The following is a 238411-nucleotide window of genomic DNA, read 5'->3' as shown; positions in this document are numbered from 1 at the left end:
AATTTACAAATTCTTACAATAATTCATATACAACTGGACATATGCTTATGCATTAAACATTTAAGTACGCTAATGAAAAAAGTTACCATGATAGCGTAAGTGCAATATATTTTAATTATTTTAATGTATAGGAATATCATTTTTCAAAAAATATATATATGTCAAGAAAAATTAATGAATTCAAAAAAAAATTCCCCCATCTATGTTTATTCCCATTTACGTCTAGGGGTGTGAATCGAAATCAAAATCGGTAATTCGGAACTTTGAAATCGGAATTTTTCGAAATTTTGGTATCGGAATTTTCGACCGATTTCGATTTCGAATTCACCAATTCCGAATTCGAATTCGTTCCGAATTCAATTCGGAATTCGGTAAATTCCGATTTCACCGAATTCATGAATATAAAAATGATTATTATTATTATATAAATATTATATTACATATATATAAAAAAAATATTATATATATGTGTGAAAACGAAATTGAAATCGAAATAGGAATTCCAATTTCACAGAATTCATGAATATAAAAATTATTATTATAATAATATAAATGTTATATTATATATATATATATATATATGAAAAAGAGATTTGAAATCGAAATAGGAATTTCGAATTCCGATTTAAAAAATCTCATTACCAAATTCAACCAGAATTCGACCAATTCAAAATCGAATATTCTGAATTACCGAATCGAAATTTCGAATTCAATTCGAATTTGGTCGATAAATCGAAATTTTTTGATTTTGCACACCCTTATTTACGTCGGGGGTGCGAAGGGCGTAGGGAAGCAGGGAAAGATTAAAAAGAAAAAATTAGCATAAAGAACAGTGACATTGGAGGAGTCTACGAGTCCCATCCTAATTATCCTAACGAGCTGGCAATATTAAGGTTCCGTCCCAAAATAAAGGATGGTAATGAATTGTTACTAGTAACAAATTTCAAGAATAACGGGGTGGTGGTGGTCCAAGTATTGAAAGCGTTAAAGCTTTTTAATTGTGAATTTATAGAAATCACCGGATATGTTTGGAATTGATGAGGACATCCAATCTGGGTGGGACAATTTCTTAGATTATAGCCCAAAACAGAAAAGTCCACCAATTGTTGCTCTGATAGATGCGTGTTCTCGTACTATACCTTCCATGCTGATTAAACACGACAGATGACCCATAATTTTTTTTTTGTTCCAAAAAGGCCAAGGCCAATAATTGGCATCCCGTGCTCACAAAGTACGGTAGCCTCAAGTTTTTTTTTTTTTTTTTTTTTTTTTTAAGATAAAGGCTAAGCACGGCATGCAATCTTCCCACTTGCTAAAGCTTTTGCAAAGGCTTCCCAATTGCTAAATTGGAAAGAATGGGCAGCATGCATTGGGAATCTAGGAACTGGGAATGTGTGAAAAAAATCAGGCTAGGCTATATTCCCAAAATTTTTTTCAACTAACTTTTTTAGATTCCCAAACAAACAAACAAATTCCATTTTTCTTGTCATGTCATGCAAGAGTTTAACTTATTCCTTGAATATTTCAATTTTACATGAAACGTTATCAATACTTATTCCTTTTTTATTTTGCAAAAAATAGTTTGAATATTTATATATTATCCATCAACATATTTCTCGTATCTTTAGTAGCAAATTTTAAGTACGCAATTTCTCAAAAGATGTTATCATTTCTTATTAAGTGAGCCAACAAGTGTTGATTTCTAATACTTATCCAATGGCTTAGTCCTTATTTGGATTGTTAATTTTTGTGGAAAAATTTTACATTTTTCGTGAACATTTCTTTTACATACTTTTTTAATTATTTTTTTTTATTTTGCATATATTACATCTTAAAAAAAGTATTATAGTAATTATTTCTCAAACTTTTCTTTATAAAAAAAATCTAAATAAATATTTGCTAAATGTTATAGGTAAAATGGAAAGAAAAATACTTACTTGCAAAAAAGAAAAAAAAATTTACCCCAAAAAAAGGGGTATAGCTAAAAATTTGCTAAAATGTTTCAAGTAAAATGAAAAAGAAATACTTGTATTATAATGCGAGGTACTACCAGCATTAGCCTAACAGAGAGAAAGAGCTGACATGGATGGCGAGGAAGGCATGTGTTTCTATCCTACAAAGTTGTCCTATCCTATCCTATACCTGCAAAACAAGGACAAGCTCAGCAAACAACCGTGCAGACTGTGCAGTCCGTGCTGCCCTTTTTTGTTTTTTGACATTTTACTGACGCTGTAAACACGGCAGCCTCAAAGTATTTTTAAAAAATGGCCTGTTTGGCACTTAAATTTTTTGCCAAGTTTATCTATTATAAATTTTTTAAAAAATTTAGTTACAATAACTTTAAAAAATTTTTCAAAAAATTTAAATTATACATTTAAAAATATTTAAAAATTTACATATTTTAAAAATTTTTACAATAAATTACAGTTAAATTTTAAATAAACATCCAAAAAATTCACGCAAACGGGGCAGCGATGCTTTGTAAACCCAGCAAGCATAGTTTAGAAAAACCAACTTGTCAGAGCAACAATTGGTGGACCTCTTTTTGCAACTATCTAAGAAATTAGCCATCTGGGTGGCTTCCGTTTGCCTACGTGGAAATTTGTGCTTTGTCATCAGCATTCTCTGTCGCAATTATGGGCGATCGAGACAAATTTGGCCGGTCTCCTCAGGTTGGGGGACTAGTCGGGTGTAGGCCGGACACCCCCAATTGAAAAAAAAAAAAAAGGACAAATTTGGCCGCAATTCAACTCAATAGCGGGGCGCAGCGTCCGTTACTCCATATCCATGCGGTTACCGTCCCTGTCAGTTAATGGCCAAGATTTGGCCAACAAAATTTGTAAGGTCCAGATTTTAATATGTGTGGGACCCACAAAATATTGTACTAGTGTTACTCGTTGTTATTCTAGTGTTACATCGTGTATAAATAATATTACACCGTATGCAAAATGCACACAAGTTTCCGGAACGGTTGCACTGACAACCGTTCCAGCCCCGTCCCTGAGCAGTTAAAGGCCATGATGTGGCTAAAAAATTTTGTGCGGTCCAGATAACAAATTGTGCATCGATTTTCACACTGTGTGTGGGGCCCGCAAAATTTTGTACTAAAGTTACACGTTGTGCAAATAAAGTTACGCCGTGTGTAATCAAAATTATGCGCTATTGAAAATAATCAAAACCGTTGGGACCGTTGCACCTGCAACCGTCCGTGCCACTTGTCCCGGTTGCATCTAGTGTGCAAAGTGGGAATTTCTTCCTACCATGGGCAGAACCACTACAATCACAACAACTCTGCCCGGGACCACTGTGCAAAGCTTACGAGTCCACATAGGCTTAGGCAACCGGTAGGCAATCATAGGTGAATTACGTAGCAGAGGAATGTGGGACTTTCTAAATGACTTTTTTTTTTGAAGGACTTTCTAAAGGACTAAATTGCATATATGTATGTACATTTGATTGGGTTGATAAATTAATCATCATCTAGGTAAATGCTCAATTAGGAGAACATAAAGAACCGAGAGACAATAAGACATTAAATGCTGAATTGCTTTTCTCAAAACATGAATCCGATGCCATCATTTTCTAATTTTAATAATTTTTAATTTCTGTGTGTATGATTGTGAAAAATTCCTTCAATTTCTCTTATGATGGCCAACTTTATTGCCGAACCAAGTAACTAAAACTAATTATTTACTAAAAGTTCATTATTCCCTCTCACTATTATTAGCTAATGATAATGAATTTTTGTTGAACCAATGAAATGTTTGGTAGTAACTAAAAAAATATAGGTATACCTTTTACATTTTTTCCCCTTTTACTACTTCTTTTTCTTCTAAATTTTCTTCACTCTTTCAATTTGTTCAAGTATTTTTTTTAAGTTAATGTTATACTAGTGTACATGATATTTATAAGTGTATGCAAGTAATTAAAAGGGTTATTATCACTTAACCCCCCTTAAACTATATCACTACTATCAGTTTATCCCCTAACGTAATCTTTTAGTTACTTAACCCCCATAAATAATTCAACTCAACATGTCAATATATCTTGAACAAAAATACTCTTTTATTCTATAGCATTACTACATTGTTATTGTCACTTTATTTTTTTAAATTATAGTGATACAATCGCTTTAATCCCTAATATTATTTTCTAAGTATTTTACCTCATTTTTAATATAACTAGTATAGCAAAAAAAATTTAAATGTATTTACCATTTTTATATATAATTAAAAATAAAAAAGTTGGAATGATTATTATTCATTTTTTTCACTTTAAAAGAGCCCAAAACAAAAAACTAAAAGGGTTTTTTTCAAATTTATTTTTTCGCACTTATTAATACTACGAAAAGAAAAAGAGATAGGAAAGAAGAAAACAGAAAATTAGAATTTGCAAAAAAAGAAAATAAAGAAGATTCTAACATTATTGTATTACTTTAAAGTTGTCGGTATTAGGATTGGAATTGAGTGATAAACAGAAAAGTAAAAATAATTTTAAAATAATAAAAATATTTAATTCTTTCTTATTTTTATTTTTTGAAAAAAAATCTCTCTCTCTCTCCCTTTCTCTTTCTCTCTCTCTCCCCCTCCTAATCTTTATATATATTTTTCAATATTAATACGATTACCAAGGAAAAAGAGATTAATACTTGCCATTCTAAATTTTTTATTATTCAAAGAGGAGAGTATTTTCTTCTAAAATTTATGATTATTTTATCTACAATCTCAATTCTAGTTTCTTGAAGTATTATGTTTATTAAGTTTGTGATTACTCATCTACAAATTCGATATTAATTTAAAAGTCACCATGTTACATATAAGATTATTTATCTAATTTCTAAATTTAAATTAAAATCTACTAGGTCAATTATGTCACGAATTTGGTTTCTTGAAGTACTGTGTTACTTATGTTTCTAATAAAGCATCTATAATTTTGATTCTAATTAAAAAGCTACTATCTATTCAACATATAAAGTTTGAGAGATCGCAGTTGGTGTAAACTTTTTTATATCATTTTTCAAATTTTCTATTTTATCCTTAAAGAAAAACTAATTTTTGCTCTGACTACTTAATCACATTCTGCCAATATAACTACTGTAACTACTCTAAACAATGTTTGTGTTTTAAATAATGTGTTGGGTCTCACCTCTTTACTTTATCGTCAAGTACATTTGTTTGGATATGTATATTAATTTGAACACGAGATTGTAATTGACATTTGTCTAGATATCGTTGCTTGCTCATTTCAATGGATTTGCTATCATTAGATAATCCATATCACAACAAAATCTTTTAATATAGCACTTACTTTTAAGAGTGAATTTTGATTTTTACTATAATTGGTTATCTTTATCATTAGATAATGTCAATATTTAAAAATTCTCAAATTTTGACACTATTTTACTAGTCAAATTTGTGATTTATAGTCTATCATGTCCAATACAACTAGTTGCGGAGATAGAACTTAAGTTGATAACTATCTAGTTATTTCAATAGTTCAAATATTCGATCTCTGAAACTGTTGTATTATGTGATTTATGTTTATGATTATTTTATCTATAATCTCAATTATAGTTTCTTGGTGTACTATACTAATTATATTGATAATTACTCATCTACAAATTTGATATCGATTTGAAAGTCACCATGTTGCGTATAAAATTACTTATCTAATTTTTAAATTTAAATTAAAATCTACCACGTCAATTATGTCACAATTCTGGTTTTTTTTTGTAATACTATGTTAATCATGTTTCTAATGATTCATCTATAATTTTGATTCCAGTTAAAAAGCCACTATCTATGCAATATAAAAAGTTAGAGGGATCGCAGTTAGTGTAAGTTTTTTAATGTCATTTTCTAAACTTTCAATTCTATCTTAGGAAAAACTTTTAATTTTTGCTCTAATTACTTAATCACGTTTTGCCAATATAACTACCCTAAGTATTGTAATTACCAAATTACTATAACCTTATAAACCAAGATTCTTCAATAAATTGATAATAAATATATTTTTGTAAAAAATAAAATTTATATAAAATTAATTCCTTTTAATTATTTATGCATATAATTTCTCATCTACGTCAACTAATAATTAAATTTAAATAGTCATAATTCTTTTGTCAAGTAAGCATTTATAGTTTAAGATTAGAGTGCACATGGCTTCATTTTCACATATCTCCAAGGATTATTGCATTTGACCAATTTGGCCTAGGGAGCTACTCCCCAATTGATGCCAAGTTTTGGGTGCAAACAAGTGCGCATAAGTTGTTGAGGGACTTGCATTTTATTTCTCCGAGAAATACAATGGGACCCATAACAACCCCTTCTACCTGGTATCCAGCAGTTCATTTAATAGATGCATCTTGCCCGACCCCACAATGATGTCTTGGCCAAATTTGCTTCGCTCTTCCCACCATGCACAGATGAATCAGCTTTCCACCATAGATGAAACCCATACCTATGCGGTGCTTGTTTCACAGATTGGAATCAGAAATGGAAATGGAATCATAGACTCTGGTTTTGGAATTAAACTTTTCATTCCAATATTTAGTTTGATTCACATATTGGAATTAGCATCATTCCAATTTCTGATGCTTGGTTTGATGAATGTTTCGGAATTAAATGCAATTAAATTTCAAATTTACCCCTGATATAACAATTCTTATAAAATAAAGGGATAATTGTAGAAACCTCCATTGAGGTTTCTGACACTTGCACTGACACTCCCTTGAGGTTTCAAAACAAACAAATTTATTTTAAATTTTGGTTTAGGGTAATTTCATAAACCAAATCGCGGTCACTTTTTATAAAATATCACTTTCCCATAAAAGACCTTTTTATGGTTTTCCTCCATTATAAGAACAGAGTACCCATTTTTTCATAAATAAATTTATTTATCGGATAAAATAAAAATAAACCGTTTTTCAATAAAACACTAGCTCTTTATGGCTTTCCTCCATTATAAGAACAGAGTACTCTTTCAAAATACAAATGGAAAACCGCAAAAAACATAAACAATGAGAGCCTCCAAGAAGTCAGGGGGTCTGCACAGTTGAGTCCTTGGATTTGTTCTCTTCTAAAGATGGCCGATTCTCCGAGTCAGATTGTCGGACCTCTTCAATCATCCTAAGTACTTCATCCATGTTTGGTCGCATGTCTGGCACCTTGGCAACACATGCCATGGTTATTTGCAGCATCTGCACCTGCACCATTTCTTCTTCAATATTTTGGAATCTCATGAGCTCGACATCAAAAACTTCGGCTGTCCATTCCTCCCTGACAACTGATTGGACCCACATTGGGAGATCAACCATGTCATCCCGTCCTGGACACTGAATTGGTTGTTTTCCAGTTAGCATCTCCGCCATTTTTTCAAATTGCAAATTCTACCTCAGTATTAATTATAGGAGAAATTTGGGTGGAGGGTTTCCTTCAATTTTTCTTAGAGATCTTTCTCGTGGAGATCTTGTTGAACAATTTGCCCATTGAAGATATTTGTCCACTATTAATCTATTTAGATCTACTTTAGATCTTTTTTTTTTCAAGAGATTTTGGATTACAGATGAAAACTATATGATGATGAAAAAGAGATAGGAAAACTGATGAAGAAGAAGAACAGAAAGAGTGGCGTGTGATGGAGAGAAAGAGAGGGTAGATGAGTTTTGTTGAGAGTTTTGTCCAAAACCTCCCAATTTGTTCGGGAATGGGATAAGTCCCATTTTTTAGAAATGATTCCAAAATTGCATTCCAATAGACTTAACCCAAGCAACAAATAAGGGGTTTATTTCATTCTATAATTCCCAAACCCTTTAACCAAGTAGCCCCACTTATTTATTATTGGGATATAAGGGATAATATCAGAAACCTCAGAGGAAGTTTCTAATAATTGTAGAGACCTTCTCTTAAGTTTATTAAATTACACTTACCTCCCTTACTTTTATTGTTTGTATAATTATATAATAATATAGATTCAAAAGCTTATATTTTTTCTCAAAAATTCTAAACTACCCTTTTTGTTCAAAAATAAAACAAAAATTATTTTACCAATTACTTTCTTCTATATTTCAATCAAATCCACTATACTAACAAACTAGCTTAACAAATAGTTTAATTCCAAATTCTAAACCCAAGTAATTTCATTATCATAGTCATAAAATTGCTTCTTCCAGAGTATGCATTCAATTATGAAGATTCGTTCCATTCTTCAAAAATATTCTTACAATATGATTCCATGGAATGGTCAAACTCACAATCAACTGCTCTTATGTTTGCATAATTTTCAACATAGGATGCTATGATTTGGTTCCATATAAGTGGTTTAACTCCTACTACATGAGTCACATTATGGTCTTGAAGAAAATCCTTAGGAGGGATTTAGCCATGAATGGGATTAATCAAGTTTAAAAGAAAGAAAATACATCATTATGATTATAGAGATTTTTAAGAAATTCATTTTGTCAAAAATCAAAATTCTATTTATAACTAATCACACTTAAAACTTCAAATTCAATGCCCACACCTTTTTCAAAACAAAATAATCTAACTTACCATTAAACCTCCAAACATGTTAACGTTTTAAATATAGAGAAGAAACTCTAACTTCATCGCAAAATCACAGCCAATAATTGTCAAGCATAAAAAGACATATAAATGTACTTATTAACATTTTAAAATATATTTTGGATGAATGATAGACAAATTAGTAAATTTATCAATTTCAATCCCTTTTCCTCTTTTGACCAATGATTGCATTATTTGTTCCATTATTATTATGTGCCTCTTTATCTCCTTTTAGTTTGACCATAAAATCGAATTTTATTTTAACCATCAAATCTAATATCTCAATTAAACTTGTGATTTGACAATTTCAAATAGAAGAAATGAGGAATAGGAATATATAGTAGAGTTTGATGGATCACTTGTGATGTGATTGGTTACAATTATAGGCAATGATTGGTGGTAATTTGAAAAGGAATTATAGGAGGAAGGGGCTAATAAATGGGAACGAAGTGATAGTAAGTTTGAGAGAATCATCGTTAGCTATAACTTGTAAACAGGATAGCTGGAGTGGTTAGGTTTCTTTTTTTTTTTTTTAATCTCATTTCATTATACAGTGAATTGTTTATTTAGTGAAGGTCATTATAGTCATTTTATTGTGACAAGGGAAGTCAGTGTAATTTGTAAAACCTGAAGGGAGTCAAGTGAAATTGTCATATATCTCAAGGAAGATTTGTGAAATTATCCCTTTCCAAATATTTTTTATGATCTTACACATCACATCTCAAAAACTGTTTCAGTGTCTTTTTTCTTATCACAAAAAAGCTCAAAAATTGCAATTTGAAGTGGGCTCTAAATATTTATATATAGAAGTTGACTTTTGACAAAAAAAAAAAAAAGTGGGCTCTAAATATTCATATAAATTTCAGTCTATTTAGTATATGAGTAAATCTCATATACACTGATAGTATATACACTATCACGATTGGATGCACGACACACATACAAAATTTGGGTTTCAAATTTAAATTTAGATTATATGTCATGCATCTAATGATAAAAATGTATAAAATATTAATTCTTTGTAGATATAACTTATATAGGTTGATGAAATGCATAGCACGCCACAGGAATATTTGCCTACAAGCAAACTCGTTCGGTGTTCACCAGTCACCACTCCAATCCTTTCCTGGATCGGTGATTGCGTGAATAATAAAGCAACAACACAATAAGCAAAGACCAAATTTAGTATTTCAATTTTTTTTGGTAGATAAAATATAAAGAAAAGGTTGGAAAAATAACGTATTAACATAGGAAAGATTATTGAATACATATTTTCCAATATCCATCAACATTTTATACACAAAAACAACTCCTTTGGCCATTTTGGCACCTTCACATGTGAGTCTCCTCCATGTGGACATTCTTCAACATCAGTAGCAGCCAGCCAACCCATGCTCTATCTACCTGTAACACAGACAAACTCACCAAAGAAACAAAACAGATTGAAACTAAATTTAGTCCAATCGCCCCGAAATTAAACAGAGAGCGGAATACAGATTTGTACAGATAAATCTCATTCACAAGTCATAACCAATGAAATAAGTGGTATTGCAGATTCCACCACACGACTATCAACATTATAGCAAAGGAGATCGGCAGCAGTATCTCGAAATGCAGTCCGCGTCAATAGCAGGCCTCCCATTTTTATTTTTTATTTTTATAGTTGGATACAAGGGAGGGGCACGGCCTCTTACTCGGAATTAGTCTTGGGGCAGCTACCCCAGTTACATCCGCACCTGGTAGCTCCTTAAGTTTTTCTGGTGGGCGATCTATTGATCCCTGGTTCCATTGGCTTGGGGCTGCCTCTTTTGCTAACCAATCAGCACATTTGTTGCCTTTTCTCCATACATGTTTAAAGCTGCATGATCACTCCTTTCTTTTTCAGCATTCTGATTTGTTGCACTATGTTATGATATGGTGATGTTTCCTCCGCTACCTCAATCAAGCCCATCCCTGCTTTGGAGTCTGATTCAATAATCACTTTCCTGTATCCTTTCTCCCAGGCTAGCTGTAGGCCTCTGAGGATTGCCCATAACTCTGCTAGAATATTGCTAGCGGTCCCTAGCCCCACTGAGAAGCCTCCTAGCCAATGACCCGCCTCATCTCTGATAATTCCTCCTAGCGGGGCGGGGCGGGGGGAATTAGTAGGCAGCGGGGCATCCCTACACAGAATCCTCTGGAGGTGGCCACCATTTGATGTAGCATTCCTGCCTGGGCATCTTTCCAATTCCATTTGCGAGTACTTGCTTTGCTTGCTCTGCCAATTGCAATAGTACAGTATGAGAAATTTTTAATAGTTGATCTTCCCAGTGCTGTGGCTTTACCAGACTTCTCCAAACAGGCTTTATCCAATCACAATCCCTTATAGCATGCATGGTGATTTCTGTGCACTTCTTGCGGATTGGGCAGATGTCTTCTTGTACTAGCTCTCTCCTTTCTTCTCGCTTTGAGTCATCAATTTATCATGCCTGAGCTTCCAAAGAAAGAACTGCCACCTTTTAGCTTCCAGATTTTCTCCCAACCTGTAATCTTCTGCTGTAATTCCTCTGCTTCCCCGGTGAGTTCATACCAGGCCTCCTTAATCCATCAGTCCAACGATGTTGGGACACGTGTCAAGTCCGTGCATGTTTGTGTAAGCTACTATACAATAGAAAGAGAAGAATGCCAGATTCTGAAAGTGATAATCCCGTTAGTTAAAGCCGCCCCAAGCCCTGGGGCTTCCCCGCCCAGGTGGACGCAACCCTGCCTAATGCCTTCCCTTTTTTAAAACCCTAGTTACAATACCTACATACCCCTTAAATTTCGTACGATAATATAACTGCCCCATCGCAACCAAATGCCTACAAAACTTACGTTTGAATATATATCCCTCAATTTTCTGAAAAGTTTCTTCAGTTGAAGAAAGATGGCAGTCCTTCCCCTTCATCGTCAAGTGCAAATTTCTGTAATCTGATTCCGATCGAGTCTGAAAAGAAAATACACCACCAAAAACATTTTGGGAAACGAGATATGTATGTTTACCAAATTTATAAATACTTGTTTTCACGTTACTATCACGGGAAAAAATCCATACCCAGAAGCTACATACATTAAAAAAAAAAAAAAAAAAAAAATTCCTCGAACAAGATATTGATAGTGCCAAGACCAAAGATCAATTACCAAACTGAAACACAACCTACCTATTAACAAACATACCATAATGTAGACTTTTTTTCTTTTAAAAAGTAGTAATTTATGTATCCTCTCGGCATGGTTGAACATTTCAGCCATAGCATCTTATGGGATCATTGCAACCCTTAGCAGCAGACTGCCCAAAACCAAATCTACCCCCTTTTTCAAGGTATTGTTGGTGATACTCCTCAGCTCTGTAAAATTTCTTGGCAGGCAAAATTTCAGTAACAATCTTCCTGTTCAAAAGCTTCTGATGTTGGTCTCGGGATTCAAGTGTAGCCTTCTCTTGTTCAGGTGTATAAAAGTAAATTCCCGATCTGTATTGAGTTCCAACATCATTCCCCTGCACATTGCAAGTCAAACTGTTAAAAAAGTAATACAATATTGATATCATGAACCTGAGCGCAGAAGGCCAAAGCTCCCAAGACAACAATGCGCTCCACTGACCACAAGTAAAATAGAGAAAAATGTTGCCAATTTCATAAAAAAAATGGCCTATTATGAGGGTGTTAACTATGGTTTCAACATTAAAGGTACTAACTATAAAATTAGTCTGGATCTCTACACACTAAATTTTAAAGCTGGAATACGCTGAGGGACCCTTCAGATACTACATAAAAGCTATTTACTTTACCAAAACTTATTGGGAAATCATTATCTATCTTTCAAAAAAATTACTTCCTGAAATGAAGTCCTAAGTTGTGACAAAAATTCTGCCACAACTTCTACAGACTTCTCTCACAAATTCTGGCACAACTTCTACAGACTTCTCGAACTCTTTTTCTAACAATCCGAATAGCACATGAGAAATCACCATTATAAATTCCCAATATGCTACATAACCTGATTATGCCATTCCTAAAGTCACCACGATCCACCTTTCCAAACAAACAGCATATGCTACACCACGTTTCACTTAAAAATACTGTTCATTTTACCACCAATCATTTTATTTATCAACTTCATGAAGTCTCATTATATTGTCATGTCTAATCTTGAATCAAAATATAGAAAGGGGCTCCATCATTGTCCTGCCTCAGTTTCCCCACCAACACCTACCCGTAGTCCACAATACACTAATAAACAGTCATATGATCTTCTCACCTCCCCCCCCCCCAAAAAAAAACAAAAAAAACCCCAAAATAATAATAATAATAATAATCATCATCATGATCATGTGAACTAATAATTAGCAAGCCAATATGGAGAAATGCAATGGTGCTGCCTATCTGAATGAGTACAGCACAATGAATCAAGGAACAGCACTCATGCACAACATCAGCGGCAAAAATGCAGCTTTTTTATGTAAAACCTGTAAAATAAAACTGGATTAATCTGGATACCAAACTCCATCGGGTAACTTCTAACTTCTCAGTTCCTGACACCACCAAACCACCCCCCCCCCCCTCCTTTATGAGGAAAACAAAGTATCATATGCAGGCTTCGAAAACACCTCAAAATTACAGCCTCCAGAAGCCAAAAATCTAAAAACAACAGAAGCAAAGAGGTTCAAAAGTCAAAACAACCAAACTACAATGAAGATGTCAGTTTGTCGAAGTCTTCCAGTTTGTACAGTAGTTGTCCCAGAAAAAAGGTGAAAAAATTTGACATCAGAGGTCCATAATACACTATAATTATCAGCCTGATGTAAAACTAAGCATCAAATCTTTGACTTGTCTTAATTTCAGCTCAGTTAAATGTAAAAAGGAACTGAAAATTATCCTTAAAAATCTAAGGAAAACACAAAGCTACTTCAATAGAAATTATCCGTTATCAACAACTTGGAATACTAAAAAAAGTTGGAAGTCATTAGCAATTCCAACCGAAATTCATCAAAATCAACCATCAAAATAACCAAAAGAAGCAAGATAAAATTCCGAAGAAAAGCATACCTGGCGATTGAGAGTGGTGGGGTCATGGCGAGCCCAGAAAACATCGAGCAAAGTATCAAAGCTGCACTCTTTGGGATCATACTGCACTCTCACCACTTCGGAATGATTAGCAGTCCCCGAGCAGACGTCCTCGTAGCTGGGATTGTGAAGATATCCCTGTGAATACCCGACCTCTGTTTTTGTGACACCTGGCACTCTCTGGAACGCTAACTCCACACCCCAGAAGCAACCTGCTCCGAATTGAGCGAACTGCTGACCGGGAGTGGGGATATCATCATCTGGGCCTTGGGCAATCGAGGAGTCCATGGAGGATTCGGTCGGGGTACGCGTCCCGAAACCCAGCTTGTTGAGCCAACTCATTCTCGGGGATGAAAAGAGAGAATTGGGACGGTTGCTGTCGGAGGCGGTGGTGGTACAGGGGAATTTAAAGGAGGGTTTCGGGAAGGAGAAAGAGGGTTTTGAGAGGGACCGGAGGAGGAGGAAAGGAGGGGAGGCTTTGGTGGAAATGGCGTTAGTGGTGGTGGTGGTGGTGGTGGTGGTGGTCTTGATGAGGAACATAATTGCTACTGCTACTACTACTCCGGAATATAAAACTAGTAATTTTGGGGGCATTTGTTTGTGGCCAAAGGTAAAGATGGAATTTTGCTTTTGATGAGGTGCCAGCATGCAAATTACGTGAAGATTCCTTCAAAAAAAAAAAAAATACGTGAAGATTTATCGAGTACTAGTATATTATCAAGGACTGATCCTTTCTTTTCTTTTCTTTTATTAGTTTGTTTCTGCGTTTGGAATTCTTTTCTTTTATTACGTTCATACATTTTTATCTTATTTTTCTTTAGATTACTATTATTTTTGGCTGTTGGTCCTATTTTTTATTTGATTTTGGCGAGCAACTTTGATCGAATGTGAAAGTGCGGTGTACTATTCTCAAACAACAAAAACGTCGGATACGTATTACTGCCACGCGTGAAGATAGAATATACACGTGGGCTTGCAATGTTCACTTGCAAGAAACGTCAATTTATTGCAGCAGAATTAACTGAATTCTTTTTGTTTTTTTGCTGGCAGAGAGGAAATAAAATACTAGCAAATGCTCGTAGAACCGCAATAGTACTTAACCCCCCGCTTCAATGTTCTGGTGGAAGTTCAGAGCCTCTGCTTCAATTTGCCGAAGTCCTCAATCTTTCTGTGTCTCATACAGAAGGATTTTCTCTTCTATGGTGGAAGAATCCAGAACGCCAGCAGGCTCTCACCATTTTGGACACCGGGGGATGTTGGACCAGATTCCGTCTGGTGAATGGGAATTTTAAGGCACCTTCATATAAATAATCAAGAACTTTTTGGAAATGCGTTGAAGTCGGCGAACTTGGTCTGCTTATCCTGGCCATCGTAGCAAACAAACCCATTTAACGAAATTTATTCATACCTGTCTATGAATAGTTGGATATAAATATCTTAAGTTTTTGTGTAACGAAATTTATTCATACCTGTCTATGAATAGTTGGATATAAATATCTTAAGTTTTTGTCGTATAGTTATGAATGAATTATCCAATTATATTCATTTAATAAATAGGTATAATTGGGTAACCCACAAAACCCAATTAATCCATTTAGAACTGTCTTCCCCAAACCTCCTCTTTTCACCCACCCATTTAGAAGAAATTTGAGATCCACATTTGATTATCGAACTCATTGTTAGAGATTTTCATGCATTAATATTGCTGAAACCATATATATAGTGGAATGTTTTATTTTTTAGCCTTAATAAATATTTGATGCATTTTTGACACAGATATATATTACTTATTTTTTTTTTTAAAATTTTCATTTTGTCATGATGTTGACTACTTTTGTTTTATTTAATATTATTTTTTATTAATTTTGTCTTATCATTTTATTTTTTTCTCATAGTTTGTTAACTTGCCCATTTTTTTAACATTACAAATTTATGACAAAATTTAGTCTCTTTTCCTACCTTACCAAAACAAAATTTTGAATTCACACAAAAAAATGATAGGGATTCAAAATTTTTGAATTAAATTTTTATGTTAACTTTCATAGTACATAGTTCAAATTTTTATATTCTTATTATTCAATTATTATATAGTATATAATTTTGCAACATAGAACACAGATGGAAAAATAATTGATAATTGGAGTTATTGAACATTATAAGTAAATATTTAAAACTAATGATGGGTGCAAAAAGTGATATAAATTGATAATTTACTTTGTAAAAATGAATTTAAATAAATTTACAAAAACTTAAAATAAATGAATTATAAATAAATAATTGGATCATCAGACTCATTTTTTGACTTACTCGTTTATATCCATCTAATTAAATGAATATAAATGAATTGACTCACTTGTACCAACTACCCATTTCAACCCCCCCAAATCACCCATTTTCACACCTCTATCTATAAAGATCCCTGAGGAGTTCGTTGTGCAAACTGGGAGTTCACATATTTCGGAATCATGGGATGCTTTTAATTCGTCTAGAGTCCAGAGTAGATAATTCATGTTGCTAGACTCAATCGCCCCCGGAATCTGAAGAAATTGACCATCAAATCTTCGCTTTCCCCTGGACTTGTATTATTTCAGCTATTGGATGACTAGCTAGAAAACTTGGCAGTCCTGAAATTACTTACTGGAGCCCTTCAGGGGCAAAGTGGGGACACGAGGGAAGGGGAGTTCCTTGGACTTGAGTACTTACTGCTCATGCTCATGACAAACATGATTATCATTGCTGAAATCCAGTCGGTGAACAAAGAGTCGGTTAAATATACTGAGTGGGGATTAAAATCATTATGAGTACCAAGATTCATCTTTGAGATCGTCATCTGATCTGATGACGATGAAGTGCTGCTGTATTGTTCCACTTCGATCAATGGCTGCGGCCTGGACAGGAAGCATCGTCAAGGCTTGGGCACCTCAAGAACGGGAGGAGGATGAAGTTCAATGCAAATATGGGTTCTTGCCCAGCTTTGAATTTGAACTCTCGTAAGACCAAGTTATCATATTGCCGTTATATAATAATAATAATAAAATCCAGTATTCCAACCCAAGCCAAATTGAAAAATCAACTGCTAAACGAATATGAGGCAAACAGAACAACTCTCACATTTTGAGTCCCTGCGCTACTCGATTGGGACTTTGTCTCACTTTGAGAAACATAGCATCGTAGTAACAACCAGCAAATTAGAAGATTGTGCACAAACTCAGACCGACAGAACATGCTGACCGGAAATAAAAAAAGACAAATATCTGCATCACTAGATTTGTTTTGCGTTACACAATTCACCCTTTAAAACTAACACAATACCTACACCACCTCCGAGATGCAATAATCACGTCTTAAATTAGAAACAGGAAGAAGGGGCTGATCAGATGCGAGTCAGCTTAGGCTCAAGCCTGAAGATCCACTGATTAATGCGGAAAAGAGGGCTTATCAAGAGCAAAAGGAATAGATCTTCAATTACACAACTAGCATATCACAAACTTCATCTACTCGAACAATCACCCAAATCAACGCTATTTATAAGTTTAAATATATAACGAACTTATCAAGGCAAAGGACAACAGACCAAGCAACTTCAAAACACATGGCTTTCCTTCTGTTCCAGGGGGTCAGACCAAGCAACTTCAAAACACATGGCTTTCCTTCTGTTCCAGGGGGTGATATGGCTGACACTCAAATGGGTTTGATCTTGAAGTGGAGTGAGATAAGAGAAAACACGAAACACTTCAAATCCTGCGATTACATGACAGAACAAACAGATATTCTCAGAGAACCGAGAGTCAAAAAGCACTATTCACGCTCAATTCTATCAAAAGACCTAGCAGTTTGAACAGCGAGAGGGTATCATGGTTCTGATTGTAGGAAGCTTTAAGAATAAGCATGATAATGGAGGAATCAATGATGTTGCAATCACAACCATCTATTCAGCCATTCATTAGATCGGTAACAAGAAACATAGAGAGAACAGCACAACACGGACAGATATGTACTTCAGAAACTTCAAATCCGTGAGTGTCAAACAATGGGAGTACCTATTGACATCAAGAAAGAGAGTGCACGGTGAAGCCAAAACGAACGTGATCCTTAAAACTTAATGCTAATACCCTTTGATTAAATATTTGACAGTCTAACCAAGTTGCCCTTCCAAACTGTTGATGTAGATAACCCAAGTTCTAACTAATGCTACTCTATACTAAGCCCAAAAACACAAATTACTAGCACGAAATTTTCATAAAAACATCTTCAACTTTCTATGCACAATATGTACGCCTAAAACCGAAAATTCGATACTGAACCAAGTGGACACTTGCAATATAAACTATATAAACCCACTATAGATATAGTGTCATATGATGACAAATTCTAGCCATCCCTTCAAATTTGAACATCAGCAAGACCACAACCTTGAAACCCCAGCCCAAAGAAGCAAGAAAATGAAAAATATGGAATAAAAAGTAAGGGGGAAAAGGATACAAATGCATGTCATCAAAGTTTCTGCCTTGGTTTAGACAAGCACAACTATATTAATGTTATCCTGTTTCTTTTTCTTCAGATCCTCAAAGATAAGCCCAGATACCCATTCTATTTTCAGCCAATTAATATTTAAAAAAAAACACTGTGCAAATGCAAGGTTATTTAAATGCATCAATGGCCTGTGAAAAAACTAAAAACAGATTCTTCTTCAAAAGGAACAGTTGAAGAACAATTTAACAAAATAACAAGTGTGCCGCAAAGAATATAGTTCTCATGGTGCAATGGCAGAAAAATCTTACAACAAAGCATTGGTACAACAAATGAGAATAGACTCCAGAAAAATAAATCTTTCCTACTTCAATCATTTCCAAAAACAGCTGCCCATGAAAGAGCAGCAGGATTCTCCCATTCCCTACTATTCTACTAACCTTCTGCAGGAATACTCCCATGTGGCCTACGCATTCTATTCATATATAGAATACATGCCAAATGCACCTTAAACAAACACAACGCCATAAAGCTAAACCAATAAAGTGCTAAGAAAGCTCCTCTATAGCAATCCAAGAACTAAGCGTGCTTACAGTTACAAACCTGTGCCACAGGTTTGAGAGAGAGAGATAAAAGGCAGAAAGGGGCCACTAATGACCAACCATTAAGAATCATGCCGAGTGAAATATGAGTGCCAGCTCCCTTTCAAGTAGGGAAATGATTCAACAAATAGACAAGCTCAAGAGATCTAAGAAAGAATCAGACAACTTTAGGATTTCCTTACTTTCCAAAGTCTTTTAACTGTATCCCTTAAACTTCTATTTTATTGTGCCAACCATCTGCTTAAACGCATTGCTCATGACCTCAAAACACTATCTTCCAATTCCTTACTCTTGCAGAAGAAGGACGACTATAAAATTCAAGGAAATTGAACAAGGAACAAAAGTAAACTGAATAGCGTGTCATGAACATACATTAAGGGGCCAAAGCAGTAGACACATTACCTGAACAAGATAATAGAAGATTCGAAGACCTTCAGGATCTTTACTGGTATTGACATCCACGAGAGAACCAATCTTAGCAGTAGTAAAAGATATGTGCTCGTTCCCCATTACAATCTCCAGCTCTTGCCTTCCAACGCGATCTGGTTCTGGCCAATTGTTGTCATCTTCCTTCATTATCTAACAAACCAACAAGAACTATTTGAGTAAGTCTAACAATCTCCAGCACATCTCACACCAAACTCCCCACCTGGGGAAATTCCCTTTCATGATAAGAGGGCTAGGGTTTTTCCCCAGAAAACCCAAATTAATATTTTAAGAAGAAACTAAATTCACCAGTCAAGAAATTTTAAAAATAAAAATAAAAAGCAACATCTATGGGTTATTAATCCAAATCAAAGATATAATGTAATTGTTGGATGCAACCACAACACATCTAAAGAACTAAGCCCCCAAAAAAATTAAAGGAAGGAATAAGAAGGAAAAAGGTCGGACCTCGCTTTCAACGACGATGCGACGGCATTCTTTTAGAACGGCGGGGGTGACGAAGACCTCTTTACGGATCATGGTGTCGTTCTTATAGTTGGAATTATTAGCATACCGGAGCTTGCCGTCGGGCCTAAACTCGAACTCCAAGAACTCATGCCCAAATTTACCCTTGTGGCCGACATAGTACCTCAAGTAAAACTCCCCTGCATTTTCGTCCCCTGTCTCCGCCATGACTCTCTTCCTCCACCTCCTCTTCTTCGTTCCTAGCCTTAATGCTTTTTCTCGATTCTTTTTAATTCTCAGCCCCTGCCCTTCTCAGAAAGCGGCGTACAGGACCGCAAGACTTCACTTTTAGGCTTGGGCCGTGGGCCTTCTATAAATGTTCCAAGTGTTGGTGGTTATGTGCTTTCTCGATTCTTCAGTGTGTTTTGTCCCCGCCAAATGTACACATACTCTAAGGGTGGCATGGAGCAAGAAATTTCTCGGATAATTTTTGGAAGAAAAAAAAAAAGTTACAGCAATTTTTTATGTCACGTGACGTATGTAAAATAAAAAAATAATTAAAAAATATGTTCATACAAGCAAATAAAATTTAGTAAATATTTCACTATAAATTATGTCACGTTCGGTCAGCCGATAAAACTATATATTGTGACTGTATATAAAAAATTATAGCAAATAATATAACAACGGCATGAATTCGAACAAAATTCAGTCGTACTTGTCCCAAGCCTTTAGTTACTACCCAGAGAATTGAACTTGGCCTTATTGCACTCTTTAATAAGAGCATTATAAGTTCCAAACCAAATAGATGGAAATCTAAGGCCTTGCTTAGATTGCTGTTTTTCGTAGAAAAATTTTGTCATTTTCCGTGAACACATTTCCTTATTACCTTTTTTCCTCACATACATTAAATCGTTATAGTAATTTTTTCATGAAAAATGACGGAAAATGCATTCCAAACGGGACCTAAATCATCAATGCATTCGAACCGTATAACGCTTTCATTGTATGAAAACATGTTTCTATTATTGTATTGTACGGCAATTGCATGTAAGCTGTATAATTATAATCTGCTATTGTATGGTAACTATGGTTCAGCAATTACATATAAATCAAGTGTTTGTGCATGATATCAGGTCGAGCTTTGAGTGGGTTGGACGTGTTGTAGCCCAATTCAATGCACCATGAAATCTGGCTCAATTATGCCCAAAGTTAGCTCTGCTCACCTGCACATGACCCCGCACTTTAAACGCAAACCTTTAATTGACTCTGTCCTGTTGGCAATCCAAGACTCCAAGTTGAACTAATCTTGCTAGATATTTCAAAGGGCAAAAAACCTCAGCCACCATTAAACTATTGTCAGGATCATGTTTTGACCATCGAATTATTTTTTGTCAATAATTGATCACTAAATAACTTAATCAATAGACTCGTGGCCATTTCGTCGGTAATGACTCTTAATTTCTAAAATTAGCATGACACGTGGCAAAGCACAGGGACAAAGTTATCCAACAATTTACTGACCGTTTACCTCAGTTTTCATTAAATCGTTGAAGAGAAGGGAAGGGAAAATCTTGGTTTAGTGTGTCTGGTCTTTTGTGGAGGAAAAAATAGGGACTCAATTGGGAACCCTAAATTGGATGTCAGAAATCGAAGAAGCCAAAGAATGTCGAAACGCTCTCCTAAACCCATACGGTGTCTTGCAAGATCAGTTGAACTGTCGAGTTAAAGGCGAGTCTGTAAAGCCTTGTACCTTCCATTATCCTAAGGTTCGTGGGTTGTTCGCCGGTGTAGTTATACCGGATTGGCAGATTCCCCAGAAAATCATCGGTGAAGACACTGCTGATATTAAAGAAAGGGAAAATAACATGTTTTACCCTTCACATTTCGCAAATATATTCTTTTCGTCTCTCACTTTTAAAATAAAGCAAATTCATTCATGACATTTAAAAATTAAAACTATTACATCTCTGAACCTAATTTTCAATCTGAATCAAACCATTCAATAGCCCAGTAATAAATTTCGAAAATAGAATTGATAGATCACTCGGTCAATTTCATCATATTCACATGAAACCAACAAAATAAAAATTATAACATAAAAGGCCATTCTTTATCTTGGAATAGTGAGATTTTTTTGGTAAAATTTTTCATATACCGTTACTATATCCGCTTGCGAATTTAGATGTGTATCATAAATATAAAATTTGGTGTTTAAATTTAAATTGAAATGATATGGCGGTACATAAAACCGTCAGTGTATACAATGATAATGTAGGAAAAATTATTCTTTCTTTTTTATGTTATAATTTTTTATTTTTTCTTTTTTGGTTCATTAAATTTTACATGAATATCAAGTTGAGTTAACCAAATGATCTACCAATTACACTCTCAAAATTTGTAATCAGGTTGATTGGTGGTTTGATTCAAATTGAAATTTGAGTTTAAGGATGTAAGAATTTCAGTTTTTAAATGTCAAGGATGAAATTGTTTCGTTTTAAAAGTGGAGGATGAAAAAAATATTTTTGTGAAATGTGAATTGCGTTTCAAATTGGTTAGAGTGAGCTTGCCAATTCTCCGACCCAAAAAAAAAATAAATTAAGAAGTTAGGTTGTAATCTTGAATTGCCACCTAGCTTTCCGGAGGCGATCTAAAGAGCTAACAAGTGTCTCCAGATTCATTAGCTTTCTGTTAAAAATTAATGCGTATATCCCATAATGACCAAATAAATTTGTGGTCTTGTAAGAATCTAAACTAAAATAGGCAAGCTTTGATCCTCGAGGACTTCCGCTTTTCGAGAATCAAGATGAAAAATGAACGAATTTTGATCGAATCATTGGATCAACCTCGTCCAATCGGTTACCACACATCAACACAGTAGTGGCTTGTGTCTGGACGAAAAAGGAGATGTTTGTCCGTTAGTACGGGAAATTTTTTTGTCGAACTGTAATTGATCCGACCGACATGAAAGTTTCCGGTACGGTTAGTACGAGAAGCTGCACCTGATTCCGCAAAGCCGGGGGCCTAAAAAGCCGTTCGATCGATCCCTAATCATCCATCATCCCTTGTCACCCAGCATGCTGTATATGGCTACACGCAAACTTCTATGCGGACGCGCGCACTTAATTAGTACAACCACAGACAGAGACGCCAAAGGGCGCACAATCATGCATGTAAAACCTTTTAGGCATTTATTGTACCTTTTTGGCATTTAGTGATGCGCCCCCAGAAACCCAGCTAGTGTGTTTGAATAATTAAATAATGGCTAAAAATTATTTACTTATATCACAAATATAATTTTTAACATATATTTTTATTTTTATCATATCACAAAAAATGTTACAGTAATTATTTCAAATAATCTCTTATCCAAACACACTCGTTATTTCTTTATATGCAATAACCCACAAGGCCACGACACAATGTGCTTTTGGAATATGACCTTTTTGGAAATTCATTTTCTTTTGAAAATTTTTAAGTTTTTCATAAATATATTTTTAATAATTTTTTATTTTATATATTAAATTGTTACAATCTATTTTTTTACGAAATTTCAAAAAATAACAATTCAAAGATGATCTTTTTGGCATAGAAATGTCCAAACCCGGCAAGCCGCTTGATTCTTGTTTCGGGTTTTGGGTTTTGTTTACATGAATAAAAAAACAGTAGTATTTAGCACAACGTTTTTAATGGTCCTTATTCGTAGCACTGGATTTGCAGTTGTATCCATGTTTCAGCGGCACATATTCAACTTGTCATTCGCTTTATTTCAATTCATAATCATAGATACCCATACAAGTTGGGATTTGGGAGTATGACCGTCCCTGCACGATCTTGGCCCTCAAAATTTTGTGCGGCTGAGATTACACCATGTAACTCGATTTTCGCGTCAAGTGTGGAACCCACCACTATCTGTTGTGAAAATACATCCTGTGAAAAAAAAGTTACACGATGTTAGGCCTGTCAACGGGTCGGGTCCGGGCCGGAATTAATAAATCCGGACCCGGACCCGTTATACTGCATTACTTCCAGACCCGACCCAAATACCCGACGGGTCTCTTAATATATCTACCAGACCCGCACCCGACGGGTCTCGGATCCGGGTCGGGCCTACCCGGAAAAAGGCCCGAGAAAACCTGTTTTTGATACAACTTCAGCGCCTGAAAATGCAGTCTGATTTTTATCACATTTTGCGGACTACGCAAGCCTTTGCGAAATCAGGGAAGTTATTTAATTTGCCGAAGAAGCAGAATCGAACTTTTCTTGCCGAAAATTACAAATGAAAGAGCTATGGTGCTTGTCAGAAACAATACAACCCACATTTGATATTATACAGGAAAACATACAACTCAACCACAACAAAGCTGAAAAAGACAAAGACCTATGACTTGTTTCCAACTAACTTGTATATATTCGTAGAAATAGCTATGGTGCTTGTCACAACAGCTAGAATGACCATTGCTGTTGCTATTATTCTGTCCCTTCTTGTTGAAATGCCGTGGATATCTTTGCCAAAGGAAAAAAAAAAAAACAAATGGTTCAATTTAACAGCGAAATCACAAACCAAGAAAACAAGGGCAATTTAAGTTAATCTTTTGTTTTTTTCCCCTTACTATCCGCATAAGGTGGGTTCGGCAATACCTTAAAGCAATTATGCCTGGGAAGATGAAGGCAAGGCAGATAGCAAAAGCTCCAATTTTTTCAGCTTGCCAACCGTGAAATTTTCCCTCAACAGCTGGAAGAGTTGGGCTTCTTTGAAGCTGCAACTGTCACTCCGTCAGGCATCAGAGATGAAGAGAGCTCGCCAGTTTCACGGCGGACTGGTCACTGGCGGAGGCGGAGGATGTGAGGCGGGACTGGTCACTGGTCAGAAAAGAGGGGATGATGTGAGGCCGGTAGAAAAGAGGGAAGAATGAGACTGGAAGAGCTGGCGGAGGCGGGATGTGAGGCGGGACTGGTCACGGCAGAGCAAAAGAGAAAAGAGAGTGAGGGGAAAAAGAGATCTGCGGCGGTGGGTAGGTTAGGGTTGTATAAATTTGGGAACGAAAGTAGTAATATATAGGTATATATTTTTAATTATTAATTAATTAAAAACGGGTCCGGGTCGAATACGGGTCGGAATGGTATATTCCGTATTCGATCCGTAAATTATTAAGAGATAACGGGTCCGGGTCCGGGTCCGGGTCCCGGAACAATATACCTACCCGTACCCGGCAAATTCGTCCGGGTCCGGGCCGGGTCCGGGTCCAGACCCGGACCGTTGACAGCCCTACACGATGTACAAAGAAAGTTAAATGGTGTTGATAATGACCAAAATTAACAGGGACGGTTGCACCTCCGTCCGTGCCCCGAGTCCATACAAGTTGTGGGCTGATCAACATCTTCCATTTCTCTGATTTAGCTGACAACTTTGAGAGCCTGAATGAAAAGCAAGTTTGTGACCTTGATGGAGGCGAAACATGAGGAATACAGCTCTTTTCCAATGGGCAAAACCCCGCAGGAGAAAGGGGGTTTCGGCCATGTTCCTCAATGCTACAAAGTTGCACCCCTGAGCAGGCCTAGTTTACATCCAGAAATTGCAAATATCCCTGTGGTCGATTTGAATGGTTTGAATAACTCTACAAGACGATCTGCGGTCATCGAAGACATTTCAAGTGCTCGTGGAAACAATGGTTTCTTTCTTAAGGCCGTTTGGTCACGGTTTCTTCCTTAAAACCGTTGTCCAGCCTCCCGCAAGGGTTCGAATCCCTTGGTTACCGTGTTCGGAGGGATGAGACCTCTTTTCCCGGATCGGAGTGGGATTAGTCGGGTCCTGTAAGGATTGATCCGAACACCCACTCCGTCAGCCAAAAAAAAAAAAAAAAAAGATTTCTTTCAAGTACATGTTCTTGTCTCACCAATTAATATAATAGACCCGTTTAATTTTATCCCTTAAGCTTTGTTCCACTTCTTCCCACCATGTTGTACCTTTGTCTTGACCAGGAGGCAAAATCTTAGCACTGATTAGCTATATTTTGAAAATCTTCACCTGAAAATAGATTTGCACGTGAATATTAAGGCTTTGTTCTCGACTACTTTTAAGCATGTAATTTTTTTTTTTTAATTTAAAAGGATCAATAGTAAGCTCCAACTTATCTTTCAATCATAGGTGAACCCTTTTAACAATTAGACTGCCTTTTGTTGTTGAGCGTTAAAACTTGATTTTAGAGAATTTAAATTAGAAAGTGTCAAAATAAATGCTTTTGGTTATCAGCTTTTCTAAGTTCAAGAAATCCAAAATCACGACATGGAAAACGAGAAAATAATCTATATGCATTAATTTTTTTTTAAATTATTGTTTCGGAATTTTGAAGATCGTCGACCATGGGATATCTCAGTCAGTTTTGGATGGAGCGCTTTCAGCCGCCTTCAGCCTTTTTCAACCTGCCGTCGGTGGAGAAGGTGAAATTCATGTCTAATGACGTTCGCAAGCCTGTTAGGTACGGCACGAGCATAAAGGACGGAGTTGATAAGGTCCAATTTTGGAGGACATTTCTCAAACACTACGCAAATCCTCTAGACGACTGGTTGTCGCTATGGCCCGATACCCGTCATGACTACAGGTACTGCAGCTCTGCACTTAAAATTATTGTACCCTGATTGATTTTTAGTTTCATTCCCAAATTCCAGCCACTGCGATTGGCTAATAGCTGACCCAGATGACTGCCAGTAAGTACGTCGCGTTTTTTTATTTATTTATTTATTTATTGGAGGACTCGAACCCGAGACCTCTCGCTTACACTCCCTCCCCTGTACCACCCAACCCAACCCTCCCCCAAGTACGTCGCGTTTCATCATTGTTCACGCATCACCTTGCTAGAGTATTACTCAACTAGTATTTTATAATAATAAAATAATAAATTTTAAGTCATAAATGATACCGTAAATTAATTAATTAGTTACAATTAGTGCCGGGCGGATCTATGATGGGAAACTGGGGGCATGGGCTTCACTGTCCTCCTTAAATTTTTGATAGTATCCATAGAATTTTGATATAATTTCAAGTATGTCCTTTGGAGTTTTGTGTATCCATTTATTTATATATTTCTAAAGTTAAATTTGATTTTGCCCATTGCTATAGCTAACGTAGAAAGAGTTTTTTCAGTTATGAATATAACGAATAATTGGTTACGAAATAGAATGGAAGACGCGTGGATGAATGATTGTTTAGTTACGGACACTGAGAAAAATATACTTCGTTAAGTTTAAAATGAGAAGGTTGTAAACCATTATCAAAATATGAAAACTCGTCCTAAGCAATTGTAAATAGTTTAGTTTGTTTTTTGAAATAAAATAATTATTGCATTAATAATTTTGAGTTTTTTTTTATATTTTTCATGGAATATATGCATCATTTATACTTGTTAGTGAATGTTTTTCTTGTTTAAAAAATTAGAAAAAGAATAGGTAAAAAATTTTAGAGTTGCTTTTATTCCACTGAGGATTTTTTCCGGCTCCACCACTGAATTAGTGAGAATTATGATATGTCGACCATTTGTCGGTCAACATTCATGGATGCTAATTGCTTAGCCTTCTGACTGACAGGGAAAAGATGAGCGAATATGCCAGGGAAGCAAAAAAATTAGGAGTATCCATCATGGGCAATCACTGAAGGGCTAGGACTTGGCCCGGATTATATAAGCAGGAAAATGGAGGAAGGAATGCAGGTGATTGTGGTGAATTGTTACCCACCATTACCAATGCCAAGCCCCCAGCAGGGTCTGGCACTGGGATTGCCCCCCCCCCCCCCCCCCCCCCCCCATTTCTGACTACTCTTGCTTAACCATTGTCCTCCACAGCTCGTCTGGCCTACAAACTGTGGACTCCCGCGACGGGAAATGGACCGCCGTCCGATGTATTCACGGTGCCTTGCAGGTTAACGTCGGCGATCAACTTGAGGTGCTTAGCAATGGCTTGTACAAAAGTGTGGTTCACAGAGTCACGCTTAGCAGCGACACCATCAGAATCTCCATCGCTAGTCTTCATAGTTTGGGCATGGATGAGAAGGTGGAGACTGCAAAAGAGCTAATTGATGAACAGCATCGGAAGGGTTACAGGGACAGTAGCTTTAAACACTTTCTCGATTTCTTTGCTCAACATGACATTGCAGATGGGAAGAACTTCATCGATGCTCTCAGGATTACAAATCAATAATCCAGGAGTAGAAGCCCTGTCAAGTTCCTGGCCCCGAGGACCCTCTTTTGGGCTCTGAAAACAAAAGCCTTTTGTGATGTATCAAAATGTACGGCTGAATCTCCTCCATGCTTCAGTCATAGCGGTCTGTACCTTTGGTGAATAGATAGGCCTGCAGGCTTTTCATTATAGGACTGCTGTCGGACAATGAAAGCAACGAGTACGGACTACCGTGTTGCCGTCCCCACGATATCTGTGGTTCAATTTCCAGTTTTCCCTCCTTTGAACTCAAAAAGGACTGGATTGTTATTTATGTCGTCTAATTTTGGAAATGGGGCTTACAAATTGAATTCTATTCAGTTGAAATCATTAATCTAATTCTTACAGCTTATATGTATAAATTTAAATTTATCAGCTTATATAATTAATTGATGTAAAATCTACTATTACATTAAAACCATAGGAGTTTACACCAAATGTATTAAAAATTACGTAAATCGGTTTGAACCAAATAAAACTCAACTCTTAAAGCCTCGAATCCTCTACTTTTGTATTGTTCTCGTTGTTTGTCCATCTCAAAGGTCCTTGTTATAAGGCTTGGAGGATATTTCAGCTTGTTTATCCCAAAAAAGTATTTAATCATGGGTAGCGTTTTGTTGCAGATTCCAAAACCACCATTTATTTTAGCATATAGTCTAATAAATAGAAACTATATAATTAAAATATAACGAGCGTGTAAATAACAAAAATGAGAGTGTAAATAACATTTTTTTTGAATAACTAGTAACAAATGAAGTTATCAAAATGGTTAGGGAATCCCATGATATCTGAAAAGTCGGACAACTTTGGATTTGGTCCAAAAGAAAGTAAAAGCTGAATCCCCCAATTTGCTTATTGTTACACAAATTTGCTAAAATTCAGAAGATTTGGCAATACAAGCAAGAATATATGGTCATAAATATGCAGTACCATATAACAGATTCTCCCAAATCCCAAGCCGCTTGCATATATTTCGGCAACTAATCGCTTTCCCTCTCAGTTCTGTTCTTCTTCTACTACCTTTGTTTTTTTTTTTTTTTTGTACTGTTTCCAAATTCCAATCGTCTCTTTGCTGTGATCGAAATAAACTAACAAAACATGTATAGATCAGCAAGCACCAACCGAGTCACCGATGATCACTTCAACTACCTTTCGCCGGCTGCGTCATCGAAGGTGTCCACAGCCCTGAGAGCGCTGTCGCTGGAAACTAATGAGTTGCCCGTCTATGAACCACTCTCCGAGGCCTCTAAGAAAGAGAGAAGCCGTGCCAAGTTTGCAGAAAATGCGGTTCATATCATTCCTTTAGTTCTGCTCCTCTGTGCATTCATTCTCTGGGTTTTCTCCAATCCAGGTAGTTTCCTCTGTCTTTCTTTACATGGACGCTAAAAACAATTACAAAGATAACATGTATTTTTGGTTAGCAAGAAACGACAGCATGTACTTCTGATTAACTTCTGTAGTATTAGTTTTAAAAATTAATATTCACCCTACCAATCTCTACATTCTAGGTTTCTTTTTTATTTTTTAAATAATTTACGAGCAAAAGTTTAAAAAAAAAACAGTGGAGTAAATTCACAGTAAATTTTTTTTCGTAACGGCATATCTAGCTTAACCTACTCCTACTCTAGGGGTGGCCTAACTGAGTCGAGAGAATCGATGAAAAGTGAACTACCATCGGATCACACGAGTGCATAACATACAATACACCACATATTCGTATGAATTTAGAAAAAGTTACATATAGTAGCATATTGATTGGATGTAAGGTGTCATATTGATTGAACCCTCGACTTCTCACCCTATAATACATGTGGTGGCCAACTCCTGTGGAGGAAGTTAGTTAATTTACAGTAGTTTATATGGAGTTCCTATAATTGAATTGTAGATTAGAACTCATTCAGTCGCATCCTGTCTCAAAAGATTCTCCATATCAAAAAGTCGTGTGATAAGAGGAAATTAACAGATTTTTAGTTAGAGAAGGATGATTGACCAACTTTTGCTAAGAAGCTATCGGTTGGGGCATCATTCCTCTGATTGTAGTATTGGCTATAAATCAGGAACCAAATAGTGGTTTACAAACAACAAATTCGTTTGTTTTTGTTTACTAAACTAAATTTCTGATTGCAAATGCACTGACTGAACCATTGTGTGCAAGGCAGATATTAACCTGCAAACGAAAGGTAATTCTGGTGCGGCAAAAATCGAAGGATTGACAATCGAAGGCGACGTAGATAGCGATGGTACTCAAACGGCAAATTTACCCTTAGAGTTGGTAGATCTGGATTCAACGAAACAAGAAGATGGCCTTCGCAAAGCTTCTATTTTCGGGAAGGCATCACCATGACGACGATGCTCTTCAGCCTTTTTCAAATACTAATTTCTTTGCCTACCATTTCTCAGTATATTTTCTTGAAAAAAACGCCATCCCAAATTTTCGGTTTGATCTATCTTGTTTTTCCGAGCTATTTATATTCATTGATCAGCATCTGAGAAAAGTTATTTAAATGTTTGTGGTTCTTTAGTTGGCCTTTTTGGGACTTTCATTGGGCCCTGCCTTTTGCCAATTCATACTTGCATCTTGCCCAGATACATTTTTTGTAGGTTACGCCTACGTTTTCAAGTCCAAAAGAATGCACAAAAATACCCAAGGAAATATCACTGGAGTTACAACTTCTATACATACATACATATATATATATATATGACGATTCACTACCTAAATCTCTCTAGTTTGCCGGTTGGATCGTATTACCATGTGAGTGCTAATTATTGAGCTAAATTTGTATAAATACACACAAATTCGATTAAATCAGACTAGAGTTATTAAAATCTATTAAATTCTCTTAAATTCTATTATATTAAGTGGGTTTATTATATGTCATTAAATAAGACTAGAGTGATTTTCATTTGCCTCAAATTCTATGAAGAGAATAGCAATTAAATATCCATTGGCTCAAAGTGACAGGTGAAAGAAATTTAAGTACGGATGCAAAATAATAATTAATAAAAGTTTAATGTACGAACTATCAAAATACCTTTATTATGGGTTGCAAAGGTGGCATTAACTTACTTTTAGCGATTTATTTTTTGGTTAAGAATATACGAAATGAGATTTAAGATTATGCACCACTCTAAAAGGTTGATAATGAAGTTCCACCTAATATGAATGAAGTCATAGACAAAAGATAAATATCTATTGATCTTATGGACAAACGATTGCACGATTAATTGGCAAATAAGTGTGTTTGGATTGCCAATTATTCCATTTTATTTACATCTTATTTACATACACTAATTTGCTTGTATCATCATTATATTTTTCAATCATCTTTTTTTTTTCATACACATCATATCAAAAAAATGCTACAGTACTTTTTTCACAAAATTATCTCAAATAATTTACAATCCAAGCACACTTTTTGTTGATTTATTTTCCGTAGTATTTGGTGGGATTCCAGGACCTGTGATTGAAGAGGACAATTTTGGACCCGTAGGGTCTGTTTGTTTGGAAGGAAAATATTTTCCAGAAAATGTTTTCCTGATTTTCTATTGTTTGGTTGGGTTATTGCTTTGGGAAAATTTTTTCCTACCGAAAATATTTTACATCAGATGGTGTAAAATGACTTCCCATATAAATGAACTGAAGTTATTTTCCATGTCCGCCTCGTAAGTCGTAAGACTACCCATTCAAGCTCCCCACCAGCCTTAAGATTCAGAACAAAACCCACCACTTGTACAATAACCCACTAAAAATTTGTAGTTTTCATCTCCTTCCAAACACCGGAAAAAACATGGAGAAGGTAATTTTTTTTCTCGATAAAATTTTCCATGAAAGACATTTTCCGTTGAAAATATTTTACATTGAATCAAACGGACCCGTAGTTCTTACAAAATTGCAAATATTCCATATGGAAAGCCAAAAAGAAAAAAAAATATAAAGCAAAAGAAAGTAAGCCACCTCGGCAATTGCACCTCATATGCATCCTGGAAATGGTCAGGTGATGCGATAGAATTAGTGACATGATAGCATGGAGTATTTTTTATCTGACGGTCATCTACAAAGCGGTTATTAATACACGTAGATTACACATAATACACCATGTTATTTGTATTTATTACTGTCTTCTATATTTAAATATATTATAAAATAAAATTTTTCCAGCCAGTGTCACACTCATTAAGACATCTAAATATTACTATCAGACACTCATTAAAACATACTCATATAAGAACAATACATTTATTGCACATTTGAATTATAATACTTTTTTGAAAAAACAAACATCTGAATTCCTCTTAATCGCACTTTTTTTCAAAAAACTAAACATCTTAATTCCTTTTATTATTGAATGCTTAATGATCACCCGTTAATCAAACTGTTTTAAAATTAGTTTTACATCTACCTGAAATCCATTCCAATGAATTCCCATTCACCAAACCCAAACTAAGCCCAAACGAATTACAATATTCCCTCTGTCCTAATTATTTGGTTCTGTTTTAGGAATTTAACTTTTTAAAAATAATAGTTTAATTGTGATATTTATATATATTTTTTAACTTTATCCCTATAAATTTAAAATTTTAAAAATATGATTAGATAGAGGGGCTATATTAGAAAAAAAAATTAAAAGGTGTTTTGATTTTCTTAATAGGATAAATGTTTTGAAACATTTCAAAATAAAAAAATAAGACATTTTCGATATGATGGATAAGAAATTTTTAATCAACTATCTACTTGGATAAGAAATACCCAATGCCCTGTTAGAATGACGTTTCCAACATCGAATTCCTTTATTCATGATTTATAATTCCAAAAAATATTATTGAATATACAAATCAGAAACAAAATGAGGGGATGCAAGTACTGCGAATGGGTGGTCCTTATAAGTTTAAAGAACCCAGAAGGAGACGCCTTTCGAAGCTAACATAAGAGAGAACTTCCCCGTCGGTGCATATAAATATCCGACAAGTAATCATCCCCTTCGATCCCATTCTCCTGAAAATCCATCGTTCCCGGGCTCTGCGGTTCCTTCGGTCGGTCAGCTACTCTAGCCGCCCAAACTTCCGGCTCCAAAAGTTTGGATCGACAGGCACAATCCGCTTTTAAATCATGAATCCTGAATAGTGAGTCACCCGATCTTGTCTCTCTGTTTCTACACTCTTTGAGTAATTTATAGGGTTTGCATATTTCATTTTATCTTGGCTTGATTCATTATTATTGTGGTTTTGAATTTTATTGAGTCTGCATTTTCGTGCCAGATTTAGCTTTGTTTACAATCATGCACTTCAAGTTTTGAAAATCATCTCGTGTTTCAGATCCTTGATGGAATGATTGTTCTCAGCTATACATTTATCAATTGTTTCGTTCATGTCAACAGTTTTCCTACTACAACTACTGCACTAGTTGTGGCAGATGTAAGGCTTTGATGCCTTGCATTAAAAAATATTCATAAATCCGAATGCCGTGACTTTCCTAAACCCGACTAACCTCCCTTCTTGGAATTGAGCTGATTGGAGGTGTTTCTTGTTTCTTTTTCATGTTTTTCATGCTAAAAATTGCGAGTTCTTAGACAACGTCTCCCGATGATTTTGGGATTATCTGCTGGCCAAAACCTATTTTAGTGTAGTTTGTCTGTTTGGAGTGTGGACTCTGGGAGTTGTCAGTAGGTCCAAATTTAATTTTTCGTTTATTTTAAAGCTTTTCTCCGTAATTTGCCAAAAAAAAAAAATTTTTTTTGCCTATCAATTAGCATTCTTCTAGCTTTCTTGATATCTTTTGGATCATGTTGAATAAGTGTGGGATTCATGTTTGGAATGTTCTGTTCATTTTTGTTGCATTACCACCTGGTCTCATTGGCTTTGTTTTTACTTAAGATTTTTGAGGAGGAGAGCAGTCTCCTTTTGAACTATTACTTGAAATTCTATGATCTGAGGACGAAAAATTGGTACTCATTCCGCACTAATTTCTGTTGCAGTGATTACCTGTTCAAGCTTCTGTTAATTGGAGATTCAGGTGTTGGCAAATCTTGTCTTCTTCTGAGATTTGCGGTTAGCTTCTTGCTTCTCATATTCTTTGTTGTATCCATTCTATCCTCCTCGTGCCCTTCATTTGGCAAGGCAGTTCTTGGTTAATTCTGGAAAAGTATGTGCTCCTTGACCAAGAACTATCAACTACTAACTGTTGATAACAAATTGTGGCAATCTTAGTTAAGAGGAGCTAATTCACATTAATAAAAATGAATTATGGATTTCTCTTCTTGCTAAATTGGCTTCGTATCACCATATTGGTTGACTTTCCTACTGGTGTGTTTGATAACTCTTCATGTTTGAACATTTAATTGAAGAATGACTTCTCGCTAGACATTGATATGTGATAAGAAGTATTGAATGTATTGTTCACTTTTTAAACCTGCACAGCTGAATTATTTTAGGGCTTTTTATAAGTTAATCTTCTATGCCTTTGACATTGAATGAACCTGTCAATATACAAACATTCATTTGCTTGGCTTTCTTTATGTGTGCAGGACGATTCGTACTTGGATAGCTACATCAGCACAATTGGTGTTGATTTTGTAAGATTGCATAATTCATGCAGTGGTAAAGTCTTCTCTTACCTTATGACACTGCTCTAATTGCTGCTTTCTTTACACTGTTGGCAGAAAATACGAACTGTGGAGCAAGAAGGGAAGACCATTAAACTTCAAATTGTAAGAAACTCTGTTATCTACCCTTTATGTATATTAGTTTATCTGTGCTGCAGAAAGCTTTTTAGCATTACATTTTGTCCATCCTTTTCTTCTTCGTGCTTCCACTTTTCAGCTGCCATTTAAGCTGCCTAGTCCTTGTCTATTTTTTGACTTTTGTGTCCATACTCTTTTAGCAAAATGGTAAGGTTAGTTTTCCTTGACCTGAGTAGTGATTCCTTGATTGATGCTTTTAAATCGCTTCCCTGCTTCAAAGGTTAAGGTTTCGTATACCTTGCTTTTCAAGAGCCTGCAGTGTGCAATGGACCTAATATCATGTGGTTGGGCGTTTTATCTTCATTTCTCACATATGATGGCACTTACATTGCACACATTGGGTTTTTCTGTATCTTGGAATGATAAAAAACGTATTTCGGAAGATAACTTGCAATGTTCTTCTTTTATCAGTCTTTGAATAAATGTTTGAATGCATTCACACCTTTTTTTAAATCTTTGTCTGGTGCATGCAGTGGGATACAGCTGGACAAGAGCGTTTTAGAACAATAACTAGTAGCTACTACCGTGGGGCACATGGCATCATAGTGCGTAATTTAAGATTCTTTCTTATAATTCAGCTGGTTGAGTTTATGTATTTTTACTAACTTGTTACCTGATGTATTGGCAACTATGTAGATAGTGTATGACATAACTGATCAAGAGAGCTTTAATAATGTCAAGCAATGGTTAAACGAAATAGATCGTTATGCAAGTGAAAATGTAAACAAGCTGCTGGTTGGAAACAAGTCTGACCTGGCTGATAACAGAGCTGTGTCTTATGATACAGCCAAGGTAGAAATCTTCTTCCCTCTCTCTCTCTCTGTTTTTTTTTTTCGGGTGCATGCTCGTTGAGGGACCTGCATTCTTGCTGTTCCTAAAAGGCTTTTGCGGATGAAATTGGCATTCCTTTCATGGAGACCAGTGCAAAGAATGCCAGTAATGTCGAGCAAGCTTTCATGGTTATGGCAGCTGACATCAAGAATAGGTAATTTCTTTTCTTGTACTCTGTTTTTGTTTGTATACTGTCTGTTTACTCGTGTAATGGATAGTAGTATTACCCTACAAGTAATGTTACAAGTGAATTTAAGTAATTGTCATTGTTCAAAAGTCTTTTACTCACATGATTACAGTCAACTAAATTACGCCTTCTTCTTCTTATTACATTTTCCTCTTCTTCTTCTTGTTAATATTTTACCACTATGTTGGATTATCTGGCCTTCCTGCCCTTGTCTTCCTTTCTACTGTCTATTAACATGGTCTGTTAGGAAGTTCAAATTTGCATCTACCCATTGAATTCTTGGATATTGTTTTGTGGGTGTTCCAAAGTGTTGGTTTCTAATATTTTTTTATCTTTATTATATCTGTTGCATTCACCTTAATCCAGATATGCTAAAATCTTTTCCTGGATGTTTTTCTTTTTTTCCTGCAGGATGGCGAGTCAACCTTCCGCAAACACTGCAAGGCCTCCAACAGTTCAGATAAAGGGCCAACCGGTAAACCAAAAGAGTGGATGCTGTTCTTAGTGAGCAACCCGGTTCTTGAACAATATCTCAGTCATATCCTGCTAAGGAGGCTTGTCACCTGCGATGCCAATTGTTGGTCCCTGTCGTAGTTATTTTATATATAAGCTACTCAAGTTCTATTCTTTCAAATGGATTGGATTTTGTAGTGTCCAACTTAACCATTGTATTGGATTTGTTGGATTGATAACAAATTTTTTGCTGTTCCACTGTTTTTTGCCTCGAGATGCGTCCACGCATAGCAGTGTTACTCTATCTTCGATCTATTCCTGGCTGCTTTACCAAGCAGTTCCATCGTGGGGCTAAGTTTGGATCAAATATTGGAGAAGTTTTTTGTACTACATGTTAACTGAGCCAATAATGAAGTAAATTGGCATGTAATGGTTTGTGAAGTGGCTAAATGGTGAACTACTTGGCAACTTTGTAATATGTAAACACCCTGTACGTCTTTGGCCGTCAATTCATGTTTAGTTCACACGTCCACAGGGTGATGCGTCAAGCCTACAACAAATATACAATCTCTAGGGATAATTTCACAAACCTCCCCTAAAGTTTTTAATAATTGCAAAGAGCTCCCCTCAAGTTTTAAAAATTACATATACCTGCCATATTTTACTATTTGTATAACAATATTGGTTCAACAAGTTAGATTTTCTCTCAAAAATCCTAAGTTGTCTTTTTCCACAAAACTAAGAAAGAAAAACAAAGTATATTTAATCATTTTCTTCTACACTTTACACAAATCGACAAATTGAATCTCTGGCAATCATTCAATCGTAAGTTCCAAATCTAAGTAACTATCCAAAAGATCTTAAATTACATGTACAATTTCGATGCTTTCCATGCGAAAAAATAAAAATAAAAATACAAAAAATACATACACACGTTATTGACAATCAATTTTATGCCCCAAAATTAAATTTTAATACCCAAATACCTTTTCAATATAAGCTCATCTAATCTAAAACCACCATTACAACACTTTTATGACCTTAAAAATATTAATATCTCAAAAGTAGAAAATAAATTCTACATCTATAATAAAACCATAACAAAAAATTTCTCATCCAATGAAAGAAATCCTCGTGCAATTACTGACATTTTACAAAAAAATTTCTTGACAATAAGCAAACTATGACAAATTTCATATTTTTGGTTCTTCTCTATTATTTCTCTATTATCAATTTTATTATTTATTTCTCTATTACTGTGAGTCTCTTCATTTCCTTATAGTTTGACACATAATCTACACCTTCTGTCAATTTTATAATTTCAATTTGCTAATATTCATAAAATTAAAGATAATAAAAAAGGGTATAATAGTATATTAACTAGAAAAGAAAGGACCAAAAATAGATGAGATGGAAATATAGAATTTTGTTTGGGTTTTGTAAATCTATTGCTTTAAATTGAGAATTGTTTATCAAGTGAAGGGCATTTTAGGTACTTTACTGTGCCAGTGAGGTTAGTGTAATTTCTTAAACCTAAGGGGAACCAGGTGAAATTTTTTTGAAACCTCAAGGGAGGTTTCTGAAATTATCCCTAATTTTTATGAGCTTATAGGTACAGCATCACATAAGGCAGTGTCAGCCATGACGGAGCCAGGATTTTTTCCTGGGGGGGGGGCCAAAATTTTTCGAACAAAATTACCTTAATATGTTATGTTCAAAATAATTTTTATTTATTTAAATATATGACATCTTAAAATATCAAATATTAACTTTAATTATAAGGGTATGTCTATTTCATAAATATGTAACATAGTCATAACTAAAATTAAGACAAGAAATAACCTTTGATTAAATATCTTATAACATCACAAATCACCTAAGTTGCACATTATGAGAAGATGCTCCAATGTGTCACATGCAAAAACAAAAATATAACTATTTTCAATTAAAAAAAGAAAAAAGTTATGTTAGCATACCTTGAAATTTCATCCTCTTTTATTAAAAGTAAATTGAGATTTACGTTCTTTTATGGAACTAAATTCATGTATAATTGAATCAATGCTAAATTTTCGAACAATTTCCTTTTTTTATGTACATAGTGAGGCAATCATTCAAGAAATTATCTTTTATTTTGTTTTGGAGCTTTGTTTTGATTATTTTCATAATTGAAAATATCCATTCTAATGACTATAGAACAGAGCCAGGATTTTTTCCTTGGGAGGGGGGCCAAATTTTTCTGCACAAAATTATCTTAATATGTTATATTCAAATTAATTTTCATCTATTTAAGTATATGACATCTTAAAATATCAAATATTAATTTTAATTATAAAGGTATGTCTATTTCATAAACATGCAGTATAGTCATAACAAAAAATAGGATAAGAAATAATTTTTGATTAAATATCTTATAACATCACAAACTACCCAAATTGTATATTATGAGAAAATGCTCCAATATGTCACTTGTGCAAAAACAAAAATATAACTATGCAATATAAATATAACTATTTTTAATTAATAAAAGATAAAAGTTATGTTAGCATATCTTGTATTTCAACCTCTTTTCTTAAAAGTAAACTGAGCTTTACGTTCTTTCATAGAACTAAATTCATCTATAATTGAATCAGTACTAAATTTTTGAACAACTTCCTTTTTTTATATATACATTGTTAGACAATCATTCAAGAAATTATCTTTTATTTTGTTTTGAATCTTTGTTTTGATTATATTCATAATTGAAAATGCCCGTTCTATATTTGCAGTTAACATAGGAAGAGTGAAAACAAATATAATCAATCTATCAACAACAGGATAGATCACTCAATTTATTGTCTTCACCAAACCTTCAAGTAATTATTTATACATTTGTATATGGGTCAACAAGAGTATATATCACTAATTTTAAATTTTTTATCAATTAGGCTAAGTTGTATGTTTGTATATGGACCAATAAAGTAATTATTTTTGTTTTAGCCCATTGATAATTATGAATTGAGTCTTTTATTATAATATATCAAATTGGATCAATTTACTATAAATTATCAAATTATATGTTTAATTTTTTGAATGTTAAATAATTAGCACAATAAAAAATAAATAACTTTTTTTGAAGAAAAAATTAAATCAAAGTTGGTTAATTCAGACACACACATGGGGGGAGGGATGGGTTGGGTGGTACGGGGGGAGGGAGTGTAAGCAAGAGGTCTCCGGTTCGAGTCCTCCTGCTTACACTAAAAAAAAATAAAAATACACACACACAAATATATATATATATATAAACTTTCATAATATAAACTAAAATTGTAAAAAATTAGGGATCAACTTTATCTTATACATATACTTACATATTATGAATTAAAATTTTCAAAATTTAGGGTCCCTTGGCTCCGTCATTGTGTGTCAGGTCAATGTAGTACGTTCTTGATTGATTCATATACCCGAACGCCTTTTTTCTTCCCCTGTTTCCGTGGACCTTGAACTTTTTTTTTTTTTTTTTGGTTGGATTGCGGCAGCTAAAACATTCGTCAAGACAATATTCTTTGGTTCTTGCCAACCGAGCACCAGAGGAAAATTTTTAAGAATCTCAACTCAACATTCCAGTTAGAGGTGGCAATTTGTCCCAAGTCCCAATGGGTTACCCATGCCCAAGAGGACTTTGGGCGGGATGGGCACTGAAATTTGACATTGGGTTTAAAATGGGACAAATCCCAATTGTACCCATTAATTGATGGGAAATTTTGGAAAATACTTGGGTACCCATTGGGGTCAAATAGCAAGGGCTCCGTTTGGATTAACTGTTTTTGGGTGGTGTTTTTGAAATATTTTATTGTAGCAGTGTATATGAAAAATTTTTACTATAAAATTTTTTGAAATATTTGATATACTAATATGGATGGGATGTTTTTTCACTTATTGTATATTACTGTAATATTGTATTTGAAAAACTTATTTTTTGAAAAAATAGTCATTCCAAACAGAGTCTTATATTCAAAAATTATCTTTAACAATTTTTATAGTCATACCAGCGAATATAATCTAGTAGTCTTCCTGGTCATTATCCACAAGAATTTTCAGCATTTCAGTAAGTTTAGACCTGTCATCCTTAGACAATGATGAGGATAAATATTCAACACCCTAAGTACCTTGGCCATCTTGATATATGTTGGCATATGGATGTATATCTATCTTTTCCTTTATTTGTTAATCCAATTTTTGATAGGAATCCTGAGTATAAAGCACTTGCATGTTTATTTAATAAAACTAAAAGAAATTTAATAAATAAAAAATATTAAAATTATATAAAAAATAAAAAATGAATTAAAGGAAAAAAATATGTAGAAAATAGATTTGGGTATTGGGCGGGATCAATCTAAACCCATCCCAAAGTGATCCCGCCCAAGTTAGTCCCAAAACACATATGGGTAAGGTTGATTCCAAACCCATATAACTCGATTCCAACTCAAACCCAAGCAAATCCCGTCCATCCCGCCCATTTTGCCGCCTCTAATTCCAGTATACAAACTCATTTAATCTTCAACTCAACTGGTGTCAGAGCTTTGTTGTATTACTGCCATCTTTTTACTCTGTCGAGGTTACTGACGATCTAATAATGTGAAGCAAGTAAAGTCGAGAAAATGAGGTGTGATGTTCTCCGTGAAACAAAAAACACGATGGAAATTTCGGCAGCAAAAGTAAAAGCTCAATTTACGAGGCAATAAGACTAATCATTACATTCCATTCTCTTTATCACCAGTGAATTCCTATTATGTCCTGCTGTCAAATTATAATGTAAGAGCTTGAACACCGAGATCAAGTCCATCCTTGATAGCTGCTTCATTTGCAGGGCCTGTTAAGGGTGGAATATATGATGGAAACCGCGAAAATGCAGCGCTGGGTGGTTGAGCTACAGCAGGGCCACGAGTATATTTTGCAGCTGTAGTCGGAGAAGGGGCAAACTTTTGATTCGAGAAGTTCCAGATGGGGAGAAATGAGACATTTGGCGGCGGCGTGCAAGCTGGAAGCCCCTGCCCATGATCGCGAACACCAAACTGCATAAAAAATAATGAATCAAGCCAAGAAAACTTAAATATTGTAGCTAATCAGAAGGTCATCCAAAATACCCCTCTTAATTGTAAAACGTATGTGGCTTCACATTCATAAATCTGTCGAAAAATTTGGTGACTTTTAAGGAAACATGCATGGTAGAGTTACAAAACCTGCTATCCTTCGACATACATTCACTAAAATTGATAGCAACAAAACCTTTCTGATTACCATGTATCGTGGACGGTGCAAGTCAGAAACAGCATGACTTGTAGCCCTGGGTGAAAGTGGGGGTCTTTCACAGGTTTTAACCTGCGCTGCGGTGGTTGCCTGGAAAACGATGAAAAGATAATGCATTTAAGTACCATGAAGTAATTACATGTTTGTCTATTAAAAATCCATTCCACAAAGGTAGATCGTCTGTAATCTGCTAGTATTTACTTGTTAGGCCGATCTCACACACTTACAACTTGGCAGTGGTATCATATCACTACAAAATGGAGGGAAATGTATACTTCTATATCGACATTTCCTGACCAACTCAATTACCTGTGGTGAAATAGGAGCATTATGGGAGTTTGAAGCAGAGGGCAGTTTAGAAGTTGAAGCCTGCGAACATGCGCGTGCAAATCAAAACTATCAAGTGCTATCAATTGTGTGTATAATAATAGTAAAGTATCCCCACCCCAAAAGACCCAAAAAAAAAAAGAAAAGAGGAGGGAAAGATGAAAATTCTGGCACAGGATGAAGTCCCACCATTTCGTCGAGAGGTATGTCGAACACGCTTGTTCGGCGTTTCTTCCTTTCGGTTGCTGTCATCAATCTGAGAAAGTACTTCTGTGCATGGCTAGCCACTTGAGTTGGAGTCCTGCTGTGGACAAAGTTTTTCGAAATTCCCTTCCAGTCGCCTTTCCCAAGCTTTTCCAATCCGAGTAGGAAAGATCGGTGTTCTTCCTCGGACCAAGGCTTTCCTGATGGACAGATTGAATGAGTTTTAATCATCCAGAAATTTTGACAAATTAACTTTTGATCCTTCAAGATAGAAGACCCTGTAGTCTGTACTAATTAATTTGTCCAACAGCCAACAAGACCACTTATCTGTTCCTTATTTTCCTAATTCAAGTGCAACATCGAGTACCTTCAAATCCTTCATCTCACTGTCATGCATGGGAGCCACGATTTTTCAATAATGTGGTTTACTACATCTCCCAACAGGATGAGTAGATTACACTAACATGAAAAGAATATATACATCTGGGAAACGATATTCTCCAATAAGCAAACCAAATTCATCATCCACCATTCTACCTCGGATGTTGCCAAGAAAACCAAGTGAAAACTGATGTACATGAATTTCGTAGAACACTAGAAAAAAATTGTAAGTGGAGTGTTTTTGTCTAGAAGTTTTAACATTGAAAGACAATCAAAGGATACCAATCAAAAGTGATAAAATATAAACAGCACTCAAACTGGAAGCAACAAGATATTGTTAACTTTCTCAACTCAAACCCGGCCAAGAATAAAGAGGCGGGCGGGTGACAGAGATTCTCACTTTCTGTTATTGGGCAGAAATAGATTAAATACACGATGGTTCAAGATAAAGTCAAAAGCTTAATAGAGAATAGATCATCAAATCGTTTAAAACAGAAAATAAGCCACGATGGTGATCCATATTGCACGATCCTGTCAGGAAATTTGATCATTCGAATACAGATCAAGACTGTAAAACACATGGTAGTATTCTTGATGTATATATCTGGAGATAACAAACCTTTCCTTCTTTCGTGGGCAGTTTTGGCTCCAGATGACTCGTGAATGAGGCCATCAGAGACATAACCATCAGCATCATCGGGCACGTTGCATTCACCATTGCATGTCTCTAAATTTCCCATGCTTTTGCTCTTTCTAATCGATTCATTTTGCCGGTTTGCATAATCATCTTCCACCACATTGATTTTTACTCCAAATAATTTGATCCCTTTGCCATTGCATGTTCTGGAGCAGTTTCCATTGTGCCCACAATGGGAACATTTCCTCAACGACGCTTTAACCATTCCCCCGACCCTCTTTTTCTCTCTACAATTGTATGATGGCTTTATTTATATTACCACAAAAACTGTGCTGATAAGTGATCGGAGACGAAGAAGATGTCCCATAGAACCAGGTTTCTTTTTGGTTGGGTACAAGACTATCAGATTCCTAGCTAAATGCTAACACGAGACTAGGCAAAAATAAGCCAGTCCATTTCGGTGCTTCAAGGAAGAAGTACTCTGGTCTTAAATTTATAATAGGGAAAATTATACTTTACCCCCTGTGATAAAGCTAATTTTTACATAACCCCCTCTAATTTTACAAGCTATATAAATCTCTCGTAGTTTGGATTTAGTGTGAACCTCATAACCCCCCTCATTAGTTTTACTAATCTCGGCATTATCGTTACTCGTCTCTAGATCATTTCCATTTTCAGTTGACATACAATCAAAATGAAAGCATTTAGCTTGTATATAACATACATCAATTTTAATTTTCTAGAAAATTCAGTGTTAACCTCACTGAGCAATTAATTATCTAATAATCATTACAATTTTCTAAAATACAACTAATTAAAAATTTGCAAATTGAATTTTGGACTTTTAACACATATTTAATGAGAAAGCCCTTGGTATATTGATTGCTGAAAGTGGAAAATATGTCAAAAACTTTTTCAAGTTCTCTATTACATTTATATTGTGATTTATTAAACGCTCCCATACTTATCTGATTCCCTTATGGATAAATGGTTATCATGAAGTTTGAGCAATCGCTTTTTTGGTGCTAAAGAGTTTTCATTTTTTTCTTTTGGTGTTGTGTTTCTTGCTCAAACATGTTATTGAGCGTTGAATATGAAATTATTGTGAGCATCAAGAGTAATTAGTTCGAACTTCAGGTGGTGATTTATGGTCCTATCCTCTACTTAAATGTACAAATATATAGTAAATGTACACTAGCAAAAATTAACTAGTAATTGGACTTTTAAGTTGTTCATATGACCAATGAGTTACTTCTCCAACCTAAAATAAGCCATGAACTTTTAGGTTTAAGTATATTCATCAAAATATTACTTTATTATTTATGTAAAAATGGATTCAACGAACACGATAGTTGAAATTAGACTTATCTAACTCCACATATCATATGAGAAAAATATTACCAATAAGTTATTTCTCCAACCTAAAAGAAGCCATGAACTTTTAGGTTTAAACATATTCATCAAAACATTACTTTTTTTAATGTAAAAGTGGATTCAACGAACGCAATAATTGAGATTCGACTTATCTAAATCCACGTATCAAATGAGGAAAATATTTTCAGAAATTTTGTATGTGTGACATGGTCACCTCCGGCAATTAAATGCGTGAAATCTTGGAATATTTCGTAATTAATGAATTTGTGTTGATAATAATTGCTCGACCTCCGGCAATTAAAGGCGTGAAATCTTGGAATATTTCGTAATTAATGAATTTGTGTTGATAATAATTGCTCGATTTGAACTTTAATTACTCGATTACTCACAAAAACAAGCAAAGAAAGGAATGTATGAAAGTATGAAATGAAAGTAGTTGAGTATCAATCTATTTAATAAATTTTATGACCTTAACTATTATTATCTACCTATTTCTTAGTTGTACTATAAGCTACTATATTTACCATTAATTTGTTAAAGATTGTTGCTGTTTATGCCCAAATTAAAACATCTTTCGGTCATTAAAGTACTTCCTAATTTGAATCCTCATTTTTTTTCCCAGTTTGATTGCAAAAAAATGCTTAACGTTTTTCACTAAATGGTTTGTGCATACCATAGTTAAAGATTATTTAAAGCTTAAGATTTATGAATGCACATTGGTGTTATATGCCAACTATTCATTTAAAGTTCAAGATGTATGTAAAGTATTCCGAAAATATTCGAGAACGTTGTTGATTTGGTATATCGTTTACTGCAAATAGATTGCGTCCTAGCAATTTTGAAAAGAAAAGTAGTTGGACAGAGTATTTAAGTATTTCTTGATTCTCCCAATTTAATATCGTTGCATTTGGATTATAAAAAAAAAAAAATCGTTGAATCTGGAGTACGAAAGCAAATGTTGGGGAGGTTATTGATATTTAAAAACCTACAGGGGAGGCCATTGATATTTTATTTTGTTTCTTTTCTTAATTTTTTGTGCACTTTTTTTTCATTTGAAAGCTCTTCATAACTTCATTTGACGTGGCCTCTTAAGAATGAGACAGAATGACACTAACACCACCAGTTTGTCCGAGGGCCGCTAGCCGCTTGTAAGCCGGTAGCCGGTAGCCCATCACCCCTAAGGAAACATCCGGTTCAAATCGGAACGCCGTCGCTTTGAAAACCTGTCAGCTCCTACTTAAACCCGTTCAACTCTTACTCCTCTGTCTCTCTCTCCAACTTCTCTTAGCATCCAAGTTCCTGATTTGGGGACTGTGAGAATTAGGGCTTCCATTATTTTAAGGTAATTATTTGTCTCCGTTGTTTGTTTTTTCTGTTTGTTGTATGGGTTTGGCATGATATCTGCGGCTTTTTAATTGATTTCATGCATTTTTATTTCTTTACGTGTTAGAATTCCTGATCCCTAATCATACATGGTTGGATTCCAGCTCCGGTTTAATAGCATATTTTTCTCTTTGTCGTTTAAATTAGAATTTTGGAGCAATTCTGTCTTCTAGAACCAAACTTGGCTTTGCGGTATTTTTTGTACATTGGTGTTATTTGGCTTGATTAAACAGTGGTTATCTTGACTGATTAAATTGCACAGTTGAGTCTGTTATTCAATATGGCACTGGTATACAAACTAGAATGACCATGAAGTATCATGATTGTGATTTCCTATTTTTAACCGTGTCTTTGTTGTTTCCTTGTTTTGATGTTTGTTTAGGTATATCTGTTATATGGTATGTATGTGTGTGTGTGCATGTTTTTATGTATCTGCATACCATTTCTCTTTTTCCGTTTTATTTTTTCTTTGTTTTACTTGATATTGTGATTGTAAATTTGCTACTTGCCTTCTCTCTGCATTGACGCCGATAAACACTCGTTGCCTTTATCTATTGGGTGATTTTGTTTTAGTTCATAAATATCCTTGCTTTTTTGTCCTGCCTTTTACTTTCCAATTTTGCTTCAAATGGTATTGTTGGTTGTGTTTTCGAGATTAGCGGAAATATTTGACTGCTTCTTAGTAATCTCCTTATCTTTGGCAGTAGACGAAGGGTTTTGACTTGGGTCACTTGTCACAGGTTTAAAGTTTCTTAACTTGTTATGTCAAGGTTTTGAGGAGCTATGCTCATTTATCCTGATTTTGCCTAACAAGGATGCCAGGCATACCTTTAGTGGCTCGTGAAACCACGTAAGCTGTCATTGTTTGGAGCTACCTCTCTTCATGTAATTGTCATTTTTTTGGTTAGTGATGCAAGTAGTTGCTTGTATTTTGAGGATGTATACTGACAGGGGTCTTCTCTCTCTCTCTCTCTCTCATACACACGCACACACGCACGCACGCATGCGTGCACGCAGGTGCACACTCACACTCACCCCTTCTCCCTCATGTTATTTATTTGTACTGAGCAACTGGATTTGTTTTTCTCATTAGTGGCTTTTTGTATTACTAGTTTTTCTGGTGCTAGATATTGGCACCTAAGTTGTGGATTAGTTTCTTTTTTTCTGTGGTCCTTTTGCCCACTCAATAATTATGAAATAACCAGGCACTTTAACCATGGTCACTAGAGCAAGGATAGACACATCATTATATTCTAATTCGTGGAACAGGAATTCTCTTTGCAATTGCAGTTGTTCTAGAGGGCCAGATCAGATGTGTCGCCAAGATTCTCGTCTGAATTTGTCTGCTGAGGAGGAAATTGCAGCTGAAGAAAGCCTTTCAATTTATTGCAAACCTGTAGAACTATACAACATCCTTCAGCGGCGTGCAATTATAGATGTAATTCACTTCACTAATGAGTTTTTTGACCTTGCTTCTAGTAATCAAAATGCATTGTTTGTTGAAATTTGAAGGATATTGTTTCATATATGAAACAGGTATGACATATTGAATGTGTGTAATATCAAAGTTGTGTCTGAAGATGTGATAATTCGAATACCATTAAGTTCTGTCCTTTTGATGTAAATATGGTTCAAATTACCATCAAGAACATTCACATTGATGAAGATAGATTAGTTGGACTGTGTTTTTAGCATCCAAGTAGTTGTATTCTTCTTTTGGTCAAAGTTCTAGTGCATCAATTTTAGGTTTGACTTTGTGAATTTTTTTGCATGATTTGCTAGGCTGAGTGATCTGTTATTGAGACTCTAAGCCACTTGAACATGGTATTCAAGTGTATTGTAGCAAGGTTGTCCTAATAGTTATATGTTCTCCAAACAGCTTAAGCTTAGTATGTTGAGAAGCTAAGCTATAGTGATACTTTCTTGTGCTTGTTTAAGCTGTAATGATGATTTTATGCCCTTTGCATTTGTCTTAATACGTCTGAGATCTTCTGGTAGAGGAAAAGGCAACATTGTGATATCATATTCATCCTCAAGGTAAATAATAGGACCAAAAGAAAGGGAAAGATGAGCTCTAGTATAAGTATCTGTAGTCTCTCCAACTCCACAAATGGAACTCTCAGAGGCATTCTTGAGATATCTAGACTCAAGAAACTAATTACACTAACTATAAATATGATGTTTGGTGTTGTCAATTTCGCTACAAGTGCTTGTTATTGTCTTACACAGTGGGACCCATAAGGTTAACAACAGGTTTTCTACTTTCCAACTTAAAATTGAAGTTAACATGTGAAGAACATATTTACCTGAGCACGGATGGGTTTGATAACGTGACTGGATAACATCCACACAGATGTTGGAGAAAGCTGATGAAGTTACTGACTACATCTAATTTAGTTTGCACTAGAGAATCAGGAAGTTTAAGTATATTGTCGTGTTTCCATGAGAAAATGTATGAACTATTGATTGAAAATCTCATGCTAGTTTTGTAGATCGAGTTGCCAAGCGATTTATCGAAGTTTAGGAGGTTTTGGTTTCAATCGTTTCTGATTTAGGGAGATGGAGTTTACAAGTGTAGTATATTTGAAAATATCTAAGAGCTTGTATATTTTTGTGATGTAGTTTGAGATGGACTGTCAAGAGAGAGAATAAGGACAATATTTTGACTTTATGCTTCTGGTTTCTCCTTTAAACTTAATTGATTGTAGACTGATGGTACTCTAACTGCTCTGCCAGATTCTAACCTGTATATCGGTCTTTATGCAGCCTTCATTTCTTCAGAGATGCTTACGATACAAAGTACAAGCAAAGCATAAAAGAAGGTAGCTTCACTTGAAACTAACAATTGTTTTCTCTTTTTCCATTTTACATAGTATATATTCTTTTATTTTTTACATTATTTGAAGTCCAAACTTAAAATCCGATGTAAGATCTTCTCAGCCTTGCTGCCTAATATATCTGTGAATTATGCTAGCTGTTTTTATATTTTTGGATTTTTAACTTTTGAGATGTCCCTTGAAGGGGATTAGATTGGCTGTAGCTGTGTAGGGAGAACCTTTCCTATTTACCTTCAGTTTTGGGTTGCCTTCTGTCTCCAAGATTGCAACTCTTTTCCTTATCACTTTTTTATGTAATTGTGTTTTTCTCAAAGCAGCTCTTGGCAGTAATTTTAACAGACTTCAGTTGCAGGTCTGCTGTAAAAGCTTTGGATTCTGTCTTTCTTTCTTTTTTAATTAAATGTTGGATTAAAGCCAATCCGTTAAAACATTTGGCTTGGCTGGTTTTACTTATAGAATTTGGGCAGTTTAGTGTGGGCGTACTAATTAGGCTTGTCTTTCATTAGTAATTAGTTTCTAGCCAAATTTTAAATAGTTTAAAGTAGATGAAGATGTAAAGGTCTTAATATCTTCAAATGCAGTGAGAATTTAAGAAAAGGTAGGTCTTCAGGTTGTTGAATATTTGTTTCTCTGGGTTTAATGATATTGAGAATGCAAGGCTGAGCAAGAGGCTTAGGATTTTCACTTCACATGGAGCTTATTCAAAGCTATTTGAGGACATATATTCATTTGGAAATGTGTAACGTATCTACAAGGTTTCTTGTTTCATGTTGCAATTTTTGGTGCGTTTGAGTAATAAAAATGGTGCTATCATCCGTTCTGCATGTTAATGCATTTTCAGTGGCTTATGACTAAACTATTTTGAATCACCAGGATACAAATGACAGTCTCGCTGCCAGCTACTGTAAATGATGGTTTTCAAATTCAAAGCCTGTTTCCTTTGTGCATAATGTTAGGAAAACCTGCTTCTAGTGCCGAATTCACTGAGGTAGAAGTACATTCAGTTTATCCTATCAGTTCAAGCTTGTGGTTTTCTTCCAAGATTCATAATTTGGCTTAGTCTGATGTCCCACAGGGTTGTGCTTCTTATAATTTCAATCGGTCCTGCATATTGACCTCTTTTCATGGAGATGAAGGAGTAAATCATGCTCAAGCAAATTTTATTCTCCCCGAGATCAATAAGCTATCAGCAGAGATAAAATCTGGCTCTCTTGCTATCTTGTTCATCAGCCGTGGTATGCCAGTGTGCGTGTTTCTTGATCATATATTCAGATATTGAAATCTTAACTGTGCTATTTCTACTACTTATGCCATTCTTTTCAGTGGAGTTCACTAGAGATCGCGTGGATGTTTCCTCATTTTCATGTAAGCCGTGATGCTTTTTCATTCTTAGTGTTCTTTGAATAGAGGTCCCTAAAGATGCCTTTGCATGCAAAATGTTAAGGTGCTACGCAGCCTGGACAAATAAGTTGGATTATTGGGAGAAAAGCAATCAAATGGATGCTATCTTTTTTACATTTTGGTTAACTGTATTTAGTTGCATTTTAATGAGTACTTTTTCTTTCATTATACCTAATCTAATTTCATAGGGAAGCACTTGCTAAAGTAATTTAATGCATTCACAGTTACTAAAGCAAGTCTGATTCTAACATTTGACAGATAAGGTTCTGCTCCATTTGGATTAGGTGTTTTTGGGGGTGTTTTTGAAAAATTTTACTGTAGCAGAGTTTTTAGAGTATATTTTGGGATATTTTTAGAAAATATTTTGGAATATTTAAGAGTAGTAGAGTTTTTAAAATATTTTTTAGAATATTTTTTAAACATAAAAAAAATTTAGACTACTTTTTAGAGTACTTTTTAAAAATTTTTGTAGTATTTGAAAATCTGAAGAATCCAAACAGAGATCTAGTTTTGATAGTCAAATAACTGATTGACTTGGTGAATTCAAATTGTTTGTTTATAGTTGTGTGTAGTCAAATGGTGTACTCATCAGAATGGTTATATCAAGCATGTGGGGTAACGTATGTTAAATCCTGAACTTTTTCAATTTTCATAAGCTTATTATTGATTGTGTACATCACAAGCAACAAGCTATAGTTTCATAGTTCTACATCTACCATGTAAATGACAGAAGCTGTGTGCATTTGGACAACCTTGAAGCTTCTCCTAGTATTGGCTTAAGATTGTATTTTCTCAAAATCTTAGATGATTAAACCTATATGATAGTCAAATCACCCTAGGTTCAATAAATTGAAGTGTTTCTCCACTGCTGCAGTTCTGCTTTGTTTAAATTAGATGACTTTGAACTGTAGGGAAACTGCTAATCTTGTCTTTTATTTTTTGCTTCAGCTTTTTAATTTGTGTGTGTCTTGGTAATAGCAAATGCTGGAGGGCACTGCTTGTTGGGCAAGATACCAATGGAGTTAATTCACTTGTCCTGGGAGAAGTCTCCAAACTTGAGTTTAGGCGAGAGAGCTGAGATGCTATCTACTGTTGACATGCACCCTTGTTTTATGACGGTATGTTAGAACGTATAGCTACTGTTAGTCAATTATCAATTTTTGTAAGAACATTGGAGCCGTCCATCACTATAAATGAATTGATAGATATATCTGATGTTACTCATTATAGTAATCCTTAATGCCCAAGTTTAGTTTACGTTTTTAAAAGATATGAAAACAGATTCATCAGAAAATTGTGATTCTGTCTAGCCGGAGTGGTTACTTTTTTATCTATGGTTTGAAAATTTCCACATATTGGTGCCCCTAGTTTGAAAATTTCCACGTTTTGGTGTCCCTATCATATGTGGATGGGTGTTGACTTTGTAGAACCAATATTTATTCTTTGAAAATTTCCACGTTTTGGTGTCTCTTTCATATGTGGACGAATGTTGACTTTATAGAACCAATATTTGTTCTTTTATGGACTCCTTTCAACCTGGGAACATAATTTCATCCAATATGCTCAGTGATTTTTGCACTCTGTTTACCCTAAGTTTACCAAAAACGTGGAAACATATATTTGCTTTGGCTACTGCTTCATTGAGTAGTTGTCTCTACAGGTTCCCCTTTGCTGCCTCCAAGGTGAGAACATGTTTAATCCTTTGGTAAGCATTACATAAAGAAATAGTTTAGTGCTGCCAACAATTGTTTTTCCGCCCCAGCCATTCTGTAGTATAGGATATTACACATGATGTTTTTTTCCCCAAATTGCTGTCAAAACAAACTTGTGCTTATGTTGTTTCCCTTAAATTTGTTTAGATGGGAGTAAAATACCTTTTTGTTTTCCCTAAATCATGTTCTATTCTTTCAATCAATGGCTGGGGACGAATTAAAGTGTAATTTTTTGAATGTTGCAGTTCAGTGACGTATTGATAGTCTAATGTCTTTAGCTATGAACAGAGGGACGATTTCATTCTCTTAGCTTATGTGTAGGTCTAGTGGTGCATTTTATTTTTCTGCTTATAGTTTTTTGATGAATTTTGTGGTTCCTTGAACAGTCAAGCTGTTTGGAAGAGGATAGATGTGTTTCATTTCAGACAGCCCATTCTTCTGGAACTCTGGTACTCCTAATTCTCTAATGTGGCTGTATTATGGTCTTATCAGCTTTGAGTTCAATTATCATTTTGTTATGATTTTTACTGCTTTGGCCATTAAAGGCTTCATCGCAGCAATTGCAAGTCATAGTCACTGCAGAAGAAGTTGGAGCGAAGGATAGATCTCCTTATGATTCTTACTCCTATAATGATATCCCCTCCTCGTCATTGCCGCATATTGTAAGGTGAAGTCCCATCTTTCTGCACTCATAAGTTCACGTGTGCACTCTATGTAGGTTAGTTCTTTGCAGTGTTTCTGGTGCCAGAGAGCTACTATTTGCACACTAGTTCTTATTCGTTTAACGAGCATATCTTACACTGGCATTTTGGTGTTAAACTTCCATTCTATACCAATCCAAACCAATGATAATCCACATTGTCTCAAGACAATTGAACCCTGTTCAAATTTGCTCTAATGCCTGAATCAGCAATTGTTCAAGTTGAAAATAGTTTTTTTTATGACTTTTATGTTTGCTTAGATAAAAAATAGTCTACCTTTTAGAGTAAGAAGTGACTTTTAGATAAATATGGTTTGTTTATCCTTCCTTTTCTTTTGCTGCATTATGAAAACAGAAAATATCTTCTTTGGATGTTTATTTCATGAGTTCATTTTTATGTTATCGAGCTTCATGTCAGGATGTCTGCACTTCTAGGACGCCTGCTATTCTAGATTTCACTTATTTGATTTGGCACCAGTGCAGAGCCCTCTCTTTTGTTGGTTCAGTCTTTGTTGAACTGAAGATATTTACTGTAAATGATGTTTGACTTATTACCAATCTGTCTCTTGTGAATACAACCTGCAAATTATTAACTCTGACTATCACATTATAGGTTGAGGACTGGAAATGTAGTTTTCAACTACAGGTACTATAACAATAAGTTGCAAAGGACTGAAGGTAATATTAATCTCTTTTCAATGCAATTGGGACGAATCCTTTCAGTAGTGCTATCAACTTATTGTGATGGTGATTTTTTTTTCAAATTCTAAAGTCTGATTTTTTTTTTTGGGGCATAAAGTCTGATGTTTGATAAGACTTAAAAATTTTGACATGAGCCTAGATCCTAAAGTATGCTAGGTTCAAATTGCCTGAAGTATTAATGAGTATCTTACAGATTAAATGTATATGGTAGCTACTGAAAGAAATTGTGTGTTAATCTTTGTTTACATCTAATATCATACAGATAGACTTAATTTAACTGGATCTTTGTGGATTAGATCTATGTAGATTTAGACTCTGTCTTATCTTCGAGTCTTACAGATGTGGTTGGGCTTGATTTGGTATGCTAATTGGCAAAACCTAGACCGCAATTAACATGTATGCTAGGATTTCATTCAAAGCTCACTATCTGTAGTTTTACTTTATTTTGTATTGTTCGTACTGTCCAAATTCTTCACATAATCTACTGCTATGGTGTCTTGGACTAATGAAGCTGACTTTATTCTGGATGTCATTAACTTTTCAAGTTTGAAGTTGAAAACCATGTTGTGTATCACAGAAAAGTGCATCAACAGAACACTCACAAAGAACATTGGAGTTAAACAGTGCTCAAAATGATTCTTCCTCTGTTGCATCTCTTCTAATGCTATGGTTTATTTCCCTATTTTTAAGTTAATGGATTGGTTTGGGAAGTCATATTTTAGTTGGTGTTTTTAACTGTTAGGAGAAATTGACAAAAGGTCATTTAAAAGTCTTCTGCAAAAGTAATACGATGTCTACTAACTATAGTTTCTGATCAAACACATTTTATATTGTCTGGAAAACCAGGTGATTAACTTGATGAAATATCATTCATCCCTACTGGTACAAGGTGATAATTTACATTGTATAGGTGATAAACTTATTAGCTGCTCTGAATTTGCAGTTACTGAAGACTTCTCCTGTCCTTTTTGCTTGGTCAAATGTGCTAGCTTTAAGGTGATTGTGGTTTTGAGATTTTTCTTTTTTCTTTTTTCTTTTTGTTGTTTTTAAGTGATACATGCACTTGATTATTTGTATCTCAAAAGTTTCTTATGAGTATTGTGATCTTTTAGGGCTTGAGGTATCATTTATCCACATCGCACGATCTCTTCAACTTTGAATTCTGGGTTAGTAAACTTCAGCTTTCTTCTTGAGGCTGACATTTCTTTCTTGAACTATGGAAGCTGATCTTCTATTATCATATAGGTGACTGAAGAATATCAAGCTGTAAATGTGTCAGTGAAGACAGACATTTGGAGATCCGAGGTGAGGAGACTGATTCATACGGGAAAATTAAATTGGAGATATTTGTGATGTTGGTTATTGAGTTGAACATATATGAAAAGTTCATGGTGTGGAGTTACTGTCATACGCCAGTGATTTTACAATAAAAAAATATTGAAGTCCTGCATAGAGAAAAAGTATCTCCTAGCATATCATCATATGTCTAGGCATGGATACATATTTTAAATTCTAATTTGACATGTAAGACATGGTACTTCTTCCTAATTGTTTAATCACATAGACGCCTCTTAAAATTCTTGGCAATTCATCAAGTCCAAGTGGTCTTTTGGGTACTGTAATTGACTGGAGAGGGAATTGCAAAATATCATCATATATATATATATATATATATATATGCATAAATACATTTATTAGATTCTTGTTTGACATGTAAGACATAGTACATCTTCTAATTGTTTAATCAACACAGATGCCTCATAAAATGAACATGAGAACTAAGGAAAAATCTTAGATGTATGAACAAATCTAATGCTGTGTCAGGAGTTATTTTGGCAAGTATTATGTAATTCTTACTGCTAGTGAGTTATTCTGATTACATTAGAGTGCATTTATTGATTTAAGTTATACCTGATTCTTGGAATGGTGACATGCAATTGTAATTGGTTAAAGGGATTTAAATTGCCCTCATCAATTGATTCGTTAATAGCGTATTGAAGCCCTAGAAGTAGACAGACGTAAACAGATGTAGATGTTCACCCCAGCCTAACCATTCCAGGATCAGTCTGCGAACTGATGGATAAATAACAAGAAAGTATGAATAGTGCCCATGACATGCTTTTATGGTTGTTACATGAAAAAAATTGGTTACATTTCGAGGGAGATATATATACTTGTGAAACACATTTTTTGCCTTGTTTAGATACGTCTGCATCATAGGTTTTTCACTTGTGATCTAAGAGTACTTTTTTGTCCTTTGCTGGTTGAAAATTTGTTTTCCAACGTTTTGGTTTAAAAAAAGGGTGGGTCATTCTCAAGTATGTAATGGACATTTTGCACCATGTGACTAGATTGTTGCAGATGGTGTTGATCCCAAGCAGCAAACGTTTTTCTTTTGGTATGTACTCTTCTAAGCTTCAGTTTTGATATTCTTTGCACGTCATATATTGTCAGTTTGGTGAAATCTGATAAATTTAGTGACAAGGACCAGTATAATGTATATGCAGTTCAAAGCCATTGAGACGCCGAAAAAGAAAGAGCCTTGTTCAAAATGCAAAGCATGTACATCCGCTTGTCTTGGATTCAAGCTTACCTGCATCTTTTGACGAACTTCTTGATAAGACTGATGGTATGAGTTGTCATATATAAGTTTATCTTATGTTCATTTGCATACTTCCTTTTGTAAAATTAGATGAGACTTTCACTTTGGGTGATCCATCAACTTAACCTTCATATATCCCAAAGCGAAATTTCTTAGTCTGGTCCAACGTGTCATTGCCTTTCAAAACATGCAATCAATGGGACTTTTGCTGGTGCTGAGACATACTTCTTGATAATCTTTAGAGCATTTGAAAGCTCAAATCATGGGCCATAATTTTGTCAGTACTTGGAAGTAATGTTATAGTTCTTTACTGTCCTAGAGAATTGGAGGATGAGATGTTCATTACAGATGGGTAAATTAGTGGAACATTTAAGTTGGGGCTTAGGGACTATATATTAACTGATGCAGATGTCATGGCTAATGACATGAATGGCATTTTCTATAGCTATTTATAACTACCTTCCCAGTTGTGGGGTAAAATTTTCTCCTGTCCGTGTATGGTATTAGTAGCATGACCTTTTCAGTTTTAGTTCTTGACAAGAATAGTTTTATGAAATGCACTTCTGAAGACGGACTACGAAATCTGGATGGTGCTTAAAATGCCAAGAAATATTGTTCTCTCTGTGTAAGATGTGATAGCATGCCCTTGGAAGTGGAGCTTATCTGTTTTCACTTGAACTACGAAATCTGGATAGTGCTTAAAATGCCAAGAAATATTGTTCTTCCCCTCCTCCTCTAGTTGACTGCTTCAGTTTTCTAGTAGAAATGGTCCTGCATTATCATGCTGCATTAGTACGTAAACACTTACAAGTTCAAGTCATGTGGGGACAAGGTGTCTTCTAAGAGTTATGTAGTGGTTTCTTCTCATTGGGATTTCGCCTGATCATATGAGGAGGAATTGGAAGCTTACATCTTCATGTCATCTCGTCAATCTTCTTAAAGTTGCATAAAATAGTTTGAAATCAGGGGTCTTTTGTTGTTGTTGTCTCACTTAATAAATTGTTTGTAACTATTAGAAGGTGTTGCAGAATTTGTAGAACATTATGCATCTAGTCCAAATATCCCAGGGTTATCCTCAGCTGGAAATTCATATGCAGATCCTGAATGTCTTCCTTCAGTGCCTGGAAGTAACATTGCACCTCCAACTGTGCTGCAATTTGCAAAAACAAGGAAGTTATCAGTTGAACGCTCGGATCCCAGGAAGTATGCTAACAAAGTGATTATAATGAGCAAGTTTTACTCATCTAATTGCATTAATTTGGTGTTCCAAGCTTCTGGATAAATCTATTCGAATTTTGTCATGGACAATAGTGTCTTGTATTAGGTGTTTGATTTTGCTGGAAGGTTATTTGCTTGTGTTGATCTACATTAAATTGGCACCCTTTTACTTTGTGATATCTGTACTATGGGGTCATATTGCTGGAGATTCTGTCTAAGTTGTGTTTATAGCTGTCATCATGAAATTTCTGATCTTTTTGATTGATGAGAAGCTTCCTTATCTTCCAAAGTAAAGCCAGCAGACTCTCTCTCTCTCTCTCCTCCCCCCCCCCCCCCCCTCTCTTTTCTTTCCCCCCCTTTGATAACAGAATTAGGTTTTGTCCTCCTGAGGCTACTTGTGTGATTTGCTGGTATTGGTTTATGTCTGATGTGTCTCTTTCTTTGTCTTTTTGGTTTGCCTCCCAGCCGTTTGCTGTTGCAGAAGAGGCAGTTCTTTCATTCACACAGAGCTCAGGTGACTGATTCTTTTCGTTATTTTAAATGAATGATATTGCTAATTTATGAATCCTTTTTCTGCTCTTTTTATCTGTCTCTTGGCTAACAGTGAAATGGTAGCTATTAATCCCTTGATGAAGTTCTAATTGGTATAAATTTGGAATGCTTATTGATATTTTTGGTTCCCTATCGCTCTCACTAAGCCAGACAATCCTTTGTCTTCTTGGTTAAGGTCCAAAGATTTGAATTTGAACTAATAGAGTGCAAGGCAGATTCTGGTTTTATGCACTGCACAAAAACCTGGTGTTTGAGACCTTGGTGTCAATATGGTTTCAAACTTGATGACTGCTATCTTGCTTGGTGGTATCCCAATAGTTGCTTCAGGGTCTAGATTGCTGGACATGTTATGATGCTCCACAACATATTTTGGGATTGGATGTCATCATTTTTGTAGCAAACTATAGTAGGCAGCTGCTTCATATTTATCATATTTATTGCCATGAAATATCTGAAATTTGATTTCCCTTTATTCAGCCAATGGCATTGGAGCAAGTCTTATCTGATCGGGACAGTGAGGATGAAGTTGATGATGATGTAGCAGATTTGGAAGATCGAAGGGTATGTCTAGTCATTATACTACTATTAAGCTTATACTGCATCTATTAAGCATGCTCACTATATTACCAAGTGACACTGAGTTTGTTGATGCTGGAGCCTCGGGTTATGTGTCTGATGTTATTAAAGCTTCCTTGAATTTCAGCGAACTTGTTCTTTTGTTGTTGGTGAACTCATGCTGCAATGCTTAATTTTAATTCATTGCAGATGCTAGATGACTTTGTGGATGTTACGAAAGATGAAAAGCAAATGATGCATCTCTGGAACTCTTTTGTTCGAAAACAAAGGTGATTGTTGTTCTTGCTCTCGATGTGTCTTTATCGTTGATTTTATGTTATGCTAGAAGCAATATCTTTTTGCTTTTTTTTTTTGTGAATATTGAAATAGTAAAATTACGTACTGATTAGATAATTCGTTGAATGTTTTTGAAGTCCGATGTGGTCCAGACATATAGTATCATTTATAGTTCCTTTGTCTCGATTGTTATTCTTAATCTTGGATGTTTGTTGAGTGCATATGAGCTCGGCAGAAAGCACCACTGGAGTGCAATTATCCCTTTCTTTCTACCTTGAGTATTGTTCTTACTTGTGGAAGTTTGTAATAGTTCATACTGTGTTGTGGGCAGAGCCTATAATGTTTTGCATTGCAACATTTTATTGCTTTACTGGTTGAAACTTTTATCAGTACAAGGACATTTTATTTTGGATTGTGATTGTCCTTGATGTAAAGTGTTTCATGTGTCATTACCATAGGGTGCTGGCAGATGGTCATGTTCCCTGGGCTTGTGAGGCGTTTTCAAGGTTGCATGCACAGAATCTTGTCCAGGCACCTGCATTGCTTTGGTAGGGTCTCTTTGTTCACTTGTGTGTTTCTCTTTTTCGTAAAATTTGGAATCATGCTTTACATGACTGTCTTCTATTCTGCCAAACTCCAATTCTTTTTCCAGTTTTTCCTGAAATGCATGCGCTGGGTAGAAACATGCATGCTAGGATATTACTATATAATTTGTATGTATGGATTGGTGTATACGGAAAACGGATTAAGGAATCCCTTTAGCTTTCTACTTGCTATTTTCAGTAATATATTTGTAAGGAAAATTCCATAACTGATTTGTGGCTGGACAATTTAAAATAATGAGGGTGCGTGCTCTTAGTGATCGTGCACTCTCAAAAGGCTTGCTGATAAATGTTCTAAGCATGAAGAGGGAGGGAGACGAGGATGCTACTAATAAAAAATCATGCCATATGCATATATAACAATCAGATTATATCTGGTTTTCGTTCACATCAAATGTGCCTATGCCACTAGTTTTTAATTACTGTAAAAGATGTTCTATAAATTTGCCTACTTTGAGGAAAGGTTTCTACTCTGATTGTTCACTTTAACACATGATTATATTTTCCTTCACAAGTTTTTAATTCTCTCTAATGCTGCTTGCAGGTGTTGGAGACTGTTCATGATAAAGTTATGGAACCATGGTCTGCTTGATGCGCGTACTATGAACAATTGTAATATAATTCTTGAACAATGCCAAAACAAAGACAATGACCCTATGACAAGCAGTAAAGGCGGTGATTAGTTTTTCATCACTGGGCGTGATGAGTTGTTCTCTACTGGAAGATCCATGGAATGATGTTGAGCTGGTTCGAGAGGTGAAAGCGATTGTTGCCCATTGCAAACGTCCATGGATGTAGATCTTGCCAACGTAACATATACATTCATCTGGCTCTCTATACATCCCCCCTTCTCTCTACACCTTTTTATTCTTTTGGCAACTTTAGGAGGCTTCATTACCTTTTTCTGAAATCAGCAGTGTAAAACAGTTTTGGACCCAAGTTTATTGGTGAACATTAAGAACTTATTCATGTGTCAATTCTTCAAGTTAAGAGGACAAGCTTTTCTTTTTCAATTTGTTGTACAGTTTTAAATCATTATTGTGTGTGTCCTTCTTTTTCCCCTCGTGTAATTTGCTCTTGGCAGTTTTGCTGCCGTGATTTCAGAGAGTTTGAGCAGTCTCTCCGGTTGTGTCAAAGCCAGCCAATAGTTAGATGCTTACCAGAAGATTACCACATTTTTTTCTTAAATAGCAGAATTCAGTTTAAATTACGTAATTTGTAGAAAATATGAGTAGAAAAGTGACAATTGAGTACTGAGACTAATTTTTTTATTATGTGAAATTTTCCTTTATTTACTTTATCCTCCAATTTACTTATTAAATTATAAACTTTCATATTAAATGGGTCAACCCATGGTTGATCTGATTTGGACCTTGTTTGCTTGGCAAGTTATTCGGGTTTGACTTAATTTTGATCCGAACATATGAAGAGTAAATTTATATCCATTAATTTTATATCAAGTTTGAGTCGTGTTTTCGAGTCATATCGAAAATTGCAACTGTTACGCCTACTCTCTTGTAAAGCTTGAAGTCTTCCATTGGATAAAAAGAAAAAATTTAAGGCTTGCAATTTCCTATTGGACAAAATAAATAAATATCTATATCTAAAGTTTTTTAATCTCTAAAATTGTAGTATTTCTTTTTGGCTAGATTCAAACAGAACCTGTCATTAGTAAATCATTTTAGAAAGTAGCCTTTTCTTTCTTATGTTGTTCTTGCTCACAAACGCCCGGATTTAAACGGGTAGAATTAAGCAGAGTCGTTATGCACCCTTTGTTTGATTTGCTCATTCTCTTGCTTCTTCTAGCAAAAATGGTAATAATGGTTCAAAAAAGAATTGCCTAAAAAAATTAATTCTCGAAATATATGAAGTATGGGTGCATGATGAAACCACAGCACTAAGTTCTATATCATGTCAAATAAATAGTTCATGCATATTTAGCTGTGGAGGCAGGATTCTCAATGTTTGAAGTATCGGGTCGGGACAGACCTCGGATTGGAACCTGCGAAACACAGGAAACTCGGGCCAAATAGTTGGACTTAACTATGAGACTCTAATATACAAGCCATCTTTAGAGAATTCGATACGTAAACCAATACATAAGTAGAGTGTAAGCATTCAAATTTTGCTTGGGATATTCATTTTAAACTAACAATGAAATGCTATAGTCTCATTCTTATGTAGAGGTTGAGCAGTCAAATCCAACTTAGAATACCCATTTTGAGTTAGTGAGAACGAACCGAATAAATTGAACTTGAACGCTCTACTTAACCACTCAAATCCGAGTTGGAAAGCCCATTTTGAGTTAGTGATAACGGAATTCATTCAGTTGGACTTGAATGCTGAGACACTGGTCACGTCATAGACTTACGGGCCTAGGGCATGATATAATTCATTATCCAAGTTATTTATAAGTGCTCAATTTGTATAATAAGGAGAAGTATGAAGTGTTAGAATTCTAAATAGTGAAAGTTAAATCAACAGGGTATCAGAGACAATTGTCAATAGCATGTTGGCATGTAAATTGGTTGAAATTTTAAATGTATTTAAAAGTTGAAAAATCGTTTAAAACGTCTCTCACATTTTGCTAAATGAATGTTTTCATCATTTACTTTTAAAATATTAATTTTACGTCATTTACAAATTCAAAATAGCAATATTTGATCCTAACATAAGTTTCTCGATCATTTTTTAATTTGAAATCATTATATTATCTACGTACAGTTATTTTTTATGTATAAAAAAGTTCAGATCCCACTTTTTTTTGTGACAAAAATGAATATAGATTGTGTCAAATCTTCTTTTTTTAAGAAAAAAATGAATATGGTTCATGTAAGATCCAACTTTTTTTATAGAGAAAAATGAATATAGATCAACTCATTTGTTTAATTACGAATGAAATTTAACTTTTTTTTCTCCTAAAAAATGATTATGTGTGGCTTATGTGATGCATTCAGGGTTAAAAGTAATAAAAAACCTAGGTTGAGATCAAAATTTACCAACTTGATTTTGTAAAGGATGTAAAGTTGTCATTTTAAAAGTAAAGAATGGAAAATTTTATTTAGCCAAATGTGAGAGATGTTTTGAACGATTTTCTCATTTTAAAATGTAGGGATACATCATACATGCCATATAATAAACCACATATAAAATGAAAGTGAAGAAAAGTGATTTCTATCCGTTTTATTTGAAATTGGAGTTTTGTTTTAAACGAGAAAGGGAAAAAAAAAGAAAAGAAATAACAAGTGTTAATTAATTGGAAAAGATAATAAAAGATGAAAAATTTTTACCATCCTTATGGGTACTATACCCATAATTATAATCTATTTGATTTTCTCCATTTATTGCCATGCACATATGAATGTATGATGTGTGTGTTCATTATAAGAAGAGACATGATCATTTTAAATTTGATTAATCTTAATCTTTATTAATAAATGAAAACAATGTCATGCATTCATATGCACGGCCAAAAATAAAGAAAAAATCTACTGGAGAAGAGTCAAGTCCTAGAAGGTATTGTAGAACTGATCTTTTAAATTATTTTATTAAATATGATTCTTTTCTCAAGACTTCCGCCCATGTTTGCACGTAAACTACTTTGCATTTATTTCCCTTCTCAAAATTCATCCCAAACAATAAAAGTCAAATTCCTCCGACTCCTCTTCTTTCGTTTCCCTCCCATTCCGTGAATCCAAACGGTGCCTGAGTTAAGCCAACATAATCTCTCACGGCGCGGTTGAGGCGGCAGCCCTTCAGCCCATGTCTCACGGCGGTGGCCGACACGACGTCGACAGCTCTAGGAAAAAGCTTGGCCTGGCTCCACACCCGCCGGCCCAGCTAGCTGCATCAATATCCATCCTAATACTTCATTGTCTAACAGTTTTTAAAATCTCCCTCCAACGTCGCTTTACTCCTCAACTCTTTCTACAAAATTCCAAATGCTAACAAAACTAAAACCACCCTTTTCCCCACGTCACATGATTCATAATTCCTTCAGTTTCAGCACCTCTACTAGTACGATTATTCAGCATTATGATCAATATCAGTATCCGAACCCCGTATCCCCTACTCAACAATATGCGTCTCTCCTCCAATCTCTAATTGCTCGACGGGCTATCGAGCCTGCAAAGCAACTCCACGCCCGTCTCCACCTAATGGGCCTGGCTTACAACGTTAATCTGGCCACAAAACTAGTCAATTTGTACAGTGTTTGCGACAATTTGTCAAATGCCCATAATTTGTTCGATAGAATTCCTCGGGGAAATCTTTTCCTATGGAACGTTTTGATCCGCGGCTACGCTTGGAATGGCCCTTATGAAGTTGCCATTTCGTTGTATTATAAGTTGCAGAATCATGGGCTCGAACCCGATAACTTTACATTCCCCTTTGTGCTTAAAGCATGCTCTGCCCTCTCCGATATTAGAGTGGGGATGGATGTTCACGAGCACGCCGTGAAAACAGGGTGGGAAAGGGATGTTTTTGTGGGTGCTGCTCTTATTGATATGTATGCAAAGTGTGGTTCTGTTGATAGATCGCGACAAGTGTTTGATAAGATTTTGAATAGGGATGTCGTGCTTTGGAATTCTATGCTGGCTGCTTACACGCACAATGGGCATCCGGAGAAGTGTTTGTTGTTAAGTGGTGAAATGGCTTTTGCCGGTGTACGGCCTACAGTTGCTACTTTAGTGACTGCTATATCTGCTTCTGCTGATGTTGCGGCTCTGCCTAAAGGGCGGGAGCTTCATGGGTATGGTTGGAGACAGGGTTTCGAATCACAAGATAAGGTGAAGACTGCTCTTGTGGATATGTATGCTAAATGTGGTTCAGTGGAAGTTGCAAGGGATTTGTTTGAACGACTTGTGGATAAGAGGGTTGTATCTTGGAACGCTATGATTACAGGCTATGCTATGCATGGTTATGCTAATGAGACACTTGATTCGTTTAACAGGATGGTGAGAGAAGCTCAGCCGGATCATATTACTTTTGTTGGGGTTCTATCAGCTTGCAACCATGGAGGAATGTTGGATCAGGGAAGAAGATTTTTTGATTTGATGACTAGAGATTATCAAATAGAACCTACTGTTCAACATTATACATGCATGGTTGATCTCCTTGGACATTGTAATCGGTTGAATGATGCATATTGTCTTATATTGCAGATGAAAGTGCAGCCAGATTCTGGTGTATGGGGTTCTTTGCTTAACTCGTGCAAGATACATAAAAATTTGGAGTTGGCAGAGCTGGCATTAGAGAGGCTAATCGAGCTTGAACCTGATGACGCTGGCAACTACGTGATATTGTCAAACATGTATGCACAAGCCGGGAGGTGGGAAGGAGTTGCAAAGTTGAGAAAATTGATGACAGATAGAGGTTTGAAGAAAAGCGTGGCTTGCAGTTGGATTGAGGTGAAGAATAAAGTCCATGCATTTCTATCTGGAGACACATCTCATCCTTTGTCTGATGACATATATGCAGAGCTAGAGAGAATTGGAGGCTTGATGGCACAGGCTGGTTATGTTCCAAATATTTCACCCGTTTTCCATGATGTTGATGATGATGAAAAGAGAAAAATGATTTTTAGCCATAGCGAAAGGTTAGCAATTGCATTTGGACTCATTAGTACGTCACCTGGAACTAGGCTCTTAATATCCAAGAATCTTAGGGTGTGTGAGGACTGCCATGTTGCAATAAAGTTTATCTCAAAGATTACCCAGAGGGAGATCACCATCAGAGATGTCAATCGGTATCACCATTTCAAAGATGGTGTATGCTCTTGTGGTGATTTTTGGTAAATGGTAAATGCAGTCTGAACTCTGAAGCCGGGATGGTCGGTGTGAGTTCAGAAGACGAGTCACTTCATGGGAAACTCACAGATGCTCGAATCTTTGTTCGAGTGGAATTGGAGCCTCAAAGGAATGAGTTGGTCATTACCATACAGAAGGATGCCGGCAGTGTTTCTCTCGGCAAGAAATGATGTCAGAAGAAGAAGAAGAAAATTGCTCCAAAGTGATCGCTGTTCATGGCATATCATCAACGGCAGTAATCAGAAATCACCACTTGTTGATGAGATGCCATGAGCACGATCAGCTTGCAATAATTTGTCGGAAGTTGAAACTCTCGTCTCAGGAAAGCCTGTCCGGTCCGGAGATGATATATAGCATTTAACCAGTCGCCGTTTTCCCAAATGGCAACCAATTACTACCAACTTAAAAGCAAGACCCCGTATGGGCCGCCGGGGGGGAGGGAGGTGGGTGGTGGTGGTGTGTGTGTGTCTCTGTGTGTGGAGGGAGGGAGGGTGAGTGCTTTTTTACGTCAGCCCTCGTGGACCGTTCCAGTTCTAAGTCCAGGTATCCACTATCCTATGTTCGTAGTGGATCAAGTTGGACGTGGCACCCAATTAGGCTAATGCTGTCTATATTTTAGGACCAGTTGCTGGCTCGAAGTCCGAGGGGGATCCAAAGCCCTACACTCCTCCTCCTCCTCCGGCTCCATCATATTAGTACGTGTGAAAAAAAGAAAAAAAAAAAACCTCCGGTCTTAGTACTAGTAAAAGGGGGCAAATGGCCACATCTAAAGGATCTTCAATCCCGAGCTCCGGCAACTCACATGATCATCAAGATGATGATGCTTCTTTCAGAGTAAATGAGCTGCCCAGAGCTCGTTTCTGGGATGCCATGGATATTTGTCAATGGGAAGGCAGCTGGTTCGAGCCTGGTCTGGTGAAGCCCGCCGTGACTTTCCGGACAACCTTCCAAGCTCACCACGACGACGTTCTCCTTGCTTCACCACCCAAAACAGGTACCACCTGGCTCAAGGCCCTTTGTCTTTGCATCATGCAAAATCCCATTCCCATCGCTACCTCTGATATTGGAGTCAATGCTGAAGCTGCTGCTGACGATGATGATGATATTTTGGCCAAAGACAATCCCCATTTCCACATACAAACTATTGAGAGTATGATTTATGCTACAAAACCCCATCCTGATCTTTACTCCACCCGTTCTCCCAGACTTTTTCACACTCATTTGCCTTACAAAGTCCTGCCAGATTCAACCAAGAATAGTCCCGGCTGCAAAATCGTGTACATCACCAGAAACCCGAAAGACACTCTAATTTCGCTATGGCATTTTTTCAACTCCATTTTCAGGCCAAATGGTCTAGAACCTTATCCTCTAGATAGAGCGGTGGACTGCTTTTGTAGTGGTGTGCATCAATATGGACCCTTTTTCGATCATGTTCTGGAGTACTGGCTGGAGAGCCAAAAGAGGCCCACCAAGATTTTGTTTCTCAAGTATGAAGAGCTGAAAAGAGAACCCAAGGCAGAGGTGAAGAAGCTGGCTTCGTTTCTTGGAAGGCCCTTCGCTAGCGAAGAGGAGGTGGAGAAAGTGGTGTGGAGGTGTAGCTTGGAGAGGCTGAGGAACTTGGAGGTGAACAAGAATGGTTCCATCTTGTACGGAGTGCCTAACAGTTCCTACTTCAGACGCGGTGCGGTGGGAGATTGGAAGAATTACTTGACCCCAGAGCTGGAAGAGCAAATCAACCGGACTGCTTGCTCCAAATTTGAGGGCTCTGGTCTCAATCTTGAGGATGCTTGAAGCTGTGTACTACTACTACTATTTTGCTTGTACTCCTATATCTTTCTCTTTGTTTTTTAAAATTTCTTTGTTTTTTTTATAGGATGCTTGGTGAGAATTTCATTTCCTGACGACTGTTGCACTACTCCGAAATTTTTTAGTACTATTACTAGTGTAATTTTTATTTCAAAATCGATGGTATCTTATAGCCTTGAGTGGACTGGGCATATCGTCCGATGTGAGCTGTATCAATGTTTATCTTATTAATTCTTTAGTCTACACTCTCTAAAGCACATATTCCGTCTCGATTGCTATTTTAAAAGGTTTTTGTAGAAAATATACTATAACAATTATATATTTATGAAAAATATAAAAAATTTTCTACGAAGAATCACAATCCATACCAGGCTAATTTTTTTATAAAAAAATCAAAAAAAAGGAGGTGGGTGGGGGGATGATACAGCGGCTATTATGCTTTGACGGTTCTTGACAAAGATCATCACCGTATTGGTTGCGCCAAAAACATCAATAATGTAAGGTGAATTAGGCTTCAGAAGTAGCAATAGAACCCAATTACTGAAATCTTCTGCCCCTTCCTCTAATAGTAATAATAACTGGTGTCTAATTTTTCAACTCAAATTGGTATTCAATTTAGTGCCGATTGGTGATGATGTGCAAGAATGTCAGCCCACAGTTAAAATTGCCTGGACGAGAAATAGACAGAGACAAATGGAGTTGCAACCAACAATCAAGCTGAATTCTTCAGTGTTCAATCATCTTGACGCCGTCTAATATTATTATTATACCTAGTAGTAGTATTTGGTAGCACAACAATGGAATACACCATTAACTGCTATATAGTTCCATGTTATTAGTGACGTGTGATTGATTCTTAATACGGTCTCGTTTAATTGTTTATTGTTTGTCGTTTCACGTAGGGGTGCAAACGAGCCGAACTCGAGTCGAGCTTTGGCTAATCGAGCCGAGCTCGAGTTCATTTTGTGAAGCTCGAGCTCGACGAGCTAAAAATATCAAGCTCGAGCTCGAGTCAAATTCGAGTCGAGCTCGAGCTTAAAAAATAAAAAAAATAATTATTATTATTTTATTTTTAAAAAAAAATTTTAAAAATGAATAAAACAATATTTTTTAACAAATAATAAAATATTAGGGATATATATGTAATTTTACTATTAAAATAAAAATAAAAATAAAAATATATATAATTGAGCTCGCGAGCCAACGAATTTAATATTTTTGAGCTCGAGATCGATTTAATTAGCTCGAGTTCGACTCGAACTCGATATTGACGAACGCGATCGAACTCGTATTGGAGCCGCTCGCGATCGGCTAGCGAGCGGCTCGATTCGCGAAACACCCCTACTTTCACGTACGTTCCTTCTTCCATCTTATACATCACCACCTTTTCTCAGCCTGGCGGCCATTGGAACTGCACTTTAATTCGTCATTCTCCTTTCTTCTACGTATACCGTAAGTGACTTTGGAAAAAAAAATTACATACCCACAGAAACGAAATACGCGTTTAACAGCATATAAAAAAATGTCCTTCTATTTCAAAATGGGCCTGAGCCCAGAAAGCCTCCCAGAATTCACCGACCCCGACACCAACAGCCTTTTCCAGATGATGACTTGAACGTCTTAATCCAAACCTCTTCCTCGAGGCCCAATACTCGCACAAGCGGCAGAATGCGCAATGCTTTAAGGATTTCAATCCAAAGAAGGCGCATATTTCATTTCTATAATTATTTTTTAAAAAAAAACCAAACATTTGAATGTGATTAAAACTTGAAGAGACCGTAAGTTGTAATTAATGGACGGTTTAAGAAACGATGATAAATAATGAACGCATGGTCTGTAGGGACATTTTTAAAAAAAAATATATATATATATATATATAAAAAGCGATGGAAACTCGTCCCAGACATTACAAATTCGAAGAAATGAACGAAAGACAATGCATGAATACCACAACTCACAGGATCGACCATCTATGATCTCCTGACTTAGGATAAAACTAGCCACCAGCTACATGACAATTCCACCTATCCACACCACAGGAATTGGAGCTGATCATTGGCTTAAATTATCATATCTAGTGCTGCTGGGAACCGGCAGGTATGTTCTGCTGCCCATACTGCTCAGCCCTCTCCTTCATCTCCCTAGCCTTAAGAGCCAGCTTTTGCCTTGCCCGGTCCAGCTGGTCCGCTCCCGGCGGGTTCTTCCCCGTCACGTACCTGTAAATCCAGGACAGCACGCTCAACGCTGCCACCCCAAACCCTCCCGAAGACAGGAACCCGGTGACCAGCAGAAACACCGTGATCCCCGCGGGGACCAGCACCGGGCTGAAAATCACCAGCAAAGGCGTGGCCAGAGCTAGTGCAATCACAGTCCCTGCTAGCGTCAGGCCCGAAAGAACCAGGAGCGACCCACCAGCCGTCACCGCGGTGGCCGCCTTGACCACCTGGAGGGATAGCGGCTGCTGCTGACGAATGTCCGCCATTGAGGAGGAAGAGGAGGAGGATTCCTAAGGCGAAGGGACAAGCGGATGGTGGGAAGTTTTTGTTGTGTGCTGGGGGTGAGAAAGGAGAGGGGATGGTGGGGGCTATATAGAAAGAAGGGGACGATCGAGGAGGTGGTGGGGATACGTGTTGAGCGGGGAGTTGGCACGTGTTGGAGAGCTTGACATGCAGGGGGTTGCATGCAGGAAAGATGGCGTTGTTTAAAGACGCGGCATTTTTTGGTTGTATCTGCTGCTGTTTTCGGTGTCCTCACTGGAACGGACGGGCGGTCAAGAAACGGAGAAAGCCCGAGCCGAGGGCATTCTACTTCCTAGGCTTAGGCGATTCAGTGTGGTTGAGTGCACGGGTTTCTTCTGGAGCTTCAAACTCGCGAGTGCAGCATGTCCGTTGGACTGCTGTACACAATGGAGGACTGGGGATTTCATACCTTGCAATGAAACCCACCCAATAAGGCTCCCATTCGAGGCCTAATAGTTCTCCCAATACAGATCCACGGACCTGTTGTTACAGTCTACAACGAGGCCCAGTCAAAAGGTAAAATAGACTTTGGCCCAACATTAAATGGCACGGCACTTCAATTAATACTCCCGTCTCCAGTCTCGTTCGACTATTTTATGTTCCGGAGACCCAACTAAATTAGTATTGGTTTTGACTCTCGAACGCCCTCCTTGTCCCTTTTCCCTTTATCCCTTTTCTAGACTTCAAAACCCACAAATTGGAAAAAAAGGGTCTTGTTGTATGATTGTGATGATGTTCTCTGTTTTCAAAAACAAAAGATTCAATCCACAAAGTCGCATGAACGATAAATCGTTGACAAATTCTTTTAAGAAAAGGTAAATTAATGTAGTGCAAAATTCATAACTCGCTTGACAAACTTAGCTAATCAAATGCTTTTTAAGCAACTTGATCCGCTAAATTAATGTGGTGTTGAGTATTTGCTGCTTTTGTCTGCTGTCCTTTTTTTGGGAAGGTAACAATGTCAAAGCTTTTGATAATTGCATCTGTTCAATTTAAACGACGGTGGAAAAATTTACTCAAGTTGGAGTCGGATTCACATTTGTCTCCATCTAAGGTCATCTGGCAACAACAAATGCCCGAGAAAAAATCCATGGACAAGGGTGAAAATTTTCTCCAGCTACCTGCGTTGGATAGATTAGTCATTTTCCGCCAATAAAACGACTAGAGCACAAATAACAGCCATCTTCTACGTTGATGGTTGCCTCAGTCTTCGGATGAATTGGAAGGCAGTCGAAAACTTGGAAATATAGGTTAGCTAGCTAATCCCATTCCGACATGCTAGAAGAGAATGTACCGTTACAAGGGGAAGAGGACGAGGAACTGGTTAGATAGTCTGGGAGGAAGGAAGAGTAGATAAGAGATCTCGAGTTCTAATCCTTTCACTCATATTAAAAAAAATACATATACTAGTACGAAAATTACTTTGTGGCTAGAAGACTAAAACCTACTGACTACTTTTGTGCACTCTTTTTTTTTTTATTTTTATTTTTTTTTCCATTTTCAGCAAAGAGTGACTTTGGGAGTTTTGAAGTGCAAAAGCATTAACTGACCAATACTAGTATTTTATAATAAGAGAATAAAGAGAAGGTCAATATCTTTGTAGCTGCGACATTAGAATAGATAAATTAGAAAAGTTATTTTGCTAGAAAAATAAAGCATGTAATGATTTTCTTTTGTTCAGCGAGTGTGAAAGCAGATTGTGCAAGGATATTCCTCTCAGTTAACTTCATTCAAATTGAATAATTCCTTCTTAGCAGATGAATTAGAAGAGGTAGACTTGACCATGTATTAAGACTGGGGTGATGGATGCCCGTAAACTTCAACCACCAGAGTTTGAAGTTTGAACCCCACGATACTGCTACTGACACGACTATCCGAACCTGGACGTTTCAGGTCGCAGTTGTATTCCCTTTAAATGCCTTCCATTGCATTGCGACCACGATATTTAAAACTTTAAGAAATTCCATTTTAAACAATTTCAGAATTTGTTGATTAATCCTTCTTTTTTTAATTTCATACTTTGGATGGAAAATTTTGAGTTAGCATACCACATTAGTCTTTTAATTTACATAAATTGCAATTAACCTTTTCCTTTTTTTTTCAGTATGAAAGGAGTGGGACTTAAGTAGAGTCGAGGGGATATAGAGGAATCTGTGCTCAAGACCTCTAATACGTGAGATCTTAACCTGATTATTAGATCAATGTTTCATCGGCAAATTGCAACTAACCTATATTGAATGGCACACTCTAAATACTCGTCAAAGCATAATGAGAAAGACAAAATTAGAAGTTGATAATTCTTATTTTCTAATGAAGACGAGCTGAATAATGCAATGCAACGACCGATGAAGCATGCACACAAAACGCTTCTACTCGTACTGCTTTATTACGTTCTTTGAAAGTTTATAATTTCGACTCTCTAATAAACTTAATTGTATAAAGAATACGCAACAAATTTAGATCTAGTTACAACTATAGGGACTAGATTGAAATTTTTTTAGAAGACTTTAAGACCGTTCAAGCAAATTTTCAAAGGAAAAGATAAAGTAAATCTTTTCTACACGTGAGCGTAAAATCACGTGTAGAAAAGATTTACCCTACGACTCACCATCAAATCAACAATAAACCTCATAACCTGTCGTAGCCTTTCACAAGCTTTACCCATTATGAAAAATCAAACACTTTACCATTGGAAGAGAATATCCCTCGGTCAATGACCAATAGAAACGAAAGTCTTACCGCCTCAATTTCAGCCCATCATCTCATAACCGACGGGGATGAAAATCCTTCCCACCTTGAATCAAATTGTCCACTGGCTGAACTTGTTTATTAGGCAACCTTCAAATTCTTTTGACTCTTCTCACGTGAAATTTCGAAGTCACAACCAATGTTTTTAAATTTAGAGCGAAGAGTGAACCGAACGAGCTTCTGATTCGTGGTTCAGTCGGATTCCAATTCAAAATTTTAATTATTTTTTAAATTTATTTTAGTATCAAAATTTTGAATAAATCGAGTTATTTATTTTAGAAAATAAAAGAACTAGTGAAAATCGGTTGAACCTTCCGATTTTTGTCGGTTCATTGGATTTTTGATCGAATTTGATTGATTCAATTGAATTGTTGAGTTAATCATTGAATCGGACTCAAAGCATAATTGGTTCACGGTTCGACCGGTGGTCAGTTCGATTTTCAAAAAATTGGTCCTAACAACCATATATTAGGGAAATGCCTAACGCGAACAAAAGAAATATATCAGAATAAATTGAAGAAGAATGAAACAACCGCTTGACAGCATTGAAGGAACTACTTTGTTAGTACTTATGCTAAAACATGCCTGTATTTCGTTGCTGGAGTTTACTGCAATTCTGTACCATATTATCAAGAAATATGGAAGAAAAAGAGTGTAAGTTTCTCGCGTGGTTGAAGGACATTGCTTGATGGCCATGAGAGATTAATTGATATAAATCTCACTAAGGGATTGTATCGATATAAAACTCTATAATTTGTTTAACGGGTTGAAGGAAATTTTAGTTGATAGATAATTATATCCTTTTGATAATTTTACGATGACTAATTAAGCTTGCAATAGGTTACAAAGTTTTATTGATGATGTGGCATATAAAATGGTGAACGGTCAATGTAGAGCGGGTTTGTATTGACTGTGTCAAAAATATTTGGGCAAATTACATTTTACCCCCCTGTGGTTTACCCTTTTTTTACATAACTCCCCTATGGTTTCAAAAGTTATACATAACCCCCTCATGGTTTGGATTAAAGTGTCAAAATGACGGAAATAGTCACTCGTAACGGAACTTCTAAAAATGTCGAAATTGCCCTTATTAATACATGACACATTAACCCCGTATGCTTTTTATATTTTAGCATATAACCCCCTTATGGTTTAGTACTTTACCATATAACCCCCCTACGATTTTCAAAATATACACATAACCCCCCTTGGTTAATAAATAATTTTCAACTTTACATAAGGGTAATTTTGACATTTTATATGACGCCGTTACGAATGATCATTTCCGTCACTTTGACACTTTAATCCAAACCATAAGGGGGTTATGTATAGTTTTTGAAACCACTGGGAGGTTATGTGAAAAAACGCTAAACCACAAGGGGGTAAAGTGGAATTTACCCAAAATATTTACTTAAAAAGAATTATAAATAAATATATGCATAGAATTAATTTTCTATATATTGACAGTGTATAAATTATTAAATTTGAATATATTATCAATAATCTAAATTTAAATTTAAAATATAAATTTTACATATGTTATGCATCAAATAGTATGATATATAATATTGAATTTTTGTATATTATACTTTCGTACTTTTTTCTACTCCTCCGGAAGGACAAGAGTACAAGCACAGAAATTTTGGTTGCAAACGGAGAGAAAAGCTACCATATCACCAAACAGTCCTCGTATTGGTGACAGGTGGGACTTGAAGTTATAACGCCTTTCACCGACTGAAATCTTCTGGTTTTCGAATTACTGTAATTTATGAAATCTTCTGGTTTTCGACTGAAATCTTCAATTTGACGCAATCATATCATATGATGGCGGAGAGTCGGTCTTTGCTGATTGTCCACATTTTCAATGATTATTTACGTGATGAGTTAGCAACAAGTTAGTCAAAGTACCTCATTACCAATCAAGGGGAAGAAGACGAATGAAGACGGAATCATATATAAATTATAATACAGATTGACAATTTTCCTCAGGCCTATGTGATTTCGGAATGCAAAAGCTTGACTTTGGAATTTAAAATAAGGAAAAGTCACAGCTTAAATGTTTACTACTGAATATTGAATCACCATATATGGCTAATATAAGTTGGTTCAATTAATAAGGACGGATCACTTCTTCACAAAATGTAGTATGTTTGAATCCATCTGCTAATAGGAAGGTTGTATTGGTAGGCGATTTATAAGAATCTCTATAAATGACCTATAGTTTCAAAAAAATGCCCTAATCTGTGGTGGTAACCGGGGGCGAACTCATACAAACATTTTCATACAAAAAAAAATCACTACATGTGCAATGTAATAGTAAGGTTCAATTTTATATGTACTTTTTTTTTTTGGAAAGAGTTCAAGGTCCAAAATCCTGATATCACCTGTAAGGAAATTCACATTCCGTTTGTATTAAACATAAACTAACAAGTTAGAAAACTTGCATATCCAAAATGGAATGAATTTTGTTTGGAAAATGTGTCAATTGTAAAATCAATTTTTTATACCTATTTATTGTTGATAAATAACAATAATTTCATTCAAAATAAGGAACCCAAAGCGGAAACTAAAATTAGCAAATATGCAAAAATTCGTAAGAAGTCGGGTAGATATGGTTAAGTTAAAGGTCAAGAGCTCAATCAAAACTTTAGAATAAATGTAATCGTAATATATACTTATGAGTTAATATTTTATATATATATGTATGTATGTATGTATATTAATAGTGTACACATTATCACGATTTGATTCAAGATATATATGCACAATTTGGATTACAAATTTAAATTAGTTATCATGTATTTAGTAGTGATAGTGTATACACTGTTAATATATAAAAAAATTTGATCCTATACTTTTATCAATTATATGCTAGAAAGGCTTCAGTCAAGTTATTGCAAAAAATAGAGGTTTCAAAGTTAACCTCATTAAATGTGAGTTATAGTGACATAGTCTACCTACATATCTTAGGTTGCATTTGACAAAATTGAAATTTCAAAACTAAAATCTTAAATTTGAATCCATTAACTTATTGAATTGTTAAATACTAAATCTGATACATTTGAATGTATATCACATTAAGTGAATAGTTTATCATTTATTTTTGGAGCAAGTTTAGCCTAGAAAATTTAGTGTCACTTAATTAATTCAGATGTTTAATTTTTTGTTATTAAACGTGTGTCAAACATCTTTTTTTTATATAGAACAAAAGTCAATATTATTAATAAACCAATTAGAAATCGTTAGCACTGACAAAGAACGCTACACTAATGACAGAAAATACATAGAACATGTTCCAGATATATTTTATTAGAAACATTATTAGATTTAATAGTTACAAAATATAAATGATTACACTCTAGATCATAAAACATAATATCCAACCAATTGCACATACTACTCCATAAATTTTTGTGCATGTCTATTCCCTCAAATTCGCTATCCAAATAGTTCAAGTTCAAATTTGATATTGAAAACTAACGAGAAGATTTAAGAAATTTCAGATCTAGCATATATATTTGAAAAACTCTTTAAGGAAAAAATAGTAAAAATTAAATAAAATGCCCACTAAAATAGTCTAAGAGAGAGAAAAAAAACTCTCATTAGTAAAACACTCATAGAGACAAAACTTTCACTAGAATACCCTAGCGAGACTTTATTAAACATAAAAGAGAAAAAAAACAAACGAAAAGAAAATGAGACCTTGACTTTATAAACCTTGGCCTTATTGGCATCATACTAATTGTGGATTAGATTGTAATATTGCTAAAATGTTATGTTGTAAACTATTGATATTGATCATATCATTATGAATTGATTATAAGAGCAAATCTTATTTATACAAACGGTATATATATATACTATCACCCTTATGAAAGTGTATGCACTAAATTAGAAAGTATACTTAAATATTAGTTAATTCTTCGTGACTCTCCTTCTACTAAGACAACAAGATTTACTGTTAAAAGTTAAACCCTGCGGAGTAATTAACTATGCGCTTAGAGATTGTAACTACGTCAATGTTTTCCTTGCTCTTGTCTAACCATCACATCTACGACATTTCAAAGTGATTGGAATACCTTGTTACAAAATTGGATATTGATATAATAACATTTCATTGTCTCTATATTGGTTGAACTGTTTTAAATTCTATCCCGCTTAAAGATTTTTTTATTTTTTTCAAAAGAAGGGAGAGATAAGATTAAAGAAGCGTAGAGGGAGGGAGCTGGAGCGGAATTGAATCAGGGTCTCTAACTTTTAGAATTTTAACCTTAACCATTATATCAATATCTCCTTGAGATGACTCTTTAATGGGCATGATTGTCATCACACTGATCAACAATTTTAGCAACAAATTTACTGAATGTTCATTTTGTTAGAGCCTACAAAGACAGCGCAGCCTTTCATTCCGCTACGCCAATTGAACCAAATGCCTGTGTTTTGCTCTTTCATTCTGTTCGTTGCAGGTTATGGGTGTACGTATCAGGTCGCGGTTTTCCTGCGCTACACGTGTGCGTGTGTCAACTCACAAAAAGCAGACGAGAATATGGCCGCCTTTGCACGTGATTCTAGACCACGTCATATTTGCTGTGAGACGGTACGCTTCAAGTGTGAGGAGACAAAACAGTAAAACTCTGCAATCGTAGGAATTAGGATTAAGAATGTGCGATTGTGATTCCTGACGACTCAGTAAAAAGTTCAGGAGGATAGAAAGTTCACGATATTACAAGGCTACAGCCAATGCCACCGACATACCCTGCGAAGTTGATTCATATCACCCACCTGCAACGCCTGTAACTATCTTCATGTTCTTTTGGAATTGGAAAAAAAAAGGGTTTTAAAAGTTAATGGGCTCTGGCTGGCACTGCTGCACCAAGAGCCCAGTACGAACACAACGTATTACGGACTGGCAACGGAATTGGCCCAAAAGAAAAACTGGATTTGGACAGACCTTTCTTTTTTGGGGGTGGGTTCAAAACAGTTAGTTAAATTACTCGTTTTGGTGAAGCAAAATACGACATTGCAAGTGAATAGTAGTGTTATGTAATTGTGTATTAACAATAATCTCTCAAGAGGAGAGGTGGCATATTGGAGGAGGATCCCGATGAGATGAATGGAAATACCTCGTTACATTTCAGTATTTCACCAAGGCTTGAGCTTCAATTGTTTACACGGCCCCTTGGAATTTAAAAGGGCCAAACAAAAACTCAAAAAAGAAAACGGGGAAAAATTTAATATTCACACATAACCAAGCAAGCCCTAACTACTCATTGCGTTTTGTTCTTCTTGCTTCTTTTTTTTTTTTTTTTTTTAAACTTTCCACGAAGTACAACTCAAATTCAGCTTACCAGTAGCTGCTCGCCAACTGGCACATGCGTCATTTGACAATTTACTCGACGATACGCATTCGATTGGCTCTCAACTTCGGGCTCGGGCTTGGCTGAAATTTCAGCCGCAACAACTTTCCTCCTCCGCTTGGGCGATGGCGAGGGGGAGCCGCTCTCCGAAGCCGATGAAACAGATGACGGTGATGAAGCAGCCTGCTCAGGCGACCTTCTCTTAGCTGTCACCCTAACCGGTTCCGGCTCGTTCAAGCCAACTCTGTGAGGGAAATTCAATAGAGCCTTTGAACCCCTCATCCTATAAGCCGCTCTGTCGTAAGCCAACGCCGCTTCCTCAGCCGTCTCATAAGTACCAAGCCAAACCCTGGCGCCATTCTTAGCCGGGTCCCTAATCTCAGCCGCGAACTTTCCCCACGGCCGTTGCCTCACGCCCCTGAAATGCCTACCTTTCGGTTGCGCCGCTCCGGCAGTCGCAGGAGGCGGAGCCGAACAGTGATCAGCAGCAGGCGAAGTGGTAGCCGGCTCCGGCGCATCACTCGGCTCAGCTTTAACTCTAACGTCAACACTGACGTCACTAGAAGCTGTCAAATTAAACGGGCTCCATCCAACGTTAACGGCGTCCCGTAAAAGCCAGTAAATTACCATGTCTTCCGAGTCGTCGACCTTAAGAGGCAAGTCGCCCCAGGTTTCGGTTAAGCAGGGCACAAGGCTACTGAAGCTGGAGCTCCGACGATAAGCCGGAAATTCACCGGAACTATTCGCCGGTGGGAGTTCAGCGGAAATGGGATGGTACATAGTATTCCAATAAATTATGGGTTCTTACTATTTCCAATAATCCAAACAAATACTAAATGAAGTAGTTTTTGCACGAGCTCTTTATTTCACAAAGTGGGTTTTGTTATGCTAGTGCTGTGCTGGAACAAAGTGAAGAAGGGAGGAGTGAGGAGAAAAGGAAACTTTGAACTTCTGGGAAGGAAGGGAGGAGAAGGGGTTTTATAGTAGTGTATGGTGGGGAGGAGAGAGAAACAGATGCATGAACCTTGTGGGAATTGATTTTTGTGGATTAGCACAAGCAGGTATGTTTTGTCTTTTTGTGATTCCTTATTCTATTTTATTTTATTTTTTAAAAAAAAATTTCTCTGAGTTTTTTACCAATATACTGAGGTTCGTTGAAACTTCATTATAGCGCAAGTGGGCAAGTTGATGGCAGTGTGTGTTTTGCATCACGTGGATGATATGGAATCCACACTGAGGTCCGGAGAGTGACGTCAGTTGTCGTCACTAGCATGACTCACCAACACTTAAGCAGCACTATGCTAACTAGTCCTCGGTGCACACCTAATGCTTGTGCAATCAAAAAATTGTACATAATATTTATATTTATATATTTTAAATAAAATTTTTATTATTAAAGTAAATTTTAATCTTTTAAATATTATTTATAATATAATTTTATATTGATAGTTATAATGTTTATAGGAATAGTTATGTTGAAAATATATATTTAAATAGTTCAAAATAAAAATAATCATGATAGTTATAAGTAGTTAATCTCAATGTTAATCCCAACTCCCTCCCTAAAACTTTATACATGGTATACATAGATTTTAACTCCAAATTCCCTTCTCCGGCTTTATATATAGTATAGATATGCTATGGAATGGAGAGAAAAACATTACAAATAATCAACAGATATAAGTTTGTTCTTTTTTTTAATGCCGCTTGCATATGAAATAATGAATTTTCATTTCTTACGTCTGTCACACATGAAATGATATTTTTTTTTGTCCCTCACAAATGAAAAATACACATTTTTGGCCCCTCATCTTCTTTCTACTCACATTTTTGTTGAAAAAAAAATCACGTACGTCTCGTGCTTCATAAACTTTAGGAACAAAATTGGAAGATTGCAAGGAATAAGGAATAAGGGAAAAAACATCCCTCACATCTCTTTATTCCTCATCCTATTTTCCTAGCCAAGAATGTAGCAACAATCGTGGCTACCTTTAGCCATGCTGGCAGTGTCTCCATAGGCCATCACCACTTTAGGCCACTAAATTTCACGAACATTCAACTTCCTACTCATATTCGACCAGCCAATTTTTTTCTATTTTTTCACCCACATTTGTTCATTTTTTGCAAAGAATAATATCGAGATCGAGTTCTACATTAAAATTTGAGTGAGGAGTTAAATTTTTGTGACAAAAAATGGTAGGCAGTAGACGGTGATACCATTAGCACAACTGGCGGAGGTAAGCAGGGCTGCTGCTACATTATTGGCTACAAGCATAGGAGAGACATTTTTTCCCTTTTACTTACGATATTTAAATTTTTCTCATAAAAATCGCGAGACTGAACTGCACATGGTTTTTTTTCTGACAAGAATATAAATAGAGATGAGTCGAGTGACTAAAAATATAAGTACTTTTTTTCATTTGTAAGAGATGAAAACTCATCATTTCACATCAAAGGGACACGAAAGGTACTAAACAATAATATGTGGGGATGAAAAATCATTATTCCATATGTGCGGAATGTAAAAAGTACAAAGTTTATATGTGAGGGATTACTTATATGATTTTTTGGTATATGCATCTGGTCCGTCGTAAATTTCAATTTAAAATTTGATATTGTATCAAAGTTGTTGTTCTATGCATATACTACATTAAATATTAAAATCCATTTGAGTTGCACTTTTTGGACGTTTCTGAGAGTTTTTTTATAGAACAATAACATTTTAGATGTATATAAAGTAGAATTAATAGTGAATGAAAAAATATGTGGAGTGAATATTTCTAAAAGAGCCACAAAAACTGGCAATCCAAGCAATGCTTATTGAATCTAATTTGTTTTTTTTTTTTGGGTTGATAAGAGAACCTACGGCCACTATCCGAGAGTGCACATTAGATAATCCTCACCATGTGCAATAGCTTCCCAACCATAAGAAGGATAAGAAGCACTAGACAAGCCTTGTACGACGAGCAAATGTTCCAAGAGAAATTCGAACCTGAATTGACAGGAAGATATGGACATCTACTTTGTTGATCCATTTCTAACAACTAGTAACCGATAAGTATGGCATTTACACCATAAATCTTGCGGAATTACAACCTGATGGTCCTAACTTCTCTTATCTTGAATTTTCAAGGAGATTATTTGAAATATTATTGTAACACTTTTGATGATATAATGTATGCGAGATAAAAAATGATTGAAAAAGTAAAACGTTGTATTTGCAATGCAAGTAAAATAATTTTAGTAATCCAAACACACTGTGCAAGTTTTTTTCTTACCAAAGTATTCGATGCTTTGAAGCGCACAACGGTTGCACTTTCTCTTGTGATTTTGTTTTTCTTTTTCTTATTAAATTTGCGGCGGAGAAGATATTAGTAATATATAATTATTGTTTTCGCTTTCTTTGGTGCCTTTATGCTTTCCAGAAAAAGGGTCTGATGAATAGAAGCCCACACACACTAATGGAAGTTCAACTTGCACCAACAAAACCAAATCTGGTCATATGTCCCAAGGATCTTCATCAACTATTTCAAAGACCGACATAAAAGGAATCGTTTATTGCCAGCCAAACGAGTTTTTTTACACGTCAGTTAATCAAGACATTTATGGGCTATTACCGACTTGGTTGCGAATAAAATATGTTCTCCCTTCCTGCCTCACGCCTTATGCAACTAAAATGATTTAGTGACTTACTTCATTCTTTAAATCTGTTTTCCATGCTCCATAGTTTATTCGTAAATGCAAGATAAAGAAGATTAATTACTGTGCGATATTTTGACATCCCTGATTAGCAGATTATAATATGGGTAAGCCCTTTTGTCATTATCGATAAAGCAGGTGTTTTCAAAAGGTCATGTCCAAATTAATCCAGCATTTTTAATCCTCTTTAATCTATTCTAAAAGAAACATTGATAAAAAAAAAAAATGTAAAAGTATGAAGTAGGCAGGAAGCATCCTTCATGCACCTTGGCCAGCAATTGGCGGTATCTTTCAGGTATAGATAAATTAATAATTTAAGATTCCAAGAACGTGCAGTTTTGCAAGAGCCAATCCTTGATGTTTATCCACAATAATGGTGATCTGTAATTGCAAAGCACTTGCCACATCCACCATCATCTAGTGCTTCATCAGCCTTTTTAACCTCAATGACTACAAAAGTGCTGCCCATAATGAAAAACAGTAGTAGTGGAAGTGAGCAATTTCTCAAGCAACGTAAATGTTGTTGGCTGTGGTATAACTTAAAGCTGAAAAAAAAAAAATTTACCTGGGGCAGAGCATATTCTCTCATTTTTTCTTTCCCACAATTTTGATTCAGGGATTTGTGCGAAGTTTTCCTCAAGCGGCATATTACGCGCTACCTGAGCAAAGCGTAGGATGAAGCGATTAATGATCACATCATGTAGGTCATTCATTTTAACGAGTTTACTTTGATCTCACTCATTGTTCATTTCCCATTCATTCTCAAAAACTACGCCATTACCATCATTATTTGCGTTTAAAGGGTCTTGAAATAACATATTATTGTTGTTGTTTTTCCTTCCTATTTTGAAGTTATCCACTCGGAATAAGTTGAGCTTAAAACACTTAGGTCGTGTTTGGATTGCAATTTTCTGAAATTTTTATAAAAAAAATATATATTGTAACGATTTGATTTGATATATGTGACATAAAAAAGGTAATTGAAAAATGTGTTCACCGAAAACTTTTCGTACAAATTTTTTGATGAAAAATCCCTTTCCAAAAGGTCGCTTTTCACATCTGATTTTAGCTTTGCATAAATTAAGTTGAGAGAACCTGAAAAGTGTAAGTGTGTGTGCACACGTGCGCGTACATATATATATATATATTCCCGAGTCTTCGTTTAACTTTTAAGAATGATTTGATTGAAGTTGGAGATTTGCAAGTGTTACGGCATATACCTTGATTTTTTTTTCGATACGATAAACCTACAATTATTCTATGCTATGGGAAGAGTAGAACTTAAAGAGATCAACAGAAAATCGGAGGGAATTGAATCACCTATCGATCCAGACGAGTGCACTATGCAACCGTTGCGGCATATACCTTGGTGGTTTTGAATGTTCGTTGCAGTAGAGTCAGGTTATAGCTTTCGATTACGTACTGGTGCTACTAGTTCCTGGTTAAATTGGTAGTTGTGACTTATGAGTGTGTTATGACTAGTTGCTTTCCTGCCCGTTTTACGCTACCACGAAGGAAAAGGCGTTTCATGCACCTTGGATACTGGATCCTGTGACTTCATGGAAGAGGAACTTAGAAGTGGAATGTGCAATAATAGGCTGAAAAGAGCACCACCAAAGACTGTTGAATATTGCGCCCTTAGCCCGTGACTTCGATGATGCAAGACCAGGAAAGATCAACAAATTCCATGGAAAAAACAAAGCAGAATGGAATGGATATCCCCTCCTGTCCTGTCCCATCCCATCCTATCCTGCTTTATTACTCTTAAAAAAAGTTAAAACCAACTCTATTCATCGGAAGATCATTCAATTCCAATTCCACATTCCAATTTCCATGGCAACGAGCAGCGCCCAGCAGATTTTCTCGTATACAGAATCTTAATCCGACGACTGTGGACTTCCTGACGGAAATCATCCATATTATTTACTTTCGGTATCTTTTAAGTCGAAATGAAGTCGATATATATTTTTTCTTTGAGTGAAAAGTACTCGATCCAAATGGAGCCTGTCCTGGTCAAAGCACGTTCATTTTACAGATGAGAAAAAAAAGTACTACTAATATTTGAAGCCTAAACTTATAAAAACTCAAGCTGAGACTGAGACCGAAGACGCCTATAGCTAGCCCGGATCCTTTCAACGACCCGACGGACCAGGTTCAAAGCACCTTCGTGTAGGTATTTGTTAAAATATCCACCTGCTTCTTGTTGATTTCGTCTCTAAAGCAACAGTCATCATTAGGTAAAAAAGTCTGAGAAAATTCTGCAGGTACACTTAATTGCAATATATAAGACGATTTTCCAGGATTGCACATGCGCAATTTATATTGAACAAAAGTATAAATTAGTACCGGTTTCATCATCATCAGATGGAGATTCAAAAGACTGCAATTTAAGAACAAAGAAATGGTAGCATTTTCAACAGTCAACCTTTGAAAACAGACGTTGAATTTCCTGCTTCAAATGGTCGCAAGTCATGACCAAATTTGAGTCCACGGCCAGGCTAGCGGTTTCCAATTCCTCTCAGAGCTGAGAGTGCTGCTATGATTTGAGCCCTCGAGCGCCCCACCGCAATGTTTGAGTCTCCAGTCAGCGGAGCCGCTAACGGACATAATAAATTAATGCCAGTAGTATTTCCCAATTCCCAGTGGGTCACTCCTGTTGATGTTTATGGGTCATTTTGTCTAAAACAAATTGCGCAGCAACAAAATCAGCTTAGCCCCACTTGGATTTTACCGACTTAACATAACTCATTTGATTATAGACCAAAGTTTGCAACGAGGGAGGGATGATTCTAATATCTTATCTCTCTTAATAGTTAAACTATTTCAGTCGCGTCCCTCTAATCTTCGTGATTGCTCTTAAAAGCTGAATCAAGTACAGGAGGATGATTAGGCTCAAGCACTATCATCAAATTAAGTCCCGGAGAAATAATTAAAAAGAAAAAAAATTTGAGAGGAGGCATTGAACATCTTTGAAAAGCGACGGTACGTAGAGTAGAAAAGTTCCATTTTCTATTTTCCTCCACGGAAAGAGAAAATGACTGATCTCAACAGGAGAGAAAATGCGAGCTGTGATTTCCTTTTCGACATCATTAGTTTGAAGAATTGAAGCAAAGATTAAAAAAAAAAAAAAAAAAATTTCCTTTGGCTTTTGCCTCCAAGACATTTAAAAGGGGAGTTGCGTCACTCAACTGATTTGCCATAGACAGAGAAATATGAGACGATGAGATTAGCTTTAAATTCTGCTCTCTCAATTATTAAAATGAGACGGACTTTAGAGCGTTGATCAATGGAAATAAGACAGAAAGAGTTGCACTTTATGGAAAAAAAAAATAGCTGCACAAAATATCTACTTTATAATGACGAGTGATTTAGTTACTGTTATATCTTTTTCGGTCAAGATTTGGTACTTCGATTAGATTTTCTACTTTACTGCCGCATGAAGACATGACATTAGTCCCGGTATCCATTCGTGTACACACACATACAATTCTCAGTCGATCCATTGGTATGGGACTTGCTTTAAATGCCTTGCTCCAAAAAGCTAACCGGTAAAAAAAAAAAGAAGAAAACTCATAATAAATTTACTCCAACTTTGAGTCTGTCACAATATTTTAAAATTTTTTTATTCTATGCAATTCGTATGAAAGAGATAGATAGAGAGAGAGAGAGAGAGAGATTTGGGGAGTTTATTTAAAGGCAAAAGAGTCTTGGTTTCATATTGGCCAATGAAGAAAAATATGAAATTCAAACTAATGCTATGGTATATATTTCCAACAGCGATGGGGTAGGGGTGGTTGGCTTGTTTCCAATCCCGTCTCTTTCTTGTAAAAAAAAAAAAAAAAAGAAAGAAAGAAATTCAAACTATTGCTAATATGGCGGGTCGGTAATACACTTTCAGATCACAGGGGGAGAAATGAAAAAAAAAAAAAAAAATCTCGATAGACTCGTATATATCTCTGAAAATTGTGTTTTGTTTAGCTATCTTGTTATTGTTCATGGCAGGCAGGTTTTTTTTTTTTTCTTTTTTCGTTTGCTAAAGAAAAAAGGGATTTGAGTTTTCAATCGTAAAGTAGAGGTCCATTCGTAACCCACAGAAGAGTAAAAGTACAAATCGGACAAGTAAAACCACTTCCGATTGGATTGTGTGCTCATATCATTACCACTCAGCTCCCTAATTACTCACTCAGCTCCCTGCCGACGTCCACCATAATCCTATCAACAATGGAAGTGTGACAAAATGCTTAACCTTTATCATTCTTTCGCCGTGCAAAAATATCTCATTATTGTATTTTCTGTACTCATAAAAAAAGATTGAAAGGCTACAACACAATTCCATAGATTCCAGCAAAGTTGTAAAATGCAAACCACTACTTTGGGGTCGTTCTCCTTTTTTTTTTTTGGTGACAAAACGATAACTTCTATCTCGAGGTTATTCAACCGATTCAGTTTGTTGCTACGACATGATCTTTTCCTCTTCATGCATATTTTTGTCTGTGTTAAAATTGCTTTCGCGGCTGCTGCTGCTGCTGCGTATCTTTCTTTTTGTGCCAATAGTGTGTTCAAAACTAAGGTCATTCGTTTCCCATTTTGGAATTGGACTTGGAGAGTTGAGGCTTGAAATCTTTATCAATCAAAATATTGTGCCAAGTAACGACAATAGTTGATGTCGGCTAAATCTCCCATCAAGCGGTTTAGTTGGAAGATTATATGTTGATTTTTCTATTTTCTTTCCTTCCTTACTTTTTTTGGGTCCAACAGTTGATTAGTATCAAAACACCGTCGGGACTTATAATTCTGGACTAAAAGATGACTAGCTCTAAGGCCATGGCGCCCAACTGTTATGATTTGGGAAAAAAGTTAAAAGGGGATTCTGGTTCTGGTTCAGAGAGAAAAGTTTTAGCAGTTTGCGCAACTTGCAAATTCAGAGAGAGAGAGAGAGGACCCATCACAATTCAAAATGAAGGCAAAGGGGAAATATGCCTAGCGCCAGGTTGATAACTTTGAAAGCGACCGTTGCTACTTGTCGTCGTGAGCTGGAGCAGTGCAGTATTTTGTATTAGCTGGAGAGTTAAAAGGAGTTAGCGTTAAAATTGCAATTAAAGTCAGTTTAGTTACGCAACGGCGTAACGATTTAATACGAAGAAGAAAACGTTGAATACCGGATAACGTTGAGGTACAAAAGTCAAGTTTAAAGTCTCTTAGTCAGCTCACGTGCTTCCCAATCCCAGCAAAGCGTGATTTGTGATGCGTTTATGTGTTCTGCGTTTTTCTTTATTTATGGCAGTATAAAGAAGGAAAAATTATCAAAGTGGTCCTTCACATTTCAAAAGATTTTTTAACAAAAATCGTTTTTGGCCCCTCACATATAAAATGTTGTAAAATAGTCTCTCACATATAATAACTGTATTAATTTAGTCCCAAAGCCTATTTCCGACCAAATTTCTTGCTAAAAGAAAACGGGGAGAGGTCCGATTGGAGGAACGGGGAGGAGGAAGAAAGAGAGAGAGATTGCAGGTTAGTGGAAGAATGGAAAGGAGGAGTGAGGGAGGAACGGGGAAGGGGGTTGTGGGGAACGGGCTAGTGCTTCCAAATTTTTTCCTGTGAAAGTACAGGCATGTGACTTGTGTATGCGCTTTTTGACGAGAAATTTTTAGGCCTTGTTTGGATTGCCGTTTTCGGTCGAAAAATTACGTCGTTTTCCGTGATCACATTTTTCTATTACCTTTTTTCTTCACATATATCAAATCGCTACAGTAATTTTTCTATGAAAAATCATGAAAAATGCAATCCAAACACAATCTTAGTTAGAAATAGGTTCTAGGATCAAATTGGTACATTTATTATATTATTATTATATGTGAGAGATTATTTTACATGTGAGGGAATTTTTTTTTTTTTTTGGGGAGAAAATGTGAGGCACAATTTTCCTGAAGTATCTGTGAGTGACCAGCTGCAGGCAGCCATGGCTACTTTCATTTCATGCAAATTACCCGCTCACCAACCGGCGCAATTTGACATCAACTTTACCAAAGATTCGAATCGATTACCAACGAACATAAGCTCTATCGACCGAATCCTGACCAGACTCACTCCCCCTAATGCTTCTAAACAATAATATTATTGCTTAATCCCCAACTAAACATTTTCTTGAAAAAGTGCCAAAAAATTAAGAGACAGGAAAGAAGGAGGGAGAGAAGAATATTCAGCCAGTGGGATGGTACAATGGTGCGGTTGAGCTCTGAACTGTCCCCACAACAGTTGTAGACTGGAAATACAAACATGAGAACGTTGAAGTCTAGCACTACAATTTTCTTACAGAAAAATTTTTTTTTTGTTTGGGTACAGTAGTCGGGTCCACGTGCTTTCATGTCTTGAAGACTTGGAACTGGTGAGGTAAAATTAGATTTGTTTCTTTCTTCTGCCCTATCATTATCAGTCCAGTAAGAAGAGAAGTCGTGGGGGTTTTATTTCCAGTCCAGGAGCAGCAGCAGCAGCAGCAGACAAGATAGTCGCTTTCTCTTAAGCTTCCAATTCCAATTCCATTTTCTTTTACCGGATTGAAAGTTAGGATTCCAATTCCATGTTTGACCTCCAAACTGCATCTTCCGGGCAACTTGAAAAAAGAGTTCAAATCTGAAGCGCATTTTAACATCATTTTTTTCCCAAAATACCAAAAAAAAACATTAGAAAGGGAAAAAAAGAAGAGAATTTATCTATTTCTTTAAATAAGTTTAACTTAAAATGAGAACGGGCTTAACAGTGTCGATCCATCGGAGGATGTATGTATCGCCATGCCATGTAACAATAAAATGTAAGCAACAGTAGTAGATTTATTTTTCTTTGTTTGTTTTGTTTGTTTGGAAGGAGAAAAGTCAAAATGAGGTATCGTCTTCGTCTGTTTCCACCATGTTTCCATTTTTTCTAACTTGCTTGACTTGGAAGAATAAAATAATGGTCGCACGCAATGGAAGTAACCGGGAAACCGGAACATCCATCCTACCCACAAATAAAAAAAAAGAAAAAAAAAAGAAAAAAAGACGCCAAACAACACAACTTGACCCCCAAAAGGCAGTGCAAAAGACTAATGAGAGCGGACCATCCGTCATCCATGATCCAATTGATCATCCGGATCCAGCCCCTCAAATCTCATCATCATCGTCATCCTCAATCAATCCTCACCCACAATTATTAATTACTACTATTTGCTTTCAAAATTTAGGAAAACCCACGTAACATCAGACATAGAGTATATCATTTCTTTGTACGCACGCAGCTTCATTCCGCTTTTCCATGTTTTGGATGATTATCCTTTCAATTTTTTTCCTACTAGTAAATTAATAAAATGATTATTCGCGAAAGCCAACAAGAAAGAGGGAAGTATCCTGGCTCCAGCCAAGAAGCCTCGTGTGAAGACTCCTCCCTCCCCTTAAGGAAGGCCTTAACTTCCACTAATGCTCGAAACTCAGAAGACCCTTTATAAGCACCCCAACCTCACTCCCTCTCTTCCACTCAAAGGTTTGAATCCAAAAATAAACCAAAAAAAAAAAAAGACTCCAACCGATAATCCCTTCTCCTTCCTCCTCTTCCCAGAACAACTTTGACATCTTATCCTCCTGGCTGCTACCAGGATGGCCTCCCAAACCCAAATTACTGAAACTTCTGCCTTGGAGCTGATTAAGCAGCATCTTCTTGATGATTTCGCCTTCATGGAAAACTATTGTGTTTCAGACGATCGCTTGAGCCAATTTTCACACCTCTCTACTTCTCAGTCTAACAATTCCTCCGATTCTGATACTTCAAGCTTTGCAACCTCCAACGCTTCTTTCAGCTTTGCAACCTCCAGTTCCAGCTCCAGTATTAATTACATGGAATTGGAAACGAAGCCGAACGTCGCGTTAACTACTCCAAACCACCCAAGACAAACCGCCACCAGCTTCAGCGAGCGAAAGCCTGTTTTGAATATAGCAATTCCTCCTCCCGTTAAGAAATTGTTGGACTTTAACAAAATGAATACCTCTAATACCACCACCACCTACGAGCAGCCTAAGGCTAAAGCGGTTGAGCAGAAGAAAGTTCAGGAAGGTTCCGGTGAGAAAAAACATTATAGGGGAGTCAGGCAGCGGCCCTGGGGAAAATTTGCGGCTGAGATTCGTGACCCCAATCGTAAAGGGTCTCGGGTTTGGCTGGGAACTTTTGATACCGCCGTGGAGGCCGCCAAAGCTTATGATAAGGCGGCCTTCCGTCTCAGAGGGAGCAAAGCTATCCTCAATTTCCCACACGAGGTGGGGAATAATACTTTGCCGGAAAGTGAGCTGGCGACGACTTCTGGTCGGAAAAGGGCCAGGGAGCCGGATGTTGTGAGTGAGGACATTGTGAAAAAAGAGGTGAAGAGGGAGGAGGTGTCGCCGGCGTCCGTCCGGAAAGGTGAGGAGCGTGGTTTGCCCACGGATCCGTTAACGCCGTCAAGTTGGACCGCAGTTTGGGACTGTGGAGATGTGAAGGGTATTTTTGAGATTCCGCCTCTATCGCCGCTATCTCCACACCCAAGCTTGGGCTATTCCCAGCTCATGGTTATCTAATCAACCAAATCAAAATTATCCACGGGATCACCGAATTAATATTATAATTTTAAAAATAAAATTTTGAAAAAAAAAAAGGGGGGAAATACCTGAAGGAAAAAAAAAAAAAAGATCGAGAAAGGGAAGTTATTCAATTCTTTTTGGATGATGGGCAAAAGTAATAGAGGAATCTAAGGACTTTGAAACCCAAGACTGCCTCAAATGACGGGATCAAGCAACGAAGCGATCCTTCCAAGTTTAAGGATGAGTTGTTAAATGCGAGTCAGTAGATTATCAAGATGCACCTGACAGTCATGAAGTCTGAGGTGATTAGGGGTGGGAAAAATATATATGTATGTGTATATTTCAGCTGTTGTTTTGCATCTACATTGATTTTCCTTTGTAGCTTCTTTAATTGGTTCAAGGATGTAAATATAGAAAAAGTAGTGTGGCATTTGTAATTGGTTCATTCGTTTAGAATATGAATTTGAGCTATATAATTCTGGTGAAAACATTTTCTAAGTTTATCTTCTTACTTTCCATCCTAAAAATGTAGTAGTAGTTATTTTTACCTGAGACGGCAAAATTTCCCAGTATATTTTGCATTTAGACGCTTTCCAATCAACTGCCATGTCCATGGCTTTTTTGGGTCAATTACAGGAATCGGTGGCAATGACACTACTGCTATTTTAACACTTGAGCAAAATTGGACGCATATAATATAACAGTCTAAGGTGTGAAGCATGGAAAACAATTATTAAAAAGACAAAAGGGTATAAAGACACAGTTAGAGCTGCCAATCCTTCCAAGCCCATGAATGAATTGTTGTCATGTCATATGGCTAAACAATCAAATTGGTTGCAGCGGACCATACATGTGCAGGGCCTCTAAGAATATTCGTAGTATTGGCGTCAAAGGAAAGAAGATGTAGAATCTTCGTAGTATTTGCGTCAAAGGAAAGAAAATTTTGTTTTAGTACTACTTTTTTTTTTCTTTTATTCTTAGAAGTTCGGCTCCAATTACCATCACGAGGCACGACGGGTCTCCAGGATCATAGCTTGAGATTCGAACACCAATGCTTTTAAATTCGGATAAGATAATGAACCGAAAAACCTTCAGGTTCACAACTCGACCGATTCAACCTGTTTGATCCCGGTTCAAATGTTTAATAATTTTTTTATTCATTTTAGTATTAAAAATTTTGAATAAAACTAAAATATTTATTTTAAAAAATAAATACTTAATAAAAATCGGTTGAACCTCTCGGTTTTGATTGGTTCAACCGATTCCTGGCCGGTTTTGACTGATTCAATTAATTCTTTGGATTTTTTAATCGAACCAGACCGGAGGCATGGTCGGTTCACGATTCAATTGGTCAAACCCGACCGGTCCGATCCGGTTTTCAAAACATTGTCGAGCACACGATTTTTTTTTTTGTAAAAAACTGATCCATGCTTATCAATTGAACCAATTTGTATTAGTATTAGTACAACTTGACTATTCGCGAATTACATATAATGAAATCGCGTTCGGAATTCTTTTCTTTCGTGAGAGTAGGACTTAGGAGTACTCGAAATGAAGTGGAATTTTTGTCTACAATTGCGATTAATTATTGCTAAACCACGAAAAAGAAAAGGCCAAAAGACAAAACCAGCAATTCAGCACTTTTGAAGTTCAAGTTGATTAATGCAATGAGTGATGTATTGTCATGAACAAACGTTTCAAAATGATTACCTACAATTTCTGAATTTTCATCGGTTTGACCTCCCCGATGCAACATATCAACGGTGGCATAGTAAAAAAGGAAAAAAAAAAGCATGTAAGAAATACGCATCTATCGTTGTCGGAGCATATAGATCTTACAGAATTTTCTACAAGTGAGGGATGAACGGATGTAGCAGTTGAGAGCTGAGTCCACCCGACGCCAACGCACACAGCTATCGATTCGCTTACAGATCCCCAAGTCCCAATTCATTAATTATTCATCCCCAAGTTGCACCCAAGTTCATGCCCGTGACCTTCGCAACTTGCAATTTGGACATGGGAGGATAACGACGATATTAATTTCTCGCAAGTGCAACTTGGACATGGCGGACAACAACGTTAGTTTTGGATGGAAAACGACATTATCGATTGAGTTTTTCAACTGCAAAACTTCCGCACTATTACATTATTACTCATTTACTTCTTCATGTATGGATTAAGCAAATCTTCGGACCTAACAGTTTTTTATCTACACTACACTAATGGCAGAAAATACGTCAAACGTACCAACCACAGATCCGGACGGATGCATCACATTTGAGAAAATCAAAAATATTAAATAGTAAATTTTCAACATATTCTAGACAATGTCAATCTCTTTGAACCAAGAGACCGTCTATGCATTTCTTCTTCCAAAAATTTCAGATCCGACAAACAGATTTTGAAAAGAATGGGATCTAACAAAGAAAAAGGAATAAAATAAAAAAACTATCGCTAGAAACTTTAGGAAAGAAGAAACTCTCATTAGGAAAACTGCAGAAAAGAAGGAAGCTCTCACTATAATAAAATCTTAGGAGTGGATAATACTAGTGGGAGTGTTTGAATACAAAACTTATCCCAAATAATATTTCGCTTGTATCATAAACATATTTTCCAACCCACATTTTTATATTCCCAATCACCTTTTTATCTCACATACATCACATCACAAAAAGTGCTACAGTAATTATTCTAAATAATATTTCAAATAATACCCTATCCAAACAAACCCAAAAAGAGAAATCATTTGGTTTTTTTTTTCTCAGTTGGTTTTTTGGATCAGCAGTTTACTTTAGCTGTGAACTGTTTCAGTTACACGTAGTCAACCAAGAGCGAAGTACATCGAACAGCGCATGGACCGGGCCATTTATGTAGAAGCAAAACTATCTCACTTCTTAGTAAGTTTTATTGTTATAAACCTAAAATCTATTCTAAGTCCAATACCGCAAGATTTTAGGTTTGTAAACCAATATTGATACTAATAATAGTTTAATTTAAAATTACTAAAATTCTAATATGCTTTGATTTAATTCTTCCAACATTACCTCTCTCACATCAAGTTTTTCACTGTACTCAATTCCAATTCCATCTCGAATAATAACTTTCTGTTTGCAGGATAGCTGATGTGTAATTAGTACCCATCATCACCTTCTTCATGAGTTGAGGATGGATGAGACTTGTAATTTGCATACAATTTTGCTGCTAATCCTCCTCAAATTTATCCACCCCACTAATAACATCAATAACAACAAATAATTTCCTTCCCACTTGGATTTCTTGACTTCCTTGTACCTTGATTGAATTCTACGGTGGAAACAACCATAATCAACAATTTGAACCATCCATAATCAATGCCCACACAAGTATCGATAGGATAGGATAGGGTCACTCTTTTTAAACCTCCGTTCAATTAAGATCACTTTTTCCTAATTATCAATAAATGAATGAGTACCCCAAACCCGACCTCATGGTTCAATTTTCTAATATTTGAATACTCCACCACAATCTCTATCAGAAATTTTATGCTCTCCTTGTCACAATGACGACAAATACCCCAAGATTAAATTCTTGAATTTAAGTTTCTAATACCATTTATTAGTACAAAAAATCATGGAGTGGAAACTTTTTCTCTGAACATTTAGCCTGCGGTGTTTCGTTCTTGGACTCTTCCTTCATTGTGTGATACTAATTAAAGTTCCATGACTTGGTTAAAATGTTCAGAGAAGAAGTTTTTGCCGCGTGACTTTTGTGTTAACAAATCCAGGAAGCCATCATGTACTAAATAAACTGATGTTTGAACCACCACGTAAATTTGAACTTTTTTTTGAGGGATTTTAATAGGTGTTATTTCATTTCAGGTTTTGATTGACAGGCAAGAGGACCAACCTGTGATTTGACTTCAAGAACAACTATCAGTAAATTATTTGTAAATTGGCTCCGGACAATTGTGAAAGCAATTGCATGATACTCTACTAGTATTCTGCTCATGCAAGTGTAGTACAGTATGATTTTTATTTTTCTTTTGGGGGTTCAAGAATTTCAATGCCGTGGGTCATTGAAAGATGGTAACGTTGGCCTCTCACTATGCGCAATTCAGTGCACCAAGACGACAATATACTGCAACTTGGGAATTGGAAGGCCTATTACGCAGTTGGTTGTTTCAGGTTCACCAAGTGTCTCTCTATCATTCGTTTGTTTGCCTTCAATAGAATTACAGAACAAGACACAAGTCGACTTTTCCATCCTTGCGTCTGTGCAGCTCATTTGAAGAAGACCTCTTGTCTTGTGCAAGGTTGGGAATTGGGATGGGATCCCTGCTGTTTCTGGGGCCCCAGAACCAGAAGCATTTACACTGCCAGACCAAAACCGGTGAATTCGAACCCGGAAAACTCCGTTGCTTTTGATAAAGCCAGACAGCTCTGAAAAGAGTCCCGTCGCATAATTTTCTTGTAGCCAATAAATGGCACCCCCCAATAAATATAGCACTAATACCATACGTAAAATACTACAGTAGCATATGACTTCAAAACTAGCTGGGTAGGTGCCCGGCAGGTGTTGGGAAGTAGTAAATGTTTTACTACGAAGGTTAAACTTCCAGGTGTAATGAACAAATACCAACACTTCCGATTGATTCTCATGTACTACTCCACTCCAGTATACATGATTGTGATATTGTACAATGCACAATGCATTTGTGTGGCTTTCAGATTCTATCCTATCCTCTTTCCGACTGGCTGGCTACCCGCTACAGGAATGAAGGAAGTGGGGGGATCGGAGAATAAACGGCATATCTTTATCTGGGTATTGATCTGTCATGCTCGTACTGTTGGATTCGATATGGACAGGCAGAGCAAAGCCCAGATTCATTCAAGACGGATTAGCATTACCATATTTGGAGAAGGAGAATGAGATAACGCCGTTGACCATGAGATCTCTGTAAATATGCGATGCAGTGATGCAAGAACCACGCTAGCTCGCACGCACACACCATCCACAGGCTCCCAATTTCTTTTTTTCTCAGCAACAAAAGTCAATCACCACATGTGGCTCCCCTTTCTCCTGTTCAAATAAACAAGTCTTGTTGTTAGCATTCTCCTGATTTTTATTTGTGATTTGGTTTAGTCAAGCAGAAGATGTCGTCATGGGAACCTGGCAGATTCTTTTGACAAACGATTGCTTTTACTATAATGTTCAGTGCTCCTTTCACCAAAAAAAAAAAAAAAAAAAAAAATTAATAATATTAATTTGATTGGTTGGTATTTCAGTACTAGACAATTTATAGCCTGAATAGAGGTCATGTCTGGGAACTACCGAAACACAGTGGAATGTTCTAATCATGTATTTAATGAATGTAACTCCGAGAGAAATATTTTCGGCCGGCAAGCACTTGATGTTAATCCGATCGGAGTAATGGGCTCGGGGTTTAATTTATTTGTATGAAGGCCACGCTAATCCAAAGAGTGTACGGTGAAGTACAAATCCAACAATTTTGAAATGAACTCCTTTAGTTAGAAATGGAGAGCCAAGCATTAGAATATAACATGTGATTTAGTTAGGACGAAACAAATGTGGTTGGGTATAAGAATTTGGAAGCTGTTGAAGTAGTAATTGGAATGGAATTGTAGTAAATTTGTCGTCCCTCGCGAGTGGGAACCTAAATCTGAAGGAAAAGCCTTGACATATCCATCTTTGACAAAAATGAACTCTGGACTGGAGGGGAGGATTCAATTCTGCAGTGCTCATTTTTCAAAGATATTTTGAGAGGAAAACAACGGATGAAATGAACGTACGTAAAAGACGACATAATAGTGCAGTGTACTATCGGTACAAAATTTTCTCGAGCGGAACAAAATAATAATTGCGTAAATTATGAGATATCCAAACAAAGGGGTTCAACAGGAAAAAAGCCACCGGGTTCATACTTCATAATAGGCGCCGTCGGGCCCGCACCAAATCCAAATGCCTCCCCACTTGACAAGAAGAGATTAGGAGAAGGGACTCATCTCCCCGGCGCCGGCGGAGATTTTAAAGTGCCTCTGTTGGTTTGATGCAACTCACTCGCAACTCGCAAGTTGCATTCCTCCTCCTCCTCATCTACAAAGATCTCTGCCTGGGGCCATCACCGCCGGTTTGCTAATAGCAACATCCCGCCATCAATTTCAGCTTTAGCATATCTTCTTCCTTCGTCCAATTTATATACTCCGAGTCCTACTATTAATCTTAAATAATCGCGGGAACTGTTGTTTCGCGGCAGCGGCATCCCACCACCGACTTTTGACCGTTGTGATAAAATTGTTTCCATCTTTTTCTTTTGACCATTGTAATATAATATTTTTTTATTGTAATATTTACAATTACTTGATCAAATCAATAATAGCTGGAAATAGCTAATTTCAGGAAGACCCAAATCAATTAGTTCACACATCACATCGTTTGTTGAGCACTTATGGATACTGCAGGCAAAGAAGCAATTGACAAAGTTAATATTAATCATGCATGTCTCTCCAAAAACAAAAACAAAAAAAAAAGGTTAACCTCAAGAAGCTATTTTGAAGGAAAGTTGTGTGTGAAATTAGAACATTTCACAATTCACAATACAATACCGTGCAGTAACCAACCACATTGGTGAATGTCTCCCAGCAATCCCGACCCCACAAATTGATCCCATACTACTAAATTGGGTGTCAAAAGTCCTACGCCCCCACCATACACATTACAAACGTTACATATTTACATGCCCGTGTCCGCTTGCTATATAAACCAGCACCCGCTACTCTTCTTTTGCTCCCACACTATTATCATACTGCTACGAACCACCACTGGCAACCAGATTGCAGCAGTGGTAAAAAAAAAAAAAACACAGGCGAAGGCGAACAGCTCCAAAACTCCGAAAGGTGGGTGGGTGGGTGATCACTTATCCGTATCAGCGAGTGATGTCGGCGGACGAGTCAACAACTTTGGAGCTCATAAGACAGCATCTGCTGGGAGACTTCACTTCTAATGATACGGAATCTTTTCTTAACAACCTTAGCCTTTGTTTCGCAGATGTCTGCAACGACGATGATCATAATAAAACCACAATCAGCTCCGGAAAGCCCGACCCAACAACTTCCGAGTCGGATTCCAGCTCTTTCATTTCAGACCCCCCAAAACAGCCCGACACCCCCGTTTCTCGTCACCTCAAACTCGAGCCCGATTTCTTCGATTTCGAAACGGAACCCACCATCCTCAAACTCGAGCCCGTTTCGGGCAGTCCATACTCAGAAAATCCCTTCAGGCCCGCTTCTGCCTCGGTAAAGTCCGACCCGTTTGGAAATGGGTCCGGCGGAGTTCGAGACGGCAGGCATTACAGAGGGGTAAGGAGGAGGCCCTGGGGAAAGTATGCCGCGGAGATCCGAGACCCGGTCCGCAAGGGATCCCGGGTCTGGTTGGGGACGTTTGACACCGCCATGGACGCTGCAAAAGCCTATGACTCTGCAGCGTTCAAGATGAGAGGAAGAAAGGCCATCCTCAACTTCCCTTTGGAAGCCGGAAAGTCTTCCCCGCCGGTAAACTCTCGCCGGAAAAGTAGAAGAGAGTCTAGTGTGGCGGTGGATCATGGACATCATCAAGTTTCTGAAACTTGATGGTGTTGCCGTTTGTGGAGTGGCATTTGTAAAGCACTTTCACGTTTTAATCTGTCAATGTCAAAAAAATAAAAAATCTTTCGCAGAAGTATTGCGGTAAATATTCAAGTGCCAGTGGCACTCGTTCGTAAAATCACGCTATTATTTTTACCTCATGCATGTTCAATCATCATGCGGTGGCAGTCCCGCGTGATTAAATACATAGATTAGATTAGCCCCCCGAAAAAAAGAGAGAATTTCATAAGGGTACGGTGGTAAATACAAATTCACACAAAATTCATGTTGACTCTTGTTTTTTTTTTTTTTTTTTTTAATCGATACGATAGAATTCCTATAATCTAAGTTAGCCTATTCTAGGACGAGGGGGAGGGGATTTTATGTGAGTAGAAACTCCATCGAAACTGATCAATGAAAATCGTCACATATTGTAACAAATTTTGGTGGGAGGTAAGATTCTTACCCTTCTCTCATGTTGACTCTTGTTACCGTGCTTTAAATAGAGCAAGAGTCGTCAGAATGTCCTGTGTCAATGTGAGAGTTCCATCATTTAATCTTCTGCCCCTTTCCTTAATCGAACGTCTATTTCTTCTATCCGTAACAAATTTAATGGACATGAGCTGCCGGGTCAAATCCAATCAAATTAAAGACGAGAGAGAAGAACGAAAGATGGTGCGGGCTTATAAGTTTTAACCCTAAAAAAAAGAAAGGAAAAAATTGAGGGAGATGCAAAAATGATGCAAGCTAAAGACTATAAGGATAAGTCTCGTTGTTATGTTGTCTAATGTAGTTTTCAACTCACAGTGCGTAGAAATTAATCTCAACAATGTATTTGATTTTACGTGTTGCACCCTTCTTATCTCGACAACGAAATAAAAGTCAGAAAGAAAACCTATTCTATTTAGCATTATTTTCTTCATTCAATTCGAGCAATCTTGCTATAACGATCGTCTACTTTTTGCTCTGGACGTAATTCAAGAGGAATAAGGCCGAACAAAATCGATTACTCCCTCCGTCCCGTTTTGTTAGTCTTGTTTTCCTTTTTCGTCTGTCCCAAATTGTAGTCCACTTTCCCATTAAGGAATGTAGTAATCTTTCAAATTATCTAAAATACCTTTATTAAATATCTTGTTATTAATACATTGTTATTAAATACTAACCCACTACATTGAATACATTGAGCATTTCCAATACATAGATAAATGAAAAGTCTATCTTTGTTATTTATTGGCACTATTGACAGTAATTGAAACAATCAGGGTGCACTATTGGCGGTAACTGATATTTATTGGCACCATTAGCTGTAACTGATATTAATTGGCACTCTTCGTGATTAGCATAAGGGTATTTTAGGAAATTATTAATCTAAATTTATGTTTTCAACCAAATTAATTACACTTTCTTAATCTGTATGAAAAAAAAAATCAAGACTAATAAAACGGGACGGAGGAAGTATAATTTTTTGTTATGCCAACTCGGGTTGATTTCAGAGCCGAAGCAGTTTGAATTTTGGAGGTTTTCCAGAAGAAAAAAACACAAGATTAAGCAACCTTCCTACTTGTACGTGACATCATGCAGCAACTTTTCCAACTCGTACAAGGCTAACTAACGCTTTTCCAACTTGTACAAGACTAACGCTGCTTTATTAAAATCCTCTTTTGCAGCTAAAATGTGAGCTGTAGACGGATTGAGATGGAACCTGATCCTTCTCATTAACGTTTTCTTCTTCTTTTTTTTTAATGCACATGAAATATGTCATGAGTTACGACGAGAGAATTTTGAAGAAAAAAGACATGATGCAGGGTAAGGCACGCGCCTGTAATAAATTAACCGACAAAGGTAGATACAGAGTGCTCCCTGAACCTGTTTTTAATTTCATTGCAAGGAATGGAACCTCATTTCTCATTCAACGAATTAACGGATCACATACACAAATCGAGAAAAAAGCTGATATACAAGTCAAGCATAATATGCCACAAAACACATACCTGCCTTTCATGCTCAGTCTTCAACTTCCATTACTATGCAGCTTTAGTCAGATATCGTTCTTCCCTCATAAAACGACACAGATAGTAATAACAAACCAAAATATCAGTTTCTAAGTCGAACATATATTTACAAGTCTTAATAGATAGTACTAGTTCCTGACCTGGAACGTTTTATTGGGGTAATGCAACTTGACCCCATTGGAAGTTGACGCTTGTTTGGCCTCGTAGACCGCAGATAAGAAGCAGTGACACGGGAAGTTAAATGACCAGGCTAACCTCTACACTTGTTGTGACCCCCAAACCGCTTACGACAAAAAGAACCTATTGATCTACTTGCACAAAGCAAGGGGACCTCTAGGACCAGCTGACAAGCTCTTCTATGCGATGACCATATCCAGATTGCCATGGCACCCATCATTTATGAATGACAACTAGCGATAGAGATCATTCTGTGCTTAATATTTTCTGTCGTCATCAAAGTTTGACAAGAATTCCGATGAGACCTGACTCTCGTCCGGTTTCTCTCTAGGATAAACCAGGGCAGCTGACATGGTACAATAAGAGTGGTGAGCCTTTGTAGTCATCCTGGCAAATCTAACAAGCAAGCCAAAACTGGACTTGCCTGTCTAAACGTTCGAACATGAATAAGCATGTTGAGTAGATCTCATAGAAGAACTGCTCATCATAAGAGTCAAAAAATATTGCTAAGCTTTATCAGCCAATTCAAAATAATAGGTACAATAAGCGTCTGGGATAAATGCAAATGGAAATTCTCATCCGACCAATGAGAGCAAGATTAACGTTGTCAGCATACACAGCCCTGCTCAAATTGCAAAGAATAACTCTTTCCAAATATACAAGAGTCCGTGGACCTAAGACGCTTGCTGTGCTTAACACTTCTCTTAATGCAGGCGCCGACAGAAGACTGACAGTCTAGATAGAAGTAATCCTCATGTCATCAATTACCTCCATAGTTTCTTTATCAGCTCGTTCTCGCACAATTTCACACTTTTGCAGGAAGCTAGGTTGATTAGTGGATGCAAGAAGTCGGGCCCACATCCTGTCCGTCAACCTGACAGTGTTCGTTTTCTCTGTCACCCGCTGTGCTCCCAATAGCAGATAGTAAGTAATAGAAATGAAATTTTGTTATAAGTTTGTTTTTGCAATTATTTCATTCCCATAGATAAATTCAACATATTGGACCTCATTAAATGAACTGCTTGTTCGAGATTCAACAAAGTAGAACTGCACAAGCATGCTTATGAATATAGATTGCTTTGAAACTTAACGTAAACAATCCAGAAAAGCGCTTACATTAATTGGAATGTACGCATGTCTGCTGTTTACTGGTCCAACAGTGAAACCTGTATATCCAGCCATGGTTCCATGAACAGCACTTTGAGCGAGGAGTGTGCAGTAGATATTATCATAGGCATTGCTTGGAATAGCCCGAATCATGTAGGTAGGATCTGCAGACAAAGGTTACACAAAACGAGTACTCAAATGATACTGCTATTGATATGCTTCCAAAAGAGGAGTTGGGACTTGCTGTGAAAATCACTTTGGTTGACAAAGAAATAATGCAGGACTGGATATGTGATAGAACACACAGCGCTATCTCTTTATTTGGAAAATGGCATGTTTATTGTTTTTGGATAACATCCTCAACGATGTTAATTAAATCACCCACTACAAATGAGTAAATGCTTTAACATCAAAATAATAACTGGCCCAGATTCTGATATCTTCTCAAGAAGTCACTAGGCTGAGTAGGCTTTGTGACAAAAGAATGATAAAGGAAAAACTTGGTAGTTCTGCTGATTTTAATTTCTGGAAACTTGATATGATTATTTCTGGTAATTTATTACTGTTAATTGACTCGTTACCAGTAACTTTTTGAGGATAGAAGAAATAGAAGAAACAATCATGTTTCCTCCATTTTGCAGTAGCAGTTGTTACTCAAATGAAGAAGTCATAGCCTAGTATCCACGAATGTTACTGAAGAACTACAGAGGCAGTTGCTAGTAATGATTAGGTACAAGGTCAAATAACAAAATAAAAACAAGAAATTGTCTCAAACAGAAGCTAATACAACAAATTCAAGATAAAAGTGTAGGGCTTTGAAAGTACCAATATATTTCAGGTTTATTTCCATTTTCCGGACGTTCGTAAAATGATCCTGTTACATAAGAAATTACCAGAACCGTCAAGAAATGCAAGATGGTTGCCAGTAACAATGTCACACAGAAAAGATACTAAACAAACATCCTCCCGTGGCACAAATGGCATTGCAAGAAACAAGCAAAGGAAGAGCACCTCATATAGATGATACATTAGAAAGTGCTTGCAGCAAGAGCTCCCCCAGAAAAAACAATATGCTTTCTGGAAATAATTCTAAGAACTTCAAGTAATTTACTTTTCTGGTAAGAAAATCTCTCAAGTAGCAATAGATGTATTCAAGATTTAAAACAAAATTTCAGTGCACAAGAAAATATATTGAAATAAAAAAAAAAAAACACTTTTACACTGAAGAGAAATGCTTGAACAAAAAACGCGCACATATCATACAGTGACAAAGTTTTGGTTCTAGACAGAAACACTTGATAAGAATGGAAGTCCATAGCCTGCCAAGATTGAAAAGCCTCATGCCTGTCAAAGGGCAGACTTCTTAATATCAGGACAGGGAAGAAGGGAAAAAGAAACATTCTCAGTACCTTTACTTCTTGTGTCAACCAAAGACCAACATCCAAAAGTAGCCGATTTCCAGATGCATCTGTCCCATTAACAGCCTGCGCACTCTGTGAAACATATTCTTGTCCTGCACCCTCTGCCAACACAATCAGCACATGTCCGTTTTCTTTAAGACGCTGTTCAACATATTCCAATAGCCCACCCTGGCCTTCCAAATAGAATGGGGACTCTGGAATCAAACAACAGTCCTGTCACAATCAACATTCCACTTGAAATGTCATTGGGCTTGTCATCTAAAATCAAACAAGACATATAACTACTTCACAACAGGACAATTGAGACCAACTCCTTTAAGTCTACACTAACTATAAATTCACGTAAGTAAATTGTTTGTCATAATAAGGAGAAAAATCCATTACATTTTATAATTTTACATCATTTCTGGATAATCAAATTTTCTGTAACAAGTGTGCATGACTTCTTTTTCATGATTTATTTTTTAGAATTAAGATAAATATTAGCTTTTTCCACGAGGAAGTTATTGCATGAAAAACACAGTCAGAGTTGCAGTACATGGTGATGAGAAAATTGTCTAACACGTAGGAGGAAACTAGTCAAATTGCCGCAAACAGAGGGATCCAAATGTCTAACGTACAAAGTTTGTTACAACTCCAATTCTTTAGTCTTGCCATCAGATGACAACTTAGGCCCACCCCAAAAGGTTATAGCAAAAGTTTCCAAATTGGAATGATAATTGTATCAAAAACACTATGATTAGTTTAAAGTAAGTGCAAATTGAAATGGTTAAACATGAACTGATCACCACTCTAAGTCTTACCACATCTCTGCTTGCCAAAGTTGCAAACATAGCAATGAACCCTGCAAAGTGCAAGCAAGTATACTTTGAGCTGAACTTCTAAGTTCAGACACCAAAAAAAAAAAAAAACTAAACAGTCTGCTTACCACTATATCTACCCATGAGCTTTACTATTCCAACTCCATTTGCCACACACTCAGCCTCCACGTGTGCAGCATTGATGGCCCTTTGAGCCTCCTCAACGGCAGTATCAAAGCCAAAAGATTTGTCTATCACCTAAATCAGTATAGAAATGTCATCCCTTGAAGTTTACTACAACACCAAAATGACAAGTCCTTTCAAATTCAGATGCAAACTGAAGTAGTCCTTTCACAAGATCTGAATTCGAACTGAATAGTGACATAAGAACAATAAACAACAGGGATTTTTGCAAGAATAAAGAAACCTTTCAACAAGTCAATATTGGCCGACAAACTGATTGAAAAGCTTACAACCAAGATGTGGACTAAGTTATCACACTTTCACTTAGGCAAATTAAAATGCATGTTCTCAGCTCCAATTAATCAGAGCTACTATGATTAGCAACTGATAACAAAAATGAATATACTAAAAACTTTGTATGCTATGTCCAATTTTTTCTAGGGAAACCAATCAGTTTACCTGCCAGCCAACTAGTACCTGGGTCAACCAAAAATGATTTTGCAAGAGGTCCTGATCAGCAGCTCAAAATTTTTATTCCTTGGAATACTTGCACAAGTTATTAAAAATCTGAAAAATGAAATGCCAAAAACAGATTCCACAAGTTCTTCCCACAAATTTCATATGAAACAAAATACTTAACTCCTAAATCATCAAAATCAATCAAATTTTAAATGAAAAACAGTTACAAAAACTAAGTGGGAAAAATCACATAAACAAGATAAGCTGGTCAATCATTTCACCAATTTCAGTAGGATTTGATTGATTATCATTGCACCACCAACATGCGTGTGTTCTGATGCCTAAATGTGCAGCGTGCAAAAATGTCCTTCACCAAAAATGCTTGCCACAACACAATTCCTCTATTAAAAAATCTGCATCATCAACATGCTTCTTGCTACCTTAACAAGCCCACATTCTATATCTTCAATTGTAAGTAGCTGACTATTCAAGCCACTACCTACAACAGAAAATATTAAATTCAACTGCCACCGTCAGTGCAATAGGTGGAGTAGAAGGATTAGGACTTTAATGTCTTGAAAATACAGTGTGAAGCTCAAGTGTCCTATCTCTTGAAAGAACAACTCTTATAATGTAGTCCAAAAACTAACTTTACATAAACAACTTAATATAGCTTCAATTGACATCTTATAATGATCTCACCAAATTTAAACTTTCCTCAAGGATGGGAATTCCATCATTCATGGATTCAGACCCCTTTTCCTACTAATCTTCTGCAGTGATTGAAATTGAGTAATTTTAGCATTGATGCAAAAGATTTGCCCCAATCTCAAGTACCACATAAACATATAATGCCAGATGAGTCTAGTAAATGTCAATGTCAACCCTGTAGCCGAAAAGAACAACTGCACACCTAGCTTAGAAACAGAACATCAAAATGAAGTTTGAAGGAGAGAAAAGCATCAAAAGGCCATAGTGTCAAAAGTTGGATTACAGCACTCACAGCAATATCATTATCTATTGTTTTGGGGATTCCAACTACTGCCACCTGCAGCCCTCGTTTTTCAACTTCCTTGACAAAACAAGCAAGTCAGCATCAAGCCAACGAGATTAAACAGAAAAGATGGATGTTTGCAAGCAAGTTTGGCATAAGGACCTTGGAAATTGCAGCTGCTCCTTTATGAGTGCCATCCCCCCCAATTATGTACACCTGCAACCCAGGGAGAGATCATAGTGACAAAAACTATGGTTAAAGAGTTAACTATTATCTAAAGGTAAAACATTCACCTGATTTATTCCACGATCTTGAATGTTATCAACTATCTTCTTGGTATCATGACCTCCCCTTGAAGTTTGGAGAAAGGTACCACCACGTTTATGGATGTCATTGACAAGTTTTGGTGTCAACTTAATAGTGTTCTGAGAGTAAAATCCCCTATACCCTCCCTGTACACTTCAACAGAATTAGGCTGTGTAAACAGATAGAATTTTCACTTCTATATGAAAGAGGCTGGCTAATAGAGATCTTAATATAATTCCTAGCGAGGATTGCATCTTTTTGTGGTACATCTACACAGCTCAGCATTGTTGCAAAAGGAGAAAATGCGAATTACTGATTGCATGTTAAGGGATAGAGAACGAATGGGGCTTTGCTTTCCTGAAACTTACCTGGATACCAAGTACGTCATCAACACCATACATATTGTGCAAACCACATACTATCTCACGGATCACTGTATTGATTCCTGGACATAAACCCCCACATGTCACAATACAAGCATGCACTTGCTCCGGCTTGAAGTAAACCTGAAATGAAAAGATAGTTAAGACCACATCTATCAAAAGATCACTCTTGTGAAAGGTAATCAACAGGAAGCAACAAACACGTACCTTTTCTCGAGGACCTGCACGTCGAAAATGTATGCCTCTAGGACTGCCCTTCTGAACAACAATCTGAAGGCAAAACGAGGTAACTGCTAAATCTAAATAGTTGATTGGAAAAAAAAAAAGGCTGCTAAAAATTTGACTTACTTGCTGAGCAACCACATCCTCTGGGCTGACAAATGTATTCCTGAAAGGACAAAATTGGTGTGCATCAACATGACAAAACTTTTCACTTTAGATGTGATAAATAGAAAGAAAATATTTGAGAATGTTAAACTTACTTGACAATAGCATAAGCTTGGCTATATTTCAGTGGATTGGGATACGGCTGCAAAAAAAGAAAAAAAAAATCAAGAATCAAGTCAATTCATGGTGAACTAGTTCGTTGCTGAAAACAACCCAGTGTTTCAACATGAAAGATCATTACTAGGAGATTGTATACATTTCCCGCAAGAAATACGGCTCAAAAGGCATAGTTTACAAATTATACATTTTTAAATAAAATAATAAAACAAGCAGTTGAAAGCTCTTGAAAAGGATTCTAGATCTCTCTTTTTACCTTTTTGGTTACAATGCATTTATCTGGTAACCAGAATATGAATTTAGTGCGGAACTTTGAAGTTAATGATAATTACAGACTGAACAATAATAAAAAGAAAGTCAAAACCGAAATTAACTTCGTTTCGGAAATTCAAGTGATTAATCCTCCACCACCTTAGACCACCCGTAAAAGAGCTAGACAGAGCTTTTTGTCAGGTATTTACCACGACCTTGCGTCCAGCAACAATCACAAGTCATGCTCTTGCTAAATAAGTAACAGTCATGATCGCCCCCTACTTTGCTAAATTAACTTCACAAGAAAACACTACTCAGTATAAAACGGTAATTTAGAGAAGTATTGCGGTAATCAATTCAAAGCATATGATGGGGAGAATTACCGGTAAATCAGGGAGGAAGCTGGTGAGGTGAGGAACGTCTTCGAGGACAAAACCGTGATCGTCATTGTCATTCGTGATCTCACTGGAACTCTGACTTTTGACTATTACAGGGCGTGGTTGCCGTAAAATCGAGGATTTATTGAATTTGAGAAGAACTCTAGAGGAAAAATTAGAAGCCGCAGCGGAAAATAATCCGAGATTTTGGCGCGGAGGAGAAGTTGAATTTGTAGAGAGATAGAAGGATGCAGGAGTAGTCGAATGAAGAGAGGAAGAAAGAGAGAGCTCCATCGGCGAATAAGTGTTGGGGCCAGTAGAGCTCCTGGTCCTCGGATGGGGGCCTGTAACCGGCAGCAGGCAGTTCTTCCACTCGTTGGTCGAGAAGGGGAGAGTTTTTTTTTTTTTTTAAATAGTAAATAACGGTTTTGAAGGACTGACTTGCTTTGCGGGAGTTTGTCAGCTGAATTGCTATTGGATACGTGTTGAGATACGATGGCGTTATTAGGAGCAGAGATGGCGCTGCAGGCAGGATATGTGGACTGCTTTTTCCTCGAGGAAACGCGCTCAGGAGCTAGGACAGAAAGAAAAGAAGGGGAAAGACGAGAAAATCAATTTCCAATTATTTGCTAGTTTTTTTTTATCGTTTTTTTTTAGAAAGACAGAAAAGAATGGAAATGGGAAGATGCACAAGGATGCAAATTGTGCAGTGGCCAAAACTTTTTGGGCGCAGAGACGAGAGGAAACCTGCAGAAGCGTGTTAAATATTTTTTAAAATACCCATTTTATTTATCCTTAGAAAGGTTCTTGAACAAATATTTAATGACCTGCTGCACATCCAAAATCATTCCCCGTGTTCTTTGTAACTCCCAAACAATTCCCTTCTATTTTCTTCTTTTCTCATAATTTAATTTTTCCCTTCTTTTCTTCTTTTCTTCTTTTCTGTCCTAAACTCCCAACCTAGCCGACCTCTCGCCGTTCCCACTCATCAACCACCATTCTTATATCCTCATCTCGGAATTGTACCAGACACTTTGTAGAGTTCTTAAACTAGGACTAACAAATTGCATTGCAGTCTTTACCACTTTTAAATAAAAAATAAAAGTAAGGCACAAAAATTAGCTTTTGGACTAAGAGAATTCGTGAAATACACAAGAATTTTCAATTTCTTGCCTACAAGTACAATCAATGAGCCTTCTATGCATAAAATGAATTCCTTCATGCATCCAAAGTGCGAAATATAACAAATTTTCGTGTTAAAAATCAGCTTTTCTCTTCTAGTTCCTTTTCCTTTTATTTCTTTTAAGATCGATTTTCTCTACACACCATGTTATCCGTTGCCCAGAGAGAGGTTCACCATCATGGAGCTGCCACTTACAAGAGCAGCAATTTAGCAGCAACTTGTGTTTGGCTTCAATCTTTTATATGCCTGTTGTAATGCCCAAAGCACACTAATTCCAGTCACAATATCCTGCATGGCATAAACTATGAGTTCGATAGCAAGACAAGTAAAACCGTACTACTTTGGACCATTAAAGGATCATGAAGGAAGCACGGGGTGATGATATCGATACATTTACACTCCGCATCATGAAATGTTCCCGTTAGACCAGCACAGACAAGGGGGTGTTTTTGCACGATCCTTGGTACGGATGGCAACATTCTCATTTATTTAACACTGTCCGCACTATGAATACATTATACTGTACTGTAAATGAATAAATTTTCTGAAGCACAGCTCTCTTAGCTGTCAGCCTGTCACCACTAGCAGGCGTAATCATGTGGTTTAGACGTCGATACCTAGGAGCTCCTTTCAGCCAGCAACCAAGGCAATGATATATAGCTCAACGAACATTCATCGAGCAAGGATCCCAATGCATGCAACTGAATATGCTTTTTCGAGGAGAACAATAAATCTCCGGCTTCTATTTTAACTCTACAACATAACTGAGAATTCTCAGCTTTGATCCATTCACAGAAACTTAACTGGCTTCTATAGAAGAAAATGATCGATCATATGCCGTATAACGTCTGCGCCTTCTGTATGCATGTAGTGGTATTTCACCTGCAAGATATTCAGTCACAAGCATCCAATTAGCTGATACATATTGTTAGGTAACAACAGTACTTTAAGGGCCAAGGCAACCGAAAAAAGCTGGTAAGCAAAAGGAAGGAAGAAATGATGGGTGAATACTGCAACAATTTAAAGGCTCCAATTCAATTGAGCACAAATTTAAAATGCTCTAATATGTTGATGAGAAAAGGTCAATATATTTAAGTTGTTCTCTGGATGGTAAGACAATGGTTCTTTCTCTTTTTCAGGTACAAAAGACATAAAAAAGGTGGTCATGGTTAACTTTAGGCTGCCTCTGCTACAAAGATATCCCTTCAAGTACATATGCCAGCAATGACAGTACCAGCTAATAACACAGCCCCTTTGATTAGTAGGAAATTCTAAAATTAGGCTCAAATTTTCAGGAACCACAATAAACATTCCCTTGCAGTAAGTTAATACTGCTTCACTAGCAGTCAGCATCAAGCCAAAAAAAAAAAACTTGAGACATTTTGGAGTAAAAAATGTCCATGCACACAAGTAATGCAAGAAATGATATAATAAAGTATCTTGAAGAAGAGGCAGGAAGAAATAATATGTTCGAAAGAGAGAAATCAAGATTATTAAGTAAAAATTCTGAGCAAGGTCAAGGAAGAGCTGGATGCCGGAGCAAAAGCAACATTGGCTCCACAACACTGCAATGCAAGAACAGACTTCGGAACTTGCCCAACAGAATCAAACAAATAGTTCACATCCAAGTGCCAACATCAAACTATGCCTAGAAGCCACCAACAACTGTCTCTTTTCAGCCTCTGCCTTTTCCCTTTTGCTTTTTTTTTTTTGTTTTTGGGGGGGGGGGGGGGGGGGTGGGGGGGGAAGAGAGAGACCTGAATAACACTATGGGCAGCAAATCTCATCCTGCTGCTATGGAAGCTGACATCCACTTTCTCCCATGACACACGAGATAGCCCTGTCACCATTTCCCCTGCATCAACACCAAATAGAAAACAGCTCACCATAACAGACTGCAAGTTACTAAAGAGATTTTAAGAAACGCTTCACAGTATCCTCATGAAGTAAAAAGTGCAAAAAGTAACTTGAATTTGGTATTTTCAAATGAGTTGATCACTAAAGCTGTTGCCACATGCCAATCTGTCAGCAATTTTGTTCTGAGTACTTCCTTTTATTGGAAAATAGTATTCCAATAAATCAAACACAAGTTCTTTTAGATGGTTGAGAAAAATTTTCTCCTTTTAAAGATGAAGGGTGTTATGGATAATTAAGTCCCTCTAATGGTCTGAAGTAAGGCAAACATAAAAGAACTTTGCACACTATACATGAGGTAGTTCCCACAATGATTCTGTAGTTATTATCTACTTTAATTCATTGATAGAGCAAAGAAGAAAAATAAAAGCATCGCACTCTACAAAATTAAGAAGTTACGTACGCAAAGTATTTGTTACATGAAGAGCAACACAAATCAGAAACATCAAGAATATGAATATAATACAGAAACCAAAACCCCAAAATATGCTTGGATCGTTTCCTTCATTAGCAAATTCATTGCGAGGTTAGTATTGACCGGTGCTGTCAATCATCAAACAGATAGTATGAACAGAAAGAGTTGACTATAAGCACAATAATACCAGGATATCCAATAAGCAAGCAGAACTATGAAGTCCTTAGGGTTAGCCAAACATCAAGCTATATATTTAAAAAAATCAAAAATAAAACATTTGCCACAATCATGCTGATCACAAACCTTCTATCTCATCCAAACCATCATCTTCCACCAAAACTGAGTCACACTGCTCACCATCACAGGCCTTGCAGCGTTCTTCATACACAATGTGAGGATATTTTTCGTTGATTGAATCCTCCCACTACAAGCCATAAGATACTCAGATAATCATACGGTGATGAAAAGAAAGCAAATATGATCATAATGCCATTACACAAGCAAAAGAGACTACCTTTGGTAGTTCATTATGACGCCTAATCGATGATGTCCTCCAGCCGACAATATCTAAGCAACAGTTTGTGAAGGAATAAAATCAAGGTGAGCAAAAACTAGAAGAGAAAATCAACAATCTGATAGGATACGGTCATAGCCAACATTAGAATATGCCACTCGGCGTTTGAATGCTTGCAAGGCAGACCTGAAAATATTAACATGCAGCTCATTGCTAAGTTGCACGTACAACAAAAACATACATGTCTGTCCATAAGCTAGGGATATGAGCTGGTTGTATGTTATATGGTAAGATTCTGGAAAACATACATGAAATGGCAGTCACCATCATCTTCCACCAGACGTTTTAGTAATGGAGGTTTGCCATCCACATGATCTGTAAGGAAAAGGTGACGGCCTGTTCTCCTAAAAATCCAGTGAATAAATAAGCCAGCAGCTTTCTCAAAGGCAGGCACGCCAAAGAGAAATGGCACCTGAAACCAGAGCAGTTGGAGAAACAGAACAATCCGCATCAAAAATGGCATATTCTTTTTTATATCAGCTTTAGCATACCAGTTGAGGTGATAAGAATACATGGAAACTGAAACCAAGAAGATCAAATAACATAACATAAGCAAAGGCTCTGCTCTAAACATCAATATCCATCCTTCAGCCAGAATGACATATGATCACTTACCAAATCCAAATACTGTGCCATTTTCGACTAAAAGGCAGCAAATAACATAAGATTCTTTCCAATGTAAACTAAACAAGTACCACAAAGACATGAATTAACAATAAACCTGAAAGAACACAGATTTTCTGCGGCTAGCAATATGTAAGTGAATGAGTACCACCTCATTTTTCACTCTAACCTATGGACCTTTTTACAGAATACAAGAGGTATCAGACAACTAGGCAATTCATTAGGCATAACAAAATCTAGCCAGGTCTCAATTCTTCTTCTTCTTTCTTGCATTTTTTTTTGGTTTTTTTTTGTTGGGGGGGGGGGGGGGGGGTTGGCGGGGGCTGTGGGGACGTGGGGGGTTTACTCGAGGAACCAACAAAATCATAGGTTGCCAGGTTACAAAGTCATGTAACCGATGGAGAGAGTAGGCAAAATATTGGATCACAACCAACCAAAAGGCCTGAAGGTATAAAAAACCTAGAGAACTATGGAGATAAAGATTAGTCAATGTGACCACCAGAAAGGAGATATGCTTAAACAAGAAGTACCAATCAATAAACTCACTCAAATGACACCTATATCCTTATCCAACCTATGGTGGGTGGTCATGTATAATCACTTTTTCCTCATTTTTCTCTTTCTCAAGCCAGGTCCATGACTTAGCCAGAAGATAACTAAATAGAATCTCTTAGAATTCGACAGAAATGCCAAGCTCTGAGGAGTTCTAAAAGAACCTTAAAAAAATATATACAAAAACACACTGGCATCAAGCTGAAAAATGAAACCTGTCATCAGGCTAAAAACACCATGATAGAGGAAAGTCCCTAGATTATCCAAATTGTCAAATGAAGGTAATTTCTGCAGTCAACAATATTCACTTAGCTATATTATGTGTATTTTCCAGCCTTGATTATTCCCTGTGAGTCAAATCTGTAAATGCACAGCATAAGAGGGAAATCTATGCTAATAACCAAAAATAGCTATAGAAACTTACCAGTCAAGAGTTGGGAGTAGAACAAATACCTGTTTATTACCCCTTGACCCAAGATGAGGAGTCGCAAAAGTGATGAAATTTACTGGTTCAAGACCAGCTATTGTAGCCTTTGACTCTTCTGCACTGGAATTAGATGACGAGTATTCTGGATTTCCCTTGCTCGGAGGTCTATACAATCTACCAATGGTATATCTCGCCACTAAACCACCCACAGAATGCGCAACAAAAGAAATTTTTCGCATATCTGGCTTTCGCTTAATCACATCCAGAACCTACATATTTTATCTGTGTCAATAACAAAAGTTTTGTAGAAGACACAAGCATATCTTTTCACAAATTATAATTTATTGATGTATACAAGGAGAAGAGAGCCAAACCTCTTCACTTAATCTCTCACCCATCACATCCACACCATCCAATGTCAGGGCAGCCATATTCTTTTCACTACCTGCTTTGTAAATTATATCAGGTTATAAACATGCTCCAAATACAAACCCAGACAAACGCACGGAGGTAAACTTCCAATAGCAGGTGTAGACAGTACATATGACAACATAAACTAGTTGCCAACAAAGTCTGATAAAGAATATTGCATCCCACACCACTCACAATAGAAAATATGGCTACATTTAGTAGGCTACTTACAGTGAACAAAAACTTTATCAGGAAGCATCCTGACAAATTGCTCAGCTGCAAACTTCCAATCAGAAGCACTGCAACAAAAGACAACATCCCGAACATAAACCATCAGTGGCAAGGTTTTTCACTAGAGTGGGAATAGAAATTCAATTCCCAGTGAGATCCTTTCACTTCATTTACTGAAACAGTAGTCAAAAGCTAAACCAGAGGAATGCTCTGGTTCAGTCAATAACCATTTCAGTTGTCTACACCAAATATTCATATAGGTGAAACATGGTTCCAAGACATACTTTGCATGCGGAATACAAGTAGACATGTACCCAGAGCTTCTTCCTTTTTTTTTTTTTCTTTTGAAGGTAAAATTCTCTCATCACTTTCTTCTCACCATATCTGATCACTGCATCCACTAACAAGCAGCAGGATTTTATGATAGCAGTCAGTCAATTTTGGCTCCTTCAGTTCAATGCACATTTCATCTTTTTCTAACAGAAAAAGCAAGCGGACTTCAAGCAATAACCAACTGCAGACATCGTTCTGCCCTTGACGCCCCCCCCCCCCCCCCCCCCCAAAAACACAAAACAAAAAAAAAAAAAAGAAGAAAAGAGATAATAGAAAAGCACATATGTCCTATACCTATAATATGCATAACCTAGACTCTCATCACAAAGAAGTGATACTGGGGATCAGAAAGTTAATCATGATTGGAAAATTTAAATTCAGAAGATTGCTGCTAAGCAAACAACTATGCAGCAATGAACATTTTACCAAAAAAATTCTTGACTCCCCAACTCCATCAAATTTCATGCTACGGTAAGATTCATTTACTTGACAGGAAACTGAAATTCACAGCAATATGTCCAAAAAAAAAAAAAAAAAAAAAAAAACAAAGCATCATTATTACCTTCCAAGAATTCCGTGGACCATTATAACAAGATGATCAGCGGAAGAAGCATCGGATCCTTTGCAGCTATAAACATCTTCTCCTCCGTTGGCCGTCGGCGTTGAGCAAACGCCGGTGTTCTCCACTCTTCCGTTTTCGATTTTGTCCATTTCTTACAAATCAAAATTAATAGTTATTTCGTTAATTCCACTCAGTCAAGGTGACTGACTACTCATTTGACGTTTATTAACCAAACCTAATTTTGTAAATTTCAATCAATTCATCAGTTAGTAAACTGATATTGAAAGAAAAAGCAAACGGAGCATTCAGTTTCTGTTGTATTCCTTGCTTTTTTCTTTTGAAAGCTTCCACCGGAAAACGATTGTGTTAGAAAGCGCAGAGCGTCGAGATCTCTCTCTCTCTCTCTCTTGTATCCTTTCAATTTGGTTAGGGGTAATTTCGCAGCGGGCTTGAGCTTGCCTGAGAGTGGACGGAGGAGAAAGACCTTCTTAGAGATATGACGTGGCGGCAAATCTACGACATCCCTTTCCCGGGGGGTACTATTTGAGCTCCGGTGTAATTAATAAGGCTAAGTTACCCCACCCCCATTTAAAGCTTTTACAGTTGGTGGTTGATACAGTGACGAACGAATTGCCTACTTACAAGGTACAGTATGCTTGCGCTTGAAAGCAAGGGAAGCCTGCATATTCTAAAACCGACTTTTTTAAAAAAATATTCTGTCCTTTTCTTTTGGGACATTTATGATTTGGAATATAAAATATTTTCAGAAATGGAAAGGGGAAAAACATTCTTAGTTAGGTAACTTTTATATTTGAAGTTGAAAATCCTAAATTTAAATAAAAACAAGAATTTAATATGATCTTGGAAACAACTGAGTTTTAGTTCAGTAGCCACCAAAAAGGGATTAAATCTTTTTTTAGACTATAAGTCCCGAGTTTGAACACCATCTTTAATAAAAAAAAATTCAAAAAATATGTCAGAACACTAATTTCTTATACAATTTCTTTAAACTCCCTCTTCCTGTAGAATAATATAATTTAGGTTATACAAATGTCCCTCCCTGTAGAATAGTTGCAGCAAAAAAGAATAATATGACCTTGGGATGAAAATGAAAAGGTTGTTACTACACCTTTGGAGGATTAGTGGTAATTACTACAAGCACGTTATCAAATTAATGGCGCTGTTTAATGTAAGCGAAGCTTAATTGCTTCTCCTTAAATGGTACTCACTAATTTCTGTACTCACTTTCTCTTTTTGTGAGAACCCGTAAATTTTCTGATTTTCTAGACTTTATTTTATTTAATTGCACGCCTTTTATACCTTTTCTTTATTAGAAAAATTTTCCAGATAATTGGTATGAGCAAATAGGGTTTTTAAAATAATTTTTCTAGTATAAATTAGTTCATGAGGTTTTAAGAGTGTATATCAAATATGGGACCCACTAGTGCGGTAAGTTCGATGAAATTCGGTCGATTAGGTTACGTTTAGTATCTAGGGATTAATTTACTAGGTGTTAAGAAACAATTAGAGGTTACTAGATGGATGATCATTGGAGAGACAAAAGGATAACTCTAAGTCTAAAAGGTGACAAGTGTCACTTTCTTACTCAAGGGTGGACTTTGACCATTTTATTACCTTTACTAAATCACCAAAAATTGACCCAAAATTCATCTTCTTCACAAGCTCCTTGGCCGAACTCCATATTGAGAGAAAAGAAAGAAAGCTTCAACCTTCAACTTCCATTTCTTGCACAAATCTTGCAATCCAACCATCCAAACTTGAAATTATTCCATAAAAACCTCTAGCTAGGTAGAATTGAGGAAGTTGGTGGAGTTGTGTTGGAAGCAAGAGACTTAAGCTACTACCTTTTGTGAGTTATCAAGGTATGGTGTGTAAATATTTATTGTTTGTTTCCAATAAAGGTGAATTCATGACTTGTAAAGGTTAGTTAGGTGATTTTGTGGAGGTTTTCATGACTTTTGGTGGTGTTTGATGAATTTTTTATTTTATGCATAATTTTTCTGTTTTTATATGTTTAATGTTGATTGGCCATGTATGATGGTCTAGTATGGGTTAGAATGAAGCTTTGGTATGATAATTGTAATGATTAATGGAAAATTTCTGGTTTGAAGCAAAAATTCCAGATTAGGGTTCCAAACAGGCCTGTTCTGTCCGGATTTTTTTGAATATGTTAGAGGCCGAATTAGCCTTAGATTAAAACATGAAAGTTGTAGAAAATGATGTTTTATAGTTGCCTGTAAAATTTCAGCCCAATCTGAGATTAGTAACTTGTAAAAAGTTGGAAATACCCAGACTGGTCTAGGTAGGAGTTCAGTGAACAGGGTTGCCATTTCACCCAATCTGACCGTGACTTTTCACCCTGATCCTTACCGAATTAGATTTTGGCCAAAACATGAAAGTTGTAGCCAATGGTATAAACTAGTTGCCTACAAAATTTCAGCTCGATCCTAGCACTGTAGCTTGTGAAATGACCGAAATACCCATGACTGTCCATGAACCCTGTTTCGCGCCCAGATTTCTGTTTTCGTGGAAATTTCCATTTTTGACCATGAAAATGCGTGATTTGGCTTTGGAGGTCTTCATAAGAAATATAGGTATATGTCTTAGCTTTCCAACGCCCTTGGAATCACCTCGTTTTGACTTCGGTAGCCTGAGTTATTGTCGTTACGTATAAGGTGGTTAACAAGCCCGAATGTGAGATTCTGGTTCTGTAAATGGCAATTTTGACTTAGATACACTACAAACTGGACTGAGTGATCTTCATCAAAGTTTTAGCTCTTTGTCTTAGTTTTAAAACGGTGTAAATTACACCTCAATCCGACAAGAATAGCTTCAGTTGTGGTAATTCCGCTAAGCAACAGCAAATCTGCCTTTTGTTTTCCAACCCAAACTTCGTTTCCGCATATGTCCTAGTTTGATTTTGCACTTATACGTTCCATATGATTTTACTCTCGTGATATGTGGATTTGTTTTATGACTCATATTCGAGCCTTATGGTGGCTCTAATTAAAGGTGTTTGATAGCTTGTGATTTGTGGGTGTTGAGATTTGGTTGGAAAGTAAAGAAAGACAAGGGAAATGCTGTCAAAATTTTCGCGGAGCTTCTGCACAGTCTCTGAAAATTTACTATATCTTGATGTAGAAATGTCGGAATTGAGTTCCGTTTGTTGCGTTTTAAACTAGATTCATAGGGCTATAAACCGTGTAAATTTCAGACCCTGTTTATGTCTGTACTATTTATGATGATTTTTCAAAGTTGACTGAAATATTGTACCTGTTCTGTCTTTCACTGGATAAAGTAGCAACTTGAGGCTTGAATTTGACTGACTTGCGTTCTGAATCTTATGAGGGTGTTTTCTGGAAAGTTATAGCCCTTTGAATGTATTTTCCAACGGTATAACTTTTACTAATTTTGGACTTACAAAACTTGAGATATGATTTTTCTTATAGGATTGTGCAAAACTGGAAAATCCTATTTTTCTAGTATTGATCTTACTTTCATTATCTACTTCAAATTTTGGATTTGGTCAGTCATTGTAGGTAGGGTTTTGAGGTTGTTCATGCCTTTAAGACTAATTGTTACCTTTTCACTCCGAGGTCACCTCTTTACTTTGCATTAATGGTTCTTTTGACTAGGCATATGGCTCGTAACCGAGTCTCACTTGCGAATTTCATACTAGGTCTTGGAGTCGAGTCTTAAGTGTTTGCCTTGATTGTTCTAGGAGGTGCTGACGATTAAAGCCACACTTGGGAAGGAAACTTTTGAATTTATCCTTATTTGAACTGGTGAATGCACCACTCCCCTGAGTTATTGCTAAATTGATTTTCTGTACTTGCAACTTGCTATTTGAATATCTTTCATGACTGTTTATCTTGTATGAGACGAGGGTGTACTTTATCACACTCGTTCTCTTGCCTGTACTGAACGAACTGGAATCTATTACTCCCTCCATCCCAAAATAAGGGACGTTTTTGGGGATTCTAACTTATTATGCACAGTTTAATCAATTTGAATGTGAGACATTTTTTTCCAATTGTGCCCCTTTGACTGATATCAAATCTTAATTGCTGTCTATGGTGATGTGAAAAGAATCTGTGGGTCCATATAAAATGTAAGCTCTTTTTCATGCTGTTGCCAAGCACGCGCCTGTTTATGGCCATCAAAATTTTTGGTGCTGTCCACGCACCTTTTTTTGGATGTCTATTTATTGCTTTTGTGGGTTCCATCATACTTGTTTTTTATTTTATCAATGTCTCTTTTGAGGCTACAAATGGAATGTTAGAGAAAAAAATTGTAGTGTGACTCAAATTTTGGGACATGAAAAAAGGTGAACTATGACAATAACAATGGGACGGATGAAGTACTTGTACTTGTTATGTACTTAAACTTGTTACTTGCACTTGTTATGAGATCGTTCGGAAGTGAGTCCAACGATCGTCCTGTTAAACTTGATCGTCCTGTTAAATTTGAGTCCAACCTCATGGGGAGTTAATTAAATCGAGCCAGTAATGGTTTGATCGAGATAATTGACAATCCATGGGTACCTGTTCCTGGGGAATCTTTGGGTATTGAGACTCTTGATTCCGGTATACTCGAATTGTGAGAACCTGAAAATTTTCACATTTTCTAGGCATTATTTTATTTTTGCCTACATTTTTATACTGTCCTTTAAAATATTAAAGTTTTATACATTTTTATAAGTGAAAATAGTTTTCAAGCCATTTTCTTGGTACAAGTTAGTTTACGTTATATTGGAAGTGCATTATAGACGTGGGACCCGCTAGCGCGATAAAATTTTGAAGACTATGTGATTTTTGTGCTAAGTGTTATTATTTTACCAAGTGCTAGGAGATAATTGGAGGTTAGTTAGATTAATTTGTATTGGGAGACAAGAGGATGAGAATAACATTAAAAGGTGCTAGGTGTCGTGACCCGATTGGAGTTGGACTTTGACTTAACTTTCTTACCTTTACTAAATACCAAAATTTGACCAAAAATATCCCATTTCTTCTTCCTTCTTGGCTGAACACTTGAGAGAAAGAAAGAGAGGAAAAGTTTCATCTTCAACTTCAAATCCAAGCCAAATCTTAAGTTCCAACCATTGGAAACTCAAATTACTTCATACAAAGTGCTAGTTAAGGAAGATTACGAACTTGAATGGAAAGATTTTTTGAGGACAAAGCCTAAGCTCCTACCTTTCTTGTGGTTTTAAGGTATTTTGCCAAGAACATCCTCTTTATTTCAATTAATTGCTTATTAGTGGTTTTTAGTTGTTTTAGATGTTGTTTTGTGGAAGATTAGCACTTGAATGCATGAATTCCAGATTAGGGTTTCATTTTTTCCCAATTCTGCCTGGTACTGTTACACCTAGTTAGAGGCCGATTTGGCCTTGGTACAAAACATGAAAGTTGTAGAGAATGATGTTTTGTAGTTTCCTGCAAAATTTCAGCTCAATCAGAGCAACGTAGCCTATGAAAAGACTGAAATACCCCTGCTGCCTTGTTTCTGTCCGAAAATGAAAATCAGCATCTGTAAGTGGTTAGTTTGACCAGGAATATTACCGAATTGGTTGATGATATCTTCTTAAGAATTATAGTCTTGTATCTTATCTTTCAAATGGCTTTAGAATTACCTAAATTGGAGTTGTGTGTGCTGAGATATGAGTGAATAAAGTTGGACTGCTAGTTGATTTCTGCAGTGATTTTCGAACTGGAAAATTTGGAGTTATTTTGGTAAATTTGACCTAGTTAGGGTGAGAACTAGACTGAGGGGTCTTCATGAAAGTTGTAGGAATTCGTCTTAGCTTCGAAACGGTATAAGTTGCACACCAATCCGATAAAGCGTAGCCTCGGATGTGTCCTTTCCGCAAAACCCTATCAAATCTGTCTTTTACTAAAGCTTATTTCCGCACTTGTTATTAGTTTGATTTTTGTCCTTATATATTTTTTGAGTCTATTGGACGGCTATTGAAATTAGATTGTTGTGTGTGTACCTTTGGGTTTGAATGAGAAAAATAATGAAGTCATAAATGGCTGGAAAATTTGGTAAACACAAAGGGCATGCTGCCCAAATTTTTGCTCGAGGGCTAAGTTTCTACTTGAACTTGTATATTTTCGTTTGGCAAATACTATGTTTTTCCATTTTAAAACATGATCCTTCTTCAATTGAAAACTCCAAATGTTTACTTACTCTTACCCAAATAAAAAGGAGTGGTTTAGGGTTTTCTTGGGTATTTTGTCCTCCCTTTTACATGAATTTCATTAAGACATTTAGTCTATATATCTACTTGAATATAAGATGATTTTGAACCATATAAATGATCACGAAAACAGTATTTCTTAGCCTATCTAGCTGGATTCCGACTTGCCTTTAATTCAAGTGTTTCCATTGAAAAATTTTATAACCCTTTTGAGTTGAGTTTTACGTTTAGTTTATGAAACCCTAGCTATTTCCATCTATCGGTCCAAATGCCCTCGTTTCACTTTAAAGTCATTTCTATACGTTTTATTCTTCAATTGGTGGGATTCTTCGAATTCACCTAATTGTTTGTGCTAGATAGACTGTAATATTCTTTCTTATTTACTCTTAGATTTTCTCGGTGATTGAGGTAATATCCGGAAGGATATTTACACGTTATTTTGCGTAAATAGGTGAGTGTTCCTTGTTTATTATATTTTCTTGACTTATTGGCTTGTTATTATTGATTGATAATGTGTTAAGTGCTTTCAATGATTGTTAAAACGAGTTTTCTAGGCGAGTGTGTACTTTATTGCACTCAACCTAAATAAATGTGAAATTTTCAATGATTAAATGATTAAATGCTAGTTGCGCATGAATGTAAGCCGTTTGACTGAATTGGCCCCTGCCCTTCGTTACCGATCGACTCGAGCCAGAAGCGGACTCGGTCGGGCGATATGGTGACCCTGGGTGTGAACGTTGGTATACTCGAGTATTACCTTGTAGGTTGGTGGAGTCTGGCCAATTTCCAGGAGGGGGTGAACGAAACGAAAGAACGAACGAGGGTTTTATTTACCAAAAATGTATTTTATTTAATTGACCGAAGGAATAAGGGGAATGACAGGAGAACGAACGAACGAACGAATATATGGCTCCCTGTGAGCCCGTATCCTTTTAATGGATGTGTTATTATCGCTTTTCATTGTAAATGTTTCTTGAATTACTGATACTCTATGTTTAACGTATTGGATTGATTGTTTGGTTATGTGTTCGGAACCTTACTGAGCTTTTAACTCATCCTTCTAGTTTTGTTTTCCTTAACAGGGGAAGGCGGGTAAGGACGAGAGCTCGGTATAGACTAGCTTGGTCTAGTTCTTTCATTTCTTTTGTAATGGTTCTCGCCCTAGCGCTTGGCATGGGTTGGATGTATGAGGAATGGAGAACCTTTGTATATTCAATGGTTGTATTTCCTTTTGAGATAGCAATGTATATAAGTTTCGTTTAAGTTTTGAATTTTGTTATGCTATTCCTATGGTAGTATTCCGGATTTGGTTGAAGTGAACGACTGAGTCCCGGCGAGAGATGGGCAGGCGGTTCGCCGAACCTTTCGGTTCGCTTTAGGGGAAGGTGGGGCTGTCACACGAGTATTACTATTCCTGTTTCTGTTTGGCGTTCGGCCCGGTAAGGGATATGTTTGGTGAACGGGGTTTTGGCGTTAAAGTGATGTTCTACTTGACTGGTTTCTTTATTGAACGTTGACGGAGGGTCAACGAGGCTGGATCAAGTATAGCAACGGGGATTTGGCTCCTGAGAGCCACCTGTATCCTTTACATTGTGACATTCATTCATTTCTCGTATTTGATGTGAATATGTGCCTCCAAAGTGCTTTCACATGAATTCTATCGATTCTACTGTTTATACTGTTGGTACCTCATTGAGCTTTTAGCTCACCCCGTTCCGTTATCCTTGTTTTCCTTACAGGAAACCACCTTTTGGAGACTTTGATATTTTGAAGCATGAGTTGAGCTAGTTTTAATCTTCTTTTGTGTAGCTCTTCGATGTATGGAAAACCTTAAATGTATCTTGGTCCAACGTTTTCCTTTTGAATTGTAAATTTGCAAACATGTGTATACAAAAGTGTTTAATCATGTTCATGAGTTATTTTGGTTTGAAAATGTTCTGTTCTAGGGTTGTAGAAAGTTGTTATGCTTGTTTGGATTTTCGGACGGTGAATACTTTCTTCTCGACGTTCTTTTGAGCGTTTGGTAGGGTTTACGTTTGTTCCGGATCTGTAGTCCCGGCGAGAGTTGGGCAGGCGGTCCGCCGAACCCTTTGGTTCACCTTAGGGTGAAGTGGGGCTGTCACACTTTTCTTATTCATAACATTTTTTGTTCTTTCATTCTCTTCCGTTTTGGATGAAAGTACTTTGTTATAGATTTCTAGAAATGATGTAATAAAAATTCATTAAACATGTATATAGCGCCAAACGTCCAAAGTAAATTAAGCAAAGATTGATGTAATTTTTTTTTTCCCAACGAAGATAACAATTCGTTATTGTATTTAATTGAATCAATAATTTGAAGAGTTATACTAAGTAATAGTAGTATAATCTTTTGCAACTTTACAAAGTAATACTTCAAATTTACAATACGAAAGAGCGTCAATGCAACCTATATGAGAGAAGTAAAAGAGAATTTGCACGTTATTCTATCTCTATTGAAGATTATATATCAAAAAAATATATATATATATGGTACAACATATTTCATGATTCATGACGGTTACTAGATAAATCACACAAATTACATGAAAAAAAAAGAAAAAAGCTTTTAGGTTTCTCAAAAATTGAAAAAATCCCTCTTTACGTGTATTGGACGTGGAGAAAAACTAAAGCAATGAGTGAAAAGCCACGTGGCAGAGTTTGGTGGCGTGGTTAGAGTATGTGGCGGTGGTTGGATGGGATTAATATCCATGACCTTCAGTGATTAGTCGGTATTAGTAGCTGTTTGTTTTACGTTTTGTGTAAGAGCGTGCTTATAATCCAGCCGCGTAACCGCGTTACTTTTCTCCGTTACTTTTATCAATTTGGGTCCATGACGAGGAGGTCTCTAAATTCCTTTCGTCAATCGTCACAGCTCTCGGATTTGTGAACCTGAAAGTTAGTAAGTAGTCCGTCATTAACCAATCTATCACGAGTCTAAACTCGGCGGTGTCTTAATTCAAATTTCATGTTGCGTGGTTTCTTTGATTGAATTTTTAATATATTTCAAGGAGTAATAAAATAAAAAATTGCTGAGGTGGGAAGCAGGAAAAACGAACTCTTTCATTCCATTTCATTGTTGAAAAGGGATCTGAAATCTTGTGTTTGCTTGCTCGCAAATGTTACAAAGACATCCTCGTCCCCCCACAAAAAAGGGAAATCCAATCCAGCCAAGGTGCGTCCCACCACATGGATCTGAAAGACATGAAAGTCGACTTAAGTTGTATTGTATGGATTGGTTCTTTCCACTTTGACGACGGATTGCAATGTAGATTGCATTGCGCCACGTGAAAATTGTTGCGTTGCCGGTAGTCGGTTACAGGATTGGCCCTTTGAAAATCATCTCTGAGTCTGGGCATAATCCTGCAGCCATCGATCAATCGTGAAATGTTGCTGTGTTTGAAAAAAATGAAAAAGGGGATGAGTTACCTTTTACACGGTATAATTTGGGGTTTTATCACATTATCCCTTATAATTTAAAAATCTATATACAACCCTTTGATGATTTGGGTTAAAGTGTTACCATTAGTTTTTTTTTTTTGGTTAAAATTAACGGTCTATAGTAAAGAGTCAAAATCAAGCTGATAAATTGACAAATTTATCTATTTATTACTTATTTTTTCCTTCAAATATAAAAAGAAATTAAAATAAAATATAGATAAATAAGAATTAGCAAATAGCATCAACGATTTGGGTTTAAAAGCCTATAATGATATTAGTAGTTAAAAAAGATTTGGGATTTATTTATTTATTTTATATTTCGTTTCCATCTTTTGCTTCTTATTTATTTATTTTTATTTCCCTTCCATCCTTTTTGTATTTGGAGAAAATTGAGGTCTTGTTTGGATTGTAGTTTTATATAAAAATTTTTTTATGTTTTTCGTAAACACGTTTTTCGATCACTTTTTTACTTCACATATATCAAATCACTATAATATATTTTTCTATAAAAACTTCCAAACACAACAATCCAAATCAACCCTAAAATTTTGTAAACCAAAGTATAGGGTTTCAAAATCATATCTTTTCTTCCTAAAAGGGAGAGAGAGAGAAAGAAAAGGAAAAAAGAAACAAAGGAAAAAAAGTAGTGAAAAGAGTAAATTTATCAACTTATTAGTTTGACTATGATTTTTTACTATTGATCATTAGTTTTAACGAAAAGTGATACTTTATATATAAATTTTTAAATCAAAAGAGATAATATGATAAAGTATCAAACTACAGGGAATAAAAGATAACTAATATATATATTAAAAAAAAAAGGCTATACCGCTAGGAAAATTGCTTAGAGATCAGGCTATACAGCATAGCATATACTAGTAAAATTTTGCAATGGAGAAAGTCAAGCAGACACATAGTATTAAAATTTGCTTAGTTTCTTCAAAGTCTTATCGGGGTAGATCACCATTCTTGTTATGATGCTGCAGTTGACAAAAAGGAATTAACCCAATACAGCACGCTAAAGTCTAAACAGGAAAGTCAATAAAGTCATCCGTCAAAATCGAAGATCAAGCCGATTGAGGTAATGGATCCTCGTCTCTGGCACAAAATTGCTGCCATCTCCGGTATGGCAGCGCTTGGGTTGGGAACCTACGGTTTTCATGCCTTCAAGCCCAAAAATCCTGCTTACAAAGAGGTTTGGTATACAGCATCCCTATACCATTTGGTTCATACAGCAGCCCTTCTGGCTGCTCCTACGACCACTCGCCCTAACATTTTTGGGGCACTTTTGACGACTGGAATTCTGGCTTTCTCTGGGACGTGTTATGCCGTTGCCTACCTTGAAGACAGAAAGTATGCTACCTTGGCTCCTTTTGGTGGATTCGCATTCATTGGTGCCTGGGCAAGCTTGCTGTTTTAGGAGCTTTTTATCTTCCCCGTTGCTGCAATAGGATCTCTCACTTCATGTGGTTTTTCGGAACGTATCTCTTTAATAACCTCCACATGCTCATGATCTGAAGACTTCCGAGTTCAAATCGTTCGTCTTCCTTCTTTCACATGTTATCTGAATACTTTTGACTTTGCTATCCAGAATATTGGCAAAAACTGAGGATAGTTTAGTTCTTATATATTTTTTTTACCAGTGATTATTTTTTCCAAAGGGGTATAGCTTCGCTGCGAAACTTTTAACAGCATTAGGACTCGTTTCGATTTAGCTAGAAGTACCTTTTCACTTAATTGAGGAAAAATATAGTCGGAAGTTACTACCATCATCATCTTATAGTAAGCTGTGTTTTTCTTAAGCAATGAGTACGTTATTTGGCCAATAGGGATCGCAGTAAAATGCAAGTCTCGATCAGCTATTGGTCTACGTGCCACCCTAATTCGATCATAACGGTAAATGCCACTGGTATTCAGCCTTTACATCCTCATCCTACAAAAGATCCAACCTTTTTAGTCTCAATTGTAATACTGGATTTACCATTGATTCTCAACTAAAAAGGCACACATTTCTGGGCGGTTAATACAGACAAGAACAGACCTTTACAATAATATATCAAGCAGTACCACCGAATCCATAGAATGACTCTACCCAGTTGGCAATCCAAACGTCATCAATCATCTGAACTATAATCACTGGATTCTTGTAACATGGGCACAGCAGCACAGCAGAAAAATTCCTTGTCCTTGAGAAGGAGACAGCTTCCATCAAAATTCCATTTCAGGTCAGTTACAGAGAAATCGGTTAGAGGAACATTTATACAATAGGCACCGGAAGGTGTCCACATGTACAAGTGGGAGCTGCCTGTGCATAAAATCAATCGTGTGCATATTGGATCCCAGGCAGCTGCTCGAACAGGCTCTTTTTGGATTAAGATGGCAGCAAGCTCAAGACGCTGTACATCCCATATCCAGAGGACAGTGGGCATGCTGTCATTGCGAGTACAGATGTACAGGCTGTCACTGCTCCATGATACGAGACCTATAAATTTGTTTTGGCATGTAAAGAAAGCTTAGGAAGAAGTAGGTGTTTACCAAAGTAACAGAATGAGTTTTCAGAAAACATGCATAGGCAGTTAATAATAACCCGATCAAAACAACTGAAAAGTTATCATTCCAGAAAGCTTTTTGTAATCAGTCACAATTCAGAAGTACCATTCCAAATTCTCTTAATCATCTGTTGGAAAAAGAAAAACAAACCAAACAAACAGCAATGATGTCTCAAAGAATAGCTAAGGGTTCCAATCCATTGCCTCGCCACCATTAATAGATTTTCAAGTTCCCTTGCATCGAGATATAAGAAACAGAGAAAACAGGGTTCTGTCCTAAATAAGCAGGTTATTTCAACTTCTTTCCGGTAATTCAATGGAAAGTAAAAGCAACAACACATCCCATTGCTTATAATCCAAATGTCTAAAATCCACAGAAAGGGATACGATTTTTCAACTCACATTAATATTTGGGGATGAGAACTAGTCTATTGCATATCCATGATAGGATTCAGATTCTAGCTTACCGATTCCTTGCTTGGGATTTGGTTTATCTGCTGGAGGTTTCTGGCAAGGTAGATTGATTGGCAGTTCCATCACATCATACCTAACTTCAATTCGTGTTTCAGGAGCATCATCTGAAAAGCGGAAAACGATAAAAGACAACATCAGACTACAGAAAACCAATGGTACAACAAAATCCCAAAAGTAGCTTTCGCTAACAACCATCCAACCAGAAGCAAACTCTCAACTAGAGCAAAATCCAATCATTCTTCCAAACATGTAAGGGTGAGAAAAGCATCCAACGAACAACAAACAAAATTTGAAGTCCCTACGGGCTTTAGTTCCTTCTTTGTTGCAAGTTAGTATGAGTTGACAGTCAATCCATCAAGAACAAAACAGTGAAGATAGAACACAGCAATATGCTGCAATTTCAAAGAATATAGTAGTTAAGCAGATTTACTTGATTCTAAAGAAGTAGATGGGATTTCACCCATCAAAAACAAGATTAATTCTTACCACCACTTTGAGGCACAAGATCATCACTTAATGTTAATTCCGACATATCAAGTTGCAAGGGCTCATCCACCTCCTACGATACAAGAAAGACAAAAGAATTAGATCCAAGTAACATAATGATCATTTTGAGCACAACACCCACAACAACCAATTAAGCAGCTTACCTTGAAAACAGCAGCAGAACAAGGTGCACGTACAGTCGATAGGTGTGTAAATTCTGCAAATACTTTCCATGTCAAGTGGTTCAAAACCCTCAGCATCTGATCATAACTTCCTACCGCTAGAAACTGGCTACAAGGGGACCATGCAACACTTTTGACACCTAGTCCACTTTCATATGCTTGATATTTGGAAAGACAACGCCCGTCTGGGGAATATATCAAAATCTAGATGATGCAAAGGAAATATAAACATCATCCAGCTACAAATGATTTCTTAAATTAAAAGTTAAACATAAAATGTGGCAAGTGAAAACTCATCTGATGCAAAGTCCAATTGTAGTTACTACTCACAAACCATTATACAAGCATCTAAATAGAAGACTAAAGAATTTGGAACTACTTTTCTTTGCAAAACATAAATATCCCACAAATTTGAATAAAGGAAACAATACGGAAGGAAGACCGCAAGAGTATGTGATCAACTAACTTCACTAACAAATATTAGCAAATTTTAATAGGTTTTGCATTATTCACTGGGGATGGTCCTTCATCCACGTGCACAAGAAGGAACATTACTAATATAAGCTTCAGAATTAACAAGCCCCAGTTCATTATAAGATGAAGGACCAGGAAGTATCAACAAAAGCACTAAATCCATCGTAAGATGTTGGGGAGTCAATCTCGCACAATCCCTCTCTGTTAGACAACATTTCCTATATTCTGAACTTGCAGAGAAAAAAAACATGAAACTTTCCCATAAGAGAAATCATACAAGTGTAAAGATCATATAACATGAAAGCTATAATTGTAGAAAGTGTAATCTCTCCAGGAAGTAAAGTAAGAATACGAAAAATATGATGTTGATGGCACAATATTATACAGTAGAATACCTTGTACTCCAAAGAAGAATCCCATATCACTATTGCACTGTCATCAGGTGACCACTGAATATCTGCCAAATCCAACGTGTCAACAGCAAAGACACTAATTATCTCCCACGTATGGCAAGAAAGCAGATTGACATAATCTTTGCAATCACGCCTCGTACAAACTGCAGCAAATTTTCCGTCTTTGGTGAACGAGACCCCCTTAGAGCCATGCTTTGGCCACTGGACATGTATGCATGCCGTGTTCAAGAGTGACCACACAGTCAACCTGAGCTGAAATTCGGATGTTGTAAGTATGTGGCGACTGTCTGGACTCCATCTTGCATAAGTAATACCAGCAGGCCCCTCGTCTATTTTACACGTCCAGTCAGGTTGCATCAACGACCACGCCTGTATCATTGGTCTCTTGTAGAGACCACAAAGTATGTACTCAGAATCCAGAGCCCATTCAATGTATGTAATCTTATCCAAGCATGAATACAGCTGCACCACCTGCACCAATTACAACTCAAAACGAATAAACTTGAGTTGAATGCCAAAGCAAATTTTAAACCAGTCTATTCATTTTAGCTAAATACAGGATTTGGCTATATTTCGCCTACGAGCATAGGCAATCCCAATCGAACCAAGTACCACATTTTCAAGCCTAATTCACAACAATGCATTAAGAGTCAAGTTAAAATGAGCTTCAGTAGCTCGATTTATTGTCGATCAAGCTGTCAAATTTATAAAATGGTGACAAAATTTACAATAAATATTCGATTAATAGAGAGAACTTGTCAGACTGTCAAACAGTGCTACATCACTACTAAGTCAAATGAAAATCCCACATAAACGAGCGCTAACAAATGAAGCTTGACAATCCATTACGTTTAATTTCAAACGCGCGAACCAAAAATGGGAAAAAAAAGGACGAGGAATTAAGTAAAATTTTGCTCTTTATAAGGGAGACAGAAAAAACACCTTGAGTGTGAGTACATCGCGAATCACGAGACGGTAATCGACTGCGACAGCAATAAACCGAGCATTGGGCGAGAAAGAACACGGCCCGCTCTGCTTGTAAGGCTCCGTAAACTCCATTCGAAGGTAAGATGATTTAAATTTGGGATTTTCAGCATCCAAGTATGCAAGCTACCCAACTTAGACAAGTACCCGCATTGTAGAAGAGGTCTAGGGCAACTGGGCAAGCAGTTAAAGCTGATATGCGAGTAGGCGAGCGGATCTGCAACTTCTTGAGGATTCGTTTGGGTCTACAGTTGAAAACTGGTGCATTTCTATGGGGAGTGAAAATAGAATGAAACTGGAAACGGGAAATGGTACGGAATGAGCAGTGTTTTCAAATATTGAAATTTACGGCACGCAGATAAATTTTGGGGTAATTTCACAAAACTTCCTTGAGGTTTCTGATAATTTCACTAACTCCCCGAAATATTTGTAAAATTACATTAACCTCCCCTTAAGTTATGATTTTGTAACAAAATCAGTTCAAATAATAAAAAGTACGATTAAAAAAGTATTTTGAAAAGAGAAATAAAAGTTTTATCTCACAAATGCCCTTTTTCTGCTTGTGTATAAATTGTATTGTAAATAAATGAAAAATATATTAATAAAAGTAAGGGAATGTAAGTGCAAATAGTAAATAACAAAAAATAAGTAATGACTTTTTTCTCTGCAAAACTAGATGAACGGCTAGTGAATTGGATTACAACGGCTATTTTTTTAGATCTTTACTATTTTACATATAAAAAGGAAACATGAAGCATTAAAATAGATCTCACTTTCACTTGGAATAGCAAAATTTGAGGTGAAAAAATAGTGATTTTGCATGAATTTCCAAAGGTGAAAGTAAAATATAAGCACATAAACCATAACACTATCAAGTTATAAAAAAAAATTATAAAATTTACCCACATCCTTTAGCATTAAGAACAAATATTGCAAGTATAATTGCAAAGTAATTGTAAAGATTTTTGAGAGTACAAAAAAATCCAAACGAGTTACTATTTGATGTATCAATTTATAAGAGTGAACAAATATTTAGCACATCAATTGGCAACATTTTGCAATTGGCTATTGTTCATCATTAAAAAAAATCCCAACAACTATATTTGTTTATTGGTTATTAACAATTAATTAGTGCCCTAATTACTTAATTGTCAGATGTTAATTTCCAATAAAATATAATATTCGATGGTATATGAGTAATTTTTCTTTAATAGGACACTATAGGGATGTTAGTGTTATTTTATAAATCTTAGGGTAGACAAGTGAAATTATTAGAAATCTCGAGAAAGGTTCTAAAATTATCCCATAAAATTTTGCCTTATAAATGGCTTTCAAACAGTTTTAGAGGGCAATGGGGTAAATTCATGCATTCTAAAAATACTGTAGTTAGTCGAATTTTCAACAACAAAATGCCGGAAACTTATCTAAATTAAAAAAAAAAACTAGTAACCTTCTAGGCTCGACAAAATATTACTTATTAGTCATATAATTGCATCCAATGTCATGTTTTATCCTCCACTTTTGTTACAACAAAATGAAATAGTTGAGAGAAAATTTTGTAACATTACAAGAAGTAGACATTATATTAGTTATATTCTCTTTCTATACTAATATATTCTCTTTCTATATTAGATAGTTAAGTTTTTCAAAATATTATTTTGTTTATATTATAAGTATATTTTTAAATCATTTATTTATATTTTTAATTATCTTTTTTATTTTACGTACATGACAACATAAAAAAGTGATACAATAATTATTTTAAATAATATTTTTAATAATTACCTACCTAAACACACTTATTATGTCTCTTATTAATCAAAGTTTATTCTTTTAAACTTGTCCTAACTTGAGATGATGCAATATACACACATAATTCTTCTGTCTCATAAAGATAGGCTTATTTTCACACTTTTATACACATTAACAAAGGTAGTTAACATAATTTTCAATGTTTAGTATTTTTCTTACATGTCGGTCCTCTGTTACTTTTAAATGTTTAGAATATTATAAATATTTGCTTATTAAGATACACAATAACTATCGATATAGTGTGCCTATAATTCGAAACAAATAAAATGGTTAGAATATTATATTTGTCTATTAAGATGCACATTAACTATAGACAAAACAATAAATTTATACGTTAACTATCCTTAAAAAAAAAAAATTAAAGTATGCCTATAATTTGAAACAAATGTAAAAGGGTAAGCGAACCTATATTTATAGATGGGGGCAGTGATAATCAATAATTTGATTCTCATCTATTTTCCAATTTTAAAAATTACCCCGGGCTGTACAGTGGCGCTTTCCCGCATCCCAAACCGAACAGCCGCTTAACTGGAAAAACCCTAAACCCTTGCGCCATCTTTCATGGGCGGTTGGTCCGCATAAACCTTTGACGTCCACCGTTCTCCACCCTGCGGCAACACCTCTTTCGAATCTTTTCTTCAGTTTCCCGAAATATTTTTGAAGGAACCTATAGATATTTCAAGTACTGAACAAGAATGGGGACTTCAATAGCTTCGCAGTTACAGGCACTCAAGTCAGTGGTAAAAGTCGACACTGAGCCGCCCAAGAAACCCTTTACTCGACCTTCTATTCTATTTAATCCCAAAGATGCTGCGGACATCGACATCGACACCATTTTTAGCCTTGCTCTCTCCGGTACAACAAATTAATGTCTTTATCAATTCTCAATATTCGCTTTTGAATTATTTGCACTTCTGGAGTTTATGTGTTTATCATCGCTTTTTCAGGTTTGGAGATTCTAATTAGTAAAGAAGAGAGGTTTAGGAACTACAAGAGTACATTATTCGGTCACAAGAGTAGGGAGTTGGATAGGGAGCTAATGGGTATTGACAAAAATAATCAAATTAATAATGACATTTCTTCATATTTGAGGTTATTGTCTGACCATTTTGAATTAGTCGCTGCTCGAAGGACACTTGAGTACTTGATACGTAGATACAAGTAAGAGTTACTACTGTTATTTCCTGCTGGCCTTGTCATTATCTACGGTCTCCTGACGTTGTTTTCACTTTTGATTTTTTGCTCAAATATAGGATTCATATCTACAACCCAGAAGAACTGATTTTATGTACTTTGCCGTACCATGACACCCATGAGTTTGTTCGAATTTTGCAATTAATTGATACAGGGTGAGGAGCTCTACTTTGATCTCTTTAAATATGTGAATGCGTGCTGTGAAGTGCAACACAATTAGGTGCTTGCCATTCTGCTGCAAGTTCTGTTGTTAAAAAGGTTAAAATGGAGCAAGAGCAGCACATTGGGTGATCCATCTATGTGTGTGTATGTGTGTATACGTATGTGCTTGTGTTGTATGTGGCAAAAATCTAAAAAAAATAAATTTTGATAGTTAGAACTCCCAAATTCTGTTTGATGCAGAAATGGTAGATGGAACTTTCTGGATGGTGTCAAAGCATCAGGTGCACCACCACCTAGGAAGGTTATTGTGCATCAGTGCATGCGGGATCTGGGCGTTTTGGATGCCATTTCTGAATATGTAAGTAGCTATTTCTGTGTGTGGTGTTAATTTTTTTTGGAACTCCTGTTATAATTGTGTGAACTTTGTAAATTCTACAGGCAAGGCCAAAGAAGATTCAACCAAAGATTGCTGCTGATTTTTGTACCGCAATTATGATGGAGGTTCTGGGCTCATCGCCAGCTGTTAACAGTGATGCTCTGAGGATAATTCTTCAATATGTTCTTTCTAGACTTGAATCCAGTCCCAAAGAGAAACTGCAACAGAAGGTCTCTCTCTCTCTCTCTCTCTCTCTGGGTTTGGGTGCGTGAGGATTGGCATGTTGTGTGGGTGTGGATGTACAAGTGTGGGATCAGATGCATTGCGGAACTTGATGATATATTTTTCCCACGTTCTCGTGTCTTCATGTGACTTGGTCCAAATTCATGCCAGTTAAATTTGCATATTTTGTTGTTTGTTGTTATGCAACCTGTATTAAGAGTTGATAGAACATATAACGCTCTATGTGTAAGTACATGCACGTATGTTTGACCATATATGCATTAATTATGTCCTTTTTCTACTGATTGTGATCTCCTTGTTACTAGGCAGGGGCACTGATGATTGTTGGTTTGCTAGCCCAAAAAGTGGCATTAGCTCGTGAACCTCGTAGAGCGTTGATTCGCTTGGTCGTTGTTGTTGCTGAAGACTGTGCAAAACAGGCAAATGATTTGCAATGGGTTCGTATGTCATTGATGGCGTTGATTAATATCATTCAGGTACAATTAAACTCTTAGTCAGGCATGCTAACAAAATGAGACTATCCTGATTGGTTTGTGGGTTAAGCTTTCTGAATATGTCTTTTTCTTCAATTTAATATTCCTTTAGTATTGTTGTTCTTCCTTAAGCTCCTGGTGCAAGATTAGACACAGAAAAGCATGGAAGTTAATGCAACAAGTATTCATTGCATATAATCTGGTGATGTCATTTTGCTTTAATTTGTTTGTGATGTTATGGGGATTGTTGTTAATGTGTCGTTGGCATTATTTTAAATACTTAGATGGTGGCTAAAGAACTCTATTATGTGAAATTGGAGATATTTGTTTGATTGGTTCTGTTTACCATCTGTCAATTTCTGTCCTCACTTCCTCTTGAAATTATTAGTTGCAAAGTCTGAAGGAGATTCCCAGGAACAGTGTTGATATCCTTGTAAAAATCAGGTATTTCTCAAATACCTTTAGACTTTGGTGCATGCAGAAATACATAAAAGTAATAGATACTGTTTTCTTGGTGTGAATATCTGTTTATATCTTTCTAATGCTTAATGTATCAAGTTTTTGCCTTTGAATTTGAAGATGTATTTCAGAGGTTCTTGGTGGACTGACTGAGGAGTTCAATATTGACAAGTTCCTGACTGTGTTCCTGGACTCCCTTCTTCAGTACAGTTCTGAGTACAGGTTGGGAATTTCATGGCTTTCCAAATGTATTATGTATGTACTTCAACAAAAGTACTGTTTCCTGAATACCAAGTCTCGTACCTGCAGTTTTGCTGACCAGAACTACCATTGCACTTTGATTTCATTATTGGAGTCCATTCCTTTGAAATTCCATGTTGATCATGTGGTCTCCAAACTGCTGGAAGTATGCTCAACTATATCCAAAAAGATGGATCAGTCAAACGCTTCGGAATCAGGTTATCCTCTTTGAACATCAGAGCATTCTTTCTGCTGTTTTTGTGTCAAGATTTGTATTCAGGGCTTTTCTTTTCTTGAATTCTCTTTTTTTTTTCTTGGTGTTTATTAAGCTTTATTCTGTCTCACTGTGCAATTTGCATTTTGTAGTGGGAAGCCAACCTAAGGAAATTCTAGTTTCTCTATATAAAAAATATCCCATGGAGCTACGCCAAGCTATTCACAAGATTCTTCAGGTTTATTCGGTCTTAATTCTCTAGTTTTATTTCTATTTCAACATTATAAAAATGCAGACAGTCACATGCTAAGGCACGCACACTTGTCTACTGGTGCAAATTCATGTGTACATATTTCAATTGAACCTCTCTTTCTCCTGGAGGTAACTTGTATTGAACAAATATTCCTATTTGGTGTTGATTTTTCTGTTCCATCTAGGATACTGAAGTGCAATCTGGAAAAGATGGATCAAAACATGAAATCCTTTCCAGGATTTTAGATGGAGATGGTGATTTCTCATTAGAATTTCCTGATTCAAAAACTTGGTTTGCGCTCGAACATCCAAAGGTATCATTTCTTCCATTCAGTAAAGATGATTCAATCTTGTCCACAGCTTAGCAAATCATGCTCTCACCAGATGCAATTGACGTTTGTTTATTTCTTAGTAATTTAATTATATAGATCGATGTTATCTATTATGTCCTGGATATTCTTGACACCCAGGTTGCAGTTTTCTTGACTTATATTTTTATTGACAGGCTGAGGTACGCCGTTCTGCACTGTTGGGGTTGGATGCAGGTGGAATTCTGAGATATAAGGCTGTTAATTCGAAGGTGATATATTAATTTTTCAACATAATTGTGTAGTTTAAATTTTTTGTATGTAGCTTTTGAAATCTCCCTTTGTGGGATATTAATGTTTCATTGTCTCTGTTATTTAAGTTTTATTTTGGTGTTTGAAGTTTTACGTGTCTAGTGGATGCAAGATCCAATCTTCATTTTTGCACCCACCTCCTTTTCGCTGCTTAACACTAGCTTTATTGGCTGTTCAGATGTTCGACATTGTTCAAGATGCAGTACTGCGTCGACTTCAAGATGATGATCTGGCTGTTATTCAAGCAGCTTTAAATGTGCAGAGTCTAGATCACATGATAAGTCCTTCAATTCTTCTTGGCACCATCCAGAGTGTGCTTAGTAGATGCATTAAAATTTTGTTGATGGGTGAGTGTGCGTTGCTTTAATGCGTCCCTTGAAACAATTGCATATGGTGCATGTTCTACATTCTGTTGTTTAGTAGATGCATTAAAATTTGGTTGATGGGTGAATGCACTTTGCTTTAACATGTCCCTCGAAACAATTGCATGTGGTGCATGTTCTACATTCTGCACTGTTGAGTGGGTGATATAGGGGATAACACAGCTGATTGCATAATGAATGACATAACCTAGAAGGAACAGACATTGCAGGTTCTACATTTTTTACTTCACTGAATTTTCTTCAAGCTTGACAATTTTAATGTGCTAAATACATGTCAAGCGGGTACACTCATTTTATGGTTTCTATGCATGTAAGGACTCATAATTGTTAACGGTGACTAATCGCATAAAATAATCTGTGGCCATTTCTTTGAAGTTGGAGCTTTTAACCATCAAGTGATAGTTGGATCTGGCAAAATTTAGGGTTCAATTTCTATTTGAATATAGCCATTACAAATGTGCAAAGTAGTTCTAATGATCTGAATATGCTCACAGTTTTTAAGAAAAATTTGGATATACTTGTCATGAGTTGGTAGTGTTATCAAGTAGCATTGTATAAGTAGCACTCTTCTTAAACAGTATTTTCCGTTGAAGATATCTTTTATGCATTGCTTTTACGTTCCTGTTAAATAATGCAGGTGCATCTAATGAAGCATCTATAGCCAGTGAAGTTGCTGTGTCATGCTTGCAGCTAGCAATCACAAGTTTTAAAGATCAAGATGAATACATGAAACCTCTAGCAACAATGATTTTTCCTCTAGTTCTTATCCTACCAAAGGTTCCTTTACAGATCAGAATGATTTTTTTTTGAGTTTGCATAATTTTTCTTCTTTTGTTGATTTCTATTCTCTCTTTGGTGCCTACCTAGACACAAAGAGTGAATTTGAAAGCTTTGGAACTAGCCAAGGGATTGAAGTGGCCTTTCTATAGGAATCTAATCGGTCTTTCCTCGTCAAAGGAGGTAATTTTCCCTCAATGCCATAGCCTTGTTGCTATCTTTATTGGCCTATTGCTCTAAATTGGTCTTTCTTAACCTGGAATGTACCACGAAAAATCTTTCAGTGCAAGATATGTCCATCCACTGGATGAAAGAATTTTCCTTTCCTCTCTTTATGAGTATAATTATATTCGTTTTATTTGGAAAAGAATGGAAGTATGCTTAATTGATGTCCCTTATAATCTATCGAGTCTGAAGAAGGGTCTTGGCTGAAGTTTTTGTGGTTATAATACTTATTGGAGGGACCCTTTTGCTTTCTTTTAGTGAGTGGAAACAAATCTAGCTTTTTGGAAGTTGTGATGATAACAAAGTTAGGTACTGTTGGAGGTGGTTGTCCAAGCATGTAATCCTTCTTCGGTTGTAGACTGGAAACATGGTTATAAATGTAGCTTTAATGGTAGTTGTATTGCCCATCATCTATACCATTTTTTTTTCAGAGATTTTTTTTAGACAGGTGCACCGTCTAATTAGAAATTAATACCTGACTATATGTCTTTGATTTAAAGCTGGACATCAAGGCAAAGTGAAATCCCGTTCCTTGCTTTGAAGCTGTACTTGAATTACATTATTATCATGGAAAACACAGTAACGTTAAGTACTGTTGGCTGATTTTTTTACCTTGTTTGAGCAGACATTGTCCTATGCAATTTCTCGTATATAGATAGTTGGTATTGGGTCAAGATATCAGATATCAAGTAAAGTGGGTCATTAAAGATCTTTCTAGATATCGTCCCAAGAGTTTATGAATTACTGAGCAGTCAGATCTCAATTTGATGCAGAAATTTGGACTTGAGCGTATGTCTTCAGTAAATTTGGATAATATCGGCAAGTTAGCAGAAAATTTTCGGATGCACCATGAAGAGTTGATACCTTGGCTTTTGGAATGCTCCAGTAGATTCCAGCTATCAAAAACATTGCTCTTTTTAATCCTTTTGCAATCATTTATGGTTCCAAAACTAGGTAACTTGCTGTATCTTACTTTTTTCCTCACTGTTAGCCTATAGACTACCTGTATTGTTGGCTTCAGAAAGCTATAACTAGATGTTCTCAGATTGTGTAACAGTTCTTTCATGAGCATGTAGGAGAAATTAACAATGGTGACTGCTAATCGTTTTTGTATAACAGAAACCTATTTATTGATATTTCAACTCCTAGGCTCACTTATAACATGCAACATTTATCAGAATGTTCTCTACTTTGTTACAACTTGTGAGTGCATTGTGACTGATGTCTGTTGATCTTTTTTCTTCTAGGGGAAAAGGGGGGGGGGGGTTCATGATGTTTGTGCTAGTGGATGCTACTGATGTTATCCATTGGCCAATTGTTTGTTGATTTATTTTGGCGGTCTATTTCGAGACAGTATGAAGGTTAAATTTGGAAAAGTAAAAGGTAGGAATGAAGTTAGGTTGGACGTGGAGAGCTAATTTTGCTTAGACTTTATGTTAATGTTCTACAGAGGTCCTCCTTGACTCCCCATTTAGACGTTGCCATCTTTCGTCTTGAACACTTCTTTATCATGATGTGATTGTTTTCACCAATGATATCTTTATACTAAAGAAAAGCAATGAACTTAAGCTTATCTATAATGATTGCTAAAAGGCTGAAAATATTATTAATTGGAGGTTGAACATCTGGCCTAGTCTTCTTTTTCCTCTCTGGATGTGATGCTATTTGTGTTGAACTTAGTAGGATGTTGGCTTTCCATTTTTATTCTCCTCTGTGTTGGGTGGCTGTATGTTTATTACTTCGTGTTTTTGGTGTTTGTAACAGTATCCACAAGTCAAATTTATCTAGTTATTCTATTGATGTGTTCCAAACAGCTACTTTCCAGTCTAGAGCAAGTTCTCTCAACCTTTTTGTGTTGACTTTTTCATGAAATTCCAGATCTTTCCGTTGTCCATTATATCCCTCAATCTATAGTCGAGGCAGTTCTGAATCTTTATCTTTTTGTTTGTTAATCTAGTATAGCCTTAATAAAAATATGTCTTCATTAGAACCTTTTATTGCCAAAAGTCATGACCTAGTTTTTTGTCCTTGTATATTGTTATTTTTTAAGTTCAGTCAAACACTTTTTTTTCAAGGATTGGAGTCAAACACCGTTAGCGTGGACAATTATGCTGCGTTTTTCCTGTTGGGCGACGTTTAAAGTTTTGCCTTCTGTAGTGCATAGTGTTTATGCAAACTTTAGTCTCTAAATCTATTTGCTTCTATGCTAAACTTACACCCGCCTTTCCTATCCATTTTCTTGTTTGCCAGATTTTGTTCAGTTTTCTGCATTATATGATGCCTTGTTTCCAATCCTTCAACGTGAGTGGGAAATGTTGGAGTCAACTGGGAATGTTGCTTTTGCAGAAGCGGTACGAGACTTTAAGATTGTTTTAATTATTTTTTGTTATCAAATTTTATGGCATTTTTTTTTTAGCTATATACTACGTTGCATGGCTGATTTTGATAACTTGTTTTGCAGTCCAACTTAAGAATGCTGGATGGGGATTGCAGAATGTTTGTCGAGCGTCTATTTGACAGCAGCGTCAATGAGTTGGCTTCTGAGATCCTAGTTTGTTTATTTTGGAGATTGGTGGAGGCATTTGTTACTGCAGCACCTGACGCTGTTAGTTTTGTTGCTGATCCTTTTGACTTGTGAGTACATTTGACTTTTCTAAGTAAATTTCCCTATTGAATGTGGTCCTCTTTTGTTTTTGCAGGATAAAAATGCAATATGGTTATGCAAGCTTAAGAACCTTTATGTATTCTTTGCATCTCAGTCAAGTCAACTTTTCAAGAAGCACCTTACTCACCTTGTCACCAAGTGCAAATCCTCGTTGTCTGAGTTTCTCCCAAAGTTGTTCACTGAAGAAGGTTTCTGCTAGGCAATCCTTTTATTCTTGCTGTCATGATTGTTTGTCTTATCCTGTCAAATTTATATCTTTCATTACATGCACAGATTAGATTATTATGCATTTGCCTTTGTAAAGAATGCAGCTTATTCCTAGATTGAAAATTCTGAGTCTGATCTCTGTAGCACTTAATGATCTCTGTTGGTGATAGCTTTTTTGAAGTATAATGTTCTGAAACTATAATGTACAGATATAGAAATATTATAATACCTTTTGTAATCTGATATGCAATCCAAATGTTAGTAAGGTTAGAGCCTCGGAAATGCTTTGCCTGCATAGTATGCCATATCAGCTATGATCAATTGTTGAAAACTTCTTTATGGTTACCCATTCACTTCTTTTTCCTGTTGAGCAATTGATTATGTTGCCAGTTATTAAACTAGAAAATTTGAGTAGTTTAGCAATTCTTTTTGAGTTCAATCTGTTTTTTATCATATATGCTTTCCTTGGTTGTTCTTTTGTCACTTCCAGCCCCTTCTTTTGCAACCATTTTGTGAATTAATGGGGTTGTATTGAATTACAATTCACTCTTTTAATTTTTTAATCACAAGAGGACAGGGAAATTGTTTATTATTTGTAGGACTGCTTGGAATGATCATTAATTGCATTTTTCTCAATGTTTGGTCGTAGGTTTAAAATAATTATATCACTCTAAACTGCTAGGATTATATTTAGCAGAGTAGTATAGAAGCTAGCATACCTCCTAGGCTATAAATCTTGCAAACACTAATCTCAGTCCAATCCTGAAAGAAGTTTTGAAAGCAAGAAGAATTATGCTTCTTATGATTATTTGCATGAGTTTTGCTTTTTGCTTAGGTTTATAGATATATTAGTTGCGAACCTGATAACAAATATTGTAAAATATGTTTTACATCAACAATTTTTTGGCACATGTAGCTTATGAAAACTTTAGCATGCATAATTCTGGCAGATATTACTAGAAATATTACGCATTAAACTTTAAGTACACGTTGCTTGTAAAAGATTGGAATTATAATCATTATATGCATAAATCACATACAAAAAATTGATTGTGTTTTTGATGGTTAACCTTTGGTATTATGAAGAGCTGAAGCTTAAGGTCTTTGTTATTATTGGCATTGTGGACAGACGCTAGGAAGCTTATTTTTAGAAACAAATTGGAGTTGATATATAGAAGTAAAAGACTTGCTCTGTGAGTTAGAAGTGGTAAATTAGCTTTTTAGTGTGTTGTTTGATATGCTTTACCTATTCTATTTGTTAAAAAAAGTTTTTCTTGTAGCTTTTGAATCATAATTTCTTGTCTTTTGGACATTTTGGGTGGTTTGAAAATTTGCAGGGGTTTGTTCACGAGTCCAAGTTGAGAGTCTTCATTCCTTCGTGCATCTTTCTTCTCAGTCAGATGAGAATTTAGGAATTCAAGTGCTTGCTGAATTTCCTTCTGTTCTTGTCCCTCTGGCTAGTAATGATCAGGTTAGCACATTTTTTTTACAGCCATTGTAATCTTGACAGGAATATCGAGCACAATATAAAAATTAGTATAAGGACTGTCATATCTACTGTCCATATGCTTGTGTCCTCAACGTTTAGGATGTCAATTCATCTGGCTGAGTAAAGAACTTGTTTTTCCTTGATCAATTCCAAGAAATGGAATTTTGCAGTGCACCCCTTTGAAAGTTGTCGTCTAACTAAAGTTATCAGAGTAGCTTTTGCTTTCCATATGATGAATATTCTTCTATCTCTAGGATGTAAGGATGGCTGCCATTAGCTGCATTGAAGGATTATTTACAGTGTGGTCACGTGTTAACCCCTCTGGATGTAAAAATGGTATGACACTTTGCAATAAAGACTCCTTGGTGTGTTGCATTTGCGTGTTCTCTCTTTCTTCAAGTGGGATTTGTCTGATATAGAAAGTTATCAGGAAACGGTGCTGTTTGGGTTTACTTTCTTGGGGAGTTCTTCAGCCTGGTGGTTCAGCAGAAGAAGCTAATATTATCAGACCAGAATGTTCTTCCATCTATTTTCAAGTCTTTGTTCAGCTGCTCTACTGATAACCTTTTAGTGCAACCGAATATTGGAAAGAGGTAATTGTTAGTTCTCTTATTTGCTCATCAACATTTTTGTTATTGAATGCTACTGGATCACCTTCATTGGAATTATCTTGGCACCCAGGCATTCCCTGAACTTGGTGAAACAAGTTTCTGATTTCACCATACTGGAGAATCGAACTGTTTATGTTGCTTCTTGTTGATTTTGCTGGCATCTTCCTTAAAAATTGATACAGCATTTACTTTGGACTTTCAAAAAGCAGCTCAAACTTATTATCATTATTAGAATTTTTTTAATGGGTTTCGTTAATAAATTTGTCAATTTACTTAACGGTCCCTTTTTTATTGTCATTTCCAGGTTTGATGCGTCGACAAAGGATGACTTCCTGGTTTTCTTGTTAGGCTCAGCATTAGGGCTTCCTGCCTTTGCAAAGGTTGGATAATTGAAATGAGTTTAATCCTGCTTTCATGGTGTAAAACAATTTGATTTGTACCGAGGATTTCACTTGAACACTTACGGGTTTTGTCGCCTATGGCAGCTGAAAGTTCTTTCTTTGCTCAAAGGTTTGGGAAGTAAAGTTACAGAAATTACTGGTGTGAAATCATTGCTTCATGATCTTCTGGAAAGGCGGTACCAATATCATGTTTTGCACAATAAGTTAGGTCAGAAATTGTCAAAAACTGATGTTGACATCCTGTGCCTTCTGCTGGAGGTAAATTTCTGATATATGCCTTCTTGCAATATTTCCTATTTATTCTTTAGGATGTTATCATGAGTATTTTGTTGTCTTTGTTTTAGATTTGTACAATGCCTGCATCGCCAGTTGATGGAAATCAATTTGACGATCTTTTGCTAGTTAAGGCATTGGAGGTGAGTCACTGATATGGTAAGCTCTGCTGTTTGTTTGCCTAATAATTGAAGTAATTTACTTATGACTATGCGATTTGTTTCCAGATAAATGGAAGTGTATCTGAAGACCCAGCTGTGGTGGAGCCTTGCTTAACATTTTTGAAGAATCTTAATAGTTCTTTGTATGGAGGTTTAAAGGCTGAAACTCAGGTGCAAATCATCTGCCCTCAGGCCACTAGCTTATTATTATTTATTTTTTAACTGAATAATTAGTATAGCATTTTTCCATAGTTGTTGTATACGTTCCATATATATGTGTTAAGTGGAAAGAACAAATAGCTGATGGTTTAGTCTGAGATTATAGTGCTTTAGTTGGCATTTTCCTACTTTAGATGTGTTGTTACTTTGTGCAAAATATGCAGTTGTTAATTTGTTGTTTGTTGTACTGGTACATGTAGCTGTTTGTTTTGGATCGTTTGTGTCTGCATCAATTGTCGTAAATGGAGTTCAATATCTTGTGTTTTTTTATGTGCTATGTGGATTAACATTAGCTTATTTCACTGGTCAATTTTTATTCTCTTTAAATGCTGGTGGCTTAGTAATTTCTTATCCTTCATTCTCATTTTGGAAAACTCCAGTTTGAAATAATAAGAGATAACAAAAAATTAAGAAGAATGTCAAGAGACAATGTCAAGGTAGAAAATAGTGTGTGGTAAAATTCTATACCAATAAAAGTAATTGACTATTAAAGTCCATAAAGTGCCTTGATTGATTAATTAGATAAAAGACTTTACAAGTTTAAGTTTTTGAGCTATTAGATATTATAATGAATGATGTTCACCAAAATGATGAGCAATATGCTTGTACACTTACTTCTCAAGAGTAAGAAAATTGTCACCTTTCTTCTGCTTAATATTTATGCAGAACTAGAGTTTAACCTTTGACAACAGTCGACTATTTTGTTTTGTGAATATCTGGACTTTTTTTTCATGGAGTTGAGGAACATGAGAAATACCTACTGAATTTGGATCAACTTAGTTGTTTATTGCTTTCTTGTTTTGGAGACAATACATTGCTGTCATGAAGTTTAATTTTGGTTCATTTTTGGCAGGAAATTCTCTTCAGATCTCTTGTTATTCTGTTCCGGAGTGGGAATGCTGATGTGCAGAACTCCTCTACAGAGGCCTTGCTACGGATAAATGTGTGTTCCCGTTTATCTGAAATGTTTCTTCATTCTGCTTTTATTTTATGTCGTCTTTCTGTTGTTTGTCCTGCTGTTGAAATATTTATTTGTTTTGTGGATATTTGGTTTTAAATCTGCTTTGAAAATATTTTGATTTCATATTATAGACCTAGTGGTTTCTGGCAGAGATGGAAGAAGTGTTGATTAAATAGGTGAACTTAGATGGTTCAATAAATGGTTTCGTTGCTCATAATATGACGAGTTTCTTGGACTAGTAATCTTTTAGGTATCATGAAGGATTTAGGAGTTGAGATTTACTTAGATCAACAATTTATGGGAAATGTTTTTGTCTTGTCATTCTTGTCACATATTCATCTTGTAAGTCAACAGTTTCTGCCTCCCTGTTCTTTGCCATTTCAGTACTTGTTAGCTGAATGACTCTTTAAGGATTTGTCTACAGGTACTTTCTGTACCACGATTCACTTATTGCAAATTGGTTTATGCAGATTAGCAATTTGGTTGTGAGCAAGATGCTTGATTTCGCAGCAGGTTGTATAAGTAGTTCTAGTGGTTCTGCTGTTGCGAAGAAGAAAAAGAAACCAGTTACTCATCAGGACTCTGATATGTTAGGTGATTTGTCTCAGCAAGGAGAGATTGCAATCTCTTTCCTTGGCTCTCTGCTTGACATATTGATGTTAAAAAAGAACATGGAAAACAGGTTTGTCTAATGGAATATGAATGGCTCTACCTTATTTGCTTCCAGCTGTTGTTGATAAAGTGCTCTGATTATTCCTTTCTACTTATTGTCAAACAAATTCACTTATGCTCACATTAGTTTCCTGTTTATATGTAGATCTTCTCTTCTGGGTTCATTGTTTAAACTTCTTCATCTGATTTGTATGAGTAATGAGGGGGTGCTTGGGACAGTGGATGAAGCCAGCAAACATATCGAGGCATCATCTGGAGTCTCTCAGACTGTTTCCAGCAGTCGAGTTTACATTAAACAGGCATTGCTATTAATCTTGGAAGACATTGCTTCATCAACCGTAAAGGATTCTCCAGAACAGGTTTTTCTCTTCCACTGGGATTCAATATTGTTCAGTATCATGCAGTTGCACTTAGTTTCGACATAGTGAGTCATGTTTATGTTCAATTCCAGGATGACATTTCCCATGTGTTCGACTTGGAACTGCTGGTTAAATGTGCTAGTTTGGCAAGTGACACATCCACGCGCAATCATGTGCTCTCATTGTTCTCCACTGTTGCAAAGATCATACCAGATAAACTTTTGGACCACATTCTGGACATACTGAATGTCACTGGTGAATATGCTGTGAGCCAGGTTCGTCATTCTAGTTACAATTGTACACTTTTAACTCCCTGTGGTTTCAAAACCTATAATTTAACCCCTATGGTTTGCAATTAAAGTGAAACTGTTAGTATTTTTGTTAGATTTAATGGTCAAATTAGAATTGTCAAGATATTTCATTGAAGTTAAGATGAAATTATCAAATTGTCCTTTGAGATTAGGTAAAGATAAAAATATCAATAAGTTGGGGACGAGATCAATATTATATTTTCTTTCATCATCTTCCCAATTGTGCAATCCCTAATCTGAACACCGCAACGCAAACATGCAGAAAACCAGAACCAAAACAGATCAAACAAATTTCTTGATTTGTACGAATACGAGTATATGTGGGGACCTGCACTGTTTCACTTAAGGCTCACAAGCTGTGAATTGAATTCAAAATTTTCTTCAAACCTTTTGGTTATGTGAATAAACTTGAAGTCCACATACTTCATCTTTGGTGTGAAATTGAAAGTACAGACTCTGGGACATTGTTACAATTCTGACTTCAAGCAGCAGGGTTAGTGATAAATTCATATCTATGCCAAAAAAAAAGTGGAAAGGAGAAGGAAAGAAATAAGACTTTTAAGGTGGAGAAATGGGCAGAGGAGAAGGGTAGTGTGGAAAGTGGCAGTGGGTTTGGGGTGCTGGTGAGCCAGGGTGTGGGGTGGTATTGGAGGAGAAAGAGAGTGAGAAAGGGCGGAGGAGGGCAGTGCGAGAGAGATTATTGAGGATGGAGGAGGTGGTGGATAAGGAGGAAGAGAGGGAGAAGACTCTTTTTTCCCCTTAATATATTACTTATCCTAATAATCAAATGACCAATGTAACCTTTTGTCTACTAAATTTAACAAGAAGACTAACGGTTTCACTTTAATCCCAAACCCTAGGTGTTAAATTTTAGGTTTCCAAACCATAATGAGTTAATATTTACAATGGCTTAGCCACAAGGGTGTTTTTTGTATTCAACTTTTTTTTTGGGGTTCCTTCTTAGTTGTATGCCTGTTTTCATGCTGCATTACAACTATTGTGCCTACAGGATTGTGTTGCTTGTGTTTGAAGCATTATATGTTGGCTGTACATTTGTTTACTTCTCAACCCTCAAATCCAAGTTTGTGTTTTCTCATAGCATGTCTGAACTTAATAAAATCTCTCCTACAGTGGGATTCTTATTCACAACGTGTATTTGAAGACCTCATATCTGCAGTTGTCCCATTTTGGTTGTCAAGGACTGGTGACATGGAGAAGTTGCTTCAGGTAATCTAATTATTGGATCTTCTATGGTATGCGTGTATTCTGCAGTCGCAGTAACTGTTTGCATAGACTTGATTTTGCTTGCTTGTATTCTAATGTGGCTAGAATTTTTCTCCTTCAGATCTTTGTTGATGTACTGCCCCAAGTTTCCCAGCATCAGAGGCTCTCAATCATTGTATGCCTCTTGAGGTATAAGAAAGGAACTACTTTCGGTGCTGGTCTATAGTTTGAGCTTCTGTTTACAATCTTCTTTTACAGGAATCTGGGAGAGAGCAGAAGCTTTGGTTCGTTATTGTTCCTCCTGTTTCATTCCTTAGTCTCAAACGAGAGTCTATTCACCTTTTTTGATGGAGAGCCTTCTATAGATGCCATGATAACTGTAATCAATACAAAATGGGAGTATTCATTTGCCAGGCAATTATCTGCACAATATTCATGCATGACATGGCTTTCTTCACTCGTATTGCTGCTCCAGAGAATAGGAATCAGTCCTTGGAATGAACAACATTATATGCTGTTGGTAGTTGCAATGCAGTTTGTGTTAGAGAAACTGCAAGATCCTGAGATTTCTTTCCTGCTTGATTCAAGAGAAGATATAGATTCAATTCAGGTTTGTTTATGTTCTGTTTGATATTTTGTTCGATGAAGGATTAGGATTATTGTAGTTTATGATGAAAAGCTCAAACATAAGGAACGTGACTGGGCTTTAGATTGTCCATCCTTTGAGCTAATTTGGAACATATTTTCCCTTGTCTTAGTAGATTCTAGTACTTTCACTTATTAAGTGCTATTGTATTATTTTATGATGTTTTGATTTCATAAATTTTACATTTGGTTTGAAGCTTTTTCTGATGTAGAGAATTCAGCTTTTTGTTGCTATTGTTTGGGGGGGGGGGTGGGTTTTATTGGTGAGATGTATCAGTCATTGCCATTGGTTGAGAGGCTTACAGAGGTGCACTTGACAATAATACATTATACATCCAGTTTTTAAACCTTTTGTGATCCTTGTATAGGTTTTCTTGGTCGAATTCAATGAAGATACTGAATCAATAGACTTGATTGGTTCTTACACAAGGATGTTTGAGTGATGCAAATTTCGATCAACATTTTCTTGGTTGAAGGGCCATTCATCTGGCTTTTTTATCTTGGAACTATATCCTTCGGTTAATACTACAATGAACATCAAGTCTTCATATTTATTACTTAATCTGTAGTGATGGAATTTGATCTTCAGTACCATGTCTGGAATTGAGGGACTTGTCACATTGGTGCTGCTGTTTTGCCAGATGGAGTCTTTTTTTTTTTTTTTTTTGTTTAGTATATAATCCTCTTGTGTTCCTCTTGTTTTTGCTCAATTCTCAAGTATTGTATCAAGAAAGACAGTCTTATGGAGCAATTGATTCCCTCCATGTGCTGTAACTTTGACCTGAATGTTGTATCTTTGCTCTGCAGACAACACTAGGAGCTCTTATGGAGCAAGTTGTTTATCTTCTACATTGGGTTAATGCACGAAAAAAGCGAATAGGTGTTTCTCTGGCTACAAAAAATGGACTAAAGGACCACTGTCGTGTTGTTTTGAAGACTATTGCTGAGGGCCTGGTACCGTTGTCATACTTCAAAGTGATCATTCAATTGCTGAGACATGATGACAAAAATGTGAGAAAGAAGGTAAGAGGAGTCTCTGTGTTGTCTGGTAATGGTGGTTTTTTGTGTCTGTTAGAGAAATTTCATTCTCTCTTGAATAATGTCAACCCTGCCTTCTCAGTTTGTATAGTTGATTTATGCTTCACTACTTAATTGGTTTACTTTAACACGAAGGATCATGTGATATTTATGGTAGACAATCAGCCCTTTGATTTTGATGATGGTGATTTTGTTAGATTGTTTACCGAACGTTTAAGCTATGTGGTGCAAGTAGTCATATGCAGAGTCTTGTACCTATTTCCTCTTTTTTTTCCAATCAGCATGCCTGTGTTTCTATGGATTCCTTTTTGCTTGCTCTCTAATTCACATATATTAATATGTTCTCTTGTGGAAACAGGCTCTTGGGCTTCTATCTGAAAAGGTAAAAGAAAGTGGCACCATCAACAAACTTCAGGAAAGACGGCAATCTAAGAGAAGCCTTAGAAACTCATGGCTTCACTTTGATGAGAGTGCACAGATATCCTTTGATGAATTGTGTTTGGAAATATTGAAGTTAGTTGATGGTTCAGATGATAACTCGGGTGGTGCTTCATTGAAACTCACTGCTGTTTCAACATTGGAAGTATTGGCCTACAGATTCCCCTCGGATAATCCAATTTTTGGCATGTGTCTCAAATCTGTCAGTAAAAACATCTGTTCAAACAATTCTGCTGTTTCTTCTGGTTGCCTTCGTGCAACCAGTGCTTTCATTCATGTACTTGGTCCGAGGGCCCTGTCTGAGCTCCCTGGTATCATGGCATGCATGTTCAGCAGATCACGAGATATTTCTGTGCCTGTTGCAGAAGAATCCAAAAGTCATGATGTCAGTTCTTCTACTGCATCGAGAACTATGAGGGACTCTGTTTTCTTGTCTGTCCTCATTAGCCTAGAGGCTGTTGTCGATAAACTTGGTGGTTTCTTAAACCCATATCTTGGTGATATTCTGGAACTTCTTGTGTTGCATCCTTGGTATGCTTTTGCAGGAGATGTCAAATTAAATTTGAAAGCTGATGTGGTTCGGAAGCTTGTAACTGATAAAATTCCTGTAAGTTTTTCCATCATAATCTTTTGCACCTCCTATATTATGGAGCAATTCTGAACCTGTTCTTGGCCATATTTCCTTGAGCAGGTTCGACTTCTACTTCCTCCTTTGCTGAGGATATATACTGATGCTGTAAAGTGTGGAGGATCAAGTGTGTCTGCTGTATTTGAAATGCTTCAGAATATGGTGACTGCAATGGATAGATCTACTATCAGCACTTATCATGTGCAAATTTTTGATCTTGGTCTGCTGGCTCTTGATCTTCGTTGTCAGCATCCTGATTCGATCAAAGATATTCATGTTGTGGAGGAAAAAGTGATTAGTTCTATGGTCTCTCTGACTATGAAACTTACAGAAACAATGTTCAAGCCACTTTTTGTAAAGAGTATTGAGTGGTCAGGATCATACACGGAAGAAAGGGAGGGAAGAAAAACTATTCAGCGTGCTATATCGTTCTATGATTTGGTGAATAAACTTGCTGAAAGCCATAGGTAAATCCATTTGCTCATACTTGCAACATGAACGTTTTCTTAGATTTCCATTAAATTTTGTATTAATAGGTGATACATAAGCCAGTAAATTATTTTCCAGAATTACAAGCTGAAGTTACTTGGCAATGCATGCTAAGGTCAAGCTCAGTCATAGGATACACCATAAGTTGCTTTTTAGTACTTTACCAGAAGTTAACACTTTGACTAGGATTTCGGTTTATGATCTCTGAAATGGAATGCTTTTTTCTTACTTCTATTTAAGTTGTTTCCATATTTGATTACGACAGCAGGTTGAAGATGTTAGGGAAAAGATTACAAGATTGTCACATTTGTTTCATGGGCTTCCAGCAGTCTAGTGATCTTTAATTTGTTGCACAAAACAATTAAATCATTTTATAGGGAATATTCTGATATATAAATAGAGATAATTTCAAAAACCTCCCTTGAGGTTTTTTCTAATCACACCTAACACCCCTCAAGTTTCTAAAATCACACTTAACACCCTTAGAATGACAACCTTTGTAACATGTCAGCCCTTTTATGTAAAATAATATTAAAAAATATATTTAGTAGAGGGACTATAGTATTCTTCCAATTTTGCCCTTTTGTAAGTTGATTTTTTAATTTTGGAAGATGAAAATAAAAACAAATAGGACTGCAATATTTACATAGAAATTGAGGGGGTGGAAGTACTACAACTGCTGAATTGTATAATTTTTGTAGATTCATATGACCATTATAAGATCTGTGCCAAAGTTTTGGATAGAATGCAAATAAAATTTTTTGAATACTATTTGTTAACCAATTTTTCAAAAATATTGTTTTTGATAATTGAACACCATTATAGGTATATTTAATATTATGCATTATTCATGATTTCAACTGCATCCTAGCCTTTTTCTTCTCCAACTGAATGATTTTTTCAATTTTTATGGCATTTTGTTATTACTTTTAAATAATCGAACATAAATGTTTTTTCTTTTTTCTTGCATTTTCCTGCATAAGAAATATGAAAAGGGCAGAAAAAGAATCAACTTGTGTTTATTTTCATCTTCTAGTTTTCAAAAATCAACTTGCAAAAGGGCAAACGTAGAAGAATATATTAGTCTCTCTCCTAAATATATTTTAATACTATTTTTATTACAAAAGTTGTCATTCTAAGGGTTCTAAGTGTGATTTCAGAAACTTTAGGTGTGATTAGGAAAAACCTCAAGGGAGGTTTCTGAAATTATCCCATATAAATATACATATACATGTGTGTTTGCGTGTCTGCATAGAATTTTAACTGATAAACTAGTAGTTTTTGGCTGCTTTCACGTATATTGCTTCTAAATGTTGTTTTCTGGTCTCTTCTTGTTTTAGATGGGTTGTAAGTCAAGCCCCCTTCTACAAATATTGTCATGTATTTTGGGTCACACATTTGGTGTTCTTCCGGGTTTATTTGCAATACTATGAGGTCCAAAATCATTGTTAATATTCAAAATATGCCCTCTCCGACTGTTGGGGTGTCTCATATTTGCCGTCACATCATTTTTGGGGGAGCCTTAGTTTGGAAATCTTTATTGTAGAGCTAGATAATCTTCTGAAAGGCTAGTCTAAAGAGTTCAGGGACTGGTATATTCTTTTATGTAGAGCTATGTTGCAGGTGGTGGAATAAATTTTCCTATCTCATCCTTTTTGGGATGACCAACCAGAAGGGACTACAGTAGAATATTACCAATTTCCTGACTAAATGTTCTTATTGATTCGTTGTACCTAGGTATTCAAGCAAAACTTGAGAACTTGTGTTTTGCACACGAGTTTTTCTTTGATCCAATGTTTAAGGAGTTGTAAATTTTCTCCTTCAGTACAATTATCTTTTATTTCTAGCTCTATTGTTTGTTTTATCTTGAGATGATCTTGGTTGTTGATTGTGAAATTTTTCCATCAGATCATTGTTTGTTCCTTACTTCAAGTACTTGCTCGATGGTTGTGTGCATCATCTCAGTGAAGATACGCAAGTTACTTTAACTAGAAAGAAGAAGAAGGTGAAGCTTCAGGTGGCAGTGGATGAGAAAAAAGACTCAGGCGATGAATTATCTGTTGGACTGTGGCACCTACGGGCATTGATTTTATCATCGCTGCATAAATGTTTTCTTTATGATACTGGGAACCTTAAGTATCTTGATACATCAAACTTTCAGGCAATCAGATCCTCCTCATTTTTTTTTATCCGTTCCTTCTTTTACTTTAATTAGTTCCCTTGGAGAGTAGCAGGCATTATGTACAACTACAGACAGTTTAATTTCCTCAGTGTTTGTAATCTCAGCAGCGTCTTTATCTACAGTATAGTGTCTGGCTTGTTGCTGCTCTCATTAGTTTACTTTTTTGGTTTCTTTAGGTCCTCCTGAAACCAATTGTCTCGCAGCTTCTCAAAGATCCACCGTCTTCTCTAGAACAGCATCCTGATGTACCATCCATAAAGGAAGTCGATGATTCATTGGTCGCTTGTGTTGGCCAGATGGCTGTTACTGCCGGCTCTGACCTTCTCTGGAAGCCCCTGAACCATGAGGTGATGACAAGCATTTAATTGTTCAGTTACTGCATAGTCATCTTTATTAAAAATGGAAATGTCTTAGTACATTGCTTAATCTTCCTAGTAATGTGCTCGCGCTTGTCTTTACATTTTGAAAAATCTATGCAGGTGCTGATGCATACTCGAAGTGAAAAGGTACGGGCCCGCATGTTGGGTCTGAGAATTGTCAAATATCTGGTAGAGAATCTAAAAGAAGAATATCTGGTATTCCTACCGGAAACCATTCCATTCCTTGGCGAGGTGCTTGAGGATGTTGAATTACCTGTAAAAACTCTTGCGCAAGAGATACTTAAAGAGATGGAATTCATGAGTGGTGAAAGTCTTCGACAATACCTCTAATGTTGTGCACTTAAACAAGTGCCTTTGGAAATGTCTTCACCGAGCGAGTTAAAAACCAAAATTTTGGCGATGTACCTCATATTTTTGAAGCTATAGGCTTGATAGTTTCTTGTACATATTGACGACACAATTGTGTAGGAATTTGTGCAGGCTATATAGCTGCTTTTCCAGTTTTCTCAGGGTAGCACTTTTGTGGGGTTAGTTTTGTTTTCCTCTTTTACCTGTACGAATAGGCAAATTTGCTGGAGGACCACGGTTGTTGGATTTGGTAATATGTGAATATTTGCCAACTTGTCTTCACGAACATTGGTATGGGTTCCTTCTGACATGTACTCCAAGGCAGATCCAATAAATAGAATTACTCGTAAAATAGTCGCGCTTAATTTATGATAATGGTAAAAATGCTGCCTGAATATATATGTTAAAAAGGAAATATCCGTAGCTGTTGATTCATCTTGTCTGGCATTGGACCATCAAAAAGTTAAATCCTGTCTTCATCACAGCTATAATTTCGGGTCTGTTTCTGGGCCTTTCATTGATAAATTAGCATTTTGAAACCAGTGCAATTCTCAACTTCGAACATACTGGATTCAAGTCTTATTATGCGCAAGTCTTTTGTTGTTTATATGTGCACTTGATTTCTGAAAATTAGATGATGATAAAAGACATAAAAATGTCTGCTACTACTAGGATTCTTCTAGTCACAGAACTGAATTTTCATTGATACCGTGGATTGATTATCAATGTATCGAGGGGTTAATCCTTGCACTCTTGAATTGTATCCAAATTTTTACTTTGGTTCGTGATGCAAAATTTGAACGCTTTATTCTATAAAATCTCAAATCCATTCTGACTTTTATTAGTCTAATCGTTCATTGAATATACAGAAGTAATGGAATGATTGCTGCATTCTGTTAATAGCATATTTTTGCATAATAAGGTAACAAGAGTAGCATATATTCTGGGTGGGTATATTACAATGCATTGTGTTAAATTGTTAACGATCAGGTTTGCAAGTTTTCTTGAAAAAAATTTTGAAATATTTTTTTGACAAAATTTTCAATTACTACGTTCTTATTTTACACATATCATATTGTCAGAGTATCTACTTTTTTATATAAAAAAAAAAACACTCACAAACTACAATGGAAATGGACGAAAATCAAAGTGTGAGAATTGAGGTATTTGATGTGCGGAATAAATTAAAGTGAACTGAGACTGTGGGATCAGCTCCTTTTGATTGAAATGATGCCCGACATCCCTTCGATTAAACTACCTTAGCACCAACGTTTTGGATTAAAGGGTTTATCAGTTTAGCTTAGGGTTTTAGGAGGAGGACTCCAAACAAAATAGAAATAAATTATAAAAATAAAATAAAAATAAAAATGATCATGCTTCCAAAGATGACGGAAATTAAGTAACCTTGGTCCTCGGTCTTCATCTCTACTCCTAGGTTTGCAGCTCATTGCTAGTGTAACCCAGTGGAGTATGTGTTCTATTGGTTTCTTTTTTGTTTGAAATCTTAGTACTCCTTCGTACAGAATAGATTACGACAAAAAATGCTGGGGAGATTGTGGAGAGCAGCAGCTAACAATTATTCCAGGGCTGTTCCAGGGAGGAATAACTTCGTCCATGCTGCCCATTTCTATCCGTCTTCACGTATTCATTACTCGGATGTTGCGGCCACCGTAGATTCCGCCGTGCCTGATCCTACCGTGAAAAACTTCACCGCTAAAACGGATGTAAGTGTACATCACATCACTCTGTTTTCATCAGTGGAAGTTGATTGTCTCTGTAATCTGTGTATGTCCTCGAAACATTTTTCCTTTCCTCTTTAGTTAATAAATTCCAATTTTTTTTTCTGTTTCTTTTGTGCTTCTGTAAATTTTCTGTCGGAAGAGTAAATTTCTTTGCTTTAGTCTAGGTCATTCTTGCTGTTAGAATCTCATAAGCCTTTGAAAAGTGGAATTGGTGAATTTACAGGCTATGTTCGGGTTTTTTGAACTGGTTGTATGAATGAAAATATTTTGTTCGTTCAAGCAGGTGAATTTGAACAAGATGTTCTGGTCAAAACCTTGTTCTTTGGCATTGCCTGCTGATTCACCGCTGAGAATTGAAGAGCCACATTATGAAGGAATCAAGCGTTTTATCCTTAAACTGATGCTTTTCTATAGCAAACAGAGCAAGTCTATTCGTGGGGCAAATGTAATTTACCTCCGAATTACTTCTCAAGTTGACAAACCGGCAATCTATAATGGTTAGTCTTTTATGAATTACTATCTGTTGCAATCTGCTATTCAAGATCACCTGATGAATTTGTATTTACTTGTCCTTTTGTTATTTAACAATACCAGGTAGTTTACATATGATTAAGTACTCTAATGTTCATCATATTTTTTTGATGTGAAGCAGTATTTAGGCTGGAGAAGACCTTTAAAACAACATTTGCCTTGCTTGTGCTCCATATGTGGCTTGTATTACGCCGCTTAAAAGAAGAAGGAAAAGAAGGAGGAGACTTGGGGCAGTACTTGTATGAGAGATACAATCATGATGTGGAATTGAGAGTTGATAAGGAAGGGGTTGGTGACCTCTCGCCAAATACTTGTTTAGAGCTTGGAATCTTGCTGTTCAATTTTCCTGGCATTTGATTCAGTTTTAATGTTACATGCTTCCCCAGCAATATCATGGTAGTGCTAATCATGTTGAAGTTTCCCCAGAAGTGTGGTGAAAGTGATTGAGGTTTGACAGTCAGTTTCTTGGTTTTTAGAAAGGTTTGGTGACTTGCTCTGATATCACTTCACTATATGGGTGGGGGATGTGGTTTAGGAAGCAAACATTTTGGACTCATGAACCCAACTGTCAGACAGGTATAAAATGAACACAATAGGGAAAGGTAGTAAAATGAAATCTAGAGTTGCGCGTACTTGGAGTCACTGGTATGAAGGAAAGAAGGATAATGAAGAAAAGCAACAGTTTGGTGCTTGTTCTTATTTACTTGTTGTCAGTCTAGGCTCTGTGTAAAGCTGCATGGAGGAATAATCCTAACCTGTTTACCTGCATAAGGCATCAGCTCAAATCAGTTCTTTTCTTTTCTATAAATGGACCCTGATGTTCCTGATTTTGTTTGGTTGTGCGGTAACTCTGATAATCCTGTTTTCACTTCCATTTATGATTTTCTTAGTTACACAAATTTTGGTTGTGGTATTTATTGGAGATGGCCTCGACAATTTTTGTACATGTTTTGAGTGGTCAGCATATCTGCAATGGCCTGTACTTTTTGCTTTTTGTTTGTTCAACGATTATCTTTGTTCATGTCCTTTTTTCTGTGAAACTGCAGGTCAAATTGCTGTTGGGCAAATGGATGAAGAATTTGGAGAAGATATTTTATGGGAACATTGTTGCATATGACACTGCCATGCTTCCTGAAGCTAAGAAGGATGAGTTGCAAAATGTGATCTGGAGGTACGGTGTTTAAACTTTTAGGATGGATGTTTGGCCACAACAATATATTTTTCTACCATCAAATGCAATTGTAAGAGCTTGTCATTAAGTGCTTCAGATCCTAATCATTTTGCACATGGTCATTTGATGTGATGACAGCATACTTATCTTGGTATTGAACTGTGGTAGTTTCATTTGATCAGCAGAGCTGATAGACATTTTCTTGTCTTAATGGATTTCTTACTTTAGGTGTTATTTACTGTTGATTATATAATGGCATCCTTACTCTCAGAAGTAAATTTGAAGCTTACCTTGAATATTATATCAAGGAACTGTTGTATAATTTTCTTAGCAGCAAGACAATAACAAGTCTATTCTGTTTGATGAATTTCATCGTTTTTATTCCTTAGGAATGTTTTTCAATCTGATGATGGCGATTCGTCTAAAGTACCTACTGATGCTGCCTTAGTACCTCTTCAGGTGAGTATCTGCCTACTTTTGCCAGAAAAGTTTCATCAATTCAGTGTCAAGAATTTTAATGGCCTTTTCCTTCGCTGCCTGATAAGAAACGCCTAGGGCAGTGTTGGGTGCTCGGAACTTGTAATGATTTTTTGCAATCCTGGACTTAGTCTTAATTTCATGAAGTTGTAATGGCATCTATGCTGGAGCATTGGCTTGTTTTACCCATTTTTGCCTCCATGGCTTGTTTTACTCAGTAGCGCACCATGGCAGCTTGAGTTTTCTGCTTTTTCAATGGTGAATGCTTGGTGCGTCAGGACAACATATATCAAATTCAAAAGTCAGTTTAGCATACTAAATTTTTGTTGTTTTCTTCCTGTTACTTGCAGGCAATGTCAAGGTATGTTCGTCGAGAATCAGGTTGCCTATCACTAACAGGTACTTGATCTGTCTGCTTCGCAATATGCTTGTCTTCCACTAGCACTATGGTGTTATGCCATGTAAGAACGTTTATATTGCACCCTCGTGAACCTTCCCTGAAATTAAGGAAACAAGAATTCATTGAAACCATTGGGCTGAGTATTCATTCAATTTGGATTTGAAAAAAAGAGAACTGGAACCAGTTGCATACTTCGTAAAAAAGAAAAAGAAAGCTAAAACTTCGATGAAGCTCAAAGGATGTTAGCTGTTTTACAAATGAACTGAAGGGAGCACGATGATATGTTCTTGGATATAGTTTAATACTGATTTAGATACTTGGGGAGTCTCTGTTCCTGAGGTTTTCCACAAGATTGCCTTACTGTTCATGAAGCCTGGAGACAGTTTTGATAGAATTGTTTATTTTCATTTTAAACTTTAGTAACCCTGAAGTTACCAAAATAAATATGAAGAAGTCAGAGAGAAAGTCTTCCTTGCTTTAAGATATTGGAAAAAAAAAAACACTGGTCTCACAGAATCCTGCCTGTTCATTTTTTGTTAGAGCTGTAATCAATGAGAATGGAAATCGGTTTATTGGTAAGAACGGTTTATACACGTTTACCCTTAAAGCTTGAACTTTTTAACTATAGTTCTCCCATAGGTTGTTGATTAATTGTTGTTACAGCTTTTGACTAATGATGGTTTGGAATGGGCAGATAAAGAAGCTCTGTTTTCAGGCAACTTCATGTTCACTTCATTGAAAAGCTCGAAGAGTTGATGTCCCAAAAAAGGGAAAACAAAAAAAAGAAAACATTGGATGTGAACTCTGGGAATTCAGATAGCCATGCCAGAATCCATAGCTTGCACTTTAGATTGAAGTCTTACGTGCCAGAAATGCTTTGGAATTGCCAAATTCTTATTGAATCCTCGATACCGAGGCTCCCCATTGGGCTCGTAGCCAAACAAAGGGTTGGTTGTGTACAATTTGTTCGTGCATTGAATGATTACCAATTATTTTTGGTTGTTGGCAGTCGGCTAAGTAATGATGAGGAATTTTTGTGTCTTTCATATTTATAACGAATAATACATGAATATATCACTAAATAATACTAGTAATAAATTATTTTTATTAAGCGATGCAGTTAAACACGATTTTGTTTGGTTCAATACGCTTTTGTGGCTTGTCAATGTCTTTAACCTTCAAAAGCTACAACGCCAACATCTACTGCCCCGTGTTAATTATTAACAGCTATCACCTTTACTGGAACCTTCTGCAAAGCAGCCATTGCCATTACACTGCGCTCTTCATTTCTAACAGCCATCCTAAGCGACTATTGCCAACTAGTTCTCTCTGAAGTGCGAACCCATCTAAAAGCTTCAAAGTCGGGAATGCTGTCGCTCGGGAAACTGAAAGCCCCAAAGAATTGGAGAAGTCTTCGGCCACCAAATTTGCTGCCAGTAAAATCCCTCATCCGCTTCAAAGCTAATATTGGCTTTCTGTGACAAGAAGCCCAGAGTCTTGTCACCGTAAAAATCACGGCTTTAGCCAAGCAATCTCCGGCCTGCTTTTGCACGGCTCTTCTTTCCTTAGCAACCCAGAATATGATTTTGTCGGCTTTGGCCTCGATGAACTTGATGCCAAGAAAGCGTTGACTTTAAATGAGACTTCCCCATTCAAATCTCCCACTTTCGGCAAAGATAAGCGGGGAATAAAAGCTCTTCAATCTTGCAATGGTTTACTACTTTGTCGTAGTTTTCGAGCTCGAAATCCTGGTGATTGCAAATACTACTATATCTTCAATCCTACCACCAAGGACTTCATTACTATCCCTCTTGTCTCTCCCTAGAGTTCCCATGACAGATGAGGTACGAATCGATCAGTTTACGCTGTCAATTTAGCTTTTGATTCAAGAAAGTCGCCGCATTACGAGCTTATCTGCATATGCTTCTCTAAATTCATTTCCTGAGCTTGATTTGTAGTTTACTTGACCCTTCGAGTTTGCATTACCACAAATTCCTTACAATGGATTTTTTTCGAAAGACCGATGATGAATAGTCATTCCTTGTGTTAAGTATACCCGGCAAAGCCATACGGTTTAAATTTGGAGACGCCAGTTGCAGGGGAAGATATGTGATCTTGCTCCTCACTGCAACTTTGGTGGTTCTCCTATGTGTGGATGGTTTGATTGTTTCCAATTCATGGAGTCTCTCTACCCTCTCTCAGTCTCTTTCAGTGCAACTGGTTCAAAGTCCCTTTATTTCTGAGAAAATCTCAGATTGGGAAAATCTTTTCATTTGTTCTGGCAAAAATTGTTCCAAGCACATCATATCTCCATGCAAGCCGCTAACTAACAAGTGTTCACGGAATGGCCCTTTTAGTTTCTGTAGTTCCGTTTATTCCATTCACCTTATTTGAAGTTCTCAAAAGTGAATAATAATAAATCTAAAACGTTGTCATACATACTTCATTGGAAGCCTCCACAGTTTCACTTAGCACCAACCCTTTAACTTTAAATAAAATACCATTTGCCCCCTCACCTTTTGTCAACCCATTTCAAAATATATTATTTAAAAACTCATTTTTGGATAGAGAAGAGTTTTCATTTGGAAGTGCTCTTTGTTGTCCTATTTTTATTTCAGAATTGAAAGCATTAATAAAGGGTTGAACATAAAGACAAACTGAGAAAATGTGTAATTTTGATGGAAATAATATAACAATAGGTACTTTAACGTACAAAAAAAAAAAAAAATTAGTTTTAAGAATGTGTTCAATGGTTCTCAAGCCAAAAAAGATTATTCCTTTATTGTGAAGTATTTTCAATCAATTTGAGGAGTTTTTGAAAATTTTATAATTTTTGAAAATTTTCTAAATTCCTTGTTTAGATTGAGGACTTGAAACCCAAGGAAAAAATGTTTATGTTTACAAACTCATTTGAGTTTTAACACCTTGTAACACCTAATTAAAAATTTATATCTGTCAAGTTTTTAAACATTAAGGGATTAACTAGATTTATTATGAATTTAAAATGGTTCACAAGAAAAAAGCAATATTGAAATGAAAACATATTCTATATCCTCTATCCACTAATGAGTTTTTTGGATTGGGTTGACAATAATGTTATAAAGAGTTAAAAATAAGCGAGATAAGTGATATTTTTTTAAAATTCTGAAGTGTCAGGTGACATTATACGCATAGTAGGTTTTAAAATTATCCCAAAAAAAAATCATAAATCATTATATACAGACTAAGCAATCTTGGCCGACCAAATTACTTAGCTGATTATAAAATTAGAAAGGGTAATTACCTGTTTCCGCCTTCCTGCAACCTGCTAAACCCAATAGTAAGGCAAATTTGGTAGAATCTTTTAGCTCATTGACAGGCAAAGGTTGCAGACTTGCAGTTTGAGTCCAATATTGTGGCGCTTCTATCTTATCCTTTTAGGTAATTCTTTACACTTTTGTTTATGATTTATCGCTGTACCAGGCAAGTTTCAACAACAGAAAAATGCTCATAACTTTTACCTAACCAAAAGCTTCCCTAGCAATCCCCACTTTGCCAGCTGACTTTAAGATTTGGTAATCAACTCAGCGCACACGTAACAAGAAACAAAACCAAACTTAAAAATATGATCAATAAACAAATTAAGTACAAGCCCCTCGGGGTGGGCTCGGCTGCTGACCACCATGCCTCGTTAGGTCCTGGTACCTTGTGGTCGTGGTTCGATTCCTTGGGGGCGGTGCATAAGCACAGAGAAATTAATCCGCAAGGATACTCCCTGTGGTGACAAAAAAAAAAAAAATTAAGTACAATAAAACAAACGAACAAACGTAAGTTGCACAACCAGCTTGCAAAGCAATCTGTATGCAAGAACAGAGTATATAAGTGCAGGACTTAACGAACAAATTTGAGCACAGCAACTCCGTCCCCGATCCCAAAACCCACCAATGGAGATCAGTAGTGTCAAGATCTCCGGAGCAGCCGAGCAGGTAACATCTGCTCGGATAGTTGCTTCGATTGATGAGCTATTGGAAGACATCCTCTTACGCCTTCCAATAAGATCACTCATCCGTTTCAAGTTTGTCTCCAAACGCTGGCTCTCTCTCATATCCAACCCACAATTTGCTGTCCTCCACCAGGACCGCAATCCCGCTCTCAAGCCAGCAATAGGCCTATTCCTGCCCTACACAAGCTTTCGCAGCAACCCAACCAAATTCGAGTACATCAACTTTGACGTCCATAACCTGACCTCCTCACCATTTTCAGTACTAAAATTTGCCAGTGATCCATCTGCAGGCTCCATAAAGATTCTACAGTCTTGCAATGGCCTATTGCTTTGTTCCAGTTACCGAGCTCAGCGCCCCCGACAGAACTATCATGTTTTCAATCCCACCACAAAGCAGTTAACCACAATCCCAAAGCCGGCATATAGGAGGACCATATATGGAGTAAGCTTGGCTTTTGACCCTACCAAGTCGTCTGCCTATAAAGTTGTCTGCGTTCGGGCCTCTGAGCTGGTTTCAGGGTCTTATCAGATCCAGATATACTCATCTGACACTGCAGGCCCCTGGAGAGTTTCAGGGGAGCCTTTCGCTGCTAAACATGATTTTAAGAATGGGATCTACTGGAACGGAGCAGTGCATTGGCTCGGGCATTGGGGTCGTGATAATTCATTATACTTCAATGTTGATGAGGAAAGGCTTGGAGAAGTGGGACCAACTCCTAATAATGCAGAACAGGAAGCTGAAATGACTTATTTCGGAGAATCTTGCGACCATTTGAACCTTATTCAGATGTATGGTCGTCCAGATGTTGAGTTCTATGTGTATGAAATGAGGAGGGACTGCTCAGGATGGGATATCAAGTACATGGTTGATCTTTCAGCGGTTACTAGTGCATTTCCACGAATGATCAGGACTGAATTGGACTCGTACGATGGTGGTTACTATGTACTCTCAGTCTTGTCTATCATTCGGGGTGAAAAAGAAGAGGAAGCTTTCTTAGTTTTGCAGATTCCCGGTAAGGCCATTCGCTACAATCTGGTCACCAAAACCTTCGTGAAGCTCTGTGATTTTGAGGGTGCTGAGGACGAGGGCTATTTAAGATTTGAGGGTGTGAATGCTTATCAGTACATTGAATCACTTTGTTGTGTTTGATATAAATAAATAGCCACAATTTCCTGAGCTTGCTATGGTGTGTTTTTGGCTCATTTCTTGATCTGTTTGATTTGGATTGGTTTGTCACACAATTGAGAAACTTGTAAATTTCTCATCTTCCTTCTTTGTTTCGATACAGTCAATATATTGCATTTCATTTAATTGTTTCGATAGTATCAGAATATTTACTTCTACAGGGTACCCCCCCCCCCCCCCCAACCAAAAAAAAAAAATTATCAATCAACCTCCTCTTTGATGTCCCAAGGAAAAGGGCAAAAAATTAGTTGCTGTTTGAATTGCAATTTTTTAATAAAAAGTTTTTGTGAAATAATTATTTTTTAAGAATGTAATGTATGGGAGATAAAAAAATTGATCGAAAAATATATTCACGAAAAATATGAAATTTTTTATTACAAAACCACAATTCAAATAGTAAAATTGTGAAATTCTAGAGAAATTCACTTAATAAATAAGGATCAATTGCTTTTTTAACACACTTATCCTGCATCCAACAGGGTAGCTCATTAAATAGCCACAGAATTAGAACTTCTAGTACTATTCTCTTAAACTGCAGTTTCTTGACACCTTTTTTATTTTTAAGGGATAATATCAGAAACCTCCCCTGAGGTTTCTTCAAATATCACTTAGCTCCCCTCACATTTTAAAAATCTCTCTTACCACCCTTTGAATTGACATTTTCTTAACAATGTCAGCCCCTGGTGTCTAAAGTAACATTAGAATATTGGTTTTGGAGGAGGGAGAGTATTTTAATTCCCTTCATACCCTTAGTTTGACTGAATCCTGTGATTAAGAAAGTTGCAGTGGGTGGAATGTGAATTGGAGAAAAAGTTTGTGGTATGAGCACTGTTGCATGCCGTTGGACATGCAACGGCTAAATTGACATTGCTTCCAGTGGTATTAAAAGGTGACGGAACCGCATGAAGTAGCTGCAAAACTTAAAGAGGAAAGCAAGCAAAGAAATGGCTAGTTCATCCTTTCAAGGTCAGTCATACAATTCACCTTCATCACTAAGTATGAAGAACCGGTATTACAAATGCAACCGGAAGGCTACATTACGAATCTCAGAGAGTGAAAGAAATCCGGATAAGCTATATTTTAGTTGTTCAAAGTGCAACTACTTCAAGTGGTATCAAGGAAATGAAGGTGAAGAGTTGCAGAGGCAAAGAAATGAAGTTGAAGAAGTGCAGCGTACAAGAAATGGTGCCGATTCTGCAGTGCTTCCATTGAGGAAAGCAAATCAGGAATGTAACTTTGTGCCTCAACAGAATGCATGCATCACTTTCTTGTTCATCATCAATCTTGTACTCTTAGCAATTTATCTTTTCATTCAAATTGTTAAAGCAATCACAGTTTCTTGTTCCAGTAATAGTAGATGTGTTCCAAGCTGTTTGGCCCTTACTGGCCATGCATGAAAGAACCAGAAGGCATGTGTAACTTGGAGATGGTGTTAAGCTATGTGAAAAAGAGTTGAAGGAATGTTTTACTTCATACGTATGCCCCCATATTTGTTGCCTATCAGTGTTATACCAAAGTTAAGCTAGACAGAAAATGCATTAAGCTATCAGGTGTAGTTCCTTAGGTATAACAATACTCCCCAGCTAAGTTCATTGGAAAACAACAGTACTAGTTTCACATATAATCCTAAGGAATCAGAGTCATAAAGTTAAACGAAAAAACACAGCATGACATTTTTACAAGAGCATGGGACTGGGAAGCAGCAAAGCATACTTGGCAAGAGTAAATTGCAATTCCCAAACATAAGTACCAAAACATCAGTCTTTAAAGTTGTTCACTAGGACTGGGAATGCAATTAACCACTTGGCATACGTTACATATACAACTAAACAAAAATATGTAGCAATCAACAAGAATCTCATTTGCAACATCATCTAAGAACATCATTCTAGATGATGAGGATTGCTACGTATACAAATGTACCAGATTAGCTTCCCAAAGTAAAACTCATAATACTAGCACTAACTAGAACCTCATACTGGTGCTGCTATTGTCAATGTGAGATCCCATACCAGCAGAAGTGGATATTGAAGATGCAGTGACTGCTGGAGTTTGTTCTGAGCCAACAGCAATGGAAGGTCTGGCTCTCTTGTTGTTGTTAGCAACTGTAGTCCTCTCAGTTCCTGCATTTGGCCCTCCTCTCTGAAGCCATGCAACAAATCTTATTAAACTAATGGCTGGTCGACAGTTAGAATAGTTAGCAGGCAGAATGATATTTGAACTAAACCTTTCTGGTATTAGTAGTAGTGCAGGCAGAATGATTAAGTTGAACATGAGCTCCAGCAACACGATTTTGAGTCCTTCCATTACTGCCTTGACTTGATACAATGACTGGGACATTTCCTTGTGCATGTTCCTGACAAATCAGATCACAAAGCTAAGCTCATTTGAACAGAATTAATACACAATCAGATACTATAATTTGACATTGTTTCAATTACCCATAGAACAGATCCTGCTAATCCAGTATTAGCAATGCCTCTTCCTGGTTTTCCTCTTCGACTTGCTGCCTGCTTTGTAGAAGTACTGCTCCCTCTTTTTTCAGCAACAGGAGCTCCTTGACAAGTTCTCCTATTATGTCCAAATCTGCCACACTTTGAGTACCTGAAACTGATTGATCTCTTGTGTTGAGGTGCAGGAGCTCCTTCATCAGCTGCTCTTCTCCTATTTCTTCTTGGTCTACCAGCTCTTCTTCTAAGTGGTGGTGGCAAAACTACTACTGGTGTCACATCTTCCATTGGAGGCCACCTATTCATATGTGGAATTGGATTGATCATGAATGCATACGTTTTCAAGTATTGATCAATGGAAAAGGCTGCATCACAGTAGCTTTCCAGTTTCTCCCTTCTATAAAGAGCTCCTAGTGCAGCATGCTTGCAAGGAATGCCTGTCAACTGGAAAGCCCCGCATTCACATGTCCTATCAGTCAACTTGACTATATAGGACTTATCATAGTCTGCTACTTCAAACGTGTTGTCACTTACCATTATCAGTGAACACCTTCTTGATTCAGCTGCAATATCCTTCAGCTTGCCAATCACATGTGGGGTAACACTAGATGTCCATGTGCAGCCTTTTTGATACCTCTTATGCAGTTTTTTCATGAATTTTTGCCTCAGTCCTTCAGCCAGAGCAAGTATATTCTTTCCTCTCAATTCTCCAACCCATGCATTAAAAGATTCTGTGAAATTATTGGTGACATGATCACACTTAATTTCAACAGAAAATGCATGCCTTGCCCAATTACACTTAGGAATGTTTGCTAAGTATCTCCAAGCATCTATATTAATATTTTTTATTCTTTCCATAGCCTCATTGTGTCCTATCAAATCATAACTTTTAGCTGCTTGCCAAAAATATCTCCTCAGCAGCAATCCTGGAAATTTGACTTTGAAGTTGCAGTAGATGTGCCAACAGCAATATCGTGCACCAGCTTCAGGCACTTGTTCCTCATAAGCAAGGTTGAGTCCCTATAAAATATAAGTACAAGGTCATCAGTCCCTATACAGAAGTTTCAGTAGCTCTTTCCTTCAGGCACTTGATTCAGCCACTATAACAGTCATGGAGGAAATCTGAAACATGCTTAATCACAGAAATGAAGAAACATACCTTCTGTCTATCACTCATGAAGGTGAGTGGAATATTGGCTGAAAATGGTCCAAAGAATTCCTGAAAATAGTAAAAAAACCAACTCCAGGCTTCCTTGTTTTCACACTCTACCACAGCAAAAGCTAATGGAAACAAACTATTGTTCCCATCAAGAGCAACAGCAGTCAACAGAATGCCCCCAAATGCACCTTTCAAATGGCAGCCATCAAAACCAATAAATGGCCTGCAACCTGCCAGGAAACCATCTCTTTGTGCCTTGAAAGAGATAAACAATCTCAGAAATTTAGGTTCTACCAGAACGTTTGGCCTGTCATAGTGAATTTTCATGATGCTTCCTGGGTTGTGCATCCTCAACAGTTCAGCATATTTTGGTAATTTTCCATAGGCCTCACTATGTGATCCTTCTATCTGTTCTAAGGCTTTTTTTTTTGCCCTGTAAATTTGCATTCTACTTGGCAAGACTCCATGCTTCTGCATTTCAGCCTTTACTCCCTTACTTGTCAATTCCGGGTGATCTCTCATAACAGAAATTAACTTCTTTGCAATCCAATCTGATGTAGCTTCTGAATTTTTCCTATTCATGACACACGTATGCTCAGGTGTATATGTCTTAACCATGAATGTGGTTGTATCACCAATCGGGGATGCATGAATCCTCCAGTTACACCCCTCAGCACCACATTTGGCAGTGCACCTGCTCTTTTCATTTTTCAACCTCACCAATGGAAATCCTTTCTGAATAGCATAGTCCTTCAATAATGCTCTAAATGCATCCACATTGGTAAATAGCATCCCTTTTTCAAACTCAATGTCCTCTCTTGGATTGTAAGTCCACATTTTTGACTGCATAATTGCTCTCATAGGATCAGTCTCTCTGTCAGATTCTGAATCAGGCACAACTTGTGCATCCTCAATCTCCTCATAATCAGACAAGTCATTTTCGTCCTTATCACTACTAGAAATTAAGGCCCTATCTTCAGCTATGACATCTTTGAAGTCACTATCTATGTCATCCTTCCAAGAGTCATCAGAACTAGAAGCATAAATCTCATCATTACCCTCACTGTCAACTACAGGAATAGGAGCATTTTCAATTCCTATGTTTTTCTGTGCCACAATAAGTTGGTTATTCCTGTCCTCTACCATATTCTCCTCTGTAGTAGGAATAATATCCAGGTGCAGCAAGTACAGGTTTATAACAAGATCATTTTCATGAAGTTTGAACATATCAAGGACTGATTTGTCACTACTGATGTCCATAAAGCTTGTTGTCCTAGGAATCGCACATTTCATATGCACAAGCATGTTCAAATTTCCAGGCAAATCATTCATTGCCTTATCAGTAACATCACCAAGAAGGTCAATATATTGGTAGTTCTTTGGATCAACATTAGGAATTCTGATAGTGTTTCCCATGTAATGGACTAGAATATCATGTGCAATAATTCTTTCCATCCTACATATCAGTGTGTTTGCAAGAAAAGTTTGAATCAGTAGCTCTAATTTCACATATTCTCACAAGGGACATAGTATAACACACGCATGCTTAATCAAAGTCAAACTCAAGTTGCAAAGCTAAGCTACAAAGTTAAGCTACAAAGCTAAGCTGTTGTTATGTATTACAGCTTAGTTTCAACTCAATATTCATCAACTTTTTTGAACCAATAAAATAAAGGTCAAGCATAGTTCATCAAATCAGACATTCTTTAAGCATCCATCATGTGCAATACTTAATATAAGGTCCCCTGTTGCATTCACTCTGGTTGGATGTTAAACTTGGTCATCAAGTCCAACAAACCACAAAAACACAAGGAAAACAGAGACATTATAGGCAAATCATGACCAAGAGTTCATGACACCTGCATTTTCTCCTATTACATGTTCATCATATCAACTACCAATGGAATTCAGCCACAGCAAGTCCAACAAAACAGAAAAACACAACAAAACAGAGATCATTTCGGCAATGTTAAACTCAGAACACTTCATGACACTCGACAAGTTCTCCTTCTACATGTTGATCATATCATATCAACTAGCAATGGAAGATTTTTACCTGTTGTGCATCTCAGTTTTGACAAAATCACTTTCCCTCCAACCGAATGCATGCAATTCAATACTTTGCAATATTTCTCCTCCTCTGCAATGTCCAGCGAGAGATTTCCAGAAAGATACTATCAAATAACAATCGCAGTTATAAGTAGTATTTCATTCCTCTTCATTTCCCGGGCAATTAGACGTCTTATCACAGCAAAATGGCGCCATGCAACTCGTACGGAACCCATGCTTCTAGGCGGCAAAGCTTTCCCGGGCTTTATACAGTTTCATGCTTGCTCTCTCAGACATTTTTTGCATTTTATCAGCTGAATAAGTTAACAGCAGAGCAAAGGGTATTATTGGCAATTGATTAGATTTCTTGTTGACTGCTGACCTATTATCACTTGAGGGGTGGTAAGAGAGATTTCTAAAATGTGAGGGGAGCTAAGTGATATTTGAAGAAACTTCAGGGGAGGTTTCTGATATTATCCCTTTTTTTAATGGGTCATGTGAACTTGAGGCTTAACGGACAGAATAAGGACACGCCTTTCTTTCTTTTTTTTTTTTTTTTCTTTGGGGTGTTTTATATGACCTAGCAGACAGCTGATACGCAAGGACTAGAATAAGGGAAGACAGTTCTGATTGGCTAAGACACGTCAAATTCTTCCAATCGGGCAACAAACGAATGGAAAAGTCGCTTTTCACCGACAGGGGGACCCACCTTTGTCTACAGGTACACGTATCCTCGCCGTCGGTTCAGTATTCGTCGCCGCCCTCCAATTGCCCAGATTACTAATTCAAATAATTTCTGATTAATCACCGACCATTCCACCAATCAGCACCCTTTATTACCCTTCTTCTTCTCCGGAAAACCCACACTCAGAAAAAAAGGAGGTTTTAGTGAGCACTACTTGTGTTACTGTAACTGTAAAGTTAGGAAGCAAATACGCAAGTTTCCCCCAATCCGAATCAAGAAAAGCATATGCCCATTACCTGCCCCATCTTGTGGAATAATTAATATCTTTAGAAAGAAATTACTCGTATAAAATTCAAACCTCACCTCCCTCTTCCCTAATATTCCTATCTTCGTGCATCCCTTTACTTGTATTGTGTATTATACACCCAAATAGACAACCAAGTTCGGAAAGAATACTACTGTTTACTTGGTTGTTGGAGGAGTTCTCTTTGACTTTGGGGAAAAAAATGACTTCTCTCTTCGTAATGTGCTTTTTCTTGATGCTTTTTTCCTCTTGTACTTTGGCGTATGACAACTATAATTCTCATATATTTCCAAGGCCATTGGTCATTGAATATCCGGAAGGGAATGAATTTCAATTGAGGGAATCGCTGGAAGAACTTAGATTGCAGTGCACAAGTTGGAGGTTTGCTGTTGAGGCTAATAACTTGAGTCCGTGGAAGACCATCCCTCCAGAATGCGCTGCTTATGTTGAAGACTATATGACCGGCAGGGCTTATAGTTACGATCTTCAAAGGGTTTCAAGAGCGGCTGGAGCCTTTGCCAAAAGTGTCGAATTGGCGGAAGATGGAAAAGACGTTTGGATTTTTGATGTGGATGATACTCTGCTTTCCAATCTCCCCTATTATGCTCAGCATGGTTATGGGTACGGTTCCATCGTTCCTTTCTTCTTTTTTTTTTTGTTTCCTCGTTACTTCTATTTCAGTCCTTTTATTGACTAATTGGATGAGAATTGACTTTTGGTAGTTTCATTAGTTTGTTGACGACTACATCTCATTTTGCAATTTCTTACTTTAACATTTCAGGTTGGAAATTTTTAATCATACAAAGTTTGATGAATGGGTAGAAGAGGGACTTGCACCAGCCATACATTCCAGTTTGGAGCTTTATCGAGATGTCACGAGCTTGGGATTCAAGGTTTTCTTCTTGACGGGACGAAGTGAACGGCATGGGAATATTACTGCTGATAATCTGATTAAAGTTGGATTCCAGCATTGGGACAAGCTCATACTGAGGTGAGTTTGTTCAACTTTCTAGGATCTACTTGCACGATTTGATGCATTAACATATTTTCTTTAGCTGCAAATCTGTGGAGATGCATAATGGGGATTCTTCAACTGACGACCTACCTTGATGGATTTGGATGAACCATTAGGCATAGCTTTCTCTACGTGCTTAATTATTGTAATCGAATTTCCTTCCTGTTTCCTATATTTCAGATAAAATACCGCCTTTGCACATTTTTTTCCTCTTGAGTGATCAATGATGGTTGTAGGAGGTTTTTTTTTTTTTGTTTGGTCATAGTGTCTGTAATTAAACTCAATAGCTAAATTGGAGGATTGCTGTTAACCTAGCAATTTTTCTTCTTTGTTTTGTTTTAACATCTGATACTTGAGTAGGTTCTGAGGAGTTGCTAAAGGTGCATTTAATGCTTCCATAGTGATAGTTATGTTTTGTTGATTTCACAATCAATAGCACATTGTGGCATTCTGATTCCACATCACTATGAGATATGTGGACATGATGATACTCAATAAATTCTGTCCAGTAAAATATAATGAAAAGATGATAGAATAATAAAGCCTCGCAAAAAATGAGGATAATTTGCTTTCAATAGAAAGAACAATTAGCACAGGACTATTTTAGGCCCTTAACGTCTCTAAACCCAAAAATTGCTAAAGGATGAAAATCTTTACTAATTGCATAGGAGTGTTCTAGGACATGCTGGTTATGGTGTACCATACAGTCTTGTACAATTTCATGCATTGGACTGTATTGGTGAATCCATTAGTACTGATATCTGGTGTTAATTATGTATAAACATAGCAGTTGAACAAGATATTAAAGGAAAACAGCTGCTCTAATATATCTATATATGGGCAAATATACTCTGTGCAGTCCTTACACATCTGTTATTGCTGATACCTGCACACTTTGTGTCATGTGCTGGATGTGTGGTTGAGCTATAAGGGCAGAGACGTGGCTGTTTATGAAAGCAGGGCAGTGGTTTCTGCTTTGTGTGCATTGCCGGCAGGAGCATAGCCACCTGGATATCATACTTCTGGTTAGACCTACTAATCAAGATGCCTTGACTCAGATAGGGAGCATTGCCCTGTTTTTTTTATACCCATTAAACTGTCAGGTAGCGGATGGAATGGTATCTGAATGAGTTAGAGTCCATGGTTTAGTGCCTTAGGCAACATTTTGGCCAGTTACCAATCTTCTTTTGGGTGATACCATGGGACTATTCTTCCAAGCTAATGCAGAGAGCACACTGAACTGTGAATATCATAAGCCCGAATCGGTTGCATGTGGTAGACTGTTAAGAAGGCTAGGTCACGTCATGCGTTTGATTTGGAGCTCAAGATTAGGCTATTCAATGAGTAAGCTGTTTGGGCTGAATGGCACTGCAAGCAAGAATGATGGTTTTAAGGTGGTTGGAGGGTAGATATTGCATAGGCTGTGTATGAGGGTGAACAAAGGCCATATATGAGGTGTCACTTATGAAGTGCAAATTTACTCACTTTGGGAATGTCATGAACAGGAAAAAAAGTTCCTGGAGACTGCATGAAATTTTGTAGGTGGTGACAGAGATGGGAAGCAGAAATTGGGACTTGTGTTGGGATTGAGGTAGCTTTGAAGGTGTTCCATTTTTTTATACTTGGTTGTTAGATTCTTAGATGTCTTCTTCCGAGGTTATGTGCTGCCTTATTTTTTCCGCTGTAATTTAGTATCTTCTTGAACATCATGTTGCTTTATTTATGATATTTTATGAATCAAGCATGAGCCCCATACTTTGTGAATATCGAAAGATGAGGTTGGACTGTGAGGTTGAACTCCACCTCTCCAATTGTGAGGTTGAACTCCGTACTTTGTGAATATCAAGCATGATCTTGCAAGCCCCTAACCATTTCTAGAACAGCCTGCACTGACTGGATACTCTTGCACTTTTTCTAGCCCTTTGGCTAGAACGACTCTATTGTTCATGCAGGTAACCAAGTCTCTAAATGTGGTATAAATTAGGCATATTGAGAAGAATCCATGGTCATGAGCCTATTGTGTCAGTATGTATGTGATTGGTAGTAAGCTTACTGCAATCTCAGTGCTGAAAGAAGAGAGCTTAGGTCTTGCTTGCTCCAAAATACCAAAGACCACAGAACCTTTTGCGTTAATATCAGGGGTTTTCTTTTCTCTTTTTCTTTCTATAAACGTACTCCCTGAGAAACTGATTTGAATAGGACAGAGTCTTTCATGTTCAATGAATTTTGAACAGGACAAAGTCTTTTATGCGGAATGAGATTTGGATAGGACAGTCTTCATTTACTGTTTTTTCTTTCTATAATGATAATGCATATCTACCTTTACACCTAATTATGGTACCATTCCCATGCCAAGCATACAATTCAAATTCAATATTTTTGGGAAAGAACACGCATGTCGAGATTTCTTGGTATATTTATTTTCTAATTATAAGACAAAAATGATACATAATGCTTTTGACTGGCTGGTCTTTTGGTTAATTCTTTTTCCATAAGACATTTTCTTTTCATTCTGTCTCAACATAACCCAAGATCGTGTGTGGTCTTGTTCTTTGTTTTGGAGTCAAATTGATACCATGCCTTTGTCCAACAAGTTGATGCTAGAGTTAAATTCATGTTTTGTACTTTGCCTTTTCAGGTGAGATGTTGCATTGAGTTTCCATGTCTTAACACTTTGCACTTGGGAACCCTCATAAATGATGGTGATTAGAAGCTTAATTGTTGGACTGATAGAAGGTTGACTGTTAACATGAACTTCCTCTTTCATGTTTTCATTGGTGATTTTACAACTGGTTGCTCAGCGTAAAGTCGGGGTCCGACATAACCATCTTTAATCTTCTGCATTTTCTTTGCATCTTTGTGTAAGATTAGAGGTTCAGCACAAAGTCAAGTTCTTTAAATACATAAAGAAAAACACAAAAGAAGTTGCTTCGAATATTTATAGGGGTCTTATTTTCTTTCCTGAACTGAGCGAGATCATATTGTCCTTTATGAAATATAAGTAATCAACTTTTTTTTGTTTCATTTATATTCCTGTGCCTCCAAAAAATATGAGACAGAGGGGAAGAAATTCAGAAAAAGTAAATCGTGTAGGTCCTTGATTTTTTGCTAATCCCAATAGATATGGTAAGCTGAGTTGCTTTACTGATTCAAGTGCCTTTGACTAATCTTTTTTGTTACCTCCAAATTCTAAAGATCCCCGGAGGACTATCGGAAGCAGGCAACCATGTACAAGTCAGAAAAGAGGGATGAGATGATAAAAGAAGGCTATCGAATTGTGGGCAACTCCGGAGACCAATGGAGCGATTTACTAGGTTCCTCTCCAGCTGATCGATCGTTCAAACTCCCAAATCCCATGTACTATATTCCTTAACTTCTACATATTTTTCACGAGTACCATCTACATTGTGACAAGTATGAAAACATAACACAGGGTAATCATTGTTGTAATCCCTTTTAAGGCATTAATACTAAGGCATAATAATAACGATTCACCGACCGTGAAAATATTCTCTCAGCTTCTTGAGAATTCTCTCAGCTTCCATCGCACCTTTATTCTTGGTAAGTAGCAGTCGGAGCCTCTCTGCTTGATGGGCAAGGGCCTCAAATTAACATAGTCCATCACAATTCCTCTATCCAGCCGGATATAGCACGACTCTAAAAGCACGTGCTCTGATTTACAAAAGTTCCATTTTGTGTAGCCTGTATCGTTCTAAATTCTGTATTCAAGTTTCGTTTAACTAGTAGAATGAAGAATTCAATATGTGACTGAGGGATGAATTGAATGAATGGTACAGGGGAAGGGAATGTAATGAAATGTCCCATGTTCGAAACCTTTCATTTATACTTGAAAAAAAGAAGAAGAAGAAGAAGAAGAATCCAATAATACGTGAATCATGTTGCTGTATTTCTATCAGAAAGAAAGGAAGTAGTTGTACTTTGCAACCCTCCACCGAAACTAATTTGGCACTACGCAATTGTTGTGAAAGGTACGTTGCCTAAATAAACGATCATGACATTGCAAATTATTAGGTCACTGGTGCAAGAAACGAACCAATTCACGAGTCAGAAAAACATATTATTGTGTCTGTGTTTAGTTTGTGACTTTGTGGATTGTACGGATCGGAAAACATATTCGGCTTAATTGGATGTTTATTATTGCATTGGCCATGCATAAGGAGTGGGGATTAGCTAGAATGGAATTTATTAGTTCCCGGATAGAGAGGAATGGAATGTCCCTCTCTTCATCCATTTGCCTACCAACTCTTCCCTATTTCTTTTCTCCGTTATCATTAGAAGAAATTCTTCAAAATAGTAAAGATATCTAATTGACTTTGTAAGCAATTATTATTCTTCCATATATTTATACACTTTTTTTAAATTAATTTTACTTTTTAAAAAAAAAAAATTAACATATGAACTAATACATTTTAACGAGTGTCCTCTGTTAAAAAAAAAAAAACCCTAGTTAGAAATATATGGAAAAGCAAATTCAAGTATTATGCTAGTACTTAATTAATAATTACAAATTACATACATGAATAAGTTGATGGCCCCGGTATGTCTGGAGTTTTTGGCATGAAATCATCCTCACGAGGTGGGGCCTTCCCATTTGACTGAGCTTGAAAAATCATGAAGATATCAAGCCACAGGTTTAGTTAGGTGCCGGGTCACCAGCAACTAATCAATATTGCCCATAATTAAGGCACGAACCCACCACCTAAGTTGCTTGAAAAAAAAAAGTGCTTTTTTTTTTTTTAACCACCAGCATAGTAAAAGCATTTGAAACAGAAGGTCAAAAGGATATAAACCCAGTCCGGGAAAAAGTAATTGAGCCATGCAAGACGGCAATTTTTTGATTGCATTTTCTAGAATTTTTTTTATAGAAAAATTACTGTAACGATTTGATGTATGTGAGAAAAAAAGATAATAGTAAAATGTGATCACGAAAAAAAAAAGACTATCCAAACAAGGCCAATTCGAAGGGGTGGGCTTCCCTTCTTTAATGCTCCTGGCTTCGTGCCCCTTTCTTCTTTTAAAGAGAGTAGGCAAGAGAGACAACACATCATCTCATTTGATCCGATTCCGAGGTGGACGAAGGCAAGGGGAACTGGATCCAGGACCATTTCATATCTGGACCATTTCGATTACGCAGATATAGGCATTAATTGTTCTTTCTTAATAAAAGGTCAAAAAAAAAATAATGCAAAACTCATTCATAGAAGTGATGTTTCGAACGGCCAATTTTACGCCTTGAGGACCAATCTTCTTAAATGGACCTTTTTTTTTAAAAAAGAATTGTGTGCTTTCTTGTTGCTTTCCAACATGGGCCAAAACCTGCGTAGAAGAACGAGTCATAATTACCGAATAATGCACTAACTCGTCGTTGTAAGTAGGGGAGAGTTAGGTTGAATGGTAAGGTGGAAGTAATTATAAATAGAAGATGTTGAACTAGAGAATCAGATCTTATACAACTTATTGAATCAGAATCGAACCTAGATTTTGGAAATTGGAATCAGAACCGTAATCGTGACTAAACGTTCATATTCATTCATCAAAATTTTGAACTAGAATAGGATCGGTGATTTAGAATTGGTTCAAATTGTTTTTGAAAAAATAATTGCTACCGTAATCTATTTGACAAGTTTAGAGTTCAATATCAATAGTCAACACCCAATATCAACAAATCCAATTCTAACCCAACAATTTATTATCCCATCCCATTAATAGGTCTAGACCCCATAAATAATCTAAATCAATAATGAGGTATTTTTTCATAAAATTTGCATCATTTTTTCGTTTTCCTTGTACATGATAATACAATAAAGTTCTTTTTTTTTTTCTATATTCATCGTCATATTTTTTTTAGAATCAGTTTTTTAACAAGCAGTATTTAACCATAATTAAAGGAATCGAAACTGTAACCGAAAGAAATCAGAAACGTAATTGGAATAAAATCAAAATCAAAATCAAACTGGAACCAGAGCATCAAGAACTGATTCAAATTGCACCTTTTAAAAGAATATGAACTGTAAATTTTAAAATCAGAATCAGTGGTTTTGGTCACGTCTAAATGTCAACTAATCCAATTTGGCATTTACCAATCTCCCACTATTTTTATTTTTGAATTTACCAATCTAACACTGTTTTTTTTTTTTTTTTGAATTTACTAATCTCCCATTATTAACTCTACCTACATAACTGCATGGTACAATTACACAGTGAGTTGTGGAACCCCATATCCGATCCCATCCCAAATTCCCATATGAAGAAAGCACTAATAACAGCCCCCCCCCCCCCCCTCCCCAAAAAATGCTCCCTGGGCACAGAATTTTTATCCTAATATTGGTCAACCAATAAAATTGAGGGTTTGATACTGCTCCCTGGGCACATGCACCACAAAAATAAAAATACATTTGTACAAGTATGAAAAACTGATCGAATATTTGTCAAGTGAACAAAGTCTAACTTCTTCACTTTAAAAAAAACTCCGTAGCGTGATTCTATATTCTTTGGATGATTTTCTTATTTAATTAGCCTTTGAAGTTTTAAGTGTTCATTATCAATATCTTATCTTTTAATAAAATGTCCCAAAAGCCTTGCGAAGATCGTGGAACAAGTTTTCTGCTCGTGGAACCTGTTAATCCTACTAGATTTATTTCATCTTGTCTGGTTAATTCTTGGATCAGCTGATTAAATGCGTCAAGGTCAGTCGGTCTGAACAAAAAGAAAAAAGGGTTAATTTGATTTTACAATTTCTTCCCTTCTTCCTCATTTACCATGGAACAAAAGAATTAGCCAATTAACGCAAAAGCTAGATGATCCATAACAGCGAATTCTGGTCCTAACTGTATGTACTATGTACCCACCACCAATGTTTTGTATCCCAAGAAAGCCAGAATCAACATTACACCTTTTTTATGATTGACGGGCAGGAACGTACTTTAACAACTATAGTGGTAGTACAATCTATAGTCCATGTCGATCTAAATGATAAAAACTGATCATTTTTTATAAAAAAAAAAAAAAAAAATTTTGTTATTGAAACGAGAGTTATATTGATGCGTGATTTGCGAGAAACTTTTAAGAAGTCTTAGGTCATGGTTGGAGTGCATTTCTTGGATTTTTTTGTAATAAAATTGTTGTAACGATTTGATATATATATATATATATATATATATGAGATAAAAAAATAATTTAAAAATATATTAACAAAAAAAATAAAAAAAAATTACTTTCGAAACAAAGTGATCGAATCGAACCATAAATTCACAGGAAATTTTATTATCAAAAAAATATAAAATAAAATAACCTACAGCCCACAGCCCAACTCCCTTGAGCCAGCCAACAGCAGAAACGTCGCTAGCACAATCCCAATCAGGACCGGGTAAAACCAGCACATGCTGCCCCTTTGTGATTTTTTTTTTAAAAAAAATTTTCTGCTGCCTGACATTTAACGCCGTCCCTGACCTGAGGCCTGAGACTTATAGTCTTCCATTCCTCCAATCCGTTTGTTGCAGTCTTGCAGACTGCAGTTTACCTCAGCACCTCTGTCCTAAGAAGCCCATCTATCATCAGCGGTTGCAGTGGCAGATGTTTTTCTTTTTATCCACCAGCGATCCCAAACTCTTCATGGCATTTTCCGAAATTAAGGAAGGAAATCCGTTTTTCTTTCTGTTTTCTTGTTAATAATGATTATGAACCCATGTGAGTGATCACATTTCACTTTCACTTCCAACTACCGCTTTCTAATAAATTCTAACCTTCCTACCTACAAATCTTGGATCTTTCTTCTTGTCCAGAATCGAATCCCGTAAAGTTACCATCTTTTTTTTTTTTTGGCTTTTCCCATATTAGAACAAACATCGCCCCTCCACAGAATTACTACTCTTTCTAACCAAAATGGAGCACAAGTATATGCTGGCATTAATCATAGGGCTGTCTTTATCAGGAGCTGCCGCAATTCTTTTCCTGATGATCTACTGTTGCTGGAAGAAGACAGAACAAAATGTCCCAAAAGATTTAGAAGCCGGCTTTGAGTTTAAAGAAAGAGAGGCGGGAACGGATAGAGAAGACTTGATCAGGTTTCAGGGTGCTGAAGATCTCAGTGTATATGATATCCTTGAAGCTCCAGGTGAAGTGATAGGAAAATCTAGTTATGGGACTTTGTACAGGGCTAATTTGCTGCGTACTAACTCACTTGCTCTGCTGAGATTTCTGAGGCCTACTTGTACATTGAGGATGAAGGAAGTTGTGCCGATTGTGCAATTATTGGGATCTTTAAGGCATCCAAATTTGGTGCCCCTCTGTGCATTTTATGCAGGGTCCAGAGGAGAAAAGCTGCTGGTTCATCCGTTTTACCAGTGGGGCACCTTGGCCCAACTTATAAGAGGTTAGACTCTACCAATTGTTTTTTGATTCCCTTGACTTGTTTCTCTTAGCTTTGCTCAGTTTTTATTTGTTTGAACGGATTTCTGACGACATAAACAAAACTAGGCGCATCAGCAACTATGCAATTTGAGTAATTACGGGACAATGCTCAATTTTCTTTGGAGTATGGTGTACTAGAAATTTTACACACATCCATAGGAGGAAAACAGTTAACATGGATGAATAGTTCAAATTTTACGTTACTAGGTAAAATTTGACTATGTATACTGGTTTTCTCAAGGGGAAGATTGCAGTCTTTCCCTTCTGCTTTTTCTTCTGATCTTTTTTTTTTTTTTATCAGAAATTGGTACAGCAGCTCGTTCTTTCTTCTTTCTGGGTCCTACTTACGTATGCCAAATGCTTTCTTGGTTAGTTATGTAGATTTGCCTCTTGCTTACTGTGTTCTTGGCTTAATTTGGTGATCTAAGAGAAACATTTTGTGTCCAGTAGATCTGTTTTTCTTGCTTCCTAAAATTTCTTAGAGTATCTAGTAGGACGAAGCACAAATTTTGGTACTTGTTTTAAGTTCATTTTCTTTTCTATAATAGTCTTGGTGGCTGGCAAAGCAATGGGTAAGCTCCTTGTTGAGTTGTTGTTAGCTGGATTGACATAGATTTGTCTTTATTATCAGACTCAACAGCCCATCACATGTAGGACAATCATTTTAATATGCTTAGAAAAGAAAAGATAGGAAGAAACTAGACATGGATTATTCCCTCATTTGCTCCTCTATGTAACCCTCCCACGGTTCAACAATCTTTGACAGCAAAATGTGATAATGTGTCGTCTAATGCATGAGACAATGCTGAGTAAAAGGTTTTGCCTCCAGACAATTTTCATGCATGACCATTTTCCCCTTCAAAAGTTTTGGATCTTAATTTCCTGCAGAGACTTCTTGTCTGAGAATTTCTTTTCCTCGTGTTTGGAACAAGTCCTTCGTTTGATTAAGACAGTCTAAAGTTTATGGCTAATTTAGTTGTCAGAGCTAACATGATGCAACAAATCATCCCCTATGTGCTGAATTCAATAATCTTGTCTCTTATGCACAGATGGAAACGGGGAAGCACACAGATGGCCAATCATATATAGGTTATCCCTGGGTATTGCTAATGGTTTAAATTATCTTCACAATGATTTGGAGATGCCCATAATTCACGGAAATATAAAGTCAAAGAATATACTACTCGATCGGCATTGCCAACCATATCTCTCAGATTTTGGCCTGCATCTCCTTTTGAACCCAACCGCAGGGCAGCAAATGCTTGATGCTTCTGCTGCTGAGGGATACAAAGCACCTGAGTTGATAAAAATGAAAGACGTTAACGAAGAGAGCGACGTTTACGGCTTTGGAGTCATCTTGCTGGAACTACTAACAGGAAAGGAACCAATTGATGACAACCCCACCCCTGATCAAGATTTTCACCTGCCAAATGCTATTAGGACCGCAATTCTAGATGATCAAATTACTGAATTGTACCATCTAGACATTATTCTTAACGAAAGCAGTGACCAAAGGGTAGTTACCAAAGATCGCATCCTCGTACTGTTCCAACTGGCTATGGCTTGTTGTTCTCCTTCACCTTCTCTTAGACCTGATGTGAAGCAGATACTCAGCAAGCTTGAAGAAATAAGAAAATGAGAATCTTGGTTGATTTCTTCTGAAATATTGACCGTTGATGTTCATGAAAATCAGTTAGTTGGCTTAACCGAGATTTATTTGGTGATCATGGCACTAGTATTAGGACGAATTGGCTATCTTCTGCTGATGAATAGAAATCTTAAAAGCATTCTATCCTGCTCTGAGAGAATTTGTGTCCATGTATTGAGATGATGATAAGGAAAGGATTGGGAATGTTCCTTGGGAGCTCTAGCGTAGACGGTAGACTAGCATTTCAGTTCACTAAATCAGCATTCCCTTTTCAGGTTTTGGGATTAAAGATGGAAAAGTTCTGCCTGCAAGGTAAAATGTTTCATTCTAATGACTTGGGGGGATGAACTGAAAGTACAGTATCCGGTGACATATAGCTTATGCTAATGATGTCACAACTCTCGACCAGGTCTAATGGGGATCTTCTGGGAATGTACTTTGAGAAAGAGCAATGCCCAGCTAAGCGGACTGGAAGAGAAGTGAAAAAGGAGAAGAGATTGAAGAAGATGTCAACAGAATCAGCAAATTTCACGGTTGATTTTTCTTTGTGGCTAGACATTGTACGCATAACAAACATATTATTGGCTATTATTTTTTTTATACACGACAACGACCAAATTTTTTTTTTTTTTTTTTTGGAAAAAAAGGCTTCAGACCGTGAATTTTCATTTCAGCAATCTTCGTATACAATTTGTCAATCTCCCTTCTCCGCGATGGTTTTCCTAGATTAATTCTCAAATCCTTCACTTTGCCCCCCTCGTGAGTTTTAGACTCCGAGCCTTCGTTCATCCGAGTGGGGAAACACACAGAAAGAAGAAAAAGAAACCATTCGAAGAAATCCTAAAGGCTGACTTTAATACCTAATATTCTTGCATGAGTTGCGTTGACTTTACTCTTCTTCTAAACACTAGCACCCGCTCGTGATAATTCTCTAAGCACGCCATGGAAGTTGTGAGAACTGTATCCCTTTAGAGGTTTTCAGGTGAGTTGGGTGTAGTAAAGGAAATGCAGTTCCCGAACTGCCGCCATGTATAATCATCTATCATGCAGCCACCTAAAAATAGTACTGCTTCACAGTTGCAGTATTTTGGTCCTCAAAATTTTGCACTTTGAAGTTGCTAAATTGTCCCAAATCAACTAGACTTTACCGTTCAAGGAAGGTGACAGATAAGCAAATACTGTGCTTGCTGTCCCTTGACATAACTAACTTCTAGAAGGGCGAAAAGCGACTTTAGCATTCAAGAATAACCTCACATTGCCTTTGATTACGCAAGTAGTTTGGGGTGACTTGGGCTGTTAAATATGGACATTTGGTATCCAAGAAAGGTTGTATGTCAGCAAACAAAACAGTCAGCTGTCACTTCTATTCACTCGTTATTGAGTGCTTCTGCATAGCAATTCTGCTGTGATGCAATAATGTGCTTGACGATTTACTACTTCTCTTACTCGGTTGAGTGTATGACTAATCCACGATTACAACTACTTCTGTACATAAATCAATAAATTAACCGGATTTTACGTAGCATGAATTAACATTATTGATGCTATGTATATCTGCATAAACATAAAAAAAAATCATGCATCTATCTACTCTGCAACGATGCTTGTAAAGGAGCTTCTAGTGTCTTGGACAATTCTTTGTTAACTCTCCAATAAAATTCATTTTTCTGTACGGATCATATGTATTTGTGTATCTTTTCAACTACTGAAATTTGTTACCAGTTGCTAACCCTTTTTTGTCCTTGTTCTGCAGATCATCGTCACGCTTGACATAATACATGGCAGATTGGGCTAATCTTGTACCAGAGCTGCTTGCACAGATAGCCCAATGAATTGCTGGCCATGACTTCATTGTCTTACTGCACACTGTATGCAGGCAGTGGCAATCTGCATCACGAACTTTTAAGGGAGAAACCACAATTGCCTCCGTGGCTGGTGCTTGCTGAGGAGGACAAGGCAGGCCTTGACGACATTTTTTACTCAAGATCATGTACTTTAAAGATGAAACCTTCCAGGCTCGTGCTTGAGGAGGGGGGGAGATGGAGGCAAAGGCAGAAAGTGATAACATTTTTTACTGCTTTGATTGCATTTAATTCATATCAGTGATGACAATAGCGGGGATGGACCAAGAGCCAAAATAATAGCGCCAATTCCCTCAAGACGGCAGATTACATTCAAAAGTACCTGGTTGAATCATCGGGGGATCAATTACTAGTTTCTCGTACTCGTGGAGGTGAGGAAACCGAAGATGGAAAAAGCGTGGTTGTCATGATCATTTAGAAATAAACATTGATGATGATGATGATCCTTGCAAATGGACTGAGGTGAGCTGTTTGGGAGATAGGGCATTATTCCTTGGTAGAAATCCATCTTCACCTTTGCCTGCATCCAAATTTGGCAAACCCAATTGCATCCGGATTCGTTTTTGTGTGACCAGGATGGAGAGGGTCAAGACATGGGAATTTTCAACATGTACAATTGAACCCCATTATCCTGGGGATTCCATCCATCCTTCCCCCCTCCCAACACGACCATTCTGGTTTTTGTAATGTATGTATTGAGCTTTAGGGTTACCAAAACATGCATTTCACAGTTTAGTTCTGTGAAAAACTTTGTTGGGTTTCGAGGAGGACAAAGAGGGCTGATTACTGTTGGAATTGGTCCACCTCATTTGTGTGGCCCAAAGAAAGGGCGGAGAGAAAAAATTAATTTGGTTTCAGGGTGGACGGGAAGGGGTGCTCAAATTAAGTGGACCGAGGCCTGCCATTTTATCCAGTCCAACTACAACATAAGTGGGCCAGCAGCTAAATTTGTAGTTGGAGTTGTTGCAGCGCTGATGCTTCGGACGTGGCTTGGGACTTTCTGTGAATGCGCACGAGTACGTGGAAAATTGAGAAGAATATCGATTTATCAATAAGAAAACTGAATCAACGTATAAATTCTGATGCAATATAAAATTGGGAAGAGAATGGAAAGAGGAAGAAGAATTTTGTCATCCAGAATCATATGGTAGTTTTTGGTTGTATTCATTTATTTAGGGTACTGATACATTTTAAATCCGGGGACGCTTCTGATGATAAATATCTACCACTAACAAAGCCTATTCACAAGTGAAGAATGACTACTGAAACTGCTAATTAAATATTAGTTCAATGTCTTCCAGATTTCCATTCCATAATTGCAGAGAGAAGTGTGTAATTTGGAAGAAGGTTCTTATGTGGCAATGGTAAGTTTGTCATCGGAGAATTACCATTTTCTTCCAGCCATTCTTCTATGGCCTTCCGATCATAAGTATAACCATCAGCAGCAACACAGGGATTTTCCATCACATCCTGCAACCAAAAAATTGTGTGTATGTGTGTGTGTGGCAGGGGAGATATCAAATGCTCATGAACGAGAAAGGACTTAAGAATGGAAAAAAAAAATTGAGGTCTCGGCCGAGACACAAGGCAGTAGATGGAAGAAGAAGTACACCATACCTTGAGAATGGGGCAGACGAACATATTTGGAGGCAGCAGTTTAGCAATTGGTGGCAAATCTCGACCTTTATCAGCAGTCTCCTTCAGTTTCTCTAATTCTGGAAGAATTTGATCTTTCAGATCAGGTCTATCTTTACCACGAAGCTCCGTGCATCTCAATGCTAACATTGCCAGTTCTTTTGTCTCTTTAACTGGCCATTCCCCGGCATCTTGATCAAGTACATCCATTAAGGAATCGTTCTCAATAGCCTTTTCCATCAAATGGGCTATTCCCATTGGTGGTTTTGCAGTTATTAACTGCAAAATAACGATTCCAAAAGCATAAACATCAGAACTTGGGGAGATCAATCCGGTTCTTTGGTACTCAGGATCGATGTAGCAAAATGTCCCAACTGGAGCCGTATCCTTGTATGCAGTAGATACAGAGGAACAATCATAATGCAGCACTGTTGAGAGGCCAACGTCACCAATTTTGCTTACAAAGTTATGATCAAGCAATATGTTTGCTGGTTTTAAATCACGATGAATGATTGCTTTTGGCTTTGAGCCATGGAGAAAGACAAGAGCTGAGGCTACTTCCCAAGCAATTCGGAACCTCTCAAACCAGGGAAGTGGAGGTGAATTATTTTTTCTCAGCAACCTCTCCTCCAGACTACCATTCCTCATGAACTCGTATACTAGGCAACCATGATCAGGGCATGCCCCTAAAAGAATTAGCAAGTGGGGATGACGAATTTGGCTCAAGATTTCAAGCTGAAAATAAAATAATAGCAATCGTTAGTACCTTGAAATGATTACCTCATCATTTACCCTATGTAGGATAGCTACGCTTTTTTAAAAGCACGCAGCAGCTTATCTTCTCTATTTTCCTTTTGAATAAACAGCTAAACGCCCAGATAGATCATTCCAATTTATCATACGAAGTTAAAAAGTAGTGGGTATATTCTCATGATCTCATACCTCTTGCTGAAATTGCTTTGTTCTGTAAGTGTCCTTGGAGTGCAGAATTTTCACTGCAGCAGCAGTATGATGCAAACTGCACTTGTAGACAGTTCCATATGCCCCCATTCCTACTCTTAGGTCTTCAGAGAATGATAAAGTAGCAGACACAATTTCTTCCCAAGTAAATTTTTGGTATTGATGCACATGGCCTACCAAGGCATTCTCAAGTTTTTCTTTTTCTTTGGCCTCACGCAAGGCCTTAGCCTCTGCTACTTTCTTATGTGCGGCTTCTCTTTCAGCACATTCCTTCATATAATCAGCTTCTCTCTTGGCAGCTTCATATCTTTCTTTCTCCTTTTTGGCTAATTCTTTAGCTTCCTCCTCCTGAAGAATAATCTCCTTGAGCTTAATAGTGTCCTCCAACCGGCGTTTGTTAAGGTCATTTAGCTGCAAGGAAGTAAGAAGCCGGTTAGGGATAGATATCCCCAAAAGAAGATGGATTCCAACAGCGCAAAAGACAGATTAGAGTCACATTTATTGCCCGAAGAGAGATAAACGATCACCAAGGAACACAATACACCTTATGTCAAAAACATCACCTAACTGCTTATTTATTCTGTTAAGCCTTGATTGATGTGATTGAATAGTCTCAAAAAGCATTAGAAATTAAAGCAATAATTACCACCAACTACCTGCTAAAAGGACAAATTGTGCACATACTGTAATAAGATGCGAACTCAGACTTCCCTGCTGCCTATATTAATGACATTGTTGGCATACAGGACATCAAAGTTTACTCGGGAATACATATTACCAGGAAAGAAGAAGAGTTAACATAACACAGGACCTCAGGGTATACTAAGAAAACTGATGTCTGAGGCTATGGTCTGTCACTCTCAAGACATAGACTGTCGCAATACAATGAAACAAGCAAAGTGAATATACTGCCAATACTACACCGCTCTATTCAAAATCTCATCCGAATTGTGACCACGTCCATTACATTAACAACCACCATGTCTATTCTTAACATCAACTTAGATTGCAGAACATAAAATCACTACTGGATTATTTGAGGGATCTATATTATGTCTAAGAAAAGTAGTGCCACAGCATATTAAGCATAAAGAAAACTACATGCCTCACTAATTGTTGAATAACTTATAAGAATTGGACAACAACTAAGTGCCAGGGGAAACTTCACTTTTTTTCACCATAAACTTTAGCTTTGAAAACATTACCTTCCTAGAAGCATCTATTGCCTCGTTTTGGGCCATTGCATACATTCCTCGAAGATGTCTCAGTTCAATTCTCAACTTTTCTAGCTCAAAATTGATATTGATCTGCAGAAATGAGTAAAACAATTCATTACACAATCTGTGGCATTTTCAAGACAAATAAAGATGTCAAATATGAGATGCAGCAAATTTGTTTCACCCATAAAGTTGTCTAAATCTTATCTTTGAGATGCAATCAATTTGCTTCAGCCATAAAGTTGTCTAAATCTTATCTTTAAATCAGTTTCCATCAATTAACTTATTAGGAAGAACTACAACGCAGAAGAATCCAGCGTTTGCTTAAGTTGTGTTAATTAAGTTTATAACTAATTCGCAAAGAAAAACCATAACTATGATCAATATCATTACTTTTTGAGGCTTTGGCTTGATTTGAATCTAATAAAAGACAATCTTGATTCCCGTTTAAGAAAAACTGCTACAACTAGTTAATACATAAAGGGAAGCCATCTGACATCCTGTACAAGTTCAGTTCCTCTCACAGGTCAAGTACACCACACATTTCATTTGAATTCACCTCGCTGTTCGACTTTTACCACAACTACAGAAAATGCCAACGACCTTGTAAGCAGCATTGCTTACAAGACAGAATTGAGTGTCAACCCAAATGCAATCCTCAAAGCTGAGCAGCAAAGCATTGAAAAAATCAGACAACTAGAATCCAGTACATAGTATTTGATCAGGTAACAGCTAACAAAACTCTACTTGAAAGATTCAACCAAATTATAGAAGCATAGTGTTACCTGATTTCCAGATGAAAAATCTGTTACAGTATCTGCAACTGAAGCTTGATCGTTGACCCACATGGCATCTTGTATTAAGCTTCTGAAACTAGAAGCTGCAGAGTATACATCATTAGTGTCTGAACTACTGAGACAAGAAGTTGCATCACCATCCCTATCCCCCGTCTTCAGAGACAAGCTGTTTTGATAGATGATGTCATTTGTATTCATTCTTCTATGACATAATGCTTGATTAATAGTTGAAAGAGCTTGGAACCGCTGTAGTGGCAGTGAAGGAGGAGAAAGAAGACAGTAAGAAGCAGTCGAGCTTTGATCTGTCCATTCTGAAGAACAACAGTTAACTGCATTAGCTATTCTATTTCCTTACTTAGGTTCACCATGTCCAAATCTGAAATTACTCATAATTCTAACAAATCAAGATGGTGATACAAAGCACTCAACTTAAAGAGTGTGTCTATGTCTCTGTATGTGTGTACGTGTATCACACACACACAGAAAGATTATGTAAGAACAAATTATCAGCTAGTAGGTTGTAATGACAATTCATTTCAAATATATGGGCTTAAAAATGTAGCTTGCAGGTATTCTGCTTGTGGAGACTGGCACGAATCTGAACATGCATATAGTCTAAAACAAGTTTGCCATATGCTTTTACATAGATTGAGGGGAAAAGAACAAGAAAAAAGGTGATGAGTCGATCATGTAAAGCATGCAAGATATTTGAAAGCTACAATAAAGAAGTTATACCTGCTTGAGAGCTGGAACTGGGGCTTGAACTATTACTGGTCAAACGACTACTATCACTGCAGTCATCTTTTATGCTTCTATGTGTCTCTGAATCAGATGGGCGCACAGATGACAACTTTCCTTTTGAAACAGCATACACAGTGCAAAAGCTTGGACTGCATTCTGAGATCTTTGAGGACAGGTTTTGTCCCCTAGAGATCAGTTAACAAGTACGTTACTGACTAGAGAGAAAGCATTGCGACTGGGAACTCAACAATATGGTAAATTCCTGGTGCTTTGGATTTTAACCTTATGATGACATTATATGACTATTTCATTAGACTAGTTCAAGATGTAATTTCCAAGTTCTGGGCAAGTTTTCCATGTCAGTTTCGTTATCCGTCCTCCTTCCTACAGTCAATTTCCATATAGAGATAATATCAAGAACCAACTAGATGGGTCCTTCTTTTCTCAAAAAGAGTTACTTTGATTTCCTTTCATAAGTGAGACAATATCATCAAGCTGATCAACATGTATAATTACTTTTAACAGTTCCGTGGATGATAATATTCTTCCCCAAAACTTTTTAAATAACAAAGTACTTATTAAGGACAATGGTCATAAATTGCAAAATAAAAAGTCGAAAAGAGACCAGAGCAGCACAGCGAGTTAAATTTCCCTGCCAATGGTTATGAAAATTGTGAATTAGGACAGAATTGTTTATTTTTCCCACAACAAGCCTATTTCTTGTTTATCAGACTAAAAACAAAGCAGCATTGGTACCGTGAGAACAGCCTACGAGATGAAGCACCTATTACAAGCTTGTTGATGCTACACTTAGCAACCTCCCCTGCTATTGCATTGACCACATCTTCTGATTCAACTAGTACAATATCTACTTGCACCTGCATTAGACATCATGAAAAAAATTTCACAAAATGTTAAGCTTCATTTCATTTTTTATCTAATAAAGAAAGTGATCAACCTTTTCTCGAGTACACATTTTTTTGTAAGGAAGAAGCTTTTCAGTCACTTGCCACTCCATCTCCTTTCTAAAAGCAGCTACTACATCATCTCGGACCTGATGAATAGGAATTAAGTTCCCCACTGGAGAAAATCAAACGGGGGAAAACAATGTCAAAATAGATAAATGCAGTAAATACTAATTCTTGAAGATCTAGAATAGATACCCTATATGTACCTCCTACGGGAGAAAGAAGAGCTATGGGTCTGTTTACGTATTTAAATTCCTGGCAATGAAAGACCGGCGGCGCAAGAAAGTAAAAACCATGTGTTCAATGAAGTTGTGCAGCACAAAGCACGAACCCACATTATATACATCATATTTAGAAATTAAATTAAGCATATCTGAGGACAGAACTTTGGTCAAACTGATTAACCCAAGCGACTTTGTTCTCTCTTGAACAGGGAGGTGACCAGGATTCAAAAGAATCATGGGAGCGTTCATTTCAGGAACATGGTATTTATTTAGCATACAAAATCAATTGGCTATAAAACAGAAAGCTATAGTTGAACTCATGAGATATAAAACAAATGAATTAATTTTCACTTTTACAAGTCAGGAACTACATATCCCGTTCATTATTCAGTCCACATATTTTACGAAAAATCTTCTAGAGGAATCTAAGGCTTAAAATTGGTGAGACAGCAAGACCAGAGATATTTGGCATGGCATGCCTTTCATGCTTTAAGTGCTACTCCATGGAGAAGTGCTGACTTACTAGGTGTTGGAACTGCAATTATCTTAGGGCGGACGTGTAGCAACTTGAAGGAAACCTCTCCCTCCGGAACAAAGTTATCCAATGCCCACCTCACAACGTATTTGCTCTTTTTACCTCCGTTGATAGCTACTGCAACCAGCGCTGATGTTGGCGGCAGCAATGGTTTTTGGTCTTCTGCTCGAGTTATATTCTCCTCCATACTCTTCAGCACTGAATTCTGAATAACCAATAAGAAGTGCTAAATCTGCTGAGTGTGATAAATCAATTAAAGCAAAGGGCGAGCTCAATACAGCAAAGATAAACTCTTCTAAAAGCAGCACGGGCTATAATGCTTTGGACACAATTCCTCCTGACCCAAGATAGCCAAAGCTTTAGATTTAGACATCTCAAATTTTCTTTTAGCACTCAAAGTCTGAAAACAGATTTTTAAGCTGGGAGATGAGTGTTTCTCAGAAGATCCTAATTTGCATGTGTTTGTACTTTCCTTTCCTGAGCTAGAAGCCATGTTCGATTAGTTTCTTGAAACAAATTATCAGAACAGCAGCAGAATTTAATTCACAAAAAAAAAAACACTACACTATAATTCCATGACAAACTCAGTAGTAGTTCTACGAAGAAGACTGCCAAAGCACGCCCAAAGCAAAACAAAACAAAACACAACTCAACTTAGTTCCCAACTTGCAGCAAACAAATTTTCGAAAGAACAGCTGAGAAGGAACAGACATGAAAAAGCATACCAGTTCTTCTTCACAACTTCAGCAAATTCACCAGTCTTCATAATTCTCTAGTAGAAGCTCTATGCCAAACTCTGAAACCATTGACCCGCCAAAACCAGAAGAGTAATGGGAACTTGGGAATGAGAAGCAGAAGAAGATAAATCAAACGTCAAATGCTGATGCTGGTTTTACCAACAACCATCCCATACCCCATCTCGATTCCCTTTGAAACTAACGTGAAACATTTGACAACCCCACAATTCGAAACGACGCCAACTTGGTTTGCTCTTGTACTATTTTTCTTTTATTAAATAGTGTGCGCGTAAGCTAACTGAAGTGGGTTCCACAGTTTGATTTGCCGACTTTGATTAGATTCATTTGTTTTATTTTCTTTTTGTTATTGAAAATTAGTTTTGTAATTTTGAAAGCCTGTTCCCGTAAAGTAGTTAATCGTGAGGGATAATTTCATAAACATCCCCTGAGATTTGCTTTAATATGACTTAGTGCCCCTATAGTTTTTAAAATCTCTCTTACCTCCCCTATCATATTGACTCTATCATGGATAATAAATTGATGATATTACCCTTCTAGAAATATTTAATTGATTAACTAAAATTTGCACCCAAAAAAAAAAGAATTTGAAAAGTAGAAAAAATCAGGACAACAATTAGTAAAACTACCATTTATAATTGTGATTTTTTTTTATCCTCTTGCTCTAAAAGGTAGAGAAAATTCTCACGCTACTATTACCTAACATATCAGAAGCACATTAAATGGACATTAGAAGCAAATCTAACTTATTTGGATCTCTTTCACTATTGAAATCCTGAGTAATTTTCTTGTTGTAATTAATAATATTATTGATTATTTATATTAAATGATATTGGTGAATTATAAGAGTGCCTTTTAATAGTAGAACTTGTTATGATTTGTTACAATATCTTCTACTAATTTGCTCTTCAAATTGTTCATTTTGTCATTAAACTTGTGTTTCTTATTCTATTGTCTTATTGTGCTTTTAAACTTAGAGTTAAAATATTACGATCAAGAGAAGGTAAGAGAGATTTTTTTTTTAAACTATGAGGGTACTAAGTGATATTAAGACAAACTTCAGGGGAGGTTTGTGAAATTATCCCTAATCATAATTATCTTAGGTCAAAAGAGAAAAGTTGATCCTAGTACACTTATTGGGTTGCTATTTTGTTTCCTTAAAGTCCATCATACCACCATGAATCTTTGTACCATGATTTTCCGAGATTATACTAATGATGAGTATCTTTCCACATGAATGATCTTAATACTAAATTTTCAATCTAAAATAACTCTGCTGTCTCTTAATCAACGAATCCCCTTTTCTGGAGGACATCATATAAATATTTATATTGTCATCAACAAAAGAAGCATAAACATAAATAAAAGTAATGAAAAATATTATTTGTATTTTATATTTTATTATTCACACTCCCATAATTTATTTTATCATATAATCTAATAAATAAAAAGTAACCGATTAGAATGATAATGAAAATGTGATTAACAAAAGTAGGAGCACAAATAACAATTTTCAAAGCAACATCAACCGCAGATAAATCTGATTTTAGAAATTTCTCTATATCATGATATGACTAATTTCAAGGATGCCTCAGTAAGGTTCCAAAAATTTATTGTCGGACTCTTATCAATCTCTTGTACCTATCATTCATTTATTGCTTGACTTGTACAAAGGAGACTTTGCAAAATGCTAACTTTTAGCGACGACTTTTGTTACTTAAGCCATTTACTTGTGCTGACATAATTTTTGCATTTGTGAAAAATCGCTTCCAAGTTTTTTTTTTTTTTTTTTTTTGGGGGGGGGGGGGGGGGTAAGTAATTGCCAGTGGATCAGCCCGTAACCGTGTTTGCTTTGGGATCATTGTGTGGCTCAGATATGTCCGTAACTTTGAGGAATCTTACGGACTGTCATCTAGGTTATATATATATATTCCTCTCTTTGTAAGATAGTTTTTTTTTTTTTTTTTGAAAAATACTTGAAAGATAGTTGGGGTATAATAATGTGAAAAGAACAACTTAAGATATAAGGTACGCAATTTCAATTCAGACGAGATCTGCTGTTCATTATAGTATCATCTGTCCATTTTCAGTTCTAATCAAGCATCAAAAGCCTGCAATAGCATATAGTGGCATATAGTGGCAGTAATTTCGTTTTCAAGGCTCTTTAAATTAAACGTGCACCTACAAACACCGTGAAGTAGTGCCCCCTGAAGTAATTCATCATCAAACATGAAAAGTAAATTCAGTTTCTTGGTGATCAAAGCAGCTCAGCTAAGCGCCAAGAAAAGAAAAAGGAAAAAACAAAGAAGAAGCTCAGCTTGCTCAAAAATCCCACGATGTTCCTGTCTCTGTCTGCCTCCATTAAATTGTACACGACGCAATGCCTTGGCAAATACTCCAGCCTGAGGTTAAATAGATGGTTATTGGCATTTTCAACTTAAAAACAAAGAAGTAATAATAAATAAATTGGATTAGTGGACTGCTAGCGGGAGCGGGGGCAGGGAAGGTTGTCAACCCTGAACAGTATAACATTTTTTGAATGTTTTATGTAAATTTTTTATACATTTTTATAACAGAGGTATTATATTTTGTTATTGTTCATATGAATTTCATATATAATAATTATGTCTTTATTGATGAGTTTTATAAATAATTTACATAAAATTACATCTTGTTCAAAAAATATTACATCGTTCAGAACAGTTTTCATTGACAACTCAGTGTCCTTGGTCCAGTGCTAGCTCGTGACTCCCCCTTTGAAGTTAGAAATTTTTTTTTTTTTTTTTCAAACAAACGACTTTGAAGTTTGAAGATAGATGAGGCTGATAGAAATGGGCCCCCTGCCTAGCATGCAGAACAGCTGGTCAACCGTCAAAAGCGAGTTTATTAAGATTGACTTGGGATACTTCCTTTTTCAAGGGCTTCTGAATTTAATTAGGTTGATTTGGTCTTCGGCTGGTCTGGGCCCATTCTAGCCTTTCTCGTAAAGTTTAAGGGACCAAGACTTGGTCGCCTAGATTATGCGTCCATTTCTTGATCTTTGTTCTTTTTCTTATTCTTCTTTCTGCTGCTGCGTATCGTGCAGATAATGCTCCTCTTCAATTTTAAACCCTGAAAAAAAAAAATTTTGGCACTCCCTTTTCAACCTTTTCAGAACAACACAACAATTAGCCTACATTTTGCATTATATGGATGTGAAAATGTCACATTTAGAGCTCTAACAATTCTGGTATAAGGAGAATGACATGATAAAATAAAAAATACAAGGAAGTCTTGTTTATGGGTTTATGGCATCTTGATTCTTCCCCATGACTAAAACAGCTGCAAGATTGTCCGCCAGAATCGATTAGGCCCAAAAATAATAAGCTACCAATCCCCAAGATAAGCTGCAGCAACTGTCTCTCTCTCGCAGGCACGGCAAAACATGCTGCTCTTAATATCCTTTGATTACCATATATGGGGTTATCTGGCACCCAACCGGTGGCTTCTGCCACGAAATGCCACTCCGTCGGCTGTACTACCAGTGGGCTGCGCTGGGCCGTTTGGTCCCTCCTGTGCTGAGGAAGTGCTGCTGCTGCTGCCTGGTGGCCGTGCTGAGCCGCGACTAGGCCCTCCGAGCCTGTAGCTCCTGCCGCGAAACGCAACTCCGGCATCAGGGTCTTGCCTGACTGGAGCATTCATTTGGTATCCCTCACCCCAAAATGCAACTAGCTTGTGACTTGAAGCATAGTTAAAGAAACATTGCAGATAGTAATATGTATAGAGTTGTTTTAAGAAAAAGAGGAGTGAAAAAAAGAATAATGATTATAGAAAGGATACACCCAGAGGGGAGTCTTGAAGTAGTTCTTTCCAGTAGACAGAGGATAAAGCACCGTGCAGAAGTAATAAATATGGCCCGCAGCTATTCCCTGAATGCCAGGCATCCACGGATTTCCAAGGATGGTGTCTATGCCCAGCATCACCCACGGAAGATAGAATCCCTGCAACCCCCCCCAAAAATAAATAAAAAAAAAAATCCCCAAAACACAGAACAAAGTTAAGCATAATAAAGTAACACTAATGACCAATTACAGGGGAGAACTAGTTTGGGTAGTTTGCACATTCAGACAGAGATGAGTAGTTTGCAGGAGCGGCGAGCGCACCTTAATTTCCACGAGTCCTTGTATGTTGACCCGGGCATTTGGGTTTTCCCTGCTCCAGACGTAGACAATCATGAAAACCATGGCTGGTCCCTTAAACGGAGACCACAGCAATGGAATCGCTGCCATCACCTATTAATCGCTTGTTACAAAATGAATCATATCATCATATTTCCTCATCAAACAAAAAGCTGATTCTAATTGTGAGTCTTTTTGAGGAAAGGCAATCAGCACTGCCACAAAAAACTTACCAGCAGTGAGATTGCTCCAAATACGAACATCCACACGTAGTCTGCAGTCCTCTTGTCAAAAGCCCCCCTCTCCAATGAAACTCCGTAGTATAGTCTAATTCAGATTATTCATTGTCAGCAAATTCTTGAGGCCGAGAAAATGCGATAATTCCCTCGACCAAACAGCCGAGAAAATGGGCTAATTCTAGTTTTGCTGAGGTTGTAATTAGAGAGTCATTAGTACTGGTTACTCATTTCTGCTTACATTGTAAGGATACGAAATCCAAACGGCAAGGAAAATCCTCCAAGGAAAAAGAAGTTTGTGATAAGCCTCCACACCTGAGCTCAAGGAAACAGAGAGATATTTACGAAGTACCGCATTAATGAAGAAGAAAAAGAAGGATCAGATTGTTACATTTCTGAAAGACTAGGCCAGGGTTGTCCGAGCAAATGAAATGTTACCTGGAACCTTTTGAAAACATCTGAATAATAAAGTGCTATGTTGGAGACTTTGTAGAGTTCCATATGAAAAGCGACTGTGGTCATTAGACAGACCACGGTATAGGTCTTGGCCACCGGCGGCAAAGATCGGTAGTACCTTAAAAGGCGCACATTTTTGCAGAATATATTCAGATGTTGTTTATTGTTGTCAGTTGATAACGTCCCGAAAATGAAAACTACTATGAAAAAGGGTGGTTCATTGAGTCGACAACAAACACACTACTTAGAAGATTTCAAGCACGTAAAATCCCAAGATAGAAAAACAAAAAGTAACCATATATATATATATATGTATATATAGCGAAGATGCCAAGACATGATGTAGATGCTGCAGAGAATCTTCTGGGATTTTTGCTCAAGCTATATTCCTGGACAACTTACAGAAAATCAGGCCGATCACCAATCTAAAACTTTGGGCAACTTGCTTAAAAAAAACAACAAAATATAACTCTTTCAATGGCTGGTCAAAAGATCAAAGTAAAAGCCAAGAAAATAACACCTATAAAGTTAGCATGGTGATCATCTATGGAGCTAGAGTATTGCAGGAAGGGAACGGAAAAGAATGGAAGGGAAATAGGGAGCGCTTACTGCAATGGCGAAGACATGTTGTTGTTAGCTGCAGAAATGAAGTGGCTTCGTTGGATGCTAAGAATGTTGAGGCAAATGGTTGTCATACACAACACAAGTTGATGATAATGCCATTGGAAATGCCGAGGAAATTCTAAGTCGTCCCAAGTCTAGACAGCGGTTTACATGGGCAAAGACGGAGTCACGATTGGAGAGAGAACAAAATTAAAATAAGGACGAAATGGAGACAATCAGCATTGCCGTCGCTACCAATTACCAAAGCTTTTGGAACTAGGCTACCTACATTGTCCCTTTATTTTAAAATTTTTTTCCGTAGCAGGAGTGAGATGACATTTAAGAAGCAAGAAGGAGAAGCGAGTAGGAAAATTCGTATCCGGAACCTCTAATTTTTAAGTAACTCAATTTAGCTATCAGATCAAAACCTCCTTGATCAATCTACACTGCACCCTTAACACAATGCAAAGTTGAAAATCTCGATATATGAAACTTCTTGTCCTCGTGAGCATAACTCATCGTTCTTTGGTCGTACATATATAATAAACAAATCAAATGTTTGTCGCATCTCATTCCTATACTTCAATGTCTCATCAAACTTGCATAAGAAGTCCAGTCAAAATGTAGCATAAACAAGTTCTCGTAATACTTTAGAAGCTACCATGAAATGAGATGAAGGGCTGCCAGGAAATGAGACAAACCTGCTATGACAACTGTAACTGTTAGAGAACTTTGTATCGAGGTACTAAAACTACAACATCATTCCCAACCCCCCCACTTCGTGCGCAGCTGACATAGAATAGGGGCCAAGTGCGGTAACAATTGGCTTACAAGAGCAATGATTTCATAAATTATGAGTAGAAGCTTCACAAAACGGGGGAACAAAATTAGAACCCTTGAGGAAGCTATGCTACAAAATTTTACAAGAAGGTATTAATACATTGTAAGTTTGTAACTCATTACAAGTAATCAGGGCCAGTAGCAAATAAACTAACAAGGCCTCGATATACTTGAGCAGAAAGTTGATGCCCTTGTAAAATCTCACCGTCTACATTCCATACGCTCTCCTTCCCGAAAGAAGTGAACATGAAAGCAGTGGTCTGCATATCAGACGTGAAAAGGTCAGCACTGGAGTATGGTTTCTGTACCAGGAAAACATGAATACACAAGTTGAAGAAAAACCGTACTTTATGGTGCTCAACAAACCGAAAATTTAGGGGATTACCACCCTTCATTGCAAGCTGGGTCAGGTGACTGCAAATATCCCAAGTAAATGCGAGGATTAGTTTGGTCTATTCTCTGTTATAACGTATAAGTATGCCCATTTTCTGAATTCGACTTGCAATAAAGAGGAGGGTGCAGATGGTTACCGCAAGTAAAGTGCACGTGGGCAATCTTTGACCAATATAAGATGCAGGAAACCATCTGAAAGGTGTGCATCAGCAACCAGACCATCAGGTGCTCTTTCATTTCGGCAGGAAATCACAGCAGCACCTACACTCAGAAAACGCCCTTTGGACTTTTTCCATTTTGATTCTCCTTTGTACGGTCCTATGCTGGCAGATTTTGCTGATGATTGTATTGGCTTTTCATTACAAACGCTGCAATTCGCACGACAAGTCCCTTTTGTAGATGGATCAGATAGGCCCATCAGTGCTTTCATCTTACGAGACCAAGGACCTCTTTCAGGACGAACACTGGCTTTTTCTGATTCCACTTGTACATATGCCACTTCTGCCTCATAGGACCTGAAAGGGTAGCATTAAGAGAAAATTTTGTCAAATTGATTTTTTTGATGTATTGTATTAGTTTATGCTTCATCAGCACAACGTAAAATCTCTTAATAGATGAAAGGGCTTACATTTGGAAATTCTGGATGAAAGGGCTAGATGAGGATAACATAATGCCATTCAAGGCCTCAATATTTGGTTGACAGAGATTCAGAAAGAGGGCATATAAAATATGTTTTTGTGTGTGTGTCAGAGAGAGAGCCCAATATCTTGTCATCAAAATGCCAGATTCAATTCAATAACCAAACATACATAGGCATCTGCTTGGGGAAGGCGGCCTACTAAGACATACCTGTGTTGAAGAAACACCTTTGTACCAGCATAATCGTACCGCTTTGGACCCATCCAACGGTATTTCTCGCTCTCCATAATTACATCGCCATAAAAACCATATCTATACAAAATCAATATAACCAAGAACAAATTAAAGTACATCAAAGGGGTGAATGAATGTGCAAGAAAAGCTTTTAATAGAAAACCTAAAGCAGAAATGGAAGAAAATAAATCCCATCCAACAGAATAAACATGTATGACAAATGAAGCAAGTCCCAATGCTAAATCCCTAGAACGAGGAAGCTGAGAATCAGGTATTTAAGCAAGGTAAAGAAAAATTTACCCAGCAAAATTGGCTGCATAGCGTACATAAGGTTCATCCTTTGATGTAGATGTTGTTTTCCATCTCACCACTTGAGCTACATCAAGGCATAACCTTTTACCAAGGACAATTTGCAATGCAGACATCACAGGATCTCGACCCCCAGTTGTACTGCAAAAAATTAAAGTATTTCTTTTAATTTGACCAACTCAGGCATACCAGGAAAATGATATATAATACAGTCCTCTGATCATGTGTTCTTCAAATTCAATGCCATGTCAGTGTTGGAGAACATTAAATCTTGAATGGTAACCAATTTTAAGAGTGAAATACAGCATAATAAAGCACAGCAGCCATGCATTAAATTTACAGCAAAGATTAATACTCTAGTGAATCACTACTCTGATTTCACAGAAAGGGCCTGTTCTTGTTTGGTTCAGAAAAATTATTTTACCCTGTAGTTAGTGAGAAAAATGATTTTTATAAAAACTGTTTCAACTTGAAAGAGTATTGTTGTCATAAAGATTTTAAAATGCCTGTTCTCAAAAGCATCTTAATCACATCTTCCAAATTAAGCCTCTGCTTTTAGCTTAATTTTTTATCCATCTTTTATATTCTAAGAGAAAAAGTCAAAAGCAAGTGAAAGCACCCAAAGCAAACTTTTAGCTTAAAAAGCTACTATCCGTTGACGAGCAAATGAGAACAAGCCCAAACGTATTGCAGTTGTAAGTATGCTGATTTGATTAAGATGACAAGATCTTTCGATCTTTCTGACACGCTTTAGTCATGGTTAGAGAAGTTAATATCAAAGTATACCTTATCGAAAAGACACCAGAATAGTACAGGAATTTATGTCAAAAATCTTCATAGCTGTAAAAATTGGAGTTGGATAATGTAAAAGGAGGCAAGTTTGTAGTTTCTGTTCCTGATCGGAGGTTGGAGGAGGGCTGATACACTGAATGCTGAAAAGCATCACAGAAATTTGGTGCAGTCTATAAATAAACAGGTTCAGGTTGTGAGTTGATACCTAAAAACAAAAGACCATTTTCTATTTTTCTCTACACATTTTTCCGCTAGCTTCTGAAATTTGTTTCTCCCCCTTATATGCAATATGCAAGTAGTAAATCAGTATTTTCAATAATTAAAAAAAAAGGAAAAACAAATTAAGCCAGGTGTTCACTAACAAAATTAAAAAAAATCGAGGTGCTAACTAATATCCTCAGATAAACCATGGAGGAATGAAAGTCATCATCAAGATTCTCATTCATTTACTTGAAAAACTAATATTGGGATGGTTAATGCAGTTGAAATGAACAATCTTCCATCTACATCTAACATCTAATAGGACTTCAAGATTATGTCAGTCAGAGAAATTCTTAAGTTCATTAACAGATGAATGAGTTTTACACAAATTAATAATCTAACATTGTAACTGTCAAAGCAAGCCATTCAAAATCATTTATGGAACTAAACTTGGGAATACTGAAGTTCACAACTATGCCAAACCCTACATCTGAAGGACCAGAAATCTTAATGACAAAGCTGATGACTTCTCTGAGTTTTCACAATCTATATGAGGAGAGAGTAGCAAAGAGTAGCCATGGAAGTCTTGTACTAAGCATAGGATGATTTCAAGACATCGTCACACATAAATGAAATCAATTTCATGCGATTAACAAAACAAGGTAATAAGAGTGAAGAAGATAACAAAACATTAGTTAATACCAAATCACAGTGGCATCAGTGGATCCTGCTGGAATAATTCCAAATCTGAACCGCTCGTGGGGAAAAGAAAACTTGCTATCATGCTCTGCTTAAAGCACCGCAGACGCAATAGTCAAAAAGCATTACTAGCATAGCCTCCTGTCTGGAAAAAGTAGTATTCAAAATTCACATTTAATCAACTTGCTTAGGAATTTAACTAACCTGTGTGGCATAGATCAGCTTCAGATCCTGCAACTCCAGATATATTTATGATAAGAAACCTTGACAATTATAATTTTAGACATGAAGAAGACTTGTGAGGATTTGCTAATTATCAACATACGGAGATTTGAGACTTGCGTTCTACTATGTCCTATGTTCATCAGAAGAGGAGAATCATCTTCACAAGGATCGGAAGGTTCCTCTAAGTTTCCAACTGCCTCATGAACTGACAATTCGCAACCATTGTCAACATAATTTTCAAAATCCATGGACCGTGAGGGACATGGAACTTCATGCCTAGAAAGAAGAAGTCCGTTGAGGATCTCATTAAATAACCCATCACCACCCTGCAAATGCCCAAACCAGCAAGACAAAGAATCTTATGTTATATCTCGTTATTAGGTAATTCGAAGGCCTAAGGCCTACTTAAGGAATCTATTCTCACTGAACTGAAACTTGACAGCAAAATCCCAAAATCAAATATCCAAATCATGGAATACTTGAACCATCATTTAAAAACTTTAGCAAGAGGTAACTTAAAATCTACAGAATTAAACTAGCTTGATAATTTCAATATCTTTTCCTAAATAAAGGTTATCTCTCGCGGAAGTTCAACAGTGCATGAAAAGGAGAAAGTAAAAGTAAAAGTACTTACAACAGCTAGAACACCATCATATGAATCCAGCTCCCTGTTTGTAATCGAGGCTAGTACATCAAAAGCATGTCCAGCTCTCTCTGTCATAATGACCTGATGATATTTCAAACACAAATAGAAATAATCCAGAATCACAACAGTGGACAACAAAGCTGAGGTAACCGAACAGCTGCTTTCCACATTATTCATTACCTGATTGAATTGAAGATCTGCCAATAAGTGCATATAAAGCTACACTTTATCTTACATACAAATAAAGTCTGTTGATTACATTTACAGTCATGCCCTCATCTTCATATTTCACCTAATTCATGAAACTTTGCATTTCAAAAAATTTGCTCAATGGCAAAGACAAGACGAGGATTTTATGTGATAATTCCAGAGATTACACCTCAGAAGTAATAGCAAGCTAACTAGGCAAGGTGTTTTGCTAGTCACCAACAGTCTGAGTCTACCATCTTTTAAGCACTTCAAGAGCTATTGATATTTGGTCAAGACTATTATAGAGAATCCTTGTGGTTTAGGGAAGCAATTTAAAGATGAAGTAGTCAGTGTGGGCTGTAAAGTGTCTCTCACATAAATGACTTCCAATTAGAATGTTAAAACATTATGTCCATATACATGAGACGTCACACCATTAGTTCATTCAATTTGTTGGCAAAGTAAAGGGATGAATGCACAAAATCTGGAAAAAGAATATGCAACTATGTAACCAACCACTGCTTAACTTCTCCTGATGATTATTATTTCCGAACCTTCACTGAATATCAAAAGCAGCTAAGAGTTCACCTTTGTCTTCACATTAGCTTGAGAGAATATGGGAGCCACAGCATCCCATGTTCTACATCCATTTCCTTTCCCACTTCTTGGATGAACAAAAACCTGGTTAATCACAAATCATTTCTTGGAATAAATATTGCTCATCTCCATCTTCCCTGAAAGAAATCAAATTGAAGAACCAAAAGGTACTACACTTGTTACACATACCAGAAGGTTCTTAGGTCTGTCTGCTTCCATGTCTAGAGAAGCATTGATCCGGTTAACCCACATGCAACATGTCCGGGAATCTGAATGACCAAAAGTATAAATAGATGGAGCCCAGATAGAAGGGTAGGTTTTAGATTTCTGAACCCCATACACTTTAAATCGGTACATCTGCACAAGCAAACAGAGTAACATATCCAACGGTCCATTTGCATAACTGAGACTATATTAGGGCCTATGGCAAAAATTATAACCTCAGTTGGACGACCCGAAAGACACCCTCCAGCAGCATTTGTAAGAGCAGACTCATGTACGATACCATAATCAATGAACTCAACACCGTATACGTCAGAAATTTTAAGTGCAGAATCAGAGTTTGAAAAGAGACCGCAACATGATCTACCCTGTTTACACCAGAAAAGGCAAATTTAAGAACATTCTTCTTAGATGTCTACAAGGCATAGGCTGATGTCTTGTATATGGATGCTCAGAGTTTTTCAAAGACACGACATTCAACAGATAAGCTTTCAGCGATCAGAACAAAGACGTATTTACTAGGGAAACAATGAAAAAAGCATGACACAATAATTCCACCCATGCAACCCAGGTTTACCAACAACAAGCTAATATAAGAGCTTAAAAAAGAGAGTTCTGTTGAGATTTTTGCTGGTAAAGCAATTGTACAATGATTTCAGCCATGTATAAATCAGAGTTACCAGCAATAAACTAAGACAACACACTCAGCTAGCAATATATCACATGTATATGGCATTTTACATTGTTGCAGTATCAGCCATGTGAAAGAAATTGACATTACAGCACAATATAGCTATCTGTTCATTCTTAATCATAAGTGCAAGAATCAATTCTTTAAATCTCACCCATCAAAATACTTGCTCCAAAACGCAAGTAACTCATACCCCATCCCCCTTTGTTGGCCCTGTGTCCTTAAAGTAAATAATAAAAGTCCAGATACGTAATAGTGTAAGTTTCAAAATTGCTTTTATCAGATTACAAGCTACTCTTGTTGCCAACACTGCAGGGTTACCAGCAGTGGAAAAAGCATGCTATAATGAGCTGAAAATGAGAGTCAGTCATTGAACATATCTGCTTTTAGATTATCTTACCGATCATCATACCAAATTCCAAGCATTAATCCGTTTTGGCGCTCTTTTTCCTTGCCTATCAGCTAATTCTCAAATTAAATTAAAACCCACGTTGTGTTCAAAGTTATGTGCAATTTACTTCTTGACACTGTGCTTCCCCGTGCAGAAAAAAGAATATTAAACTCATCAAATAAAGAATTCCAGAAATTCACACACAATCACAGCTGAAACGACAGTCAAAGCACCAAATCATCGACTATTGGTTCACGATATAATCAGGAAAACTAATTTGAACAACCAGTATCAGATCACCAGAAGGAAAAGGGTTTAAAAAAATAAAAGGGGGGGGGGGGGGGGTGGATATGCCCCCTCTACATAATTTTATCGATACTTAACAAACTTGAAAATCTTATCAAAAAAAAAAAAAACTTGAAAATTGTGCCCTTAAGAAATTTACAGTTTGAAAAAGATCGTAGCTTTCAGATAAACCACCAACGCACATTGAGAAAATCTATAAACAAAATTAAATGAAAAAAATAAAAAAACAGGAACAAGGGGCTGTGAAGAAAGCTTACATGATCTAGGGGATCAACAGATTGCCAATATAATTGATCAGAAGAAGGATTGAGGGTCAAAACAACCTCCCCGACGTTATCCAGGAACAAACTTGAGCTGAAGACAGAGATTTCAGCCTTGGAATTTGCACTCTCCTTAGGATTATTATCTCCTACTACTAAACAATTTTTGTTTCTTTCCATGGTAGTGAAATTTGGATTTGCTCTCAGAAAAATGACAATTATTAAATAAAAATGAAAACTGAAACAAACAACGGAAAAATCAGTGATGCAGTACGAGGTTAAGGTGATGACGCAGAAAAAGAAAAGTACAACGTAGTAAGATTGAGAATCCCTTGGTTTTCGGTGGTCAATATTGTCAACCAAGAATTTTAGCGTTCAAAATTTTTTCTAGTATTAAGTGAGTAGAATATTGGATGATGGGAAGAAGAGGAGGGGCATGCAGAAAATAGCACCCCAAATAAAAAGAAAAGTAGGGAAATAAAAGTTAACCAATAATAGCTACGGGGAATGAAGGTGCGAACATTGATGGGATTGAGGTCCACGCTTTCCAGTGGAAAGCTTAAAGTCGCAAAATGCTGTTTTTGCAGCACCACCGTAAATCACGCCTTCTGGAAGTACGATTTTAAGCGTCATTTTCCTTTTGAGTTTGAGGGAGATACCTTCCCCGGAGTGGCGTTATTCTGTGCCGCCGTGCATGTTCAGAAAGCGTTTCCTCCCTATTATGATAAAAATTGCTAGCTTACACGACATTAAATGACGAGAGGTTGCACTTTTGGGGTAAAAAATTGACAAAAAGCTGAAGAATAAATAAATAGATTTCCTCCATATTAGTTACCGTGGTCAAGAAGCAATCCCTCACTCCCTTCTTCCACCAGCTTGTGTTACATCATGTAATCAAGACTTTTCAAGTGGAAGGATAAAACACTCGCTAACAAAATGCAATTGATGCTGCAAATTCACAGTGGGAAAGAAAACTAAAAATTAAGGAGAGCCCCTTCAATCATTCATTCATCTCCCTTCATTAATTGGGCTGAAGACGAATTCCAATAATGTTTCTCATTTGACATTAATGATTCAAGCAACCGGATAAACTAGTATGAATCAGGGGGGGATTATCCTTCCTTTTGCATCCGGATCTATTCTTCAAACAACTAAGAAACACTTGTATCCCTGCAAGGGGCAAGCTCAATGACGAGCATCAGTGCCAGCCATTAAAATCTCAGGGAAGAACGGTAAACACCTCCACATCGTCCATTCCTGGGTTTCTTACGGAATATTGAAAAGTCCAACCATGGCATGCACCTGCATGGGCACCATCCTTGTTCACTGCAAAAACAGCTCCAGTAAAGTCAGGATACTTGTTTGCGATTCGTGATATTGCATCTTTGGCAGCAAGCTCTGGTTGCATTCCTCGCCTCATACTCTCTACAACTTGATAACTGAAATCCACAAAAACCACAGGTGATATATCTAAGAATCTTAAACAGAGTAACTATTAACAGAGAAGCGCAGTGAATTCTTTATCATTATCCAGATTTTGGGATGCATTAGCGGTTAGCTATCAAATTACAAGGACCAGCAACAAGTTAGAAATTTTTTTTTGTTTGTTGTGGGGGGGGGGGGGGGGGGGGGGGTTGGTGGTGGTAGAAGGGGAGCAATTGCTTCACCAGCAAAAAAGTTGCTCAGGCATGAAAGGAAGCTATAGTGATGTAACCATCTAACATGTAACAGGTTCATTTAAAACATCTTAAGCATCTGTGTCTATTACATTGAGCTTTCATCCTATCTGATATGAGAATCACCATAAGCTTTCTATACCACCGATCATTTCACCTTGCCAAAGTTTTTTCCATGCATTCAGCCCAGAATATATACCACAATAAAATCCTAGTCATCATGGAGAAAGCTGATCTCAGAAAGCTATATTCAAGTAAATTTATTCCAGAAAGCTACCATGGAAGAAATCGCATCATAATATCACCATCCCCAGTTGCACCGCATGCTCCAACTTCAGCATCAGCGTATGCCGAAGATCCAGCAATGGGTCCGTCGCCAACCCTAGCTCAAGCAAACCGAATAGCACAGAAAATTAGTGCGGAAGGTTTGCCTGGGAAAAAGCATATTATCAACAGGTAGATCAAACGTGTCATCCAAGGTAAGTTAACCTTTTAAGAAAAGTATGCAGTCTAAAGAGTAATTACAAGTGATTATAGGCTTATAGCTCTAAACACTTTTGAACATAAAAACTTAAAAAAGGTTCCATCATCTATCTTGCGAACATTAAATGCATTAAGCAGGTTGGCATATAAATCCAAGGTCATTACTCTATACAAAGAAATAATGTCACCCTAGAAACAAGTAAACCATTGGTTAAGTGGCTACAGGATTTTAGCCTAGTTAATACTGATCGGTTTGACAGAAAGATTGCTGCCAATCAATCTACAATCTCAATCAAACAGGACTTGTTGGTAATTCATTCTCAGGGAAAAAAAAAAGAACAGAAAGAAAAAGAGAAGGAAAAGTTAGCTTTATACAACTAACTGACTAAATACAACCATTTCTTTTTTTTTTTCGGTCCTCCCCCACCCCCTACTTTCTGATAAGAAAATCAAACGTAGGTTTGTAATACGTTTTGCTCTCTGACACATCAACTAAAAGTTTTAGAAGGAAATAAGATCAATTTTGTTATAATCTGTTACAGCATATAAGCTAAGTGAATCACCTGCCAGGAATCTTAAATGTGGCCCCATTAGTTGATGTACCAGCAGCAATGTGTCCCATCTGAATAATAACATCCACTATAATCTATTTTCTGGTAAGATTCTTGATCAGAATGGGGAGGTACAGTAACCAAGAACTTACAGTATCAATGACAGCCATAGCTATTGTATCATGGTTGCGACGATCTATGAACGGTCTGGACTCGTTTAGACCGTCCAAGTTGGCCATTGAGCATGTTATCTTACCCAAGGCCAAGGCATGCTCTGGATGGTAAGGACCACAGCTGTCAGCAGGAGAAACATTTTTTCTAAAATTTGGCTGGCAGTTACTCTCTTTCCATTTAGCCCACTTTTCTAAGGACTCTGTAGAGCTTAGGTTTGTTGGCCCTGGAAGACCCATTGAAATGGCAAATATTGAGGCTTGCTCTCCGACAAGCATGGTGTGCTGAGTGTATTGCATCACCAATTGTGCAGCTTTGATGCCATCCCGTACATACCTCATGGCTGCAACAGCTCCAACCTCCATTGTCACCTAGGCATGTCTTAGTAAAATCCAAAGTAATGGTCATTTTTTCTTAATGACAAAAAGCATATTAGCAATGTCAAAACAGTCCTATAAATTGTTTGACAAAACCAGAGCATACTGGTAATGTCAAACTAATTTTGCAATTTTTTAGCAATATGGAAACAGTTGAAGTGGTTATTACCCCGTTCATGAGCATTGCATCTATTGTAGTTTCCCCATTCTCATCTGGGCTTCCACCAGGTCCAACTGTCCACGTGAATAACCATCACAAGGGGAAAAAAATCCATACAAATTTTGGCTAGCATCCTAAAAATGTTTCTTGCTATTTGTGATCGACAGAAATTATTTTTATATTAACAAAACCTTCTAAATGTCTGATCAAAATTAAACATTTGAACAAGCCAAAGAGATAAAATTAAAGGAACTTTATTCAGTCTCCCTATTCTGGTGAGCTACATGCTCATATTAAAGAAAGAAAGAGAAAATTATGTCAGAAGCATCTGGAGAAGATCATGAGCAATCATGCAATTACAAATTACAGATGCAGGTAAAGTCCAGAAGCTTTCTAGAATTTCCAATCAATCAGCTGAAAATGGGGACTATAAGATGCAACCATATATGGCACTGTAGAAGATGAGATGATAGGAGCAAATTGCAAAGTTTGCAGAACATAACCCTATGGACCAGCCAAATTCAAAAATTGGTGTTTTCCCTAGTATAACAAACGAATAATGAATCTCTAAGTTCCAGAGTTCCAACCTGTACCATCACATCTTAGCTCCTCGCAAGCAGAACAACCTTCCACCACAGTATCAACTGCAGAAGCGCCATTGTGGACAGCCCTCCAGGCAGCTCTAACAGCTTCTTTGAAGGGCCAGGTGCTGACCACTAATGGATACTTCCAGGAGGTCTTAGCAGCAGCCCCGTTTCCCAATGCCTGTTTTCATGAAATAGTAGTACTAGGTGACGTCAGTGAAAATCCAAAATGCTACACTAAGAAGGACACGAATTGCTACACTAAAAGCATGGCACCTTAACGACAATCTGTTAAATTTGTGTTCCCAGCTAAGTCGCTACGACTGTACTACAAGATAAGTACTCGGAATTCAACAAATCAAGGAGACGAAAATTTGCAGAGATAGTCTGACCCAGAAAATATCGAAACGGAAAGACTCGGATGATGATCATAACTAGGACACGAATTGTTTGCCCCTGTTCCCATAAATTATGAACTTAAATATAAATAAATAAAATAGAATAAAATAAGCGCGATAATCCATGAAAAAAGAATAAAAAGATGGATAAAAAAGTGCACAGAATTATGGATGACTTCTTACTTACCGAAGAGAAGAGTATAGTAGCAGCAATGAGAAGGCTTAGGAAGAGGGTCGACATCGGACAAACTATCGACGGAGTTCCTGTTCGTCTGATTTCGAACTCCGCTTGGTACTAATTTTATGGACTGATCGAGGAATTTGTTTTGTGAAATAAAATACTTAGCCTAAATCCCAAAATGCCCCCTGTAATGTTACCTTAGCAGCAAGTTACCTCTCATATTCACAAAACATACAAATTGCCCCCTCTAAATTGTGAAAAGATAGTCATATCCTTACATACGTATTTCTTTGGTACTACAAAATAAATTTGTGTACCAAAATTTAACTTTTTGGCCCTAGAATATGTTCTTTTTTTTTTTAAATTTATGGAGAGCTGTTAGAGTGAAAAGGATAGAGTCTCATGAATGATTAAGTTAGATGTAAAAAATGTCTTAAAGTTTTTTTTTTGGAAAATAGCTTATAATTATAATCTAAACAAAATTTGCACTTGCTTCCTCGTACTCAAAATTCAAGATAAATCATGCAAAATTCGATTGATAGAAATAAACCTCAAAATTTTAACTAGGAATTTTCTTTTAGTTTTTTATTCTATTTTTTGTTTCCTTTTATTCTCCTAAAAAATGCTTTTTGGCATCTAACTTTATCATTCATGAAGTTTTACCCTTACTAATTTAACAAGTTTTCGTAAAATAAAAAAATAACATAACTTTGGATCCAAAAAGTTTAATTTAGTACACACTTAATTTTTTAGTGCCAAAAGGTTAAAACTATCTATCAGATAAAATAAGTATATATGAATATGACCATCTTTTCATAATTTAGAAAGGGTAATTCGTGTGTTTTGTGACTATGACGGCAATTTGCTATTGAAGTAACATCACAAGGGGCATTTTGAGATTAAGCCAACAAAATAAGTACTAAAGTTAAATTCTTGCATCTTTATTTGCCTCCTTAGTGCCTGTAAATTTTGCCCCATTTTTGTTTGGCTTTAACATCCGTTTTTGGCGTCGCAAGTCCGAACTATAATGTTACACGGCGTCTCTACCAGCAGCAAATTAAGTCACATTAGGTTTGGGCAAACGTCATTTATCATCCAAACACAGAAACCGACGATCGGGACTCGTATAGCCAAGCATGCAAATACAGTATACAGCGATCAAAGAAACTCCATTGAAGAGATGCAAATTAGCATTAAAACATGGATTCGTATAATGGACGCTAAGATATACCTCAAGTGTTAAATTTTTGGAAATGTGAGATTAATTAGGAAAAATAAATAAATTAAAGATAAGAGTAATAATGGTTAGTATATATATATATATATATATATATATATATATATATATATATATGGAGAGAGAGAGAGACACATGATAGGTAAAATTTAAGTGTGTTAATGAATATCCAATGGACGCCTTAAAACATATGAACATGGGGTTTGGATTCGAAAATGGAGCTGCACAGGCACAAAAGTGAAAATCACTCGAATGATGCCACAGACCATTGGATTAGCTAATCATGATCAATACCATATTTGACAATCATGGTGAAGCATTCTGTAATGCAATCATGCAAAATTTCCATAAATATAATCATAAAAGCAACATGCTATACAATCTTCAAGAAAATTGAACCTAGCAGGTTAAAATCTAATTGAACAAATGCATTCACAACCGACAATCTTCCCAGTCACCAGACAGTTTCATTTGCATCTGTGAAAATTGCATTGTGTTGCTCAATTAAGCATTGGATAACCTCGATAGCTCCATAATCTACTGGCAACCCGTCATCCAAGGGAATGGGAGATGATGCATCTGCATCTTCGCCTTCTTCTGCATGGTTAAGAACAAACAGAATAGTATAATAATCACCAGTAAATATCGATTTCAAGTTCTATAATACTTCAAGTTTATAACGAAAGTATGAAACTTGAAATCAGACAAGGATAATACTTGCCAAGGAAGACAGATAAAGAACCAAATTACCTGCCAGCATGTCCCATGTACTATCATAATCTTGGGCAGGAATCCTGTCAGTTTTAGAGTGAGATTTCAATGAGTGATTCCAGAACTGTTTATAATGCTCTGGTCTCTGCCCTTGCTGCCACATAAGGATAGGGGCCATTTCCATGGCAATGCTTCGAGCATCCATCTACCAGAAATGAATATATATGGAGCTGTGAGCATGGTTACCTAGTGCTAATTCACCAGCAATATTATATGCAAGAATTCAAATTCTGCAGATAACTAAAGACAAATAAAATCCAAAAGAATTCAAACCAATAAATTACATGATACTTCTATATATATGGATATCACATTTACTGGTAAAGCAAAACATATTATTCAAATTAGACTCATGCTGTTTCTTTTTCAAAAACTCACCAACATTAACCAATCAAAGAAGCTAAAGATCTTAAAGATGTCTGCATTTGGAAGATATCATTCATCAAAAATCATAAGGTATTCCGTCCAACTATAAAATATTGGAACATTAAAACTTTCTTGTGGCCATTCTTGCAAACTTTCAGCAAAAATAACTCAATTTGCTATAGTAGATACTGCAAGAGATTTGACTACACCATCGAAGGTACAATAAGATACATTAATAGAAATGTGTGCATGCACAGACGAAAGCCTGCACATTATATGCACACTGTCTAGACAAGCACTAGCACACACACGAGCACACGTGCATACATACATGAGAGAGAGATAGAGAGAGAGATCAGATTGCCTTGTTAAGTAGAGACTTCTGGCTAACACGGAGAAGTACTGCAGTAATCAATTCGAGTGTCATGTAATTAACCGTTGGAAGCCTCTTCAGTATATTTCTCATGGTATGGATGCTGGAGCGAGCACTTCTGATTTCGTTATACAGCTCAAAGGTGGTCAAAGGCTCAGGCAGGCTTGCAAGGTAACACTTCATGAGAGATGCAACATCAAGAGCATTCACACCTTCTGGCAGTGAAGCATTCAGATCTACAGCACAGAGATAAGAAAGCATGGATATAAGAAGGTTGATTGATGAAGAACCACAAAAGGTTGACACAAGCTTGAACACTCCAATACCTTGATTGTATAATGAAACTAAGTGCTGAATAACCTTTCTGTCTCCTTCAGACTTGAACAGCTCTTGTGAGCTCATCCCTTGACCAAATGAAAGTTCATATTATTTTAGGAACTAAAAGATTAAAATTACGGTAACAACAGCATATAAATGTTTTCCACATATAGGCTATTTACCTGATAATACAAGATAATCGGCACATTTGACCAAGATATAAGGAATGGGCCTTGTAGAATGTTGCCGATGAACAGTTACTTCAATTGGAACTCCAAACACTGTTGGTTATAAATAGATAAGGACCATTAGAATTTTAGCTAGAACACACCAGAACATTTTGCAACTGGACGATGTGCATTACAACTATTGACCAGGTAGAAGTTCAAAGTTTATATTACATCAAGCATTTCTGATTTGGCAAGTTAGAAGTAAGCACTAATTAGCATCCCCAAGAATAGGTTTCGTATTAATTCTGATTTGGCAAGTTAGAAGTAAGCATTAATTAGCATCCCCAAGTATAGGTTTCGTATTAATTCTGTAAAACTCATAGCTGAGCATAAAAGCAGGAAAAAGCTAATGATATGACCAGAAAGGTTCACAAGCCAACTATAAAAGCTCGAGAATTAAACCCTGAGCAACAATAGCACAATCTCACCATATTTACCTCTTGCATGATTACCTCATCAGGCCAAGAAGAGGACTCATTATGCATTCATTTAACACAATTTTTTTTAAGCCAAAGAACGGAACTCACTAAATAAGTAATTAATGGTCAAAATGCTAGAAGCTTACCATCAGTACTTGCAACACCCTGCAAAATGAATAAGAAAAAAATTAATATTTATGAAAATTTGTGTTAAAAGGTAGGCAAATAGAACTCACACAGGACCAGAAAATAATCCTGACAAGCATCAAAAGTACCTTCTGCCAACGTTCAAGGTCAGTAAGTAAAGTCTTGCTCTTTTGTGCAGTCTTCTTTGCCACCTGAACCACGGTTGTTCTTGCCAATAAGTCAACTATTGCAGCAATCAGAACTGCTTATTACTACAGGGACTACATGATATTCTACACTTTTCAGTTTCACATATTCATGCATCTCTAAAATAGTATGCATATCCACCAAAAGAAGGTTTTCCTAATCCTTATTCCCATTCAGGTCATAAAGATGGTCACAGAAGCAACATGTTTTCAAGAAAAAGCGTTTTACAGAAGGATGAATAATTTATATGTGCATTATACCATGCAATACGTCTTGCCTGCAGTTCTGTCAAGAATGTCAATACAATGTCACACAAATGAACTTGATCATTATGGCTGATGATTTCACATGGATTTGCAGACTGTTAACATCTGTGCCAATAGAAGTTCACATTTGATCTTTCATTTTCCTGTTCTATTTCATTTTTTTTGCAACATAGTGAAAGGGTAAGAAATTTGCTCAGGAAGTAGAAAGATTTGAGGAATGTTAAACAAAATGCTACTAGACCATAAATGATGTCTCCAAGTTGCACAAGGATGATTGCACTAATAACACCATATATCAACCCCAACTAAGACTGAGATTAACTCTCCTAACAGGAAAACATCAAAGTTTTTGCTTAATCAGTTTCACTAGCATATTTATAGCTTCGTTGTTCAAATTAGTAATGGAAGTTTAAAATGCCACATATGATGAATAATCCAAGATCTTTCTCTTTTGACACACAGACAAATTTTCCAAGGGACACCGTTTAATTAAGTTGCGCAACACTAGTGTAGGAGCTTCCATTAATGCTGTAGGTCACATATTCCATTATATAACAATCATGTAGGGATCTCTATTAATATTAAGTGACCATCAGATTCAAATCAGCAACATGAACAAACAGATATTATAATGTTATCATCCCAATCAAGAACCTGCAATAATCAGCAAAAGCGAATTCAAAAAAAGTACCTTGCTTTACTGGATTTTTAGCAGTTTCATTGCATGTCATATGGGAATATGTATATCTCTGCATATGTATTGGGCTAACATACTTTTGGTGTATCTAGTACATGTCTGTACTTGTTATTAATTAATAACTACATATGCTTACTGATTTCTGGGGACTGAATTGTTTGGAAAGCATTACCTCTTCAGCCTTAGTCTTTCCAACCGTAACCTTATCTTTTGTTTCTGAGAATCCCTTCCTCAAGAACATGCTGGTGGTTGCAGCTGCAGTGATAAGACGCTCTTGCATGGCATGTCTCGTTGATGGCTGCTGAAGAAGCGACCACCGACTTTTAACCATTGATCCAACTTTTCCCACCGCATCAGCAACATTACCTTTAGCATCCTTGGCAACCTCCTCTACAAAAGTCCCTGCAGTATGGCCGGCTTCTTTAAGCTTCACACCTGCATTAAAGATTTGATCAGTCCACAATACCAAAGAAAACGAAAAAGAACTAAATTAATGCACCAGTGTGTGTGTGTGTATATATATATATCACATAAGGGTTTGAAAAGAAGATCACTTGAGGATTGAAGGAAATCACTAGCTTTCTCTTGCCACTGAGGCGAGGCGGCAGACGGCATTAGGTTGCCACCAGATAACAAGTTAATCCCTGTTCGAAAAACGGATGAAATAAGCATGTTACACAAAAGAACAGGTAAATAGAACTGATATCAAATTTAGTAGACATATACAGTGACTACAGTCTCACACCAAATAGAGTAGTAATCCAACTAAATTTGAAGCTACCAGCAAGAAGTCATCGTAAAAAAATTCTTAAAACAGAATTTGATGCTTTATTAGGCACTGATCAAGAATATCAAATTCAAGACGAAAATTCCTTCTCTTTTGGTTTCGTTGATCTTCCTGGGAATCAAGAAAGTGAAAGTAAAAGAAAACATAAGAAAGAAACAAAAGTTGTTTTAAAAATCAAGAATTTCCCGCTGATGATCAATCACATCTAAGAGGAATTTATCAAGGCGATAGCGATTAAAGAACATGCCATTTTCAACTCGATAGATTTACTCATTTCTTGACACCAAAAAAAAAATGGTCGAAATCCAACTGCACCTGCAAAATAGCTTAAACTATAGTGTATGCAACGAAGTTCTTCTTGGCGAAAATAAAAATCAAGCATCAAAAACTGAAAATCCTGATTTTAAGGAAATTAAGGGATAGGGTTTTGGTTTTTACCTAGTTCTTGTGAGGCGTTGAAGGAAGAAATTAAAGAGCAGAAGAAATTGGGGAAGGAAGAAATTAAAGAAAAAAAGGAATGGGTAATTAAAGAGCGGAAGAAAGAAAGGGATAGTCATTTAATTTTACAAAGACTTGGGTCTGATTATGAGAATCTTAGTACTGGTCAATCCCACTGGGAAGCTCCAATGAGATGCCCACACGTGGATTTTTCCTCCTGAAAATTAGAAAAATAGTCGAGGAGTTGAGCCGCAGTTCTGGACGCTTACGAGCTTCAACGGATATCAGATGATAACCGTTATGCGCCTTTGCCGCTGTTTAAATACAAAGCATATCCAGTTTCAACATCCAGCTAATGCTTGACGCAGCCTCTTTTTTTTTTTTTTTTTTTTTTTAAATTTCTTTTTGTTCTTCTTCTCCTTAGCCTTGTCAAGTTTTAAATTGTCACAGGTGAAATTTGTCCCGACCACTTCGAAAACTAGATATACACACATTGTAATAAAACCATGAGGATTGATCCTAATTTTTCATCTGACCCACCATAAGGGAATTTCCATATTAGTATCAAATTTTGCCGTTCATATTTAGAATAAAGTACTTAATCAATTCAGCATTTTTAAACCTAATAAAATTCAGATCTTTAACATGAAGACGCATTTGATAATAAAAATAGAATATTTGAATCTGAATTAATTAAGTGGTACTGAATTATTTGGGTTTTCACTTGCTTTGATAAGATCAACAAGTTCTGCTTTGACATCAGTCGTGCCTCGAATCCGTTGCAGCATCTTCATGGCCTTTTCATGATCATTTCCGTGCTGAATGAGACTATTGGGTGTTTCTGGAAGGAAAAGTGCCCCCACTGTTAAAATTGTTGCTGGTGCAGCAGCCATTGCTAGGGAGATGCGCCATCCCCAACCATCTTTAATCTTCTCCGTGCCATAATTGATAAGGTTAGCTACTAAAACACCAATACCAACACAAAATTGGAAGCCAATGTTAAAAGCTCCTCTAGATTTGGGTGGTGCCATTTCTGAGAGGTATAAAGGGACCGACTGCACAGGAAGAGAAACTCATAAATTAGGTGATTTTGAGTGTTGAACTCTGGTTTCAGTTCAATGCAAAAACAATCCACTAAGCTACAAATTTCATTTCCGTTCCACCCTTTATCAAGATTACACCCATGAGAAGAAATTAGAGATTCATTGTAATACATTAATTTGTGGAAAGGAGAAATTTACTCTTACCTGATTGGCAAAACCAACTCCCACCCCAAGCAAAACACGGCCAAATATTAGCATGTAGATGTTATAAGCTGCGCCTCCAAGTGCAGCACCAGTTAGAAATGCGGCCCCACCAATCAGGATTGATGGCTTACGGCCGAAAGTTCTAGTGACTGGTGAAGCAAAGAAAGAAGCAACAAGCCCTGCAACGTAGAGTGAAGAGGTGAAGGAGGTGAGAAGTTGGCTGTCAAATTTGCAGTAGTTGCTTATCTTGGAGTCTTGTTTCATTTTAGTGTACACTTCTGGGAAGAATTTCCTCAAAAATGGTTCCATCGATGTAACTCCACCTACATAGTCCGCATAGATCAGTAAAGTTCTTCAAGTGTTCTTGTCACTAGATTTGGTGGTGATGTTTATTTAACTTATATAAAACTCAGACATAAATAACTAGGACTAAAATCTATACTACGTGCAACATCAATCGGTTCTTGATAAGTAATTTTATCTTAAGAGGAGTGAGGAAAGAACCTGATATTCCTATATCATAGCCAAAGATAATTCCACCAGTCGCCGCAACCATGGAGGAAAGCACCACAAACCATGTAATCCTCCCATTATACGGCTGACTTTTACCTGTAACCACCAGCCCTCCCGCCATGGCTTTCCTGCAAACTTTCACAGTAGAAGAGTGAAGACTGAAGAGCACGGCGACTTACGACAGCTGACTAGTTAGTGGAGGTATGCCGAGTTTTCCATGCGGATGGAAGTTGGAACGCCTCCGTTTCCCGAAGTTGCCGAAAAGCCTACTTAAGAGAAAGCTCCCGGGCAGGGAATGTTCACAGGAAGAAGTCTGTACCTTTTTTCGTAGTCCCCAGGGAAGATGGCTTTAGCTGGACGGGAAGACATAGCAGCGTGCGGGGTTTTATGAAAGAGGTAGAGGGAAAGAGCTGGCTTACTCGGTCGACCCTCTCGTTCGCAACTTGACTGGAATTTGGAGCAGTCCAACTTGACTGCTGGATGTCACCATCCATCGGTCTGGGGATGTACACGTATGGTGTAGAGGTCTCACACTTCTTTGGACTCTTGGAAGCATATGGGATTGACTGTCAGACTGCCAAACAACCTATTGCTATCACAGAGTTAAGAAGTGATTCCCCTCATCATAATCACATCTCGCCGTATTCATCCATTCATCGTCACAGTGGCTTCTTGCCATGATCATCCTTTGAGAAGGAACTCTGATGGAGGTGGTAGACTTAACTGTAACCCGTCATCGATTCATAAACTAAATACTCTTCAGGGGGACCAATTTATCTTGACATTAGCTCCTTCATACGATTGGCATCATTACTGAAGCACCTTTACTCGGTAGAATGGTTCTCAGTGATTGCAATGGCTTTTAATTTTTATTCTTTAGCCATGTGACGATGATTATCAAAATATTATCTGGAAATTTTCCAGGATCCAGCAGATAATTCTGGCTATTTCAGTTTTATGTGGGAATACAGCACTACCTTTCTGCTGTTGCTTCCTCATCAACACAAGCAGAGGAGAGAGCAAAATTTTGTCTGTGCAGCTTCCACAAGTGAAGTCTAGGCACCTAGCCACAATGAAACATTCATATATATCTATCGTCCAAACATTGATCGTCTACCTTATATTGCCAAGAATGTATTTCTGTAAAATCTAATGGTGATGCGTGAGAATCCAAGATAGTGGCAAATTAAAAAAGTGCGAGAGATTCAGTAGTTTTTTTTTTTTTCTAAAGTTAATTTTACAAAGCAATAACACACGGTCTAATGACAAATTGCATAATTTACTGGTTCTTCATTATTGAACAAATGGTCCACAAAGAGAGTACCTGGCTTATTTCTGCCAGATTTCATATCTCAATCTATGTTTTCTTTTTCTAACTTTTACTGCTAATGCAACTTTGTTTTGATTTTGAAAATTTTGATATGGTGCACAAATGGTAAGTTAACCAGCAGTCAAGTTGTCTCAGCCTTGTTCCCGTTATAATCTTCATCATTAAGCACAAATCTTTTCCAAAACCAATGCTCCCTCCAGATCTTTTCCATCCTTTCAATTGGAACATTCTTCGTTTCAGGTAGCAACAGGTAAACAAATGCGGTCATCACTGTTACCCAACCCCCAAAAAAGAAGAAGATTCCAGCTTTCAAGTGGCACAGCATAGCTAGGAAAGTCTGCGCACCAAGGAAAATGAACACAAAATCCACAGCAACTCGGATGCCTTGAGCAGCAGATCTTATCTCTAGGGGAAATATTTCACTTGGAATTAACCACCCCAATGGACCCCATGACAATCCAAAACCTGCAACATACATGCAGACCAGGATCAAAACCAAGTAAGCATATGTAGTGCTCAGTTGGCCATGATCCCCAAGCTTTACAGCCATGATTCCCCCTATTATCAACTGACAAACCAACATGACAGCTCCCCCTACAAAAAATAGAACCTTTCGACCAACTTTGTCCACTATCAACGATGTCAAAATTACAGCGCTGCTACCTACAACCCCAACTACTATTGCAGACAGGAGGGATGCGCTTTCACCTCGACCTATAGTCCTGAAGAGGACCGGAGCATAGAAGGTGATAGTATTGATTCCTGTTAATTGCTGGAAGAACGGTATTGCCATTGACATGACAAGTTGAGGCCTATATCTTCTTTTTCTGATGTCCTTAAATGGATGCTTTATTGCTTTTGCAATGTCACTTGCTTGGATAAGATCATCTAGTTCAATTTGAACATCGTCGACACCACGGATTTGTTGCAGCACCCTCTTAGCCTTTTCATAATTTTTGCCATGCTGAATTATACTATTGGGAGTATCGGGAAGGAAGAGAGCCCCAAGAGTGAGAATTGAGGCTGGTGCTGCAGCCATTGCTAAGGAGATTCGCCATCCCCAACCACCTCTGATTTTTGCAGCACCGTAGTTAATTAAGTTAGCTATCAAAATACCAATTCCAACACAGAAATTGAAGCCAGAGGTAAAAGCTCCTCTCTTTTTGGGTGGTGCCATTTCAGCGAGGTACAAGGGGACTGACTGCAAAAAAGAACAGAGAAGGTTTGTACGATTAATAACGAAAAAAATTATTAAGCCCATAAAATGTTTAGATGCACAAGTTCACTACTTGGCACTGAGAACGGAAAATCTTGAAGTAACAGGTTTAGATGAGCACTGAAAAGCTTAAAGTAACAGGTTTAGATGAGTAATTCCAGCCAGTAAATGAGATGGCAGCCGGTAATTCAGTATCCCCGGCTATTTATCCTTTAGACACCACATGCTAGTAGAGTAATACCTGGTTTGCAAAGCCAATCCCAACTCCGAGGAAAATTCGACCAAATATTAGCATGACCACGTTGTATGCTGCACCACCAATGGCAGAACCAATGATAAATGCAGCTCCACCTAGGAGAATGGATGACTTGCGCCCGAAGGCCCTTGTAACTTGTGAAGCAAAGAATGAAGCAACAAGGGCAGCTATGTAGAGGGAAGAGGTGAAAAATGTCAGTAACTGACTATCAAACTTGCAGTAGTTGCTCGTTGTTTTGTCTTCTTTCATCTTTTTGAACACCTCAGGGAAGAATTTCTTCAAAAAGTGATCCATAGAGGTTACTCCACCTTCACTTCAATCAAAATCAGTTAATACGCCTACTGATTGTATATTGCCAAGAGTAATCACGTAAAAGATTAGTTGCAGTCATCCACTTCTCAAGCTTCCAGATATTCAACTACTCGGAATAGAAGTTAATTGAGAACGAGTAAATCAAGAAAATTCACTTGTGCCATAGAAAAAATCTAATGCAAAAAAAAAAAAAAAAAAAAAAAAACTGAACTGCCGCACTTAAATACTAAAAAGTTCACAAAATTTAGTACTCTTAATGACCTGAAATGTTGATGGCTATAAGAATTAAAAATGATGGATTCTGCAATTGCAGCAGTAGGCCAATTCTGTCACCTATGTGTCTCAAGCAAGCAAAGAGTACAAGCAGCAAACAAGCCGGATAGCATAATACTTGGATGATAAAACTGTTTCATTTTCTTCTTATGGATTGACAGTATCTGATACAATTCCACCATTTTCACCGTTACGCAATTCAGAGATATTCCAGAAAAGGGATATTCTCTTTCCTTCTGATTTGAGCACTTCAAACCTTCTATATCCGTTTGTTCTAACAATACTAAACACACAAGTTTGATGCAATTCGCCTTGATGAATTATTTTCCTGATACTCGAGTTTCAAGCAAACGAATCATGGCAGAAAGACCAAACGAAAAGCCATACGAATTGATACAATTAAGGGAATGCGAAAATGCGAATCACTGATGGATGTTTATCCAGGGTTTTGGTGAAAAGACAGATATTTTAGCCAACAACAAATGAAACCTGAAATTCCAAGATCATAGCCAAAGATTAGTGCTCCAGTTGCAGCCACAGCACATGATAACACCACGAACCACGTGATCCTGGCATTATAGTGCCCGCCTTCACTTCTTGTTGCCATCCCAGGTGCCATTCCTGCTCAAAAGCTCCCGGAATACTAATTGAAAGTTCAAAGGGAAGACTGGATATCGCTTATCAGCAAGAATTCCATGATCCAAAAGACCACAAAGTAAATATACTACTCGTGTTCTTAATTACTTTGTCAGTATTCTCTGCAAGAATAATCTTTATTACTACTAATACTAGTATATATAAAAGTTCCAACGAGTGAGGTGAATGTGTGATGTGTATTATGTGGAACGTCGCAGTCTTGCAACCATGGTTCAAAGTTGTGGTGGCGGTCCGACCATTTCATATCGGTCTCGACATATCGATCAAGGTCTCGGCGAGATGTAAATTTTGTAGTATTTAATATTTTAAAAATTATGAATAACATTAAAAAACATGCTAAATAAAAATATAAAAAATTAGCAAAAGAGTATCAATAAAATATAAATTTGCGAGTTGACTCGAGATGATTCGGACTATTCGTATCGGAGACTTCTCAATTGAGTTCTAGGTGATTCGATCGAGTTTTTGGCGAGTCAAGTATCTTATAATCATCTCGTCCTGATATTGTATCAGAGGGATCGGTTCCGGTGATGATTCGGCTGAGTCATCTCTGTCTCGACCAAGACTTTGAACCATGCTCGCAACGGCCATAATCATCAAATTCATAATGAGAAAGCAGTAACAACACGGCATCCAATTTTTTTCACACCCCACAAATCAGAGTGTGATCCCAAGAAAGTCCAATACCGAAGTGCTGACTTTACTTAAGTGTATCTTTTATTTCTTTTCGTCCTTTAATTGCAACACTCAGACCACCAAACCCCTACATTGACAGCTCCCGTGATCTTCGCCCGCCAGTCAACGCAGGAGCTGTGCAATGTTGGCATGCTGCATAAAGGGGGAATTTTCATTTTCGACCACCAGGAACTTGCATTTGTAAATCAGGGTGAAAAAAAAAAAAAAGAATCAGTAGTATTAGTTGACAATAATACTGTCAAATCAAAATTTTTGTACTTTTCGGGTTTCTGAAGAAAGGGATGTCTGGAAAAAGGAAACAAGGAAAACGGATACAAACTTCTTTTTTTTTTCTCTGGGAATCAATATGATATAAAGAATTTTATGGTACTTTTGCTATTTTTTTTTTCAACAGGAAACGTTTGTATTTCAAGTTTTATTTTAGCACGAAATGGAATGTACTGAAAGCCTGCAGAATTGGTTTGATTTGTTGGTTTCTTTATCTTCATTTAACCACCATATCCATCACAAGGGATCTCAAATGAAAGAAATTTTAAGGCAATAAATAGGTACCACCACTCAGGTGGACTTAACCTACAATTGATTTATTATGCTGATAGCAATTCATTTACTAAAGACGGTAGGTGTGGAGATGGAGGCTGGTCATTATGGGACCTTGTGCCGTCTAGTTTCTGCTGGATTCATGATGGCCAACATCAAAATCAATCAGAATCTTCGATGCCAAAATTTCATTGGAACAATCAATGACATATCATATTTTAATGACAAGCGGCATGATGTATCCTGGACCCCGGAAGTTGTTAGCAGTTGGAAGTGTTGGAACAGATTAACTCTCAGAATTCAAGAGAACAAGCATTTCTTCTCGGCTTCTTCTGTCAAGACGAGGGGCGTGAATCTCTTCTTGCACCTGCAGAAATTTCTAAAGCATGATTTTATAAACAGTAATTTAATCAGCATGTCAAGCTGCCTCAGCCTTAGTTCCCAATGAGTCCTCATCATCATCGAGCACAAATCTCCTCCAAAACCAATGCTCCCTCCAGATCCTGTCCATCCGTTCGAGTGGAACGTTCTTCGTCTCAGGCAATAATAGGTACACAAATGCGGTCATCAGTGCCACCCACCCCCCAAAAAAGAAAAAGATTCCGGCCTTGAAGTGGCACAGCATGGCTAGGAAAGCCTGAGCAACAAGGAAAAGTAACAGAAAATCCACAGCAACTCGGATACTTAGTGCAGTAGACCTTATCTCCAGGGGAGAGATTTCACTGGGAACTAACCATCCCAATGGACCCCATGACAAACCAAAACCAGCAACATATGTGCACACCAGGATCAAGACCAAGATACCATAAGAATTGCTCAATCGCCCATGATCCCCTAGCTTTATTGCCATAATTCCTCCTATTAAGAACTGACACACCAGCATTACAGCTCCCCCTACCATAAAAAGAACTCTTCGACCAACTTTGTCCGCTATCAACAATGTAAAAAATATTGTAGTGCTGACTACAGCTCCAGTCACTACTGCAGACATGAGTGATGCACTTTCACCCAGACCTATGGTTCTGAATAGTATTGGAGCATAGAAGGTGATAACGTTGATTCCTGTTAGTTGCTGAAAAAAGGGTATTGCTATCGACATGACTAGTTGAGGCCTATATTTTCTTTTGATGATGTGCTTAAATGGGTGTTTAGTTATCTTTGAAACGTTACTTGCTCGGATGAGATCGTCCAGCTCAATTTGGACATCATCAACACCCCGAACTTGTTGCAATACCCTCTTGGCCTTTTCATGGTTCTTGTCATCCTCGATCAGACTGTTGGGCGTTTCAGGAAGGAAAAGAGCACCCACGATAAGAAATGAGGCGGGTGCCCCAGCCAGGGCTAAAGAGACTCGCCATCCCCAACCTCCTTTGACTTTTTCAGCACCATAATTGACAAGGTTAGCTAGTAAAACACCAATTGCTATGCAGAGATCAAAGCCAATACCAAAAGCTCCTCTGGATTTTGGTGGTGCCATTTCTGATAGATACATGGGGACTGACTGCAAAAAAGAAAAAGTCGATTCATAAAGTTAGCGACCGACCAAAGACGAACTCAAATTTTACTAAGGCACAAGTAAAATGCTGTCGGCATCCTTGCTTTATCAGCAATACAAGTAATTTTCTGAACTTCAATTGAAAGCGTGTTTTGTCTCATGCAGCCAATTATGTTGCTTTCTGGCAGAACTCACGCTAGCTCTATCTTCTTTCCAACTGAGCTTTAGTGAGTCTTCTGGACAATCGCAGCAATTATAATGCATTTCCATCTAAATATTAAATGATGTGGGTGCCCAAATCAATGCCACCTAAATTTTCTTGCTGTTCATTTGCTGTACCAATTGTAGAGAAACAAAAATGAATTTTGCTGAAATCTGCTCCATGTTCCTTATCTCTAAATTTGGCAACTAAATGTCACGAACCTCAGCAAAAACAACAGCTTATGATGGTTTATACATGGATAATGACAATGTAAAATTTGGTATACGCCATCACAGAACTAGTCGTCATCATGTACATATGTGTGTGTACGTGGGTGCTGTGCATGAAAGAGAGAGAGCCACCTGGTTTGCAAAGCCAATCCCAACCCCAAGTAAAACTCGAGCAAGCATCAGCATGAATACATTATATGCTGCACCGCCTATTGCAGAACCAGCTAGAAACGAGGCCCCAGCAAGGAGGATGGATGACTTGCGTCCAAAGGCTCTAGTTACTGGCGAGGCACAAAGTGAAGCAACAAGACCGGCAATGTAGAGTGAAGAGGTAAAAGATGTCAGTAATTGACTATCAAATTTGCAGTAATTGCTGGTCATGCTATCTTCTTTCATCTTCTTGTACACATCCGGGAAGAACTTCTTCAAAAAGTGATCCATAGAAGTTACTCCACCTTCACAATTACTCTAGTACAGTTACTAGTGTATTTTGTACAGCATCGCATTTGTTGATAACAAGATAAAATCATGTTAAGTAATCTTTGTTGAAGTCATCAACTTGTCAAACTATCAATGTACTTAACAACTCGCAAATAATAACAGCAGAAAGAGTTGAAGTCAATCTATTAGAAGAAGACGCACTAGAACTTATGGGGTAGACGAATCACGGTACAGAAAAGACCAAGTAGAATTGTACCATCTTCAACACTTTAATTTTGTCAATTCCGCAAAAAAATGAAAATCAAGCACCATATAAATGGAACGGCTCCGAAATTGCAACTTCTTTGGCCAATTCTTAAACAGAAGCATCTAATTCACTTAAGACCATACCAAACGAGACTGGAATAAATAAACAAATCAGCAACATAATATGATGCAGGATGAACAGTGTTTGATTTTAGTCCAACGAACCATCTTTGATCCGACAGAACAGTATCCATTTTCACTTTGATCCTCTTATGATAACGTGGAAGGATATTTTCTTTCCTTTAATCTTGCATGTTCAAACTTCCCAGTCTGTCTAATAGTCCAGCTTCAATTGAATAAGGGACAAGACCAAATGAAACCCATGTAATATCCAGACATTTGGTAGGTAGTAAAGCAGGGGAAAATGTACCTGAAGTCCCAATGTCATACCCAAAGATGAGTCCTCCAGTTGAAGCAATGGCACAAGAAAACACCAAAAGCCATGTTATCCTAGCATTATACAATTGGCCCTCTTCACTTGTTATCGCTATCCCAGCTGCCATTTCTCTCCTCAAAGCTGGGAAAATAGTGAAAGTCTAAAGGCAAGAATAGAGATGAGTGTGTGTGTATATAGCTACTACAATCTGGTAAGGTGAAGGTGTGGTCTGGATTTTGGAACGTCGCTCTTGTCTTGTGGTGCAAATCAAAAATCCATTTTTTTAAGCGCGAATAATGATGAAGCACCCAACTACGTCAAACATTTAGATGCAGCTGCATATACAAGCTAACAGTGGTCTGAAATCGTGGAATGAACGCAATATGGAATATAAAGTCCCATTCTTGCTTTGGCGGCCCCTCAAAAGTCAAAAGTTACTAGTAAGTAGTAACCCGTCCCCCGGGTCCCCCACCTACCGGTGACCCTGGCGGGCGGGGGCTTTTATTTCTTTCTTTGAATTTTGTAGACGTCCTGTTCTCGTAGATTGTCAAATTTCCACCCACGGAAACTTTTGTTTATGCTAATCGATGTACTAGACTGGAGGTATTCTAGTTAAATGGGAAAGTAGTCTTTCCCTACCATTTTTGCGCTTGAGATAGCAATTTTTTATGCTATTTCCATCCTTCAATCCCTCCAAAGCTACTAAATAATTACTCCGAATTACTTTCATTTAGAATGGGTGGTTAGTCTATAATACATTCATGCCCAAAAATCCAAAAAATATATATATAGGAGAAAAAACAGCTTTAGCATTATTTTTTTAAGGATTTATTTTGCTGACACTATATATACTAGTGAATTTGAATGCATGAGAGTTAATCCGGATTCGAATTTGCACTTTAAACTTTACATTTATACTAGTCTTTCAGCCCTGATGCTATGCATCAGATAGCCTGGATTGGTTTTTTGGCTGCTGTGGTATATTTTTTGTTAGTGTTGTGTGTGTCTATGTGTGTGTGTGTTTTTTTGACATGGTTAATAGGTGATTGGTTTGGTTGTACAGTATGAAGTATGACTGGGTATCGTTCTTTTTTTTTTTGGAGAGGGGCTTTAGCTATCACTTCTTCGTACAAGCGTACGATGCGTGTGAAGGTAATATGAATTTACCTAACCCAATGATATAATGTGCAATGTATTAAGAAAAATATCATTTAAGTATATTATATAATGTGCACCGAAATTTGCTTAACCCTGTGATATAATGTAAACTTTCTACACCAAAATTTAGCCCAGGAGAATGAGAGATTTGCATGTTTATGTTTAAAACTAAACCATAAATATCACATAGCAATAAAATGGGAACATTTTATAACAGCTATAGTGAGCTTTTGTTGCAAAAATGCTCATTTTGCTCAGATAGGGAAAGTGATAGCTTGGTTAAAAATATAAGTAGATATGCTCTAGGCACATATGGTGATGAGAAATGGAACAATCCTTGGTGATCTAACACTTTTGTATAGCCTTTTAGGAGCCTTTGCTCAACAAATGTAAAGCTAAATCATTAATACAATTCCTACCGTTTCTGAATATATATATATATATATATATATATATATATATATATATATATATATATATATATATATATAACAGCTATAGTGGGCTAGCATATACTATATTAATCTTGTACACAAAACTGAAGCAAAAGTACACAGCAATTATAATAATATAGCCAACCAATTCATTTAGGTTCAAAATAAACGCTAATGACTCTTGAGAATTTTTCTCAATCCATCCGAGCCTTTGGTGACGTTGAGTATGTAATCCAACGTAACTTTTGCATTCTCTCTGTATTCACAAACAAAAACATAAAATATCATTGACCAAATAATCTTTTGTTACAATTTACAAAAAAAAAAATATTATCAGGAAGCATAAGTATACATCTTATAACAAGATTGGCTGTGAATCAATCAGTTGACCATAGAACAAGATGAAGGAAGTTAAGAATGTTGCAACTACTTAATGTCTCGTGGTACAAGAATGTAGCAAACATGGACAGGGGGGGTGTCAAAGCAATTTCATATGAGGGACGTGTAGACTACTCTGGCATCCACTACAGACGAAAAAAGCTTTGAAAGAGCAAAGCATGCATATTATCCTGTAGAATTGAAAGAGCTGTGAGATGAACAGACATTCAAGCCGAATGTAGTACGAGTACCTTGTCAAAATAAGGCTGAAACTTGCCTCTGCAGAAATTAGATAGTGTCCAAGTGGCATTTCGCAACAATGATAGTTGCATGCTCATTTAGCTGAGCCAGCAAAAGACCTAGAGCTCCATGACCAAGAACAAGATCACGGCATTTTGGGAAATCACCAACCACATTTCACAGAGCCCATACAGCCTAACGTAGTTAAAAGAAAATTAAGGAATAAGAGATAAATAACAATAAAATTCAATTATATCATGCAACATTCAAAATCCAAAAAGCAATACAAGGCATTGAACATGATTCCAAACTCCAGAAGAGGAAATTTCTTTATCATTCGTCAAAGATGTTCCTATTCACAGACATTATCGCTTGGAGAACTAAGAAGCTATGCAAATATGGGAACAACACCATTGTCTATTACAACCTTAGTGTGCTTAGATGCCCCAGAAGCAATGTTTGTGAGAGCCCAAGCTGCCTCAAACTACAAATTTGCAAAGGATGGAAAATGATAATTATACGTGACACCAAACAAATATAATCTTCATTTTGTAACGCAAAATGGGGAAGAATGAGCTTGAAGCTGAAGTTGAGGAAATCCTCCCTAATAAGATAATGAACAAAACACCAGAACTATTGCTTGTAGACGAAACCACTATTAACATAAATAATCTCACATTTATTGCAAGGGGTTTAAGCAACAATTTATATTCCATGAGACATGCTCAAAATAAGCACAAACATATAGTTGGAAACTGCTCTGCATTACTCGGCAATACTGTAGGCTCTGTAGCTATTCTGGTTAATGGATCAGTCACAAAGCGTTTTCTAGACCGACGTTGCCTATGCAGCGATGGTTCACCAGTATCTAAATTAGTTGCTAGAACCTCGTTAGCACCATTACCAATAGACCTAGATACATCTCGTTCATTTTCCTGCAAAACAACCAAAGCATAGTTAAAGATTATGAATTTAGTATGCTTAAATAAGTCAATCTGGCTTGTAATAGATAAAAGCTAACATGTGATCAACTGGTTAGTCTTACCAGAGTACATGCTTAGACGAAACCACTGTTCACATAAATAATCTAACATTTATTGCAAAGGATTTAAACAACAGTTTATATTCCACGAGACATGCTCAAAATAAGCATAGACATACAGCTAGAAACTGCTCTGTAGTACTCTCTGTAGATGCCAGCAATGAGTCCGAGCCCAATGAAGATTCAGTCGCATCCATATTTGGCTGATTCACAGCATTTGGGTCACGTATATTAAAAGGTGTGACAGCTGGTGTACACGCTCCTAATGGCGCATCATTCTTTGTCCGACGCCGAGCAGCAGCACGCTGGTCGCGACTCCTTCGATTTTTCTCAGCATGAGCCTCTTCCAAACTTTCATGTACTCTATTCCGACCCATTCTCAAAGCATTAATCTACAAAAAACCATCAAAAGGCACAAATAAAGCAAAGAGTGAAGACTTTACAAGATCAGCTTGCTCAGAAGATCAGCTAAGTGAGAGAGTAAAGACTTCACCTTGCAAAACCACAGACCACTGATGTGATTGGGAAACCAAACACACGTCTGAAGTGAATTATACAAGAGAACCACGGTGACAGAAGTGAATTTCCAGCGAAGCCAATTAAACAGTGAACTTAGAAATTATACAAGAGATTGGGAAACCAAACACACATCTGAGGTGAATTATACAAAAGAACCATGCCGACAAAAGTGAATTTCCAGTAAGCAAAGCCGATTAAACAGTGAACTACTTCGAAACCGAAAGAAAATTTTTCAAGTTATTTCCGAAGCTGCCAAAGAAAACTAAGAAGAAGAATGAAAGCTAAAAAGAGATTCGGCTCACCGCCTAAGTTGGCTGAACAGCTGAGAACAGAACCAAGAAGAGAATGAGAGGAAATTGCTGACCAAAAATGAGAAGAAGAGAATGAGAGTCACGCGGACACACGTGAAATTCCAGCAGACAGAAGCGATTAAATAACAAGAGGGCCACGTGGACAAAAGCGAATTTCCAGCAAAACTGTAGACACCAAATTTTTTGTGTAATTTCATTTTTAGTTTTTTATTTGTTGTGTTCATTTTTAGTTTTTAGTTTCCAGTTTTATTTTTATTTTTAAGTTTTATCATAGAATTTGTTGAAAAAAAAAAGAAAAAAAGAAAAACATTCAAAAAAAATATGATTTAGTCGTTTGTAATTTAAATTCAATGCTTTCTTAAAAGAAAAATGAAAATGAAAAATCATAAAAAAGGAGAAAAGAGAAAATTGAAGAAAAAGAGGGAAAAGAAGAAAAATTCAAAAAAAATAGGCTTTAGTTGGATTGGAAAAATGAAAAAAAGAGAAAAAGAAAAAAAGAGGAAAAATTGTTCACAAAAATATGTTTATTTCTTTAAATTCAATCTTTGGGCACTTTAGTTATTTTTATTAAGTTATTGTGAGAAAAAGAAAATGATGAAAAACGAAAAATTGAAAAATTAAAAATGGCCATTTTTTGTTTAAGTTTTTTGTTTAAAATTATTTTTGTTTTGTTATTATTATTACCCGGTTTGTGTAATCTTGTTATTATTATTATTTATGTTTTATTTTATCATTTCTGTAATTATCAAGTTGTGTTAAAAAAAAAAAAAAAAAGAAAAAAAAAAAGATTTTGGCCGCGCATGCACGCTGCATTTTGTTTTTGCAGCGTGCCAAGGACGAGGGGCTGGTTCATCGGATGGCCAAGAAAAATGGGTTGAAGGGGATGATTTTCTGACCATTGAATACAGGGTTTAGGGGTTGTGAGTTGATATAAAAATGAAAAAAGGGCTACAGCCGCAAGAGAGGTTTTTGGGGGAGAGCATCGACAGGCTAAAAGAAAAACTGAGCGAGGGTTTTGGAGTGAGAGAGAGTTAGCGGCTAAGAAAAACCCGAGAGAAGGCGGAGAGAAAGGGATCTGGGCATTAAGTGATGGCTAAAAAATCTGAAGGAAGAACAAAGCAAGCAAGAGATTGGCGGCGTGGGTTCTGAAAGAAAAGAAACGAGAAAGAGAGATAGAGAGATAGCGGCTGAAATCTGAGAGGAAAAGGATTAGCGGCGAGAGTCTTTGAGCAGAAAGGGAATTAACAGCTGAGTGAAAGCAAGGCTGAACGGGAGAATCTCACCACCACCTGCGGCTGTTCTTGGAAGAGAAATCACCACTCAAATCCATCGGAAAACCGCGCTAAAGGGGAGGCGACGGAGCCACCTGCAGCGTTCAATCTTAGGGGAAGATCATCTGAGTTCTCCTTGGTCATTCCACATTCCATCTCGTGGTCCAGGTACTTTTTCATCTTTTATAGCTAAAAGCTGCTTCCTTTATGTTATGACTTGCATTCTGTTTGCTGATTTTCTGGTTCCGTCTCTTTTCTTTTTTATGCTTCAGAATTGACTGGTGGTTTCTGCTTGGGTTTGGTGTCTTTTGTTTGAATAACGATGAGTCTAGTGTTGGGTTAATGAGTCGGCTCTTGTATGGTTGGGTTTTAGTCGAAGGAAAATGATTGAAAGTTCCCAACTTTGAGTGACATCTATTCAGATTTTTCCAGACTTCGCACGGCCTTTCTGTCCTATCATTTTGGTTTTCGTTTTCTTTTCTTTTGGCTTGTATATCATGGTTTTCTTTGGTTTGGGAAATGGGTTGGAATTTCTGGTTTTCATTTTTGCATGTTTGAATAGCTAGTTCACGCTTCCTTACTGCATTGGTGCATTACACTTGGTAGGATGTTTGGGCATGCTTCGTGGGTGAATTGCAGCAAGACGAAAGTGATGTCTTTCGCTACAGTTTGCTGCATTTTAGCTGCATTCAGTAAAAATTGCTGCATTTTGCTGAGTCCATGGAATGTCTTGAATTTTCTTTTGTTTTGCTGGTTGCTTGGTGGTATTTCATCGCATTTGTCGGCTGTAATTTGAAGCAGTGCTGGTTTGGCATGATAGCAGACCACAACAATATCATTTGCTCCTTGTCCGTCACTGCATTTTGATACATTAGCTGAAGCGTGGTGTTGTCTTTGCTGCATTTTTTTTGGTTTCTTCATTACTAAAACAGACATCTGGAAAACATGTGTGCATTTGCTGAATAAATGGTTGGGTTTAATGAAATGTTTTGGCATTTTAACCTGCGTGAGTTTCGTAGTTACAAAATTTCTTAGCAAGAACAAAAAGTTGCATTCTCTGTTCTGTTTTTTTTTTTTTTTTTTTTTTGTGATTGCACATCAAGCCTTTCCCCCTAAGTTGCATGTTTAATCTGTTTTGAGGGAAAGGAAGTAGGAGGTTAGGTGTTTGAGTTTGCATGTTTAAAACCTGAATTACTGGAGCAATGGCCGAATGTTTTGCTGGAAAATAAACTTTAGGTTGCCGAACCATTCCATATGAATGTTTGTCCAGAATTTTGTAATGCATTAGCTCCTTTATTGTTCTTGTTTGTTTGGAGTTAAGGTTAAGTAACTTGTTGCTTAGTTAGAGTTATGATGTTGGGATTGGAAAGTATCCAACCAAAGCCATGTAGTTGAATCAAAAATCTGGTTTGCATGATAAGCTGTGACTGGAAAAGAAAATTGCATCAAGCTTCATTCGTTGCTGTTAAAAGTCCTTTGTTGCTGGAATGATTTCCAATTTGTTGTACCAGATTTGCATACAAAACATCTTCATTTTGGCTCTTACATGTATGATGAATTTGGTAGGAACTTGAAGTTGGACTTTGTTTTGAGAATTTTGTCTTGTTTTCTTAGAAAATCTGTCATGCAAAGTGTAAAGGCTTCAAAGCCTAAGAAAAATATTTGCAGAAGCATTCTTTACGTGGTTGCATGAAACTTGCATGTAAAATGACTTCCAAAAATTGCACTCCAACCCTTTGGCTTCCATCTAATGCTTCCATGGCCCAATTATTTGGAAAACTGAATTAATTTTGTCCTCCTAACATGCCATTTCCTCTTTAATACATCTTGGTTTGTTTTGGGTGGTTACTTAAGGGGTTGTAGAATGAGTTTGAAGGGTCTAATAATTTCTTTTTCCTAGATTTGTAGTCAAGTTGATTTTTCTTGGATTTTTTGACATTTTGTTGCCTCGATACTAGCAAATTGTTCCTCATTTACCTCTTTGTGAATTTTCTTGTTTGATTTGGTATGTTTCACCTTAGATTCTTAATTTTATTTTATGTTTTTTTAGTCCCTTAGTTTTTAGTCCCTTTTTAATTCTTTTCAATTGGGTCTTTGTTTGTCTTAATTGGTTAAGTACGAGTGATTCAATTTGGCGTTTATTTCCATTTTCTCTGGTTTATTTGATAATTTAAGTGGTACCTTGACCTTTCTATTATTTTGGAGGGTAAGTTAGTAATTTCACTACGTTAGGGCATCGCTTCAAGGGAGGTACACTCTATCCCTTATATTTGCACTTCATTTGTCCCTACGTGCTCCTGCGTGTTATGTGAATTGCATGTCTACGTTGCTTTCCTTGTCTTTCCTCAATTCTTTGCATTTATTTTATTTACTTTTGCCTTTTATTTAAGTATTTCATTATGGGGTATGTGTACACCTCTTGGCTTGTAATAGATAGGGCTTGGAGGAGTATTCGATGAAGACCTGTTGAAGACATGTGCCTAGCTAGCAAATGTAATAGTTAGGGTTTTAATTGCTTTATGTGTCTTGCATGCTTAGTTGCTACGTGTTAATTTGCTTTGCTAGGGCCTTGCATCTAGTCGAGCATGCTAAGTGTTATGTGCTACGTGTTTATGGGTGTTTGGCATGTCTAATCGCTTTCCATAGCCATGAATGAATGTGATGGATGAATGTACGTCACCACACTAGTCCAATGCTAGTTGTGGCTCATTATTTCATTAGGAATTCATAGAAAGGGCTAGTCCAACGCTAGACCCAATTGGCCATCCCCTTTTGTTAGTGCATATTTGCATGTTCACTACATGTCATGCATTTTTCTTAGTTTTATCATTGGCATGCTCCTCGAACCCCTTTTTCCCCTCATTTTTAGGTTTTGCATCTCATACTAGTTATAGGGTTCATTTGCTTGAGAGTCCCCTTTCGATAAGGGAAACGAGCGAGTGTGGCTACTCGATAGCCTTAGCACGCTAGTTTTGCCTTCTAATCAAAGGGAAGATTAAGTCACAAAGTTAGGACTCCCCGTTCCCGTCTTGCTGCATTCCTATAGGATTCATGCATTCTATTCATTCACTATCACATACACTTACTTTATATTCTAACCCTTTTTCCACATTCTCACTTCACACTACTTTTGGACGTTTTCACTTAACTACTCACACTTTACACTTTTATTTGCACACGTGCACCTTTATATCCCTTCACTTGCACACGAACACTTTTTATCTTCATTTGCACACCTCCACTTGCATCCTATTATTTTATCACTTTTCTCACTTCACACAAACTCACACTTTCACATGGCATGCATTCCACTCATTTTTTACGTCATTTAGGATTACGTGTGACCTCTCCAAAGGATCATTATTGGGCTTCACAATTAATGTGATTGGCACCACTCACCCTTTGAAGAGAAATTTCCCCCATGTCCCCCTAGGTCTAGGTTTTTGCATTCACGTAGTCATATCCAACATGCGATACATACCTTGGGTAGAAAAATTAGGAGAAATTGGTTTAAGTCACGCAACTAGCCTTGGCTAGGTCGAAGGGGTGCCTTGGATTTTTATCCTTGCCTTCCCCTTCGTCAAATGTGACCCCCGATCCCTCTTTTGGTTACGTAGACCCAAAAGTTCTCTAAAAGGGTTTATTTACTTTTTTCATTCAAAAACAAAAATCATTTTTGGGTGACTTGGTACACCCTAACTCTATACCAAGTGGCAACTCCATTTTTTATACAAAAAACCCTTTTGAACTTCATTTGGCCAAATCGTCGCATTATAAGTCCCATGGCCTTTTACTTTTCACATTGCACACCACACACCACACAATCCACTCACACCATTTCAAAAGTGGGGCGCGACAAAAACCATTGCCACCCATCAGTAAAAGACCAAAACGTCCTTCCAAGTTACAAAAATAACGGCATAACCGGCCCATTCTGCACTGTTCATAAGCGATTGGCGCTTTATATATGTAAGATATGACATAAATCTACTCTAACTTGTGTATACACTATCAGCATATTAGTATAATATATATAAGGGATAATTTCAAAAACCTCTCCTGAGATTTCATGAAATATCACTAAACTCTCCCCACATTTTCAAAATCTCTCTTATCACCCCTCAAGTGATTGTGGTGTCGCATGTCACTATCAAAATGAATGAATTGTCAACAATAACCTCATTTATTGTAGCAATTATTTAGCATATGAAAAGCCAAAAAAAAAAAAAGAGAAAGAAAGCATGTAATAGCCTAAAGCCCGGGAAACAATTGGTCCACTTACAAAAAAAAATAAAAAATTGATTTCCAGTTCAACTTTTTCCTCTAACATTGGACTTTATAATTTAACTTGAATTTAGGGCCAATACATAATAGTTTTGACTTTTCATGTGCACTTAGTATAAACCATTATTGATATTGTGCAAGCGTCTTGATAATTTTTTAATATAACCAAATATTTAAAAAAAAAAAAATTACCCATGGCCATCTTTGCTTTTAGTTTCATACTTACCTTAGTTCACTAGTTATTTCTTAATCTATTATCCTTAGTTGGGGTAAAGAAATCTGCACCATGTCTTTTGACATCCAACACTGGTAGTAAGTTTAGAAAAGAGAATAGGATCCTTATTATTACCCTTTCGATATCTTTTTTAATATTTTTATTTTATTTTATTTTTCTTTCAATTTTCTTCCTTACACTGATATAATTAGAACATGTGGCTACGATAATGTTCTTTGGAATATCGAATTTTTTTTATGCATATGTCCAATAATAATACCCTCATAATAAAGGTGAGTTGAAAGGAAACTAACTTTGTATATATTGAAAAAAACTTGGGTGGTTTTGAATGGTTGTTTTTGGGAGTTTTTATAAAAAAAAAGTTAGATATATATTTTTCTATTTACATTGTGGATTACAAAGTTTTAAAGTTCTAAGAAGGTGTACAAATAACATAGCACAAACAAATAAATGAGAGTAAAATGTCATACTTTTGATAACTGGTCATTTTCTTGTACCAATTTCGTCTCAATCTGCCCATTTTTTAAAGCTATTTCTGCCTTTTAATATTGCTGCTAATAGTTGCCTTCCTAACGGTCATTTACCTTTCTCACTTGCAGTCCAATTTTTATGCATTTCACACTTTGACCCCCTCACTTTCTATGTAGATTTTTTTTGGTCAGCTTAAGGGTATTAAGGGAACTAAAGCACTCTCTCTCCTCCAAAATGCATTTTCTATTAATACTTTTGGTTAGAGGGGCTGACATTGTTAACAAAATGTCAATTCAAAGGGTGGTAAGAGGGATTTTGAAAACGTGGGGGGAGTTTAGTGACATTTTATGAAATCTCAAGGGAGGTTTCTGAAATTATCCCTATATATAATATTACCTCACATTTGCTATGAAGGTATACTTTGTCAGAGGGTTGTACTTTATTTTATTTTTTTTCACTTTGCTAGGAGTTATTTGAATTTAAGAGAACAAAAAAAAGGAATAAAGTATACTATTTATGAAAAATAAATGGCAGTACAATCTAAAATGAAATAGAGAGTGAAATAAAAAAAAAAGGGGGGACAGAATATCCGCTGTACTTTTATCTTATAGATCACTTAAATGGGAAATCCCTTTTCTTTGGGAATGCTTATTTTAACTTTTTCCTAGTGTCTCATTCCTTATCAAAAAAAAAAAAAAAATCTAGAGAAAGCCTTTCCAACTTCATTTCAAAACGTCCAAAATAATTTGTCACTTGCATGACATTTAAATCTAAAAAAGGCAGCATGGGCCGTTTTATATCCGAGAATATCTGGTCATCCCATCACCAACTTTGCCTCAATAGTGAATTTTCGACCTCATTTGCTCCCTTTTGATGGTCTTTGATTACCATTCTCCTCCAAAACCAGTGGCTCCTCCAGACCCTGTCCATCTGTTCTAGCGGCACGCCTTTAGTCTCCGGCAGAAGTGCATACACAAATAACGTCATTACAGCCACCCATCCTCCAAAAAAGAAGAATATTCCAGCTTTGAAATGGCAGAGCATAGCTAAAAAAGTTTGAGCAATCACAAAAGTGAAGAGAAAGCTCACTGCAACAGTTACGCTCTGGCCTGCAGATCGTATCTCTAGTGGGAATATCTCACTCGGCACCAACCAACCTAACGGCCCCCAAGACAAACCATAAGCTCCAACATAAACGCAGATCATGAACAGAAGTACAAACGCATATCCCCTGTTTATTTCACCATAATCCCCTAGCTTAATCGCCATTATCGTTCCAATTACAATTTGGGACACGAACATTAGAATCCCACCAACAGCAAACATAACCCTTCGACCAAGTTTGTCGACTACCAATACTGATACCATGGTGGTAAGCATACCGACAGCTCCGGTCACTACTGCCGACAGCAGAGATGAACTCTCTTTCAGACCAATTATTCGGAAGAGAATTGGAGCATAGAAGGCTATCACATTGATTCCCGTTACTTGTTGAAAGAATGGAATTGCAATTGACATGACAAGTTGAGGCCTGTATTCTCGTTGCATGATTTTCTTGAACGGATGTTTGATGGATCTTGAAAAATCACTGGCTTTAATGAGATCACCAAGCTCCGCTTCAACATCATCGGCTCCTCGTAATTTCTGCAGGAGTTGCTTGGCCTTCTCATAGTCATCACTGCACTGAATTATGCTGTTAGGTGTTTCTGGCAAGAATACTTCACCAAGAGTCATGATCAAGGCTGGGATAGCTGCCATGCCTAATGAGACCCTCCATCCCCATCCACCTTTAATTTTTTCAGTTCCAAAGTTAATGAGGTTCGCGACTAAGATCCCAAGACTGACACTCAGCTGGAAGCAGTTACTGAATGCTCCTCTGTATTTCGGGGGAGCAATTTCTGACAGATACAAGGGAATTGACTGCAACCAAGAAAACCACAGGATGGAGCTCTAGATTGAATGGCCACAAGGCTAAATGCAATGCATTGCAAAAAACCGGTGAAGTATCACATTAACTAGCAGCTTACCTGATTTGCAAAACCGACGCCAACTCCAAGCAAAACACGACCAAGTACTAGAATATAGACATTAAAGGCTGCAGCTCCTAAGACTGCGCCAATAAAAAATGAGGCACCACCAACAAGGATTGATGGCTTGCGTCCGAAGTTGCTGGTGAATGATGAAGCAAAGAAGGAAGCAACTAGGCCAGCAACATAGAGTGAGGAGGTGAATGCGGTCAAAAGTTGGCTGTCAAATCTGCAATAGTTGCTGACCTCAGTGGTTTCCTCCATTTTGGCGTACACGTCGGGGAAGAATTTCTTCAAGAAGGACTCCATGGAGGTCACTCCACCTTCCCATGCATAAAACAGTACTCATAAATTCATACCATACGGTCAAGGCCCTACAAGAACCATCTACACTTGTGGGCAATTACAACTCCCAGTGATAACAAGTTTAGAATTTAGGGTGATCATGCTTCTAACTACTTGATTTCAGTTTTATGTTATTGCTTAATGTTCTGTGGCAATGGATGTATTTTCGAAAACTCGGAAAAAATCAAACAATTTGAAAATTGCCTTTAGCTGAGACAGGACAGATGATTGAAAAATATGTTCAAGGAGTACTTAAAAATTTTTTGACAAACTATTACAATCCAAAGTTTTGGTGGGTTATTTGTAGGCTGCTACACTAAGAACCGAAATTGAACATCCCAACAATTTCATCCTACATGAGGAGTGTAATTAACCATTTCAAAGTAAAATTAAACATCTATCGAGTGTTCACCTGCATAAGCATGTCCAAAAGAGAAGCCTTGACAGAGAGAACATAGAAGCCAAGGGGAATTAACTATATGATAATCATTTATGAAGCAGGGATACAAAACAATGAACAGGGAATAAAATTGATGATTCCCAGAAAAGGGTGATACTAAAAAACATGCAACGACTTCATTTCTTGAAGCATTAATAGAGGAAGAAGCACCAGTAATCAAGGAGTTAGAAGAGTAAACCTGAAATTCCAGTATCGTAACCAAAGATAGCGCCCCCAATAGCAGCTATGACGCAAGAACAGAGCACAAACCACGTTATTCTTCCATTATAGTAGGAATAACCATGGCCACCTTCACCGCTGACGAACCCCGCCCCTCCGGCCATAGTTGCTTAGTCGATGGAATGATACAAGCGGGCACGCAAATGAAAAGAAGAAAGTTTCAAAGTTGGAAAAGTTTAAAGATTTAAGAAAGGGCGGTGGAATGGAAGTCCAACTTCCATGTGTACGTGGATGTATACCATTCACGGTGTGAGCTATTAGAGTGACTTTTGTAGCTCTGCATTTTCTTGCAATGTTTGTTAGGATTTAGGAACAGACCACAGGGGCGGCCAAGTTTGATTCATAATCCCTTTCTTCCCTTTGTCATGAAACGTGATTAAGGAGCCTTCATCTATTTGCCGCTCTTCTCTCTCTTTCTTCTTTCTTTATTTGACTTGGAATGGAGCGGTCTGATTCACGAGGATTGAGGTCCAAAAGATTATTGGCTATCACTTTAAGGCATATTATATAAATTACTATCATCGTGATTGAGTCCAATCCTTGTTAGCTGCTGATCTTAGCGTCCCATCGGCCATCATTGTTCAATTATTATGTACTTGGCCTTAGGGAGCCAGGCCGCCATTTCATCGAAATAAAAGTTTTTTATTATTATTATTTTAGAGCTCATAATTATCAGAAAAGCAAAATATTGGATTGCGATTTATTTGTCAAAATATATTTGCTTACATCATCATTACAATTTCCAACGCACCTTTTTATCTTTCCAATTACCTTTTTATCTCACATACATCATATCACAAAAAGTGCTACAGTAAAAATATCTCTAATAATTCACAATCCAAACAAACCCATAATCTTACATTCAACACCGTCTTGCCAATCTTCCACCCCAAATGATTAGTCGGCCATTCACCAATGGCCCAATGCCGCTGTTGTGTTTTATGGGGCATCCCAGAAACAGCACAGTATTTTTTTTTTTTTGCCCGTTCAACAATCAGGCAGGACCAACCTATCCCTTATAGCCCAAATCTATTGAAAATGGGCCATTTTCTTGCATCTAATAGTCAAATCGAAAACTGATTTTGGGCCAAATCCAGTGACACTGGATGGACTGCGTGAAACAGAACCAACTGAAGCACTAAGGCCTAGTTTGGGAGTTTAGAAGCGGAGAGTTAAAAAAACAAAAAAGAAGAGAGGAAAGAATGACACTTTCCGTTCATGCCATTAGGAAGTAATACTTCCCTCCCATTTAGTAATATGTGTATTTTGTGTACGGATTAATCTTTTTTACACTGACAGTGTATATACTGTTAGTGTCGGATGAATGACAACTATGCAAATTTTGAATTTGAAATTTAATTTCTGCACACATGTCATGAATCAAACGGTGATATACACTGTCGATGTATATAAGATTTACTCTTTATTTATTTACCCCCCTCAAGTTTAATAATAATATTGGTGTTTACTGTAATGAATAAATGTGGTAATTTAATTCCTTTTAATGTTAATAGTACATTTTCCTTTTATTTCTATCAACTTTTGAAAAGAAAAGTCATCACTTTTCTCATTTTTTTTCCTCTTTCTTTCTTCCCCATTTCTCTCAATCCAAACTAAGCCTAAGCCACGGGCGATTCTACAGCACATATTTCTTTTCACCCTCCCTTGCTTTTTTTTTTTTGGGTGAAATTCTTTCATAATTTTTTTTGGGGGTCAAATTCTTTGAAAAATTAGTAAATGAGTCTTATTTGCATGCACGTTCCAGAAGAAAACAAGATTCGTATTTTCATGCAGAGTAGGATCTAAAGGATGAAGCATCAAAGGAAAAAGGTGAAGGGAAAGATTCGGAGGGTAGGATTTCCCTCTCGCAAAGATTTTTGAAGCATATCTAAGATGCGAGTTTGGTTACATGAAGCCAAAAAAACATTACATCGAATTAATCTTTTTTTCTTATTAATGACAGTCGACATTACACCCCATCATAATCAAATCCAAGCGTCCGAATTAAATATCTAGCAATATATCAACTGCATGTGCAATTATATTGGAAGCTGACGACTGTACGAAATGAAACTCGGTCGTGGCCGTTGGATCATAGAGTTGAAGATGACAATCCCAACAGTATTAACGACCAATAACCACCATCACCGCCAGATTTATTGGAAATTTTTGTTCTCCGTAAGCGACAGAAAAAAGAAAAAAGGGCCCCATCTCTGCCGACAAAGCTGATCTCCATTTTATTGATCGAGTCATTGACACGAGCTTAAGTGCTTGATTTAAGCAATAAAATTCCATGCCATCACAAAATTCCCAGTATTATGCTTTGGCTCAAGAAAAACGATAACCAATTTGATATGAAATCTGCACTGATAATTGCAACTATATATAGATCTATTAGTAGCACTCAGTCAAAAGCAAATAGAGACTGTCTCAAGAGAACATGTTCTATTACAAAATAGTTGAGCATTCATTCATTAATTGTACAAGTACTAGTATTTGAGGAGTGTATTTTTTTTTTTTTTTTCAGAAATGACAATTGTAATATATTCTAATTTATCCTACACAGTAGGTGGAGAGGGTGGACCTAAGGAGGTC

At 36.8% G+C, this 238411-nt stretch overlaps 31 protein-coding genes, 1 long non-coding RNA gene and 1 pseudogene across 71 annotated transcripts; 14 read left to right on the top strand and 19 right to left on the bottom strand.

Annotated features, from left to right (window-relative positions):
• Positions 1–11674: 11674 nt before the first annotated feature.
• Positions 11675–14355, bottom strand: LOC113727340 (peptide methionine sulfoxide reductase A1-like). Its single transcript, XM_027251446.2, has 2 exons — positions 13625–14355; positions 11675–12075 (listed from the first exon to the last, which is right to left on the bottom strand). The coding sequence occupies exons 1-2, from the start codon at positions 14288–14290 to the stop codon at positions 11824–11826; spliced, it is 918 nt and encodes a 305-aa protein (XP_027107247.2). The 5' UTR covers positions 14291–14355; the 3' UTR covers positions 11675–11823.
• A 2524-nt stretch (positions 14356–16879) lies between these two features.
• Positions 16880–20002, bottom strand: LOC113727330 (protein mago nashi homolog). Its single transcript, XM_027251427.2, has 3 exons — positions 19609–20002; positions 19117–19293; positions 16880–17383 (listed from the first exon to the last, which is right to left on the bottom strand). Exons 1-3 carry the CDS (start codon positions 19831–19833, stop codon positions 17324–17326), a joined length of 462 nt encoding a protein of 153 aa, XP_027107228.1. The 5' UTR covers positions 19834–20002; the 3' UTR covers positions 16880–17323.
• Positions 20003–23902: 3900 nt separating this feature from the next.
• Positions 23903–24619, bottom strand: LOC140037168 (uncharacterized). Its single transcript, XR_011841101.1, has 2 exons — positions 24247–24619; positions 23903–24111 (listed from the first exon to the last, which is right to left on the bottom strand). It is a non-coding gene; the product is annotated as an uncharacterized lncRNA (long non-coding RNA).
• A 432-nt stretch (positions 24620–25051) lies between these two features.
• On the top strand, positions 25052–27984 carry LOC113723699 (2-oxoglutarate-dependent dioxygenase 21, chloroplastic-like; annotated as a pseudogene).
• An 832-nt stretch (positions 27985–28816) lies between these two features.
• LOC113724390 (uncharacterized) lies at positions 28817–30295 on the top strand. The gene is made up of 2 exons (XM_027247300.2): positions 28817–29167; positions 29976–30295. Exons 1-2 carry the CDS (start codon positions 28915–28917, stop codon positions 30158–30160), a joined length of 438 nt encoding a protein of 145 aa, XP_027103101.1. The 5' UTR covers positions 28817–28914; the 3' UTR covers positions 30161–30295.
• Positions 30296–32654: 2359 nt separating this feature from the next.
• Positions 32655–36285, top strand: LOC113727338 (ras-related protein RABD2a). Its single transcript, XM_027251444.2, has 8 exons — positions 32655–32940; positions 33792–33864; positions 34341–34388; positions 34476–34523; positions 35030–35101; positions 35193–35348; positions 35438–35541; positions 35986–36285. Exons 1-8 carry the CDS (start codon positions 32927–32929, stop codon positions 36077–36079), a joined length of 609 nt encoding a protein of 202 aa, XP_027107245.1. The 5' UTR covers positions 32655–32926; the 3' UTR covers positions 36080–36285.
• A 4526-nt stretch (positions 36286–40811) lies between these two features.
• On the bottom strand, positions 40812–43286 carry LOC113724389 (probable transcription factor At5g61620). The gene is made up of 5 exons (XM_027247299.2): positions 42845–43286; positions 41830–42044; positions 41623–41682; positions 41305–41403; positions 40812–41078 (listed from the first exon to the last, which is right to left on the bottom strand). The coding sequence occupies exons 1-5, from the start codon at positions 43125–43127 to the stop codon at positions 40812–40814; spliced, it is 924 nt and encodes a 307-aa protein (XP_027103100.1). The 5' UTR covers positions 43128–43286.
• Positions 43287–45332: 2046 nt separating this feature from the next.
• Positions 45333–59810, top strand: LOC113727336 (polycomb group protein EMBRYONIC FLOWER 2-like). Of its 17 annotated transcripts, none has more exons than XM_072078225.1 (22): positions 45333–45578; positions 46360–46469; positions 46910–47057; positions 48386–48441; positions 49330–49444; positions 49532–49691; positions 49780–49821; positions 50836–50975; positions 51956–52018; positions 52115–52236; positions 52883–52947; positions 53915–53967; positions 54084–54137; positions 54217–54276; positions 55323–55369; positions 55479–55600; positions 56590–56776; positions 57257–57305; positions 57821–57904; positions 58109–58188; positions 58654–58743; positions 59342–59810. In XM_072078225.1, the coding sequence occupies exons 2-22, from the start codon at positions 46435–46437 to the stop codon at positions 59478–59480; spliced, it is 1911 nt and encodes a 636-aa protein (XP_071934326.1). In that variant the 5' UTR covers positions 45333–45578; positions 46360–46434; the 3' UTR covers positions 59481–59810. The 17 variants fall into 17 exon arrangements, with proteins under 17 accessions (XP_071934326.1, XP_071934334.1, XP_071934331.1 ...); XM_072078222.1 differs by having other exon boundaries at positions 45439–45578; positions 46324–46469; positions 46889–47057; XM_072078219.1 differs by having other exon boundaries at positions 45439–45578; positions 46324–46469; positions 46889–47057; positions 49517–49691.
• Positions 59811–62300: 2490 nt separating this feature from the next.
• Positions 62301–65062, top strand: LOC140036515 (pentatricopeptide repeat-containing protein At4g21065-like). The gene has a single exon (XM_072078215.1). The coding sequence runs from the start codon at positions 62739–62741 to the stop codon at positions 64590–64592; it is 1854 nt and encodes a 617-aa protein (XP_071934316.1). The 5' UTR covers positions 62301–62738; the 3' UTR covers positions 64593–65062.
• Positions 65063–65065: 3 nt separating this feature from the next.
• LOC140036516 (cytosolic sulfotransferase 12-like) lies at positions 65066–66669 on the top strand. The gene has a single exon (XM_072078217.1). The coding sequence runs from the start codon at positions 65361–65363 to the stop codon at positions 66393–66395; it is 1035 nt and encodes a 344-aa protein (XP_071934318.1). The 5' UTR covers positions 65066–65360; the 3' UTR covers positions 66396–66669.
• A 1586-nt stretch (positions 66670–68255) lies between these two features.
• LOC113721051 (oleosin 1-like) lies at positions 68256–68985 on the bottom strand. Its single transcript, XM_027245522.2, has one exon. It carries the CDS (start codon positions 68890–68892, stop codon positions 68485–68487), a length of 408 nt encoding a protein of 135 aa, XP_027101323.2. The 5' UTR covers positions 68893–68985; the 3' UTR covers positions 68256–68484.
• Positions 68986–76697: 7712 nt separating this feature from the next.
• Positions 76698–78002, bottom strand: LOC140004601 (ethylene-responsive transcription factor 2-like). The gene has a single exon (XM_072078214.1). It carries the CDS (start codon positions 77812–77814, stop codon positions 77017–77019), a length of 798 nt encoding a protein of 265 aa, XP_071934315.1. The 5' UTR covers positions 77815–78002; the 3' UTR covers positions 76698–77016.
• A 10104-nt stretch (positions 78003–88106) lies between these two features.
• LOC140036514 (ethylene-responsive transcription factor 5-like) lies at positions 88107–89803 on the top strand. Its single transcript, XM_072078213.1, has one exon. It carries the CDS (start codon positions 88362–88364, stop codon positions 89310–89312), a length of 951 nt encoding a protein of 316 aa, XP_071934314.1. The 5' UTR covers positions 88107–88361; the 3' UTR covers positions 89313–89803.
• A 6165-nt stretch (positions 89804–95968) lies between these two features.
• Positions 95969–97041, top strand: LOC113725206 (ethylene-responsive transcription factor ERF106). Its single transcript, XM_027248224.2, has one exon. It carries the CDS (start codon positions 96248–96250, stop codon positions 96938–96940), a length of 693 nt encoding a protein of 230 aa, XP_027104025.2. The 5' UTR covers positions 95969–96247; the 3' UTR covers positions 96941–97041.
• Positions 97042–99566: 2525 nt separating this feature from the next.
• On the bottom strand, positions 99567–106682 carry LOC113725205 (ATP-dependent 6-phosphofructokinase 4, chloroplastic). 5 transcript variants are annotated; one of them, XM_072078204.1, is made up of 15 exons: positions 105916–106644; positions 105259–105305; positions 105125–105164; positions 104984–105046; positions 104762–104899; positions 104381–104539; positions 104250–104303; positions 104097–104165; positions 103094–103144; positions 102580–102709; positions 102455–102495; positions 101640–101864; positions 101056–101104; positions 100240–100394; positions 99567–100026 (listed from the first exon to the last, which is right to left on the bottom strand). In XM_072078204.1, the coding sequence occupies exons 1-15, from the start codon at positions 106201–106203 to the stop codon at positions 99859–99861; spliced, it is 1677 nt and encodes a 558-aa protein (XP_071934305.1). In that variant the 5' UTR covers positions 106204–106644; the 3' UTR covers positions 99567–99858. The 5 variants fall into 5 exon arrangements, with proteins under 5 accessions (XP_071934305.1, XP_027104023.2, XP_071934307.1 ...); XM_027248222.2 differs by lacking the exon at positions 103094–103144 and having other exon boundaries at positions 105916–106682; XM_072078206.1 differs by lacking the exon at positions 102455–102495 and having other exon boundaries at positions 101640–101845; positions 105916–106646.
• Positions 106683–107452: 770 nt separating this feature from the next.
• Positions 107453–113802, bottom strand: LOC140036513 (lipid droplet phospholipase 1-like). 4 transcript variants are annotated; one of them, XM_072078209.1, is made up of 11 exons: positions 113371–113802; positions 113136–113286; positions 112241–112308; positions 111973–112043; positions 111625–111867; positions 110244–110407; positions 110066–110148; positions 109936–109988; positions 109725–109845; positions 108850–108947; positions 107453–107974 (listed from the first exon to the last, which is right to left on the bottom strand). In XM_072078209.1, the coding sequence occupies exons 2-11, from the start codon at positions 113282–113284 to the stop codon at positions 107903–107905; spliced, it is 1122 nt and encodes a 373-aa protein (XP_071934310.1). In that variant the 5' UTR covers positions 113285–113286; positions 113371–113802; the 3' UTR covers positions 107453–107902. The 4 variants fall into 4 exon arrangements, with proteins under 4 accessions (XP_071934310.1, XP_071934309.1, XP_071934311.1 ...); XM_072078208.1 differs by having other exon boundaries at positions 113136–113801; XM_072078210.1 differs by having other exon boundaries at positions 110066–110121; positions 113136–113799.
• Positions 113803–123898: 10096 nt separating this feature from the next.
• LOC140037393 (uncharacterized) lies at positions 123899–124234 on the top strand. The gene has a single exon (XM_072081525.1). The coding sequence runs from the start codon at positions 123899–123901 to the stop codon at positions 124232–124234; it is 336 nt and encodes a 111-aa protein (XP_071937626.1).
• A 463-nt stretch (positions 124235–124697) lies between these two features.
• On the bottom strand, positions 124698–128691 carry LOC113725202 (uncharacterized). 2 transcript variants are annotated; one of them, XR_003457292.2, is made up of 7 exons: positions 128335–128599; positions 127375–127863; positions 126488–126709; positions 126324–126396; positions 125831–125941; positions 124856–125296; positions 124698–124747 (listed from the first exon to the last, which is right to left on the bottom strand). XR_003457292.2 is itself a non-coding variant. In XM_027248218.2 (6 exons), the coding sequence occupies exons 1-6, from the start codon at positions 128449–128451 to the stop codon at positions 124929–124931; spliced, it is 1380 nt and encodes a 459-aa protein (XP_027104019.2). In that variant the 5' UTR covers positions 128452–128691; the 3' UTR covers positions 124698–124928. The 2 variants fall into 2 exon arrangements, 1 of the variants encoding a protein (XP_027104019.2); XM_027248218.2 differs by having other exon boundaries at positions 124698–125296; positions 128335–128691.
• Positions 128692–130742: 2051 nt separating this feature from the next.
• On the top strand, positions 130743–151779 carry LOC140036512 (uncharacterized protein At3g06530-like). 4 transcript variants are annotated; one of them, XM_072078200.1, is made up of 39 exons: positions 130743–131043; positions 131136–131349; positions 131442–131537; positions 131785–131902; positions 131983–132150; positions 132469–132639; positions 133025–133080; positions 133216–133317; positions 133405–133553; positions 133702–133787; positions 133987–134115; positions 134307–134381; positions 134600–134768; positions 135442–135581; positions 135672–135764; positions 136580–136760; positions 138057–138157; positions 138268–138411; positions 138506–138659; positions 140016–140149; positions 140422–140503; positions 140598–140760; positions 141083–141158; positions 141264–141437; positions 141524–141595; positions 141680–141784; positions 142686–142775; positions 143264–143475; positions 143611–143824; positions 143917–144099; positions 145267–145362; positions 145481–145548; positions 145618–145969; positions 146812–147027; positions 147401–148087; positions 148172–148575; positions 150506–150758; positions 150956–151126; positions 151259–151779. In XM_072078200.1, the coding sequence occupies exons 1-39, from the start codon at positions 130884–130886 to the stop codon at positions 151487–151489; spliced, it is 6489 nt and encodes a 2162-aa protein (XP_071934301.1). In that variant the 5' UTR covers positions 130743–130883; the 3' UTR covers positions 151490–151779. The 4 variants fall into 4 exon arrangements, with proteins under 4 accessions (XP_071934301.1, XP_071934303.1, XP_071934302.1 ...); XM_072078202.1 differs by lacking the exons at positions 131136–131349; positions 131442–131537; XM_072078201.1 differs by lacking the exons at positions 130743–131043; positions 131136–131349; positions 131442–131537 and adding an exon at positions 131666–131688.
• Positions 151780–152905: 1126 nt separating this feature from the next.
• Positions 152906–156869, top strand: LOC140036511 (uncharacterized). The gene is made up of 7 exons (XM_072078199.1): positions 152906–153231; positions 153533–153746; positions 153902–154068; positions 154827–154951; positions 155341–155410; positions 155779–155827; positions 156523–156869. The coding sequence occupies exons 1-7, from the start codon at positions 153049–153051 to the stop codon at positions 156582–156584; spliced, it is 870 nt and encodes a 289-aa protein (XP_071934300.1). The 5' UTR covers positions 152906–153048; the 3' UTR covers positions 156585–156869.
• Positions 156870–159688: 2819 nt separating this feature from the next.
• On the top strand, positions 159689–161112 carry LOC113725199 (F-box protein At5g07610). The gene has a single exon (XM_027248216.2). It carries the CDS (start codon positions 159752–159754, stop codon positions 160958–160960), a length of 1209 nt encoding a protein of 402 aa, XP_027104017.1. The 5' UTR covers positions 159689–159751; the 3' UTR covers positions 160961–161112.
• Positions 161113–167459: 6347 nt separating this feature from the next.
• On the top strand, positions 167460–172175 carry LOC140036510 (acid phosphatase 1-like). The gene is made up of 3 exons (XM_072078197.1): positions 167460–168264; positions 168425–168634; positions 171854–172175. Exons 1-3 carry the CDS (start codon positions 167846–167848, stop codon positions 172029–172031), a joined length of 807 nt encoding a protein of 268 aa, XP_071934298.1. The 5' UTR covers positions 167460–167845; the 3' UTR covers positions 172032–172175.
• A 3869-nt stretch (positions 172176–176044) lies between these two features.
• On the top strand, positions 176045–179363 carry LOC113725197 (putative kinase-like protein TMKL1). 2 transcript variants are annotated; one of them, XR_011840080.1, is made up of 3 exons: positions 176045–177050; positions 178138–179048; positions 179146–179363. XR_011840080.1 is itself a non-coding variant. In XM_027248214.2 (2 exons), exons 1-2 carry the CDS (start codon positions 176561–176563, stop codon positions 178725–178727), a joined length of 1080 nt encoding a protein of 359 aa, XP_027104015.2. In that variant the 5' UTR covers positions 176045–176560; the 3' UTR covers positions 178728–179363. The 2 variants fall into 2 exon arrangements, 1 of the variants encoding a protein (XP_027104015.2); XM_027248214.2 differs by having other exon boundaries at positions 178138–179363.
• A 2360-nt stretch (positions 179364–181723) lies between these two features.
• LOC140004496 (U-box domain-containing protein 35-like) lies at positions 181724–188645 on the bottom strand. Of its 2 annotated transcripts, XM_072078195.1 has the most exons (10): positions 188401–188645; positions 187664–187880; positions 186907–187028; positions 186705–186826; positions 185943–186133; positions 185196–185518; positions 184399–184500; positions 183176–183604; positions 182216–182968; positions 181724–182068 (listed from the first exon to the last, which is right to left on the bottom strand). In XM_072078195.1, exons 2-10 carry the CDS (start codon positions 187860–187862, stop codon positions 181886–181888), a joined length of 2424 nt encoding a protein of 807 aa, XP_071934296.1. In that variant the 5' UTR covers positions 187863–187880; positions 188401–188645; the 3' UTR covers positions 181724–181885. The 2 variants fall into 2 exon arrangements, with proteins under 2 accessions (XP_071934296.1, XP_071934297.1); XM_072078196.1 differs by lacking the exon at positions 188401–188645 and having other exon boundaries at positions 186907–187002; positions 187664–187803.
• Positions 188646–191577: 2932 nt separating this feature from the next.
• Positions 191578–194080, bottom strand: LOC140003807 (derlin-1.2-like). The gene is made up of 7 exons (XM_072078194.1): positions 193889–194080; positions 193262–193397; positions 193065–193138; positions 192821–192914; positions 192573–192701; positions 192250–192410; positions 191578–192148 (listed from the first exon to the last, which is right to left on the bottom strand). The coding sequence occupies exons 1-7, from the start codon at positions 193972–193974 to the stop codon at positions 191893–191895; spliced, it is 936 nt and encodes a 311-aa protein (XP_071934295.1). The 5' UTR covers positions 193975–194080; the 3' UTR covers positions 191578–191892.
• Positions 194081–194704: 624 nt separating this feature from the next.
• LOC140036509 (ceramide kinase-like) lies at positions 194705–201955 on the bottom strand. Its single transcript, XM_072078192.1, has 13 exons — positions 201514–201955; positions 200087–200236; positions 199836–200003; positions 199638–199730; positions 198849–198941; positions 198315–198540; positions 198194–198220; positions 197993–198077; positions 196289–196438; positions 195965–196066; positions 195253–195630; positions 195070–195136; positions 194705–194982 (listed from the first exon to the last, which is right to left on the bottom strand). The coding sequence occupies exons 1-13, from the start codon at positions 201694–201696 to the stop codon at positions 194842–194844; spliced, it is 1863 nt and encodes a 620-aa protein (XP_071934293.1). The 5' UTR covers positions 201697–201955; the 3' UTR covers positions 194705–194841.
• Positions 201956–202491: 536 nt separating this feature from the next.
• Positions 202492–206257, bottom strand: LOC113725194 (probable isoaspartyl peptidase/L-asparaginase 3). 3 transcript variants are annotated; one of them, XM_072078193.1, is made up of 8 exons: positions 206104–206220; positions 205795–205974; positions 205522–205699; positions 204944–205008; positions 204379–204778; positions 204239–204297; positions 203470–203574; positions 202492–202955 (listed from the first exon to the last, which is right to left on the bottom strand). In XM_072078193.1, the coding sequence occupies exons 5-8, from the start codon at positions 204760–204762 to the stop codon at positions 202736–202738; spliced, it is 768 nt and encodes a 255-aa protein (XP_071934294.1). In that variant the 5' UTR covers positions 204763–204778; positions 204944–205008; positions 205522–205699; positions 205795–205974; positions 206104–206220; the 3' UTR covers positions 202492–202735. The 3 variants fall into 3 exon arrangements, with proteins under 3 accessions (XP_071934294.1, XP_027104009.1, XP_027104008.1); XM_027248208.2 differs by having other exon boundaries at positions 204379–204768; XM_027248207.2 differs by lacking the exon at positions 205795–205974 and having other exon boundaries at positions 204379–204768; positions 206104–206257.
• A 1311-nt stretch (positions 206258–207568) lies between these two features.
• Positions 207569–213199, bottom strand: LOC113725190 (uncharacterized Rho GTPase-activating protein At5g61530). 3 transcript variants are annotated; one of them, XM_027248204.2, is made up of 10 exons: positions 213061–213199; positions 211662–211751; positions 211280–211542; positions 210087–210149; positions 209958–209976; positions 209345–209443; positions 209171–209248; positions 208836–209080; positions 208085–208250; positions 207569–207931 (listed from the first exon to the last, which is right to left on the bottom strand). In XM_027248204.2, exons 2-10 carry the CDS (start codon positions 211720–211722, stop codon positions 207789–207791), a joined length of 1137 nt encoding a protein of 378 aa, XP_027104005.1. In that variant the 5' UTR covers positions 211723–211751; positions 213061–213199; the 3' UTR covers positions 207569–207788. The 3 variants fall into 3 exon arrangements, with proteins under 3 accessions (XP_027104005.1, XP_027104004.1, XP_027104003.1); XM_027248203.2 differs by lacking the exon at positions 213061–213199 and adding an exon at positions 212333–213037; XM_027248202.2 differs by lacking the exon at positions 213061–213199 and adding an exon at positions 212210–212291.
• On the bottom strand, positions 212489–214461 carry LOC140037392 (hexose carrier protein HEX6-like). The gene is made up of 5 exons (XM_072081524.1): positions 214412–214461; positions 214084–214220; positions 213580–213902; positions 213057–213387; positions 212489–212646 (listed from the first exon to the last, which is right to left on the bottom strand). The coding sequence occupies exons 1-5, from the start codon at positions 214459–214461 to the stop codon at positions 212489–212491; spliced, it is 999 nt and encodes a 332-aa protein (XP_071937625.1).
• Positions 214462–215362: 901 nt separating this feature from the next.
• Positions 215363–218321, bottom strand: LOC140036508 (hexose carrier protein HEX6-like). 2 transcript variants are annotated; one of them, XM_072078190.1, is made up of 3 exons: positions 217969–218321; positions 216880–217202; positions 215363–216623 (listed from the first exon to the last, which is right to left on the bottom strand). In XM_072078190.1, the coding sequence occupies exons 1-3, from the start codon at positions 218096–218098 to the stop codon at positions 215544–215546; spliced, it is 1533 nt and encodes a 510-aa protein (XP_071934291.1). In that variant the 5' UTR covers positions 218099–218321; the 3' UTR covers positions 215363–215543. The 2 variants fall into 2 exon arrangements, with proteins under 2 accessions (XP_071934291.1, XP_071934292.1); XM_072078191.1 differs by having other exon boundaries at positions 216880–217207; positions 217969–218108.
• A 1041-nt stretch (positions 218322–219362) lies between these two features.
• LOC140004551 (hexose carrier protein HEX6-like) lies at positions 219363–222649 on the bottom strand. Its single transcript, XM_072078189.1, has 3 exons — positions 222417–222649; positions 221432–221754; positions 219363–220873 (listed from the first exon to the last, which is right to left on the bottom strand). Exons 1-3 carry the CDS (start codon positions 222547–222549, stop codon positions 219791–219793), a joined length of 1539 nt encoding a protein of 512 aa, XP_071934290.1. The 5' UTR covers positions 222550–222649; the 3' UTR covers positions 219363–219790.
• A 1272-nt stretch (positions 222650–223921) lies between these two features.
• Positions 223922–226590, bottom strand: LOC113725186 (uncharacterized). 5 transcript variants are annotated; one of them, XM_072078188.1, is made up of 6 exons: positions 226168–226583; positions 225794–226066; positions 225402–225567; positions 225060–225116; positions 224644–224827; positions 223922–224270 (listed from the first exon to the last, which is right to left on the bottom strand). In XM_072078188.1, the coding sequence occupies exons 2-4, from the start codon at positions 226049–226051 to the stop codon at positions 225112–225114; spliced, it is 429 nt and encodes a 142-aa protein (XP_071934289.1). In that variant the 5' UTR covers positions 226052–226066; positions 226168–226583; the 3' UTR covers positions 223922–224270; positions 224644–224827; positions 225060–225111. The 5 variants fall into 5 exon arrangements, with proteins under 5 accessions (XP_071934289.1, XP_071934286.1, XP_027103995.1 ...); XM_072078185.1 differs by having other exon boundaries at positions 225060–225567; XM_027248194.2 differs by lacking the exon at positions 225060–225116.
• A 6763-nt stretch (positions 226591–233353) lies between these two features.
• LOC113725184 (hexose carrier protein HEX6-like) lies at positions 233354–236196 on the bottom strand. 2 transcript variants are annotated; one of them, XM_072078184.1, is made up of 4 exons: positions 235776–236196; positions 234793–235115; positions 233855–234685; positions 233596–233766 (listed from the first exon to the last, which is right to left on the bottom strand). In XM_072078184.1, exons 1-4 carry the CDS (start codon positions 235918–235920, stop codon positions 233752–233754), a joined length of 1314 nt encoding a protein of 437 aa, XP_071934285.1. In that variant the 5' UTR covers positions 235921–236196; the 3' UTR covers positions 233596–233751. The 2 variants fall into 2 exon arrangements, with proteins under 2 accessions (XP_027103991.1, XP_071934285.1); XM_027248190.2 differs by having other exon boundaries at positions 233354–234685.
• Positions 236197–238411: the final 2215 nt, after the last annotated feature.

This window comes from Coffea arabica, chromosome 2e, assembly GCF_036785885.1.
Source record: "Coffea arabica cultivar ET-39 chromosome 2e, Coffea Arabica ET-39 HiFi, whole genome shotgun sequence".
In the NCBI taxonomy this organism is placed as follows: domain Eukaryota; kingdom Viridiplantae; phylum Streptophyta; class Magnoliopsida; order Gentianales; family Rubiaceae; genus Coffea; species Coffea arabica.
This window is presented reverse-complemented; position numbering and strand designations above follow the sequence as displayed.

Excerpts from the sequence above, each read along its gene's own strand:
- LOC113727340 (XM_027251446.2), bottom strand. The coding sequence starts at position 14,290 with ATGCTGGCACCTCATCAAAAGCAAAATTCCATCTTTACCTTTGGCCAC. Across the intron at positions 12,076-13,624 it reads CCACCACTCTCAATCGCCAG|GGGAATGATGTTGGAACTCA; the intron begins GTATGCTTTTCT and ends TGCAATGTGCAG.
- LOC113727330 (XM_027251427.2), bottom strand. The coding sequence starts at position 19,833 with ATGGCGGAGACAGGGGACGAAAATGCAGGGGAGTTTTACTTGAGGTAC. Across the intron at positions 19,294-19,608 it reads GCATCGTCGTTGAAAGCGAG|ATAATGAAGGAAGATGACAA; the intron begins GTCCGACCTTTT and ends TTGGTTTGTTAG. Across the intron at positions 17,384-19,116 it reads TCTTCTATTATCTTGTTCAG|GATTTGAAGTGTTTCGTGTT; the intron begins GTAATGTGTCTA and ends ATGTAATCGCAG.
- LOC113724390 (XM_027247300.2), top strand. The coding sequence starts at position 28,915 with ATGTATAGATCAGCAAGCACCAACCGAGTCACCGATGATCACTTCAAC. Across the intron at positions 29,168-29,975 it reads CTGGGTTTTCTCCAATCCAG|ATATTAACCTGCAAACGAAA; the intron begins GTAGTTTCCTCT and ends TGTGCAAGGCAG.
- LOC113727338 (XM_027251444.2), top strand. Across the intron at positions 34,524-35,029 it reads AGACCATTAAACTTCAAATT|TGGGATACAGCTGGACAAGA; the intron begins GTAAGAAACTCT and ends TGGTGCATGCAG. Across the intron at positions 35,542-35,985 it reads GCAGCTGACATCAAGAATAG|GATGGCGAGTCAACCTTCCG; the intron begins GTAATTTCTTTT and ends TTTTTCCTGCAG.
- LOC113724389 (XM_027247299.2), bottom strand. The coding sequence starts at position 43,127 with ATGGTTAAAGCGTCGTTGAGGAAATGTTCCCATTGTGGGCACAATGGA. Across the intron at positions 42,045-42,844 it reads TGCCCACGAAAGAAGGAAAG|GAAAGCCTTGGTCCGAGGAA; the intron begins GTTTGTTATCTC and ends TCTGTCCATCAG. Across the intron at positions 41,683-41,829 it reads ACATACCTCTCGACGAAATG|GCTTCAACTTCTAAACTGCC; the intron begins GTGGGACTTCAT and ends GCATGTTCGCAG.
- LOC113727336 (XM_072078219.1), top strand. The coding sequence starts at position 46,435 with ATGCCAGGCATACCTTTAGTGGCTCGTGAAACCAC. Across the intron at positions 49,692-49,779 it reads TATCTTGTTCATCAGCCGTG|TGGAGTTCACTAGAGATCGC; the intron begins GTATGCCAGTGT and ends CATTCTTTTCAG. Across the intron at positions 55,370-55,478 it reads CAGCAAACGTTTTTCTTTTG|TTCAAAGCCATTGAGACGCC; the intron begins GTATGTACTCTT and ends ATGTATATGCAG.
- LOC140036515 (XM_072078215.1), top strand. The coding sequence starts at position 62,739 with ATGCTAACAAAACTAAAACCACCCTTTTCCCCACGTCACATGATTCAT.
- LOC140036516 (XM_072078217.1), top strand. The coding sequence starts at position 65,361 with ATGGCCACATCTAAAGGATCTTCAATCCCGAGCTCCGGCAACTCACAT.
- LOC113721051 (XM_027245522.2), bottom strand. The coding sequence starts at position 68,892 with ATGGCGGACATTCGTCAGCAGCAGCCGCTATCCCTCCAGGTGGTCAAG.
- LOC140004601 (XM_072078214.1), bottom strand. The coding sequence starts at position 77,814 with ATGTACCATCCCATTTCCGCTGAACTCCCACCGGCGAATAGTTCCGGT.
- LOC140036514 (XM_072078213.1), top strand. The coding sequence starts at position 88,362 with ATGGCCTCCCAAACCCAAATTACTGAAACTTCTGCCTTGGAGCTGATT.
- LOC113725206 (XM_027248224.2), top strand. The coding sequence starts at position 96,248 with ATGTCGGCGGACGAGTCAACAACTTTGGAGCTCATAAGACAGCATCTG.
- LOC113725205 (XM_072078204.1), bottom strand. The coding sequence starts at position 106,203 with ATGGAGCTCTCTCTTTCTTCCTCTCTTCATTCGACTACTCCTGCATCC. Across the intron at positions 105,306-105,915 it reads GCTTCCTCCCTGATTTACCG|CCGTATCCCAATCCACTGAA; the intron begins GTAATTCTCCCC and ends CTTTTTTTGCAG. Across the intron at positions 102,496-102,579 it reads GCTCATGGGTAGATATAGTG|GGTTCATTGCTATGTTTGCA; the intron begins GTAAGCAGACTG and ends TGCACTTTGCAG.
- LOC140036513 (XM_072078209.1), bottom strand. The coding sequence starts at position 113,284 with ATGGACAAAATCGAAAACGGAAGAGTGGAGAACACCGGCGTTTGCTCA. Across the intron at positions 112,044-112,240 it reads TGATAAAGTTTTTGTTCACT|GTAGTGAAAAGAATATGGCT; the intron begins GTAAGTAGCCTA and ends TTTACAAAGCAG. Across the intron at positions 109,846-109,935 it reads GTCATAATGAACTACCAAAG|TGGGAGGATTCAATCAACGA; the intron begins GTAGTCTCTTTT and ends TATGGCTTGTAG.
- LOC140037393 (XM_072081525.1), top strand. The coding sequence starts at position 123,899 with ATGGATCCTCGTCTCTGGCACAAAATTGCTGCCATCTCCGGTATGGCA.
- LOC113725202 (XM_027248218.2), bottom strand. The coding sequence starts at position 128,451 with ATGGAGTTTACGGAGCCTTACAAGCAGAGCGGGCCGTGTTCTTTCTCG. Across the intron at positions 126,710-127,374 it reads ATTCTTCTTTGGAGTACAAG|ATTTTGATATATTCCCCAGA; the intron begins GTATTCTACTGT and ends TGCATCATCTAG. Across the intron at positions 125,297-125,830 it reads AAATCCCAAGCAAGGAATCG|GTCTCGTATCATGGAGCAGT; the intron begins GTAAGCTAGAAT and ends ACAAATTTATAG.
- LOC140036512 (XM_072078200.1), top strand. The coding sequence starts at position 130,884 with ATGGGGACTTCAATAGCTTCGCAGTTACAGGCACTCAAGTCAGTGGTA. Across the intron at positions 138,158-138,267 it reads ATGTTGCTTTTGCAGAAGCG|TCCAACTTAAGAATGCTGGA; the intron begins GTACGAGACTTT and ends CTTGTTTTGCAG. Across the intron at positions 141,159-141,263 it reads GGCTTCCTGCCTTTGCAAAG|CTGAAAGTTCTTTCTTTGCT; the intron begins GTTGGATAATTG and ends CGCCTATGGCAG.
- LOC140036511 (XM_072078199.1), top strand. The coding sequence starts at position 153,049 with ATGCTGGGGAGATTGTGGAGAGCAGCAGCTAACAATTATTCCAGGGCT. Across the intron at positions 153,747-153,901 it reads CAAACCGGCAATCTATAATG|TATTTAGGCTGGAGAAGACC; the intron begins GTTAGTCTTTTA and ends GATGTGAAGCAG. Across the intron at positions 155,411-155,778 it reads CTGCCTTAGTACCTCTTCAG|GCAATGTCAAGGTATGTTCG; the intron begins GTGAGTATCTGC and ends TGTTACTTGCAG.
- LOC113725199 (XM_027248216.2), top strand. The coding sequence starts at position 159,752 with ATGGAGATCAGTAGTGTCAAGATCTCCGGAGCAGCCGAGCAGGTAACA.
- LOC140036510 (XM_072078197.1), top strand. The coding sequence starts at position 167,846 with ATGACTTCTCTCTTCGTAATGTGCTTTTTCTTGATGCTTTTTTCCTCT. Across the intron at positions 168,265-168,424 it reads TATGCTCAGCATGGTTATGG|GTTGGAAATTTTTAATCATA; the intron begins GTACGGTTCCAT and ends TTAACATTTCAG. Across the intron at positions 168,635-171,853 it reads TGGGACAAGCTCATACTGAG|ATCCCCGGAGGACTATCGGA; the intron begins GTGAGTTTGTTC and ends CAAATTCTAAAG.
- LOC113725197 (XM_027248214.2), top strand. The coding sequence starts at position 176,561 with ATGGAGCACAAGTATATGCTGGCATTAATCATAGGGCTGTCTTTATCA. Across the intron at positions 177,051-178,137 it reads CTTGGCCCAACTTATAAGAG|ATGGAAACGGGGAAGCACAC; the intron begins GTTAGACTCTAC and ends TCTTATGCACAG.
- LOC140004496 (XM_072078195.1), bottom strand. The coding sequence starts at position 187,862 with ATGGAGGAGAATATAACTCGAGCAGAAGACCAAAAACCATTGCTGCCG. Across the intron at positions 184,501-185,195 it reads ATTTTTCATCTGGAAATCAG|ATCAATATCAATTTTGAGCT; the intron begins GTAACACTATGC and ends TCATTTCTGCAG. Across the intron at positions 182,069-182,215 it reads TCGTCTGCCCCATTCTCAAG|GATGTGATGGAAAATCCCTG; the intron begins GTATGGTGTACT and ends TTTTGGTTGCAG.
- LOC140003807 (XM_072078194.1), bottom strand. The coding sequence starts at position 193,974 with ATGACAACCATTTGCCTCAACATTCTTAGCATCCAACGAAGCCACTTC. Across the intron at positions 192,702-192,820 it reads TTGGAGCAATCTCACTGCTG|GTGATGGCAGCGATTCCATT; the intron begins GTAAGTTTTTTG and ends AGCGATTAATAG. Across the intron at positions 192,149-192,249 it reads TTCAAGACTCCCCTCTGGGT|TCACAAGCTAGTTGCATTTT; the intron begins GTATCCTTTCTA and ends CTATGCTTCAAG.
- LOC140036509 (XM_072078192.1), bottom strand. The coding sequence starts at position 201,696 with ATGGAAAGAAACAAAAATTGTTTAGTAGTAGGAGATAATAATCCTAAG. Across the intron at positions 198,078-198,193 it reads AGCTGATCTATGCCACACAG|AGCATGATAGCAAGTTTTCT; the intron begins GTTAGTTAAATT and ends TGCTTTAAGCAG. Across the intron at positions 196,067-196,288 it reads TATGCAGCCAATTTTGCTGG|ATATGGTTTTTATGGCGATG; the intron begins GTAAATTTTTCT and ends GATTTTGTATAG.
- LOC113725194 (XM_027248207.2), bottom strand. The coding sequence starts at position 206,157 with ATGTCGACCCTCTTCCTAAGCCTTCTCATTGCTGCTACTATACTCTTC. Across the intron at positions 205,009-205,521 it reads GCTAAGATGTGATGGTACAG|TTGGACCTGGTGGAAGCCCA; the intron begins GTTGGAACTCTG and ends TCACGTGGACAG. Across the intron at positions 204,769-204,943 it reads ATGCAATGCTCATGAACGGG|GTGACAATGGAGGTTGGAGC; the intron begins GTAATAACCACT and ends AGACATGCCTAG.
- LOC113725190 (XM_027248202.2), bottom strand. The coding sequence starts at position 212,276 with ATGCTTGATTTTTATTTTCGCCAAGAAGAACTTCGTTGCATACACTAT. Across the intron at positions 211,752-212,209 it reads TAGTTTAAGCTATTTTGCAG|GGATTAACTTGTTATCTGGT; the intron begins GTGCAGTTGGAT and ends TTTTTCGAACAG. Across the intron at positions 209,249-209,344 it reads CGATTATCTTGTATTATCAG|GGATGAGCTCACAAGAGCTG; the intron begins GTAAATAGCCTA and ends CATTTGGTCAAG.
- LOC140037392 (XM_072081524.1), bottom strand. The coding sequence starts at position 214,461 with ATGTCTTCCCGTCCAGCTAAAGCCATCTTCCCTGGGGACTACGAAAAA. Across the intron at positions 213,903-214,083 it reads CTATGATATAGGAATATCAG|GTGGAGTTACATCGATGGAA; the intron begins GTTCTTTCCTCA and ends CGGACTATGTAG. Across the intron at positions 212,647-213,056 it reads TGTTGATCTTATCAAAGCAA|CGGCAAAGGCGCATAACGGT; the intron begins GTGAAAACCCAA and ends GTATTTAAACAG.
- LOC140036508 (XM_072078190.1), bottom strand. The coding sequence starts at position 218,098 with ATGGCACCTGGGATGGCAACAAGAAGTGAAGGCGGGCACTATAATGCC. Across the intron at positions 217,203-217,968 it reads CTATGATCTTGGAATTTCAG|GTGGAGTAACCTCTATGGAT; the intron begins GTTTCATTTGTT and ends ATTGAAGTGAAG. Across the intron at positions 216,624-216,879 it reads GGATTGGCTTTGCAAACCAG|TCAGTCCCCTTGTACCTCGC; the intron begins GTATTACTCTAC and ends TCTTTTTTGCAG.
- LOC140004551 (XM_072078189.1), bottom strand. The coding sequence starts at position 222,549 with ATGGCAGCTGGGATAGCGATAACAAGTGAAGAGGGCCAATTGTATAAT. Across the intron at positions 221,755-222,416 it reads GTATGACATTGGGACTTCAG|GTGGAGTAACTTCTATGGAT; the intron begins GTACATTTTCCC and ends GTAATTGTGAAG. Across the intron at positions 220,874-221,431 it reads GGATTGGCTTTGCAAACCAG|TCAGTCCCCATGTATCTATC; the intron begins GTGGCTCTCTCT and ends TCTTTTTTGCAG.
- LOC113725186 (XM_072078187.1), bottom strand. The coding sequence starts at position 226,051 with ATGGGTCGGAATAGAGTACATGAAAGTTTGGAAGAGGCTCATGCTGAG. Across the intron at positions 225,568-225,793 it reads CTACAGAGCAGTTTCTAGCT|GAAAATGAACGAGATGTATC; the intron begins GTATGTCTATGC and ends GTTGTTTTGCAG.
- LOC113725184 (XM_027248190.2), bottom strand. The coding sequence starts at position 235,920 with ATGGCCGGAGGGGCGGGGTTCGTCAGCGGTGAAGGTGGCCATGGTTAT. Across the intron at positions 235,116-235,775 it reads TTACGATACTGGAATTTCAG|GTGGAGTGACCTCCATGGAG; the intron begins GTTTACTCTTCT and ends ATGCATGGGAAG. Across the intron at positions 234,686-234,792 it reads GCGTCGGTTTTGCAAATCAG|TCAATTCCCTTGTATCTGTC; the intron begins GTAAGCTGCTAG and ends TCTTGGTTGCAG.